General features: G+C 39.4%; 1 protein-coding gene and 1 non-coding gene across 8 annotated transcripts; one reads left to right on the top strand and one right to left on the bottom strand.

Moving 5' to 3' along the window:
• The first annotated feature begins 71,527 nt into the window (after positions 1-71,527).
• Positions 71,528-264,060, top strand: ACYP2 (acylphosphatase 2). Of its 7 annotated transcripts, XR_007130130.1 has the most exons (7): positions 71,531-71,964; positions 85,062-85,078; positions 86,408-86,517; positions 171,878-171,955; positions 219,658-219,701; positions 221,453-221,510; positions 263,642-263,792. XR_007130130.1 is itself a non-coding variant. In XM_047745774.1 (6 exons), exons 1-5 carry the CDS (start codon positions 71,817-71,819, stop codon positions 221,508-221,510), a joined length of 411 nt encoding a protein of 136 aa, XP_047601730.1. In that variant the 5' UTR covers positions 71,528-71,816; the 3' UTR covers positions 263,642-263,792. The 7 variants fall into 7 exon arrangements, 6 of the variants coding, with proteins under 6 accessions (XP_047601730.1, XP_047601733.1, XP_047601734.1 ...); XM_047745774.1 differs by lacking the exon at positions 219,658-219,701 and having other exon boundaries at positions 71,528-71,964; XM_047745777.1 differs by lacking the exon at positions 221,453-221,510.
• LOC125110132 (U6 spliceosomal RNA) lies at positions 240,686-240,792 on the bottom strand. Its single transcript, XR_007130464.1, has one exon. It is a non-coding gene; the product is annotated as a U6 spliceosomal RNA (small nuclear RNA).
• Positions 264,061-274,049: the final 9,989 nt, after the last annotated feature.

The following is a 274,049-nucleotide window of genomic DNA, read 5'->3' as shown; positions in this document are numbered from 1 at the left end:
TTTTATTTATTTGTCGGAGAGAGAGGAGAGCGAGCAAGCACAGGCAGACAGAATGGCAGGCAGAGGCAGAGGGAGAAGCAGGCTCCCCGCCAACCAAGGAGCCCGATGTGGGACTCGATCCCAGGACGCTGGGATCATGACCTGAGCCGAAGGCAGCTGCTTGACCAACTGAGCCACCCAGGCGTCCCAGGATTTTGATTCTTTTTGTAATATAATCTCAACTGAGATTGATGCTGTGACAGTTATTATAAGTAGTTCTTACTATTTCTTCTTTCCTTCTAGGAATAAGACCTTTTATTTTTCATTGGGCACAGTGAAATAAAGAATAAAGACTGTATTTCCCAGCATCTTTTGAAATGAGGTGTGGCCCTATGACCAAGTGTTTGTCTAGGAGATGTAAGCTGCATGGTGTGTACAATATTCAGTAATTTTTTTTTTTTATAAGGAAGGACCATGCTTTCCTCTACTTTCTCTTTCTTCCTTTTGGTTAGAATGTGTATGTGATGGCTAGAGATTAAGCAGCTATCTTGAACCATGGTGTTGAAACCAATCTTGAGGATCGCAGAGCAACAAGATAGAGGGAGCCTGGGTAATAATGGTAGATTTGCTATATAAGTCTTGGATTATTGAATCTGGACCCACTTTAATGAGAGACCATAACTTGTTCAAGTATTCCTTGTTCAAACTACTGATATTTGGGGAATTCTATCACTTATAGCTGAATCTAATTCTAACTAATACAGATGCCTCAGAGTCAATATTAATATCCTTTTGGTGCTGTAATGAATTATCACAACCTATTGGCTTAAAATATTGCAGATTTATTCTATCACAGTTCTGGAGATCAAGAGTCCACACTGAGTCTTACTGAGGCTGAGTCAAAGTGTCAGCAAAGCATTTCTCCTAGAGACTTCAGAGGGAAATGCATTTCCTTGCCTTTTTTAGCTTCTAGAGGTCCTTCTTTACTGATTTCTAGATCATTCACTTAAAAGGACGCTTTTTAAGTGGGGGGTGGCTGACTGGCTCAGTCGGAGCATACAACTCTTGATCTTGGGGTTGTGAGGTTGAGCTCTGTGTTGGGTGCAGAGATTAGTTAAAAATAAAACCATTTAGGGGCACCTGGGTGGCTCAGTGGGTTAAGCTTCTGCCTTTGGCTCAGGTCATGATCTCACGGTCCTGGGATCGAGCCCACATCAGGCTCCTTGCTCAGTGGGGAGCCTCCTTCCCCCTCTTTCTCTGCCTGCCTCTCTGACTACTTGTGATCTCTGTCTGTCAAATAAATAAATAAAATCTTTAAAAAAAAAACCATTTTAAAAAAAGGACTTGGTCAAAGGTATGTGAAGTAATATTTCTATGTAATATTTTACATATATAGAAATATAGAAAAAAGTCTCTTGGAACATATTTTAATAGACATTAAGGTTGTTTTATTCTTAAAATAAGTACTGATAATATTCTGACATTGTAACTGAATAAATCCTACTTTTATTTTTTTAACTTTTATTTTATTTTTTCAGTGTTCCAAGATTCATTGTTTAGGCACCAAGCCCAGTGCTCCATGCAATACATCCCCTCCTTAATACCCACCACCAGGCTCACCTAACCCTCCACCCCCTTCCCTCCAAAACCCTCCGTTTGTTTCTCAGAGTCCACAGTCTCTCATGCTTTGTCTTCCCACTCTGATTTCCCCCAATTCACTTTTCCTTTTCTTCTCCTAATGTCATCCATGTTATTCCTTATGCTCCACAAGTAAGTGAAACCATATAATTGACTCTTCTCTGCTTGACTTATTTCACTCAGCATAATCTCCTCCAGTCCCATCCATGTTGATACAAAAGTTGGGTATTCATCCTTTCTGATGGAGGTATATTTCATTGTATATATGGGCCATATCTTCTTTATCCATTCGTTTGTTGAAGGGTATCTCAGCTCTTTCCACAGTTAGGCTGTTGTGGACATTGCTGCTATGAACATTGGGGTACAGATGACCCTTCTTTTCACTACATCTGTATCTTTGGGGTAAATACCCAGTAGTGCAATTGCAAGGTTATAAGGTAGCTCTATTTTTAAATTTTTGAGGAGTCTCCACACTGTTTTCCAAAGTGGCTGCACCAATTTGCATTCCCACCAACAGTGTAAGAGGGTTCCCCTTTCTCCACATTTTCTCCAACACTCATTGTTTCCTGTCTTGTTAATTTTGGCCATTCTAACTGGTGTAAGGTGGTATCTCAATGTGATTTTGATTTGAATCTCCCTGTTGGCTAATGATAATGAACATTTTTCATGTGTCTGATAGCCATTTGTATGTCTTCATTGGAGAAGTGTCTGTTCATATCTTCTGTCCATTTTTTGACGTGATTATCTGTTTTTTGGGTGTTGAGTTTGAGAAGTTCTTTACAGATCTTGGATATCAGCCCTTTGTCTGTGGTGTCATTTGTGAATATGTTCTCTCATTCTGTGTGTTGCCTCTTTGTTTTGTTGACTGTTTCCTTTGCTGTGCAGAAGCATAAAGCCTACTTTCAGTTAACTAATGAAATAAATAAATAAAGTGTATGGTAAAATTGAAGTCAGAGTGCTTTTTCTTTTTTTTTTTTTTAAGATTTTATTTATTTGAGGTTGGGTGGGGAGAGATAGGAGGGCATAAACCAGGGAATGGCAGAGGAACAGGGAGAGGCAGATTCTCAGCTGAGCAGGATGCCTGATGCTCAATCCCAAGACCCCATGATCATGACCTGAGCTGAAGGCAGATGCTGAACTGACTGAGCCCCTAGGTGCCCCTAAATCAGATACCCCTAAATCAGAGTGCTTTTTAAACAAATGAATTCTCATGTAACACTTTTAAGCAAAATGGTTATTATCATTATCAGCAAAAAGATGTTAGAAATATTAATTATTATAAGAAACCTGAAGATTCTTTTAAGAATATTAAGTGACTGAGAATTAGCAGATTCTTTTCATCAAGTACATTAAACAGATTGGGGTAAACATTTCCCCAGGGTGTAACAATCTCCAAAACTTTTTCTACAACTTAATATTCAGTGTTATCAATGCCTTCCCTTACATAATAAAGAAATTAAGGCATAAAGTAGGAAAAACAAGCTGAATTTATGGAGACAACTCTGGATCATCACTTCCTGGAAGGTGGGAGGTCAGATTTATTCTTAACTTCTGAGCCTTCTTCAAACATTTACCCTGTGTTCTCAGCCTGGAATGCCCTTCTTATTGGCCTAGTAAACACCTCTTCATTCTCCAAAATTCAATTAAATATCACTTTCTCTGTGAAGGCTTCCTTGGCCCTAAGGGGAAATTGAGCCTTTCCATCTTCTGTGCTACCACACTGTACACTCTGTACTTTTTTTTTTAAGGTTGATTTATTTATTTTAGAGAGAGAGCAAGCAGGGGGAAGGGTAGAGAGAGAGAGAGAGAATCCTCAAGCAGGCTCCCGGCTGAGGACGGAACCAGTGTGGGGCTCCACACAGGAGTCGATCTCAAGACCCTGAGATCATGACTTGAGCTGAAATCAAAAGTTGGATGCTTAACAGACTGAACCACCTAGGTGCCCTACAATGTAAAAATTATTGCCATCGACCAGAACATAGATTTATTTTACTTACCCTTTTTTTCTTTTTTGCCTGTATCTACCCACCAGAATATGAGTTCCACAAAGGAAGGGTTTATGTCAACTTCATTGATTGCTGTATCCTAGCAACTAGAAGAATACCTGAGATATATGGAGTATTGGATAAATATTGAATGAATGAATGCCTACCCTATGCAAAACATCAACTTTGGGAGAAAGAGATGAGTAGTGAAAGAGATGAGTAAAACTAAATTACTTGGGGCACCTGGGTGGCTCAGTGGGTTGAGCCTCTGCCTTCAGCTCCAGTCATGATCCCAGCGTCCTGGGATGGAGCCCCACATCGGGTTCTCTGCTCAGCAGGGAGCCTGCTTCCTCCTCTCTTTCTGTCTGCCTCTCTGCCTACTTGTGATCTCTGTCTGTCAAATAAATAAATAAAATCTTTAAAAAAAACCTAAATTATTTAACACTGTACTTTGGGTTCCTCATTTATAAAATGGGGGTAATAGCTCAAGAAGTCCTATATTTCATGGGACTGTTATGGGAATTAAATGACTAAATATGTAATGTTTGAAATAGTGCCTGGTATAGTACTATAGTAAGTGCTATATTAAGTAAACTAAATCATATATACATATAACCCTGCCTTCAAAAAGCTTGCATATAATGAGTGGAGATATGTAAAAAGTAGGGAGTGTGCAGGGTACCTGGGTGGCTCAGTCACTTAAGGGTCTGATTCTTGGTTTTGGCTCAGGTCAGGATCTCAGGGTCATGGGACTGAGCCCTGCATTAGGCTCCACTCATCATGGAGTCTGGGTGGGATTCTCTCTTCTTCTCCCTCCCCCTCTGTCCCTACGCCCACTCACATTCTCTTTCTTTCTCTTTCTCCCTCTCAAATAAATAAATAAATAAATAAAGTCTTTAGAAAAAAGAGAGAATGGGAAGGAAGATATTGGAGATGGTGAATACAGACAACCTGTAGAAAGAAAGAAATGGGGGTAGTAGCTGGAGGCAGAAGTGGGGTTAAGAGGGGATTTTTCAAAGGTGAGAAAAATAATGTCCATAGATTGATGGAAAATATCCAGTAAAAAAGGAAGAATTGAGAAAGTAACTACTGGAGTATTGTCCTTGAGTAGGTGAGAGTAAGTGGTAGCTAGTCTACAAGTGGAGAAAGGGGGCTTTCCTAGGGGCACAGAGTATTTGTCTACAGCCAAGGGAAAGAGGAGGCCCAGGACATGGCTCTGACGCAGGTGGTGGACGTTTGTGGGGGCTCTCTTCTGATTCATTCTACTTCCTTAGTGAAACCAGAAGCAAGGCTATCGACAGAATGAAAATGGGTAGTGAGTGGGTATTTGAGGTTTGCAGAACAGAAAGGGAGAAGGTATAAAATATCCCCTGGGAGAGTGGGAGAATAAAAGGACCAGGAAAACAGTATAATTGCTGGTAGCATTAGGGCCTACTTGTGGATTATGATCATAACTTAAAGTGGGATCTCAGCATAGTTTGGATCTTTGCCAGCCATTATCATGTACAGTAGGTACTATGGGGAACGGTGCCTTTAACGAGGGTCCTTGTTTAATCAAGTAAATATCTTAAAGTGTGGCAGGGGTCAAGGGAACTGAGGGCACATGCAATGTAATATAAGTGAACTTAAGCTGAGTAAGGAATTCAATGAATACATACATGAATGAATGAACTCTTTCCCTTTGGAATAAGTTTTTTTCTCTTCCATCCATTGATTTAATACACTTGATTCTTAATAGCCCACATTAAGAACTGTACAATCTTGGGGTTAAGCTAGTAAACATGTTCTTGGGTAAGAATAATAGAGCGGGGCAAATGTTATGTCATGGGTCATGGTGAAAAGGGGTTTTGCTCTTTAAGTTTTCCCTTCGATTGTTTAGAACTCATCTTCTATTCAAATATTAGCTTATTCTGGCAGCAAAACACTGACCTCTGGTAAATGCTGGAGAGTGATTCAGAGAAGTTTCCATGAACATACAACTTTTTTCTTTTTCTTTTTGGCCAGAACTCAGCGTCTTTGTAAGTGCCTGATAAATATTTGGGTTGATCCTAATTAGGACTGTGTATCAAGGGGACTCTTATTCCCTTTGGGTCCCTGTTTGTCTTCAGTTTTGTCTTCAGCAGGCAGAAAAAGAGGCAAATATTAGTATCTGTCTTTAGCCATTCAGGAAAAAATGTTTACAGTGCAGTCTCCTTTAATTTAAGCAGGGTCAGAGAGGACCAAGAAACAAGGTACAAGGCCAAGCAACTTTTCTTAGCGATCCACCACTGACACACCCATCATTTTTCATCTCTCTGAATTTTAAATATGGCACAAAATGAGTGTTCTTTCTCCTTCATTCTACATATATAGCATGGCCCCTCCCTGGCCAAAGACTTGTTACTCTTTGTGGTCAGGGACCTTGGTGAATACGGAGTATGTGTGTGCTATATTAAAACTAGTGGCCTAAAAATAGTTGTGTACAAGTAGAAGATACGTTATTTGCTGAGTTCAGGCTTGCCAAGCCCTGGAACGCTTAGCCCGGGAGTGTGGCAAGTATATCTTGTCCTGTTACCTGGAAATCCCAACCAAGGGAGAATCCAAAGGAATTCAATACATGAGCACTCCTACTCAAACCAGTGGTTCCCTACAGGGACAGTACCGCCATTTAGGAGGTGTTCTGGGAATTGTGCGTGCATTTTTGTTTATCACAGTGATTGAAGCCATGCTAACTGGTATTTGGTGGCTGGGAGCCAGTCTTGACAGATGTGTGGAACAGTTCCATAGGACAAAGAAATTGTCCTGCCTATCTTTCACATGTCCATCAATGGGCATTGATGTGGATGAAAAACCTACTTATAGTTATTTGAACATAGACCCCAACTCTAATTTTATTTCTTCTTTATGTTGCATATAGAGCATTATGTTAATTTAAAAAATGTTTTTCTGTGTGTTGTAAGTTATATATGAATTTCATTTCAGGACATTGAAGGAGACTTTCCTTCCTTCCTTCCTTCCTTTTTTAAGATTTTATTTATTTATTTGATAGAGAACAAGTGGGGGAAGAGCAGTCAGAGGGATAGGGGGAAGCTCCTCTTTGAGCTGAGCAGGGAACCTTACTTGGAGCTCGATCCCAGGACTTTGGAATCATAACCTGAGCAAAAGGCAGACCGACTTAGCTACCCAGGTGTCCCCGAAGAAAATGTTTTATTATAAAAAGGGGTAGGGGTCTTTAATGACTGAGAACTGTTGTTCTAGATATTTGGTTGTGCCTTATCCTTTCCAGGCAAATTCAGAAATTATCTATAATCTCGCCTACCTTTAGGCATAAGAGGTAGGGAGGCATCCATCTCAGGAGTTCACATTTAAATCCGGAAGTATGAAGATTTTCAGTTGGGGGCTGTCTGTGCTTCCATCTGCCTCATCCCACATTAGGAAGAAATTAAAGATAGGAACAGCCAAAGCTTCTGGTGGAAAAGGAAATCACAGTAAAGGTGGGTATGTGAGGATGAGAGAATCTGAGGTTAGGCATCAGATTAGGTGGATATCCTCACCAGGGGGGGGAGATCATGCCTTCTCTGTCTTCTCACCTTCCACCCCCAAACTCTCTCCACCCCAGACAAACACACACAACCCACTCCTGTTCCTGGAAATATAAAGTACATGTCCCAGTTACTCCGTACACACTGCAGACAGACTTCCTTTGTTCTCAGGATGTGAGCTGGACAGTAGAAGGTTTACACTAAAACATGTCATCCACCAAGCTCCAGACATTCCACTTGAATGAAGGTGCCAAGTGAAAGGTTTGGAAAGATCTTCAAAAGAAGATCCAGAGAGGCAAAGTGTTCATTAATCAGGACCCTACAATTATAAGGATCTGAGGCCTTTTCCCATCATTAGGTTGAAGCGGCTGCAAATAATCCCAGCAGGAGGAGGCAGTACACGTCACCACAGTGTTATATGCTTAAAACTGCGGTGGTAAATGGCAATGTGATTTTTTTAAAAGAGAGAAACAGACTAAAAGGAATGTCTCAGGGACCAACCAAAGAGAAGGCTTGATAGTCAAAACTTACAAAATTATGGGATACTTTCTGCTGTTGAGCATAATATGAAATCTCAGCAAGTAAAAGGACTGACTGAGAAATAAATGCTGTTTGTTTCCAGACTCCACAATGTGCATCTCTCATGAATCCACGCAAGACCCTCTGCAGTGGAGTTGTGGCTGAGACCAAATATTTGCTGAATGAGGCTGAGGTATGGAGATGAAGAACACAATGAAGGGAGGTGATATGGTTAAGAGGAGGGCCGGCCTCATTGGTACGTAACCTGTGCGTACAAGGGCCCCACACTTGGTTTAATGCTCTGTTGTACCGTCTTGAGATTATTAATAATTTTTGAACAAGGGGCCCATATTTTCATTTTACATTGGCCCTTCAAATTCTGTAGCCACTCCTGGTGAAGAGAGAGGACATCTGAGTCTGAGAGACCTGGGTTAAAATCCAAGCTCTGCTACTCACTAGTTTTATGATCCTGGGCAACTTTTTCAACCTCTCTTACTCTGTAAGATAGGAACCATAATGGTACCTATCTCCTAGATAGGTAGAAGACTAACAGAAGACTAAAGAAAGGCTAAAAGAAGCAATAGGTTGTGAAGACAAAAAAACAAGATAGCAAAAAAAAAAAAAAAAAAAAACAAGATAGCAGTTTTCAGTAGATAGTGTTATTGGTGACAAACGTCTGGATGACATTGCAAAGGCATCGAGGCACCAAGCAGGGCTGGTGTAGAATTGTTTTGTAAATTCATTTTTACTAACACATTTCTGCTCTGTTTGTGTGTATTGATTTCACCATCCCTGTGGCAAGACAGGCCAAGATAATTTTCTTAATTGCAGGCTTCACTGACACATTTTGTGCCGGAACCGATGGAGAGTAGGTGTTATTTCAGATCTGTGAATCATCACACACACTCAGGCATCACATATTTCTTATAGATTTAAAGATTTGAACTCTAACCAAGATAATGGAGACATTATTTTAGAATGTAGAAATATGCCCATATAAAGGCAACTTGCTATTGAAAATACTGCCTTTGCTGCGTGGGCCTGCCAAGTCATTTTATTTGCCATACAGCTATTTAATGCAATGTTCTCAACCAAAGAAGGTACAAATCAAAGAAAAAAATCATTGGACCTTTTTTGCTAGAAATACATATTAATTATCACCTTGTTATGAATCAGTTGATTGTATTGTATTAGAATGGGTTTTGGGCTAAGTGAGGAGTGAAAAGTGGAAGTAAGGCTGACTGGAAGGATTTTCTTCCATTTGACTAAATACCCCCTATTTATTCCTTGGTTATTACTGTAATTAAAAGTAGTCTTTGGGAGTGCATGTCCTTTTAAGATTATTTCTGAAGTTGAGAACAAATTTTTTAAGTGTGAAATGGATTTTCTAAAGAAGGTTTTAATGTATTGAATATGTCATGCCTATTCCACTTAGTGGAAGTACACTGGCTACCATACTGTGATAAGGAACTTGCCTCCAAAGAGGACATAGTTCTGGAAGAAAACTCTTCAGTTGCTAGGAAGACAAAATTGCTCATGTGATGTGGGAGGTGAATTCTTTCTCCCAACCAAGGCTAGTTCCATGGTTGCATGTGAAGGGAAATTGTCCCCACCTCCTTCAATACATTTTAACCCGGGCTTTATTCCATCACTAAATATAATCTGACACATGCGGCATTATGGATTTAGGGATGGCTCTCCCTAATTTTGTACCTTATTTTGAAAAAAAGCCTTTTTAAAAAAATTGTAGTAGAGCCTGTATAACATAAAATTTACCATCACAACCATTTTTTTTTTTAAGATTTCATTTGTTTATTTGACAGAGATCACAAGTAGGCAGAGAGGCAGGCAGAGAGAGAGGAGGAAGCAGGCTCCCCGCTGAGCAGAAAGCCCGATGCAGGGCTCGATCCCAGGACCCTGGAATTATGACCCGAGCTGAAGGCAGAGGCTTTAACCCACTGAGCCACCCAGGCGCCCCTATCACAACCATTTTTTTTTTTAAAGATTTGTTTGTTTGCTTCTTTATTTATTTAAGTAATCTCTACACCCAACGTGAAGCTCAAACTCATGACCCTGAGATCAAGAGTCACCTGCTCTACTGAGTGAGCCAACCGAGCGCTCCCCAGTTATAAACTTTTTTTTAAAAAGATTTATTTATTTATTGCAGGGGGCAGGCAGAAGGAGAGATTCTTAAGTAGATGCCTTGCTGAGCACAGAGCCTCAGGTGGGGCTCAATCCCATGACCCCGAGATCAGGACCTGAGCTGAAACCAAGAGTCAGACACTTAACCAACTAAGCCACCCATCACAACCATTTTTAAGTGAACAATTTCAGTGGCATTAAGTAATTCACATATATTACATTTTCTTAGAGGACTTCAGTGCCTAAATATGGAGAATCGTTGCCATATCTTTATAATTAGTTTAGACATTTACAAATGGAAGTGACAGACTTGCCTCTGAAATTGCCATGGAGTGCACCTTTGCAGCTCATGAGAGAGCACCCCATACCAGGCAAGGGTGGGTGCAACTCAGGGCTCAGCGAGAAGCAGGAGGGGACCAGGACAGAGGTTTCCTGAGATTGTAGATGTATCCATCTCTGTTCAGGGATAGGTTAGAAATAGTGAACTTAGTGCTGTCCCTGGTCCTTTGTAAATCTTCCTAGCAAACTGTAAGATTGCCTCACCTCCTCAGAGTTGCCTTTATGAATTATTTCTGTGTTCCATGCAGTTGTATCCTTTCCCTCTGTTGGCTTCCTATCCACATATAAACTCACTAGGTGTCTTTCATTTTAATAAAACAGAAAAACCAAACCAACCAACAAACAAACCCTCTCTTGTCAAAATCCTTCTTTGTTAGCCCCACATTCTTTTTAATTTTTTTTTAATGTGCTTTTCCCCTCTTTCCAAACTATATAAGCCAATATGGACATGGTTTAAAGTGTCAAATTATCTTCCAAGGCATTTGACAACAAACAACAGTCCCTGCCCCTCTGCTGCTTCTTACTCCCTAGAAACAGTCACTCTCCACTCTTATAATGATACATGCATTTTAAAAATTCATCTCCACATCTCAGAATCACACTCTTGTTCAAATTTTTCCAGCTTTGGCATTTAGGAGCTCTTTCAAATTGGCTCATGTGTCCCTTTTGTTGTCTGAGCACTTCCTTACTTTCTGGCGCTGTACTTACTTTTCTCTAAGTTCATCTTGTATTTTCCCTGCCTGAGCCCTAGAGTCAGCCATCTCTCCAAGGAGCTCTGGTTCTTTCTATTGGAATATATATATACATACCTATAGCTATCTATTTACCCACCTATCTATCCATTATATATTAAATTAAACATGAGCTCATACTGATTTCCTCAACTCTGAATTGGTATCACAGGATTTATTCTAGCCTCTCTCCTTGTTTATTTGTAACTTTTTCCTTTAACTATGAGGAACTTGGCTCCTGTTATCTATTTTCAAAAATTATTTTTCCAGCCCTAGAAAAGACATGCAGTACTTTCAGAATTCTTAACCTGTATCCCTGTAAGAAACCAATTTCCAGACTAAAGTACAGTGTTTATATACACTTCTTTTTTTTTAAAGATTTTATTTATTTATTTGACAGACAGAGATCACAAGTAGACAGAGAGGTAGGCAGAGAGAGAGGGGGAAGCAGGCTCCCCGCTGAGCAGAGAGCCTGATGCAGGGCTCAATCCCAGGACCCTGGGATCATGACCTGAGCTGAAGGCAGAGGCTTTAACACACTTCTTTTTAATCTTTAGCTTTATAGTTTCCAACCAAGATGCCATTTTCCAAAGTTATGTTAGATCAGCTCCTTCCCCTTTCAGAAAGGTTATGTCATGCATTTATAATACAGTTAGATTCATTTCTCACAGTCTGCATTCCATTCTAGGATCCTCTAATATCCTGGTTGATTTTTTAAAGTTTCACATACTTTAAAGTTCATTCTTTGTAATATACAGTTCTGCGTGTTTTGAAAAATGCAGGTTATGTATATATACCACTCCAGTGCTATATAGAACAATCCCATCACTGTAAAAATTGCCTAATTTCTTTTTTTTTGTTTTTTTAATTGTGTTATGTTAGTCACCATAAAATACATCATTAGTTTTTGATGCAGTATTCCAAGATTCATTGTTTATGTACCACACCTAGTGCTCCATGCAATACGTGCTCTTCTTAATACCCACCAACAGGCTTGCCCACCCCCAACCCCCTCCCCTCTAAAACCCTCAGTTTGTTTCTCAGAGTCCATAGTCTCTCATGGTTCATCTCCCCCTCCGATTTCCCTCAGTTCACTTTTCCTTTCCTTCTCCTAGTGTCCTCCATGTTATTTCTTATGCTCTACAAGTAAGTGAAACCATATGATAATTGGCTTTCTCTGCTTGAGGGCATCTCGGCTCTTTCCACAGTTTGGCTATTGTGGACATTCCTGGTATGAACATTAGGGTACACATGGCCCTTCTATTCACTACATCTGTATCTTTGGGGTAAATACCTGATGCAATCGTCAGGTCATAGGGTAGCTCTATTTTTAATTTTTTGAGGAATCTCCACACTGTTTTCCATTTCTGTTCAGGGATAGGTTAGAAATAGTGAACTTAGTGCTGTCCCTGGTCCTTTGTAAATCTTCCCAGCAAACTGTAAGATTGCCTCACCTCCTCAGATATTTGTTTTCCAAAGTGGCTGCACAAACTTGCATTTCTACCAACAGTGTAAGAGGGTTCCCTTTTCTCCACATCTTTTCCAACATTTGTTGTTTACTGTCTTGTTAATCTTTGTCATTCTAACTGTGTAAGGTGGTATCTCAATATGGTTTTGATTTGAATCTCCCTGATGGCTAATTATGATGAACATTTTTTCATGTGTCTGTTAGCCATTTGTATGTCTTCATTGGAGAAGTATCTGCTCATGTTTTCTGTCCATTTTTTGATGTGATTATCTGTTTTTTGGGTGTTGAGTTTAAGAAGTTCTTCATAGATAGATCTTGGATATCAGCCCTTTGTCTGTGGTGTCATTTGTGAATATGTTCTCCCATTCCATGGTTTGCCTCTTTGTTTTGTTGACTGTTTCCTTTGCTGTGCAGAAGCTTTTTATCTTTTTGCTTTTGTTTCCTTTGCCTTTGGAGACATGTCTTGAAAGTGGCCTCTTGCTGTGGCTGATGTTGAAGAGGTTACTGCCTATGTTCTCCCCTAGGATTTTGATGGATTCCTGTATCACTTTGAGGTCTTTCATCCATTTTGAGTTTATCTTTGTGTATGGTGTGAGAGAATGGTGGAGTTTAAATCTTCTATACATAGCTGTCCAATTTTCCCAACACCATTTATCGAAGAGAGTGTCTTTTTTCCACTGGATATTTTCCCCTGCTTTATCAAAGATTATTTGACCATAGAGTTGAGGGTCCATATCTGGGCTCCCTACTCTATTCCATTGGTCTATGTGTCTGTTTTTGTGCCAGTACCATGCTGTCTTGGTGATCACAGCTTTGTAATAAAGCTTGAAATCAGGCAATGTGATGCCCCAGCTTTGTTTTTCTTTTTCAACATTTCCTTAGCGATTCGGGATCTTTTCTGGTTCCATATGAATTTTAGGATTGTTTGTTCTAGCACTTTGAAAAATGCTGCTGCTATTTTGATCACGATGTCATTGAAAGTACAGATTGTTCTGGGCGCATAGACATTTTAACAATGTTTATTCTTCCGATCCATGAGCATGGAATGTTTTTCCATCTTTTTGTATCTTCAATTTCTTTCATGAGTGTTCTGTAGTTCCTCAAGTATATATCCTATTCTCTAATTCAACTTTTGATTGTGCCCTCAAATTCCTTTAAAGAGTTGTGCAATACTCTGTCCTCCACGAGGGGGCTCCACTGGTTCACAATTATGAGGCAGTAGCGCTATTTCTGAATATCCTGTTGAAAATGGCTGGAAGGATGGGTTAGATGAGAGTTACTGGGAAGTTGATGGAAGTAGATGCCACATGGGGACAAGATAAACTCTAGGGGGCAGTAGAGAGAGCAATTAACTGTGGAGGTCTGACTGTATGCAGGTCTTCAGGTCTTCAGCCAGAGAATGTGCAGGTTACCAATTTATTGCTTTTTGGTTCCCTTCATGGACTCATCTGTTAAAATGGGTCTGGCCCTTTAAATATTTTTCATTTGTTAGCTGGCTCAATATTCTATCGGTAGAGGGCGATAGAGAGAGAGAGAGAGACCGACAGACATTGAAGGAGAACTGGGTTTACCCTCAGCTCCTGACTTAAAGAGCAGTGGTGTGGCTGGGAGCTCCAGACAGCACAGCCTTTACCCCAGCCCCAGTTGCTCTGCATAGGCAGGCGGGGGAGCCTATCAGGCTGGCTGTCTAGTGAGCCGGATGTTCAGCCTTTGTCCTATTTGGTGGCGCAGAATGCTCTGGTCCAAGCCCTATGCAGAGGTGTGCTAGGTTATTGCAGGTTGCAGCCAGCCCCCACAGTGCCCACAGCCTCAGTCCAACTCCTCTGTGCACACCTCCCTCGCCCACCATTAGCTTTACCTTCCCTGTGTCCCAGGACTGTCCTGACATGGGACACTGAGTTCCAGGCCTCGTACCTGTAGTGGCTCTCTGCTCTCTGCATCTCTCTGTCCCTGTTTCCCTCTGTACACCCAGCCTGCCCACTAGCTCTAGGTGCCCTGTGCCCAGAGGGTTGTTTCTGCTTTCCTGGCAACTCTGTGTCATCTGGCCCAGGCAGATTCTCTGCCACTAGGTGGGCTGTGATCACACCTTCAATGAGCTTTGAAATTTGAATCTCCTCCCAGTTTTTTTTTTTTTTTTTTTTTTGGCTCTTTCCCTTAGTTCTTCATTACCCCTTATTAGAGCTCTTCTTCCTTCTTTATAGTTACTCTCTTATCATTGCTCAATAATTCCTTATATTAAACTTCACCTGTTAAAATTATTCTGTGGTTCTGGTTCTTGATTTGACTGGGACTAATTAAAACCTGTACTCCCTAGGAGAGGGCACGGTGTTCTGGGTCTTTTGTTGAATCTCATTTCAAGAAAGAGAAGAAAGCAATTTCCTGTCAGGAAACCTGATGATAATACTGGTCCAGGTTCTCTGGGTGGAGGATTCTGTTGGTAGAGGAGCCCTCACTGTACTCAGGCCCTAGGCCCTAGGTCCTGGCTTGTAGCTCAAGGTAGAGTTCTGAGAAAGGGAGTTTCCTGTATGATGACAGGACAGCTGCTGAGTACATGTCATGACCTGAACTGGTAAATGTTCAAAATGTTTGTCAGACTTCTGCCTATGGTGCAGTAAGAGGAGTTATTGTGGAAACAGTATTACTTATACTGAGATATAAAATATGACTTTTTTTCATTGAGCTTGACACTTAAAAATGGCATAGTAATCATATAGTTTCTAAGTTAGACATGTTTTAATATGAAAAAAGGGGGAATTCTTCCTTTGCTTCTTTTTGATTCCTGCCAATAATGCATTTAAAAAGGTTTTTGTGGTTGTTGTTTTTAATTTTAAGTAGGCTCCATGTGAGGCTCAAACTCATGACCCTAAGATTAAGAGTCACATACTCTCCTGACCAAGTCAGCCAGGAACCCTATCTAACGTTTTCTTTTAAAGAAAATTTCCTGGGTCTAAAAAGGAAGTTTGAAGCTCTTATAAGATTCTGCTGACAGACTGATCTTACATCAGATTTCCTGAATGTCTGTTTCTCTTATTCTGCATAGTTTCTGGTTTTTACCTGGTTGTGGTTTGAACAGTCTTATTAACATAGTAGTATTTTTTGTTAGCCATGCTCTAATTAAACAGTGAAGCTGAAATCCTCCAATGTTCCTTTTTTTTTTCCAAATTTTTATTTAAATTCTAGTTAGTTAATGTACAGTGCAATATCGGTTTCAGGAGTAGATTCAGTGGTTCATCACTTATATTCAACACCCAGCGCTCATCACAAGTGCCCTCCTTAATACCCATCACCCATCTAGACCATACCCCACCAACTTCCCTCCATCAACCCTCAGTTTGTTCTCCCATTAAGAGTCTCTTACAGTTTGTTTCTCTCTTTCTCCTTTTCCCCCCTCCTATATGTTCATCTGTTTTGCTTCTTAAATTCCACATATGGGTAAATCATACGGTATTTGTCTTTCTCTGACTTATTTCTCTTGACATAACATACTCTGGCTCCATCCATGTTATTGCAAATGGCAAGAATTCATTCCTTTTGATGGCTGAGTAATATTCCCTCATATATATGTAGCGCATCTTCTTTATCCATTCATCAGTCAATGGACATTTGCTCCTTCCATATTTTGGTTATTGTTGATAATGCTGCTATAAACATCATGGTGCATGCACCTCTTTGAATCAGTATTTTTCTATCCTTTGAGTAAATTTCTAGTAGTAAAATTGCTGGATTGTACATTAGTTCTATTTTTAACTGTTTCATGAAACTCCATACTGTTTTCCAGCATGGTTGTACCAGTTTGCATTCCCACCAATAGCACAAAAGTATTCCTCTTCCTCTGAATCCTTGCCAATACCTGTCATTTCTTGTGTTGTTGATTTTAGCCATTCTGACAGGTGTGAGGTGGTATCTCATTGCACTTTTGATTTGTATTTCCCTGATGATGAGTGATGATGAGCATCTTTTTATGTGTCTGTTAGTCATCTTGATGTCTTTTTTGAAAAAAATGTCTGTTCATGCTTTTTGTCCATTTCTTGACTGGATTTTTTTTTTTTGTTTGTTTTTTGGGTGTTGAGTTTGATAAGTTCTTTATAGATTTTGGATACTAACCCTTTAACAGATGCTATTTGGAAATATCTTCTCCACTCCATAGGCTGCCTTTTAGTTTTGTTGATTATTTCCTCTGCTGTGAAGAAACATTTTGTCTTGATGAAGTCCCAATAGTTCATTTTTGCTTTTGTTTCCTTTGTCTCCAGTCTCGTGTTTAGAAAGACATTGCTACGGCCAAGGTCAAAGAGGTTGCTGCCTGTGTTCTCCTCTAGGATTTTGATTGATAGTTTCCTGTCTCATATTTAGGTCTTTTATCCATTTTGAATTTAGTTTTATTTATGGTGTAAGAAAGTGGTCCAGTTTCATTCTTCTGCATGTGGCTGTCCAGTTTTCCCAAGACCATTTGTTGAAGAGACTGTCTCCCCACCCCGACTGGATATTCTTTCCTGCTTTGTCAAACCTCCAATGTTCCTTAAAGATCGCCTTGGTTGACTCAACCACATCTAAATTTAGATCCTTCTAAAAATGGTGTGGAAAACATATTTTGGAGGAGAAAGAGAGAAAGCAGGCTAACAGGAGCTGTACAATATTAGTAAGAAGATATGGAGTATATTTTGGAGAAAAAGCTGTCAAGATTTGTTGACAGATTGGATATAGAAGGTAGAGAGTTCTGGAATGACTTCTAGATTACCAAAACTTGAGAGGGAATAGAAGTGGCATTTATTGAAAAGAGGAAAACTGGCAGAGGACAAGTTTGAATGGGGGTATCCTAGCAATGTTAGGTTTGAAAGGAGATTAGCTTGTCAAGAAAAGATGTTAGGTAAGTGGCTGGATGGGAGTTCGAGGCTCAGTAAAGAGGCCAGGGCTAGAGAGACAAATTTGTTATTATATTAGTTCCTTTGATTTCAACATTAAACTTCTATTCCTTGTTTCATCTCCTTTGGGTAGTATTTCTTCAGTACACATTAAATAAAGATATTAGCACCCTTCTTTCTACTTTCCATCTTCTGTCAACCATTGATACACTTTTCTTGTTAAGGCTCATAACATAATTTTGTAAACATATTTAAAATTTCCATACTATATCTGTATAATGCTAAAAGCTGGAAACTATAAAATAGCATTTATAATATAATTATATGAATTTTGTTCACTTAAGGGCCAAATATTGTGCTGGGACTACATTTCTTTCTCAGTGGGTCCAAAGCCTGGTGCCACCTGAAGAAGAATGGTTCTAGTATTTGTGTTAAATTAATCCTCTTTTCTAAGTAAAAAAATTTTTCCCTGGAAATTTTGAAGACATAACTCCATTGTGCTTTTATATCAGTGCTCCTTGATTCCATATGGATTCTTATTTCTTAGTGACTAATTTTTCTTTCTCTTCATGGAAACTTACAGAATCTTCTTTTTATGATTGTTGCTTTGCAATTTCATAATGATATATAGGCTGTATCTTTTGTCCCTTCACACTTGGAAGCACTCAGTAGACTCCTTTAATGCCTCTCTCTTATATTGGGAAACTTTCTTATTATTCTAGAGGCTGTGTTGAGTACTGGTTTTTATTGGAGGTAGACTGAGTTCAAATACCAGTTGTTTGCTTTGTAGCTTTGGGGAACTTATTCAAACTCTGTGCTTGCTTTCTTATCTGAAACACAAGAGTATTAATAATATTACCATACTAATATATTCCTTATGGTTGTACTGAGAATTGAATGAGTAATATTTAGGAAGTTCCATAAAGTGCCTGGCGAATAGTATGTGCTCTATAAATGTTATGTGTTGATAATTATCTCTGCTTTTAGTTTTATTCCTTGCTTTTCTGGAGCTCCAGAAAAGTTGGACCTCCCAGACTGATTCTCCACTTTGCCTTTATCTCTCATAGTTTCTAGTTTTTTTGTCATTGCTGCTGCTGTTGTTTTATGTTCTGTGATGTTACCTTGACTTTACCCTCCAAACATTAAAAAAAGGTACTTTGGCAAAATTGTAATCTTTGGCTGTACATTCATAAACTAAGAATAGGATAAGAGATCAGCTTGAATTATCAGAAAATGTAACTGGTGTGGTTAGTTGACTACCTGGCTGAGGCACTGGGCTCCACTAGTCTTAACGTTGGCATCGAATAGAATGTTCATGACTGGAGTGGTTCTTTAAAAGATAGACTTTCCGGTCGCCCTTGGATTCTCCCCTTGGATTCATTCTTGCCTTCTGCTTTGCCTGTTGACTGAGCCTCCAGCTACCCTGGGGTTTTGTTAGACAGATTGGCTCTTTGCTGCCTTTCCCTCTGTCTTTTCTAGGCTATTGCTTCTTTGCTTTCTGTAATCCATCAACAAGTTTTCATTCCTTCCCAAACTGCAGAAAGTTCTTCTTTCCATTCTCTTCATCTTTGTGGGTTGATTGCTTTACTATCACTCAATAGAGTATGGGTGGTGGTGGATTTAGATGTCTGTGTTCAGTCTACCATCCTGAATCAGACTTCATTACCTTTCTAAGGAGAGACCATGTTACAGATCATCTAACAGTCCTCTCCATTAACTACCATGCTTAAAGTGGAAATCATGCTGAATGTGACCATTTTCTAATGTTCTGATCTTCAACCTACTTGCCTTTGTATCTTTTTTTAAAAGATTTTATTTATTTATTTGGCAGAGAGATCACAAGTAGACAGAGAGGCAGGCAGAGAGAGAGGGGGAAGAAGATTCCCAGCAGAGCAGAGAGCCCGATGCGGGGCTTGATCCCAGGACCTTGAGATCATGACTTGAGCCGAAGGCAGATGCTTAACAATTGAGCCACCCAGGCACCCCTCCCATTATTTTTCTATATTTGTCCTCATATTACTCAAGTGAGGTAGGAATTACTTTGGTCATAAGAAAACCAAGCTAAATAAATTGGGAAGATTTGTCTAAGAAATTGTTAGTGTTCATACTTAGACTAGAATACAGCTGTATTCTAATTCTCTGGCTAGTATTCTTTACTTAAATATTTAGTAACTTTAGCTTTCCCCCAGTATAGGAAAGAGCTCACTATGCAATAACTAGTTTTTCTTGAATGAGATAATTTTTTTTTTCCCCTAAATCATCTGTCAGGAATAGTAAAAAATGAACTATTATTTATAATAATAATAATAAAGCAATAACACTTGCATAGCATTCTATTGTTTATAAAGAATTTTGATCTATATTATGCAATTTAAACACCTCAAAAAATATTTACTAGGTGGGTAGAAAAAGTACTTTTCTATATTATAAAGGAAAAAAAATAGAGGCTCAGAGAAGTTAATTACTTCCTCAAGGAGATATAGTTAGTGTTCTGGTAGAAGCTGAATTTTAACTCGGATCTATCTGACTTCTATTCTCCTAGCCATTCTTTCCTGCATATATTACATAATAGCCAAAGACACGTTAAGCCCATTGTTGTTCAACAAATCATATGCACCCAGAGGTCTAGTCTGGTGGAGAGAACAAGGCTTCTAAGTGTTCCAGGCATGAGTCTAATTCTGAAGTGAAGTAGAAAAAGAGTGGGCACAAACTAACATTAAATACAATTCTGCAACATGTCTTGTGATGAACACCCAGACTTATTATGTAGGTATAGTGCCCTCAGATATAGTACCCCCATGTGTATAATGTAGATATTATTTCTTCTCTCATCTTATATACATAGCAATAGAAGCTCAGAGAAGTTAAGTAAATAATCTAAATTCAGATCCCTCTGATTCCAAAATGTGTGCTTTTTTTGGATTAATGTAACTGACTTCAAGAGAGATATCCATCTGGGAAGTTTCTTCAGAGAACAGGGAAAAAGAGCTGGCTGTCTTCCACCAGCTTGACTGCAGAATGAAACCCTTCTTTGAAAAGGATTAGTATATTATTAGAGAGTGGAACCAGGGAAGCCACTAGTTTTTGTTGGTCTGATCAGAGAGGACATCACCATTCTTGGCCTTATGACATGGGCAATGCTTCTGACTTCTTTGTCCATGGTCAAGGATACAACCCAATGGGAAAAAAAAAAAAGCATATATTCTTTCCAAAGTTTGTCAACATCAATAGATAAATTTAGGTTAGATTGTATCCATTAGTAAGGGCCCATGGTCATTGAGGGTAGCAGAATCATAATTGGCTATACTACGTATATTTCTATTTCTTTTTTAAAAATTACAGAAAGTAGGGGCACCTGGGTGGCTCAGTGGATTAAAACTTCTGCCTTCAACTCAGGTCATGAGCTCAGGACCCTGGGATCGAGCCCCACATTGGTCTCTCTGCTCAGCAGGGAGCCTGTTTCCTGCCTCTGTGCCTACTTGCGATGTGATCTCTATCTGTCAAGTAAGTAAATAAAACCTAAAAGAAGAAGAAGAAATTACTAAAAGTATGAAGTTAGGGGCACCTGGGTGGCTCAGTTGGTTACAAGTCTGCTTAAGGGTCAGGTCATGATCCCAGAGTTCTGGGATTGAACCCTGCATCAGGCTCCCTGCTCACGGAGGAGTCTGCTTCTTCCTCTGCCCCTCACACCACTTGTGCCCTCTCTCTCTCTCTCTCTCTCAATAAATAAAATCTTTGAAAAAAAAATGAAAGTACTAAGTTGAATTCTAGGTTGTTAAGTGAGCATAAAATGGGACCTTGTATTCTTTGACTGAATAGTATCTTTCCCTGTGTTTATAATGATGCATATTTCAGGTGCACATTCTGGATTTTCCGGGACAGTTTCTGATTTCAGGTTATTTATTATTTTCCCCCAAAAGCATTTCTGCTTATCTGGGTCTAGATATTTTATTCAGAAAGTTGTAAATATATTGCGTGTTGTTTCTGAAGGCATTTTAGTCGCCATCTCTCACCTTACTTTCAGTTTTCTTACTATATCATCTGTTGGTTCCTGCATTAAGAATACAAGGGAACAGGGGCACCGAGTGGCTCAGATGGTTAAGGGTTGACTTGATTCCAGCTCAGGTCACAATCTCAGGGTCCAGGGATTGCCCTCCCCCAAGTCAGTCTCCACGCTTAACAGGGAGTCTTCTTGAAGATTCTCTCTCTCCCTCTGCCTCTGCCCTTCTCCCTGTTTTCTCTCTCTCAATCTCTCTCAATAAACAAACAAATAAACAAACAAACAAGGGAGCAGTGTAATTTACCAAAACCTTCCTTAAAATTTAATTAAAATTAATTAAGATTAAATGGAAAATACAGCTATTATCCAAATAAATCAGGCAAAATAGCTTTCGAGTGAGTCCTCCCCCTCCCCTAAGTATATGGGTACCCCGGGGACAATGTATGACTTTTGACTTGAACCATAAAAAAGTACACCGTCTAGTTTTATTAATTTCATCAGATAACTATGCAACCTGCCCCTGGGGGTTTTCTGGTGATGAAATTTTTCTTACTGTTTTGACATTTTGTTTCGAAGATATGCATCTCTCTTTCTTTTTTTTTCCTCCTAGAAATCTGTATACGTACCAGAGTTTATTCTTAACTATCATAATTGTGAGTGAAGAATCGTACACAGAGAGGGACACCTGGATGTCACAGTTGGTTGGTCTGACTCTTGACTTCGGCTCAGATCTGATCTCTGGTCATGGGATCCAGCCCTGTGATGCAATTTGTGATCACTGCAGAGTCCCAGAGTCCACTTGAGTTTCTCTCTCCTCTGCCCCTCCCCACCCTCTAAAATAAATAAATAGATCGTTAGAAAAAATCATGGGTGGGGAACATTTTGTTTGCTCCTCGAATGCTTTCTTAAAATCAGTAATTAACTAAAGTAAGTCTTAAACATAAATACTGAATTTTAATGAATATATTCTCTTTACAGTTCTTCGGAGGCTTTGGTTTGCCAAGTTATCCTCAGTATGGCAGAACCTATCACAAACAGTTTGAGGAGAAAATGCCCATGTATAGAAATGAATATATTTTTTAAGATTTTATTTATTTATTTGAGAAAGAGCAAGAGAGAGCACATGAGCTAGGGGAGGGATAGAAAGACAAGTTGACTCCCTGCTGAGTGGAGCGCACAACTCCAGGCTCAATCCCAGGACCCTGAGATCATGACCTGAGCTGAAGTCAGATGCCCAGCTGACTGAGCCACCTGGGTACCCCCAGAAATGAATATTTTTTTTTTAAAGTAAACTTTGAGCCTGTGTTTGATTAATTCAATTCTGAGCTAGTTGTTTACTGTCACATAGTCACTAACAGACTTTGTTCTATCAGGAAGGTACATTTTATTGTGCTAAAAGTGTATTTATTCTAGATTGCTAATAGGTTCTGAATTCATAAACTTCTTTATATGTATTTATTGTTTGCAAAAATATCTACAATACTCTTTTTTATAAAATAGTTTGGTAATTTATAAAGTGAAATGTAGGAATTACTCACATAAATTGGGAATTAAATCAGAGAAAGCCCTGAGTGATGCAATGAAGTCAAGGTCTTAGAGGGACTTGAGAGAGAACCAGGCCAAGGCACAGCAGAGTGAGGGAGGCTTTTCACTCAGTTACCAAATGGCAAACAAAGGAGTAGTCACAAATATAGAGAATAAATAAACATTCAGTAAACAAATATTTTAAAATACTTCGTGCTTTGGGATATTCTCTAATCACACAAGGGAAATAGGAGAGAATATTTTTCCCATTGTGAGTAATTCTTTGGAAATTCAAATACTGGCTTTGAGGGAGACAGGGCATATGGAGCCCAGAGCTTTTTCTAAACTCAGCAAATGTTGAATTTCTGAAGAGAATTTGAACTAAAGAGTGTTGGCATTGATGCACAAACTAAAACATGAATAATCTGTGGATTTTTTCTCATTGGTTCTTTTTCTTTACAGGGAGTACAGTATAATTTTTTTTCATTTAAAGATTTTATTTTAGGAGTGCCTGGGTTGCTCAGTCAGTTAAGTGTCCAACTCTTGATTTTGGCTCAGGTTGTGGTGTTGGGGTCTTGAGATCAGCCCCATATTGGACTCTGTGCTGTGCTTAGAGCCTGCTTGGGATTCTCCTTTCCCCTATCCCACTCTCGCTCATCCTGTCTCTAAAAAAATAAAGATTTTATTTTATTTCTAAAATTTTTTAGATTTTATTTTTAAGTAATCTCTATATCCAACATGGTTTTCAACTCACAGCCCTGAGATGAAGAGTTGCACACTCCACCGACTGAACCAGTCAGGTGCCTCCAGTATAAATTATTTTAAAATCAAGGTTAGACAAAATATTAAATAATACTACAAAGCTTATATTAAAAAAAAAAAAAGAAGAAGAAGTAGTGCCTTCTCCCTCCCCACATCTGAGGCTTTTAACTCTTTGGCAGTTTTCCTGATTATATTATGCCTTTAACTATATGGCTATTTCTTGGTTTATAAATTTTAGGCTTTAGGGGCCCCTGGGTGCCTCAGTTGGTTAAGCATCTGCTTTCAGGTCAGGTCATGATCCCAGGATCCTGGGATTGAGCCCCACATCGGTTCTCTGTTAAGTGGGGAGTCTGCTTCTCCCCTTCTGTACTCCCCCTGCTTGTGCTCTCTCTGTCAAATAAATAAATAAAATCTTTAAAATATATATATGTCTTAGGCTTTATCTATTAATTCCATACATACATATACTTCTCTCCCCATCCTCTCTCCCATTCTCTTAATATAATCTAAATTAATTTCTAGCTAATTCAATATTTAGTATTTACATTATTATGTAAGTGTTGTTCATTGGTAAGTCAAGTAAGTGTATGTGACTACTTTTCTTTCATTGTACAAACTTTTGTTTTCTTGAGAGTTAAGAATTGCCTAGTTTTTCATTCTATCAGTTTTCTGTCAATCTGACCAAATGTTTCATTAGGTTTTCAGATGCTTATCATACTACATTTAATATTTCAGATAATCTATTGATTGTCTCTGTCCCCCTGTTCCTATCTGGACTGACTGATACCTTGGTTGTCATCTGAGGACTAACAATCTTATTTTTCTCTTCTTTCCTTTTTTTAAAAAAGATTTTATTTATTTGTCAGAGAAAGAGAGAGAGAGATAGCACAAGCTGGGGGAGCAGCAGGCAGAGGGAGAAACAGACTCCCAACTGAGCAGGGAACTCCATGTGGGGATGCAGGACTCAAACCCAGGACCCTGGGATCATGACCTGAACTGAAGGCAGATGCTTAACCGACTGAGCTACTCAGGCATCTCTCAGGACTGACAATCTTTGCTAGTTTTATGTGACAGTTCCTGTTTCCCAGCTTCCATATTTTCTTCTTTTGGTCAAGTCCTTCATTTTCCTAGGGCCCATCCTTTAGTAGCTTCCTGAGAAACAGTGCATGGGCATCTTTGCATATTTATCCTCATAGGTCATTGTTACTTAAGGATAGGAATAGAATTCTAGGATAGAAATAGTTTCCCCTCAGAACTGGAAAGGCATTACCTCATTGTTTTCTGAACTCCATTGTTATCAAGAAGCTTGATGCCTGTTCTGATTCCTGATCCTTTTTATGTGATTACTCCCTCCCTCAACCCCATAGAAATTTTAAGTTTTTTCTTAGCATTCTGTAATTTTATTATGTGACTTGGTATAAGTCTTTTTTTATTTATTGGACTGGGCATTTAGTGGACTCTTTTTATCTGAAATTGCATAGCTAAATTTAATGTATTTCAGCCCTGGGATATTTTCTTTCTTATTTGATGATTTCATCCCATCAGTCTTTACTCCCATTTTCTCTTTCCTGAAATCCTATCAATCAGATGTTGGACATTCTGGAATGATCCTTTAAGCATCTTATATTTCCCCTTCCATTGTCCGTCTTTTTTTTTTTCCTTTAATCTTACTTTCTAGGAGATTTCCTTGCTTTTATCTTCTAACAGTTTTATTGGATGTTTTTGTTTATTTCAAAACCATGTTTTTAATTTCCATTTAATTTTAATTTATTTTTCTTGTTCTGATTATCCTTTTTAAAAAAAACACCATTCTTCTCTTGTCTCATGAATATAATACCTTCTTTTATCTCTCTGATGAGATCAGTTATAATTTTTAATAAAGATTTGTTTTGTTCCTTGTGTTATCTTTGTTTTCTCTGGGATTCGTTGTTGATACTGGAGGTTTTCTTGTAGTCATTGGTTATCTACTTATATTTTAATAATCTAACAATTTTCTCCAGAGATAAGTAAGGTATACTAATTTATTTGTTCAATTATATTTTATACCTACATGGAATTTTATTAAATTCTCTATTTGCTCACGTTTAATAATGAGGCATGAAATGCTTCTTTTTACGCACAGGAAATACTCATGTTTCTAAGTCCTTAACTTTCTGAATGTCTACAGGGTAAATTGCCTGCTTCTTGGTATCTATCTCTTTGGATATTTAGGGTTTAGCTTCCTTTGCTCAGCAATGTGTGTTACCATTCTTCCATCTGTTTCCTAGCTTTTAAAAATGTGTTGTGTTTCCTCTGCTGGTGTTCATTTCCTATTTACCCTTGAGGTTTGTACCATTTTTTAAAAAAAGATTTTATTTATTTATTTGACAGACAGAAATCACAAGTAGGCAGAGAGGCAGGCAGAGAGAGAGAGAGGAGGAAGCAGGCTCCCTGCTGAGCAGAGAGCCCCATGCGGGGCTCGATGCGGGGCTCGATCCCAGGACCCTGAGATCACGACCTGAGCCGAAGGCAGAGGCTTTAACCCACTGAGCCACCCAGGCGCCCCAAGGTTTGTACCATTTTTTGGTGGGATTCTACTCCTCTGCAAAACAAGACAAACACATCTAGTTTATCTGCCATATTTAACTGGAAGTCCCTTACTGGTTTTTTATTTTGGCAGTCTGGCTCATGGAAATGAAGATGTCTTTTATGTCTCTGAAACATTAAATTAATAAAAAACACGTTGGCTTTGATTGACCAGCATTATTTTCTTCCTTCCTCTGATAAAAGCACTTGCTTCATTACTTTGAGTGAACTGTCCCTTCTCTGATCCATGTGATTCTATGGGACTGCCCAGTCACAGAACCTCAGCCCCTGACCACAGGAATGGGCATGTGATCTAATGTGGAAAATTGGTTTTACTCTCATGGGAATATGACTCCCGAGCAGAGACAAATAGAGACCAAGAGTACAGATGGTGCTGAGTTTTCTTATTGGTGACCCCTAGAGGAATGGCTCATGATTGTACAAGCCTGGGTCCTTTGGTAGACACAATGAAAACAACTTTCCTACAGCAGGAAAGGGATTTAATGGGAGCATATTAGTGGTTCGTGCAATTTTTTGAGATTGTAGAATCAGGTTCAAAGAAAAGTCAGTCATCAAGTATATTAGTTTTCTACTGTCACTGTAACAAATTACTACAAACATAGTGGTTTAAGGGACGCCTGGGTGGCTCAGTTGGTCAAGCAGCTGCCTTCGGCTCAGGTCATGATCCCAGCGTCCTGGGATCGAGTCCCGCATCGGGCTCCTTGCTTGGCGGGGAGCCTGCTTCTCCCTCTGCCTCTGCCTGCCATTCTGTCCGCCTGTGCTTGCTCTCTCTCCCTCTCTCTCTGACAAATAAATTAAAAAAAAAAAATCTTTAAAATAACACACATTTATTTTATTATAGCCCTGGATATCAGAAGTATAAAACCAAGATCTGCTCCTTCTGGAGGCTTCAGGTAAGAATCTGTTTCCTTACCTCTTTTCAGCTTCTAGAGACTGCCCACTCCTCGCATCCCTCCCATCTCTTGCTTTTGTTGATACATTTTCTCTCTCTCTGATCTCCTGCCTCCTTTTTATAAAGACTCTTGTCATTACAGTGGGCCCATCCATGTAGTCCTGGATAATCTCCCCATCTCAAGAACCTTAATTTGATTACATCTTCAAAGTTCCATCTAGGATGTAAAGCAAAGTATTCTCAGGTGCCAGGGATTGCTGCATAGATCTTTCAGGAGCCATTATTCAGCCCACCACATCAAGGAGAGCTAAACAGCCATGAACACAGCTGGGTTACAGTGCAGCATGGTCAGAAACCCCCCCTGCTGCCAACATTGAATATGCCCAAACACTGCCATCAGCTGAAACCGCAGAGCTGCCTTGATTCCTCCTCCCCACAAGCAGGGTACTGATTATTAGTTGGTCACCCAATATCCGTTCTCTTCTCTTCTTTAGTAATAGAATTTTCAGATAGTCATAAACACCTTCCCAGCCTTCCCGCAGCGAGACATAGCCATAGGACTACGTTTTGGGCAATGAGGTGTAAGTGGAATTGTCTTGTGGAAGCTTCTGAGACACTTTGTAAGGAGGTAGTTGGGATTTGCCTGGTTCTTTGTCCTTTCATGTGTTCTGCTGACATCTTGGCCAATGAGGACCGGGGCTACATCTTTTTTTCTTTCTTTTTTTTTTTAAGATTTTATTTATTTATTTGTCAGAGAGTGAGCACAGGCAGACAGAGTGGCAGGCAGAGGCAGAGGGAGAAGCAGGCTCCCTGCAGAGCAAGGAGCCTGATGTGGGACTCAATCCCAGGACGCTGGGTCATGACCTGAACCGAAGGCAGCCACCCAACCAACTGAGCCACCCAGGCGTCTCCCAGGGCCACATCTTAAGGATGGTAGAGAGTGGGTAGAATGAGCCTGGCTTCCAGGAAACTTCATGAAGTAGGACTGCTATACCAACTCTGGACATCTCTCCATCAGGCTCAGTTTCTGTGAGAAAGAATTAAAATTCCATTTTGATGAAGCCACTGCTTTCTATCATGTTTAATGGAACTTAATCCTAAGTGATACACTGAAGCTTTCTTTTCAGTTCTTTCTTCAGTTGTGTGAACTGCCCCAGTATCCCTCATAAGCTTTAGCTTTTTTTTTTTCCCCCTTGAATTAGAAGGATAGTGTTTCTGGGCCTGCTGGAAAGAATTGTACCAGCCAAAGGAAGGTTTAGAATGTCACATACTGATAGCATCACAGTGATTCTATCATAGTCAGAAAACAGATTACAGAATCCTCCAGCCTAGCAAGTCTCAACAGAGGAGACACTATATACTGTGGGGACATTTTGAAAATTTGCTGACCCATTTCGGCTTGTTAAAATGTTGGAAGATGTGCTGGCATTTCATGGGCTGGGGCCGGAGATGTTCTGCAATGTACAAGACAAACCCACACATCAAAAAATTTGTTCCTTGAATTGAGTGAGACTTTTGAATGTTGCATAGGACTTTCATGTATGTATACAGTTATCTGTGCCTAGAATCCAACTCTATTTTATATGAAGCTTTATGTAGTTTTGACACATTTTTTAAGATCACTGAATTTTCCAGGAATGTATCTGCTATGTAAGCTGAGAGAAGATTGCACATTGTTTTCAGGGGAACGCAAGAGGCATTCACTATTTTGAAAATGCCCATCCTTGACAACAACACTGCTCAGGGTGTTGGAGTCTCCAGGGCAACATGATATGCATTTGTGGTTGTTACGTTCACAGTGATTCTACCCATAGATATAAGATCTGAGTGCCTCCTAAGAATTTACATTCTGACATGTATATCACTTTATTGTAAGTGTATTTTACTTATCCTTTGTTTTGTAGTTAGATCATTATACTGGTTTAAAAAAATGTCTCATGTAAGTTATATTACCTATGAATTCCATTTCAGGAAAGCAGAGGAGGCATTACAAAATGCTTATTATAAAAAAGGGGTCATTGGGCCTGAGAGAGCTCTGGCCAGTGAAGACAAGATGATGTACCCGTGCAAGTAACATCTGGGGAAAGTTGACTCGGTTTCCCACAGCTGGTAGGTATGAGTCCTTTGCATCTGATGACAGTCCTTTGCATCTGAGGACACTCCCTTGATAAGACTCAGGGGCTTCTGTAAACATCTCTTCGTAGTCCTCAATGTTACTTGAACTCTGACCAGGCAGATCATGGATTGCTCCTATCTCCCTCCAGTGGATTATTTTGTAACTGACCTTGCACACCAGTCATCTCTGTTCAGCTTCCATATCATTCCCTCCATGACATTAGAAATCAGTATTTTTAGATGCTGATCCAGATAAACCCACATAGAAAAAATAAATATGTTTCCATTTTTGCTTTCTGTATGGAATATCATTAGCATATTTTCCATATATGAATAGGGACTGTCGTGTACCATATGTTATTCATCATATGGCATTATGCCTGTTTCAGGATATTTTAATATAGCACAAAGGCAAAAGGCTTAAGCTGAAATGTATGCTGTGCATTGTGGTTTAAACTTTCTGGTTATTACAAAGCCTGAGAAAGTTAACTTTCTACATATATGCCATAGAATGACCTAGAAAACATAGAATGACCATAGAATAACCTAGAAAAAATAACTGACCAGGAGAGAGTTTGGGCAAAATAAAAATAAATTATTAGAATTTTAGTTTAATCTTGGCAGGGCTTCAGAGATTTTGCGATTATGGGGCATTTTACTAGGCAGGCAAAGAAGAAACTGGGAAAGAGCCTGGCTAACAAGGAAGTAGGAAGGCATGATTTCCCTATTCTAGTTATTAAAGGCTTGAAAATTAGCCTGATGAAAGTATGATATTGCATATTGAAGATACTTTCATTAACCCAAGAAATATTTATTGAGGCCCTTTTATGTATCAGACACCTTGCTAGTTCCTGGGGAAACTATGGTAGCAAAGACAAACACAATTCCTGATCTTAAGGAGTTTAACTATAATTTTTAAATGTTAAAAATAAATTTAGGGCGCCTGGATGGCTCAGTGGGTTAAAGCCTCTGCCTTCGGCTCAGGTCATGATCCCAGGGTCCTGGGATCGAGCCCCGCATCGGGCTCTCTGCTTAGCAGGGAGCCTGCTTCTTCCTCTCTCTCTGCCTGCTTCTCTGTCTACTTGTGATCTCTGTTTGTCAAATAAATAAATAAAATCTTTAAAAATAAATAAATAAATAAATTTAAAAACCACTTATAGTTATGCATTTACAAATAGAGATAGATACTGTTAAGGAAAGGAACCTGAAGCAAAGGACACCTGGAATTTTTCCAGATGCATCTTCCATCTTTCTGACCCTGTTTTTCTACAACCTTCATCAACAGCGAACTTATCGTTTGGTCTCAGGTTGGGTTTGTCCAATCAGAAGCATGAGCAGGAGTTTAGAGGGTGGGAGTTGAATAAGGTCAGGCTATTTAATCTCTCTCTCCCCGCCAGTATAGACTGACTTCTTTCTTTGCTGAAGGGCACAGCTATTCCCTGTGGGTTCCAAAAACCCGCCATCATTTCCTCTTTTAGGTGAAAGATGATAGGGCTTCCTGCTCTTGCTAGCCTAGGATGCTTTACCACAGCTGGCTGGTCTCCTTTCACGGGACCCATATCTCTGTAAATGGTCCCTTCGTTGAACTCATCCTGCCAGCACCTAGACTGATACATTTGCCTAGACCAAAGCAGGGTGGGGCTGTTGATGGAGAAGAGAGCACTGCAGGTAAAAGGAAGAGCCCTGGAGTGGAAGTGTTTGAAGACAGGACTGTGTAGCTGAAGCATAGAGAGGGAGGGGTGAGATGATGGTGGAAGGGGAGGCAAGGGCCGAATCCTAGGTCATGTAAAAGACGTAAAGGATTTCCTTCTCCTTCTTCTTCTCCTTCTTCTTCTCCTTCTTCTTCCTCTTCTTCTTCTCCTTCTTCTCCTTCTTCTCCTTCTTCTCCTTCTTCTCCTTCTTCTCCTTCTTCTCCTTCTTCTCCTTCTTCTCCTTCTTCTCCTTCTTCTCCTTCTTCTCCTTCTTCTCCTTCTTCTCCTTCTTCTCCTTCTTCTCCTTCTTCTCCTTCTTCTTCTTCTTCTTCTTCTTCTTCTTCTTCTTCTTCTTCTTCTTCTTCTTCTTATTTTGGCTGCTCCACATTTGAAACTCCTTCTTGTGTTTGGGGAATTCCCACTTTAGGAGTATTGGTGGGAGGCTGGCTGGCTTCCCATTATAGAAGCTCACCTCCAGGTGGCTAGGTGTAATCACAGCCAATCAAGAACACCCACCCCATTTTAGATCTGGAGCCAGAAGCAGAACAGTGAAGAATTTTCTTCTCTTGGCAGGTATGGCTGTGATTTGGGCAGTGCTTTCCAGGGGATTGGCAGTGCAAGCTTGTGGCATCCATTTCCTCAGCTTGGCCCTCAGCCTTGCAGGTGGCTCACATCCTTTTATTAATTTCTTTGTTGCCTAAATAGACCAGAGTCAATTTCTTGCAAGAGGCAATCTCCTTTTAATAAATTTCTTTGCTCTTTAAGTGGGCCATAAGCTATTTCTGTTGTTGGTAACTAAGAAATCTGGTAACTAAGTACAGGGTAGTAACTAAGAACCTTGCGCCTTAATGACCTGGCTCAATGTTTTGACCTTTACCACAGAAACAAAGGGAGGCTATTTAAAACTTTGAAGCAGCAGGAATAGAGCAGTGGCAGTGACAGATCGAGTTTGCATTTTGGAAAAATCTTTCAGACTGCAATGAAGAAGGTCTAAATTAAATGTAGGGAAACCACGAAATAAGTGTTGGTTTAGAACAAGGGGGTCTTGCAGTGGAGATATGGAGAAGTGCATGGACCTGAGAATTGAGCTGCTATGATTAGATGTGGGGGAGGTTAAGGAAAAGAGAAAGCATCAAAGGTAATCCTCAGTTTTCTGCTTCCTGAGCCAGTGTTGATTCTAGCTTCAACTACTTTGGTTTTTTTTTTTTTTTTCAACTACTTTGTTTAAAGCCTTGATCCCTACCAAGGATGTAATGGTTGGTCAAAATTATTTTTTCATCCTTCTATGCTTTATATACATGCATAAACTTGTTGGAGTTGGATAATGAATTGCACATAAATTGATTTCAGATCGAGACTCTGAATTCAGACAATGTTTCAATGCTTGGCTATCACCCATAAGGAGAAACACAGTTGGTCTCTGAGTCTCACTGTTAAGTAGTAGTGCTGAGGATTCATCTGCAACACTCACATCAGTATATCCTTGGGCTCTTATGAGTAGGAGGAAAACCTTTTTAGAGAAGCCAGAATTAGGCTGCCATCTGTTGTGCATGGGCTTTGCTTCTTACACATAACTGGTGAATAAAACATTTAACAGGTGGTAGCTGGAAAGTGATATGCAGCATCTCCATTCATGAGAAAACTCTAAATTTTGTTTTCTGTTTAAGGACGTTGCTTAAATGCCCTTCTGGGCTTGTTTGTACATCCTCAGTTGAATGAATTTATAAAGTCCACTAGCATCAGCCCTTACACCATGACCTGACATCTGGAAATTGAGAGGCTGGTGTTTCTTACTGGTATTCATAACCTCCTCAATGGGGGTCAAGCTGTTTTTTATACCTCTTCCAAACTTGACTGATTGACAACTTTCCTCAACCAAAATAATAAAATTACAATTTATTATACACTTATTTTGTATCAATTACTCTGTCAACCACTAATAAATATATTTTTATATGCCCCTCCCACACCATATATTTATTTAATTCTCATTCTAATCATGTAAAATAGGTATTGCTGACCCCAATTTATACATAAGAGAATTGAGGTCCACATTTAGAAATCCTAATCTGAACCCACTAATATGTTACTGGGCCCATGCCAAATCACTGTGCCACAAAATCATGTAACTTACCATTTGTTCCTCTCCTTTATTCTATGTTCCCTAACTGCTATCAATCCAGAATGTATTATATTGTTTTGAAATTGAAGACATCATGTTAAATAGTCTTATAGTGATAAAAGTATAGACAAATGAGTTAGTGAATTAGTAGAGTGAGGATTTAAAGTAGTTAAGGAATTGGAAATTTAACCGGTTGAGAAAAGTCATCAGGATCTCTGATCAATCTGGAAAAGTTAGTCTAACATTTTTCAGTGGATTCTTCCATATGAATCCTATAATTTAGGGTGAGAAATAGGATCAGAAGGTTTCTTTCTTTTTTTTTTTTTTTTAATTACGTTAACTCTACACCCAATGTGGGGCTCAAACTCACAACCCTGAGATCAAAAGTTACATGCTCTATTGACTGTGACAGCCAGGTGAGCCTAGGATTAGAAGCTTTTTAAAACATTATACAAGGGGTGCCTGGGTAGTGCAGTTGGTTAAGCGTCTGATTCTTGGTTTCAGCTCAGGTTGTGGTCTTATGGGTCATGGGCTCGAGTCCTACATTGGGCTCTGCGCTCAGCGTAGAGTCTGCTTGAGACTTTCTCTCCTTCTCTTCCTGCCCTTCCCCAACACACCCACTCTCTAAAATAAATAAATAAATCTTTAAAAAAATAAGACAATCTCTATTACAATAAAGGGGAAATACTGGCCCTGGGGTCAAAATATAGGGTTTGAATCTCAGCTTTTGAATCCTAGGTTTATTACCAGTTGTGTGAAGTTGGGCAAATCACTTGACATCTCAGAGTCTGTCTCCTCAGATGGTAGCACCTTTGTTATGTAACAGTGAGTATTAAATGAACAACATTTACATACGTTATTTATCAACTATAAAGCATTATGCAAATATAGGTATTATTAACTTACATGAAGCCCTAAAGTTAGAATTTTTGGAAGCGAAGTTTAGGGCGAATGATGTCTGTGTTCCTGTAAACAGATCAATGCTACTAACAGCAATATCAACAATCATGGCAATTTTAACTTTTGCTCAATCTTCACGTTTTATTTTCTTCCTACAGCACCGTGAGGCATTGCCAGTGTAGAAAATTTACAGAACAAGAAGCTGAAATAAGTTCTCCAGTGTCAGAGAGAAAATCAGAAATAAAATCTGGATTAAATTCTATCTTGCGTTGTGCATTTCCCCTCTTTAGGATAGCTTTGCTTAAGACCATTTATGGGAAAAAAGCATCTGTGGTTAAATTTAGCAGATAATGTTGAAAGATGAGACTAGGAGAATATATTTAGAGAGAGAGCCTACTTAGTATGAATTGTTATCTGATAGAAAAAAAAAAGGCTGGAGGGGGGTTTCAGGTATTCCTAGAACTCAGTCTAGCGAATTATTCATTACTAAGAGGGAAAGTCTGTGATAACAGTAGCTAAAAATTTTTTAAAGCATCTCAACTTTGCATTTATATCTGAAAGTGATTTTTTAAAAAAGTGATTTATTTTTTCTTATGCAAAGTGTCCCATACTTATTGATATGTTTACACGGTGCACTAGCAAGCCATCAGTGGGAAGTAAGAGGATTCCCACCTGGCAAAAGGCCACAGATGGAGGGAAGAGCACTTTCGGCCAGTGAGATTTTCTCTCTAGAAATTTGAATAAAGGAATAGAGTCAGTCTGGCTATGATACCTATGAACTGGCCACTCCGTTCCTCTTACATGGATCAAAAGAGACTATTCTGCCAGAAGAGGAGGTTAGTCCAGGTACAAAGAAGAAAACCACCCGCATTCTGATGGCTTTTCAGTTCTTATTTCCAGTTCTTTTCTGGGGCCTGGTTGAATTCCTGACATTAGAGTCTATGACACATCTGTGTCCTTATAATAAATGTTCTCTCCTTGTTTTTGCTAGTTCTTTTCTGTTACATGTGCTCTCAGTATCCCAAAGGACACATTATTTAGTGGTCATTAATAAAGTAATAAAGCCTCTTACACTGGCTATTTGAGGAGGCTGCTGGTACATGTATTTATTGATACAGCCATTTTAGGTGGTATAATGAATTTTTATTTTAAATATCCTTGTTTGGTGTAACTGATAATACATTATTTGTAATATATAAAGAGCACAAGATATAGCCATGTAGATGGGGCATATTTAAGCAAGTCTGGCCAGTTTTAGTAAGTAGGAATAGATTTCTAATGAAGGAGTGTTTTGCTATTGCTTTGTTCTGTGGAAGAAAACAACTGAATTAGAACAATTAACCAAATATTGATCAACGGCACATATTGGGGATCAGGAGTAATCTGTTCAACCTTGACAGGAATATCTATGAAATACTTTAAGCAAATTGAAATAAACTTGGTATTTAATGGTGACTTTTCTTATTAGCTAAGGGGTTATGCAAAATGGCAATTCTTATTGAGTCATAATATAAGTTATTTTATGTTTTAAACAAATAGGTGGCTTTTTATGCCTGTTATTTAACATGGGTTGTATTTTTGCAGGGGGTATAGGGGATTGCCAAGATGTAGTTCCTGCTTCAGAGTCACTTGGAGTTTCAGAAGTCAGAAATCAGCTTATTTCTGACTTAGGATCCCATTTTGCGCTGTTTGCCATTGCCAACTATAGATTCCCTGATAGTAACTGGTCAGCATCAAAATATGCCCATTGCTGGTAATCAGAGAGATGAGGAATATCTAGAACCAAAGCAGGACATTATGTGTTTCAGTTTTGTCATATATGAGGATAATTAGTATGACATTCCCTACTCCCCAACTTTCCCAAGAACTTGTATAAACATCTCCCACTGCCCAAGTGAAACCAAATTTGGGATAAATGGAAAGATTTTTGTATGGCCACCATACTTAAAAACACACTAGAGATGACCAGTTGATGAATATGCATGCAGGCCACTAAGGTTTTGAACTGAGGTATGTGATTATTGTAGTTAGCAAGTTATATGTGTCTAAAACAGTGATTGCAGGCACCTGGGTGGCTCAGTTGGCTAAGTGACTGCCTTCAGCTCAGGTCGTGATCCTGGAGTCCTGAGACTGAGTCCCGCATCCGGCTCCCAGCTCCATGAGGAGTCTGCTTCTCCCTCTGACCTTCTCCCCTCTCATGCTCTCTCTCACTCTCTCTTTCTCTCAAATGAATGGATAAAATCTTTTAAAAAAATAAAAACAGTGATTGCTAAAATATGCAGATTTTAACAAAACATAGAACAGATTGTGCTAGGAATAATTAATTTAGAGTACTTATATGGGGATAAGTTAAAGCTCAAGATGTTTTACTTTTAAGAAAAAATGCATTTTGGGGGCACCTGGGTGGCTCAGTGGGTTAAAGCCTCTGCCTTCCACTCAGGTCATGATCCCAGGGTCCTGGGTTCGAGTCCCGCATCGGGCTCTCTGCTCAGCAGGGAGCCTGCCTCCTTCTTTCTCTCTCTGCCTGCCTCTGTCTACTTGTGATCTCTGTCTGTCAAATAAATAAGTAAAATCTTAAAAAAAAAAAAAAAGAAAAAATGCATTTGGAATCTGCAAGTGTCCAGTGATAATCAACAAAATGTTTTATAATGAGGATTCTGAAATCCTAATACAAGTTAAATCATTGCAGTGATTTAAAATAAAGTCAGGGGCACCTGGCTGACTCAGTCATTGCAGCATGCTAACTCTTGATCTCAGGGTTGTGAGTTCGAGCCCCATGTTGGGTGTAGAGATTACTTAAACATAAAATCTTTAAAAAATCAAATAAGAGGGGTGCCTGGGTGGCTCAGAGGGTTAAGCCTTTGCTTTCAGCTCGGGTCATGATCCCAGGGTCCTGAGATCTTGCCCCCCATCGGGCCCTTTGCTCCACAGGGAGCCTGCTTCCCTTCCTCTCTCTCTGCTACCTCTCTGCCTACTTGTGATCTCTGTCTGTCAAATAAGTAAATAAATAAAATCTTTTAAAAAAATCAAATAATTAAATTGAAGTCAAACATGAGTTAAGTGGTTTCATGAGAATTAAACTTACATGGAATCAGAGTACACTACCTTCTGCTCCTCTCCATTATATATTGTGCTTCTAGAAGCCACGATGGTTCTCCACTTACTCAGTTCTTTTATGTATACTCAGTTCTAATGTGATTTAATTGTATATGTTAATATCTGTCTGAAATAGTATATTGTTCCAGAATTGGTGAAAACTGTACCAATTAATCCCTGTGAATTTCAGAGAAACCTTTTTTATAATTCTAGTTACTTTACAAACTATACTCTAATTTTAAGTGATAGCTAAGTGAAAACAAAATTCAAGTTACTTTCAAAACCTATTCAGGGCGGGTGCCTGGGTGGCTCAGTGGGTTAAGCCGCTGCCTTCGGCTCAGGTCATGATCTCAGGGTCCTGGGATCGAGGCCCGCGTCGGGCTCTCTGCTCGGCAGGGAGCCTGCTTCCCTCTCTCTCTCTCTCTGCCTGCCTCTCCGTCTACTTGTGATCTCTCTCTGTCAAATAAATAAATAAAATCTTTAAAAAAAAAAAAAAAAAACCTATTCAGGGGCTCCAGGGTGACTCAGTTGGTTAAGTGTCTGACCCTTGCTTTCATAATCTCAGGGTTATTGAATTGAATCCCACATCAGGCTCTAAGCTGGGCATGGAGCCTGCTGAAAATTCTTTCTCTCTCTCTCTCCTTCTGACCCCCACCCCCAAATAAGCTATTCTTTGCTTGGCAAATCCCACATGACTTCATGGTAAAAACACTCATAAACTAGGATAGGGAAGGAATTTTCTCAACCTAATAAAAGTTATCTACAAAAACCCATAGCTAATATCATACTAAACGGGCGAAAAACTGAAAACGTTACCTTAAGGTTAGAAACAAAACAAGGATGTCTGCTCTCACTACTTTTATTTGACATTGTACTGGAGGCTCAAGCCAGAGTGATTAGGCAAGAAAAAGAAATGAGAAGCATCCTGATTATAAAGGAAGACGTAAAAATATCCTATTTACAGATGATAAAATCTTGCATATAGAAAATCTAAAAGCATCTATGGAAAACTCAAAGAACTAATAAAAAAGTTCAGTGCTAACGTGTATGAAGTTTCTAAAATGTGATGATGTGTTGATGAATGTGTTCTAAATTTGTGATGAATGTGTTCTAAAATTGATTATGGTGATGGCTACACAATTTTGTAAATATACTGAAAATTATAGAATCGTACATTTAAATGGGTGAATTGTATGATATAAGAATTATATATCCAGGGCGCCTGGGTGGCTCAATGGGTTAAAGCCTCTGCTTTCGGCTCAGGTCGTGGTCTCAGGGTCCTGGGATCGAGCCCCGCATCGGGCTCTCTGCTCAGCGGGGAGCCTGCTTCCCTCTCTCTCTCTCTCTCTGCCTGCTTGTGATCTGTCAAATAAATAAATAAATAAATAAATAAATCTTAAAAAAAAAAAAGAATTATATATCCATTTTATATGGGGGGAGGGAGCTGTATTGGGTTCTCCAAAGAAACAGAACCAACGAGACTGGTAGATTGGTAGATTGATTGACTGATTGATTGAATATAAAGAATGAACTCACATGATCTTGGAGTCTGGCAAGTCCAAAATCTGCAGGGTTTTGGACCAGGAGGGCCAGGAGGCAGGAGATCCAGGGATAAGCAGAAATTGCAGTTCATATCTGAAGGCTGTCTTTTGCGCAATTCCCTCTTGCTCAGAGGAAGTTGGTCTTTTGTTTTATCCAGGCCTTCAGCTATTTGGACACCTCCCCCAACATTATGGGGAATAATCTGCTTTGTTCAAAGTCCACCAATTCAAATCTTTATTTCATCCAAAAATACTCTCACAGGAACATCTAGAATATATTTGACCACATATCTGGACATTGGTCTGGTCAAGTTGACAAAAAAATTAACACAAAGACCTATTCTTCCCATTTTCTTCTTGGTCCCAGAGACTGAAAAACTTCAGGAAAGTCATTGTTAATTTAGACAAATTACAGAGTTCTAGATATAGCTTGTCAGTGGACAGTGTGTGCCTGACAGACTAATTAGGCTATTAATAGCATTAATAATGGGGCTGATAAAAATAATTCTTAATAGTAAAATGACATAGTATCTACTTCTAGAAATTTCCTTTTCCTAAACTTTTATACAACTAAAGGTTTAAAATGTCATTAATGTTTTCTTTTTCTTTTCATGTCATTTCTCCTTTTTATTAACATATATATTTTGTGAGTTCCTTGTAGCATATATTGTTAGTTTTGCATTTTTAAAATGTTTTTACTTGGGGCGCTTGGGTGGCTCAGTGGGTTAAGACCTCTGCCTTCGGCTCAGGTCATGATCCCAGGGTCCTGGGATTGAGCTTTGCATTGGGCAAACTGCTCAGTGGGAAGTCTGCTTCTTCCCCTCCTTCCCACTCATGCTCTCATATCTTTGTCTCTCTCAAATAAATAAAATGTTAAAAAAGAGATTTTATTTATTTGAGAGAGACAAAGAGCATAAGAGAGGGGGAAGAGCAAAGGGAGAAAGAATCTCAAGGAGACTCCATGCTGAACGTGGAGCTCAACTCAGGGCTCAATCACAGGACCCTGATGAGATCATGACCTGAGCCAAAATCAAGAACTGGTGGCTTAACTGACCCAGGTTCCCCATAAGTTTTTTGATTTTATTATATTTTTAAAATATACTTTTTTAAAGAAGAGCCAAACATTTTATTTTATTTTTAAACATTTTATTTATTTATTTGTCAGAGAGAGAGAGAGAGAGGGAGAGAGTGGGCACAAGCAGAAGAAGAAGCAGGCTCCCCCCTGAGCAAGCAGCCTAATGCAGGACTGGATCCCAAGACTCTGGGATCACCACCCAAGCCAAAGTCAGATGCTTAATGGACTCAGCCACCCAGGGCTCCCTGTTTTGATTTTATTTTATATATTTTTATTTTTTTTTCTTTTAAGATTGTATTTATTTATTTGAGAGAGAATGAGTGAGAGAGAGCATGAGAGAGGAGAAGGTCAGAGGGAGAAGCAGACTCCGGAAGGAGCCGGGAGCCCGATGCGGGACTCGATCCCAGAAGTCCAGGATCATGACCTGAGCCCAAGGCAGTCACTCAATCAACAGAGCCACCCAGGCACCCCGCTGTTTTGATTTTAGATGCAACAATCTTTCTTCAACATTCACCAGGGCCTAGCAATGAAAATGTTCCCATCTGGAAACTCCTACATTTAAACACAAGTTAAGCTCTTATTTCTTTGCACAAAGGCTGCTTAGTTTTTTATATAAAATATTAAACCTGGTAAGGAGCTTATATAAATTTGAGGAAAGAGTTATGGAATGAGATATAAGAAAGAGATAATTATAGGGAGATGAAAAGGAACTAGAGCTGAGAAAATGGGGGAAATTCAGTGGTTTTCAAACTTATCTGTATTATATTAAAAATCGATATGAAGAATATATGCACTGATGACTTTTGTAATTAGCAAAGAAAAAATAACACATCTGATCTGATTCCCTTATTTTGCAGATTGCAGAATAGTGGCTTGGAGGAGGTCGTTCTACTGGTAGCAACAGGACTAGAAGCCCGTTCCACTAAATCATGTCGCTTAGTCCCATGCTCTAAATCATCTACCCAGCCAGTAATGTACTACAAAGGTCAAACCATCTTTTTTTCATATACTGAATATAGAAAATATTAACTAGTCTAGAAGCTTAGTAGGTTCTTTTAGAGAAATTAAGTTGCAAGATTCAAGTTTGTGTTTTCCAGTAGGAAAAAAACCAGAGTGCCTTGGAGAAAGAACTGGTGGGCCTGGAGATGAGTCAAGGAAGGAGAGAAAGAGGGTAGAGAGGCATAAGGCTACGCTGGAGTGGGGCTGGTACACAGACCAGTGTCCTTTACCTGTAATCAAATATGGCTCCCATGGAGTATGAAAAAGATAGCACTTAGTAGTTGCCCTGTATTCAGTCCTGAAAGTTGCCTTAGTGATTTTATGTCTGAGTATGAAGATTTAACTATTTCTAGAAACTCTTTCTATTTACCTCTAAACCTGAACCTGGATTTTTAGGGTCTTCTAGTTATGTGTTATTTGGAAATAAAACAGTGTTTAATTTTGGGGTTCCTGGGTGGCTCAGTTGGTTAAGCATTGACTCTTGATATCAGCTCAGGTCTTGATCTCAAATGAGTTCAAGCCCCACACTGGGCTCTACGCTGAGTGCTAAGCTTACTTAAAAAAAAAAAAAGAAAGCAAAACAACAATATTTTTTTTTAAAGATTTATTTATTTATTTGACAGAGAGAGATCACAAGTAGACAGAGAGGCAGGCAGAGAGAGAGAGAGAGAGGGAAGCAGGCTCCCTGCTGAGCAGAGAGCCCGACTCGGGCCTCGATCCCAGGACCCTGAGATCATGACCTGAGCCAAAGGCAGTGGCTTAACCTACTGAGCCACCCAGGCGCCCCAAAACAACAATATTTAATTTTACTAAGCACACATATACACATACATATATATGTGTATTTCAATACACATATGGCTTTTAATAATGTACTTTCCTTTATAGACAAAGCTAATACACTCTATCCTCATTGTGAGTTACTTTTTTTTTTTAAAGATTTTATTTATTTATCTGACAGAGAGATCACAAGTAGGTAGAGAGGCAGGCAGAAAGAGAAAGAGGAGGAAGCAGGCTCCCTGCTAAGCAGAGAGCCCGATGAGGAGCTTAATCCTAGGACCCTGAGATCATGACCCGAGCTGAAGGCAGAGACTTAACCCACTGAGCCACCCAGGCACCCCTTTGAGTTACTTTTTAATTCACTATATTCTGTGTCTTGGTTTTCTTTCTTGTCAAAAATTAAGATGAATTTTCACAAAATACAACAAAGTCAAAGCAAATTAGAGATTTTAAGAGTTAGAGGAAGTTGTAGATTCACCTAAGCTAACTTAGCTCAGCTGTGAATTTAAAGGACAAAAGACCTAGATTTATGACTTCCCTTTACTCTCATAAGCTCCTTGGTGAATCTATCCACTGTTTGCTCCATAAGGGCAAAGTGATTTTTTGCTCAACATTTTATCCCTAACTCTGTGCCTGGCACATAATAGGTGCTCAATAAATATTTGTGAAATGAATGAGTTCAAGGCTAATTGCAGAGTCAGTAACAGAGGCTCAACAATTCTCAGTGCATGGAATATTGCAGCTTGGCTGCTGGAGGTGGGCAAATAACTATTGACAAGCACAAAGTGAGCCAAGGAAGAGAGGCTTCTGAGCAGAGGAAGTGGTGGTGATACAGAGAAATGGCTCATGAGGATACAGTGACCATCAGAGTGCCCAGCAAACTCATCCTGCAAAGTAAGCAATGGCTTCAAGGAGCCTGGAAAAGTATAGGACAGGGAAATGATCTAAATGATCTATGTTCCCAGTAAACTAAGGCTCGGAGAGGCTGTGACTTTCCCAAGGTGTCTGGTAAATCAGTAGCAGGATTGGGAAAAGAAACCAAGTCTTCTGGCTCCTTGGACTAACGTTCTTTCCCTTGTACCATTTCACCTAAGAGACAAAGTCATGCAATGCTGGACTAGGAGTGTGTTCTGTGTAAACTCCCTCAGCCTACCGAAGCAGTAACTATTGAGCTTTCTCTCTCGTCTCTGACACAGGGAAGTATGTTGTTCTACAAGAGAATTGATGTCTGAGAGAAGTCCCACAGGTCAAAGTGCATACGTAATAGTACCTACTGCCTCTCACCCAGATTGGAAGTAATCACTGATAACAAACCCTGGCTGAAAGCGAAAATTCAAGGGGTGCCTGGGTAGCTCAGTAGGTTAAGCTTCCAGCTCTTTTTTTTTTTTTTAAAGATTTTATTTATTTATTTGACAGACAGAGATCACAAGCAGGCAGAGAGGCAGGCAGAGAGAGAGGAGGAAGCAGGCTCCATGCTGAGCAGAGAGCCCGATGCGGGGCTCGATCCCAGGACCCTGAGATCATGACCTGAGCCGAAGGCAGCAGCTTAACCCACTGAGCCACCCAGGCGCCCAAGCTTCCAACTCTTGATTTTGGCTCAGGTCATGATCTCACGTTCATGAGTTCAAGCCCCACAATGTCTATGGGCTTAGTACAGAGTCTACTAGTCCCTTTGCCCCTCCCCCTGCTCAAGCCTGGGTGCATATGTGAGCACGTTCTCTCTCAAATAAATAAATAGGTAAACAAAATATTTTTTTTAAAGATTTTTATTTATTTATTTGTTTGACAGTCAGAGATCACAAGTAGGCAGAGAGGCAGGCAGCGAGAGGAGGAAGCAGTCTCCCCGCTGAGCAGAGAGCCCAATGCGGGGCTCAATCCCAGGACCCTGGGATCAAGATCTGAGGTGAAGGCAGATGCTTAACCAACTGAGCCACCCAGGAGTCCCTCACTGTAGTTTATAAATTCACTTTATAGTATCAAAATCAACTATCCCAAACTCCAAAATGGTCTTTTATATATTTATTTTATTTTTCTTATTTTTGGGCCCCAAATGGACTTTTAAAATGAAGAACCTGCCCAAGGACAAGGAGGACAAGCTGGGGACTCTCTAGTTCTTACTCACCTTTGTTTCCCTCGTCTGACACTTGAGATAGAATTCAGTTCATGGTGTGTTCTAGGGAGATGGTTGTGAAGTGCATGAGTTACCACATCACACTTCTCATGTCTTCCTTCTGCTAGACATTGTGTTTGTCTCTCCATCATCCTTTTTTTAAAAAAATATTTTATTTATTTATTTGACAGAGAGAGAGAGAGAGATCACAAGTAGTCAGAGAGGCAGACAGAGAGAAAGGGGGGAAGCAGGCTCCCTGCTGAGCAGAGAGCCCCATGCGGGGCTCCATCCCAGGACCCTGAGATCATGACCTGAGCCGAAGGCAGAGGCTTAACCCACTGAGCCACCCAGGCACCCCTCCATCATCCTTTTCACCTTCACCATGCAGCAGTCCAGAGGCTTGAGGAGGAGACTGACCCCTTCCAGTAGTCCCATCACCTCGATACAGGGAGTTTGTTCAGGTAATCTAAACCTAAGTCAATCGGTGATTCAGAAAAAAGGGCAGATGACCAATTCAGGCTTATAACTAGTGACTTCTGTTTTAAAAAGGTTTCTGCTTTTTTTGAGAGAAAGGTTTCTCTTTTTTTTTTTTTTTTTTTAATGAAATTGGTCATTCTCCTTCTGGCTGAAGTGAAATGCAGATGGGAAGTTGGAACTGCTGCACTCATTTTGTCACAAAGAAGGAAGCCAGAATTAAGATGATGCTGATACCATAGATATCAGAGCAGAGAGATGGAAAGACAGGAACTCCTTGATGATAGTGTTGAGATTATGTCAAATGATTCCCATCTAACCATGGGCAGATCCAGGTTTAGGTTTGGAGTGACTTCAAAGCTTATACAATTGGAGAGTTCTCCTTTAAGAAAAGGAATGCAAGGGCACCTGGGTGGCTCAGTTGGTTAAGCAACTGCTTTCAGCTCAGGTCATGATCCTGGAGTCCCAGAATGGAGTCCCGCATTGGGCTCCCAGCTCCATGGGGAGTCTGCTTCTCTCTCTGACCTTCTCCTCTCTCATTGTCTCTCAAATAAATAAATTAAATATTTAAGAAAAAAAAAAGAAAAGGAATGCAAGATTACAAATGCAAAAGGAAGTTCAAATGTGAATATTTAATTAGAATGAGAAAAAAAATCATACCAAACCATGAATTTTGAAAAGCTGACAAATATTTCCAAATCAGCTATTTTTTTTGTTTTCTTTCCTGCCTTATATATCTTTATGGCAGTTTTTGCTCCTACTTTTTGGGATGCATTTTCTTTGATGTCCTCTTCTTAAGACAATAGCATTAGAGAGATTTTGTAATCTTGAAGAGAATGCAGTATTTCCTCTTACATGATCCAAATTTGTTTTGTTTAAACCTTAAAAAAAGTTTATTTCATTTTTATGGCATTTTAGTAATGGCATCCGAAGTGTACAAGTTTGTCAAATTTGGGACACCCTCCATCACATTTCATATGTGACTTAAAGGATTTCAGGGTCTTTCAAATTTTCTTGAACAATGATAGTCCTAAATCTTACATCTCAAAATGTAAAACTTAGTGCACTTTGAGTTGATTACTGTAGTTACCAACCGTCCTTAGTGTCTTCTTGGTCGTGGCAGATTTGAATTTCCTGCTCTCCTCATTGATATTGGTATCTTGGAGCAGCTACATACATGTGACTCCTCAGTTCTGTTTACTGCACTGCTGTAGTTTGTGCCCTAGAAGCACAGGAATTCTGGTAAGTTCTATCTCAAATGATTCCCATCATTAAAAAAAAAAAAGAGCCTGGTACATTTTTTTTTTAAGATTTTATTTATTTATTTGACAGAGAGATCACAAGTAGGCAGAGAGGCAGGCAGAGAGAGAGGAGGAAGCAGGCTCCCCGCCGAGCAGAGAGCCCGATGCGGGGCTCGATCCCAGGACTCCAAGATCATGACCTGAGCCGAAGGCAGTGGCCCAACCCACTGAGCCACCCAGGCGCCCCAGCCTGGTACATTTTTAATTTTATATACTGCATCATCCAGTGTATACCTGGCAGGAGAGAATTTCTGTTTCTGCTTACACTTGCCCCTATCTGATGACCTGATTGGATTCCTTGGGTCGTGACTTAGCTCAGCACATTTCACTCACTGATGGGTGTGACGTGGCTGTCAGTTGGTGGGTAGTCACTGGATGAGCAGGGATGCAAACTTTAGTGACCAATGGTTGGCTGGCTCTCAGCTGAGGCAACAGGGAAGATTAGGCTTTGTGTGTCCCATCTTCCAGGAAGCTCTCTTGGGCTCCTTCACAGGGCGGTCACTGTTGCAAGATCTGTAAGAGAGCAAGTCCTGAAGCGTGAGTCCTTTACAAGTCTCTGCTTGCTTCATGGACGAAATCACAAGAGTCTCACAAACCCTTCCCAATGCTCAAACTCTGCCTTGGTCTGGCCTGATGCTCTTCTACCTGAGTCCTAACCCTAATCCAACAGTAATTAGGTACAGGGATATGGCTTTAAAGGATCTCTAATGATGGAGCTGAATCAGTTTTCCTTATTCCTGTCTTATGTTAGGATGCATAATTTGTATAATTCTTTCCTAGTAGAAGTATCTTGTATTAAAATGGAATGCTTTGTCCCCAGTAATCAAGTTTTAAGCCTACCATTCCACATTATCATTGGCATTTCATGTCTTCAAGTTTGTTTTCTGTATTTGCAGCCTGAATATAGGTGAAATTTTCTGGTACTGACAAACTTTCGGTAATTGAGTTGTAGGTTTACATTCTTTGTCTTGTAAGCAAAACCCAAGTTCATTATGTAGGACTGATAAGTAATCACAGTCTTCTCAGGGAACCAGAGACTGGCATGCTGTGTTGTCAAGGCAACAGCTGCCCATGTCTTTACACCACCAGGATCTCCTCATACGGTTATTGATGCTAACACAAGTGTGGACTCTTGCTGCCACATGCCAGGGGTCAGTTTGCGAATGATGTCTCTCTTGAGAACTAATCACTAAGAGCATTACCTTCCCAGACAGAGACCACAACAATGGCAAGCCATGTGAAGCTGACACATTATCTTCCTTTTCCATTATATAGGAAGCTCTAATGACAGCATACCTATTTTTCTTTGTTCAGTTACATTTTTTTTTTTTTTTTTTTTTTTGGTGAGCTCTAAAGATTTAAAACCCCCAAATCTGACCCAGAATGTTCAACTGGGACAAGTCCTAATGGGTTGTTACTTTCAAGAGAAATCAAAGTCCTAAGTTAATAGAGAACAGCCAGTGGTGGAGTGGTCAGTGGTAAACAGAGTGGTGGGAAAGAATGATGAATCTAGAAGGATGAAAAGAAACAAGTATATGTTACAGAGAATGACTTTCTACACTAGCAGATTGGGAGAGTCTGGCCTGCTGTCAAGCGGCTGAGGTCCTGCTGATAATCATGGGAACTCCACCTTCACAGACAAAAAAAGAACACAGTCTCATACTCTCCTAGATCCTGGGCAAAACACCTTAAAAAACAAAAACAAAACAAACAAACAAAAAAACAACAACAAGGGGTGCCTGGGTGGCTCAGTGGGTTAAGCCGCTGCCTTTGGCTCAGGTCATGATCCCAGAGTCCTGGGATCGAGTCCCACCTCGGGCTCGCTCTGCTCAGCAGGAAGCCTGCTTCCCTTCCTCTCTCTCTGCCTGCCTCTCTGCCTACTTGTGATCTCTCTCTGTCAAATAAATAAAAATAAAAAAAAATCTTAAAAAAAAAAACAACAAAAAAAACCCAAACCAAATTCTGCACTCTAGATAAAAGATGATCCTGATGAATAAGCCTCCCCTACTGCAAAAATCTAAGAATGATTTCTATGCCAGCATCTTTTTTTTTTTTTAAGATTTTATTTATTTATTTGACAGAGATCACTAGTAGTCAGAGAGGCAGGCGGGGGGGCGGGGCGCACGCAAGCAGGCTCCCTGCTGAGCAGAGAGCCCGATGTGGGGCTTGATCCCAGGACCCTGAGATCATGACCTGAGCCAAAGGCAGAGGCTTTAACCCACTGAGCCACCCAGGCACCCTATGCCAATATCCTTAAAGAGCCTAGAGAACATACCCATTTGAGGACCGTCCAAGGATTAAATTCAAATCTTAGTATTTTGTTTGCTTCTTAACTTATAAATAATGGAGATTTGATTTTCCTCTAATGGATTTGCTGGAAGTAAAAGTGAAAATCACAATCGTTTAAGCGAGTCATTTGATTATTCCTAACCGTTTACTAGTATTACTTAGTAGCAAAGGAATACCAACAAAAATGGGCTCCAAATTCTGGGGCTTCCCCACATGGGCCGTTGCTTGCCTTGTGCTGCCCCCTTCCTGCCATCCATGTCCAGCAGAGCGAGTAAGGACCTTGGAGGCTGGTGCTGAGAGAATCCCTCACTGGGAAAACTTAAATACAGACTGTATATCAAAAGACACTATTAAATTGATGTCAGTTTTCTTAGGTGTGGTAAGGGTATTGTGATTATGTAGGTGAATGTTCTTATTTTAGGTGAGGCATGTGAAATATTTAAGGGTGGAATTTTCTGATGTCTTCATTTTACTTTCAAAAAAACATGAATGGGGTCACCTGGGTGGCTCAGTGGGTTAAAGCCTTTGCCTTCGGCTCAGGTCATGATCCCAGGGTCCTGGGATCAAGCTCCGCATCAGGCTCTCTGCTCAGCAGGGAGCCTGCTTCCTCCCATCTCTCTGCCTGCCTCTCTACCTATTTGTGATCTCTGTCTGTCAAATAAATAAATAAAAAATCTTTAAAAAAATATGGAAAAGGAGAAAAAAATGGAGGGAGGCAGGGGGTAGGCAGGCAGAAGCAAATGCACCAAATGTTAAATTATTTGGTCTCGGTAAAAAAATGTATGGATGTTAATTGTACCACTTTTATTTCACTATTGGAAGGTTTGAAAATTTTCAAAATAAAATGTTGGGGGAAAAGACATACGTAAAAAGAAATTATAGTCCCTGACCTCTAGTGATTCTGGAAGTTTCTTTGAATCATTCTAAAGAAGCCCCAAACCAAATTCTACATTCTAAGTGAACGGTGATCCTAATGAATGAGCCTTCCCTACTGTAAAAATATAAGAATGATTTTTATGCCAACATCCTTAAGATCCTGGAGAATATACCTATTTAAGGACTGTCTGTCCAAGTTTCTTTGAATCAGAATTGAGAGGCTGACACTCCATACCAGGCATCTGGTGGTCCATACATTAATTAGTTCAGGCATTGTTCCTCCAAAAACTAGAAAGCAAGTGGGCAGGAGGGTTGCTGTGGGCAGGACTTCATGTAGCAGAGGGAGAGCCTAGGATGCTGTTTGATTTGCTCACTGATCCTATAAGTGGATGTGGGAGGTAGAGGGTTAAGCACAAAGTATTATCCAAAGAACAAACTAGAACAATCCTAAAATGTTTATGGAATCAAAAAAAAAAAAAAAAAAACCCAAGATGGCCAAAGCAATCTTTTTTTTTTTTAGGATTTTATTTATTTATTTGACAGACAGAGATCACAAGTAGGCAGAGAAGCAGGAGGAGAGAGAGGAGGAAGCAGGCGGGGCTCGATCCCAGGACCCTGGGATCATGACCTGAGCAGAAGGCAAAGGCTTTAACCCACTGAGCCACCCAGGCGCCCCTGGCCAAAGCAATCTTAAAAAAATAAAAATAAAATTGGAGGTAGCATAATTTCAGACTTCAAGTTACGTTACAGAACTGTAGTAATCAAAACAGTATGGAATTGGCACAAAAATAGACATGTAGATCAATGGAACAGAAAGGAAAGCCCAGAAATAAACCCACAATTATATGGTCAATTAATTTTTGACCAAGGAGGCACGAATTTGCAATGGGAAAAAGTCTCTTCAACAAATGGTGTTGGGAAAATAGGACATCTATATGCAAAAGAATGAAACTGGACCACGTTCTTACACCATATACAAGAATAAACTGAAAATGGATTATGGTCCAAAATGTGAGACCTGAAACCATAAAAATCCTAGAAGAGAGCAAAAGCAGTAATCTCTTTGACATCAGTCTTAACAACATCTTTCTAGATAGTATTTCTTTGAAGCAAGGGAAACAAAAGCAAAAATAAACTATTGGGACTATATCAGAATAAGAGCTTCTCCACAGCAAAGGAAACAACAAAACAAAGATAACCTACTGAATGGGACAATATTTTGGCAACTGAAATATCTGATAAAGGGTTAGTATCCAGAGTATACAAAGAATTTATATAACTCAATACACAAAAAACACACAAAAACCAAATAACCCAATTTTAAAAATGTGCAGAAGACATGAACAGATATTTCTCCAAAGAAGACATTCAGATGGCTGACAGACACATGAGAAGATGCCCAATGTCACTCATCACCAGGGAATGCAAATCGAAACCACAGTAAGGTAACACCTCACACTTGTTAGAATGGCTAAAACCAAAAACTCAAGAAACAGCAAGTGTTGGTGAGGATGTGGAGAAAAAGGAACACTTGTGCACTCTTGGTGGGAAAGCAAACTGGTGCAGCCACTGTGGAAGACAATATGGGGGTTTCTCAAAAAATCAAAAACAGAACTACCAGATGATCCAGTAATTGCACTACTGGATATTTACCCAAAGAATACAAAAACGGTATTTTGAAGAGATATATGCATTCTACGGTTTATTGCAGCATTATTTACAATAGCCAAACTATGGAAGCAACCCAAGTGTCCATTGGTAGACGAATGGATAAAAAAGAAGTGAAATACACATACACAATGGAATATTATTCAGTCCTAAAAAGAACGAAGTCTTGCCATTTGCAACAATGGGGATGGATCTAGAGGATATTATGCTGAGCAAAATAAGCCATTCAGAGAAAGACAAATACCGCATGGTTTCACTCACATGTGGACTTTAAGGAACAAAACAAATGCACAAAAGAAAAAAAAAGACAAACCAAAAAACAGACTCTTAACTACAGAGAACAGAGGGTTACCAGAGGGGAGGTGGGTAAGAGGGTTGGTGAAATAGGTGAAATATATTAGGAATGATCTTAAGGAGCACTGAGTAATGTGTGGCGCTGTTGAATCACTGTATTGTACACCGAAACTAATGTAACACCGTATGCTAACTACACTGGAATTAAATTAAAATTTAAAAAAAACCCAAAGAACATAAGGTTGAAGTGATTAATATATTTCTCTGTTTTCTATTTTGCTGCGTCATTTATTACTATTTTGATCTGAGAACCAGATCTGTTTTTCTGGTCTCAAGGAACAACTTTTTCTACCAAAGAGCAGGAAGTGCCATCCCAGGAGTTTCTTTTCTTTTTTTCTTTTAGATTTTATTTATTTATTTGACAGAAAGAAACACAGCGAGAGAGGGAATACAAGCAGGGGGAGTGGAAGAGGGAGAAGCAGGCTTCCCGCTGAGCAGGGAGCCCAATGCAGGGCTCCATCCCAGGACCCTGGGACCACGACCCGACCCAAGGCAGATGCCCAAGGACTGAGCCACACAGGTGCCCCCCGAGAGTTTCTGATGCAAGAGACAAGCCGTGCACTTGTCTGTACTTGTGTTTGTGTGCTGTGTGCGAGCATGCAGGTACATTTGCTAGGCGTTTGAAACAACTGCAGACTGTTACAGTGGAAGGAGTGAAATCAGTGTTTCCTAAACTGTTTTCCCATTTGAAAAAAAAATGCGTGGGAGCGCCTGGGTGGCTCAGTGGGTTAAGCCTCTGCCTTCGGCTCAGGTCATGATCTCGGGGTCCTGGGGTGGAGCTCCGCATTGGGGTCTCTGCTCTCTCTCCCTGCCTCTCTGCCTACTTGTAATCTCTCTCTGTGTGTGTCAAATAAATAAATTCTTAAAAAAAAAAAAAAAGTGCTTTGTCGTCAAATAAGTTTGGAAACACTGCATATCATATTATCTTCTTCAGAATCAAAGCACATTAGTTTATTTAAAATTCTGGGAAGTCCCAGGGTGCCTGGGTGGCTCAGTAGTCGGGCGTCTGCCTTGGGCTAGGATCATGACCCCAGGGTCCTGGGATCAAGCCCCACATCTGGCTCCCTGCTCAGCGGGGAGCCTGCTTCTCCCTCTCCCACTGCCCCTCTTTGTGTTCCCTCTCTCCCCATGTCTTTCTCTGTCAAATAAATAAATAAAATCTTAAAAAAAAAATTCTGGGAAGTCCCAGAAAAAGGATAATGTTATGTATTAACGGTTTAGCACAGGGTTTTCTGAACTTACCAGGACCTACTGAATACTGTGCTACAGGATGCTCAAGTCTAAATGCCACTATGAGCGCTATTTAAAACTATCACACCTTCGGGGCGCCTGGGTGGCTCAGTGGGTTAAAGCCTCTGCCTTCGGCTCAGGTCTTGATCCCAGGGTCCTGGGATGGAGCCGCACATCGGGCTATCTGCTCAGCAGGGAGCCTGCTTCCTCCTCTCTCTCTGCCTACTTGTGATCTCTGTCTGTCAAATAAATAAATAAAATCTTAAGAAAAATTAAAAAAAAAGATAAAACAACAACAACAACAACAACAACAAAATACCTATCACACCTTCATGTTTTCTACTAAATCCTGTTGCTATTAAATGACAATCTAGAGGACGCCTGGGTGGCTCAGTTGGTTGGACGACGGCCTTCAGCTCAGGTCATGATCCCGGGGTCCCGGGATGGAGTCCCACATCGGGCTCCCAGCTCCATGGGGAGTCTGCTTCTCCCTCTGACCTTCTCCTCGCTCATGCTCTCTCTCACTGTCTCTCTCTCAAATAAATAAATAAAATCTTTAAAAAAAAATTACAATCTAGAAACAGTGGTTTTCCCAGAGACTGGTTTTGTATACACTACTGTATGTTAAGTTATGGTTGGAAAGTTCTAGGAGCCAATGTGACTTAGATAGAAATCTCCAATGAAAATGAGGCATTCGAAAAGTAGAATATTAAGCTATGGAGACATCCAAATTAAGAAAACACGCTTGTAGTTGTTTTTAGACACACATACATTTTAGAAACTAAAGTGTATCCTGGTATTCACTAATGCTAAACACTCCCAATCTCATTGTCACTGCCATGCTAAATTCATTCTTCCATATCCTTTGCTATTCTCTTGTACTTCATTATTGTCACCAACTCTTCCTTAAAAGTGTTGCCTAGGACAAATGGATGGGTTGATAGTGGATAAATGGATGGACAGATGGATAGATAGGTGGCAGGATATTAAAACTGAAGTTTTATCCAGAACACCAAAATAAAATAGACGTGAAATGCCAGAGACAGATTCCCATATGCAGAGTTTACAAGAGAGATTTTCTCAAGACTCTTAGATCAAGGATATAAAGTGGTAGAAGAAAAAGTGGGGTGGTCTTTGAGGAACCCATGCAAATGGCCCATCAGAGAGCCAATCTATTATTTTTTAAAAATATGTTATTTAGTATTTATTTGAGAGAGAGAGAGCATGAGCAGGGGTGGGGGTAGGAGGTAGAGGGAGAGGGAGAAGCAGACACCCTGCTGGGCAGGGAGCCTAATTCAGGACTGGATCCCAGAACCCTGGGATCATGACCTGAGCCGAAGGCAAACGCTTAACTGACTGAGCCTCCCAGGCGCCCCGGTGCTAACTTATTACATGTTTGCCAGGCTAGAGAGCACACAGTCTCTCCTCCTACCCCACACTCCCTGCTCCCTTGAAGGGGTCTGAGATTGGCCTGAAAACTGAGATTGGGGTTGGAGGTGGAGGGGGAGAAACCAACCACACAACTCCCTCTCTCCCTGCAGGTTTGTAGTCTGCAACAGGACTCAACTGGGTAGAAAAGAATCAATTTATTTATTTACCCATTCATTCATGCATTTGTTCATTGCAATCTCGACACCCAACATGGGGGTTGAGCTCAACCGCAGCATGAAGAGTGGCAAGCTCTACCAGCATGAGCCAGCCAGGCAAACAGGAAGAACCACCCTTAAATCAAGTTCAGAATTCTATTTGACATCTTGGGCTGAAAGTCTAATTATGAATTAAGACTGTGACTTAAAGTGACAGTCACTTAAAGTGAGAGTGAACAATCTGTTAATTAAGATTGAGCTGAAAAGTTATGGAAACTGGCACAGTTTTCATTTCAGATTCGGGGAAAGGTTGTCCCTGCTTAACTCTTCGTAAAGAGCACATGAAGACAGAAGTAAAGTTGTGCTTGATCACACACATCCCTGTTTCTCAGCCCCAGTGGTTATGACCTAACTTTCTGTTTTGCCTGCAGTGGCCTTTTTCTGAGTCTGTGCACCGCACAAGTTGTGCATTCACATGGCTGCTGAGTGTTAGATGATGGGTAGATGAGAAAGTAAGAAAGATAAGATAGTAAGATTGATTGATAATTAGCAGAACTTCTACTCTAACAATTCTCAGATGTTTCTAGAGAATCCTAGAGATACCCTGGAATGATGCAAAAAGGGGTTGAGAATGTTTGTCTTATTGCTAGACCATGAACTCCTTGCAACAAATGACTGGTTCTTGAGCCTTCTTCCAACAAAGGACTGGTTCTTATTCATCTTTACTTCTCAGGGTTTACTTCAATTGCCAGAACACAGAAAAAGCTGATAAACTACTCTTAACTGTTATTGTAACCGTAAGGAACATTACTAGTTCAATCAGTATTGTTGATTTTTTAAAACTACATATTTCGGGAATATTAATGCTATTGAGTTATTACTATTTTCCAATGTGAGAATTTAGTCCTCCAACATATCATTTTAATATGTTCAATCATAATTCAGCACTTTTTTTCCCCCACTGAATTGTAACTATAAAAACTTTGTACATACCTGCATCATTGCTTAGTAAATTTTAATGTAGCCACAAGGTGGAAAATGCTGGGAATTCTCTTGTTGACATTCAAGCCTGATTACACTCTGCTCTCACCTGTCCTTGCCCCTTTCTGTCCTGCCATTCTTGTCCATGAACCTGTTTTGCTGTCAAGCTGGGCTATTTGGTATCCCCCAATGCACAGTGTTTCCTCCCTTCCTGCCTAATGATTTCCTCCTGCCTGGAGTGCTCTTCCTGTTCCTCTTTGACCTTTGCCCTGCTTACTCTTGCATCTTAATGGGTCCCTCATAACTCAGTCCCACCTTCTCTATGGCATTGTCCTGGGTCAGCCCAATACACAGGGACCTCTTCTCTGACTCTGGGAATCTACCAGGCTACACCACTCAGGAGGCATTAACTTGTTAACTTTTTGTGTGTGTTTGCATGATTTGACCATCTGGATTTTGATATTTTGAGGCTAAGGATTCTGTTTTATTTTTATTTGTTTGAAGATTTTTTTATTACTTAAGTAATATCTTCCCCTAACAAGGAGCTCGAACTGAGAGATCAACCCTGAGATCAAGAGTCGCATGCTCCTATCAACTGAGCGAGCCAAGTGCCCCAATTCTGTTTTAGACATTTTGATTTTCCTCACATCCCTTGGACATAATAAGAACTGACATGATTTGACTTATTTATTGTTCATTTTTCTACTTTAAAATGGGCAGAGGAACTATGCTAATGTTTCTCAAAAGGTAACACCTAGAAAAGGCAGCCTGGAATGATTGAAAGTGTGAGTGTTATTATATACTCTGATTAAAATTCTTAAAGCAATTCAAATGAGTATTTATTGGGTGAATAAATGAATAAAATAAACACTGAATATTGATTTGGTACATATGTAATATAACTATATTGGAGGATGGGAGAAGAATGTGTATATTGGCATGGGGCTCACAGGAAGAAAGCTAAATCTTCATCTTCCATAGTAATTAGGAAATCAATACATAATTTCTAAAATGGAAAAAAATTCAACAAAATAACAGTGTAAATATATTACTTAGGATCATGGAGGTAAATAACAAAAGAGTTAAAAAAGTACAAAAACATGGTTACCCCTGTAGACCTTTTATCTCTTGGGAGCACCTCACTATCTTGATTTTAAGTAAATATATTTCCAATTCCAGATTTCTTAGTTTCTCTTTCTTTTTTAAAATTTTAAAAAAGATTTTATTTATTTATTTGACACAGAGAGAGAGATCACAAGTAGGCAGAGAGGCAGGTAGAGAGGGGGAAGCAGGCTCCCCGCTGAGCAGAGAGCCCGATGCGGGCCTTGATCCCAGGGCCCTGAGCTCATGACCTGAGCCATGGCAGGTCTTGAAGGCAGAGGTTTAACCCACTGAGCCACCAAGGCACCCATTTTCTCCTTCTTTTTACATTTTTAGGTTATGTCCTGCTGGGCAAACAGCTTACAACTTACTTGCTTAAAATCTGAGCTCATCTCACTCTCTCCTACCCTACTGAGAGGTTTCTGAAACTTTGCATCACTTGCAAGGGCATCATTTGTTTTTCCTTCCTCTTTTTTCTCTAGTCATTCAACAAGTATTTATTGAATGCCTACTCTATTTGAGTCATTGTACTGGACTCTGGGTAAGTAAGTAATTGATAAGTCACCCTTTATAGTTAAGATGACTCTTTTCCAGTGTTCCTTTGGTCTGCCTGCTTTGTTTTTAGTTTTTGCAGTCTCTTCCCTAAAGTAGATGATAGCCATTGGTTCATTGCCTGGGGAAAACAGAATTATTCATTCTTAGGCTATGAATATAAAATCTTGGCAGTCATCTTGAGGTCAAGCCAGAGAATATGGGACAGTCAGCAAACATCAGTCAACACTGTTGGGAAACTGTGAAGTGTATGTTCAATTGCTGATGGTGGGTCAGGTGTATTGTGTTGTAAATAACATTTGTATATTTCATTTATCCACTCAATATTTTTTTATGATCTACTGTTTCTAGGAACTGTGAAAGTAATGCAATACACTAGGATCACAACTGAATATAATACAAGACCATTGCAATTTTTTAAAAAAGATTTTATTTGTTTATTTGACACAGAGAGAGAGAGAGAGATCACAAGCAGGCAGAGAGAGAAGGGGACACAGGCTCCCCACTGAGCAGAGAGCCTGATGTGGAGCTCGATCCCAGGACCCTGAGATCACGACCTGAGCCGAAGGCAGAGGCTTTAACCCATTGAGCCACCTAGGTGCCCCCACTGCAATTTTTTATATATTTCAGCCACATATATTTGTGTGTCTGAGACAAATAACTGAATGTAATGTGATGAGTGTCCTGATAAAGGTATGGAAGAATTGCAGTGTGACCATGGGGAGAGAGGCACCTGATCCTACCTATTGGGAAGAGTCATGGATAGAGTGAAGTAAACCTCAAAAGAAAAGTTGAATCTGACAAGAGGAAGAGTGTGCGGAGACATGAGGGCATGAAGGAGGTCTGTCATCTTTGGGCAGCTACAAGTGACAAGTAGGGATGGGAAGGGGTGGAGAGGAGTGAACAGAGAACTAGGAGGGGCCAAGTTCTGAAAAGCCTAACCATGAAAAGAATTTTAAACAGCAAAATGGCATGCCTTTTAGAAAGATGTGGTGTGATATGTGGGTGGGTGGGGTGTAGGGGAGACGGGAGAAAGGAAGAGAAGCTGTGAGGTTTTTGTAATAGTCCAGATGAGAAATGATGAGCCCCTGAATAAGGGTAGTGACCATGGGGAAGGAGAATGAGAATGAGTTTAAAAGCTGCGTAGGAGGTAGAATTTACAGAACTTGGTGGATATATAGGGAAGGGAGGTGGAGGTTATGAATCAGATTTCCAGCACAGGAGCTGGAGGGATGAAAGAGAAAGAACAAGTTTATGAGTGAGAAAAAAAAGTTGATTTAGTTTTGAAGACCTTGAATTTGTGTTTCTAGGGGACAGTGGATTAAAGCTGTCTTAGAGGCACCTGTAAGTATGTGAGATGTGAAAGAGAGAAGAATAGGAAAGGAAACCACAGAGGACAGGGAAGGCATAATGAAGGGATAATGGGTGCTGAGCATCAGGAAAGAAGAGATGTCCGCTCTCTGGAGGGCAGAGAAGAATACATTTGGCACCCAGCTGATTCAGGGGATCTCTTCTTTCTTGCCTGTTCTGTTCTGATGATAAGTAGGCAACGTAGACAACCTAACCTGGGTAGAGCTGATTCTTTAAACTCAGTCCCCTCAGAGATGAAGGTCAAGGGTCCCCCCACCCCCCCCCCCACCAGTTCAAGTAAGCCATTTAGACCGGGAGAAGTGCTAGCCAAGGGAAGGGGAATCTGGAATTGGCAGTAGGGAAGGGAAATGGAATATCTCAGATGTGGTTTTGAGAGCACCTGCAGGGGCAAGGGATGTAATCCAACTCACCAACATTTTCCTAAGTTTTCCAAACAAAGGAACCAACCAGAAAGCCAAGGGAGCTAATCGCAAATAGAATGGATTTACTGTAAGAAGCAAGTGTATCTGAACACGGTATGCAGTGGGCTGTGATGGATGCCATGGTGCTCTGCTCACCTCCTGACATGCTTTGGAACCAAGCTGTCCGTTTTCCAGTTGGCAGAAGTATTGTCTGGTGACAACTTCCCTGCAAGTACTTTTCTGGAGATGAGAGAGTCTTAGCTGTCTAATTTTATACCTCCCAGCTCACACACAAAGACTGCTCAATGGCAGGGTGCAAAGTCCCAGTCCACTTGTTCAAATTCAGGATAACTCTGAAGGGGTCTCCCTGCCCCAGAGCTTCTGAAACAGGCGGAGGCTTCTTCCGCACAGCAGGTCACCTCCTCCTGCCATTCAGTCCTGCTACCTTTACTCCAGTAGCATTGTCACCAAAGCCTCCCGCACACAAGTCTCTGTCTCAGAGTCTGTGTCCCGGGAAACCTAACCTGAGACGTGAGGGCAATGCAAATAAGCAAAATCTTCCCTTTTCATAGGAGAAAGCCAGCAAATAATACCTGAAGGCAAAAAGATCAATATATAAAGGTGTAAACTATTGTCTAGAGTTAACACAGACGGCCACTGTTAGAAAACTACAAATAGAGATGACAACGACCTGTCCTTGTAAAGTCAGTGGGGATTGATCAGGTGGGAGCCTTGCTTTTCCTCTCAGATTTTCTGACATATCTCATTTCAAATCACATGCAAATAGTACTTTGATTCAAATCACATTTTAACATAAAATAAGGACTCTTCGAGGTAACTGTTTGTGGAGAAATAGTGGAGTGAGGTCAAGAAGTAATGTTTGCATTCAGAGGTTTGGAATTTTGATGCTTGGTCTGGCTAATCTGGTTTAGGTCACTTACTCTTTCAGAGCACTAGTTTTCTCATCTGGTAAGTAGAAATAATAATGATATTGAAGTAAAAACTATGCAAGAGTATGGTGAGGTATAAATAAAATAATGAAAGCAAAAATGCTTAGAAAAGCCATAAGTATTAGATGGGAGAATGGAATACATGTTTCCAGCCAGGAACTAGAGAACACAAAAAAGCAGTTAATTCTGTCAGTAGATGAAAGACCTCATGAGGACTGACCTTAGAAGTTGTCCTGAAGAATAAAAGAGAATTTTGATAGGCAGAGAAGGAGGACTGAGGAGGAAGGGGATTTTATTTTATTTTTAAAGTAATTTTCAATTCCTTGTATCAAGCTAAACCATGGACATAATTAATAATTAAAAGGCAACAATTCAGGAGGGTTTATAATCTTCACGCCTTCAAGTCTTCGTTCAAATGTCATGTTTTTCAATGAGCCCTTTCCTGAACATGTTATTTTTGTCTTTAACTTGGCCCCACTCTTGATTTCTCTTACCCTACTTTATTCTTTCCTCATAGCACGTATCCACTTCTAACATATTAAAGCTTACTTATGCTGTCTGTGGTTTTTTGGTCTTTTAAAGTAATCTCTACACCCTATGTGGGGCTCAAACTCATGACCCTGAGATCAGGAGTTGCATGCTCTTCTGACTGAGCCAGTCAGGTGCTTCTTGTATGTAATTTAGTTGTTGTTGTTGCTGTTGTTGTTTTCCTCTCACTGGAATGTGAGCTTTAGTAGAACAGGAATTTTGACTTGTTCTTTTCCAATCCCCAACGTGCCTAAACAGTGCCTCATACATTGCAGGGTCTCAATGAATATTCATTGAATAAATTAAAAACATAAAACAATTTTTTAAAAAAGATTCTATCTATCTATTTATTTATTTATTTATTTATGAGACAGAAAGAGAGAGAACAAGTTGGGGGAGGAGCAGAAGGAGAGGGACAGGGACAAGCAGACTCCAAGATGACTGTGGAGCTGGATGTGGGGCTCAATCTCATGACCCTGAGATCATGACCTGAGCTGAAACCAAGAGTCAGAAGCTTAATTAACTGAGCCACCCAGGCATCCCTAACATAAAACAGTCTTGCATGCTCCACTGCTCTCCAAACCCTATCACATTTCTCAGAGACACCTGCTTTAAAAATAAATATATGTATGTATGTATGTAAAAACAAATTAGTTTCTTTTGAAAAATTTCAAACATAAATACATAAAAGCAGAGAATGATACAGTGAACCCCATGACCCCTGCTTTTATAATTATCAACAACTGCCCAGTCTTGTTATATTTGGGGGCCATAGGAGATTGGCACTAGAGTATTTTATTTTATTTATTTATTTTTAAAGATTTTATTTATTTATTTGACAGAGAGAAATCACAAGTAAGCAGAGAGGCAGGCAGAGAGAGAGGAGGAAGCAGGCTCCCTGCTGAGCAGAAAGCCAGATGTGGGGCTCGAACCCAGGACCTGGGATCATGACCTGAGCCGAAGGCAGCGGCTTAACCCACTGAGCCACCCAGGCGCCCCGGCACTAGAGTATTTTAAAGCAAAGCTCAGGCATCATGTTACTTTATGTAGAAATGCTTCATGATGCCTCTAACAAGGGTATTTGAAAATCTAACCTCCATGACATTATTATACCTAACAAAATAAATGGTTTCTTCTATCATCATCTTATATCCGAATCATAATCACATTTTTCTAATTGTTTCAAAATAATTCTAATAAGGATCCTAAATGATATCTCCACATTGAATTTGTTTCATCTCCTAAATTTCATTTATTCTCTAACTCATTTCTACCCCCATACCATCGATTTGTTGGAGAAACTAGGTCAGTCATCTTGTGAAATGTCCCATATTCTGGATTTGACTGATGGCTTCCTTGTGGTGTCCTTTAACTTGCTCTCTGGAGGTAACTACTTTTAGCAATTCCTGTTTTTAGTTCTCTTCGTGATTACCTTGATATCTTTAAATGAGTGTTTCTTGATTTAGACATCATGATGCGTGCAAATTTAGCTTGTTTGCCCTGCCTCTCTCCACCGCTGCCTCACTTCTCCCAACATGATTTTGTCACGAATCTTTGTTTCTTTCACCTCTGTGATTTCAGACAGTATTCTTGAACCTCTAACTGTCATTCCATCAACCGGGAGAGCATTATTGAGGGTGTTTGTGCTTGGATGGTCCCCGTCACCTATTCTTCTTCCCTTTTACTTCCCAAATTCTATCGGCAGTAAATCTGGTTTTAAATTTTCTGGCTGGGTAACATTTTTTTTCCTGTAATCACAATTTTGTCTTCTGGGATTTGCCTATTAGTTTATTCTAAAATGGTAGAAATTAAATGCCCATTTACAATATTGTGGCTTTTCAGGCGTAGTTCAACTGCAGAGGCAAAAAATACTCTTTGATTTCTTCTTTATGCGGTCGTGTTAGAACCCCTATACCAAAGAATGTCCTCTAGTGTCACATTAAAATAGATTCTCATTTTTTTACACTCCACCAATTGCACAAAATCGTGCCACATTTTAACTTGCTTTGTATTTGGTACATGCCAGGAATGATATTTAAAACTGGTTTGGATTGACCATTCCATCATCAGGCTAATTCATAAGGGACAATTTTTTTGAACCACAATAGAAGAAAGTACCTAGTATTAAAAAAAATATATATATATATGTATATATATATATATAGCCCCTTGTCAATGAGAAATTAGGCTGGAACAGTAGACTCGAACCACCTAATTCTAATGGAAGGTCAAGAATACCATGCCGAGAAGTTTGGACTTTGAAGGTCCTAGGAGGCTCTTGCGGGTTTTTAAGGAATGAGAGACACTTGAGGTTAAGCTCTCTTGGAAGTAATTGTCCAAAGAAGGCACTGTGATCCAGCAGGGCAAAGGAATTTCCAAGTTCCACGGGTACTTTAATAGCACTCCCCATGTCAGAGAGCTTTATGGGGACAGTGCCTCACATGGCATTCAAAGAACCCACCAGTGGCTCCACGAGAGAGTCAGCATTTGAACCTCTGCAGCCCATCCTGAACTCTAGGTAAGAAGCCCTGATCAACATCAGCATTCTCTAAGACTGCCTAGGAATGTATGTAACCTTTAAAAACTGATGGATATTCGAGTAGATTCCAATTCCAAATTTTTATAGTAAAAAACAACTTTGCAATGACAATTGTTTTATTCATATCTTTGCATCCTTGCCCAATATTTTCCTTGGGAAAAATTTATAATTGCAGAACAGCTGGGTAATACATGTGTAATTTTTTCTTTCTTTTAAAATTATACACTTCACTTCTTAGAGCAGTTGTAGGACAACAGAAGAATTAAGCAGAAAATATAGAGAGCTTCCATACACCCTCCTGCCCACCCCCAGAATTCCCCCTATTCTTAACATCTTACATTAGTGTGGTCCATATGTGCTTACAATAGATGAATGAATATTGATTCTTTATTACTAACTGATGTCCCTATTGTACATCAAGTTTCATTTTTTGTATTGTGCAGGTCCCTGGGTATTGACAAATGTATGATGCCATGTATTCATCATTAAGGTATTATACAGATGAGTTCCACTACTCTAAAGGTCCCTTGTGTTGTCCCTAGTCATCTTTTTCTCCCTCCTCCAAGTATGTGTAATTTTTAAGGCTTTTGAGATTGATAGTCAAATCACAAAATGTTTGTATCCAAACACCAGCAATGTATGAGTGTTTCTATTTTGGCACATCAGCAATAATACTCAGTATTATTATTATTTGTGATTTTAGGGAACTCAATATCTCAGTTATGTTAGGACAAATACAAATAACATATTAGTGTGTTAGGTCTCTTGGTTATAATGACAGAGACTTAATACAAACTAGTTTAAGCAAAATATGGGATTTATTGCCTCATTCGTCTGGATGTTGGTCTCAGGGCCGACCTGATTCAGGAACTCAGCTGATGTCAGAAGGGGAGGTTCTAGGTGGGGTTCTGTTCCTGGGTGATCTTTGGCTAGCAGTTGGATGTCCTGAGGCCATTTCCCTAAATAGCCTTGATGTACTTCATTCTCAGGGTTACTGTGAATGTTAAAGGGAGCTCATATATAAGTGTCTTAGTAACTGTAAAATGCTACTGCAAATGTAATTTAGTGTACCATTGACTCACTCAAAAGGAAACCATATATATTCAATCAGCAAAATATGTTTTCAGTGCTGGATTATTGACATTATATTCATCTCATTAACAACATTTTTTAATTATCAACCATTATAAGACAAGACTTTATAAATGATAGTGAAAAGTAAATCATTTTATTTTTTAAAAGAGATTTTATTTATTAGAGAGAGAGAGAGAGAGAGAGAGAGCACAAGCCAGCAGGGAGAGGCAGAGGGAGAAACAGACTCCTTGCTGAGCAGGGAGCCCAACATGGGGCTCAATCCCAGGACTCTGGGATCATGACCTGAGCTAAAGGCAGCCACTTAGCTGACTGAGCCACCCAGGTGCCCCAAAAGTAAATCATTCTAGATGAAAAATGTCCATGTTGCAGAAGTTTTCTATGCCCAGGTAATCACCATCTTATTAGTATAACAAGATATCCCTGAGACACATGATTTTAAAGGAGGTTAATTTAAAGGATGCAGTAGATGAGTATACTGTGAACCATGATGCCGTGTACATAGTTGGAGTTCAATCAGCATTTACTGAATGGATTTTCTTATAAGTTTTGCTTTACCTATAACATCCATATCTACTAGTAATTCATGGTCAAGATCCTTTCATATTTAAGTGATCTCTTGAGTAAAGAGCCCTGACAACATTTAAACTGCTTATTATTAGGGTTCAGCATGCACCTAAAAGTATTTTAGAAGTGTGACTCTGAAACAGTGGTAACTTAGCTGGTACTAACATTCCGGAAGGGTTGGAATAGTAGTCCCCTGTACATGCCTGCCTTGCCTTGGACAGATGGTAGGTGGCAGCAACAGACCAGAAATTACAGTAAATTCAACCAACCCAGGCTTTGGAAGGGTTATTTTTAATTTATCATTTCATTAATTTTCTTTCAAAATTAAAAGTACAGCTGCAAAGCAAGTAGACATCGAAAATAAATGAGCATGATGTAACTAATTTACAGGATGTAGGCTGCCTAAATCTTCACGCTATAATCTCTCAACAACAAGTTATATTTCAAAACTCTAGGCTTAGTTTTATGACTGTTCTCAGCTTGTTTATTCTTACACTTTTTATTCCTTCTCTTCATAAGCACTGAAAATTTAATGCCTCTTTATTGACAGGAGGGTGGGTGGCATATTTGAACTTTCATCCTGCTTAAACTTTGATCTACTCCTATTGTGAAGATTTTGTCCCCAGGCATTGCATTGGTCATGGTTCAGTTACAGAAAAAATAATTCATTCTAGGCAGTTTAAACAAAAATGGATTTAACACTGAGTATTAAATGGCTTATGGAGTTGCTGACTGGCTAATGAAAGAGTCTCTGGGTCAGTGGTTCTCAGCCTTAGCTTCATACCCCAAGCATCTGGGTTGATTTTAAGAATATAGATTCTGGAATCTACTGCAGACATATTGAATCAAAACCTTGGGGGGTAGGGTGGGGGCGGCATGTGTATGTGTATAATTAGTAAGCTCCCCTGGTGATTCTAATGTGCATATAGGGTTGAGAATCACTTTGAGGCTGAGGTTTCAGGATTGACCTTCACTGCAGCACAGGGCCACCAAGGGAGCTACTGATTCTTTTGCAGTCAAGAAATGTGCTGAATTGAGATGGCTTTAAAACCATGTCTCCCCTGCCACCGTTAGGAAGCTGCCGTGGTCTGGAAACTGCCACATCCAGGGAATTGCTACTCCAGAATCTGCCACACTTGCTATGATATTAACTAGTAACACGCATGTCCTACACCCTGCCTCCTGGTGCCTAAGAAGCTCCAGTCACTGTGACCTCAGTTACCACCACCACCGGAAAACTCCTCCTCTCTGATTGTGCTTATCACAGAGCCAGCAGCAGATGGCCTCCGCCTCACTCACACCCTCCCTCTGCATCCAGCATGATAACTTCTGATGGTTGATCCTCTCTCACATAAGGAGTCCCAATTGCAAGAATGTCCATGGGATGGAGCTTTAAGCATCTCAGTTCTACAGAACAGGAAAGCAAGCTGGAAGGAGATTGGAATGGTTGTTCTGTACCAACCCAGTTATCTACCAAGTGCATCATGAAATAATTTGTTTTAAAGACAAGAGAACCCTTGATGGCACTAGCCCAGATCTGAGGGTAAATGTGATTTATATCTCTCAGGGAATGAGCGTGAACGCTTGACTGTGTGTGTGCGTGTGCGTGTGTGTGTAAACTAAGGAGGAATCCGAAAGAATGTCTTTTCCAGATAGGCTTCTTGCTTCCACAGGAAAGGCAAATCTAAGACTGGCTGAATTCTGTGCTTGAGAAGTAATAGGAAGAGAAGGGCCTATATTGCCTACTTTTTTCTAAGTTAGTGTCTGACCCTTTCCCCCTTCCTGATCTTGGTGCTATAGCTCAGAGCCTGGGCATACTTTGTTTAAAACCTGGCTTTGTCATTTGTTGTCTCTGTTAAGTGTCCAAGTAAGAGTATCTAGGATTAGTTCTCTCTTTATGTAATCTTAACTGTATCTTTTCCTTAGTTAAGACATACAGACACAGGGCGCCTGGGTGGCTCAGTGGGTTAAGCCGCTGCCTTCGGCTCAGGTCATGATCTCAGGGTCCTGGGATCGAGTCCCGCATCAGGCTCTCTGCTCAGCAGGGAGCCTGCTTCCTCCTCTCTCTCTGCCTGCCTCTCCATCTACTTGTGATCTCTCTCTGTCAAATAAATAAATGAAATCTTTAAAAAAAAAAAGACATACAGACACATATTTCCTGTTTTCTAAAGAACTCAGTGCTAAGTATATGGCATTTCCATACTGTTTCTTCATACCTAGACATATTCTTATGCATTTTGTATATTTTCTTCTTCTGGAAGTAAACTATGTTTCTTTTCATTAATTGAGGTATTACTATATTTAATTATCTATTTGTGCTTCTTTATACCAATTAAGGCCTGATCTGGTGCTTTGAAAGTCAATTGTTTTGTCCTATCTTAGCTTGACTTAGATCACTAAAAATTTAAATCATGTGCCCATTTAATGAAAGAGTTAAAAATTTTTTTTGACTAATAATTTTGTTCATGTACTTCGTGAGAAATTATTTTGAAATATTATGAAAATATAATAGAACATTAAAATGGACTTTTGAAAAGTAAATTCTAATTTTAGAAGAGCTTTATTATTTTTTTAAGATTTTATTTATTTATTTGGCAGAGAGAGAGAAATCACAAGTAGGCAGAGAGGCAGGCAGAGAGAGAGAGGAGGAAGCAGGCTCCCTGCTGAGCAGAGAGCCCGATGCGGGACTCAATCCCAGAACCCTGAGATCATGACCTGAGCCGAAGGCAGAGCTTAACCCACTGAGCCACCCAGGCCCCCCAGAAGAGCTTTAGATCATAAAATTATTATGAAGATAGTGCAGAGAGTTCTATACCCTACACCTAGTTTCTCCTATTATTAATATCTTCCATTAATATGTACATTTGCCACACTTAAGGAGCCAATTATCGATACCTTACTCTTTCACTAAAGTCCACAGTTTATTCAGATGTCCTCAGTTTTTACCTAAATTCCTTTTTCTTTTCCAGAATCCCATCCAGAATACACATTACCTTTAATCAGCATGTCTCCTTAGCCTCCTCTTGGTCATTTCTCAGGCTTTCATTGTTTTTCATGGCCTTGACAGTTTTGAGGATCATTGATCACATAGTTTGTAGACTGCAAATCAACTCTTTTACATTTTACATTTTATTTTTTTTTTTTTTAAGATTTTATTTATTTATTCGACAGAGAGAAATCACAAGTAGGCAGAGAGGCAGGCAGAGAGAGAGAGGAGGAAGCAGGCTCCCTGCTGAGCAGAAAGCCCGATGCGGGGCTCGAACCCAGGACCTGGGATCATGACCTGAGCCGAAGGCAGCGGCTTAACCCACTGAGCCACCCAGGCGCCCCGACATTTTACATTTTAAAGGGATGCCTGGGTGGCTCAGTCAGTAAAGCGTCTGCCTTTGACCTAGGTCATGGTCCCAGGATCCTGGGATTGGACCCCAAAGTGGGCACCCTGCTCAATGGGGAGTCCACTTCTCCCTCTCCTGCTGGCCCTCCCCTATCTCTCTCTCTTCTCTCTCATCTTTAAAGTAAAAAATTTTGAAAAATATTTGAGAGAGAGAGAGAGAGGGAGAGAGTGAGCGAGCATGCGGGGCAGGGGGTGGGGGGCAGAGGAAGAAAGAACAGCAGACTCCCCGCTGAGCATGGAGCCCAAAGTAGGTTCCATGTCAGGACCTTGAGATCATGACCTGAGCTGAAATCAAGAGCTAGATGCTCAACCGACTGAGCTACCCAGGTACCCCTAAATTTTATTTTAAAACTTTACATAAACATTTCAAATACATTAACAAAATTAGAGAATAGTATAGTGAATCCAATCCCATGTACTTACGACTTACCTGCAATAACTATCACCAACTTACTAAGTTTCTTCTATCTACATTGTCCTACAGCAATGCCAGAGGGTTTAAAAGCAAGTCCCAAATATCATTTCACAGCACCCTTCCATATTTCAGTGTACACGTCTACTTGGTAAGGCCTTTAAAAAAATTACAACCACAAAATTATAAGTCATGATTATATTAACAAAGGTAATGCTGTAATATTTATTATTTATTTATTTTTAAAAAGATTTTATTTATTTATTTGACAGACACAGATCACAAGTAGGCAAAGAGGCAGGCAGAGAGAGAGGGGGAAGCAGGCTCCCTGCTGAGCAGAGAACCCAATGCGGGGCTCGATCCTAGGCTTTAACCCACTGAGCCACCCAGGCGCCCCGGTAATGCTGTAATATCTAATAGTCAACCTGTGTTCAGTTTCCCCAATGGTCTCAAAAATATCTGGTTGACTCCTAATTTCAAATCAGGATCCAAACAGGGTTTATATATTGAATTCTGTTGATTTGAAAAGTAGGACTTTTGGTCTCAGTTTTAGCTGAGACCTAAGACTGAAAACAATAGCTACACCTCATTTCAAGGTGAGGTACTGCACCACCATGTCACACAAAAGGGGCGTTTTAAAACTGGCTTTAAGATCCTTAGTCCAATACCCACCTCAGGCTCATGAGAGGATTTCTTCCAGGAAAAGTGGTTGGAGAGCTGTGGTTTTCCCTCTTCTCCCCTTTCCCACTATGGTCGAGAGAAATCAGGTGTTTTCCCTGCACCACGTACCCACTTGAGAGGGTCTTTAAAAGAATCCCCCTTTTTTTGAGAGCTTGGCATTTACTCCTTGGAGCTAGAAGGGACTGGTATTTGGTTCATACCTGAGGAAGGTAAAGAGGAGAGGCTGTGGCTGGAGATGATCTGTCTGATGCCTGCCAAGACAGCAGAAAGAGGCGTTCAAATTCAGAGCAAACTGCAACTTCTCAGTGGTAGGGCAGACATAGGAGCCCCACAATTAGATGTGACAGGAAGGAGGGATCTGGTCCCGTGTTCATGTTAGAGGGGATCCCACCCATGCATTCTTCTTGCTGAGGGCTAGTCTCCCAGCAGAAAGGGGTTGGAGGTGTAGCATTCAATACAGAAGTTGGGATGGGGTGTGTATGCACGTCCAAAGTATAGGCGTTGTCCATCAGAACAAAAGTTGGGAATTTCTGGTGGGGGAAAAGCTCTGAATCACCCCAGAAAGGTTCCTTCACAAGAACTAATCGGCTTTGAGTATCTACTAAACCTGAAGAGCCCAAACTAGATTCCGGAAGTATGACTTTTTTCCAATTCTCATGCAGGCAGGGAGAAACTGAGGTAGGGAAGTAGCAACCATGTCCTCTCCCCTTTCTAGCAATACCAAGCTAGGAGAGGGAAGTGACTTTTTTTTTTTTTTTTTTTGTTAAGGATGTTATTTATTTGACAGAGGCAGAGAACACAAACAGGGGGAGAGGCAGGCAGAGGGAGACAGAGAAGCAGGCTCCTGGCTGAGCAGGGAGCCCCAACATGCAGCTGGATCTCAGCATCCTGGGATCATGACCTGAGCCAAAGGCATACACTTAATTGACTAAGCCACCCAGGTGCCCTGAGGGAAGTGACTTTAATGATAAATGTACTTCTGAGTTTTGAATATCAAATTGGATTGTGATAAAGAAAAATTGGTGGAAACCCGGGGCAGAATTTCCTTCTGGGAAGAAATATGCTTTCCTGATAAAATGCTTAAGCAATTTTCTGATAATTTGTAATGAGATTAAAGCCTCTTCTGGGAAACTAGCTACTTTCTCACCTGACTAATAGTCTGACCTCTAATGATCTTGAATCCAGTTTAGTTTTAATTATCTAACCATCTGTCGATAAAGTATTCCGTCCATTAAAAAAAAAAAGTATTCCATCCATGAGGAATCATGGAGTTGGTTCGTTTAGGCCTCTTCAATTGTGGAAGTTAACAGTATGTATTCTGTTGACTCCTGCTCTTTTAACATAATTATTATAAAACTATTTCAGGGGTAGAAATATGTTGATGGATAAAGTAATTCTGGTTGTCCCTGAAATTAACTATACCTTAGTAGCAAATTTCTGAGAAATCACACTCAACTGACCCTTTGTGGTGATGAATTAAATATTTATAGGTGGAACCTCCTCAGTTCAAATGTCTTTTGGGTACAGAGACTATATTGTCTGTCCCTACTTCATAGGTTCTGGGGCCTAGTCATTTTTTACTCTTATATTATGTAGGCAGGATTTCCCTTTTCTATATATTACCTTAAACATGATCCTACATCACACACAAGTTCAAGAAACCCTTGAACCTTAGACTTCTTAAAGAGTTCAAGAAACCAACTGATTTTGCTAGGTTTTAATTTCAACGAGCAGTAACACAAAGCCTAGTTATTACAAGGCTATTGCTCAGGTTACAAAAAGAAAATTTTCTTCTAATTGAATCCCGTAGTGTACGTGAAGCACCTGCTTACATCTGTTGATCAGAAGCCAAATAGTCATACACTCATACGGTGTTGTTAGTGGTACAGGGAAATGGGTGCAGCCCTTTGAAAAACCACTTGGCAATATGTATCAAGAACAGTATACATTTATACAGTTTGGGTATTCTAACTCTATTCTAAATAATTAAAAAATATGGAAAGGAAGCTCTGTGCATGAATATTTTCCTCATAATATTTTTTACAGTAATGAAAAATTAAAAGTTATAAAATATTTTTTGGAAAGGCTACAATATGGAAAAAGAAAGAATAAAAGTTGAATTTATGCTCTGTTTTTAACTACTTAAAAATATATATGAGAGAATACACAAATGATAAAGGTTGTGTTATGATTTTCTCCATTTAAAAAAATTTCTCTATGCATGGATGTTTCTATTATTTAGAATTAGCCTAAATATTAAAAATATTTGCTTTAAATTTTTAAAGTCTTATAATTACTTATTATTGGCAATCATGCTGAAACAGTACATAAAAATGCCTGTTTACTAATGTTCTGTAGTTGGCATACCCAAAATACTTTAGCTAAGCAAATGCCAATTGTTGCTATATGCATTTCTATTTGCAGTTATCTAATTGTTGCCATAGCATTTCTAAAATTACAATAAAGCTACATAATAATTGGCAGGATTACTCTTGGGTAAATGTAGAGAAAACTCAAGACTAAGAAAATGTCAACCTCATCAGTGACAAGATTAAGGATAGTGACAGGATCTCAACCCAATTTGAGTTTTACTTCTTGGAAGGCACAGTACTAGCAGGGAAGACACTAAATAATTAGGATGAAATAATTATATGGATGAAATAATTAGGATGAAATCTGGTAAGTACTTGCACAAACAACTAAACAGGATAGAGGAAGATTTGGGAGTAGGAGGAAGTATTCTAGATAAAGTAGATCCAAGAGTGAAGGGTTTTTTGTTTTTTGGTTTTTTTTTTAAGGTTAGGTTATGTTCAGAGAGGTAAAAAATCCAAAGTGCCTTGACTATACCTTACTTATAAACTACAGAATAATCTGTGGATGAGGATAAGCAGGTAATAAGAGGTTAGTGGAGGCTGGAGACCTTCAATTTTATTCAGAATGCAACATAGAGACTCTGAAGAAAAGCCATTGAAAAAAATCTATGTTGATTCTAGAATCTGCATGGAATAAACTGGAAGGGAGATGAAAGGAAGGTGTAAATTGTGAGGTCTCTGCAATAAAGCAGTATCTTCATTACATAAAATTACCTGAATTAGCACTTCCAGAATATATTTTACTTTAAAACGTTTCAACCAAATCCCAAACAAGTTTTGGATGATTTTTGGTGTTCCCTAACAGAACTGGCACATAATATTGAATCAGACTGCAGAGGATTATTTTAACTCTGTGGCCAGATGCAGAGAAATATGGAAAGGTATTGAAGCCAACAAATATGTTGAGAAATGCAAATTCTCACAAGTAGAAAGATTCGGAATTCTAGAAGACAGCAGCTTATCAATAGCTGTATCCAGATTCTTTGGAGTGGTGGGCTGCTTTCAATTAAGACTTCATAACAGTTCACCATGAAGCAAAATTCTCTAACTACAAAGTGCCTTAACCTTGTAGGCAACTGGGATGTTACTGAACAATCACGACCATAAAAAAGCTATATAAGTCAATAGCAGACAAGACGATTACTTTCCTCCCAGTTCCAACTAGGATAGAACAGGTTAGATTTTTTTAAGTTTCGTCCTTGAAAATATCACAGTCTACAAAGAATATGGATTCAGGCCCCAAACCTTTCTGACTCAACACTGAAGTGAAGAGGATGCAGACAAGAATTGGCTCAAAATCGCCAAACAGACTTGGCAGTCGCCTAAACATTTCATAAAAATCAACTCACTAACCAATACCCTCAACCACCAAGCTAGCAGATCTCTCATTTCAAAAACAATCACGTTTGGTTACCAAACTTGACATCTGGGCACGAAATCCGGCTTTTATTGACTTAACACCGAGAAATGAGCCCCGAGGTTAACTGAATCGCAGGGAGTGCGAAAGCGGCGCATCCCTCCCGGGGAAGCCAGTCTGGTTCCACAAGGGAGGGCAGGACAAGGAAGAAGGCTTCGCCGCCGGTGGCTGAGCGCTCTTTCCCTCTAGTGTCCTTAGCTGCCCCCGTTCCCGGCACCCGCCGTTCATTTGCCGCCTTCCAACGCGTGACCCCGGCGCGCTCGCGTCCTGAGCCGGTGACAGGCGCGGGGTGCGCCGAGAGATCCCATGTGCCCCCTCCCTCTCCTGGCTGCCTCAGTCGCCGCGTCCCGAATCCCGCTCCGGCTCCTCGGCAGAGAACTTGCTACCGCCGCCGCCATGTCTGCCGCAGGGCGACTCAAAACCGTGGACTACGAAGTGTTCGGGAGAGTGCAGGGTAGGGGACCGCCCCCCCTACAGTGGGAGATCAAGGAAGCGTTAGGGGAGGACGGGGAGAAAGCTACTAGAAGCGCCACCCATCTTAACGAACCCCCCACCCCCAACTCGCTCCCCAACTTGCTGTGGCCGGGACTTCCGCTCTGCCATGACACAGCAGGCGCGGGAGGCCAAGAAAGCGAAGCGCGCCTGCGCCGTAGAGCCGGGGTGGGCGGGGTAGGAGAGTGGAGAACGCGGCGGGGGGGCGGGGACGGAGTGGGGTGTGAGGGTAGGGAGAAAAGCGACTGCGGGGCATTCCGAGCCCGCTGGGTGAAGGGGTGTGCGGTCGGGCTGGCGGGCAGAGAGGGAAAGAACAAGATTGGGTAGGAAAGGAAGAGAGGGCCTTTGAGCTAGTGGTCCTCGTTTGATGCCACTAAAACTACTGGGCTGACCTGAGTTTCAGAAAGGACACTTCAATGATGTTTGATGGTTCACGTTGCCAGAGATTACACTCCTTACCTCGCCGCGCCAATGTAGCTCCTAAAAAAATTAAGTTATCTAATTTTTGTTTCATCCTAAATTTAAATAGTTGCAAAGCATATAATGTCTGGCTTATTTTTACTATTGTTATTTCTAAATGTTAAGTCACTCACATTTATCCAATGGAACATAAGTATGGCGGTGATTTACTATTTACCGTTATTCATTTAAATTAAAGCTTTTATTATTATTATTATTATTATTATTATTATTATTTTAAATTTCTTTTCAGCGGCAACAGTATTCATTGTTTTTGTACCACACCTAGTGCTCCATGCAATCTGTGCCCTCTCTAATACCCACCACCTGGTTCCCCCAACCTCCCACCCTCTGCCCCTTCAAAATCCTCAGATTGTTTTTCAGAGTCCATAGTCTCTCATGGTTCACCTCCCCTTCCAATTTCCCTCAACTCCCTTCTCCTCTCCATCTCCCCTTGTCCTCCATGCTATTTGTTATGCTCCACAAATAAGTGAAACCATATAATTGACTCTCTCTGCTTGACTTATTTCACTCAGCATAATCTCTTCCAGTCCCGTCCATGTTGCTACAAAAGTTGGGTATTCATCCTTTCTGATGGAGGCATAACACTCCATAATGTATATGGACCACATCTTCCTTATTCATTCGTCCGTTTAAGGGCATCTTGGTTCTTTACACAGTTTGGCGACCGTGGCCATGGCTGCTATAAACATTGGAGTACAGGTGGCCCTTCTTTTCACTACATCTGTATCTTTGGGGTAAATACCCAGTAGTGCAATTGCAGGGTCATAGGGAAGCTCTATTTTTAATTTCTTGAGGAATCTCCACACTGTTCTCCAAAGTGGCTGCACAAACTTGCATCTCCACCAACAGTGTAAGAGGGTTCCCCTTTCTCTGTATCCTCTCCAACACATGTTTTTTCCTGTCTTGCTAATTTTGGCCATTTTAACTGATGTAAGGTGGTATCTCAATGTGGTTTTAATTTGAATCTCCCTGATGGCTAGTCACGACGAACATTTTTTCATGTGTCTGATAGCCATTTGTATGTCTTCATTGGAGAAGTGTCTGTTCATATCTTCTGCCCATTTTTTGATATGATTGTCTGTTTTGTGTGTCTTGAGTTTGAGGAATTCTTTATAGATCCTGGATATCAACCTTTTGTCTGTACTGTCATTTGCAAATATCTTCTCCCATTCCGTGGGTTGCCTCTTGTTTTGTTGACTATTTCATTTGCTGTGCAGAAGCTTTTGATCTTGATGAAGTCCCAAAAGTTCATCTTCGCTTTTGTTTCCTTTGCCTTTGGAGATATATCTTTAAAGAAGTTGCTGTGGCTGATTTCGAAGAGGTTACTGCCTATGTTCTCCTCTAGGATTCTGATGGATTCCTGTCTCATGTTGAGGTCTTTTATCCATTTTAAATTAAAGCTTTTTAAAGTCGGGAAATTTTACATCATACCTTTCCTCTTTTGAGTTTGATTTCCGTTCTACTTCCCCCACAGAATTTTATCCCATTGTTATGTTTGAGACTTTCTTACCAATCACCCTATCAAGCTTTTTTGTAATTTTTATGTATAGTATGTATGTGTGTATATATACACATATACATTTAGATATATTTTCTTGATTTCCTTTGGCCATAAAGCTCTATTATTTTTTTTTTCCCTTCTGGCGTGAGTTGCTATTGTGACTATTATTGGAACACTATCAGGAAGTTAAAAATACATTTAAAGATATGATAAACATTATTCAATTTAAAAGAAAAGTTTGTATCGGAAATTTATTCCTTAAGGAGAAATCTGGGGGTATTTATGGAACATTGATTAAAGGATGTGTACTCTATTTTGGTACAGTAGAGGTTTTTACACTTTAGGGTGATGCACAAGGTCAGATCAAAGAAGGGCAAGAGTATGCTTTTTGTAATTCAATGGGCCTTCCTTTCAAAGATAGCTGTGAAAAGAAAGGTAGGAAAGGAGAACCACCTCAGAGCACAGGTGCTTTCTCAGGCCCTTGTCAGGAAAGAATACATGTGAAAGTTGAAGATCTGGAAATCGATTTGCTTAAAATTATCCATGGCCTTGTACCCTATAGAAAGCCTTTGGGTACACCCAACGGTCTGATATTGTGGATTGAAAACTGCAGTAAGTCGTTGGAAGCAATGGAATATGAAAATGGTGGCAGATACCATCTGACAAAATATTTGGTCATTTGGATAGAAATGGCAGTAGTTAAGGAGTGCATGCATGTGTGTGTGCAGGTGACATTTATGGGGTATGTGCAGGTGACATTTATGGGGTATGTTCCATGTGCTGAGCATCTTACTGTTCTTTACTTAATCTTCATCACAATTTTGTGAGATTTATGTCTCACTGCTGTTTTCACAATGAGAAAGCAGAAATGGAGAGGTTCACTAAGTTGGACAAGTCCTGAATTGACAAATGGAATTTGATCCTGCATCTCTCAAATTCTAAAACCTGCACTTTTCCATTATGCAGTGTTTTTCTGTTAATATATAATGTGTTTCTCTTGATTTTAACAATATAATTATACTTTTTGTGCATATGGTGGTTGTGTGGTATGTGAAGATCAATTTTGGGCAGCATTACAAATACAAGAAAGAAATGTACTACACATAAGCAGTGGGATTTTAAAAAATCAGCTTTAGGGCTAACTCCCATAGTTTGCAGTATGTTCAATGGAAGAGTACATGTATACTATTGATTTATCAAGACTAGTTTGTAAGACAAATTCACAATCACATGTTTGCACACATATACACTGACATTTGCTGAGAATTTAGGATGTGCCAAGCTTTGTACTCAATGTTTTACATGAGTTGTCTCATTGAATCCTCAACCCTGTTGTGATCTCAACATTTCCCTCATTTAACAGGTTGAAAAATTGTGGCATGGACAATTAACTTTCCCAGGTTATGCAGTGAGTTAAGTGGTGGTGCTGGGATTTGAACCTCGACAGTTTGATATTAGAGCCCAAGCTCTTCTTAATCATTATAATCTATTGATTCTCCTCTCAATACTTTTCCATCTTTATTTTGCCTTCTTCCTAACTAATGCATCAAACGCATATACATATATACACTGATGTAGGACGTTGGACTCAGCCATTTGTACGATTCTGGATGACCCAGAGGGTATATTTATAGTAGTTTGGCTCCAAGGAAGTTTGACCTGGTCTATAAGCAATCAGACCTATGCCTCTTTCTCCGTTGCTGGCTGACACTGCCACTATTTCATCAGTCTGTATCTCTGTCTTATAAAATCCACTATTTTCTCATGGATTACCTAAGAAATAAATACAACCATTAGCCTTTTGTCTGAGTCTTAATGATGATGTTGAAATAATGGATAATAATCAAAATAAAATTTAATTTTAATATAAAATGGATAATAATTAGAGGGAACATTGCTAATTTAACTTTTTAAAGTATGAAATAAAATCTTAGTGCAAGCTGGCTTGCTAGAAATAATGGCTATGAAAATAAATTTACAATGGAAGTAGCTATAATTGGGAATATTTAATATGGACAAAACAGATTGACAAATAAAATTGTCAGTAAAATATTTAAATGGAAAATATTCCTGATGAAGATGGTTTCAGTGATAGCAAAATGAACATAGAAGATATGGAAAATGATTTAATTGTCCTGTCCTGATGAAAAATTGGTCAACGAATTAACTGACTTGCTGGAGTTTATGATAGAAAATATTTTCCAGCCAAAAAGTTTGTTATATTTCTGTTTAGAATGTTTGAATTTGAGACATCCTTGGTGACAAAAGGCAGTCAAGATATTCTAGGGGTCGAGTATTACCTGCCTTGTTCTCAAATACACACAGCCTAATTTACAAACAGATTGTATTCCAAGAATTAGATAACTTGGTTGTTTGAAATTCAGGAACATACACTTATAGAAACAATATTACCAATAGTGGATTCACCTCTCAGTTTCTCCTGCAAAGTTTACATAGAGAGCCTTTGATTGCTGTTGCTTTCATTGCCACATCTCTAACTCTACCTTTTTAAAAAATAAATGTGTTTTAGAATAGTTGCAAATTTATAGAAAAGTTGGAAGATACCCCATATTCAGTTTCCTTAATTAACATCTTACACTAGTATAGTACATTTGTCCCAGCTGGTGAGCCAACAGTGATACATTATTATTAACTAAAGTCTGTATTTTATTCAGATTTGTTTAGTTTTTACCTGAGGTCCTCTGTCTGTTGCAGGATCCATTAGGATATCACTTTACATGTAGTCATCATGTCTCCTTAGTCTTCTTTAGGCTGTGACAGTTTTGTAGACTTACCTCGTTTTCATTGATTTTAGTAGTCTTGAGGATTACTTTGAGCTTAGGTACTTTGTATAAAGCTCCCCATTTGGGATTTCTCTGGTATTTTTGTCACAGTAAGGTTGGGGTTATGGCTTATTGGGAGGAAGACCATAGAGGCAAAGTGCCATTCTCATTACACCGTACTTATCGAGGGTACAGACACCGTACTGAGTGTACATACTATCACTGTGATTATCACTGTTGATGTTAACCTCGATTGCCTAGCTGGGATAGTGTTCATCAGGTTTCACCACTGTTAAGTTACTCCCACCACCCCTTTTCATCCTCTACATTTTAATTTCCATGTTCTCTAGGGGCAACTGGGTGGCTCAGTGGGTTAAAGCCTCTGCCTTCGGCTCAGGTCATAATCCCAGGGTCCTGGGATCTAGCCCCACATCGGGCTCTCTGCTTAGCGGGGAGCCTGCTTCCTCCTCTCTCTGCCTGTCTCTCTACCTACTTGTGATCTCCATCTGTCAAATAAATAAATTAATTAATTTTAAAAAAATCTTTATAATTTCCATGTTCTCTAGAACATGGTTTAACATGTTTTTCCCCCACCAATTTCTGTTGCACTGGGGCCTTTGGGATAAGGGAAGGGGAGCAGGGGACTGACCTTCTGTCTTTTTAGAGCATTTGTAACCATGCATGGCTTAAAATGTTTCTACAAATCTTTAATTACGGTTACATCTAGAATATAATCTGAAAATTTGAAAAGGAAATTGATGAAGCTGTGTATAGATGCTTTGATGCTTTGCTGGCTCTTGGGTAAATACTAATGACAGTCATAGAAATGGATTGTGGCCTTCTGTTAGTTTACCTATGCTTTAGAAATTCAACAGTTGATTTTTGACAATGTTAACTCAGACTCAGAATAGGAGTAGCTTATTGGATTACAGACATACATAATTTTCTTTAAGATTGATTAAAATAAAAATTGGGGTGAGTTATTAAATAGCTTTGTCAGACACCACATGATTTGGATGTACACATTTTTCCTTATATAGACAGGAAAAGCTGTGTTTGAGAGGTTGAAAATTTTAGTACCAACAGTCAAGACACATAAATATTGTGAAGTCTAATTCCCTTGCTTATCTTTGTTCCCTATAGCATTTCATTTATAGTCCTGTTCTACTCCTTGTTTTTACTTCTTGTTAATCTATTCTGCTTTCAACTACAATTATTTGTGTACACATATCTGTGCCTCTTACTAGGCAAAAAGGATAGTATTTTCAAGGTCAAGCTGTTGGCTTGTTTTTATAGCCCCTACAGCTGCGCTTCTGGTGGGGACTTTAAAAGTGTCTTCAATTAAATTGAAGTGCTTGGGGATAGTTGGCTTGGAGAAGAAACAGTAGTGAGACGGCTGTTTCAACAATCTGAAAGATGCCATGGTGTGTGGCTCCAGGGGACAGACCCTGGGTGGAAGGTGAAGGTTAAAGGAAGGACTTTCTAAAGAAATATGTTTAACCTCATCGAGAGCGTCTGTGTAAAGTAGTGCCTGGATGACTTCCCGCGCTCAAACCTGACACATGCAGTCACATCCCAGGATGAAGGGGCAAAAGACAATATAAAAATTTGATTTTACATGAAAGGATGCGGATGTTTAAAATTCATCATGGTTTCTTTAAATATCAGTGTTTCTTTGTGAATTTAAAGTAGGATTTGCTTTGCAAATATTCACCTCAGAGGTTCTCACTGACACATCTTTCCACAGTTGCGGCCGATTGAGCCCCGATGCAGCAGTGAATTGTGTTTGGAGTCTTTCATAACCGAAGGGGCTGATGTCTCTGTCCCAGTTTCCAGAGTGGTGTGTCTGTAAAAAACCTGCATGTGTCACCTCAGCTCTTTAACAAGCGAGGTGGAAGCGGGGCAGAGAGGGCATGGAAGCCCATAGAAGCACCTCTTGCCACATAGGCTGCGTCCCAGGAGGGCTCCGTTCCAGCCAGAGCCGATAAACTGCAGAGAATCTATATTCGCATTGGCTTTTTCTTTCTATACGGCCCTCCCTCTGTTGCACCAAGTGCTTCCAACTAGGGATCAGCACTCTCAGAAAGGTTCTGAGAACAGAGGAGCTTTGAATAGTTAATTCTTGCATGGTTCACTGCTTCACAAAGTGAGTGGGCTAGAGGTCCTGATGCCTCTCCATGCACATTCCTCATAAGCCTTTGTGGTTAAGAGGCCTAATAAATAACTCTCCTCTTCATTATGTGAAGCAGAGTTTGGGAATGTGGTGTGAATCTTCAGGTAAGTGCACTTCATGACAGTCTCTAGCGCAGAAGAAAACACACTCTCCTGGGGGACAGACAGGGCTCCCTTGACAAGCAGAGATATGATCCCTGAGGGAAGCTCTCTCCAGGAGAAGGAAGAAGTCAAAGCACTGGGCTATCCTTGTTTCTCCTTCTGGACTTACCAGTTCAGTAAGTCCCTGCATGTCGCTGTGACGGAGTAGGGGCAGGGTAGAGTGACCAGGAGGGTCACACTAACGGATTATTTCTCCTCAAGGCAGGAACTATCATGGAGGCAAAGAAGCTTTCTCCTCTAGAAATAGGTTGTAAAGTCCAGAGAGAGCTCAACCATGTAGCTCTGGCTGCGGCACTTAAAGCTGTTCTGTTCCCCAGAGTGTCTTTGTGTGGGATGATAGGAAGAGTCAGCGAGGTTGTCTGGTGACCACAACGGAAGAATGACTGCCCTTGTTCGGCAGATAAAGGCAGGAAGGACTAAATACGGTCCTGTTTTCTGCTCTTCTTTTTCTTTCTTTCTTTCTTTCTTTTTTTTTTTTTTTTTGGTGATTTTTAAAAAATTGAGATATAATTCATATAACATTAAACTCATCCTTTGAAAGTGTTCAAAGCATACTAAATATACAATGATTTTTCCAATAATCACAATTTTTTGCACCCATCACCACTATCTAATTCCAGAACATTTCCAAAAACTCCTCTCTCAAATTTCCCTGTAGCAGTCATTCCCCATTCCCTTCAGGAGGGTCAAGGCCGAGCCCATTGCAATGGCCTTGGTCTTTTCCTCATGGTTTCAAGAAGGCTGCTATAGCCCCATCATGATATTCACCCTACAGTCAGGAAGGGGGAGCCTATAAGGACCAAACCACTGTCGAGTCAGTCCTGTCAAGGTGCTTTCCTGAAGCCCTCCACCTCTAGACATGGATTGCATCTCATGGGCCACTCTACTTACAAGGAAGATGGGAAATATAGAAAGGCATGTTATTGCCCCAAGTAAAATCAGAGTCTGTTAGAGAGGTAGAAGGGGAGAATGAATTCTGTGTAAGCAGCTAGCAGTGTCTGCCCCACAGATATACATATATTAAGTAAATTTAACAGTAATGATTACATTCTGTATACTTCCCCAGGTAGTGACACAGAAGGACATGTTACAGGAAATCTCAACCTCAAAACATTAGATCGATAACTAAGGCAAGCCAAGTTTCTGTTAAGTCCATATTGAATCTTTCATACATGATTTATTTCAGTCTTATGTTTTGTTGTCCATCAGTCACTGCCTAGAATCAGGAGCAACGCTTCCATTTTCTGCCCTGTTTGTCAAGCAGTATGAATTTAGGCTAAAATTATGTCTCGTAAACTTAAATGGCAGTCCTTGAGTTCTACTGTTTTAGGATTTGTTCGGTAAATATGAGTGTGCCCTTATCACTCATAGTTAAAAACACAGCCACCAGACCCTGCTCTGCCTCTCATCTCAAATCTTCTAACTTCTCCAAGATGACCAATTCAACCTTTCCTTTTTTCCATTCTTGTGGTTGTTATGTCTTTATTTATAAACAACATGCAGATATTACTATTTCTTGTTTTGTCAACTTAGATATTCTCAGTGGCTTCTTGCTATCCTTTATATTAAGTACTAAATAGGTATGTATACATGTAATTTTAACTTTTAAAGTAAAACTGCCAGTTATTTTACCAGCAAAAAAGGGTTCATTTGGGAATGAAAGAGAATTGTGAGTTAGGACAAACAAGGTGGGGCACAACCTTAGGTGAATCTGGGCAACAAAGGATAGGCATGCCTTTTTAAGGAGAAAAGGGGTACGCTGGGAAGGCTGTCATGAACTAAAAGTCCAGGGGAGTAAACTGGGAATATCAAGTGTGGTGGCTTCTCATTGGCTGAGCTGTTGCCCAGATAGGGGGTAGGGGATGAGGAAAGTGTGTCTTCCTTAGGCTGGAGAAGTAGAATAGTATTCACGGGCAAGGTCAAGCCTGTGTAAGGTCAGGCCTCTCACTTTGTGTTGGGTCTGAAGTGGACTATGAGTGGTAGGGCATGAGAGCTCCCCCTGCTGAGACCTACCTGACTTCATTTTAGTGAAATTTCCCATTACTAATTTTCACAACACTATGTATTATCATTTAGGTAAAGTTCTGCTAGAATCAACACAGAAGTCTTGAGATTCTTTCCAGCTCTAAATTGCAGTAAATTTTTTTTGTAAGATTTTATTTATTTGTCAGAGAGAGAGGGAGAGAGAACGAGCACAGGCAGACAGAATGGCAGGCAGAGGCAGAGGGAGAAGCAGGTTCCCTGCCAAGCAAGGAGCCCGATATGGGACTCGATCCCAGGACGCTGGGATCATGACCTGAGCCGAAGGCAGCTGCTTAACCAACTGAGCCACCCAGGCGTCCCTAAATTGCAGTAAATTTATTATCATCACTTTGAATTAGACTTAAAGTCTCATCAATCTGCTTGTATGTATATTTGCAATATTAATAAGGAATTATTACAGGAGAGTTAAGTATTTCACTTAAATATTTATCAGCTGGTTTATCTTTCATTCATTTATTCAGCAGATACGTGCCAAGGTCTGATCTAAGTGCTGGGAACACAATGGTGAACAAGACAGAAAAAAGTCGTGCCCTAATAGAATTTAGAGTGAAGACAGGACATTTAAGAAAAGTAAACAGGGTGCCTGGGTGGCTCAGTGGGTTGAACCTCTGCCTTTGGCTCAGGTCATGATCTCAGGGTCCTGGGATCCAGGCCCGCATTGGGCTGTCTGCTCTGCAGGGAGCCTGCTTTCCTTCCCCTCTCTCTGCCTGCCTCTTGGCCTACTTGTGATCTCTCTCTTTGTCAAATAAACAAATAAAATCTTAAAAAAAAAAAAGAAAAGTAAACAAATATCTTGTAAAGTCATATGGTAATTAGTACTATGCATATACAGGAAACATTGGGGTATATTGCTGTTTTAGATGAGTTGGGCAAGGGACATATTGTTACAGGATTTCTTTTCCTTTGGTGCCCGTGGCTCTTGGTCATGCCACTTTGAAGAATGAAGAGGCAGACCAGAGGAAAGTGGTGGGCTACAAAATGAAGTTTCTTGGGTGATAGCGCAAAGCTCCAAAGAGGAAGGGGACTGGAGAGGGTTGCCACTGGAGTTCCTAAGTCTAGGGGTTTTTATGGACTTGTTGGCAGGCTGTTTTAATCTGATTAACCCTCCACCAGCCTGTCACCCAGTCAGGTTTTTGTCATCTACCTATCACGTGGGAAAGGGTGGAGGGCTCCTTCCAGGGTTGTGTAAAATCCTTTTAAGGGTGGTTTCCTCTTAGGACTGGGGGCATGGGGTGCTTGTCCCTGCCTGCCTTTCTTCCAACTTAATTAATACTTCTGAGGAGGTGACATTTGTGCAGAGACATGAATGAGCCGAAGTTAGTCATGAGAAGATTGGGGGAAGAGCATTTCAGGCAGAGGGAATAGTACTTGCAAAGGCTGTGAGGCAGGAGTATGCTTGGCATACTGAGGAGCACGAAGGAGGCAGATTTGCCTGAAATGGAGAGAGCTCAGAGGGAGTCCTAAAATATGAGGTAGACTCATAGGTTGGGGGTAGGGGTCTGGAGGCTGTGGCAAGTGGCATACCTCTTATTTTGAGTGTAATGGTAAACCGATAGAGTGTTTTAAGCTGGGGAAGAAAGCAATATGACATTACTTAAATAAAGAAAATCAACTTGGGTGTTTTATAGAGAATGGGCTGTAGGAGGGCAGAACTAGAAGCTGGGACACTAGTTAAGGAGGCTGTGGAGAGATGATGATCATTTGGACCAGGGCATGAAAACAGTATTACCCATTTTTCTAAAAACATTGAAATAGAATCACATTTATTTGTTTATTTATTTATTTATTTATTATAGGTCTTAAATGAAGTTTGGGACTAGAAATAATTTATAAAGTGAGTGCAGTGACATGATTTTGAATATTTAAATGACAATCTAAGTGAAGGGCTGCCTGGGCTACTCCCAAACCAGGTCCAAGGAGGGCTCAGGGGAGGGTTTTTTTTGGCTTTTTATTGTCTGTAGCTCCTCTCCTGTGGTGCTGTGGGCGTGTAAAATCAGTGAATGAATGTTGCTCTGCAAGCACATGATTTATTACCAACATGAATAGCGTCAACCAGAAATGCATCAGATTTGTGATACCCTATCAGACTCTTCCCTTTCTGATGCAGTTCTTGATTGGAAATAAAAATCATGGAGCGCCTGGGTGGCTCAGTGGGTTAAGCGTCTGCCTTCGGCTCAGGTCAGGATCTCAGGGTCCTGGGATCAAGCCCCGCCTTGGGCTCCACGCTCAGCAGGGAGTCTGCTTCTCCCTCTCCCTCTGCACCTATCCCCCATTCGTGCTCTTTCTCTCTTAAATAAAGAAATAAATAAAATCTTAACAAAACAAAAAATAAAAACCTTTTCAAGCCTTTCCCAGGCCTTCCATGAAGGTAGCATCACCCATTGGTTCTACACTTTGGTGGGCATGTGAATCACACAGAGAGGATGCTAAAACCAGATTCCTAGGCTCCACCTGCAGAATTTGTTTCTGTAGGTCTGGGGAGGGGCCTGAGAATACAATTATCTGAAAAACTCTGGTTCTGCTGGTGCTGTTGGGCATTGGGCTATTTTGGGGGGGGCATTGGGCTATTTTTTAAATGGGAAAGAGCTGGACCTGATGTTTCCAATTTCTGTTTACTTCTGTTGCCTGACTTTTTTTTCTTAATGCTGACATTAAGGGGGCTGTTTGCTGTGGAGGACCTCTGGGGAATGGGCACAACACAGCCCTGCCTCAAACTTTTCATGCTTCTTGGGCAGCATCTTTCGGGATCCCCTCACGCTTAGGATAAAATGACTAAACGCTTTTCACAGTTCTGCCTGTTTTCTCTTCTGTTTCATTACTCTCTTCTACATGGTCTGCTTTAGTGGAAGTTTCTCTGTGAGTTTTCCACCAGTTCCTAGCATATCTATAAGCTACCATTTTCCCTTCTGTCTATATGACTAATTACCTTTGTGAATCCCCTTCAGATCAATGCTTGCCACTCATCATTTCTCCTCATTTTATATGTACCTTTTAAATATTTTTACAGCCATATAAAAATTCCATTTGTGATATATCCTGTATTTATTGCTTTACTGCTCTTTTTCTTCATATTCATTCAATACCGCAGTATGCAATCATCAGGAAACAAATGATACCCCCTGCTATTATAAATCTGCTTACAAAGTATATAACATTATCTAAGCCATCAATCCCTTCTGTATCTTCGTAAATAGGCTTAATTGCTGTATGTATAGGCACTATCTTTTGACCTCTTTGAATATTGGTTTGATCTATCACTTATGATTTCCCAATGTATTTAAAAAAATTTTTTTTTCAGTTGGGGTATAATTTAAATTCAGTAACATTCACCCTTTTTAGTGTATAGTTTAATGAGTTTTGAAAAATGCATACAGTCACTTAGCGATCACCACAGTTGAGATGTAAGGCAGTGCCTTCACCCGAGAAAGTTCTCCCTTGCCCCTTTGCAGCACTCCTTCCCCAGCCCTTGGCAAACCTGATCAGTTTCCTGTCCCTGAAATAAAAACGGAAATGTTTTATTACATTCAAATTTGAATTTAGTCCTTGCATTTAAAGAAGAAATTCTGAAAGCTGAGAATGAGTAAATTGTATGCCACATATACCAAACGGTCCTTGGTAATAAGTATTTTGTTTTATTGACCATTTTGAAATAGAATGAATATGCAGTGTGACTTTTCATGAGTCTTTGGTTTCAGAATATTACCATTTTTCTCCAAAAAGCCTTCCTTTTCTGTTATTATTTTAAAAGAAAATATTTAAAAAAAACACTTTCTGAATATGTTCAGATATGAAAGTTTTTGTTCATTTCATTTACTTACTATTTAATAAAGTAGATGAAAGTTAAGTCAGGAAATACATAATTTTTTTAAAGGTAGACAAACTAACATTTCTTTTTATCTTCTTTTTTAAATACAGGTGTTTGCTTCAGAATGGTAAGTCAATTTTTTGGTTTTTTTTCCTCCCCCTACTTGTTATTTCTATTTACAGAGATAGAGCAGTTTTCTACTTAGTGCTAGCTTACTGCTTATTTTCTGTCCTTGACAGTAAATGAAATATTTTATTTTTTCCAAACTACTGCCTGAAATTTTTTATTAAAGTTGTCTTTTGAAAGTAGTCTATCAAAAACATTACAGCCTGCCTAGTTTGTAGTTAATCTTTTGTATGAATTTCAAAAATTCATTTACTGGGATGATCGAATTAAACATTTTGTACTGAACATAAAGTGTGGGATCTGCTCCATGTTCTGGATGGAAGAAGTCCTCCAGGCAAATCTTGAGTTCCAGGATGAAAAATGCCCATGTTGCGTAAGGAAGTGGTTCTCAGGAGTTAAGACAGGTTAAGGCTCCTTAATGATTTTAAAATTTTTCCTTTGTTAATATTCTCCTTTCCTAAAAGTAAAAGGTGCATGTGGTTTCATCTACTGTCAGAGCTAGCAGTCACTAGATTAGCTCTCTCTTCCTAACCTCCCAAGAGTTCTAGTATGTTCCTAACCAGTGAAGTCTCCTCCTTTTGAGATAGTCCCCTGCCCCACAGTTCAGATTGTCTCTTCTTTCATTATTATTTTCAGAACCAGCTCCCACATAAATCCTAGCTGTAACCATCTCTGTTTAGTTGGGGAAGTAGAGTGTATAGATTCTTAGTCACTCTGACCTCCAAACAGAAGACCGTGTTTTTAAAAAGTTCCAGTAGATAGAATCCACAAGAATTTAGTATGATGTAGTTAAAATTGTTCAAATTAAAATGTTGCTAGGTTTTCATCTGTAAACATAACTGAATTTAAAACTGAGAAATTTTTAAAAGACTGTAAAGAATAATAGGAGAAATAAACTTACGTATAGACAATTATAATATTTGTGTGGCAAGTCCACAGCCAATGGAAGACATCAGAAACTTTTAATTGAATACTGTGTATTGATCATAATTCAATATTTTCCCTCAGTGATTGAAAATCTTAGGATGATCATCATTTGGAACCCAGACAATGTAATTCAGTGTTGGAAGGTATTGGGGCAGTGCAACTGAATTTTATGAATCCCAAAACACATCATGGAAACTGTTTTCTATCAGTTTATTTTCTCATAATGTGCTCATCTTTACTGAAAGTGGAATTTAATAAAATTTACCCTTAAATGAAGGTTCTTGTAAACAGAGGAGTGATTGTAGGTCAGCTAAGTAATTTTTGTCATGGACTGTAGGAAAAAAATTATCAGTTACATTTTTTGATGCTGGATTTTGTTTCACTAATTTCCTCCTAAAACCAGTACACAGAAGGTGAGGCTAAGAAAATAGGAGTGGTTGGCTGGGTGAAGAATACCAGCAAAGGCACTGTGACAGGCCAAGTGCAAGGCCCTGAAGAGAAAGTCGATTCCATGTAAGTAGTAAGACTAATAATGCACTCATGTGATTAATGAACTTATTCTAATGTTTCATTAAACAATAAGAATAGTATTGATGGACCAAATTCAGTTTGTAGATTGTAACTAAACTAACATGCTTTTAGGCATATGAGCTCCTTGTTGGTATGCCTCCTCAGAGTTGGGAATGGAATTTGTGCATTTAGGAACGAATTTCCCACTTGGCCAGGCCCTCCAAAAGAGCAATGGCGTCATTCTCCAATCTATTTGAATTGTGTTCTGTCTCTTCTAACGTGGGGGAAACAAACATCTTGGGCCCATGTATCTCTCATTCAAAGTGGCTGTGAAGAAGCAAAAGCCTTTGGATGGTTTTAGAAGTTCTTTTAATTAATTAATTGACGATTGATTGATTTTTTTTGAGAGTGTGTGAGCATGTGACAGTGGAGGAAGAGGGGAGGGGCAGAGAAAGAGGGAAAGACAATCTCAAGCACAGCACAGAGCCTGACATGGGGCTCATTATCACAACCCTGAGACCATGACCTGAGCCGAAATCCCAGGCATTCCTGGTTCTTAAAGTTCTTTTTTAAAAAAAGATTTTATTTATTTATTTATTTATTTGACAGAGAGAGAAACAGCAAGAGGGGGAACATAATAAGCAGGGGGAGTGGGAGAAGCAGGCTTCCTGCCGGAGAGCTTGATTCCAGGGCCCTGGGATCATGACCTGGGCGGAAGATGCTTAATGAATGAGCCACCTTGGCGCCCTGATTCTTAAAGTTTTTTTTTTTTTTTTTTTTAAGATTTTATTTATTTATTTGTTAGAGAGAGAGAGAGAGAGCATGAGCACAGGCAGACAGAGTGGTAGGCAGAGGCAGAGGGAGAAGCAGGCTCCCTGCTGAGCAAGGAGCCCGATGTGGGACTCAATCCCAGGACGCTGGGATCATGACCTGAGCCGAAGGCAGCTGCTTAACCAACTGAGCCACCCAGGCGTCCCAAGTTCTTAAAGTTCTTAAAGTAAATTTCAAGGCCAAAAGGCTGCTCTCTCTTTCTTATTAAGTATCTTATTTATCTAACTGTAATTTTACTGTTAGTAAAAGTGTGTTTTATGAGTTGTATGGTTACCATAATGAGTCCTTGCGTTCCAAAGGAGACCAGATTCAGTAGTAATGAAAAAAGTGCCCTGTCATATTCAAAGGCCTTATCTTTTCAGTTTCATAAATTCCACTGTTCTCTGTAGTATTTTTTTAATAAAAAATAGCTAACGTTTACTGCAGATTAGCAGCATTTGGCAATATGGTACACACTTCAAGTAGTTTATCTCATTTAATATTCACAATGGATCTTATGAAATTAGTGCTAAGTCATACCCAATTTATTTTATTGTTTGCAATTTATTTTTGTTTTCATTACTTAATGTTTTCAGATCTCAAAAGTAATACTTTTTTGTTTATTGTAATAAGTGAAGTAATAAGATGCGGAGAGGTAAAAAAGCAAAGCTAATAATCTGCCCCTTCTTTTCTTTCCTCCCCTTGATAGAACATAGGCCTGTGGCCTTGTGAAGATTTTCTGAAGCTTTCTCTTTCACTTAGAAGTATTTAAGCATTTATAGTTAGGATTTTGCTTGTTTTTACTAAAATAGACTACTTTATACATATTTTTCTGTAACTACTTTTTCATTTTATAGATAATCCATCAATCAGTAAACAAATAACCACTAAATCCTTATTTTTTTCTAATTTCTTTACATATAAGTACATACTTTGTGTATAAAATTATACCCCAACTTGGAAAGTGGGGTCTAAAAATTCAATTTCATAAAGTATATGGTAACAGTTAAGGAAAAACAATAATTTTCAGTAGGATTGCCCAAAATGCAGATAAGATTGTGAGACATATGTTGTATAGAACTAAGTAGTTCATAAAATGATAAAGTGCCAAATGACTATGAAGTATTGGGAATAGGCGCTGCATGGGAGGATAGATGCTCATGTCTATCACGTTATAGCCTAATCCATATTGTAGCAGGTTTCTGATTAATATCCTTCACATACCCATATGATACATTCTGTCATTTTTTCTTTTCAATCCTTGCGTGCCCCCTCTTCCTTCCCATTACCACCACTGATCTGTGTTAGCAACTGGGTGGGCTTCCTCCCGTGTTTGTTTCCATATTCACAGTTTTGGGTTGTGGTCAGTATTTGCTTTTTAAAAATGGGATCATGGTGTACACACTTTTCTGCATCTCACTTTAATATTCAAAAATATCTCCAGGAAACAATCCAATTTTTAAGAGTTCAGAAGGCATGAATAGACATTTCTCCAAAGAAGACATTCAGATGGCCAATACATACATGGATAGATGCTCAACATCACTCATCACCAGGGAATGCAAATCAAAACCACACTGAGATATCTCCTCACAGCTATCAGAGTGGCTAAAATACAAAACACAAGAAACAACTTTTGGTGAGTCTGTGGAGAAAAAGGAACGCTCAAGCACTGTTGATGGGAATGCAAACTGGTGGAGCAACTGTGGAGAACAGTATGGAGGTTCCTAAAAAAATTAAAAATGGAAATACCACATGATCCAGTATTTCCAGTATGGGGGATTTACCCAAAGAAAATGAAAACACTAATTCAAAAAATATATATGTACCTGTATGTTTATTGCTGCATTATTTATAATAGTCACATTATAGAAGCAGCCCTAGAGTCTATCCATAGGTGAATGGTTAAAGAGGATGTTACACACACACACACACACACACACACACACCTGGAATATTACTCAGCCAAAAAAAAAAGGAATGCAATCTTGCCATTTGCAACAACATGGATGGACCAAGAGAGTATAATGCTAAGCAAAATTAGTCAGAGAAAGACAAATACTGTATGATACCACTTGTGTACAGAATTTAAGAAAACAAATGAACAAAGAAAAAAGAGACAAACCAAAAAATAGACTCTTAACTATAGAGAACAAACAGATGGTTATGGAAGGAGGGGGTGGGTAGAATAAGTGAAGGGGATTAAGGGTACACTTACCATGATGGGCACTAACTAATGTATAGAATTGCTGCATCACTATAGTGTAGACCTGAAACTAACAGAACACTGTATATTAATTATACTAGAATTAGAAAACAAAATACAACAATAATACATCCAGGAAAACCCACCCAAATCAAATGGTAGAGCTTTAATCCATTCTTTTTAATAGCTGCTTAATATTCCACAGTATTAATGTGCCATTATTTATTATCTTATTGCCGAGAATTCTTTTTGTTTCTCTCTCTTTTTTTTTTTTCCAGTAAGAGCAATGCCATAATAAATATTTTACTGGTGATTTTATATTTGAGAGAGAGATTCCCAGAAGTGTGGTTTGTTGGTTGACATGTCTGTATACTGTTAATTTTAAAAATATTTGTCAGACTACTTTTCAAAACAGCTGTAAACAATTTATATTTTTTTCCTATTCATCCTGTGGGCAATTGTATTATTACTCTCTAATTTTCTTTTATCTGATTGGGTATAGAGTGATGTATTGTTTTTTTCACTGTAATTTGCATTTCTCTAATTGCTGGTTATTTTGAGCATGTTCATACTTATGGCTATCTGGATTTGTTCTCATGAACTAACTTCCTTTCACATCCTTTCCCCATTTTTCCATGGGACTCTTTGTCTCTTGCCAATTTTTAAGAGCTCTTTTTATATTGGTAATGATTACTAACTCATTATCTCTTATCTCCTTTGCAAGTATTTCCCCAAATCTATCCTTTGCCTATTCATTAGTTTTGTTTATTTATGATAGCTTTTGCAACATAAATTGTTTTAATTTTTATAAACTTAAATATGGTTATCTTTTCTTTTCGGTTAAGAAACAGATTGTAGGGGTTGCCTGGGTGGCTCAGTTGTTAAGCATCTGCCTTCAGCTCAGGTTATGATCCCAGGGTCCTGGAATTGAGCCTGATGTCAAGCTCCCTGCTCAGCGGGAAGCCTGTCTCTCCCTCTCCCATCCTCCCTGCTTGTGTTCCCTTTCTCTCTGTGTCTCTCTCTGTCAAATAAATAAATACAATCTTTAAAAAAAGAGAAACAGGGCGCCTGGGTGGCTCAGTGGGTTAAGCCGCTGCCTTTGGCTCAGGTCGTGATCTCGGGGTCCTGGGATCGAGTCCTGCATCGGGCTCTCTGCTCAGCAGGGAGCCTGCTTCCCTTCCTCTCTCTCTGCCTGCCTCTCTGCCTACTTGTGATCTCTGTCAAATAAATAAATAAAATCTTAAAAAAAAAAAAAGAGAAACAGATTATAAGTGTTGTTCTAACTTTCTGATGCTTTATTTATTATATTTAGCATTTATTCCATCTGGGATTTGTTTTTTATTTATAATATGGGATTGGGGACTGTTTTCTACCAGATAGATAGCCAGTTGTGCCAGCACTATTATTAAACAATCAGTCTTCCCCCATCAAATTGGAATACATTTTCTTCATATATTGAAATAGCATATAAATTGGATTTTATTCCTGGGTTCTCTGTTCTGGTCCCCTACTAGAGCTACTCATCTATTCCTAGACTAAGACTCCATATTGACTTAATTACAGTGTCTTTGGAGGATATTTCCCTTCACTATTTTTTACATTCATTTATTTGCTTCCTTGGGCATTTATTTCCTCTCTAAACTTTAAGATACTCTTATCCATTTAATTGGAATCATATCTGTTTTTTATTTTTATTATTTATTTATTTAAAGATTTATTTATTTATTTGAGAGAGAGAGAGAACATGCACTCATGGTAGGGGGAGAGGGAGAGAGGGAGGGAGGGAGAGAGAATCTTAAGCAGACTCTAGGCTGAGTGCAGAGCCTGATGCAGGGTTCCATCTCGTGACCTGAGCCAAAAGCAAGAGTTGGATGCTTAAACGACTATGCCACCTATCTGCCCCAAGGAATTATATATATGTATATATTTTTTAAAACTTCCCTGATGGTCTTACAGATGTGCTTTCTAAAATAAACTTTCAGAGTACCTGGCTGGCTCAGTGCGTAGAGCACGAGACTCTTAGTCTGAGGGGGTACGAGTTTGAGCCCTTATACTGAATGTAGAGATTATTTAAAAAATAAATCTTAGGGGCATTTGGGTGGTGCCATCAGTTAAGTGTCCAATTCTTGGTTTCAGCTTGGGTCCTGATCTCAGGGTCCTGGGATCCAGTCCTGCGCTGGGCTCCCCACTGAGCCGATAGTCTGCTTGAGATTCTCTCTTCCTCTCCCTTTGCCCTTTCACTTGTGCTGTCTCTCTTTTTCTGTCTCTCTAAAATAAATAAATATCAAAAAAATAAAATCAGATCTTAAAAACACCCAAAACTTTATTTTTTAGAACAGTTTTAGATTTACAGAAAAATTGTAAAGATTTTTTTTTATTTTTTTTAAGATTTTATTTATTTATTTGACAGAGAGATCACAAGCAGGCAGAGAGGCAGGCAGAGAGAGAGGAGGAAGCAGGCTCCCTGCTGAGCAGAGAGCCCGATGCGGGGCTCGATCCCAGGACTCTGAGATCATGACCTGAGCCGAAGGCAGCGGCTTAACCCACTGAGCCACCCAGGCGCCCCGAAAAATTGTAAAGATATTACCAAGAGTTTCCATATACTTCTCACCCACTTTGCCCTAGTAACATTTTGTGTGGTCTGATATATATGTTACAATTAATGAGCCAGTATTGATGAATTAGTATTAAATAAAGTTCATGGTTTTTCAGATTTCTTCAGCTTTTACCTAATAGTCCTTTTCTCTTTTAGGAGCTCATATTTTACTTGCTATTAATCCCACATGTTTATGATATTAAGAGAATTGATATTAAATCTTCCCATCTAAAATTATAGATACCTTTTCATTTACTCAGATTTTTAAATTTATCCTTCAATATGGTTTTATATTTATCATCACATAGATTTTGTGTTTTGCTTCTTGACTTTATTCCTAAGTCTTTGTCTTAGTCAGTTTGGGCTATTATAACATAAGTCCCATAATCCGGGTGGTTTATAAACAATAGAAATTTATTTCTCACAGTTCTGGAAGCTGGAAATGTGAGATTAGAATGCCAACATGGTCAGATTCTGGTGGGAGTCCTCCGAGAGGTTGCAGACTACCAACTTCTCATTCTATCCTTATATGGCAGAAAGAGCACTAGTTAGCTCTTATTACAAGAGCACCAATCCCATTCATGAGGGCTCTACCCTCATGATCTAACTACCTCCGAGTACCATCACATTGAGATTAAGGCATCAACATATGAATGGGAGGGATACATACATTCCATAAGAAGATTTTATTGTCTTTTTAATCATTATGTATGGAATATTTTTCCCATTTCTATTTCTGTGTGCTTATGCTAGAATAGGGAAAGCCTAATGACTTTCGTTTATTTATCTTATATCAGAGTTACCATATCAAATGTTCTCATTAATTCTACTAAGTTTTTTTTTTTGTAAACTATAGTTATTGGATTTTTTAAGTATTCAAATATGTAATTAGCAAAAATAATGTATCCTTTTTTCAGTGTTTATTTCATTTGCCAGACCGACCCATCAAGACAATGTTGAGTAATAGCAATAGTGGGCATCCCTGTCTGTATTTGAAATGGTTTTATTTCATCAAGTAGAAGAGCTTGCTATTGATTATTGTTAAATATACTTTATCACATTGACTTTCACTCTTGCATTCCTTGAATTAAGCTCTTATCGGTCACAGAGTGTTATTCTTTTGAATCATTGCTGAATATTATTTGCTAATATTTTATTTCGAATTTTTGCATCTATATTTATAAGTGGGATTATGGTTTCTTTTTTCTTTTTTACTACATCAGGTTTGGTGCTAAAGTTATGCTGGCTTCACAAAATATATTAGGAAATTTTCCATCCATTCCTTCATTATGGAATAACTTAAATAATATCGAAATTACTATTACTAAATTAGCTCAAACAAGTTATGAAATTACTTGGTCCTGGTGCCTTCTCAATGCTGGGCTATTAACCACTGTTCCAATCTAGTCTATTGTAATTGGTGGGTTTGAGTTTTCTACTTGTTCCCAGATTCATTTATAAGTTTTGTTTTTGTTTTATTTTAAGATTTTATTTTTATTTTATTCATGAGAGACAGAGAAAGAAACAGAGGCAGAGGTAGAGAGAAAAGCAAGCTCCCCACCAAGCAGGGAACCCAATGCAGGACTGGATCCTGGGACCTTGGGATCATGACCTGAGCTGAAGACAGACACTTAACTGACTGAGCCACTCAGGGACCCGCATTTATGTTTTCTTAGGAAATTATCCAATTTTTCTAGGTTTTCAAATTTCTTGCTATGGATTTTATTTATTTATTTGAAAGAGAGTGAACTTGTGGAAGAGCAGAATGAGGGGTAGAGGGAGGAGAGAGAATCCTAAGTAGACTCCGAAGCATGGAGCCCGCTGTGGGGTTCGATCTCTCATGACTCTGAGATCATGCCATGAGTGGAAATCAAGAGTCAGATGCTTAATTGGCCATCTAGATGCCTCTGGATTTTATATTGTAAAAGTCTCTTTTGTATCTGTGGTTATATATTTTGAAAATTCCTAATCTTATATAATTTTATTCTCACCTCCTTTCTCCTTAATCAGGTTCTGGAGGAATTTATCTGTTGGTATATTTTAAAAAACAACTTTTGGATTTATTGATCGTTTCTTTCTGTCTCTCTCTCTCTTTTTTTTTTTTTTTTTGTTTTCTATTCATTAATTTCAACCTTCATCTTTACTAATTCCCTCTTTATTTCTTCGTTGATCCTTCTCTAAGTCTTCAACACGAATTGTAGCTTCCTTTAGTTTTAGTCTTTTTAAGTTAATAATGAAGATGATTAGGCATTTCACTCTGAATAAACTTTTGGTTTGCTCCATAGATTTTGGTAAAAAGTGTTCTTTTCATTGCTTTCAGGGTAGTTTGTAATTTCATTTTTAGTTCCTCTTTGAATAATGACAGTGGTCTTCTGGGTATGTGTTTTTTTTTGAAATATCCAGTGTTCCTCTCTGTCTTTAATAATGTTTTTTGCCTAAAAGTTACTTTATCTGATATTAACAATTATACACACTTTCTATGTTACTGTAGAATATAATTTTTTCCTTGTATAATTTTCAGTGTTTCTTTCTTATTGTGTGGTTTTGTTTATTTTTGTTGAAGTAGTTGATGAACAATGTTATATTACTTTGAAGTGTATCTCATTATGTTTTATATATGTCCTTTGCAAGCAGCATATACTTGGGTTTTGTTTCTTTATGCAGTCATGCAACCTTTGTTTTTAAATTAATGTATTTATCCATTTAAGCTTAATGGAATTACTCATATTTAGAATTAAATTTGTATCTTACTATGTTCTTCCCCCCTTGTTTTCTGCTTTCCTTTCCTTCTTTCTAGGCTTCATTTATTTTTATTTTTATTTTTTAAAGATTTTATTTATTTGACAGAGATCACAAGCAGGCAGAGAGGCAGGCAGAGAGAGAGAGGAGGAAGCAGGCTCCCCGCTGAACAGAGAGCCCGATACGGGGCTCTATCCCAGAACCCCGGAATCATGACCTGAGCCGAAGGCGGGGCCTTAACCCACTTAGCCACCCAGGCACCCCTCTAGGCTTCATTTAAATTGACTGTTTTTTATTATTTCATTTTTTGGTTTCTTTTACTAGTATTTTCCTAGAGGTACAACATACAACCATAACTGGTCAAAATTTGATATTAATTGATGTCTTACTCTCTTCCCTAACAATGTGAGATCTACAGTGCCCTTTAAGTCCATTTATCTATTTATTTAGATGTAATTTAAATGATCTGTTTTAAAGCTCATCAGAAATTATTTCTAGGGTGCCTGGGTGGCTCAGTGGGTTAAGCCTCTGGCTTTGGCTCAGGTCATGATCCCGGGGTCCTGGGATCGAGTCCTGATTGGGCTCTCTGCTCTGCAGGGGGACTGTTTCCCTCCATCTCTCTCTCTCTCTGTCTGCCTCTCTGCCTACTTGTGATCTCTCTCTGTCAAATAAATAAATAGAATCTTTAAAAAAAAAAGATATTATTTCTGAAAGTCAAGATTTGGGGGAGTGGTTTCTGTGTATATGCCATTTTTGTTGCTTTTTTCCTCCTTCCTGAGTCTTTGGGCTTCTTCTGTACAGGAATATTTTTCATTTTGCCAAAAGATTGTTCTTTAGTATTTTCCTTCATTTGGGCTGTTGGTGATGTGTTACCTCAGTTTTCGTTTCTCTCTATATGTTTTTATTTTACCTTCATTCTTGAAAAATGTCTTTGTTGCATATAGAACTCTTACCTGACAGTTACTCTTTTTTTTTTTTTTTTAAGATTTTATTTATTTGACAGGCAGAGATCACAAGTAGGCAGAGAGGCAGGCAGAGAGAGAGGAGGAAGCAGGCTCCGAATGGAGCAGAGAGCCCGACGTGGGGCTCGATCCCAGGACACTGGGATCATGACCCGAGCTGAAGGCAGTGGGCTTTAACCCCTGAGCCACCCAGGCGCCCCCTGACAGTTACTCTTTTCTGTACCCTGTGGATACCATTACAGTGTCTAGCACCCATTGTTTTGTTGTGAAATCGGCTGTCAGTTCTGCACTTTGCTTCTTTAAAGTAATTTTGGCACATTTAAAATGGCAGCAGTGGTAAAATTGCCAGTTTACAGTTTGCGATAATAAATAGAACATTAAGCCTGTCAGTCGGTTTAGGTGATTTTCCCCAGTAATACTTAGTTCTCTGGGTACATATGCGGGGGAGGCATGAAGTGAGGTTCATTGGGGGCTGGTTGTTGCCTTCTCCAAGAAGTGAGAGAGCCGGGCTGGAGGGCATTTACAAGAGTGTGCCTAGAATGATGGAGCCTAGAGTCAGGTTTGGGCAAGATGAGAAATGGGCTGGGAAGAAATGGATGGGTGGTGAGAAATGGTTGTCTTATTCAGTTGTGGGCCTAGGGACTTGTGACAGCTTTGGGAGCACTGTTGTGTTGCACAATGCATTCAGGAATCAGTGGAGTCAATGCAGAAGGAAAGGGATAGAGTGGGGATGTGAGACATCTCTGTTTCCTGCCCCGCTGTGAGTGAAGTGCTGGTGTGGATAGGCTCTGTCACTGGCATTTTCCTGTGTTCTTTAACTGGACTTCATCTGAGTACTGCTAAATGGAACTTCCTCCAGCTGCCTGAAAAATTAGTGAAATTTCACACACTTTGGGGTTGTCACGATTTTCTTTTTTCACTGCTTTTTATTATGGTATTTTCAAACCTATCCATGAGTAGAGAGAATGGGACAACAAATCCCATGTGTCTATTAACCAGCTTCAGTAATAACTTCTGGCATTCTAATTCCACATAGTTCTCCAACTTGTTTTTTGCTTTTCTCATTTTTAGAGTATATAAAGCCAATTTCCTGCATTGTATTATGCACCTGTAAGTTAGGTTGAACATTGTGAAACTGTCAATTTGACAAAATTTTAAGGTACAAACCGGCAATTTCACATTTTTTAATCTAAAACTTTTACTGTTTTTCTCTGACAGAAACTCTATGCGCGTGTCAATGTATTTTTCTTTTCTTTATTTCTTTCTTTCTTTGTTTGACAGACAGAGATCACAAGTAGGCAGAGAGACAGAGAGGGAGAGAGAGAGAGAGAGAGAGAGAGAGGAGGAAGTAGGCTCCCTGCTGAGCAGAGAGCCCGATGTGATGGGGGGCTCAATCCCAGCACCCTGGGATCATGACCTGAGCTGAAGGCAGAGACTTTAACCCACTGAGACACCCAGGCGCCCTCAATGTATTTTTCCAAACCCACAGCAGATCTATCTCCAAATATCAAAGTGCATTCTGTCACAGGTCTGCTGCATCTTCCCTGAGGCTTGTCTTTTTCCCAGGGTGGGTCTCTGCCTGCTGGACAGCCATCATTCTCATGCTGCCCTTTGTCCCTTTCCTGTGAAATGGGTTCCTGTTTTCTCAATCATATTTTCATCATCTTTGATTTATTCCTTTGTTTTGTTGAAGCATAATTCTCCCTAAGCTTCCCAGGAAAGGTACCAGAGAGAGAAAAAGTTTGTACCCTTGTCCGCCTTCATTTGTCCTCATACTTGATTGATTGTTCAAGTTATAAAATTCTATGCCCTTGGGGTGTCTGGGGGGCTTGGTAGGTTAAGTGCTGACTCTTGATTTCTGCTCAGGTCATGATCTCAGGGTCGTGAGTTCTAGGCCTGTGCTCAGTGGGGAGTCTGTGAGAGACTCACTCTCCCTCTCCTTCAGCCCCTCTCCCTGCTAGTGTGTGTGCACATTCTTTCTCAAATAAATAAATCTTTAGAAAGAAATTCTATGCCCCCCAAACATCAGCCACTCAGAATTTTGAAGGCAAAACTGCATGACTTCTTGTGCTGCTGTCCAGAGATTTGATGTCATTCTCCTACAAAGGAGTGGAAGTTATGTTTATTTCACTCAGAAAGCTTTTTAGATATTCATTGTATCCCTATTTTTCTGTGTTTCACAGTTATCTGCCTTTGTGCTTCTTTTAATTGCACTTTAAATGCTGGTCTCTCAGAGGAGGAGAATCGTCTGTCTCTGACGATTTCTTGCCTGCTCTCCCCTTGGTTCTCTTCTTTTGAAACTTGCTTGTGGACCTCATCCTCTAATTTTCATTTTTTTCCTCACCTAGTTTCCAAACTTTTTATCTGGAAACTATCTTACTTTCGTCTTCCAACTTTCTGATTAATTTTGTCTTTGTTGCGGTGTTTTGTTTCTGCTTCATAGCTCTTCATGTTTTCTCCAGATCTCTCTGGGGGTATTTTCTGTGTGTGTGTGAGTGTGTGAGTGAGTGTGTGTGTGTTTTGTTATCTTCTGCTTTTTTCATTGTTTCTGTTTCCTGGAAGTTCCTCCCCCTCCCCCCCCCCACTTTTCCTTGCCTTTCCTTGTTTTTGGTTTGCTTATTTTGCTTCTCTGTTGTTATACTTTACTTACAATCATATTTTCAGTAACTTCCTCATAAATATGAACAGACAGCCACGAATAAACAAATTTTTAAGGAAATTCTCCAACATGTAATTATAACTGTTGGCTAGAGGAATGGTGGAGAAGTAGGGAGAGATGTCCTTTTTGTTGGCAAACTTCCAAAATGTTAAATCTGTAGGTCTTGTCTTCTGTTTTTCCTGGTGCCTCCAGTTCCGGACACTTCTGTGGTGGAGTCAGGAGGCGATCTGACTTGCTGCTCCTCGTTTTGGTTCTGCAGTCACTTACGTGGAAGCTATCTTTTGTTTTTCTGTGTAGTTACTTATCCCACATCTGCTTTCCTTTCAATGTATTGAAATCTCTTGCTCAGGTTATAGTCCTGTATCAGCTGGAACTGTTTCAGCTGCAAGTTAAAAGAAAGCTAGACTTAGAATAGATAGACCAAACAGGGGTTCATTTTTCTCAGTAACAAGAAGTCTGGGGGTTGATGCTTACTGGGCTTGGTTCAGTAGCTCTGTGGTGTCAGGGTCAATGTCTCTGTGATTCTCTCAGCCTTTCCTTCGTGGTCAAAAAAAGGGAACATGCAGCTGCACAGAATATCCATAATTAAGGCCTGAAGAAAGCAAGGAGGGATAATGGTTGTGTTGCTTTCCCCTAACTTGCCCAAAAAGACATCTGTGAGTGTTTCACTGCCCTGCATATGGTCATATAAATACTCTTTGCTACAAAGAAGACTGGGAAATTGGTTTGGCATATTGATTCCCTGAACAAAATTAGTGTTCTCTGGGCCAGGAAGAAGGGGAGGGTAATGGGTAATAGATAAGCCATGAATGATGTCTGCTACCTTTTTTTGTATTTTGATGCTATCATTTTAATGGGGTTTCAGGTAAAAGGAGATAAGCATACAACGTTTAACTGCACTGTGAAGATTAAGTGAGAAAATCCACATAAAGCACTTAGCACAGAGCCTGGCACAGAAAGTAATAAATAAACATTTGGTATGGTTATGGGACCGTGATTCTCCATCTCCACTGCTTAAATTCGGTGGCAGTTGGGCTGGCCAGGTGGAAATGCCACTAGGCTCTAGGATATATGGGTCATCCCTGCAGAGAACCTGGGCTAGAGAAATAAATTTGGTTGTCATCACTGTTGGGGTAGTGTTTGAAGTTATGTGCATGGATGGGATTATCCAGGGAGAGCTTTTGTGATGACAAGCAAGCCGGAAGCACACATCAGAGAATGTAAATCAATTTTAACCAACATGATAAATTGGGATGTCATTACAAATAAACATATTTAGATTGTGGAGAGTGAATTTCTTCTTCTAGCAGCTACTTTGTGCCATATATTGTTTAAAGTACTGAATTATCCAAAAATTAAACCGCCATTGAGAGAAGTTACAGAAATAGGTGGTAAGGTCAGACCCCATGTGCTATATTTATAGTTATATAAATATGGCCTTATTTTCATCCTCTTATTAAAAAAACATTCTTTACTTACTTAAGAATGCTATGACATCAAAAATCAGAATTAAATTGTCTTCATAAACACAGGTGTGTTTTCTTCCTAAGTTATTGAAATGAGTTCAATGGGGACCATCATTTGGAGGTGGTCTGGCTGGGACTAGAGCAGCTGTGCTCTCTTCTTGCAAAGGAACCAGCAGCGTTCCAGGACCAGCTACAGATCTCACTGCTTCCTTCCCCTTCTGTGTTTCATTTTCTCAGAAGCAATGACTGATGGTTTTCTTCTGCAAATTGCACTGTGTGATTCCAATTGTGGTGGTAAGATCTGCCAACATTTTTTGATGTGTAGAAGCCATTTGAGTCTTTTGTTTTAGAAAACCTATTCCCTCCCACCCCCCAAATTCAACAAAAATATTTTCTATTTCCTGGTAATCATCTTTTGACTAAATCTATCCAAAAAAATATTTTTCTTTGAACCCAAGTGGTAATTCTGAAAACACACACACACACACACACACACACACACACACACACACCCAACAAAAAACTAAAAACATTTGCATTTGGAGACATTGAGCCAAATTCTAAAATTAAAATTCCATCTTGATTGGTACATATTTTTAAAACCATATGTCCTGTATCTGTATTCTGCACTTGAAAGCATCGCTGATGGGCTGGAGTATGGACTCTAGACAGTGATCAAACGCTCTGTGGTCCAGAGACCGGTGTCACAGCACAGGGAGTGCTTGAGGGCGGGCAGGGTATTTAGACTGGAGAAAAGAATACTTGAAAGAATCGTGATCGTTTCTTGGAGGGCTGATACGTGGGTAAAGATGAATGTTCTCTGTTGTTCCAGAGGGTGAGAATTTTGGGTATAGCAATGGATGAATTTGTGTATTTCAGTTCACCCTGACAAAGAATTTTCCCGTAAAGACATCTAATATATCTAATGGAATTTTAGCCATGACTACGAGTGGTCCGCATACTATATCCTGGGGCCAGATTTGGCCCACTGCCTGTTTTGTAAATAAAGGCTTTTGGGAGCACAGCCACGCCCATCCATTCGCCTTTGCTCTGCTGTTGCTTTTGTGTTAATGTGGCAGAGTTAGCAAATGAAAGAGACCAGATGACCACAAAGCCTCAAGTATTTACTATCTGTCCCTTTACGGAAAGAATCTGCCAGCCTGTGCTTGAGATAGCAGACGGGTCCCGGATGTTGTGGAAGATCTTATTGGGTGGTAAGTTAGTGGAGGTGACCTCCTAGATCCTGCCCAGCTAAGGTTCTGTGGCTGTCTACAGCGTTGATAATGTACACAAATTTAAAATGTGTTCATAGTTTAAGAGTTAAAAGTAGAATAGGGGTGGATTCACTGAAATCATTCTGTTTATTTCTTCCACAGATATTTAGCATTTGTGTGAGATGGCCAATTTTAACAGCCTTCTGCTCTGAGAAATGCCATTGTTTTGAACTTCTAGTTGTTAAAACAGTAGATTGGAATAGATTTTGTAAACAACTAGATAGTGTCCAATTCAAAGTTATTTAAAATTTTTTAAAAATAACTTTTCTCTGGCAGATCATTAGTGGTGTGAATTTCTATGGAATCAGAATTACTAGTTTTTCCTAACTTTTTCATCAGAGGATCTCAAAGCATTGAGCTAACACTTTTATGCCCTATCCATCAGTATTTCTTATATGAGTACATGGGATTGTTAAGGAAATTCCTTTGGATGTTCTGTATGAGTGTGTGTGTGTGTGTGTGTGTGTGTGTGTGTGTGTTTTCCATTCAATGTTCTACTGAAGTACAGAAGACTTGGACATTTTTTAGGACAAAAATTCTTTGAGGAGGTGTAATTTTGGAAGAAATTTTCATGTGACCTGATGATATAAATCATTCCAATGAGAAGTTAGAAATAAAAAATATCTATAGTGGAGCTGGAGTTCTTACATCAGGTTTTAGACCTCCAATACTAAGTCATTTATTTTCCTTTGGAATGAAACATCTTTATTAAAACTGCTTAAATTCATGGTTTTTGCTTTAAAAGTTTACATTTTAGATATGTGAATTTGGTAAGATAATCATATTTAAGAAATGCATAATGCAGCACTAATTAATTTTTAAAAAATTAATAGATTTTATTGTTAAGAGAATTTTAGGATTACAGAAAAATTAAGTACAGAAAGTAGAGTTCCCATCCCTCACATCTGCCCCCCAACCCCACCCCTCTTTCCTTTATATTATAAAGATCATATGTTAGTGTAGCACATTTGTTAGAATTGATGAGCCAATATTGATACACTGCTATTAACTGAAGCCCATAGTTTACATTGGAGTTCCCTCTTTGTGTTGTATATTTTGTGGGGTTTTGACAAATTATAATGACACGGATCCACCATTGTAGCATGATACAGAACAGTCTACTCCACCTACTCATATTTTCCTCCTCCTCCCTAACTGCTGCCAACCAGTCATGTTTTTACTGTCTCCACAGTTTTACTTTTCCGTAATGTCATATAATTGGAATCCCATAGCATTAAGCCTTTTCAGATGGGCTTCTTTCACTTAGAAACATGCCTTTAAGATTCCTTCATGTCTTTTCCTGGATGGAGAGTTCCTTCCTTCTTTTGGGGTGTGGGAGTATGTGTGTATGTGTATGTGTGTGTGGTCTTGGAATTTATTTCAAGAAACAGATTTTGGTTAGATGTATATTCGATGTATACATTGAATTTTAAAAGTTACAGAAACTGACATTTTTAAAGCTTTTTTAAAAAAAAACTGCTTTTTAAGAGAAATTTTAGGTGTATAATAAAATTGAGAAGAAGGCCTAATCATATCCCATATATGCCTTCCCCCACACATGCAGAACTTCCCCAATTATCAGTATCACCACCAAAATGGCACTTTTTTTTTTTAAACCAAGGATGAACCTGCATTGACACATTGTAACCACACAAGGTCCACAGTTTACCTTGGGGTTCACTCTTGTGCTGTACATTTTGTGGGTTTGGCTCATTTCCTTTTAGAGCTGAATAGTACTCTACTGTATGGATGTACCACAGTAAGTTTATCCATCTAGTTATTGAAAGACATCTTGTTTATGAGATTAATTACTTTTTAAAATATAAATAAAATAAATACACTTTTAACATATTTATTGTTACATATTTTAAAGTTAACTTACTATGAAAATGTGGGCATAAAATATTTTTTAAAAAGATATCTCAATTTTTTAGCAGCTTGAAACCTGTTTCAGTGTACCCGCTACAAAATAAATGTGTTAATTCTTTTTTTTAATGTGCAGGTTTACACGGTTGTTCCCAAAATTCAAGTGCTATAGAATCATATGGCCTAAAAGATGTAGGCCTTGCCTGTCTTTCCAAGATCATAGTCTTACACATTTTTACTTGTGCGCATAAAACATGTATATATGTTAAAATACATATGGTATAATCCTGTTATTATAAAAAACCCACAACTATATATGCCCATATGGTTACATTCATCTCTTTATCATTTGCAAAGATGGAATCATGCTATACATATTATTCTGCAACTTTTAAGCATTTCACAGTACTTTGTGGTACTTTGTGTCTTGTGGATAGCTTTTCTTAAAATCTGAAGTTGGTTGACATACGATGTTCCATTAATTTCTGGTGTACATCGTAGTGATTTGACAAGTCTGTACTTATGCCCTGCTCACCACAAGTGTATCTACCGTCTGTCACCATACAACACTGTTATAGTACCATGGGTATCTTTTCAGGGCAGTAAGTGTCCTTTTAAATCCCTGCAGAGTATTCCACTGTATGGATCAATCATAATTTAATCATTCATCTACTGTTGGACCTTCATATTGTTGTAATTTTTTGCTACTATGAATCTTGTTACAGTGAGCATCTGTATTTATGTATGCATTTCTTTTTCATTTATTTTGTAATTATTTATTTGGCTTCTTTCGTGTCCCAGGGAGTTCCAGGTGCTGGCATTCATCAGTGAGCCAGAGATGATGTTCAATTTCTTGTGTGGGGAGACCCACAATAAATAAACAATAAATAAACTAGATACTTTCAGATAGAAGGGAGTAGTGGTGGTTTTCTGACTTCAGATGGGATGGCCAAGGAAAAGGTTTCCAAGGAGGTGACATCCCAGCTTCGAGCTGCATGGTGTAGAGGAGGCTGCCGGTTTGTGATTGAGCCTGGGGGTGTGCGAGGGGTGGGGACAAGCAGCTGTGCACCCTGCAGGGCAGGGCAGTGGGAGCATCTGCCTGGTACAGGCAATGAGGGTGCCTGTATGTAGGGAACCTGAAAATGAGCAAACCAGCTAAAATCGGGTCACTTTTTATTACCACCCTGTGCCAGCAATTCTAACCAATAACATCCTGTTCTCCACTAGGTCCCCCCACTACAACACTGACATTGTGTGCTTATTCCTATATCCCTGTAGTTTTGAAGTACTGATTCCTAGACATGAGTCAAACAAAGGTATGTGCCTTTTTTTTTTTTTTAAGATTTTATTTATTTATTTGACAGAGATCACAAGTAGGCAGAGAGGCAGGCAGAGAGAGAGGGGGGAAGCAGGCTCCCTGCTGAGCAGAGAGCCCAATGCGGGGCTCCATCCCAGGACCCTGGGATCATGACCTGAGCCGAAGGCAGAGGCTTAACCCACTGAGCCACACAGGCGCCCCAGGTATGTGCTTTTTAAATGTAAATTGGTAGTTCACTTTCAGTTATAAAAATTAAGTATTTTTCAGATAAATACTGAATAAACTAAGGACTCATGAATGAAGAAGTTTTGTTTTATGTACTTTTGTGAGTAAACAATTGTATAGATTTAAGAAATGGAAATGAAATAGTCATCCATAAACTCACTGTTTAAAAATAAATACAAACAGGGACGCCTGGGTGGCTCAGTTGGTTGGACGACTGCCTTCGGCTCAGGTCATGATCCCGGAATCCTGGGATCGAGTCCCACATCAGGCTCCCAGCTCCATGGGGAGTCTGCTTCTCCCTCTGACCTTCTCCTAGCTCATGCTCTCTCTCACTGTCTCTCTCTCAAATAAATAAATAAAATCTTTAAAAAAAAATAAATACAAACAAATAAATGCAAATATTATTTTGATTAATAATGGAACTATTTATGTTTCTCCTTTGCTGGGATATTAAAGTCAAGATCCTAGTGATTTTAGAAAATACTCATATTTAGGAAGTTATAGGACTGTTTGGCTTATCAGAATTCACATAATATTTTAACCCTATTAAGGTCCTGTTGGAACAGGCATCTCAATCATGTGGAGAAGGCATGCCTGCATGGGTGACGGGACTTACTTGCAGAATGGGGCCTCAAAAATTGTAATCAGTCAGGTCCCTTATTGGATTATAACTTTGGGAGATGACTTTTTTTTTTTTTAAGATTTTATTCATTTATTTGACAGAGATCACAAGTAGGCAGAGAGACAGGCAGAGAGAGAGGGGGAAGCAGGTTCCCTGCTGAGCAGAGAGCCCGATGTGGGGCTTAATCCCAAGACCCTGGGATCATGACCTGAGCCGAAGGCAGAGGCTTAACCCACTGAGCCACCCAGCTGCCCCTGGGAGATGATTTTTAATAGTTAAAATACTCTATCATGATAATGTTTTATCCAGCAGATACTTAGTATGTGTCTTCCCATGTTCCCCGCTAGGTGCCGGTGGTACAAAGATGGTTGAATGTATTGTGACAAGTCCAGTCTACGAGGGAAAAAGAGGCAACGGGTTGATTCAGGCCAGACTGGGGCCTGGGAATGGATTGCGGTGGGTGAGGGTGTGTGTGTGCACTGTGCAAGGGTGCCCCTCCTGCCTTGGGGAGCATTCCAGGCCGTGCCTCTCTTTTGGCCTCTTGTGCCACTGTTCTTTTCGCTGACTTTTAGTCCCTGCACCACACCACGCTCTTGCACACTTGGGACTTCTGCAAGGGCTGCTCTGGCGGCCTGGAATTTTTACCTCCAAGCCTCTCTGATGATTCCCACCCACCCCGTTAGACCCTCTCAGCGCATGCTCTGCTTCTTTGAGACGCATACTACAGCTGTTAGGGAGAATTACTTGCTTACTATCCACCACCTGTACCCCAAGAGAATGCTTTCAGCTGCTGTACAGAACAGGAAACCTGATAAACAAGTGGCTCAGACAGAGAGGGGTTGGTTCTTCGCAGATGTAAAGGAGGCTGGAGACCAGAGCACGTTGGAGGTAATTGTCTTACTATCCGAGTCAGCTGTTGTGAAGGATTCTCTTGGTCTCTCCTTCTGGTTATAAAATGACTGCCCCCACTCCTAGCCTTACCCACATTCAAGGCTGAAGGAAGGGACGGCTCTGGGTCTATTGTTTACGTCTTGGAAGCAAACTCTCCCAGAAGCCTGCAGCACACTTTCTTGTTTGTGCCACTGGTCATCCATACCTGTGACCAGCTTTTCCAGCACCTGGTGCGGAAGGTAAGTGTTTTGTGTTCTTTTATGAGATGGTCAGTCTGCTGGGGCCACAGGAGCAGACAGCAGCTTCGGAAAATAGTATTATACTTGAGCTCTTTGAGATGGTGGGGTTGGCCTGCCACACAGGGTCACAGGGGAAAACACCAGCACGGTCAGGAGGGAGCAAAGGGAAGTTTAGGCCAGAGCCTGTATCAGGGCTTCCAAGGGAAAGGCAAGACAGGGCATGGTGAACAGTTGAGGATTGGGTAGTTTGAAGAATTCCAAAGGGCTTTGGGTTTTAGTTGCTGGGTACCTGGCCCTGGGATTCATGGGTGTGAGAGAGGAAGGGGTAGGGCTCTGGATTGTTTTGTTTGCGTATTAAAGGTATACTAAAGGCTGAACTCTGCTACCTGGAAGAATTGGTTAGTTCCCAGGAGAGGCAGTCTCCACTTCCTCTCCGCCCGCCAGAAGGTTTTTTTAAGATGTCAAAACAATATACAGAAAGTTAAAAAAAAAAGTGTGGATATACACACACACACACACACACACACACACACACAATACAGTGAGAAGGGATAATTATCATGTGTTGGGTTCACTGTTCAACAATGGCCATCATACCCCTCTAGGCTCCTTACAGGAAGGAATTGTATGTCCTGTTCTTCCTTGAATTCTCAGTGCCTAGCACAGTATCTGGCATGCTGCATGGTGTATGTCAGGAAAAGAAGGGAGCCTGAAAGAGCCTCGGTTTTGTGTTTTGGGGACTAGTGGAAATTGAAGCTAGAAAAGCGGTTTGGGGTTAAACTGTGAGAAGTCTTGAATGTCCTGGTAATTTGTCCTTTCCCTGTATTAGCACTGGGGAGTTGCTGGAGAGTGTCAGGCAAGGGAGTGACCATAGGATTTGTGGGTTAACCTAGTAAATGTGTTGGTAGTGTGGTGTAGGAATTGGTGGGAGAGCGATTGGAGTCCAGGAGGCTCATTTACAGTACCTAACTGTGATTTGTTAGGGTAGAGTAAGGATAATTTGGGGGAATTTGGAGAATGTCATTTTGAGGTCCTCATCTAGAATAGTAATCCTCCAAGTATGATCCCAGCCCTGTAACATCAACACTATGTGGCAGTTTGTTAAAAATGGAAATTCATGCGCCGACACTGAATCAGAATTCCCGAAGCTGTTCCAGCAGTCTGTTAGAACAAGACCTTCAGGTGACTCTCAAGCACCTAATGCTTGAGAGCCACTACCTAGAGCTGCAGACACCTGAGATGAAGAGCTTGAGCATTTGGTCTGATGCAACCAATCTGCATGGCAGAATCATCTGTGCAGCTTTTTTTTTTTTAATTGTCAGTGAGTTTGGGCCCCACATTGGAGCAATTAAGTAAAAATCTCTGGGGGTGGGAACCAGACACTAGTCCATCTCTGTTTCTCCCTGAGGATTCCAGTGTGCAGCCAGGGCTGAGAACTAAACTTGCAGAACCCCTATTGATGAGAAAACTCAGGGCTGGAAATCCTCTTGCTCAAGGTCCTAAAACAAGTTCAGGTGAGAGTGATTTTACTTTCCTCTTTTCTTCCCCCTTCTCTTCCCCTCCCTTCTTCCTGTCTAGAGCTCAAGATTGGGTGGGGAGAGCAGAAGGAAAGGGAGGAGAGAATCTTAAGTAGACTCCGCATGCCTGGATCTTAGAACCCTGAGATCACGGTGGGACCCAAATTCAAACATTCAGGTGTTTAACCAACTGAGCCACCCAGATGCCCAGAGTCCATTTTTAAACTGTCTTCTCTGTGCAGTGATGAACACTATTCCCACTTTTTAATAAATTGCTTTTAGGAGACTGGTTTTTAAATCTGTCACAGTGACAAAACTGCCAGATTATTGGAAAAAAAGGTTACAGACAGGTTTATAAAAAAAAAATTACTTTCTCCTCTTAGCTAACATTACCTCATACTTGAGGAAATTACTCTTTTTATAAAGGTATTGTAAAAATATTTTTTCAACATCAGTGAAGAGTAGTGTATAGATACTGGTAAATAGTGCTTTGTTATTTGGGTGTTCAAGTAATGAGAACCTGTTTGCAAACTCTAGGTGGAGCTCTTTGGTTTATATGGTATTTTGTTCTATTTATAATTTTGAGAGTCTTTGTTTCAGAAAAGGTGTTTGGGATTCTTCTTAAAAAGATGTTAAAAAATTCGTAAGTATTACAACATTTCTCAATTCTCCTTTTCTTGTTTTAGAGTCATACGGATAAATGCTTACACTTCTGTTTCATTGCTTGCCCAAAGAATCCAAATCCAGAGCTCAGAGTCCTTTTCAAATCCATCTTAAATCTGTATTGTTATCTGTAGTAATTTTTTTCTTTTTTTAAAGATTTTATTTACCTATTTGACAGAGATCACAAGTAGGCAGAGAAGCAAGCAGAGAGAGAGGAAGGGAAGCAGGTTCCCTGCTGAGCAGAGAGCCGGACTCGGGGCTCCATCCCAGGACCCTCAGATCATGACCTGAGCCAAAGGCAGAGGCTTTAACCCACTGAGCCACCCAGGCGCCCCTTATCTGTAGTATTTAATGAATGGGATGTTTTCCATGGTTTTTGTTTCTGATGATTCTCAGTGTTGAAATAAAATTGACATAAGGTGGGATTCCTTTTGTTGGTGGAGGAAGACTTTGTGGCGAACACAGCTGTTGCTATAGTAACTTCTTCAGCTGTTTTTAACCCATTGTGTACAAAGGCGTGTTAACAACTACCTTCCTATAACAAAAAGGAAATATTTTGCTGCCACTTCTTTTCTCTTACCTGTTAACTAGCTCAGTATTCTCCCTTCTGCTGGAAGTACGCTGGAAGTACGCTTGAAGCAAAATTTCCAGAATAGGCAGCGTGTTTTGGGATGGTGCAACCTAGTGGTTGTGGTTTCTGGACCAGCAGCATCGCCACTGGCATTACCTGGAAGTTTGTTAGAAATGCCTGTTCTTTGCTCCCACCTAAGACCTACCGAACTAGAAACCCTGTGGGTAGTGTGCAACCTATGTGAGCCCCTGGTATAAGCTATTTTGAAAAGATGAGAAAATTCCATACTCATTGATGCCTACTTCCAAAAACTCCTGTATGATCAATCAGCTGTGCTCATTTAAGGTTCTCATGTGCTTTTAAAATCACTTTGGGATTTTGTTAAAAGGCAGAATTCTTACTGAATAAGTTTGAGGTGGAGCCTGTGACTCTGTATTTCTAACAAGCTCCCAACTGATGTGTGTTTTTCTTGTCCATGGATTAAATTTTGAGTAGGGAGGACATTGACTAGGATATTGACTATACTCATGCCCACATATGGGAGTCATCTATGATTTATCAACATCTACTTTTGGTTTAGTATGCCTAAAGTCATTGTGTTTTCCCTTATCTGTCACAGTGTGAAGAAGGTAGTTCTAGAATATAACTCTGTCTTGTCTAAAGTAACTCACCCTTGTTAAATGCTACAAGAGGGTATTGTTTGCCAGAATCTATCTCTGAGACCCTCTATGCTAAACAATAAGCATGCTGTGGATTGCGTTATTTTTTTAATTGAGGAAACTCTTTCATTCATGGCATGATAAAGGTAGGGAGACAATTCTGAAGTTTGGTGTTTGTAGGCAAAATAATCTCAACCAAAGAGAAGTGGTTTACAAATGCTGGGAATCAGTCGTGGCTCCATACTTACTGAGCCCCTGGCTCGCAAACCATTGCACTGGGCACTTAAGAAAAAAAATAAGAAAAGCTAAATTCCTTGACCTTGGAGATGACGATCTACCTGAGGCAATAAAACCTATACATGTATAAGCTAATTACCAATATAGGGAACATTCTGTCAAATGGAAAAGAAGTGTGGCTGAACCTCAAAGACCAAAGGATAGCTATTGGCTGAAGAGGTTAAAAGTGGGGAATCTGGGCTCTGGGGGTGGGTAGAATTGGGATATTTAGAGGAGAATGAAAGAAGGGGATTCCATAAAACACAAGGTGGCATGGGCCAAGGTGTGGCTTTCAGGGGTGAATCTTTGGTGTACATGGGGACAGAGGAATGGCTCAGACCACAGAAGTTAGATGTCTTGTTTTGGGGACATTATGAAGGGGCGCTAGAGCCTGATTGGTAAGGATTTAACTGCCAGACTTCTGAGTTTTGCCTTAAATTCCTTGTGTACCAAGGAGCTATTGAAGAAGGCTTTGGTGGGGGGCGGGGTGTGCGTGAATGACCCAGTCATGAGGACTGAGAAAAAGTCATTAAGGAAATGTGCAAGAAGAATTGCAATGGCAAAGACTGGAGGCAGAAACACTTTGGATTCCATTGGGTGGCCTTGGCAGTAGGCCTGAGAGAACGCTGCAGGAAATATGAGGAGGAGATTTGGCAAAGGAGCAAACTAAGCCAAAAACACAAGTGGGTTAAAAAGTTAAGATAAATTCATATAAGTGGCAACTAGGGACATTGGGTCCCTATGTCTATCTTTTTGAGGTCCTCCTTTTGGCAAACAACCTTATCTCCCATGTAAACATCTTGAAGACACTGTGTAGACTAGGTAGGTTAAATAATACTGCCTTTCTATATGGTTTGAGATTTATAGCTTATTACACTCAAATTTATCTTATGGGTTTTATATCTCCTTTTATGGTACTCTGCCTTACTTTGTGCTATCATGAGTATGTTTTTGCATACTGCCAATTACAAATTCCCAAGATGTTAGGTTGTACTTTGAAAGCAATCATATTAAATTTTTAAATCTAGAAGGAACCTGAGAAGTGATCTAGTAGGACACACCATTCTCTGTCTTTCCTGGTCTTCTCTCTCTTGCACTTTAGAGACAGCAGAAGTCCTTTAGAACTTGAGGCAGAAGGAAATGGCACTTGAAAATAATGACTAGTATCACCAAGCCCTGTCTCTGATAAGATGCTTTGCAAAGCTGTGTCTGATCTGATCACAGGTGCTTCAGGCTGGGGTGGGGGTGGGGGATGTCTGTCTTGGTATGAGTAGAGCACTCTGAAGCAGAGTTTCAAAGAGTCTGCGTCCCTCTTCTACCCCAGGGGAAAACCAATGCACTTGGACTGGGATCTCCTGGCAGGAAATCTAGGTGGCTCCTTATTGACAATTAATGGTCATTTGCAGATTAGCTCTCCAAAAATCCCTGGAACCCTTATAAGGGTTTTGAGTCAGTGAAGAAGATACAGTGCCTTACTACACCAAAACATACTAGTGTGAACTCTAAGTTTGCGGCTGTGCATTTTAGCTCAGACAGTCACATAGCAAAACGGGAGCTTTAACCAGCGGTGCCTCGTTTGTTTTGTTTGTTTTTTAATGTGGGTGCAGTCTCAGTTATCAACCTCAGCTAGCCAAGGAGACTCAAAGGTATTTTCTCTATGGCTGCGATAGTGCCTTGAGAGCATCCAGAACGTTATGTAAAATCTTCGATACATGATGGGAGGCACTGATGATTGCCTGTTTCCTGTAGGTAAGTGTATGTTCATTCCATGATGTTTCTACTGTGTATCAACCAGGGAGAGGATGGAACTCTGGATACAAAGATGAGTCATGGAGTCTCTGCCCTCAAAGGTTCAGGGAAGATGGACAAAGGAACAGAGAAGATGTATATAGGATGAAGCAAGACGAGGATTTGACCTCAAAGGGTCCTGGGGGCTATGTACAGGACTTCACCCTTCTCAGAAACTGAGACCCTCCTGCTTCCTTTGTCACTTCTGTATGCTGAGGTCACATCATTCTGGTACTTTGGTATTTTATTGCTCAAACATGTCCTCATCTCCAGTTTGGCTGATACTTCTGTTCTTGTGAAATCTGCCCAACACCCAGCTAGGGAATCTCTGACGGTGGGCTGGACCAAGTGCCTGAGTTAGATGCCTGAGCGACACTCAGTTCTCACTAGCAAGGTTGGTAGGCTGCCTTGCTTCTCACCTTGAAGTGTTGCAGAACCACAGACCTGCGGGGTTTTTACAGCAGTTTGGCTTTTGTACTTCTGCCTTTCATCCCACCCTTTTGTTCCATTTCTTAGTTGGACATTGATCAACCCAGTATCCGTTACAATGTGAAGCTGACAAACAGCTCACAGGCAGGGAAGGGCAATGGCCTCTCTTGTTAAAGGATCCCCCCCCACCTTTTTTTAAATGCTTTCAACAATTCCATTTGTTGTAGCCATCAAGAAAGCTAGAAGGCAGTCCTCAGGTCCCTTCCTCATTACTACATCTGTTGTCTTTCTGCTTCCAGCTTTCACTGAACATGAAAATATATCCAATATATCACCACTCCTTTCACCAATCCTTGTTATATTTAGTTAAAATGTTTTTGGGTCTTGATTCAGGTGTCCAGCACCTCCATTATTTCTCCCAGCTCATCAACTGGGAAATTTGACAAAGCTATTTCTATATCATTGTCCAAGTAATTAATGACCATATTGAACAGGACAAGGCCCAGTAACATGATTGAGAAACTTCTCTTTCATGCATATAGACAAATATGTAAAAACGTAATATGTACTTATTTTGAGCATTAGATTATAAATATTTTCAAATGAATAGGAAGTGAGGGAATAGCATAATGAACACCTACCTCTAGATTCTGTAATTATAAGGTCTTTCTAGATTCCTGTCAAAAATATAGATACTAATTTTTTTTTTTTCTTGATTTGGATAAACCAGCTGTGAAAGATACTTGAGGGACTATTGGGGGACATTTGAATATGGCCTGGGAACTAAAGAACATTAAGGAATTGATGTTAAATTTGTTAGTTGTGATATTAACATCATGATTATATAGGAAAGGGCTTTGTTTTTCAGAGCTATATAGTGAAGTATTTGAAGTATAAGTTTTGTGATGTCTGTAACTTTATTTACAATGCTTCAACTGTCATGAGGAAGTCTGTGGGGAGAGAGTTGTATAGGGGATACCTAAAGAGAGAGTAATGGCTAATGGTCTGTTGTCATTCTGTATGGATATACTTGTTTGGGGTCTGGAATATTTTGGTAAGTTCTTAATAACAAGCCAATTTTTAAAAAAGATTTATTTATTTTAGAAAGGGAGTATGTGTGGGGGAGGTGGGACAGGCAGAAGAAGAGACAGTCTTAAGCAGACTCTGCACTGAGCATGGAGCTCAATGGGGTCAATTTCACGACCCTGAGATCACAACCTGAGTCGAAACCAAGAGTTGGACACTTACCCGACTGTGAGGCCTGGGTGCCCCACAAGCTAATTAAAAAAAATTTACCATATTATATGCAAACCAGAAACTCTTCTCCTGGTTCCTTTACCATCCCAGGGCCTCACACCATCCCATCTCCCCACCCCTAGTGTTACTGTAATTTAGAATAAAGTGTTTCTATATTTTGGTATAGACCTCTCAAAATGTGTACTTTGCTGTTGGCTCTAGGCCAACAGACATGCCCCAGACAAAACCACTGTGTCAAATATGCTACATCAAAATATTCAATAAAGGAAAAAGGCAACATGAATGGTGAATTAGGGGCCATAAAAAGTAATGGGATATTACCAAGGGAAGCGTTAATAATATAACTTTACACATATTACTAGGATAATATTTAGACAGATGTAATAGAATCAATTATTATACATCTGCAGTTATTTAAAAATATATATGGTAATTGTTGAATTAAAGTAAGAAATTCCATTTAATAAAGAAGAACTGTGAAAAAGAATATAAAACATCTCTTGGGAAATGTAACATGGATAATAAGACATCAGTACTAGAGAGTATGATTTATTATAGATAATACATTATTTGTGGTATGGCTGTATTTATAACCATTAGAAATAAAAGTTTAAGTATTGGAGTTTTATGGAGAGCTAGGGATGACAAAGGCAAAATTTGTATTGCATGAATTCAATGAAATGGCATATAAAGTGGGCAACCAAGGTGAAACACGGGTTTCACTTTATTTTTGGCACCAGTTTCCATCCCTTTAAACCTGGTGGGATTTGTAAAACTTGATTTTATTGCCAAAAGAGCCAATTAGGGATGTTAGAGGTGGTGTGTTGGTGGTGGTGGTTTTTTTGTTTTTTGTTTTTTTTTTTTACCTACATATTTTCGATGTTCTTCTTTGTAAACTACTAAAGTGTATTACATTCATCCATTTACCTCACGCCCCCCAAGTTGAAGCTTTTTTATAGATGTTAACCTTTTTTGGACAACTTCAGTCTGTAAAGTCAGCAATGACTGTTCCAGGGCCAATTAACATGTGTAGTGTCATTTGTGCTAATGCCAAATGGTCACTGTGTTCTTGAGTTCTTCAGTCCTTCTATGGTATTCTTCTCGACTTGTTGGGTCTACCTGGCTTTTATTAGTTTCTGTAAAATTGTGGTCATGCCCATGAGAGCCTTTTCCTTCTCTCTCCAACCTTCCATTTCTTTCTCTTTCTCTCGCTCTCTTTTTCTTATTTATTTGATAGAGTGTGATCAACCATGCATACAAGCAGGGGGAGTGGAAGGCAGAGGGAGAGAGAGAAGCAGGCTCCCTGCTGAGTAGGGAGCCTGATGCGGGACTCAATCCCAGGACCCCAGAATCATGACCTGAGTTGAAGGCAGACATTTAACCCACTGAGCGAACCATCCAGGTGCCACCCCTGCCCCTCCCTCTAGTCTTCCATTTCTAAAATATGGGCATCACTGACCTAAACACATATTTTTATCTGGCCCTTATATCAGAAAAATTACTAGAAAAATTCAACCTCTAGGATTTTGACTTCAAACTAGCTGTAGTCTACCAGCTATATCTGTATTACTCTAGACATTTTTTTAAAAAGATTTTATTTATTCATCTGACTGAGAGCGAGAGATCACAAGTAGTCAGAGCAGCAGGCGGTGGTGGAGGGGTGGAGAAGCAGGCTCCCTGCTGAGCAGAGAGCCCGATGTGGGGTTTGAGATTATGACCTGAGATTATGACCTATACGGAAGGTAGAGACTTAACCCACTGAGCCACCCAGGGCCCCCACTCTAGACATTTTTGACAAACAGCTCATAGGAAAGGCCCACAAAAATTAATAGTTTTTTTTCCCACCTAAGGAAAACTCTGCCTTGTATGTTTTTAAGTTAATTTTGTTTTGTTTTGTTTTTAAAGATTTTATTTATTTGACAGAGATAACAAGTAGACAGAGTCAGGCCCAGAGAGCGGGAGAAGAGGGCTCCCTGCTGAGCAGAGAGCCTGATGCAGGGCTCAATCCCAGGACCCTGGGATCATGACCTGAGCCAAAGGCAGAGGCCCCCAATCCACTGAGCCACCCAGGTGCCCCGATTTTGTTTTTTATTTAAAAAAAAATGACCTTGTTTTAAAAGTGAAATAGTGCTAAAAGTAACAAACAGTAGCCTCCCCTCTCCAAACCATCCCATCCTGCTCCTCAGCAATAGTTTTAATGATTTCTTTGGGTGTTCCTTTGAATTTCTAAATAATATCCTTCAAGTATACTTAGTATAAAGTACATATATCTCTGTTGACTTTCTACTATGCTAGATGAATCTGTTGACGTTTTATTATGATCGATGAGGATGTAACTCTGTTACACTGCTTATACCACACTTAGCTTTCCTCATCCCCCTAGCATGTCTGTATCTGACTTTGGATTGTATGGATAAGCAGTCAGTTTTTATATTCTGAGATCTCAGTGTTACTCTTAGGTGAGTAGTCTCTTCTCCAAGAATATACTTGAGAGCCCTTGGGAGGCCATCCTTGTTGCAGGTGCCTGTAACTTGCCTCCCTTCTCCTTTTCTCTCTCTCTCTCTTTCTCTCCCTTCCTTCCTTCCTTCCTTCCTTCCTTGATTTATTTGCTTTAGAGAGCGAGTGCACGACCAAGTGAGAGTGCAGCAGGGGAAGGGGCAGAGGGAGAGGGAGAATCTCAAGCAAACTCCACACTGAGCCCAGAGCCCATTGTGGGCTCCATCTCCTGACCCTGAGATCATGATCTGAGCCGAAATAAAGAGTTGCTCAACCGACTGAGACACCAAGGCACCCCTTTTCCTTTTTAAAGTCTGGGAGGGGGTACAACTGTTCTTCATTCTCCTAAGAAGCCCCAGGAAGGAATCTGGCTCCAGTTTTTGTCTCCTTTTTATAATTTGGTGACACTTAATGGTATTTTATTGTCCATTGTATGCAATTGGCAAACTTTGACCCCTGGATCCAGTTAACATTTTATTTAGAACACTTAAAAAAAAAAAGATTTTATTCTAGAGAGGGAGAGCAAGAGAGTGCACACAAGTGGGGGGGAGTAGAAGTGGTAGAGAGAGAATCTGAAGCAGACTCCTTGCTGAGGGCAGAGACCAACACGGGAATTGATCTCAGGATCCCGAAATCATGAGCTGAAATCAAGAGTCAGATGCCTCACTGACTGAGCCACCTACGTGCCCCCAAAACACTTTTGGTCATAGACCAGACATAACCTCTTTGATGGTTGGAAGCCTATTCAATCTCTCCCTAGATGTTGAAAATTCTTGAGAGCAGGGATTCTGAATAGGGGATTTGGGAAGGGCAGTTTAGGATTTGGATAAGCCACAGAAGGGAGGGTACGTCTTTTATATTCTTGGTCTCTTGACTATCTGAAGCTCCTGAACTCCTTGAATGGCACATGGTTACGCAGTCATGGTCTACCTCTGACAGCTGCTTTTCCTGTAGCTGGTTAGTGAGGGGAGTGGAATGGTTGCATGAGGTGGAGTATGCTGGCTTTTGAAGCTTGTGGGTGGGTCTTGTATTCCCAAGGTTTCCTGCTGGCTTTCCTTCATGTCTGCTCTGTACCAGCCCCAAATAGGGACCCCTTCAGTACCACAAAACTACTTAAAAGAACTATAAGACACAGGAGCTCAGTTTTCAGTCACTAGTGTCCTCGCACTGAAGATAGCAATTAGACTAGGAAATACTGGGGCGCATGGGTGGCTCAGTTGGTTGGGCAGCTGCTTTGGCTCAGGTCATGGCCCTGGACTCCCGGGGTCGAGCCCTACATCAGGCTCCCAGCTCCACAGGGAGTCTGCTTCTCCCTCTGACCTTTTCCCGTCTCATGTTCTCTCGTACTCTCTCTCTCAAATAAATAAATGAAATCTTAAAACAAAAAGAAAATACTGTAGAAGGATGAGTTGATTGTTTCCTATCTCTTGAGAGTTTTCATTTCCGATGACTGAATTTACAAAAAATAAGTAACTTTAGCTGCCAGGAATTTTTCTTTGCATAAATTGAGCGGACTCTCTTGGTGTCACTTGTGGTTATGTAAGAATCGCAATGTGTTAGTGGTTGCTAAATACGTAATTACCCTGCTGGAGAGCAACAGTGTAGTTTCTTTGTTTGTGAAGGTCCGTTTTCATGAGTTAGGAGAATTATAAACAAAATTAACGGGGGGACTTAATTTTATTTCATGTGAGAGATTTCTTCACCCCTTAAGTTAGTGATTCTAAAAATCTGAATTGGAAAATTTAATAATAGACTAAGTAGATCTAAGCTTCTTTGGAAGTTAGACTTGTCAATTCTATTTTTGGTTTCTTAGGAAACAAGTTAAAAACAGCTTTTTAGGCCTTAATACATTTCTAATTACATTTCTTATCTTTTGAGAAGCTTGTTTTTCTTTAAAAAGGTGTTGAGTTCTTTGTACTAATAGGTTTTAAAAATTCATATTTCCTCCAACCATACTTTTAAAAAATACATGCGAAGGGATAACACAAAAGTCCTGTTTTAAGTAAGGCTTTTCACACTGATGTTGTTGAATATGATCATGTGCTTTTATTTGTGAACACATTTGTAGCAACTGCAGTGATGGGCTGGGTTAACTTTTTTTCATCTCTCCAAATCCATCACACCCGACAGCGTGTATAACCCATGATGGTGAATGGGTGTGGAGACCAAGTCCGCTTCCACTCCTGGCCTAGGAACAGTGAGCTGGAGTGGGGAGGGGGTGGGAAACTGCACTACAGTCAGCCCTCGGCTCATCTGTCTGTAGTTGGTAGCTCGTGGACCTGGCACGTTGCAAGGCTTACATATTACCTTGACTGCTGTCCACTAAGTTGCTCACTTCATTTCCAAACACTTGGAGATGAAAAGTGGAAGGAAAAGGGTAATTTTCAGTTGAGTTGCTGTCTCTTTTAGGATTGTGAATGGAGGGAAATGGTGCAAACTCTCAGCCTGTCTGCCATTGTGACTCCGTGTCTTTGACATTGGCCAAGTGGTGGTCATTAATGGTTCTTCAGCTGCTCTCATCAAGTTCCAGGTAGATTGTTAATGTCCCTGACAATCTCTAGAGGCATGGCGAGTACATTCACTTTTCTATCACCTTCTCCCCGTTGGTCGTGCACCTGCTCTGTTGGCCATCTTCTTGGTCCCCCAATACTGCAGGCTTGGAGGATCCCCATCTTCACAAAGTCATCCCCTTGTTCAGTGCTCCATTCAGGCACCCCTCCTTAGAGAGATTTGTGGGACACTCTATCTAAGTAGGCCTGGTGTCACTCTCTGTCACCCTAGCCTTATTTTCACCACAGCACTACTGCCATTGGGTATTTTTGTGTTTTTCTCTATCTCCTTCCAGAATCTTAGCTCCATGAGAATTGAGTCTGTATTTGGGCTGGGTCAGTGGTATATCCCCATCATCAAAGGAAGGAATTCAGCCTTTTTTTTTTTTTTTTTTCCCTGTGAAGAACCAGGTAACATGTATTTAAGGCTTCATCGGTCAAATAGTCTCTGTCACAACTACTCAGCTTTTTTCTCATAGCTCAAAAGCAGCCATACATGATAGGTACACAAATGAATGAAGTTGTATTCTGATAAAACTTTATGGACAGTGAAATCTGAATTTCATGTAATTTTTATGTGTCATGATTATTAGTCTTAACCTTTTTTTTTTTAAGTTTATTTATTTATTTATTTGACAGACAGAGATCACAAGTAGGTGGGGGAGGGGGAAGGAGGCTCTCTGCTGAGCAGAAAGCCTGATTCAGGGCTCAATCCGAGGACCCTGGGATTATGACCTGAGCTGAAGGCAGAGGCCTTAACCCACTGAGCCACCCAGGTGCCCCTTAATCTTTTTTTATTGGGATAGTTTTATGTACTTATTTTTTAATATATGCTCTAATAAAATTGTCAAAATAAGCACTTGGTTTCCAATATAATACATATTTTTAAATTTAGTATAGCTAACATATGCTGTTATATTAGTTTTTGATGTACAATATAGTTATTCAACAATTCTGTACATTCCTCTGTTCTCATCATGAAAGGTATACTCTTTTTTTTTTTTTAAGATTTTATTTATTTGACAGAGATCATAAGTAGGTAGAGAGGCAGGCAGAGAGAGAGGAGGAAGCAGGCTCCCTGCCGAGCAGAGAGCCCGATGTAGGGCTCTATCCCAGGACTCTGGGATCATGACCTGAGCCAAAGGCAGAGGCTTTAACCCACTGAGCCACCCAGGCGCCCCATGAAAGGTATACTCTTAATCCCCATCACCTATTTCATCCGATCCCCCACTCACCTCCCCTCAGGAATGATCATTTTGTTCTTCATAGTCAAGAGTCTGTTTATTGGCTTATCTCTTTTTTTTCCTCCTTTGTTGCTTGATTTCTTAAATTCCACATAGAATTCAAATCACATAGTGTTTGTCTATCTCTGATAGCATTAGATCCATCTTCGTTGTTGGAAATGGCAAGATTTCATTCTTCAATATGCCTGAGTAATAGTCTGTTATAAATGTGTGTGTGTGTATGTGTATCATATCACCTCTTTGTTCATCTATCAATGGGTGCTTGGGCTGCTTTCATAATTTGGCTATTGTAAATAATGCTGTAGCCTTAACCTTTTTAATTTGTGAAAACCATTCTTGCTTGTGGGCTAGATACAAACAGATGGCAGGTCAGATCTTGTCCTCAAGCTGTAGTTTCCTGACCCCTGATGAAGAACATTGATTAGCGAACACTTATTACAGTTTATTATAATGAATGAATTAGTAAAGTAGAATGAAAGGGAGGAATTTTTACATGAAGAAATCAATACATGTACTCCAAAAAAATAGAATGTGAAGATATTCTTGTAAATTAATTCTGAATAAATACATAGTTCTAGAAGGATAAGAATATATCCACTCTTTCAATGTCCTGGATTTGGCCTGGCTAACAGAATACATGTTGTGAATATTCTTAGTTTAGACATGCATGACTCTTGTGTTCTTGTGAATAATGATAGCTATCAGAGGGCTGGTATGGTTAGTTATTCTCACAGACTTGCTGTCAGTAATTATAACAGCAGGTTTTGGGCAAAATTCAGGCACACATACAGGTTTTTATTGAGCATTCATTAGCAAGTAGCCCAAAGCAGTTCATTCAAACTTTCTGTAAACCCAGTGGAGTTTCAGTGCCCTGTTCTTGTAAGTGCTTTGACTTTAGCTCGTATGCAAAATTTATTAAAGATGGACGTTACATTCTCAGGGGAAGAAAAAAAAATCATGCCGTCACTACTACTCTGAAACTAGTAGTTCATATGGGACCAGTTACAGAATCGAACCCTTCCTGTCGTCCCTAATAGTGCATGCTATAAGTCACTTTTTTATACTGTATTTGTGCAAAGACAGAGGAGTGTTTCTAAGCCATTTGAGCTAATCCACATACTTGGAATACCTTTAATTTCACCAATGATAATTCATTTCGAACATTTGTCGTGCCAATGAACAAGTCACTAATTCACCAGTAAAAACTTGTGTTTGATAAACGAGCAGCTAGGTAGCAAAGTGTCATTCATTGGTATAAACAGCCGAAGGATTTGTAGAAGCTGCCTCAGGTTTGTTTTCTTTTTTATAACCATCAACTGCTCTGGACTATGATTCTTGATAGCAAGTTACCTGACCAGCCCCAGCGTTTGAAGTTAGACCCACTAGCATCTACTTACTGTCACATTGATGGTACCGAAGTGGTAACAGACTTTGTAACAACAGCCAGTGCCCTCAGTCCTTACCCCTCCAACAAAATGTGTAGCTAAGGGCACTAACTTTCTTTTCTGTACCTCTGCATCCCAGTGAGGAGTGTAAGAATTACAAGGAAATGGGAAGAGAAATATTTGTTGTACGTTTTGTAGGCGTATGTAGGGACCACACAAGAGCAGCTCTCCAGTGTTGCTAGCCTTGGGGTGCTTCACCCTCTCTCTGTGGTTTCCTCTATCCCTGCTCAGTCCTTCATAAGCAGTCACTTAGCATGGTCACCCCGTTTGAGTGTGCCATCTCTTCTTTGGAAGGACCAGGACTGATGCCAAGATGAGTGGAAAGCATTCCCTACTTCTTAAATATTCTTCTGAAACAGGATTTTTATTGGCCACATGAAATTCTGTCACATAGCCTTCCCAGTGTTTCCCGAACTAGTTCTCTATTTTTGAAGTGTGTACACAGTGTTATACTGATTTTTATCATGATACGTCAAAGCATTTATGGTGCCATGAAAAACTCCCAATAAACACATTTTTAAATGTTTACTCTGTTATGAACAAAGCACAAAGCTTGAGTTGTTTATTGAATAGTGACAAGAGATTTGCTGTCAACCATCTGGTTTGTTTAATGTAGTGTTTATGATGACAAAGAAGTATATTTTCAAGATAGTTGGCTGGCTGTACTCTGTCCTCTATAGAATAAAGCAAGTCTGTGGCCCAGACCTACAACTTCAAGTTCTTTAATTCTGGGCTCTCAGAACAGTTGAACTGACTGGTGGAAGTAATAGTTTTACTTGAATCTGAGATTTTTTTCTGTTTTCTGGACTAGCCTTTGTTTGGTTGTTGGATAATGGACTAGGTGACCTTTTTATTTTCCTGTGTGCTCATGATTCTAGAAAAAATAAAAAGCATTTAGTGGAAAAGATTTGGAGAGAACATAGTTTGATGACCTAACTTGTGTAGGAATAGTGCCATATTTGAAAACATTAAGAGTAGGGTTTTAATCAAGGAGTAGGAGACGAAGGAATAATGGGCTCTTAAATTCTGGGCTGCTAGTTCTCTACCTTACTACCTTACCCTGTGTACGTTCTCTGGACTTAGGTTAATTTTCCCCCAGTTTTACAAAAATCCCTTGAGCCCGTTCATTCATTCGCTCATTCATTCAGTGCATTCAAAAAAATACTCACCGAGCACCTACCATGTTGTAGGGACCAAGCTATGGCTGTGAACAAGCTGGCTAAATTATCTACTTGTAGATGTACCTGACATCTTTCAAGGGAGTTGGATAATTAATAAGTACACAAATAAGATACTCATGAATAATGACAAGAAGGGGATACATAGGATGATGAAGAGTAAATGAGGTAGGGCACTTTACGTTGGATGGTCAGGATAAGGCCAAACTCATTTTGTCACAGAAGTTAGCACCCTAGAATAGAATGATGTAGTCAAGTGGGGACTTGGCTTCAGGACCTTTGGCAAATTGCTCAGCCTCTCAGAACACCTTGACAGCCTGAAGATAATGATTCTTACAGTAGTTACAGAATTAGAGAAAATTCCTGACACTGTGAGCATTATTTTCTGTTAGGTCACAAATAAATATTAGGTTTCTTGTTAAAGCTCTTAGAATTATATATAATCTGAATTCTAGAATACCCATTTTCCAGTGACCTAACTTCAGAAAACTCTTCTGTACATCTTTGAATCAATTTAACACATCTGATATTTACTGAGCACTTACTGTGCATCTGTCTGTGGTGATCCGTTAGGGCAAATGAAAGAGTCACCATCCCTGCCTTGTTAGAATTCATCTGATAACCTTATTTGTGACTGACAAAACTGTTTCTGAGCACTGGTTCTCCTGACGAGTAGTGACAGTGCTTCATCCCACTGGTAGGCATATTATACATTCAAATTTTGTTATGGTTGTGAAATGAAATAAACATGTACAAAAACTGCATAAAACATGGGCTATAAATCTTACAGTCTGATGAGCCCTCTCTTACGAAATGCTTATTTCTGCACCAATCATAAATCTCTGTTCCTTCACTAAGAAGAATAAAAGAAACAGAAAAATAGAAGAGAGCATTTATGACCACCATTGGCTGGCCACACAGCCTTGCTTCTGGATTCGGGCTTGGAGCAAAAGAACTGGGGTGCAGTCCTGCAAAGTTACGAAACGGGCAGTGACTCTGAATTTTGAGCAGTTTATCCAGTTGGGTGTTGTGGGGGGTCTTTTGTGTATTTTTTTGTTTTGGATTATCATTTGTGTATAGTGGTGTCCACATTAGTACAAACCCATATTCCCCAGAACTTGCCAGGAAGAACTGGACAACTAGTTCTGGAAGGATCTCCTATGGAAAGGACAAAGAATATATTAAACCAACATCAAAGTGATATTTAGTGGCGAAATACTAAAGGCAAATCCAATTCAAGGTATGAACAAGACAGGGATATCTGCTCTTACCACCGCTGAATCCTGATTTGAGAGTTTAAGGTAATACAATGAAAATGAAAGCTATAACAAATTTGTGAAGCAGGAGATAGGATTATCACTATTTACCTTTATGTCATTGTTTACCTAGAAAATCCACCAGAACCAACAGAAAAATTACTGGAATTAATAAGAGTTCATTAAAAGGGAAGATTCAGGGGCAGTTGGATGGCTCAGTCTGTTAAGCATCTGGTTTTGGCCCAGGTCATGATCTTGGGGTCCTGGGACCAAGTCCCACATAGAGGGGAGCCTGCTCCCAAGCAGATAGAATCTGCATCTCCATCTCTCTCTGCCCCTACCCCAGCTCGTGTTCCTGTGGTCCCTCTCTTTCTCTCCCTCCCTCTCTTTCTCTCCCTCCCTCTCTTTCTCTCCCTCCCTCTCTTTCTCTCCCTCCCTCTCTTTCTCTCCCTCCCTCTCAATAAATAAATAAATAAGAGGGAAGATATAAAATGAATTTATGAAATTAAGTACCTGCCTTATATTTCAGTGTAATTTTAATTTTGTTAACTGCTGGCATTTTATCTTTAGAGAATCACCCCTGATCCACTCCATGTGACCCTTGCCCAGTCCCAGATACCGGGAAGGGTATGAGATGTTGCTGGGCTTGTCACGATACCACATTCCCTTGGTACCACGATACATCTGGGGGGTGAACATAGGCCCCAAGCAGGACTAATAAGAAATGCTGAAAGAGCCCACCTTCTACTAGGACTACAGAGTCAGGAGCTGACGGGATTGTCAGCAGCTGTCCCATCCTAGCAACATCATTTGATCCCTGGATCTAGCCATAGTTAGGCCACATAAAAACTTCAGACCAGGTCCTTCCCTAATCGTTGCAGGGTCTGGGTGAGAGGAAAAACGGAGGCCCACCAACCATGTGTTTCTATGTTGAATTTTTAAATTAAGCCATTAAATAAAATGTTTTACCTCCCTACTTTGATAAACCTTCTAGTACAACAGAATTAAACATGCAAATCAGAATTGTAGAACAGTGCTGTCTATAAGACAGTAAACTGGCAAAATAAAAAAATGTTTGCATTAAATAATTATCTTGCAAACCTGGGTGTGCTGATCAGGGGTCAGAAATTTAGGATGAGTACTAATATATAATAACACAAGTCATAATTCTGCAAAATATATTTCCCTTACATTTTAGCAAAATCACTAAAATTATGATCAGTAATTTTTGTTCTACCTACAATAATCTAAAATATTCAAAAATGCAATTATATTAAAAATGTACCCAACTGAATATTTCATTAAAATGTATATTAAAACAATTGCAAACATTTGAAAGATTAAGTGTTCTAATACATATATTTTGAATTATTAGACTGAGACCGAGAAGCACAAGTAGGGGGAGGTGGAGAGGGAGAAGCAGACTTCCAGCTGAGCATGGAACCCCATGTGGAACTTGATCCCAGGACCCTGAGATCATGACCTGAGCTGAAGTCAGATGCCTAACCATCTGAGCCACCCAGGCATCCCTTTAATATATTTTCCAAAAATGTTATTTATTCCCTAAAATATTTAGAATTATCTAAAAATTAAGTCATTTAAATAAATGAAGATTTAACATTCAAATCTTGAAATTTAACCCTATTTTCAGGAAAATAAAACTATTCTTAATTAGGAGCAGGGTCTGTCTCAAAAGTCACGGTTGGAGAGTATTTAGGAAAAAGTTGCTGTTTAATTTTGAGGACACAGGGCAAGAAGCGACGAGAAATCTTTCCCAGGAGCCTGAATAGTGTTAGTCACAAGAGTGGCTGTTTAGCATTACAGGTTGCATTTGTCACCTCTTAGTGTCACTTCCTGAGTAAGAGGAACTTGTGCACTGTGTAACAAATGTATTTATTAGTGTCCTTTCTGGTGGGGGGCCTGTAGAGTGTGAGGCCAGGGCAGGAGCCCTCTTGCTTGTGTCGAAGGGTAGTACTCTCTAAGACGTGGCAGTGACCTAAACCAGCAAACTTTCATACAACTATGTAGAAAATATAATGAAATAAGATCCCATTCACAATAGAACCTTAAATAAAAATTATCTGGAATTAGGTAGATTATGAAATACATACATGTATAGTGTGTATATGAAGAAAACCACAAGCCCTTACTAAAATACATGTTGGAAAAGCAGAAAATTTGAATAAATGGGAAGAGGTGCTAGGTCTTTGGATAAAAAGTCTCAAAATTATAAAGATGCCAGTGCATTTAAAATTAATGCATTTAAACAGTTTTTTTTTTTTTTTTAAGATTTTATTTATTTATTTGACAGAGAGAGGATCACAAGTAGGCAGAGAGGCGGGCAGAAAAAGAAAAGGGAAAGCAGGCTGCCTGCTGAGCAGAGAGTCCAATGCAGGACTTGATCCCAGGACTCTGGGATCACAACCTGAGCCAAAGGCAGAGACTTAACCCACTGAGCCATCCAAGCACCTATGCATTTAAGCAGTTCTAATTGTAGTGAAAGTTGTGACTGTCTCCTCAATATACATTCCATGCCAGGTTTGTGGGTACCCCTCATTAATCCAAGCAAATAATTTTAATCTTGTTTTTCTTAGTTGTGATTGATTTAAAAAAAAAAAAAAAACTGGTGGGATGACATGATTCAGGCCTAATTGCATAGAGCAAACAATTGCTGGTGTCTCCTCGTCTTCAGCTGGCTGTCAGTGAGGACGCAATGGTCCAGGTTGCTTCTGGCAGCCATCCTGCAGCCACGAGGAGATGTAGCTTTAAGATGAACTTGACCTAATGGGTAGCAGAGCTGGAGGCTGACACATGGGTTATTAATGACACGGAAGAGCCGTTGTTTCAAGGAATACTGAAATTTGATCTGCTTTTGGATTCATAGTTATGAATGCCAATCAATTCCTTTATTGTTTTAATGTCTTTGAATTGGGCTTTCAGGGTTTTGCACCCTAGAGCATCTTAACTAATATAGTCATCATTATCTCCCACAAATGTTTTTTTAATGAAATGAGAAAATGCTTTTCAAATTTATGTGGAGGAATGAAAAATTTAAAATCTTACAGTAATCTTAACAGTGCAATACTAATCCAAATACATTAGTCAGGCCAGTGAAAGAGAATAGGAAGTTCAGAAACAGAACCTAATGCATGCACTTCCTATACGATGAAAATGGATTATTTAGTAAGCAATGCCAAGACCATGGGTAACTATTAAGAAGAATGTTAGGGAGCACCTGGGTGGCTCAGTGGGCTAAGGCCTCTGCCTTCAGCTCAGGTCATGATCTCAGGGTCCTGGGATCGAGCCCCACATCAGGCTCTCTGCTCAGCGGGGAGCCTGTTTGCCCCTCTCTCTCTGCCTGCCTCTCTGACTACTTGTGATCTCTGTCTGTCAAATAAATAAAAAAAAAATCTATTAGTTTCCTTCCTCCTACCAGGTAAATCCTATCTAGATTAAGAGTTGAGTGTAAAAGATTAAACCATAGAAGAACTGGAAGGATATACAGATACCAAATCTCTACATTGGAGTTAGTGAGGGCCTTATAAACTGAAAGGCAAATAAAATGTAAAGGATACATAAGGTAAACTTGAAGTGTTTAGAACTTTATATGCCAAGGGACACCATAAACAGAATTTATGGGCAAAAGGAAGTTGTTAAAATATAGCTAAATGAGGTATGTTGTGAGTGGAAAATAAATATGAGAACAAAACATTGCCTGAAAAAATTCAAAGGGAAAAAAAATGGCCAGATAGTTCACACACACAAAAAATTTTGATCAGCAAATACATGCAAAAGGTTTAATATCCCTAGTAGTTAAGGAAATTGAGAGACCTTCCCACCACAAACTGGCAAAGATCAAAAAGAATACTATCAGAATATCTGAATGAACATGTGTACATATATATCAAAATAGGGTAGCCAGCAATTCTTGCTTGGGAAATAACTTCTTTCCTTATTCTGGAAGTCTGTCCTTCCTCTATCAGTGTCAAAATATCCTTTCTTCAATTAATTGCTTTTGATAGTAGATCATAGTTTTAAATGTTTTCCTAGTATCCTTATTTTTATTACTCTAATTAATATAATACTATTTTTTAAAAAGACTTTTTAACTTTATTTGACAGAGCCACAGCAAGAGAAGGAGAAGTAGGCTCCCTGCCGAGCAGGGAGTCCAATGTGGGGTTCGATCCCAGGACTCTGGGATCATGGCCTGAGCTGAAGGCAGATGCTTAACCACTGAGTCACCCTGGTACCCCTAAAATGCTATTATCCCTATTTTTAAATTTCTTACAAATTTGAAGAATGAAATGTTGTCAACATTATGGTACTTCTCAAAATTGAAAAACAAAAACAAAAAACCAACTGGTCTGTGAAATCCAGAATTCTAAGCACTGTTCAAAATACAAATACCGATAACATTCAATTTCATAGATGTAAGGTTTTGACTCCAGCAAAAACCTGGGAAGTTGTGTTGTTAGTAGACTTTGGTGCTGCTTAATTAGTTAGATTTTGCCTTTTACAAAAAAATGGAAGGTCGGAATATTTTTAAAATAGGAGAAAGCCAGTTTTCAATTAGTAGTCCTTATTTTAAAGAACATTACAGATGTGAATTAAACATGACAACAGCACTGATCACTGCTGTTCCTGTAACCTACATTTGGATGCAAGTTGAGGGCTTGTTTTAAGATCTATTGAGGTCTTTGCTAGCCTTGGAAGGAGGAAAAGATGTCTATATTCCTTGTTTATCAAGGTGTACTTTTAAGCTTTATTGTAACAATACAGAAATAACAGGTAGTTTGCTGAACGTTTATGTATTTGTTGTCACATGAATATATTATCTCATTAAATTCTTGGATTAGTTCTGTAAGACTGTAATTATTAACAAACTTTGTTAACTGTTGAGGAAAGGGAAGTTTAGGGAAGGTGAAGGAACTTGTTGAACCTGATGCCATTTATAGATGATAGGACTGGAAAGAGCCCCCACCAGGGGACTCCACAATGAGTTTGAATCAGTAACTTAGTTCCTGAAAACTGGTATACTCAGGATAAGTGCTCAAAGATAAAATACATCAAAGTAAATGAAACTTTGTTTTCTGGAAGGTGTGTTCTTGTTTTGCTCAAGAGTCCAGTTTTTCATTTAATGATAATGTGAATTATGTGAATTATTTTATTTATAATATATATAATTATATTAATTATATATAATTATGCTACCATAAAGATTAAGCTCCTATTTTTTAGCCTATAATATAGGCTGGAATGTAAGCTGGAATGATCGACAACGATTATTATACAAATAGCACATTCTGCTAGAACAATGCAGCAATTCATGTTTTGGAATTGTTGTTATTGTCTTTCTATCTGCAAGTGATACTCATAGATTAGAAAATAGTTGACATTATGAATTTGCAGAATATAGAAACATTCCCATTTACAATTCAGTTAAAGTTTGCTTCAAAATTACAGAGTAAAGGGTGCGTGGGTGGCTCAGATGGTTAAGCAACCAACTTTCGATATCTGCCCAGATCTGGGGATCTCAGGGTTGTGAAATCAAGACCCACATAGGGTTAGGGTTAGGGTCTCTCTTCTGCCCCCCTCCCAATAAAATAAAATAAGATTACAGAGTAAAATATTTTTTTGTTTTGCTTTTATTTGTACTGTGTTCACAAAGAGGGTGCCTGGGTTGCTCAGTCAGTTAGGGGTTGGACTCTTCATTTCAGCTCAGGTACTGAGCTCAGGGTCATGATATTGAACCCTGCCTCACCTCAGTGCTGCTGGGCGTGGAACCTGCTTAAAATTCTCCCTCTACCTCCTCCCTCCCAACACCCACCCCCCATGCCATTTGCACCACTCTCAAAAAAAAAAAAAAAAAAAATTAGAAGCCAGAGGTTTAAATAGGCATGATACATAAAACCTCAAGACTGATCATTTTTTATCCCATTGGCATTTTCTTTGGGAACACTGTATAATGGCTTTTGGTTCAATGCTCCAGGAAGACATCAATAAGTGAAGCTGAAAAAATTAACTGTACATGTTTATTGAGTTAAATCTTGTGTGCAGCCCAGCCTCTTTATCCTTGAAGTATTTGATTCAAATCTTAAATGCACTGAAATTTTTCTCGTATCAGGAAGTCCATATTATAATTTTATATAAAGATAAAATACATACCTATAGAGTAGTATGGTCAATGTCAATGATTCTTATTTTCCTCAACATTTAATTTTGTTATTTTCTTTTCTATATTTACTCTATTTACAAGTTCTGTTAACATTTTTTCTTTTCCTTTGCTTTGTAATTTACAGTTGATTTCTTTGTAAGTGTAATGTTTGTTATTTCTACCTACATATGAAAAATACTTAGGTTAGAGGTGAATTATCTTCTTTTATAAACCTTTGTACCTCATTAAAATGCTATCCACACAGTGAGTGCTTGTTCAACTGTGATATTACTTAGTGTAAATATTCAGAGTTGGTATCACTAGCAAAAACTCTAGGAGCTATTTTAGGAAGTTGTATTTTCTGATAAATGAATATTCAAGTGGAAGTCAAGAAAGCAAGAACCATATGCGTTTGCTTGTTTGGGGGACCTCCCCAAACTAGGTCAAAAAGAGACCTGAAAACTCCAACTAAACTGCATCATTCTTTTCTTTTTAGTTAAATTTTGATCTTCACTGCACCTGGCATGCAGCTGTCTGCAGGATGACCGTTGTCTTTTCTCAGCCTTCTCATTTGGGAATGCTGTTGTTGTCAGGGGTGGTGTGTGGGTTCCTGCGTGCTTCCATCATGGAGGGCTATACTCACCACAGACCGATTCAGTCAGCCTCTTGCACTGCAGATCTTCTCAGGTTCTTAGACTTCTTTGGAATGATAGTCAACTGAGAGATTATATTTTACATATAGCTTTTTCGACATTCACTTATCATTCATGACTATGGTTTGTAGGTTTAATCTCTTGAGTAAATGTTAGGAATAGGTTTAGCTGCAGGTCACAGAAAATCCAAGTAATTAATACTGGCTGAAACAAAATAAAGACTTGATTTTTTTTTTTTTTTCCTTGGGTAAGAGAAGTCCAGAGACCGGCAGCTCAAGACTCACTTGGCAGTTCCTCGGTCATAAGGATCACAGACTCCATCCCCTAGGGCTCCTCAGAATTGCAAGATGGCCCCCGAAGTTCAGCTATAACATCGACAGCTGAGGCAGCAGGAAGGAATAAGGGGCAAAGGCAAAAGGGCATGCTTCCTGGCTTAAAAGCATTTTCTCAGGAGCCCCATTCAGTGATTTGTGCTGTATTAGTCACAAGAAGGGATGATAAATAAATTCTTTGAGCTGGCATACTGGCATATCAATTAAAATTGGGGTTCTGTTACTAAGGAAGAAGGGCGAAATATGTCTTATATGGGTGTTTAGAAACTTCTGCTTTTTGATATTTAACCCATTTTATTTTTAAGATTTGTCCTTTATTACCAAGTGAGCCATGGAGGTACGTTTCATGTGGTTTTGTTTCTGTGGTCAACATGAACAAATGTTCTGTCAACACTTAATTTTCTTCTTCTGATAGGATTATTTCAAGAAAATTTTTTAGAGTTTTTGATGAGTTACATTAAATATTTATGAGGCTCCTATTGCAAGGATATTGTGCTAGACAGTGTTTTTCCACCTTGGCACCCTTGGCATTTTGGCAGATAATTCTTTGTTGTGAGGGGTATGTCTTGTGCAGCATCCCTAGATGCCAGTAACAGCTCCCAATTTTGACAATCAGAAGTGTCTCCACACGTTGCCACGTGTTCCTGGGGGGACAAAATCATCCTCACTGAGAACCACTGTGCGGGAAGATAGCCCCACATATATTTAAATTGTCTGTTTGGTTTTCTGTAAAAGCATGTCATTGTAGATCTTACTTGGTCACTGTTATGAACAAAGTACTGTTGGTTGAATTTTTACTGTGTGCCATGCACCAGGATGAGAACTCTACATATATTACCTGATGTAAAAGCACTGCATTAAAAGTATTAATGATATTAGATAGTATTATTACCCCCCATGTTACAGATGAGAAAAAGGAGTTTTGGAGGTTATTTTAGCTTCGATTCCCCTGAGGCCCTGGCTTGGTTGTGACTGAATTGGGAGACAGTCCCAGGAGGCAGTGATGGAGAAGGGAGAAGGAAACTTGGAAGGAAAAACAGCCAGTAAGCAATTGATGTTGAGCTGGGATCTGGTTACCCCAAGGCTACCAGAGCACTCTACCTCTCGGGACCCTTCTGAAGAGCCATGAAGAATGCATCTCAGAATTAGTTCCCTTCATTGTCTGCTAAGTTTGAAAGAGGCTAAGAAATGTCTCCCCTGACTCCCATTGGTTACCTTAAGGGGCAGTAAGCTGCTTTCCTTTCACTGATACAAAGACCCAGCCACTGTTCCCTGAAGGAGTCTGTTAATTTTCAGTGTGTAACAGCTTACTACAAATTTAGTGGTTTATTTTTTATTTTTAAAAAGATTTTATTTATTTGTCAGAGAGCAAGAGAGAGCAGAGAAGCAAGTTGTGTGGCAGGGCAGAGGGCGAAGCAGGCTTCCTGCTGAGCAAGGAGCCTGATGTGGAACTTGATCCCAGGACCTGGGATCATGACCTGAGCTAAAGGCGGATAAGTAACTGACTGAGCTGCCTAGGTGTCCCAAATTTAGTGGTTTAAAACAACACACATTTAGTAGCTCACAGTTTTGTAGGTCAGATGTCTGACATGGCATTGTTGGGTTTTCTGCTCAAGGTATCACAAAAGCCAGAAACCAGTTCCTGTCACTCTTCAGACACTGTGGAAAAATCCACTTCCAAGTGCTTTTAGGTTTTTGGTAGAATCCAGTTCCTTGTGGTTGTAGGACTGGGATCCTCACATTTTTACTGACTGTTTTCTGGGGGTCATTTTCAGCTTTTAGGAGTGATATGATCTAATTCCATCTTTTTAAAAAATTTTTTTAATTCCAATATAATTAACGTGCAGTGTTACATTGATTTCAGGTCTACAGTACATTTCAACAATTCCATACATCACCCAGTTCTCATCACTACAAGTGCACCCCATAATCCCCATCATTTCTTTCACCCATTTCCCTTACCCCCATCGTCAGTTTGTTCTCTATAGTTGAGAATCTGTTTTTTCGTTTGTGTGTGTCCCCCCCCCCCCCCCCCCGCCCTTGGTTTTGTTTATTTCTAATTTAAGTAGTCTCCATGCCCCAGTGTAGACAGTGCAGGGCTTGAACTCATGACTCTAAGATCAAGACCTGAGTTAAAATCAAGAGTTGGATGCTTAAACGACTGAGCCACCCAGGCCCTCCCGTTTTGTTTTTGAAATTCCACATATGAGTGGAATCATATGAACCACTCCCATTTTTCAGCCAGCAACCATGCATGAAATCCTTTTCATGCTTCAAGTCTCTGACTTCCTCTTCTACCACTTAAAACAGTTCATTGGTTTCTAGTATAGTCACAAGATTATGCAAGCGTTATGACCACCTAATTGCAGAATGTTTTCCTCACTTCAAAGAGAAACCCATTAGTGATCACCCCCTTTCCCCGGTAGCCTCAAATCCTGGCAACCACTAACCTATGTTCCGCCCCTCTGATTTGCCTGTCCTCAACATGTAGTATAAATGGTATCCTACAGTATGTGCCCTTTGGTGTCTGGCTTCTTTCTAGGTTCATTTGTGTTGCAGCATGGATCAGTACTTCATTCTTTTTTATGGCTGAATAACATCCTATCGTGTGACCTGACCAAATCTGATTTACTCATTCATCAGTTGATAGACATTTGGGTTGTTTCCTCTTTGGGCCATTATGAATAATGATGCTGTAAACATTTGTATGCATGGTTTTGTGTGGACCTAAGTTTCTACTTCTTTTGAGAATATTCCTAGGATTGGAATTAAGTCATTTGGTAACTGTATATTTAAGATTTTGAGGGGCGGCTGAACTGTTTTCTAAAGTGACTGCACCATTTTTGCAAAGCAATGCATGAGAGTTCTGATTTCTTCACATCTTCACCAACAAACATTCTTTTTTTTGTTGTTGTATCATAGGCATCCTAGTGGGTATGAACTGGTATCTCATTGTGGTTTTGGTTTTCATTTTGCTGATGGCTAATGATGTTAACATTTTCTCATGTGTTTATTAGCTACTAGTTATATACACTTTGAAGAAATGTTTATCTACATCCTTTGCCATTTAAAAAAATTTGGTTGCCTTTTTATTCAGTTTTAAGAGTTTTCTATGTACCGTATTCTTTTTATTTTATTTTATTTTATTTATTTGACAGAGATCACAAGCAGGCAGAGAGAGAGGAGGAAGCAGGCTCCCTGCTGAGCAGAGAGCCCGATGCGGGGCTCCATCCCAGGACCCTGGGATCATGACCTGAACCGAAGGCAGAGGTTTAACCCACTGAGCCACCCAGGCGCCCTGTATTCTTCTCTTAGACCCCTATCACATATAGAGTTTGCAAACATATTCCCCCTTTCTATAGACTTCTTTCATTTTCTTTTTCTTTTTTTAAAGTCCTATTTATTTACGTATTCTCTGTACCCAACATGGGGGTTAAACTCATGATCCTAAGATCAAGAGTCACACACTCCTTTGACTTGAGTCAGTCAGGAGCCCCTCTTTTCATTTTCTTGATAATGTCCTTTGAAACTGTAAGGACCTATTTAGAAACTGTCCCTGCTCCGCTTCCCCCAGGGGATTTACTTGGAGACAAGTCTGGGAAACCAGCTTCAGGTAACAAAGCCCAGACACAAAGGTGGGTCAGGCCAGGTGGAGACATCTGATCAGTGGGGGGATGCATACTGTCTCCCTGGTTACCAAGGAGTATGGGCCCTCCCCTTTGGGCGCCAATCCCAATCAAGGTGTAATAGGCTGGTTCAAATGTCTACTAGGGTAAATTGTAACTCATCTGGTCACCTAGCATCACTGTGGAGTTTCCTGTGTATGTTACAATCTCATTGGCCACCTGTGCGTGGCCAGGCCCGACTGTATGGCCTTTGCCCTTAAAAGCTAGTCTGTGAAACAGAGAAGGGTCACCCTCTCTTGTAAGAGGTGCATCCCCGAACGTTCGGTTAGATTCTTGATGCTTGGAGCAAAATAAAGCTTTGCTTGACCTTTGCTTTATATCAGTCTCACCCCTTTAATCACGGACCCGTTATTGGGGCATAACAGAACAAAAAATTTTTAATTGTTTTTCCTCTTTTTTTTTAAAGATTTTATTTATTTATTTGAGAGAGAGCACAAGTGGAGGGGAGGGAAGGAGAGAGGCAGAGGGAAAAGTAGGCTAACCCTAACCCTGAGATGGAGCCCGGAGTTGGGCTCAGGGGGGAGTCTGCCTGAGGTTCTCTCCCTTTCCCATTCCCCCTCCCCCAACTCTCTCTCACATGCTCTCTTTCTCTCTCTAAAGATAAATAAATCTTTAAAAAATACTTATTTTTTATTGTTTTAAGTAAACTCTATCCCCAATATGGGGCTCACATGACCTCAAGATCAACAGTTGGTATGTTTCACTGACTGAGCCAGCCAGGCACCCTGAGTTTTATATTTTAAGCTCTTATAGTTTGATCTTTTATTCATTTAGAGTTAATTTTTACATATGGAATAAGGTTAGGGATCCACCTGCTTTCTTCTACAGATAGGTATTCAGTTGTCCAACATCATTTGTTAGAGGACTCTTTCCTGATTGAATAATCTTGGTATCCTTGTAGGAAATCAATTGATCATAGAGAGCTAGGCATATTACTAACCCTGTTCCATTTACCTCTATGTCTCCATATGGTATTACCACACATTTTTGATTACTGTAGAGTCATATTATATTTTGAAGTTGGAAAGTGTGAGTGCTCCAACTAAATCTTCCTTTTCAAGGTTTGTTTTTGTTTTGTTTTGTCTTATTTTTTGGCTATTCATGGTCTCTTGAAATTCAATGTGAATTTTAGGATCAGTTTGTCCATCTATGCAAGAAGAAGTTGGAGTTTTAATAGGAATTTTATTGAAACTATAGATTTCAAGAGTATTGACATATTAACAATATTAAGTCTTTGAGTCTGTGAACATGAGATGCTTTTCCATTTATTTAGGTCTTCTTTAATTTCTTTCAACAGTGCTGTGTGGTTCCTGGTGTATAGTCTTGCTCTTCATTTGTTAAATTTATTCCTAATGTATTATATTCCTTTTGATTCTGTTGTGAATGTAACTGTTTTCTTAATTTCATTTTCACATTTTTCACTGTTAGTCTAGAGAAAGACAACTGATTTTTTAAAAAAAATTTTTATTAACATATAATGTATTATTAGCCCCAGGGATACAGGTCTGTGAATCGCCAGGTTTACACTTCACAGCACTCAACAATAGCACATACTTTACCCAATGTCCATCACCCAACCACCCTCTCCTGACTCGCCCCCCCACCCCCCGCACCCCATGCCCTGGCAACCCTCTGTTTGTTTTGTGAGATTAAGAGTCTCTTATGGTTTGTCTCCCTCCCAATCCCATCTTGTTTCATTTACTCCTTTCCTATCCCCCAAACCCCCAACGCTGCATCTCCACTTCTTCATATCAGGGAGATCATATGATCATTGTCCTCTGACTTATTTCACTAAGCATAATACCCTTCAGTTCCATCCACACCATCGCAAATGGCAAGATTTCATTTCTTTTGATGACTGTGTAGTAGTCCATTGTATATATATACCATATCTTCTTTATCCATTCATCTGTTGATGGACGTCTAGGTTCTTTCCATAGTTTGGCTATTGTGGACATTGCTGCTATAAACATTCGGGTGCACGTGCCCCTTCAGATCACTACATTTGTACCTTTAGGGTAAATACCCAGTAGTGCAATTGCTGGGTCGTAGGGTAGCTCTATTTTCAACTTTTTGAGGAACCTCCATGCTGTTTTCCAGAGTGGTTGCACCAGCTTGGATTCCCACCAACAGTGTAGGAGGGTTCCCCTTTCTCTGCATCTCGCCAGCATCTGTCATTTCCTGACTTGTTAATTTTAGCCATGTTGAGTGATGTGGAGCACTTTTTCATGTGTCTGTTGGCCATCTGGATGGCTTCTTTGCAGAAATATCTGTTCATGTCCTCTGCCCATTTCTTGATTGGATTATTTGTTCTTTGGGTGTTGAGTTTGCTAAGCTCTTTGTAAATTTTGGATACTAGCCCTTTATCTGATATGTCGTTTGCAAATATCTTCTCCCATTCTGTCAGTTGTCTTTTGGTTTTGTTAACTGTTTCCTTTGCTGTGCAAAAGCCTTTTATCTTGATGAAGTCCCAATAGTTCATTTTTGCCCTCACTACCCTTGCCTTTGGCGATGTTCCTAGGAAGAAGTTGCTGTGGCTGAGGTGGTGCCTGTGTTCTCCTCAAGGATTTTGATGGATTCCTTTCTCACATTGAGGCCCTTCATCCATTTTGAGTCTATTTTCATGTGTGGTGTAAGGAAATGGTCCAGTTTCATTTTTCTGCATGTGGCTGTCAAGGTTTCCCAACACCATTTGTTGAAGAGACTGTCTTTTTTCCATTGGACATTCTTTCTTGCTTTGTCGAAGATTAGTTGACCATAGAATTGAAGGTCTATTTCTGGGCTTTCTATTCTGTTCCATTGATCTATGTGTCTGTTTTTGTGCCAGTACCATACTGTCTTGATGATGATAGCTTTGTAGTAGAGCTTAAAGTCTGGAATTGTGATGCCACCAACTTTGGCTTTCTTTTTCAACATTCCTCTGGCTATTCAAGGTCTTTTCTAGTTCCATATACATTTTAGGATTATTTGTTCCATTTCTTTGAAAAAAAAATAGGGATTTGATAGGGATTGCATTAAACGTGTAGATGGCTTTAGGTAGCATAGACATTTTAACAATATTTGTTCTTCCAATCCAGGAGCATGGAACATTTCTCCATTTCTTTGTGTCTTCCTCAATGTCTTTCATGAGTACTTTATAGTTTTTCTGAGTACAGATTCTTTGCCTCTTTGGCTAGGTTTATTCCTAGCTATCTTATGGTTTTGGGTGCAATTGTAAATGGGATTGACTCCTTAATTTCTCTTTCTTCAGAAAACTGATTTTTAATTTGATCTTGCCTCCTATGACCTTACTGAATCCATTTATTCATATAATTTTTTAGTTGATTCCTTATGATTTTCTATATACAAGATCATGTCATGTGCAAATAGAGATAGTTTCATTTCTTCCTCTCCTGCCTAGATGAATTTTATTTCTGTTTCTTGACTAGTTGACCTCGCTAGAACCTCTAGTACAATGTTGAACAGAAGTGTTGAGGTTGGAGATCCTTATCCTATTGTTAAAGGGATAGCTGTGGGTTTCTCGTAGATGTCCCTTGTTAGCTTGGGGAAGCTGCCTTCTATTCCTAGTTTGTTGAGTGGTTTTTAATCATCTTAGGATGCTAGAATTTGTCAAAATGTTTTTCCTGCATCTGTTGAATTGGTCACATGTTTTTTCTTTCTAATACTATGGGATATTAGGTTAATCGTTTTTTTTTTTGTTTTTTTTTGTTTTGTTTTGTTTTTTTTTTTAATTTTTTAATTTTTTTCAGCATAACAGTATTCATTATTTTTGCACCACACCCAGTGCTCCATGCAATCCGTGCCCTCTACAATACCCACCACCTGGTGCCCCCAACCTCCCACCCCCCACCCCTTCAAAATTCTCAGATCGTTTTTCAGAGTCCATAGTCTCTCATGGTTCACCTCCCCTTCCAATTTCCCTCAACTCCCTTCTCCTCTCCATCTCCCCTTGTCCTCCATGCTATTTGTTATGCTCCACAAATAAGTGAAACCATATGATAATTGAATCTCTCTGCTTGACTTATTTCACTCAGCATAATCTCTTCCAGTCCCGTCCATGTTGCTACAAAACTTGGGGATTCATCCTTTCTTTCTTTTTTTTTTTTTTTTTTTACAGCTTTATAAACATATATTTTTATCCCCAGGGGTACAGGTCTGCGAATCGCCAGGTTTACACACTTCACAGCACTCACCATAGCACATACCCTCCCCGATATCCATAACCCCACCCCCTCTCCCAACCCCCTCCCCCCATCAACCCTCAGTTTGTTTTGTGAGATTAAGAGTCACTTATGGTTTGTCTCCCTCCCAATCCCATCTTGTTTCATTTACTCTTCTCCTACCCCCTCGACCCTCCATGTTGCATCTCCTCTCCCTCATATCAGGGAGATCATATGATAGTTGTCTTTCTCCGATTGACTTATTTCGCTAAGCATGATACCCTCTAGTTCCATCCACGTCGTTGCAAATGGCAAGATTTCATTTCTTTTGATGGCTGCATAGTATTCCATTGTGTATATATACCACATCTTCTTTATCCATTCGTCTGTAGATGGACATCTAGGTTCTTTCCATAGTTTGGCTATTGTAGACATTGCTGCTATAAACATTCGGGTGCACGTGCCCCCTCGGATCACTACGTTTGTATCTTTAGGGTAAATACCCAGCAGTGCAATTGCAGGGTCATAGGGTAGTTCTATTTTCAACATTTTGAGGAACCTCCATGCTGTTTTCCAGAGTGGTTGCACCAGCTTGCATTCCCACCAACAGTGTAGGAGGGTTCCCCTTTCTCCGCATCCTCGCCAGCATCTGTCATTTCCTGACTTGTTAATTTTAGCCATTCTGACTGGTGTGAGGTGATATCTCATGGTGGTTTTGATTTGTATTTCCCTGATGCCGAGTGATGTGGAGCACTTTTTCATGTGTCTGTTGGCCATCTGGATGTCTTCTTTGCAGAAATGTCTGTTCATGTCCTCTGCCCATTTCTTGATTGGATTATTTGTTCTTTGGGTGTTGAGTTTGCTAAGTTCTTTATAGATTTAGGACACTGGCCCTTTATCTGATATGTCATTTGCAAATATCTTCTCCCATTCTGTCAGTTGTCTTTTGGTTTTGTTCACTGTTTCCTTTGCTGTGCAAAAGCTTTTGATCTTGATAAAATCCCAAAAGTTCATTTTTGCCCTTGCTTCCCTTGCCTTTGGTGATGTTCCTAGGAAGATGTTGCTGCGGCTGACGTCGAAGAGGTTGCTGCCTGTGTTCTCCTCGAGGATTTTGATGGATTCCTTTCTCACATTGAGATCCTTCATCCATTTTGAGTCTATTTTCGTGTGTGGTGTAAGGAAATGATCCAATTTCATTTTTCTGCATGTGGCTGTCCAATTTTCCCAACACCATTTATTGAAGAGGCTGTCTTTGTTCCATTGGACATTCTTTCCTGCTTTGTCGAAGATGAGTTGACCATAGAGTTGAGGGTCCATTTCTGGGCTCTCTATTCTGTTCCATTGATCTATGTGTCTGTTTTTGTGCCAGTACCATGCTGTCTTGATGATGACAGCTTTGTAATAGAGCTTGAAGTCTGGAATTGTGATGCCACCAACTTTGGCTTTCTTTTTCAATATTCCTTTGGCTATTCGAGGTCTTTTCTGGTTCCATATAAATTTTAGGATTATTTGTTCCATTTCTTTGAAAAAAATGGATGGTACTTTGATAGGAATTGCATTAAATGTGTAGATTGCTTTAGGTAGCATAGACATTTTCACAATATTTATTCTTCCAATCCAGGAGCATGGAACATTTTTCCATTTCTTTGTGTCTTCCTCAATTTCTTTCATGAGTACTTTATAGTTTTCTGAGTATAGATTCTTAGTCTCTTTGGTTAGGTTTATTCCTAGGTATCTTATAGTTTTGGGTGCAATTGTAAATGGGATGGACTCCTTAATTTCTCTTTCTTCTGTCTTGTTGTTGGTGTAGAGAAATGCAACTGATTTCTGTGCATTGATTTTATATCCTGACACTTTACTGAATTCCTGTACAAGTTCTAGCAGTTTTGGAGTGGAGTCTTTTGGGTTTTCCACATAGAGTATCATATCATCTGCGAAGAGTGATAGTTTGACTTCTTCTTTGCCGATTTGGATGCCTTTAATTTCCTTTTGTTGTCTGATTGCTGAGGCTAGGACTTCTAGTGCTATGTTGACTAGCAGTGGTGATAACGGACGTCCCTGCCGTGTTCCTGACATTAGCGGAAAAGCTTTCAGTTTTTCTCCATTGAGAATGATATTTGCGGTGGGTTTTTCATAGATGGCTTTGATAATATTGAGGTATGTGCCCTCTATCCCTACACTTTGAAGAGTTTTGATCAGGAAGGGATGCTGTACTTTGTCAAATGCTTTTTCAGCATCTATGGAGAGTATCATATGGTTCTTGTTCTTTCTTTTATTAATGTGTTGTATCACATTGATTGATTTGCGGATGTTGAACCAGCCTTGCAGCCCTGGAATAAATCCCACTTGGTCATGGTGAATAATCCTTTTAATGTACTGTTGAATCCTATTGGCTAGTATTTTGGCGAGAATTTTTGCATCTGTGTTCATCAAGGATATTGGTCTGTAGTTCTCTTTTTTGTTGGGATCCTTGTCTGGTTTTGGGATCAAGGTGATGCTGGCCTCATAAAATGAGTTTGGAAGTTTTCCTTCTATTGCTATTTTTTGGAACAGTTTCAGGAGAATAGGAATGAGTTCTTCTTTAAATGTTTGGTAGAATTCCCCGGGAAGCTGTCTGGCCCTGGGCTTTTGTTTGTTTGGAGATTTTTGATGACTGTTTCAATCTCTTTACTGGTTATGGGTCTGTTCAGGCTTTCTATTTCTTCCTGGTTCAGTTGTGGTAGTTTATATGTCTCTAGGAATGCATCCATTTCTTCCAGATTGTCAAATTTGTTGGCGTAGAGTTGCTCATAGTATGTTCTTATAATTGTCTGTATTTCTTTGGTGTTCGTTGTGATCTCTCCTCTTTCATTCATGATTTTATTTATTTGGGACCTCTCTCTTTTCTTTTTGATAAGTCTGGCCATGGGTTTATCAATCTTATTAATTCTTTCAAAGAACCAGCTCCTAGTTTGGTTGATTTGTTCTATTGTTTTTTTGGTTTCTATTTCATTGATTTCTGCTCTGATCTTTATGATTTCTCTTCTCCTGCTGGCTTTAGGGTTTCTTTCTTGTTCTTTCTCCAGCTCCTTTAGGTGTAGGGTTAGGTTGTGTACCTGAGACCTTTCTTGTTTCTTGAGAAAGGCTTGTACCGCTATATATTTTCCTTTCAGGACTGCCTTTGTTGTGTCCCACAGATTCTGAACCGTTGTGTTTTCATTATCATTTGTTTCCATAAATTTTTTCAATTCTTCTTTGATATCCTGGTTGACCCATTCATTCTTTAGAAGGATGCTGTTTAGTCTCCATGTATTTGGGTTCTTTCCAAATTTCCTCTTGTCATTGAGTTCTAGCTTTAGAGCATTGTGGTCTGAAAATATGCAGGGAATGATCCCAATCTTTTGATACCGGTTGAGACTTGGTTTAGGACCAAGAATGTGATCTATTCTGGAGAATGTTCCATGTGCACTAGAGAAGAATGTGTATTCTGCTGCTTTGGGATGAAATGTTCTGAATATATCTGTGATGTCCATCTGGTCCAGTGTGTCATTTAAGGCCTTGATTTCCTTGTTGATCTTTTGCTTGGATGATCTGTCCATTTCAGTGAGGGGAGTGTTAAAATCCCCTACTATTATTGTATTCTTGTCGATGTGTTTCTTTGATTTTGTTATTAATTGGTTTATATAGTTGGCTGCTCCCACGTTAGGGGCATAGATATTTAAAATTGTTAGATCTTCTTGTTGGACAGTTCCTTTGAGTATGATATAGTGTCCTTCCTCATCTCTTATTATAGTCTTTGGCTTAAAATCTAATTGATCTGATATAAGGATTGCCACTCCTGCTTTCTTCTGATGTCCATTAGCATGGTAAATTCTTTTCCACCCCCTCACTTTAAACCTGGAGGTGTCTTCGGGTGTAAGATGAGTTTCTTGTAGGCAACATATAGATGGGTTTTGTTTTTTTATCCATTCTGATACCCTGTGTCTTTTGATTGGGGCATTTAGCCCATTAACATTCAGGGTAAGTATTGAGAGATATGAATTTAGTGCCATTGTATTGCCTGTAAGGTGACTGTTATTGTATATTGTCTCTGTTTCTTTCTGATCTACTACTTTGAGGGTCTCTCTTTGCTTAGAGGACCCCTTTCAATATTTCCTGTAGAGCTGGTATGGTATTTGCAAATTCTTTCAGTTTTTGTTTGTCCTGGAAGCTTTTAATCTCTCCGTCTATTTTCAATGATAGCCTAGCTGGATATAGTATTCTTGGCTGCATGTTTTTCTCATTTAGTACTCTGAATATATCATGCCAGCTCTTTCTGGCCTGCCAGGTCTCTGTGGATAAGTCTGCTGCCAATCTAATATTTTTACCATTGTACGTTACAGACTTCTTTTCCCGGGCTGCTTTCAGGATCTTTTCTTTGTCACTAAGACTTGTCAATTTTACTATTAGGTGACGGGGTGTGGACCTATTCTTATTGATTTTGAGGGGGGTTCTCTGAACCTCCTGGATTTTGATGCTTGTTCCCTTTGCCATAATGGGGAAATTCTCTCCAATAATTCTCTCCAATATACCTTCTGCTCCCCTCTCTGTGTCCTCTTCTTCTGGAATCCCAATTATTCTAATGTTGTTTCGTCTTATGGTGTCACTTATCTCTCGAATTCTCCCCTCGTGGTCCAGTAGCTGTTTGTCCCTCTTTTGCTCAGCTTCTTTATTCTCTGTCATTTGGTCTTCTATATCGCTAATTCTTTCTTCTGCCTCATTTATCCTAGCAGTGAGAGCCTCCATTTTTGATTGCACCTCATTAATAGCTTTTTTGATTTCAATTTGGTTAGATTTTAGTTCTTTTATTTCTCCAGAAAGGGCTTTTATATCTCCCGAGAGGGTTGCTTTAATATCTTCCATGCCTTTTTCAAGCCCGGCTAGAACCTTGAGAATCATCATTCTGAACTCTATATCTGACATATTACCAATGTCTGTATTGATTAGGTCCCTAGCCTTTGGTATTGCCTCTTGTTCTTCTTTTTGTTGTGAGTTTTTCCGCCTTGTCATTTTGTCCAGATAAGAGTTTATGAAGGAGCAAGTAAAATACTAAAAGGGTGGCAACAACCCCAGGAAAATATGCTTTAGCCAAAGCAGAAGAGATCCTGAATTGTGAGGGGGGAGAAAGGGGATAAAAAGGGGTTCAGAAAGAAAGAAAAAAAAAAACTATTAAAAAAAAAGAAATCCAATAAAGAAAAAATATAAAAAGAGGAAAAAATATATATATATTAGATAAACTATTTAAAAAACGTTAAAAAAAGAAAACGGTAAAAGTTAAAAAAAATTTAGCAGAAGAAGAGAAAAAGAAAAAAAAATTGAAAAAGAAAAAAAAATTAAATTAACTGCAAGGCTAAAAAATCATGGGGAGAAAGCCATGAGTTCCGTGCTTTGCTTTCTTCTCCTCTGGAATTCCGCCGTTCTCCTTGGTAGGTGAACTTGGTCCTGGCTGGGTTTCCCGTAGATCTTCTGGGGGAGGGGCCCGTTGTAGTGATTCTCAAGCGTCTTTGCCCCAGGCGGAGTTGCACCGCCCTTACCCGGGGCCGCGCTGAGTCATCCGCTCGGGTTCGCTTTCGGGAGCTTTTGTTCCCTGTGCGCTTTCCGTAGAGTCCGGAGGACGGGAATAAAGATGGCGGCCTCCCGGTCTCCGGCCCGGAGGAGCCGAGAGCCCGGGGCCCCACTCCTCAGTGCGCCCTCAGAGAACAGCGCCCAATGTCTCCTGCCACCCTGGCCTCCGGCCACGCTCCGAGCTGACCGAGCCTGCGACCGGTTCAAGGCAACCCCGAGCTGAGAGTCACTCCTCGGCTCTGTCTCTGCAGCCGGCTTCCCCGTTCTAATACCGGTAAGCTCTGCGACACTGAGACACCCCCGATCCTTCTGCGACCCTGCGGGACCTGAGGCCGCGCTTACCCCGCCTGGGCTTCACCCCAGTTAAGCCTCTGGAGCGATGTCCCTCAGCGGAACAGACTTTTATAAGTCCTGATTTTGCTCCGTTGCTCTGCCGCTCGCCGGGAGCCGGCCCCTCCCCCCGTGGTCTATCTTCCCGTCGCTTTGGATTCACTTCTCTGCCAGTCCTACCTTGCAGAAAGTGGTTGATTTTCTGTTTCTGGAATTGTTGTTCTTCTTCTCTTCAATCTCCCGTTGGATTTGTAGGTGTTTGCAATCTTTAGATAAGCTATTTAGCTGATCTCCCACTACCCGAAGTAGTCTCAGCCTGCTACTTCTCCGCCATCTTGACTCCTCCCGGCTAATCGTTTTTTTAAAATATGTTGAACCTGAAGTGATTTTTTAATTCTCTTTTTCCTTCAGAAAAGGTAAATGAGTGATCCATTTTCTGAATCCTTTTAAGTCTGAAATTTCTCTCATTCAAGTTACATACTATATATTGTTTGGAGACAGGATTCTTAGAATGCAGTCCCTTTTTCTTTAAAGTCTATACACATCTTTCAGGGGCCAGTATGGTATGCATGATCCTTTGGCAGTATGATTGTTTTATCTTTGTGAATATCCCATTCTCTCTCAAGATCTTTGAGAGTTGGTTTTTATTCTTGGAGTTCAAAAACTTCACCATAATATGTTAATTGTGCCTCTTCCCACCCTCCCTGCCCCCATTACAACTGCTTGGCATTTGGTGAACTTTTTTGATTTGAAAACTCAATTTTTTCTTCAGCTCACAAAAGTTTTCCTATTTCAACATTGCTTCTGTTCTTTTCTCTCTTTCTGGAAATCCTGGATTGGCCCTCTATGCCTCTTATATTTTTACCAGTAATTTACATTTCTTTGTAATCTGTGCTTTATCATGTGATAGTTCCTTTACTTCATCTTCCTGTTTATAGTTTGGTTTTCAATACTAGCCATTTTACTTCCTCTGTTGGATTTTTGACCTTAGATTTCATGTTTCCCTTAACAACCCCCTCCCTGAAATTTTTGTAATTTTTCTTTGTGTTTCCCCTCAAACATTCTTAATACTTTTTAATTGTTTCTTCCATTCACCTGGTGTTAGTAGAAGCTGCTTATTCTGTCCATTCTGGTTTCCCTAGTTTGAACTGCCAGTTCCCTGAAATGTCTGTGCAGTTTTTTTTTTTTTTTTTTTTTTTGCTTTCTTAGGTCCAGGGAGTGTTCACTCCCAAGCATCTTACAGGGTGTGTTGGGTGAAGTCTCTCAGCCCAGGTGAATGTTGTCAATGACCTGTGGGAGCTGATCTCAGAAACTGTTGGGAACGCACCTGGGCCTGGAGAGGCCATTTTGGTCAAAGGCAAGGTGAAGAACCAAAGGAAACCAGTTTGCTTCAAAGAGATAATGCCCAGAGAGAAGCAGATAGGTTGACTGTGAGAAAGGAAAGGTTCAGTTCTTGAAGGGGAGGTCCACTTTTTAAATTTTATTTTTTTAAATCCTTGGTTTCTCACAAAACTTTTGCAAATCCCCTTAGGTTACTGTTTATATATGTCCTCTTCCCATCCACTCCTACAGCACACTTAACCTCCACCCCTTTCTTAAGATGATTTGATTTGATTTCTTTTCCCAGATGAGGCAGCAGTCACATCATTGTTGCCTGGGATGCTTTCGTCTCCCCACAGCCTCAGGAGGTGGTGGGGCGCCATCTCCTCAATATTCTTGCCTTTAGTGGCTTAGAATTACCTTACCAGGTAGCTCCTTTCTGGTAATCTCTTCCAGTAGTAACTCATTCCATGCCTAAATCCCTTCTCCTGAAATTCTCTTCTACTCCCCAGAGTTTAACTCTCTTCATTGTACCTTTAATCTATACAGATTTACCAAAGTGATTCACATATTGGGTCACGAATACTCCTATGCAGCTAACTTTGCACTCTTCCTATGATACAGGCTTTGCTTTATGGTTAAATAGATTTCAGTAGGGATGCCTGGGTGGCTCAGTTGGTTAGGCAGCTGCCTTCGGCTCAGGTCATGATCCCAGCGTCCTGGGATTGAGTCCCGCATCGGGCTCCTTGCTCGGCGGGGAGCCTGCTTCTCCCTCTGCCTCTGCCTGCCATTCTGTCTGCCTGTGCTCGCTCTCTCTCACTCTCTGACAAATAAATAAAAAAAAAAATCTTTAAAAAAAAATAGATTTCAGTAATCCTGAGTAATGAGCAAATAGACATCCCCTTTTAGAGTATATTTCCTGAATCCTTATGGCTGTATTCTCTATCACTAATTCATGTATTTACTGTTCTAACTCACTTCTGTTGTCTTAATCAAGGATCACAAACTCGCAGCTCTTGGTTGAATTCCACTTGGGGCTGATGCATTTTGTTGGGAAGAAATAAAGTTGTTAACCATGTCATTTAAGTGTAAACTTCTTTTTGATGGAGTCTGCATGCCCTGTGTCCTCACTCGTCTATTACACTTCATGCTTCCTGCATTTCTGTTCACTCCCTTATTCTAGAATGCATTTGGGTTTTAAGTTTGGGAACTTGGGCTCAAGATGTCATTGTAATTTATTTGTTTGCCAATAGTTTTCTTAAATAACTGTAATGGAGGATACTGTGAATTAGAGGCACATGTCACAAATTGCAGTTTAGATCTGTTATTGACTGTCATTGCTGGCTGCACCCAGAGAATGATCTGGCATTGTTTTCTATTCAGTTAAAAGGTTTTTTTTCCCCTCAAGTCTTGTGGTGTTTATAAAATGTTTCTACCCAAAATCTTTCATATGTTTTCGTTTAATTAGGTTTCCTGTCACTTTGCTAAAGGTGTAATTAGTGATACCTCTATTGTGTTTGATTCAAAACTAATATACTAAAAGGTTCTTTGAAAACAAGATAATTTATCCTTTGTGCTTTGACAGACCTAAGACTCTTGGAGGTTTCAGAGCTGACATCCTTTATTTATGCCAGGTGCCTTTTAGCATTATATAAATTCTTCATGGTATTGCGGTCTCTTTCTTGCTTCCCTGAAACAGGTGTATCAACCCATTTCACTTTGGTTTAATCAAATATTCTTTGTAATCTTTCCCTGCTGTTAATTGTTCCAAAATATAATTTAGAAATGCAAACTAAATGTTCCCCTGTAGGGGGTGCAATCTGTTTTAAACTCTTAGTAATTATTATAAAATCTATAATCCATAGAGGGAACATTTGTAGGCTCTCTTCTTATTAACACAGGTTCTTTGAGTGATTTGAAAACCATGAAAATGTGATGATAACCAATGTTTGTCACTACTTATAAAATTGGAATTTTATTAGGTAAATGATATACTCATTTTTTTGGTTAGGATTTTGGGCATTGCGTTAATCAGAGTTCCAGGGAAGCAGAACCAATAGTATATATATAAATATATATGGTATACTAGAATACTATTATACACACACACACACACACACACACACACACACACACACACACTACATATAAATATAGAAATTGATTTACTGTCATGGGAGCTAACAAGTCCAAAATCTGTAGAATATGCTGCTAGGCTAGAAATTGAGTTAAGAATTGATACTGCAGTTTTAGTCTGAAAACTGGAAACCCAGGCAGAATTTCCAAGTTGCAGTCTGGAGACAGAATTCCATCTTCTCTTGGAAACCTCAGTTTTTACTCTGAAGATCTTTAACTGATTGGATGGTGCCCACCCATATTATGGAGAATACTCTGCTTTACTTAAAGTCTACAGATTATAAGTGTTAATTGCATCTTTAAAATACCTGTATAGCAACATCTAGACTAATATTTGACCAAACAACGAACACTATGGAGTCTAACCGAGCTGACACATAAAATTAATCATCACTGGCATCTTGCATACATTTATGAACCTAAATTAAATATAATGGTAGCTAGGTTTTTTGGTAGCTTGGATTCGATATTTGGGACAACTCTACAGTAATAAAGATATCAATTTGTACCTTACTTAGTACTCCAAAGTTGAGTGGGGGATATGAAACATACAAATCATAAGCCATACTTTTTATTAATAAGTTTGGATTTTTTTTCCCTTTTTGGAGGGAGGGGTCAATCTCCTATAATAGTATTGTTTCAGTATGTTCTTTGAAACTTAGCCTTCAAATTCTTTGTGTGAATTCAATATTGGGCAATCTTGAGCGCGTAATTAGAATACTGGCCAAAAGGTGGATTAAAGAGAGAAGGCTAATCAACTGGCTATCCTGTGGAATTTCTGAAATCCCAAAATTGTTACAACACCGAATGTTCCAGGACCTCACACAGATCCATAAAATGTATCTTCTGGGTTATAGTTCCTCATGTGGTTTGTGTCTGCTTGCAGCTCTTCCAGCTCAAGGAGATGTGGAGCTTGCTTTTCCTTTGACCTCACTTGATCCAGTTGGAGGTTGCATTCCACCCTCTAATTTTTATTTTTGTCTCCAAGTTAAAAAAAAAAAAAAAAAGTGTATTTATCCTTTTCGCTGCAGTCCTAAAGTGCTTCTCCCTCTTCTTCTCTTCCCTTTCCCTCCCCGCTTCCCTCCTTTTGCCCTTTCAGTTCTGATCCTGCTGTTAAGAAATCTAAGATTAAGGACAGCATATTATTATTTTCAAATTAGGTGACTGTCTTCAACTATATTTTTTCCCTAAGATGATTGCAGTTTATTCTTTAAATCTAGAATGGTGAATGGAAGTTGAGTGAGTGTGTGTATGTGTCTTTTTAATTGCTGGAGATTGATCTCTACATGATTTTCCATTAACTTGGTATCATGTGACCCTTAGGGTTGGGCAGGAAATTAATTTTTGTACAGAATAGCAGGACACAACAGAAATGATTTTCTTAGCTCCAAAGCCTCTTTGCTGCAGAAGCAAAACTAAAATAGTGACTTAGTGATTGACTTAACTCATTAGACAGCCTGCTGAGAATGGAGGTTTAGACTTTGGAAGGAAAGGGAGGTTTTTTTGTTTTTTTTTTTTTCCAGGGCTTAGCATAGGTCCTGGTCATAGAAAAAATTAAGGAGAAAAACTGTTACTTGCCCAGAGTACTGAGCAATATTCTGGGTCATAAATTACCTTTTATAGGATTAGTCATTTATCAGATTGTGTTCACACTTTATTGTGTGATTACGTGTGTATGTGTGGAGGGCATATATGTTCACTGAAGCAATTCCTAATATAAAGTTTATTAGCTTTTCCTTTGATTTCTCCTTTATGAAAGAAAAGTATGGAGGAAATGACAAAAACATTTTTTTTTTTTTTTTTTTGGCAAACTCCGCTTTTTCAAGCTGTTTATTTTTGCAGATGTGTTTCATCAGTTCTTAAGAATGAAGCTAGGAATGTTTGCTGGCTTCTAGGTTAGTACCACCCAGAAAGTTTTTTTTTTTTTTTTTTTTTTTTTTTTTTTTTTTTAAATCTGTTTTCTTAAAATATACTTGGGGGAGGTATGGAGACTTCTCATTTTTGTGAATGACTAAATTAAAAATATATTTTAGAACATTTTGAATACTGCCTTTTAATTCACTATTAGCTTTTGGCTTCTTGTTCTGGGTTGATGTATTCATTACTTCATAGTTAACGATTGTTATGGAAAGGAGATAAAATTGCTTATGTTTATTTTCTTTGGAAAATTTGAATATACAGTTCATGTGATCTTAGGATTGTTGATGATCATTTGGAGAGCCTCTTTCAGAGGTTAGTCTGGGAGAATATTGATACTTACTAATCAATTGTGACTGGTCAGTTAACATCAAATACACTTCTTGTAGAGTATTTCTTAAAATAACTGTATTAAGACATTGTTCTGACCCATTTTCTTGGAACTAGACTGGAGTAAGAGGAGTTGAGAAAATAACCTGGACTGGTTCATTCCTTCATTTGGCAAACAATTACTAAGCCTCCCAGTTGTGACAGGCTGTGACGCTGCCCTGTCCCTGTTACAAAAGGGGTTCCTTTTCCTGATTGTGTCCAACCATTTCTGGTCATCTCTAGATGGCCTGCTACTTTGAGCTTTGAAGTTGGGGAATAAAGCAGAAGCAAGGACACAGAGCAACTTACTTTGAAATAAATAAAATTTAAGCTGCCAACGGAGAACCATGGTAATATGCTTCCTTTTCTCTTAAATCCTAGATAAGACTAATGTGCCATAAAACGGAGTTCCTCAAGCTGAAGGATTTGTCTCACTTTGTTGAAAAAGTAAAATACCTATGAACTCCTGTGTTGACCTAAATGATTATATTACTCAAAACACTTACTTTACTTAAATTGTTCATTATGTTACTTAATATACACAAACATAAAACTACAATATAGTATCTTATGTTTGTAACTCTAAGACTATATAAAAGCAAAACAAATTTTCATACTACATGTAAATAGGACTATGAAAGCAGTAGAGTTCAAATGAACATTACAATTGAAGGCATATCCATATCCACATGGACTTAATGGGATGGGAGATGCTACTTTGCTAAAATAGCTATTGATTTGAGGGCTCACAGCAGAAAGATGTCACCTCAGGTCTAGTTGTGTGGTTCATCCATTTCTGTATTTGGATTCTGATAAGACTCCATAAATGCTTGTTTACTTAAGTATGTTACTCAAAGAATGTTAGTACCTTGAAGTCTATAATTGGAAGTTAGGCTAATTAAGCTTTATCTTTAGTGAAACTGCCAGTGAGTAGTCTTGGTACAGCGCATTAAAGCTACAGTCCTGGGTGACTCTGTAAAACCTCATCACTTGATAAAGTTAGCCTAACTGATGTCTTCATTAAATAGGTATCTGATGTAATTGTTGCAAGGGTTAGTAATAGAAAATTTATCTCTTATCACCATACTCCCAATAAATGGATATAGGTTGGCATGAAGGTGATACTGGGCTCTCCCACCACTCTGTTTATTTGGACCCCAAGACCTTTCAGGTGCACAGCTTTTCCTGATGACAAATGACATAAACCCACTTGTACATACAGACTACTGCATAAAAATCTTGTGGCAATATGCAGTTGCATGGAGATCGTCCAAAAGATGCAGATTGTCTTTATATTCTTTGTAAAAAATTATAAAAATTAAAACACATATTTTTATAAACCATCATCCAGAACTTGAAGACCTTTAATACAGTATCCTTAGATTTTAGTTTGAGAAATACTGCCACAGAGTACTCAACAGTTTACTGATACTAAAAAAAAGAATCTGGGCTCCAAATATAAATTTTTGTCTTTAAATAGATTTGTGTGGGGCGCCTGGGTGGCTCAGTGGTTGAGGCCTCTGCCTTCGGCTCAGGTCATGATCTCAGGGTCCTGGGATTGAGTCCCACATCGGGCTCTCTGCTCGGCAGGGAGCCTGCCTCCTCCTCCTGTCTCTCTCTGCCTGCCTCTCTGCCTACTTGTGATCTGTCTGTCAAATAAAAAAATAAAATAAATAAATAAATAGGTTTGTGAATAGGTTCTCAATTCTAGATCCACTATTTGTGGATAGATTTGTGAATAGGTGTTCAATTCTAGATCCACTATTAAAGCATAGAACTTTGATATTTAAATCTGTTATCTAGGACCTACAATGAAATATGTATTATATTTATTTATGAAATATGTTGTTATAAAGAACTTGGATATGTCCTAGGTTTTAAGATACCACACTAACTGCTGTTAGCCTTTGCTCTTCTGAGACAGTGAACATCCTAAACTACTTAGCTTGGCTGAAAGATTGACCATGAAGCTCAGCTTTAGGGCCGTCTTCATCTGTGTCTTTGTCGTCATTGTCATTGTCTTCATCGTTGCCTTCTTCTTCTTCTTGTTAAAGATTTTATTTGTGAGAGAGAGCAAGCATACATGTGTGCAGGTAGGGGGAGGGCCAGTGGGGACTGGAGGGGGGGAGAGAGAGAGAGAATCTCAAGCAGACTTGGAGCTAAGCCTGATGAGGGGCTTAATCTAACAACCTGAGATCTTACCTGACCGGAAACCAAGAGTGCATCCCTTAACTGACTGAGCTCCCCAGGTGTCCCAACTCCACTTTTGTGTCTTCTATATCCAGACCTGACTCTGGACACTGTTGTTGGTTTTATGTTTAAGTATGTAATTTTATTTTACTTTGAGAATTGTGATAGTCAACATTTTCATGTTTTACTGGTTACATTTAATTTCTAAATAATAGAAGTGATTCATTTACCGAAGAATAAATTGAACTCTAGCCTCACCAGTTATTTTCCCTACCCTTTCTGCGTGTCAGATGTCTGGCTCCTGCCATGTCTCTATGGTTTGCATTACAGTGGCTTCTTTCTTATACAACTTCAGGACTCATTATTTCCACCTCTAATGGACCAAAAGGGTAGGACATGATCAGTGCTTGAAAATTCAAGCAGAGCAAAGCTGTATTCTTCATGATGCCAGGATCTCTGCTTGCTTGCTTGATTTTTTGAATTTATTTTCCGCTAACTTAAATCTGGCACAGTTTCAGTCAGGGGCGTAATATGTTTACATTTGGTAAGGGGCTGATTATAAGCTCCACTCACTGCCTGCTATAGTGTTTGGCACGTAGGTATTCATTGTAGGTGAATGAAAGAAGAAATGAATGAAGAATGAATGTATGGATGAATTTTGTGTGGTAGTAGAGGTGATGGTGGGGCCATGTTAGTTTCTCAAGAGAGGTATGTTTTGTTTTATCTATTTATTTGTTTATAAGGATTTTATTTATTTGACAGAGAGATCACAAGTAGGCAGAGAGGCAGGCAGAGAGAGAGGGGGAAGCAGGCTCCCTGCTGAGCAGAGATCCCTATGCGGGGCTCGATCCCAGGACTCTGAGATCATGACCTGAGCTGAAGGCAGAAGCTTAACCCTCTGAGCCACCTAGACACACCAGAGAGGTATGTTTTAGATGGTTTATCATTTGAAGCTGGAGACTTTGTCTTACTGATTTTTGTATTGAGTGAACCTTTACTTTTGGAGATTCAGGAGTCTTGTGGAAAATTTGCTAGTTCTTCTAGCTAATGTATTTAGGAGGAACATGATCTTTGGATAACCAAGTGGATGGATTGCCTTTCACATTACAGGAAATGGTTGTCATAGATTATACATCAAATTGCACATTTAATTTCTACTTTGTTTTGCTTTTCAATTTTAGTTTGAACTCACTTGGGATCTTCAGATGTAATCTCCTTTTCCTTGCACTATTGAGTAAGAATGTATATCTCTGTGCCTTACTGGGCTTGGAATAACCCAGTTATGATCATATTAGTAGTAGTCTGTCTTGTCGGCCTTTACCATTTGCTTCCCTGTTCCCAGCATCAGTGGTTAGTGAGACACTAAAAGAATACAAAGAAAATGGCTTAATGTCTGACCTTGTACATATAGCTTCTTAGATGTGACCCAGGCAATAAGTGTGAAGCAGAGTAGGTCATGTGCATTCCTCATTGGTCAGTTTGCCCATTGGGTCAGCAAGTTTCCTTTTATAAAGTTGTCGTGTAATCACTAGCTACACAGTAGCCAGATGTACTTGATGAATCAAGTTTACTTTATTTTGACCAGAAGAGTAAATATATTCTTGTATAAAAATACTGAAAAAGTCTTGGTGAAGAAAATATTAATCAACTATAAACCTACTTCCTAGAAATAACCACATTTTTTTTTGAAATAACCACATTTTAATCGAAGTTACCTTTAGCCTTTTTTTGCTTAGAAATTGTGTGTGTGTGTGTGTGTGTGTGTGTGTATTATTATTTTTTTTAAAGTGAAGTTCTTTAAGCAGTATGTGCCCTCTTTAATACCCATCACCAGGCTAACTCATCCCCCCACTGCCCTCCCCTCTAAAACCCTCATTTTGTTCCCTGAAGTCCATAGTCTCTCATGGTTCGTTTCCCCCTCTGATTTCACCCTTTCATTTCCCCCTTCCTTCTCCTGAAGTCCTCCATGATATTCCTTACGTTCCACAAATAAGTGAAACCATATGATAATTGACTTTCTCTGCTTATTTCACTTAGCATTATCTCCTCCGGTTCTGTCCATGTTGTAAAAGTTGGGTATTCATCCTTTCTGATGGCTGAATAATAGTCTATTGTATATTTGGACTACATCTTTTTCACTCCTCTGTTGAAGGGCATCTGTGCTCTCTCCACCCTTTGGCTATTGTGGATATTGCGGCTATGAACACTGGGGTGCCCGTGGCCCTTCTTTTCACTCTATCTCTATCTTTGGGTTAGATACCCTGTAGTGCAATTGCTGGGTCATAGCATAGCCATATTTTTAACTTTTTGAGGAACGTCCACACTGTTTTCCAGAATGGCTGCACCAACTTGCATTCCCACCAATAGTGTAAGAGGGTTCTTCTTTCTCCATAACCTCTCTAACATTTGTTATTTCTTGCCTTGTCAATTTTTGCCATTCTGACTGGTGTAAGGTGGTATCTCAATGTGGTTTTGGTTTGAATTTTGCTGATGCCTAATGATGATGAGCATTTTTTCATATGTGTGTTGGCCATTTGTATGTCTTCATTAGAGAAGTGTCTGTTCATGTCTTCTGCCCATTTCTTGACTTGATTATTTGTTTTTTGGGTGTTGAGTTTGAGAAGTTCTTTATAGATCTTGGATATTGGCCTTTTGTCTATAGTGTCATTTGCAAATATCTTCTCCCATTCTGTGGGTTGGCTCTTTGTTTTGTTGACTGTTTCCTTTGCTGTGCAGAAGCTTTTTATATTGATAAAGTCCCAAAAGATCATTTTTGCTTTTGTTTCCCTTGCCTTTGGAGGCACATCTTGAAAGAAGTTGCTGTGGCCAAGGTTGAAGAGGTTACTGCTTATGTTCTTCTCTGGATTTTGATGGATTCCTGTCTCATATTGTCTATCATCCATTTAGAGTTTATCTTTGTGTATGGTGTAAGAGAATGGTCGAGTTTCACTATTCTGTATAGCTGTCCAATTTTCCCAGCACCATTTATTAAAGAGACTATCTTTTTTTCCATTGGATATTTTTTCCTATTTTGTCAAAGATTAGTTGACCATAGAGTTCAGGGTCCACATCTGGGCTCTTTATCCTGTTCCATTCATCTATGTGTCTGTTGTTGTGCCAGTACCATGCTGTCATAGTGATCACAGATTTGTAATATAGCTTGATCAGGCAACATGATGCCCCCAGCTTTGTTTTTCTTTTTCAGCATTTCCTTTGCAATTCAGGGTCTCTTCTGGTTTCATACAAATTTTAGGATTGTTAGTTTCAGCTCTGTGAAAAATGCCACTGGTATTTTGATAGGGATAGTGTTGAAAATATAGATTGCTCTGAAAAGCATAGACATTTTAAATACTGTTTATTCTTCTGATTCATCAGCATGGAATGTTTTTCCATCTTTTTGTGTCTTCTTTAGTGTCTTTCCTGAGTGTTCTGTAGTTCTTAGAGTGTAGATCCTTTACCTCTTTGGTTAGGTTTATTCCATGGTAGCTTATGGTTTTTGGTGCTATCGTAAATGGAATAGATTCCCTAATTTCTCTTTCTACAGCTACATTGTTAGTGTATAGAAAAGCAACCGATTTCTGTGCACTGATTATGTATCCTGCCACATTACTGAAGTGCTGTATGAGTTCTATAATTTGGGATAGAGTCTTTTGGATTTTCCATATAAATTATCATGTCATCTGAGAAGAGAGTTTGACTTCTTTGCCAATTTGAATACCTTTTATTCCTTTTTTTTGTTTTTTTGATTGCTATTCCTTCTAGTACATAGACTTCTAGTACTATGTTGAACAATAGTGGCGAGAGTGGGCATCCTTGTCATGTTCCTGGTCTTAAGGGAAAGGCTCTCAGCTTTTCCCCATTGAGAATGATATTTGCTGTGGGCTTTTCATAGATGATTTTGATCAAATTGAGGAATGTTCTCTCTATCCCTACATTCTGAAAAGTTTTAATTAAGAAAGAATGCTGTATTTTGTCAAATGCTTTTTCTGCATCAATTGAGAGGACAATGTGGTTCTTCTCTCTCCTTTTATTAATGTGTTCTTTCACAGTGATTGATTTGTGGATGTTGAACCCCCTTGCATCCCAGCAATAAATCTCATGTGATCATGATGTATAATCCTTTTAATGTACTGTTGGATCCTATTAGCTAGAATCTTGCTGTGAATTTTGGCGTTCATATTCATTAGGGATATTGGTCTGAAATTCTCGTTTTTGTTGGGGTCTTTGCCTGACTTTAGGATCAGGGTAATGCTGGCCTCATAGAATGAGTCTGGAAGTTTTCCTTCTATATCTATTTTTTTTTTAATTTAATTATTTTATTTTTTCTGCATAACAGTATTCATTATTTTTGCACCACACCCAGTGCTCCATGCAATCCGTGCCCTCTACAATACCCACCACCTGGTGCCCCCATCCTCCCACCCCCCACCCCTTCAAAATTCTCAGATCGTTTTTCAGAGTCCATAGTCTCTCATGGTTCACCTCCCCTTCCAATTTCCCTCAACTCCCTTCTCCTCTCCATCTCCCCTTGTCCTCCATGCTATTTGTTATGCTCCACAAATAAGTGAAACCATATGATAATTGAATCTCTCTGCTTGACTTATTTCACTCAGCATAATCTCTTCCAGTCCTGTCCATGTTGCTATAAAACTTGGGTATTCATCCTTTTTTTTTTTTTTTATAGCTTAATAAACATATATTTTTATCCCCAGGGGTACAGGTCTGTGAATCGCCAGGTTTACACACTTCACAGCACTCACCATAGCACATACCCTCCCCAATATCCATAACCCCACCCCCCTCTCCCAACCCCCTCCCCCCACCAACCCTCAGTTTGTTTTGTGAGATTAAGAGTCACTTATGGTTTGTCTCCCTCCCAATCCCATCTTGTTTCATTTACTCTTCTCCTACCCCCTCAACCCCCCATGTTGCATCTCCTCTCCCTCATATCAGGGAGATCATATGATAGTTGTCTTTCTCCGATTGACTTATTTCACTAAGCATGATACCCTCTAGTTCCATCCACGTCGTCGCAAATGGCAAGATTTCATTTCTTTTGATGGCTACATAGTATTCCATTGTGTATATATACCACATCTTCTTTATCCATTTGTCTGTAGATGGACATCTAGGTTCTTTCCATAGTTTGGCTATTGTGGACATTGCTGCTATAAACATTCGGGTGCACGTGCCCCTTCGGATCACTACGTTTGTATCTTTAGGGTAAATACCCAGCAGTGCAATTGCAGGGTCATAGGGTAGTTCTATTTTCAACATTTTGAGGAACCTCCATGCTGTTTTCCAGAGTGGTTGCACCAGCTTGCATTCCCACCAACAGTGTAGGAGGGTTCCCCTTTCTCCGCATCCTTGCCAGCATCTGTCATTTCCTGACTTGTTAATTTTAGCCATTCTGACTGGTGTGAGGTGATATCTCATGGTGGTTTTGATTTGTATTTCCCTGATGCCGAGTGATGTGGAGCACTTTTTCATGTGTCTGTTGGCCATCTGGATGTCTTCTTTGCAGAAATGTCTGTTCATGTCCTCTGCCCATTTCTTGATTGGATTATTTGTTCTTTGGGTGTTGAGTTTGCTAAGTTCTTTATAGATTTAGGACACTGGCCCTTTATCTGATATGTCATTTGCAAATATCTTCTCCCATTCTGTCAGTTGTCTTTTGGTTTTGTTCACTGTTTCCTTTGCTGTGCAAAAGCTTTTGATCTTGATAAAATCCCAAAAGTTCATTTTTGCCCTTGCTTCCCTTGCCTTTGGTGATGTTCCTAGGAAGATGTTGCTGCGGCTGACGTCGAAGAGGTTGCTGCCTGTGTTCTCCTCGAGGATTTTGATGGATTCCTTTCTCACATTGAGATCCTTCATCCATTTTGAGTCTATTTTCGTGTGTGGTGTAAGGAAATGATCCAATTTCATTTTTCTGCATGTGGCTGTCCAATTTTCCCAACACCATTTATTGAAGAGGCTGTCTTTGTTCCATTGGACATTCTTTCCTGCTTTGTCGAAGATGAGTTGACCATAGAGTTGAGGGTCCATTTCTGGGCTCTCTATTCTGTTCCATTGATCTATGTGTCTGTTTTTGTGCCAGTACCATGCTGTCTTGATGATGACAGCTTTGTAATAGAGCTTGAAGTCTGGAATTGTGATGCCACCAACTTTGGCTTTCTTTTTCAATATTCCTTTGGCTATTCGAGGTCTTTTCTGGTTCCATATAAATTTTAGGATTATTTGTTCCATTTCTTTGAAAAAAATGGATGGTACTTTGATAGGAATTGCATTAAATGTGTAGATTGCTTTAGGTAGCATAGACATTTTCACAATATTTATTCTTCCAATCCAGGAGCATGGAACATTTTTCCATTTCTTTGTGTCTTCCTCAATTTCTTTCATGAGTACTTTATAGTTTTCTGAGTATAGATTCTTAGTCTCTTTGGTTAGGTTTATTCCTAGGTATCTTATAGTTTTGGGTGCAATTGTAAATGGGATGGACTCCTTAATTTCTCTTTCTTCTGTCTTGTTGTTGGTGTAGAGAAATGCAACTGATTTCTGTGCATTGATTTTATATCCTGACACTTTACTGAATTCCTGTACAAGTTCTAGCAGTTTTGGAGTGGAGTCTTTTGGGTTTTCCACATAGAGTATCATATCATCTGCGAAGAGTGATAGTTTGACTTCTTCTTTGCCGATTTGGATGCCTTTAATTTCCTTTTGTTGTCTGATTGCTGAGGCTAGGACTTCTAGTGCTATGTTGACTAGCAGTGGTGATAACGGACGTCCCTGCCGTGTTCCTGACATTAGCGGAAAAGCTTTCAGTTTTTCTCCATTGAGAATGATATTTGCGGTGGGTTTTTCATAGATGGCTTTGATAATATTGAGGTATGTGCCCTCTATCCCTACACTTTGAAGAGTTTTGATCAGGAAGGGATGCTGTACTTTGTCAAATGCTTTTTCAGCATCCATGGAGAGTATCATATGGTTCTTGTTCTTTCTTTTATTAATGTGTTGTATCACATTGATTGATTTGCGGATGTTGAACCAACCTTGCAGCCCTGGAATAAATCCCACTTGGTCGTGGTGAATAATCCTTTTAATGTACTGTTGAATCCTATTGGCTAGTATTTTGGCGAGAATTTTTGCATCTGTGTTCATCAAGGATATTGGTCTGTAGTTCTCTTTTTTGTTGGGATCCTTGTCTGGTTTTGGGATCAAGGTGATGCTGGCCTCATAAAATGAGTTTGGAAGTTTTCCTTCTATTGCTATTTTTTGGAACAGTTTCAGGAGAATAGGAATGAGTTCTTCTTTAAATGTTTGGTAGAATTCCCCGGGAAGCCGTCTGGCCCTGGGCTTTTGTTTGTTTGGAGATTTTTGATGACTGTTTCAATCTCCTTACTGGTTATGGGTCTGTTCAGGCTTTCTATTTCTTCCTGGTTCAGTTGTGGTAGTTTATATGTCTCTAGGAATGCATCCATTTCTTCCAGATTGTCAAATTTGTTGGTGTAGAGTTGCTCATAGTATGTTCTTATAATTGTCTGTATTTCTTTGGTGTTCGTTGTGATCTCTCCTCTTTCATTCATGATTTTATTTATGGGTCCTTTCTCTTTTCTTTTTGATAAGTCTGGCCAAGGGTTTATCAATCTTATTAATTCTTTCAAAGAACCAGCTCCTAGTTTCGTTGATTTGTTCTATTGTTTTTTTGGTTTCTATTTCATTGATTTCTGCTCTAATCTTTATGATTTCTCTTCTCCTGCTGGCTTTAGGGTTTCTTTCTTGTTCTTTCTCCAGCTCCTTTAGGTGTAGGGTTAGGTTGTGTACCTGAGACCTTTCTTGTTTCTTGAGAAAGGCTTGTACCGCTATATATTTTCCTCTCAGGACTGCCTTTGTTGTGTCCCACAGATTTGAACCGTTGTGTTTTCATTATCATTTGTTTCCATAAATTTTTTCAATTCTTCTTTAATTTCCTGGTTGACCCATTCATTCTTTAAAAGGATGCTGTTTAGTCTCCATGTATTTGGGTTCTTTCCAAATTTCCTCTTGTGATTGAGTTCTAGCTTTAGAGCATTGTGGTCTGAAAATATGCAGGGAATGATCCCAATCTTTTGATACCGGTTGAGACTTGATTTAGGACCAAGAATGTGATCTATTCTGGAGAATGTTCCATGTGCACTAGAAAAGAATGTGTATTCTGTTGCTTTGGGATGAAATGTTCTGAATATATCTGTGATTTCCATCTGGTCCAGTGTGTCATTTAAGGCCTTGATTTCCTTGTTGATCTTTTGCTTGGATGATCTGTCCATTTCAGTGAGGGGAGTGTTAAAATCCCCTACTATTATTGTATTCTTGTCGATGTGTTTCTTTGATTTTGTTATTAATTGGTTTATATAGTTGGCTGCTCCCACGTTAGGGGCATAGATATTTAAAATTGTTAGATCTTCTTGTTGGACAGTTCCTTTGAGTATGATATAGTGTCCTTCCTCATCTCTTATTATAGTCTTTGGCTTAAAATCTAATTGATCTGATATAAGGATTGCCACTCCTGCTTTCTTCTGATGTCCATTAGCATGGTAAATTCTTTTCCACCCCCTCACTTTAAACCTGGAGGTGTCTTCGGGTGTAAGATGAGTTTCTTGTAGGCAACATATAGATGGGTTTTGTTTTTTTATCCATTCTGATACCCTGTGTCTTTTGATTGGGGCATTTAGCCCATTAACATTCAGGGTAAGTATTGAGAGATATGAATTTAGTGCCATTGTATTGCCTGTAAGGTGACTGTTATTGTATATTGTCTCTGTTTCTTTCTGATCTACTACTTTGAGGGTCTCTCTTTGCTTAGAGGACCCCTTTCAATATTTCCTGTAGAGCTGGTTTGGTATTTGCAAATTCTTTCAGTTTTTGTTTGTCCTGGAAGCTTTTAATCTCTCCTTCTATTTTCAATGATAGCCTAGCTGGATATAGTATTCTTGGCTGCATGTTTTTCTCATTTAGTACTCTGAATATATCATGCCAGCTCTTTTTGGCCTGCCAGGTCTCTGTGGATAAGTCTGCTGCCAATCTAATATTTTTACCATTGTACGTTACAGACTTCTTTTCCCGGGCTGCTTTCAGGATCTTTTCTTTGTCACTAAGACTTGTCAATTTTACTATTAGGTGACGGGGTGTGGACCTATTCTTATTGATTTTGAGGGGGGTTCTCTGAACCTCTTGAATTTTGATGCTTGTTCCCTTTGCCATATTGGGGAAATTCTCTCCAATAATTCTCTCCAATATACCTTGTGCTCCCCTCTCTGTTTCCTCTTCTTCTGGAAGCCCAATTATTCTAATGTTGTTTCGTCTTATGGTGTCACTTATCTCTCGAATTCTCCCCTCGTGGTCCAGTAGCTGTTTGTCCCTCTTCTGCTCAGCTTCTTTATTCTCTGTCATTTGGTCTTCTATATCGCTAATTCTTTCTTCTGCCTCATTTATCCTAGCAGTGAGAGCCTCCATTTTTGATTGCACCTCATTAATAGCTTTTTTGATTTCAACTTGGTTAGATTTTAGTTCTTTTATTTCTCCAGAAAGGGCTTTTATATCTCCTGAGAGGGTTGCTTTAATATCTTCCATGCCTTTTTCAAGCCCGGCTAGAACCTTGAGAATCGTCATTCTGAACTCTATATCTGACATATTACCAATGTCTGTATTGATTAGGTCCCTAGCCTTTGGTACTGCCTCTTGTTCTTTTTTTTGTTGTGAATTTTTCCGCCTTGTCATTTTGTCCAGATAAGAGTTTATGAAGGAGCAAGTAAAATACTAAAAGGGTGGCAGCAACCCCAGGAAAATATGCTTTAGCCAAATCAGAAGAGATCCCAAATTGTGAGGGGGGAGAAAGGGGATAAAAAGGGGTTCAAAAAGAAAAAAAAAAAAAAAAAACTATTAAAAAAAAGAAAGCCAATAAAGAAAAAATATAAAAAGAGGAAAAAAATATATATATATTAGATAAACTATTTAAAAAACGTTAAAAAAGAAAATGGTAAAAGTTAAAAAAAATTTAGCAGAAGAAGAGAAAAAGAAAAAAAAATTGAAAAAGAAAAAAAAATTAAATTAACTGCAAGGCTAAAAAATCATGGGGAGAAAGCCATGAGTTCCGTGCTTTGCTTTCTTCTCCTTGGAATTCCGCCGCTCTCCTTGTTATTGAAACTGCACTCCTTGGTAGGTGAACTTGGTCCTGGCTGGGTTTCCCGTTGATTTTCTGGGGCAGGGGCCTGTTGTAGTGATTCTCAAGCGTCTTTGCCCTAGGCGGAGTTGCACCGCCCTTACCCAGGGCCGTGCTGAGTCATCCGCTCGGGTTTGCTTTCGGGAGCTTTTGTTTCCCTGAGCACTTTCCGTAGAGTTCCAGAGGACGGGAATGAAGATGGCGGCCTCCCGGTCTCCGGCCCGGAGGAGCCGAGATCCCGGGGCCCCACTCCTCAGTGCGCCCTCAGAGAACAGCGCCCAATGACTCCCGTCACCCTGCCTCCGGCCGCGCTCTGAGCTGACCGAGCCTGCGACCGGTTCAAGGCAACCCTGAGCTGAGAGTCACTCCTCGACTCTGTCTCTGTAGCCGGCTTCCCTGTTCTAATATCGGTAAGCTCTGCGATACTCAGACACCCCCGATCCTTCTGCGACCCTGCGGGACCTGAGGCCGCGCTGACCCCGCCTGGGCTTCACCCCAGTTAAGCCTCTGGAGCGATGTCCCTCAGCGGAACAGACTTTTAAAAGTCCTGATTTTGTGCTCCGTTGCTCTGCCGCTCGCCGGGAGCCGGCCCCTCCCCCCGCAGTCTATCTTCCCGTCGCTTTGGATTCACTTCTCCGCCAGTCCTACCTTTCAGATAGTGGTTGATTTTCTGTTTCTAGAATTGCTGTTCTTCTTCTCTTCAATCTCCCGTTGGATTTGTAGGTGTTTGCAATCTTTAGATAAGCTATTTAGCTGATCTCCCGCTACCCGAAGTAGTCTCAGCCTGCTACTTCTCCGCCATCTTGACTCCTCCCCTCTATATCTATTTTTTGAAACTGCTTCAGGAGAATAGGTATTATTTTTTCTTTGAATATTTGGTAGAATTCCTCAGGGAATCCATCAAGTCCTGGACTCTTGTATTTTGGGAAGTTTTTAATTACTGCTTCAATCTTGTTACTGGTTATTGGTCTATTCAGATTGTCAGTTTCTTCCTGTTTCAGTCTTGGTAGTTTATAGGTATCTAGGAATGCATCCATTTCTTCCAGGTTGCTTAATGTATTGGTATATAGTTTTTGATAATAATTTCCGATAATTGTCTTTATTTCCTTGGTAACACCAAGTTGTGATCTCTCCTCTTTCATTCATAATTTCATTAATTTGGGTCCTTTCTGTTTTCTTTTGGGTAAGTCTGGCCAGTAGTTCATTGATCTTACTAATTCTTGCAAAGAACCAGCTTCTGGTTTTGTTCATCTGCTCTGCTCTATTTCTGGTTTCTAATTCATTGATCTCTGCTCTAATCTTAATTATTTCTCTTCTTGTGCCTGGCTTAGGCTTCATTTGTTGATTTTGCTCCAGTTCTTTAAGGTGTAAAGTTAGATGGTGAATTCAGGAATTTTCTGTTTTCTTTGAGTGAGGCTTGAATGGCTATATATTTCCCCCTTGGGACTGCCTATATATTATCTCACAGATTTTGGACTGATATGTTTTTGTTCTCACTGGTTTCCATGAATTATTTAAGTTTTACTTTGATTTTCTGGTTAACCCAAACATTCTCAAGCTGGATGGTCTTAGGTTCCAAGTGTTTGAATTTCTTCCAAACTTTTTCTTGTATTTGAGTTCCAGTTTCAAAGCATTGTGTTCTGAGAATATGCAGGGAATAATCTTTATCTTTTGGTATCAGTTGAACCCTGATTTGTGTCCCAGGATGTGGTCTCTTCAGGAGAAAGTTCCATGTGCACTCGAGAAGAATGAGTATTCTGTTGTTTTAGGGTGGAATGTTCTGTGTGTATCTATGAGCTCCATCTGATCCAGTGTGTCATTCACAGCTCTTGTTTCTTTATTGATTTTCTGCTTAGATGATCTGTCTATTGCTAAGAGTGGAGTGTTGAGGTCTCCTACTATTAATGTTTTCTGATCAATGTGTCTCTTTATTTTGATTAACAGTTGGCTTATGTAGTTGGCTGCCCCCATGTTGGGGGCCTAGATATTTACAATTGTTAAATCCTATTCTTGGATAGACCCTTGAAGAGTATCCTTCTGTATCTCTGACTACAGTCTTCAGCTTAAAATCTCATTTGTCTGACATGAGACTTGCTATCCCAGCTTTCTTTTGCGGTCTGTTGGCATGAAAGATATTTCTCCATCCCTCCACTTTCAGTCTGGATGTATCTTAAGGTTTAAAATGAGTCTCTTATAGATAGCATATGGATGGGTCCTGTCTTTTTATCCAGTCTGCAACCCTGTGCCATTTCATGGGAGCATTTAGGCCATTCATGTTGAGAGTAATTATTGAAAGATAGGATTTCATTGTCATCTTGTTGCCTGCGATGTCCTTGTTTCTATAGATTGTCTCTGTATATTTCTGTTCTGTGTCACTATTGGGGTCTTTCTCCTTTTATAGGAGAATTTAATATTTCTTGCAGGGCCAGCTTAGTGGTTCACATATTTCAGTTTTTGCCGGTCCTGGAAGCTCTTAATCTCCATATCCATTCTGAATGACAGCCTTGCTGGATAAAGTATGCTTGGCTTCATGTTCTTCTCATTTATTGCCCTGAATATGTCTTGCTAGCCCTTTCTGGCTTGCCAGGTCTCTGTGGACAGGTCTGACATTGTTCTGATGTTCCTCCCTCTGTATATAAGGACTCTCTTCCCCCTAACTGCCTTTGAGATGGTTTCCTTGGTTCTGGGATTTGTGAGTTTTACTATTACATGCCAGGCTGTTTGTCTGTTCTCACTGATCTTAGGAGGGGTCCTTGCTGCCTTTAGGACATGAATGCCTGTTTCATTCCTTAGATTAGGGAAGTTCCCAGCTACTATATATATATATGCTATACAGATATATATTTATTAAATATATAATTTTATATAAATTTAAATTTATATAAAAATATATTTAATAAATTTATAAAATAAATTCATAAAATTTATAAGATTTTATTAAAATTTATTAAAATTTATAAAATTTACATTTTTATTAAATATATTTTTATTAAACATATATTTTTATTAAATATATATTTTATATTTATATAAAATGTAAATATATATTAAATATATATTAAACATATATATAATATGCATATTATATATATTAGTATTGAATAGGGGAAAAAAAGGACTACATTGAATATAATGTATATATAAAAGATAAAGAAAAATGTATATGTGTAAAACAGAAGTTAAAAAGTTACTATGGAATATGTTGTATTAAGCATCTAGTTTAAATACTAAGTAGGTAAACAAAAAACATGAGAAAGAATAAAAAAGTTGAATCTAAGAATTACACAGGCTGTGAGGCAACACCAGGTATTCAGTATACTATTTTCCCCTGGTGTTGGGGTTTTATAGTTTTATGGGGACCCTGAGGTGGTTGTCCTCTTGTTCTTCTAGCTTGTCTTCTGGGGCAGGGGCCTGCTGGGTTATTTTTCAGGCACCCCTGCTTTTGGCGGAATTAACCTGCCCCCATCAAGGGGCTGGGCTCTGTGGAAACTGGGTTTTGAGCTTTTGTTCTCTGGCCACATTTCTCAGGGCAAAGGAAAATATCCACACCCACACCTCTGCCCTAGAGGAGAGAAGCCACAGTCTGCTCCTCTCTGAACCCTCTAGAACACAGTCACTCCCTGTAAGTGCCAGTGAAAACTGCAGCCCCTCACAGGCAGTACACGCCCCCAGCGATCCTCTCAATGGTTGACCCAGGCCCCTGCTTGTCTCTGCCCCCATGTCTCCAAAACCTCCAGCAATCCGTGTCTGGGAAGGTTTGGGTGGTGGGTGCTGGCAGTGAGTACAGGCAGTGGCACCCAAGGCCAGCCCCCCAGGTCTGCAGGCATAGTTCTGCACAAGCAGTCATGGGGTCCCAGCATTTGTCCCTTAAGCTCCTGGATTCTGTTTGAGCACTGTTATTAGGTACTTCCTGTCCCACCACCACTGCTCTGCAAGCTATCACTAATCCCTATGTGCAGGAAATTTTGGACTGGGGTGTTATTTTCTTTCCAGCGGGTAGCTTCTGGTGGGCCTCTCCCCCTTCTTTTTATCCTCCAGTATCTGTCCATGCCATCACAACTCTGTCCTTTGTACCTCGAGACTGAAGATCCTCTGCTCCTGTAGAGATCCAGACGTATAAACTTACAACTCAGGCTAATTTCATGGGTGTTCAGACTGGCTTAGTAGATATCCAGCTATATTCAAGGGATGGTTGAAATGGAGTCCCCCACATCCTTCTATCTTGCCCCTCCTCCAAGCTTTTTTTTTTTCTTAATGTCTTGGCTATTTTCACCACAAGAACTTAAAATTACTTATTTTTTTACCTAGGTAACATATATTTAGTTGTAGAAAAAATAGAAAATATAGATTAAAATTTAAAAATACCCATTGTGGGGGCACCTGGGTGGCTCAGTGGGTTAAAGCCTCTGTCTTCAGCTCAGGTCATGATCCCAGGGTTCTGGGATGGAGCCCGCATCGGGCTCTCTGCTCAGCAGGGAGCCCACTACCCCCCGCCCCCCGCATCCCTCTCTGCCTGCCTCTCTGCCTGCCTGCCTCCCTACTTGTTATCTCTGTCAAATAAATAAATAAAATCTTAAAAAAAATACCCATTGTAATACCATCTAGAGATAACAGATCTTAAGATTTTGGTAGATTGTTCCAGACTAAAATTGCACAATAAATTATATAAATTTATGACTAGATGGAAGCACACCATACATACTAAGGTGTCTTTTTTGTGTATCTTTCCATGTTAGTAAATACATATTCCCATTAATAAAAGCTGTGTGACATTCCATTGTACGGATATATTAAAAAATACATTATTTAAAAAGCTCATTAGGATTAAAAAAGTGTCTTATAATTCTTTATGATGGGGTTTGTACCGTACATAAGTTTTACATTTTTATGAGTCCAATCTCTCAATCTTGTTACTATGTCTGTTTTGGGGATCATTCCTAGGATATCCTTCTCAATACAAATTTAAAAAAAATTAATCAGCTCTGTTTTTTTTTCTAGTACTCAGTTGGTTGGTTTCTAATTAAATAGTAAAAGCTTGAACCAATACAGAATTTGTCTCCTATTATGAGACAGAAAGCTAACTTTATTTTTATTCTAAAACCCTTTGCTAAGTAATTTATTCCTCCACTAATTTGAGATGCCAGTTTGGTCATAAACAATGACTGATATAAATAATTAGATCTGTTCTGAGACATTTAAATTTCATTTCATTGATGTATTCTCTTCCTGTGCAAGATCCGGGTTTATTATTTTAATTTTTGTTTATAATATTCATTTGCTATGTTTGAGCAAAACCTCGTAACGTTTCTTGGCTAGTCTAATAGCTGGTCATTTTCTAGATAAATTTGAGAATAATTGGTCAAGTTCCAAAATTTTTTGTAACTTGAATATTTTTATTGGAATTATGTTAAATATAAAGATTACTTTTGGGAGATTAACATATTTATGATATTTTCCCATTAAATATAAACTATGGTGGCTATGGTTAATAGTACTGTAGTAGAGAGTAGATCTTAAATGTTTTTAGCACACAGAAAGTAACTATGTGAGGTATTGGATGTATTAATTAACCTTATTGCAGTAATGTCACAATATACATATGTCATATTACATTGTATGCCTTAAGCATACACAATATTATATGTCAATTATTTCTCAATAAATATGGAAAAAACCCAATATAAAACATATCCATATTTATTCATTTTATCTATTTTACTTCCAAATGACCTTTTTTAGTTTATTCATATAGTTAATATTCTTATTAAGTTTATTACAAAACACTTTATTCTTTGTTGATATTATAAATAGGACCCTTTTCTCTTTTTGATTATTGCTAGTACAAATACATGTGAATTTGATTATATTTGTTTTATATAGAATTTTTTTAACTTTGATTTCTTCTAACAGATTTTTATCTTATTTTTTCTGGTTTTTCATAGAGACAATCACTTCTTTCCATTAGATCTCATTTCCCTTTCTTGATCCATTGTGTTAGGCTCAAACTTATTGTAGGAAAGTATTCAAAATTTCAATAACTGGGCTTCCTTCTTGATTTCTGACTTGAAAGAGAAAGACTAGGTTGTTATGTTTTATTAAGTAGAATTTCTGTAACTATGGGATTATTTTTCCAATGTCCCATACATATGGCCATGTGAGAACTTGAAATGTCACTAGTGAGAAAACTGAAATTTGAAAATTGAGTTTTAATTTTACTTGATTTTAAATAATTTAAATTTCAACAGCCAGCAGTTTAGAGGCTATTGTATTGAACAGTTCTAGGTTTTCACTGTTAATTATACTGAGTATTTATTTTAGATGCATCTTAAAGATAGTAAAGCCAGTTAGGAGTAAAGAAGATGGGGTAAAAGTGAGATGCCTGTAGCGTAATGTGAGAGTAGATAGAATAACTGGATGAGGGTTGAAGGAAAGCTTGTTTTCCATCTATTTATTTTGTTACTAAGACTCCTAAACTCAACCTTCTGTTTATCTACCCAAACATGTACCTTCTTCTGTGTTCCTTATTTCTGCATTTCTACCATTATTCCAGCCCAAAACTATATCCTTTTTCTCCCCTCTGTCTAGTCTCCAAATACCCAGACACTCCTCCACCCCTCCCCTCTTTCCACAGACGTACTTCTTACCCATTCTTGAAGGTCCTTCATGAATGTATCTTCTGTATGAAAGACCCCTTTTTTGATGTCATTGATTAAAAGTAGCTTTGTCTTCCTTGAAACTAGGATTTAATTTCATTTTTGTAGTAGTTAGTCCTACACATTTTCTTCAGACTATTCATGAATGCATATCAGATACATATCTGTACCTATTGATAGGTTTTACAAAAGATATGTTTATCTTTTGCAGTATTTATAATATCTATTGTAGTCTTTTTGAGGAAATAATCCTTGACTGATTTATTTTTCTTTCCTCTGCTGGTGTGCTCTGTGTGTGTGTGTGTATTCACATTCACACACACACACACACGTGTGTCTATATACATGTGCTCAGTAAGTATTAAATGACTCCTATCATACTTATATTGATCATCAGTGTTTTGTATGTCTTTCTTCAAATGATAGCTTTGGGAGAGCAGAGATCATATGTATTTTTGTATTTTCTGTGTACTAGCACAAGGCTAAGTATTGAATAACTGTTTGGTAATTATTTAAAATATTCATAAAAAGTTTCAAGACCTATCACTTAGGATTGTCATTTTGCTGTGTGTAATGGATATCTGACTAGACTAGCCTAATGACACATGAGTTATTTTTCTCAAATAATAAGTCTGGAGACATACAGTCTAGGGCTGGTACAGTGATGCCATAATGTCATGAATGTGCCAGGGTTTTTTTGTCCTTAACATTTAAGGACATATAAAACATGTCACATTTTGTCCTTATAATCGTGTGAGGGTCTTCCACCTCCAAGCATCATATTCATGTTTTTGTCCCTTTCTATCAGGAGAACAGTAGCTTTTCTAGAGGTCTCTAAAAATAGACTTATTTCTTTAGTTAAAACTGTGGTCACATGAGCATTTCCATCTGCCAGGAATTTTGGAAGGTGCATGTTTTTAACTGCGTACATTGTTACCTAGCAAAACTTGGATTCTATTCATAAGGAAGAAAAGGAGAATGAATCTTGGATGGGCAACCTGGAGTATGTACTTTGGATATGGAATGTACACTTAAAGCCATTAGGATCTGCAAGGGGATAAGATACATGTGAAAAGTTCAAATCAAGACAATTACAGGGAAAATTTTTTAATTTTTGTTTGTAATATTCATTTGCTGTGTTTGAGCAAAACCTCTTAAAGTTTCTTGGCTAGTCTAATAGTGGGTCATTTTCTAGATAAATCTGAGAATAATTTGTCAAGTTCCAAAACTTTTTGCAGGGAAAATTTCATAGGTACAACCAGGTAGTAAGTGCTCCTAAACATTTGAAGTACAAGAGCTCTTGGAAAGATGTTGACCAGGAAATCTTGAGTGTGAGAGGTAGGACTTGAGTACTGTCTTAGTATGATACAGAGGCACTGGATGCCTCTTTGCAAGTGAGGAAATAACATGCTTAAGCTATGTTTTTGAGTCGCGGGACCAGCTTAGCAAAAGTAATGTACTCTTGTTACAGGGGAAGAGAAAATAAGTTGGGGAGAATGTTTAAAAGAATAACTCACAGATTTGTTCATTAGAATTAATTTCTAATGCAGTACCTCCTATCCAGTAGTTAAGATGGTTCATAATACTTTTGACCAAAGCAATTGGTTTTAAGGAGTCTCCAGTACTTAAAATAGATAGCTAATATTGTTATATTTGAAGTCTCCAATTACAGTCCAGTGTAACTTGAGAAATCAAATTTTCTGTTAAACGTATTTTTTTAATATTATGGAGAGATTGTTTCCCTTAATACCAATAGATTTTAAATATTATGTCAGCATATTTTATCATATTAATACCCACATGTAATCTTTCTTAACTAAAATCATTTCTCTGAGCTTGCACTGAATAATTTATAAAAAGATGATTGAAAACAGATTGGTGCTCTTTTGACTAAATGTACTTTTGTCCACTATTTTCTCAACCTAGAATTTTAAGTTTGTCAAAAATGCTTAATCTTCAAAGCACTTACGTTGACCTAATGTTTCATTTTCGTTTTTAAGTCACTCTTAGTGCAGTTTGTGAAGTTTCTTTTAAATAAGGTGTGTTGGGATTTTCACCAGTGCACTTAAGAATTTTACAAAATGACAGCTATTTATTCAAGTGTAAATCTCTAAATAGTAAAGATTTATCTTCTATTTTAATAGTGACATCAATTAGTTTTGATGGTTTGACACAGTTTGATAAGAAGACAGTTTGATTCAATTGAAACACATAAAACATGCTTGAAATTATTTCCTACATAGTCATAAATGAACATCTGAAGCCTGAGTTTACATCACTTATTTAGTAATTGGAGTATCAGAAATTTTTTAGCTTCATTAGTGTCTTATCTCTCCGGAATTTCCTCTTAATTACCACAAGATCTTTCCTGTCAGAGATTCCATAGTATAAATTTAGCTCCATGTAGAAATAAATATATAATACAATTATACCCAATTAGTTAAAATTTTAGTGTTCACTGTTGGCTATTCTCTGACTGTTCAGCCCTCATCCCACTGATAATGGGTTTGGCCGTGAGACTTGCTTTGGTCAATGGAATGTTGGTGGATGTGACACAAAGCCGTATGTATATTCGCATGGTTTGGCTTTGGTTTTGCACACTGGTAATATCCCTTGTGAAGACCTTGGGCAGCTGCTGCCCCTTCTTCAGCTTGGTCTCAGAGTGAACATAGGTGGAATGAGCCTGAACCAAACCACAGTCTGAAGCAGAGCGTCTCAACCAAGCCTTGCCTAGACCAGCCAATCCTCAGTCAACATGGATGTTGCATGCTCAGATGCATGAGCATGAGAGTAAGTGCTTGTTATAAGCCATTGAGTTTGGGATTTTATTTCTGTAGGATTACTGTAGCAACAGCTGACTAACATGGTCTATAAAAAATCAGTCTTTATATTTTCATTGAGAAAAAGCATAATTATACATGCCTAAACTATCAGCTCCCTGCTTTATTTTATTTTTTTAAGACTTTTTTTTTTTTTTTTTAATTTGTGAGAGAGAGAGCACAAGCAGGGAGAGCTGCAGACGGAGGGAGAAGCAGACTCCCTGCTGAGTAAGGAGCCCAATGCAGAGGATCATGACCTGGGTCAAAGGCAGACACTTAACCAGCTGAGCCACCCAGGTGTCCCAGCTCTCTGCTTTATTAGTTGAAAAGTAATATTACATAATACTATTTGAGATTATCTCTTGGCAAGTGGCCATTTCAAATTTTGAGTAAAATGCTTGAAATGAAACTTGATTAATTAGTTTTTGAAGCCCTCCCCTTCCCTCCCCTCCCTTCCCCTTCATTCTCCTCCCACTCTCTCTCCCTCTCTTTCTTTCAACATGACTGTACTTTAATCACAAAATGGAATGACATAGGAGCCATGGCTAACATTTGTTCAGGGCCTGGCCACACATGTGCTTGGCATTAATATCACCTCTTATTCTCATAGCAAACCTGTCATTCAGTAAACAGATATTTATTGAGCCACTAATTATATGCCATACTGCAAAGTATGTCTTGCATTCATTTTTGTTGATATTGAGGCTCAGGGCAATTAAAGTGACCTGTTCAAGTTTCACAGCTAGGGAAGGGCAGAGCTGGGATTTGACTTGTGGATGGACTTCAAAGATCAAACTACTGCTGTCACTGTATTGCTCATGTTTGGAAGGGTGGAAGCAGGAGAGAAGATAGACTTTTTGAATGGATTTACCATATGCTTGTTGGTGTGCTGTCTCTCTCTAACCATCATTTGCTGTTTAAACCAGGTATCACGTGGAATTATGTCAGCATTCAGAAATCAGTAATTAGCTTAGACGCCAGTTATGTTACGGCCTTTGAAAGTCTGAAGCTCTCTCCACAATTTCTAATTCCCAGGTTTCATGCTCTTATGGTCCCTCTCCTGTGTGTCTGGAGGCCACTTTGATCTGCCACGTCTGGGTGTAGAGCTCTGTCCTTCTCAGTTCCTGCAGCACATGACCCTCACCAAGCAATTTATGAACATTTATAAATATTTAAATTTATGAACTAAGGATCCCATGAAACACCCAAGGCCTTCCACCATTCTTCCTCTCTCAGCCTTGTCCCTAATTGGAATGCCCTCTCCAAATTCTCCTTCTGTTCTGCAGAGTATCTTTCTGTTCCCTTTGAAGCCTTGATACTCCAGGCACCTGACAGCTCTGGGAATCATCTCTCTCCCCAGATGGGAGTACCACTGTGTGCCTTCCCTGTCTCTATCTCATTAAAGGCAAAAATAGATCCTCCTGGGAAAACAGCAAAAGTTGGAATTAGTCCCATCACTGTCACAGCCCCCATTTAGCTGGATTTTTATTTGAATTTCACTGAATTTTCAACATCAACTGTTTTGTTCAACTAACCTTAAATGGTGGGAACTGAAAACATCTAATAAAAGAAAGAGCTACTCTTCTTAGGTTAGAAATAAAATACTTTACATAACTAAGAAAATGCCTATATTTAGAATTTTTCTTCCTACCTCTTTCCAAAAATGTGACTTACAAAAATTACAGAATAAATCTGAATATAAGCTTTTTCTGTCTTTTTTTTTTTTTCCCAGACCTCTTTTCCTATTAGCTATTCAGAGTGAATTTTAGGAGTTTGAGAGCTTAGTTTGTGTATGAGTCTAGAATTTAGCTACTGGTATAAATTTAAAGAGACTGAAGCATTTGCTTCTACAACACTGTATTAGATATGGTTGAAGAACTGCTTTCTGCTTCTGGATAAGCCCAGACTACTGTCTTGTCTTGTATGATTGGCCACTAAAATTTTAATTCCTGTCAGAATTATTCCTAATGGAGAAATCTAAAAACCAGTCGACTAAAAACACTTTGATTCTCACTCATTTCAAATATAATATTCATTGATTCATTTTTAATTTAGGAAGCAATTTTCCTAGTAATTTGACAGACATTAGTTCCTTTAAATAAAACCTTACCAAAGATACTGGCCCTAAGGATTTTTTGAAGAATTCATTTGTTTTTTTTTAATATTTCATTATTATAGTGGTACTGTTTTTTACTTAACAAACATTATTTTTTGTGAAAGCGTTGCATTGGGGCATGTTTCAAACATGTAAGCAATAGCAAAAGGGAATGAGTGAAAGATGGGGTAGATCTCAGAAGTGAGATACATTTGAAAGTGGGATGTCTCACGATTCCACACTGGAACATTGGTGTTAAGGTGCTCTTACTGTTAAAGAGGTCTTAATACTAAGACTGAAAAATAACATTTTACCCCTGTGTGACCTTGACCAGATTCTTTAACCTTCCTTAAACCTCCTTTTCCTTATGTGTTAAATAGGGATAGTATTTGCTTTGCCTACCTCTAAAGGTTGTAAGGATCAGACAAAAAAAGTAAATATGAAAGTCCTTTGTGTTGTAAGGTAACTAAACATGGGTGATTATATTTGTGGAGCACAAAAGTGGCAAGATGGATAAGAAGGAAGGTTGTTCTTAAATTCATTCCCTCAGTGTATTTGAAAATGGATTGTCTTCAAATCCTAAATGGTTGAAAGATGGCAGGGAGGGCACCTGGGTGGCTCAATTGGTCAAGTGTCTGCCTTTGGCTCAGGTCATGATCCCAGGGTCCTGAAATCGAGTCCCACACTGGGCTCCCTGCTCAGCAGGGGAGTCTGCTTCTCCCTCTCCCTCTGCCTGCCGCTTCCCCTGCTTGTGCTCTCTCTCCCTATCTCTCTTTCTCTCAAGTAAATAAATAAAATCTTTATTTTTTTTTAAAAGATTTTATTTATTTATTTGACAGAGATCACAAGTAGGCAGAGAGGCAGGTAGAGAGAGTGAGCAGGAAGCAGGCTCCCTGCTGAGCAGAGAGCCCCACATGGGGCTGGATCCCAGGACCCTGACATCCTGACCTGAGCCGAAGGCAGCGGCTTAGCCCACTGAGCCACCCAGGCGCCCCAATAAATAAAACCTTTAAAAGAAAGAAAGATGGCAGGAAGGGTACCACCAGTGGGTGGCACAGCAATGACAGGACTATTTCACTGACCCCAGTGAATGCCAACTCTAATCATTTCCGTAATATTGAGTGTTTACAAAGGACTGGGCACATGGAGGTTGCTAGAGATACATACAATAACAAGATACACATCTTGCCCTCCAGCAGTTTCCAATCCAGCTATGGACAACAGAGCTGTACATCCTTACTCAGAGGTGAGCTGGAAGAAAGCTGGGCGGAGTGTGATTGGAGCAGAAAAGAGCTGGTTATTGTGACTGGGTGTGGCATGTCTTTTTCCATCATTAAATAGGGTAATTTAAGCTACAGTTGTGGTGAAAGCATAGCATATGGTGTAGACTTGTGGAACCATTTGTTGTACACCTGAAACTAATGTAACATTGTGTGTAAATTGTACCTAAACAAAAAAATAAGAAACAATGCACCATATTTTTAACAGTTTAACATAAAAAAGAAAAGAATTAGGGTGTTTAAAAAGGGTGGTTACAAACAAAATCCCATGATCATATCTTTTCCTTTAACATTTTAAAAAAAATTTGAGTATCCACTATCTCAGACATTTTTTTTTTTGAAGATTATATTTATTTGTCAAAGAGAGCACAATCAAGGGGGAGCAGCAGGCAGAGGGAGAAGCTGGCTCCTCGCTGAGCAAGGATCATGACCCAGGTCAAAGGCAGCCACTTAACTGCCTGAGCCACCCAGGCATCCCTCAAATATTTTCTTTATTCAGTATCTTACTGTCTTATCCATGAGTCTGTTGATGGACCTTTAGGTTGCTTCCATATCTTGGCTATTGTAAATAATACTGCAGTAAACATAGGGGTGCATATATCTTTTCAAAGTAATGTCTTCATTTTCTTTGGGTAGATAGATACCCAATAGTGGAATTAGTGAACCATACGGTAATTCTCTTTTTAAATTTTTGAGGAAACTCCATACTGTTTTCCACAGCAGCTGTATCAGTCTGCCTTCCCACCAATGGTGCATGAGGGTTCCCTTTTCTCCACAGCCTCACTAACATGTATCATTTACTGTGTTCTTGAGTTTAACCATTCTGACAGGTGTCAGGTGGTATCTCACTGTGGTTTTGATTTATGCTTGCTTCGGTAGCACATACACTAAAACTGGAATGATACAGGGATTAGCATGGTCCCTGAGTATACCTTTTTTTTTTTTTTTTTTGTTAAATGAGGAGTTGCAGGGTCTTCTTTATAGTTTTGTCATGTTTCATGTTTTTTTTTATGCTCTTTTCAGATTTCAAGAACACTGTCACTTTGAGGTTCTACTCTATTGCTAGTGTTCTGGTTGGACAGTAAATCTTCAGCCGTCCTTTTTAACCTCATCTTTTGTATTCAAAAGTTAAATTGCTAGTGAGCTTTATCTCTGACGGTTTTTAAAGGAAATAAGTGGATAACATATTATTCATATTAATGAGGACCCAATGAAAAGATTACTCCCAATTAATTGTAATCATTTTTTACTCCAAAGTGCCTTAATGATTTCTTCCCAACTTAATTCTTTCTTAGACAAATAATAAAATAAGCAGTTCACTTTCATGGTAGTACAACAGTAAGAAGGGGAGACATTCTAGAAGATGCCAAGTAAAGTAAGGAAGCTAACCTAGGATTTAAAAACTACAAAAAATCTAGGGGTGGCGTAATCTGGGTAGGTATCTGGTATTAAATTCTGTACTGTATCTAAGTACTGTTCTACTCCAGTAGAATTGCTACTTTGGTGCCTACTTTAACATAAATATTTAGAGAAAATAAGGGAAAGTTTGTGAGAAGATGAAGTCTTGTGTAAACATGGTGGTCTTAATTGTTTGTATTTATGGTATAAATCCCACAGTGGCACTAGTGTGGCCCCAATACTCACTGTTATCAAAAAGTCACACAATGTACTGAATGCTTAGGGAGATGGTAGCTAAGCCCACGTTCAAAATTCAAAACAAAAAATGTTTCAATACCCAAGTGACTACAAATGGATTCTCTTGGCTAAGTCTGGATCCATGTTTTAAAGATGTTGAGCATCTGGAATTTTTATGTGCATTTGTGAGGCCCGTTTGCTTGGACAGTCTATCTTTGTTACTGGCTGTAGGCAATAAGAAAGGGCAGGGTCCGGAAGGACAAAGAATTTACAGTATAGAACTTTCAATAATAATGTTGATGTCAGGAAGAGTTGAGCCATTTCTGGTAAGAAAGAAATGTTCATTTCAAATACCGGAGAACATTCCTCTGTGATCTACTCCCGAAAAGTTAACAGGGGAATTCACAGGCCGTGGGTCACAAGATGCGTTGAAGTAATCAATTCCTAAGTGAAACCACAGCCAGGAGAAGTAAATGCTGGCAGGGGTGACAGAGTTCAGCCCTAGGAAGGGAATCCAGTGTCTTCTTTGACTGATGTTCTTGCCCCAGCGTGGGATTTGGCAGCGGCTCCTTCCTCACCACTCCCTTACCATGAATCCACACCTAGCAGCCAGCACAGTGTAAAAACACATTTCCGGATTAGAGTCTCAGAACAGCTGGACTCTTCATAGCACTGATCTTGATGCTCAAAGAAACGGGATGACATTTTCCTAAACAAGATTTAGGATTTTTTATCAATACATTTGGCTAGAGTAATGGAAAGCTGTCCAAGTCTATGAAATTGGGTAAGAATATATTTTAGTGAAGGTACGTATAATCTGAAGATCTGTCCGTAAGCCTTCAGGCATAAATATTGAAAGCGAGTTGAATTTGGTGGTTGACTGCTTCAGGGCTCCAAATTGGATAGTCAGTGGTAGGACGTCCTCAGTTTCAAATCGAGCCTTAATAGCTGTACATATTTAGAGTATCTTTTTTATGAAGAATGAGTAACGAGTTTTTCTTTTTCCAAAGGCAATTTAGCCAGGTATTCAATGGACAGGGACTGGGTTTCTTATTTAACTCTTCCTTGTAAGAGTTGAGTAAATCACTTTTTATTTTGTTTCTTTTATTTAGTTTATAAAATCGGTACACTAATTCTGGCTTGCCTGTATCTGAAGGTGTCATGCATGTACCACTCTTCATGATAAAGCCTTAAAATATCAGAAGTAGTGGTATTTTAAGACTTTCTCAACCCAGGGTTTTGTTATGTTTATGGACAGTGGTATCAACATTGCATAAAATAACAGTAGTCATGTAAATGAATGCTATATTAGTTAACCTTTATTATTCACAGTTAATAAATATTTATATTCCTGTTTTATAAAAATTCCACAAGTATTTGGAACAACAAAATCAGATGCAAAGGTTCCTACATGTCTGTTTTCAGATTCTATCTTTTAGGTCACAGCTTAAAGATTCTAGCATTAAGGCCTTGTAGGAATGGAACAGGTCAGTACCCAAAGCTACTACCATTTTGGCTAAAACATTTGCAAAACTTACACATCAGCTGCTCAGAAACTAAACCCCAGTTGCTCCTTAAGATAAGCCATGATGACAGTGGCTCTAAAAGTAGCATCTCCTAGATACAGAGAAGTGTGAACAGGTTCAACTGGGTAAACAATAGCTCCTTTCTCTTTGGAAGGAAAAGAAGATAGATGCAAACAATGGGTTTCCATCCCTTATTACTTTCTTTTGGAAAAATGATTACATTTACTGTAAATTAAGGAGAAATTTACATACAAGTAGGGAGGCAGGTCACAAATGAATAGACATGGGGTCAGGCAGATCTCCAGCATCAGGCAAGACCTAAAGATAGTAATACAGCCTATAATTCCATAGATGGGAAGACAGGAACCATAATAACGACAACAGCTAATTTTTATGGAGTGCTCATTATTTATCAGCCACATTGACAGAGAATTCACATGTGAGGCAGGTGCTGTTTTTATCTCTGTTTAAGAAATAGAGAAATCGGGGCACCTGGGTGGCTCAGTGGGTTAAGCCTCTTCCTTCAGCCCAGGTCATGATCTCAGGGTCCTGGGATCGAGTCCCACATCGGGCTCTCTGTTCTGTAGGGAGACTGCTTCCTCCTCTCTCTCTCTCTCTGCTTGCCTCTCTGCCCACTTGTGATCTCTCTCTGTCAAATAAATAAAATCTTAAAAAAAAAAAAAAATGGAGAGATCATGGGGCACCTGGGTGGCTCAGTGGGTTAAAGCCTCTGCCTTCGGCTCAGGTCATGATCCCAGGGTCAAGCCCCACATTGGGCTCTCTGCTCGGCAGGGAGCCTGCTTCCTCCTCTCTCTCTACCTACTTGTGATCTCTGTCAAATAAAGAAATAAATACAATCTTAAAAAAAAAAAGAAATGGAGAAATCAAGGTATACAGAGAATAAGAATCTTGTTACTCAAGGTCATACATAGCTGGGCTAGCTTTCACACCTGGGCTTGGGAATCTGATTGCCAGCCAGTCTGATTGATAACCAGTCTGTCATACTACCTCCCATGAATGTGAAAAGTAGATTCCTAATCCATCAAATTTGTTAACAGATAAGGGGATGGTGTGGATCTGGTGGAATGTGGCTCTAACGGAGGCCAACTTCTAAATTACTTAGGAACCAGCCCAAATACCAAGATAATTCTTAAAAACAAAAAAATAAAACCAAAGGTCCAGTCTAACAGGTACTTTGTATTGTGGGAGTCTCCCATGAAGTATTAAGGACCCATTAAGGAGATTGAGGAGGTCACAGTAAGATACCCAGCCACAGGAAACTGGAATACGAGGCAGGGAACCCAGTCACAGGGCACTGGGATAAAATCAGAGCAAAGTCAGAGGAACAATAATTCGGGGCACAGGCAGGAAGATCTTGAGAAAGGATTTCTTACTGTATCTAACCTGCTGAGAGCTGGAGTTGGCCCCAGAGCTGGATGTGTAACTGTATAGGTCAGGTTAATTTCATAGATTCAGCTCAGAGGGAAAGAGAAGCAAGGACACCAGCTAGGTGAGCCATGACAACCTAACCAGAGTGGGTTAGAGCTCCAGGGAGAGGGTAGAATCTACTCCTTTCACTAACATCATTACTTCCCCATGGCAGCCCCTGTATCTCAGGGAGATGGTGAGAGATCATGTGGCTGTGCCAGGAGATGCCAAGACTGTGGAATATGGCAATGAACTTGGATAGCATAATCACAAACCTAAATAACATTCTTTTACATATATCTTAGGGCCCAATCTAAGTTCTGTTCTTACTATTTTTTTAAAAACAAACATAGTATATTATGTAATATATTGATTGTGGAGTTTGCTAAGACACTTGGGAGATTATTAGAACAAGTAGATATGAAATTGTTTAATCATTCATATCACTTGTTTATTCTGACTTATAATAACTTTTGGAGAGAAGATAGGGTTTGTATCCTTAAAAGACTGAGTAAACATTCAAGATACCAGTACTTAGGAGAGTCATTTAAATGGTTTACATTTCCTATTCCCATCCTCTATTCTGTGGAAGAAACAAGCAATTTTATTTTTTCTTTCATGTAGTGTTTATCTGCTGCCTCCATATTTTATTTTAGAACAGCTCTGAAGACTGTACAATGATCCATTCTTTTTAAAGGTCATGATTTCGTAGATCTAGTTGTAAGGGCTGTTAAAGATCTCCCAAAAATGTTTTCAAGAACCCAGGTTAGCTTCATTTGTGTTAGGAAGCTCTTCTCTAGATGACTCCCATAATACGGGGTGGTTTCTATTCAAAAATCTTTCCCTTGATCTATGCATTTGTCATGATCTGTTCAGTAAATAGCTTTGTTACTATGGACCAAGTCTGAGATGTCCAAAAGAAGAAATTTTAAAATACAGGATACATCGAGGAATTAGAGTGACTTTCTTGATATCTGTACTGTAAGTTGTTAGGCTTCACGTGCGTCTTAGAGTCTCATTCCCCATTAGGGAGCCAGCCTGAGAAGGAGCATGAGCCTGGGCTTGAGTTGGGACCTGTGGTGAAAGCAGGTGTCACCATTTATTTACCCAGCTACTGAGTCAGTTCACTTCTCTCAATTTATTTCTTGATGGGTCCTTTAGGAATAGTACCTATCTTGCAGGGTCTTTGTGAAAAAACAGATGTGTGGGGGTTGCCTGGGTGGCTCAGTGGGTTAAGCGTCTGCCTTCGGCTCAGGTCATGATCCCAGGGTCCTGGGATTGAGCCCCATATCTGGCTTTCTGCTCAGCAGGGAGCCTGCTGCCCCCTCTCTCTGCCTGCCTCTCTGCCTACTTGTGATCTCTGTCAAATAAATAAATAAAAATCTTAAAAAAAAAAAAAAAACAACAGATGTGTATAAAGTTGCAAATGTAGGTTTCCAGTAAAAACTGCTACCACTCATTGGCATCTGAACTTTAAGACTGTTGAGTCAAATTAACACATTGTAAGAAAATACTGTTGACATAAAAGGCTTCCCTGCCTCCCTGGGCACTCTGTACAACCTGCTGCATCATTAGCTGTCTGAAGTTAATGGTGATGGCCTAGTGTGCTTCTTGCCCTGTGCCAGGTGATTTCTGTATATTATATCATTTAATCAGAACAGCCATTCTTTGAAGGAAAGTTTTAGTTTCTGACTGTGTACCACAACTTTGAACTGTGTGTATTTTCTTTTAGAGCATATATTCCTTTGCCTTTTGCCTACCTTAGTCTTTCTATTGATTTGAACTAATTATGGCACTTTATGTCGCCAGACTGTATCAGGAGGCGTTGAGAGGCAAATAACCGAAAAGCAGAACCATTCTGGCTCAAAAAATAAAGGGAATTTTTCACACACACACACACACACACACACACACACACACACACACACACAGAATAATTCGTGACTGGGCTATATTCCCTGTGATTCTTTTCATTCCATCTTCATCCATGGCTCCCCTTACCGTAGTAGAAATTGTTGCAGCAGTTCCTGACAGGACATACTGTACTCTGCTTTAGAAGGAGAGGTTCTCTTTTCCCAGACAGAAACTCTTTGTCTTCCTTTGACTGGACCAATTTAGATCTTGTGCTACCTTTGACACATTCACTGAGAGTAGGGGGTTGGAGTGTGTTGACTAACTTATTCCTGTCCTTCCTTGGATTTATCCCTGGACACAAGGAATCTGTTTAGCTGCTTAGCTCAAACCTATACCTGAGGCTGCGGTCAGTGTCAATCAAATCAGAGAGGCACATAATGGAGCAAGAGGTGAAGTGATAGTGGGTAGACATCTTTGTCTTATTCCCAGTCTCACATGGAAAGCTTTTGACGCTTTAATTAGAAGTATGATGTTTTGCTATGGGAGTTTTTTTTTTTTTTTTTAAGATATTATTTATCAGTTTAAGGAAATTACTTTCACTGTTTAAGAATTGTTTTTTAAAATCATGAATGGGGGGCGCCTGGGTGGCTCAGTGGGTTGAGCCGCTGCCTTCGGCTCAGGTCATGATCCCGGGGTCCTGGGTTCGAGCCCCGCATCGGGCTTTCTGCTCAGCAGGGAGCCTGCTTCCTCCTCTCTCTCTGCCTGCCTCTCTGCCTGCTTGTGATTTCTCTCTGTCAAATAAATAAATAAAATCTTTAAAAAAATAAAATAAAATAAAATCATGAATGGAAGTTGACTTTAAAAAAAATTTTTTTTTAAGATTTTATTTATTTATTTGACAGACAGATCACAAGTAGGCAGAGAGGCAGGCATAGAGAGGGGGGGGGGGAAGCAGGCTCCCCGCTGAGCAGAGAGCTCAATGCAGGGCTCAATCCCAGGACCCCGAGATCATGACCTGAGCCGAAGGCAGAGGCTTTAACCCACTGAGCCACCCAGGCGCCCCTGGAAGTTGACTTTTATCAAATGTTTCTTCATTTCTGTTGAGATGATCGTGTGGATTCTTTATTCTCTTAATGCGATACATTACTGATAGATTTTTTTTTTAATTGGCCAACTGATTTTATTTTATTTTAAAAAATTTTAACAACGTCCAGTACTCATCACTAGTGCCCTCCTTAATACCCATCACTGATTTAACCCACAACCCTGTCCACCTCCCCTCCAGCAGTGCCCCATTTGTTCTGTCTACTTAGGATTCTGTTTTAGGTTTTTTTTCTCTCTTTCTCCCCATCACATTCATCTGTTTCATTTCTTAAATTCCCATATGAATGAAATGACATAGTATTTTTCTTTCTCTGACTGGCTGACTTCACTTAGCATAGTACACTTTAGCTCCATTCATATCACTACAAATGGCAAGATTTCATCCCTTTTTTATGTCTGAGTAATATTCCATTGTATAAATACACCACAACTTCTTTATCCCCCCCCCTTTTTTTTTTAAGATTTTGTTTATTTGGCAGATAGGGAGAAGGAGAAAGGGAAGGAACAACCAGGGGGAGCAGCAGAGGGAGAGGGAGAAGCAGGTTCTCCACTGAGCAGGGAGCCTGATGTGGGGCTCGATCCCAGGACCCTGGGATCATGACCTGAACCAAAGGCAGACACTTAACCAACTGAGCCACCCAGGTACCCTCTTTATCATTTTTTAAAACTACTTTAATGAAGTATCCTGGTATAAAATAAACTTCACATATTTGTATTCTATAGTGGGATCATTTTTCATATATGTATATATCTATGACACTATCACTGAAATCAAATAATGAACATATTTATCACTTCCCTCCAAAGGTATCCTCATGCCCCTCATAATCCATCTTTAGTCCCTTCCCTGGAGATGCCTCTTCACAGAGACTCCCAGTCACTGACCTGTTATCATCATAGATGACCATATGCTGTCACTATAGATGAGCTGCATTATTGACTGTATTTTTGAATGTCAAACTAACCTTCCATTTCTGAAATAAACCCAAACAATTAATTGTATATTGGCTGGCTGTCTTATATATTTCCATATTCATTTAATATCCTGCTTAGATGCAAAATCCTATGTTTATAACTATAATTGGACTATAATTTTTCTTTATACTAACACCTTTGTTGTACTTCGGTATTAAGGTTATGCTGACCGCCTAAAATGAGCCAAAAGGTGTTTTCTACTCTCCTCTATTCACTGGAAGAACTTGTATAAAAGAGATGTTATTTTTCTTAAATATTTGGTTTGAACCAACAAGGTAAACCAACTGGACCTAGAGTTTTCTTTGTGGAAAAGTTTTAAAATACTGATTCATTTTTAAAATAGACACAGTTCATAATGACATGGATGGAGCTAGAGAGTATTATGCTAAGTGAAATAAGTCAGTGACAGAAAGACAAATACCATATGATTTCACTCATGTGGAATATAAGAAACAAACAGGTAAAGAGAAAAAGACAAATCAGTCAACAAACTTTTTTTTTTTTTTAAGATTTTATTCATTTATTTGACAGACAGAGATCCAAGGTAGGCAGAGAGGCAGTCAGAGAGAGGAGGAAGCAGGCTCCCCGCTGAGCAGAGAGCCCGATGTGGGGCTCGATCCCAGGACCCTGGGATCATGACCCAAGCCAAAGGCAGAGGCTTTAACCCACTGAGCCACCCAGGTGCCCCAACAAACTCTTAGTTACAGAGAACAAACTGATGGGTTATCAGAGGGGAAGGAGATGTGTGGATGGGTGTAATAGACAATGGGGATTAAGGACTACACTTGTAATGGACACTGTGCAATGTGTGGAAGTGCTGAATCATGTTGAACACCTGTAACTAGTAGTACATAGTACGTTAACTGGAATTAAAATAAAAACTTAAAAAATACGCAAAATTTAAATGAACAAAATAAAATAGACACAGACCATTCACATTTTGTTTCTTCGTTTGCTGTAAGTTTTTATAAGATGCGTGTTTTCTTAAGTTTTGTGAAATATAACAGATACCTAATGGTGTGTATAATATTAAGCACAAAGGCTGATTTTTTTTTTTTAACAAATGCACACTTTATTGGTTGCTCACAGTATTTTTTGATCTCTGTAGGCTCTGTGCTGATATCCCCTCTGTTATTTCTAATATTATTATTTAAGCTAACTCTGTATTTATTCATTATTCTCCATCATAATGGGAGTGGGGCTGGTTTATATCTTGTCATTTCAAAAGACCAGTTTTTTTTTTCTGATCTCCTGTGTGTCTGTTTTTTTAAATTTTACTTGTTACTGTTTTTACTTTTTTATTTGTGTCTTTTTATTTTCTTTGTTTCTTTTATAACTTTTTATTATGGATGTTTAGCTCAGTGCCTTTCAGCTTTCCTTTTTTCCTCTAATATATGTATTTAGGAACATAAATTTTCCTCTTAAAATACTTGTAATGCATCTCATAAATTTTCATGAACATTGACTTCAAGTTTTCTGATTTCCATTGTGCTTTCTTCTTGAACCCATGGGTTATTAGGAAGTATATTTTTTAATTTACAAGCATTGTAGATTTTCTAAGTATATTTTTGTTAGCAATTTCTAGTCTAACTCCTTAGTGTTCAAAAATTGGCTTTTATGAATTCAATTTGTTAGAATTTATAGCAGTTTACTTTCACATGGTTGATTTTTATAATCTATGTTTATTTGAAAGCAATGTGTATTCTGGGGTTTTAGGGGACAGTGTTATATGTGTGGTTATTAGGTCAAACGTAAATTTTGTTATTCAAATCTTATATATTTGTATACACTATTTTGTCTAATGTGCCTGAAAAAGGTGTCTTAAAATTGCTCTATGATTTTTTTTTTTTATTTCCCTGGTGTGTCAACATTTGTTTGATATATAATTTTGGACTGTTACTAGGTGCATAAAAAGATAGAATTACTATCTTTTACTGAAAACCCTATGTAATTTTGAAGTATTTCTAGTTATGGTTTTTGATTTAGTCTCCTGTGTCTGATACAAATATGGCTTATAATATTTTCATTTTATATGTACCTAAAATCCCCTAATATATTATTATAATTCTTCCTATGTTCAGTTAAAATTCATTTACATTTATGCACATGTTTGTCCTTTCCATTATTTTTAGATTCCTTCCAGCACCTTTGAGCTCCCAATTTGGTATCTAATACCGTAACATCTAAATACGCCATTTAGTATTTTCTTTAAAGTAGCATTTAAAGTGCCTGGCTGGCTCCCTTGCTAAAGTCTGCAACTCTTTTTTTTTTTTCTTTTTTTCTTTTTAAAGGATTTATTGATTTATTTTAGAGAGCAAGAGCAAGGGGGTAGGGACAAAAGGAGAGGGAGAGAGAAAGTTAAGCAGACTCTGGGCTGAGTATGGAGCCCAGTGTGGGACTTGATTTCATGACCTTGAGATCACCACCTGAGCCCAAACCAAGAATCAGATGCTCAACTGACTGGGCCAACCACATGCCCCTAGACCGTGCAACTACTGATCTCGGGTCATAAGTTCAACCTATACATTGGGTTTTCAGCTTAAAAAAAAAAAAAGTAGCCTGTTGGTGGAAAAATTCTCCCCATTTCTTCGCTGAAAAAATGTGTTGTTCACTGCATTATTGAGGATTGACTTCACTATTCTTTTTGTACTTAGAAGATCCCATTTTCTTCTGCATTTCCTTGATTCTTCAGAGAAGTCAGCAGTCAGTCTAAAATTTGCTCCTTTGAAGTTCATTTTTATCTTTGAATTTTCATTTAATATTCTCTCTTTAACTTTGATTTTCAACAGTTTTACTCTAATGTGTCGTGTACTTCTTTTTATTTTGCTTTGTATTCAGGGAGCTTTTCACAACCATGTGAAAGTAAACTGCTATAAATTCTAACAAATTGAATTCATAAAAGCCAATTTTTGAACACTAAGGAGTTAGACTAGAAATTGCTAACAAAAATATACTTAATCTGTGACTTTTCATCAACTTTGGGGGAAATCTTACCCATTATCTTCTTGAATATTGCTTCTTTCTCATTCTTTCTTCCCTGGCCTCTGGGGACTTTCTCATTATCCCTCTAACTTTCTGGGCATACATGAATGGATCCCTGGAAGCCTATTTAACTCTATCCTCAGCCACACTCTGTCACTTGTTTTAACCACCTTGCTCTTTCTCTAACAAGCCAAGCATGTTCCTGCCTCAGGCCTTTTGAAAGTACCACTTCCTTAGCCTGGAACACTGTTCTCCCTGTATGTTCAAGACACATTCTCTTCCATGATTCGAGTATCTGCTCAATGTGGTCGTATCAGAGACTTGCCCTGATTACTTTTTCGAAATGATTACTCAGACTCCTCTTCTTCCACATTGCACTCTTACCCTTTACCTGGTTTTGTTTCTTCATAGCACTTAATAGGACATATTTTATATTTAATATTTGTTTGCTTTTCTCTGTCTCGCTCCATTAGAATATAAACTCTATGAGAAAGACTTTTTTGCTCATATCACGGGAACTCTGCCTAGAGCAGAGCTAGGTACTCAGTAAATACTTGTTGGGATGAATGAATGAATGAGTGATTAATAGATAATGCATATAGAAAGATAAAGTTCTCTACAGAAAAGGAAGAAGGCAGACAAAAAAAATAAACTAAGGAAGGCATTTAAATTTTATTATCTATGCTTTATTCTTTTGTAAATAAGGATAGTATTGATGAAGTTCTAGAATATAGGTGAGGTTTGGTGGGGTGAGGTCTGGAGCTGATGACCAAGAAAGAATTCTTGAGACCTCTTTGGTGCAGAATGGTGCTTTATTAAAGCATGGGGACTAGACCTGTGGGCAGAAAGAGCTGCTGCCCCAGGTTGTGAGGGATGGCAGGTTATGTACCTTGGGAAGTAAGGAAAAGGGAGGTTTCAATAGAACTTTCATATGCTAAAGAGGCCTCGCCTTTGCCAAGGTCAATTTGCCCTCTAGCAAGGTATTAACATTAAGATGGGTGGGAGATTCCTGAAGAACCCAGGAGTGGGGATGGGGGAAAGTTGGAGGGTGTCATCTTTTGCTTTGTCCTCAGCCAGCCTTCTGTTCCCTCATCAATATCATTGATTATATTTCTATCATTGTTACCTAAAATAGCAACATGAAATATCAGTTTGAAAATAGTGCTTTCATTAATTTAAATTAATTGGCATCTCATCACTTAGTTTAGACACATGTCCCATGTGCTTTAACTTCTTAAAGATATTTTAATTAAAAAAAAGTTAAACCTGTATCAGCTAAACAAAATATCATGGAATAGGTGGCTTAAACAACAGAGATTTATATTGTCATCGTTCTGGAGGCTAGAAATTTGAGATCTGGGTTCCAACATGGTCAGGTTCTGCTGAGGACCATCTTCCTGGTTTGCCAATGGCTGCATCCTTACTGTGTCCTCACATGGCAAAGAGAGCTGGTGTCTTTTTCTTTTCTTATATGGGCACTAATCTCAGCAGTTGAACCCCACACTACTTCATCTAAACCTAATTATTTCCCGAAGGCTGCATTTCCAAATACTATCACATTGGAGTTAGGGCTTCAACATATAAATTTTGGTGAGTATACAGTTCAGTTTACAGCACCTACCAAATAAGCTACATTATTTTCCAGTGAAATAATAAACATGTACATTCAAGATGAGTATTTTTCATAGTTTCATATTGTGACGGCACAGAAAATTTTATTTTTTTAAGATACTATGAATGCTTGCTTATAAGTACAAAGGCTAAATTCAGCAGAAGCGGGTATTGCTTTCTCTGTTTCATTTGTTTATGGTATTGCTATTTAGGGACTCACATGAATAGATCCTTTTTTATGGGCAAAAAAACTAATTTCTGACTGTCTTCATAAATCTCTTACCCTAAATAAACCATAAATCTACCTATAATGCCTAGACTTACACATGATGTGTGTCATTATAGCTACTCAGAAAGAATCTATCATGTAGGCCAAAGCTAGTTGTCTAGAGAGACTGGACTCTCCTAATAGTAAGGTGTTTTTTTGTTTGTTTTTGGTTTTGTTTTGTCTCACTGCTGCCCACTATTTTGCTAGGTTGCCTGAGGTCAGCATGCCTTTCTGGTGTTCATGGACTGTGCTGCTTTTTCAGGAATGTCTCAGAGGGATCCTGCCTGAAAGAAAAGATGCTATACTGTAACATTTCACTGTCTATAAAGAGAGCGAGCATAGGCTTTGTCTCGTTCTTTTAGCCAGCTTAAAACAAACTTGGCCCCTGAAAAAACAGAAATGGAACTGATAAAGTCATCAACTCAGAGCCTCCTTGCACCGCTCATGTGTTTTTCTAGTCTAGAATGAAGCTAATGATGTAAATAAGTACTTCCTAGAAAGGTTAAGAAGGAAAGCCTCCACCACCCCCATTCCTCATTTTTGAAATAGGGTTGTTAGAATCTGATAGGAACTAGAGGAGGATGAGGGCTATGCCATATGTCCCTGTCAGAAACAGTGATCTCATAATGACTAAGAAGCACCAGGGGGTTGTCTAAGCCACCAAGGTTATAAGGGGCACATTATTTCATTATTTCAGCTGCACTAAAATTTAATGTAATTCTTACTTTATCACCCATGGTGACCTAAGAAGGTGGTATGGCAGAGAAACTAAATAGAGGGGCTTAGTGACAGCTGATCTAAAGGCCAAATATGCTGTTTTCATGGTGAAATAGGGAAGAAGAAACTGGTAAATATTTCTAAATGTCATAGGTTTACATCTGAATTTATTCATTTCTATATTTTTAGGATTCTTCTGAGAAGTACTCTAAAGACAAGCCCTTAATATAAAGTATTTATAACAAAAACAATACATATATTCAGCAATGAAAAATTAGAGTGTTCCCTAGAAGGAAGGGTGACTGTAAGGGCCTGGTTGGCCAGAGGGAGCCATTTTGTTGCAGTAAACTTGGCTTGACCCTGCCCCTCCCAGAGGAACTTACTTGCAAAGCCTAGATACAAGGGCGGGTGAGGCCAGGTGAAGACATCCAATCAGTTGGGCGGGCATATATCTACTAGGGTAAATTGAAATTCAATTGGCCACCCGTGTGTTACCTAGTTTTTTTTTTCTGTGTGTGGCAGACTTAGCATGACTGTGTAGTTTTCTCTGTGTATTGCAATCTCATTGGCCACCTGTGTATTGCCTGGCTAAACTACCTCTATAAAAGTTCGTTTGTGAGGCTGGGAGGGGTCACCTCTTTGCAAGAGACAGCCCTGACTGGTCAGTTTAATTCTCGGTGCTTGGCGCGAAATAAAGCTTTGCTTGACCTTCGCTTTGTATCAGTCTCGCTCCTTTGATTACGGACCCTAACAGTGACTCCAGTGTGTAGGAGCCAAGCATTCTGCCAGTAGAGGTGGGAATTTCTTCTCAGAATGAAGTTAAAGGTGTGCTCTTGCCATCATGACCAAGTGGATGGTTGAGAGGGCTCTGGGGCTCCTGTAACGCATGTGGGTGGGGCTGAGACTGCCTACAGAGGTGGCTGGGGTGGGGCTGGGCAGTGTCACTGTGACCTAAATTTTAGGTGAAGAATGAAGTCATAATCTCATAACTAAGAAGAGAATGATGAATAAAGTAGATAACAGTGTATTAATTTAGAGTAGAAAACACACCTCAGGGGCGCCTGGGTGGCTCAGTGGGTTAAAGCCTCTGCCTTCGGCTCGGGTCATGATCCCAGGGTTCCAGGATCGAGCCCCACATCGGGCTCTCTGCTCCACAGGGAGCCTGCTTCCTCCCCTCTCTCTCTGCCTGCCTCTCTGCGTACTTGTGATCTTTGTCTGTCAAATAAATAAAATATTAAAAAAAAAAAAACACACCTCATTCAGGAATCCATCTGCATGTGTACTGAAACCTTTTTGGGAGTCAAAGAATCAAAAAAGAAAATTGTCTTTTCTGTGAAGTACTCATCAAACGATTGTGGCCTGGAGAACTCACTCTTCTTCTCTGCTCTGGAGATGTTTCTTTCTCTATTAACTTGGAAATGTCTGTAATCAGAGCTCCTGTACCATACCTGAAGACATCTGTAACTTTCTCCTTCTCCAGCTTCTAGTTTTCCTATTTTTATGGGTGGTCAGAACTTTTTCCATTGTAGCATCCCCTGCTTCCTCATACCCATGGCAAGTTAAAATTCCCAGGACTCAGACTTGTATTGCAAAGGATGCAACTGAGATGAGCAGCTCCCCTGCAGATAGTGTGAGGAGCACCAGGATGTTTGGGACAGAAAACCAGTGGGGGCCAGACTAGGCCTCCTGTTTTCTCACAGGCTGACCGTGATTATGCTTTCCTGGCTTCAGTGGCTCACTCTGCAAAATAATGTCCCTTTCACCTTTGACATGTAACTTAGATCTAACACTTGAATTTTAGTAATTCTAGAAAGAAAATGTTTAGGCTGAGGGGATGAATCTGTGCTCTTGTTGAAGTTAAGAGGTTTTTTGTGTTTTTAAAAATCATTCTTGATAAAAATGTTCCTTTTTAATCCTTTAGTTCTTTTTCTTTGGCTTGCTGGAGAGCAAGTGCCATTGACATGGTCCAAAGAATGTATTCTTTTCACCCTTGGAGCAAGGAGTACCAAAATGGAGCATTCTTATCCCCTCCGCAAATGCCTGTTAGTGGCAAGCCATGAAAAAATATTTGTTAATTCAGTTATTATAAGTTGAATTGATTTCTAATTTAGGCATAGTGTGGGAAACTATAATATATGCTGATTGACCACAATCCAAATTTTCATGGAAATAGCACTCTTAGGGCACAGTGTGTTCTTGGACTGTTTTGAAATATCCAGCTGCTTTGTGTGGTACTGACCCTAAAACAAATCCTTCTACTAACAGAGCTTTTTTCAAGTATGTGCTCAGGTGCTCAGGAGGTAGGCTTAACTTGATAAAACTCACTGAAAAGATTCTAGGTACAGTAACCCTGGGCCTTCCCTCAAACCTCTTTAATTAAACCTGTGATGTTATTGGGTTATTTCTATCCAAAGTCAAACACTGAAAGAGACTGCAAAAAAATTTTGTGATTTTATTTTTTTTCCTCTATGAGACCAAGATTTATATGTCAGGAGATCTGGAGGTAATCATACTCTTCTCTTGAATGATTGAATAAATTTAGTTCTTGTCCAAGAGATAAACCATATTTCAGTAGTACCAGATTTACTCTTCATGCGTTGCTGTCAAGAGTATAAAAATACTTCAGATGAAATAATAGTATGTGGGAAAAAAATTAGCTGTGAATTTCTAATAGGCCTAATAAAAATGCAGAGGCCATAACAGCATGGCATATTTGGTGAAAGTAACATCAGCGTTGCCATATTCATAACATTCGAGTTAATCTGTGTATACTCATGCATACCACTCCAGAAGTGACTGGTGGATGCAGTCTGTGGCAGTTAAAACACAGCCTCAAACAGGATGGAAATGATCAGGCTTGTTAAATAGAATATCCTCCCAGAATGTAGTAATCCCAAGGTGACCTTGCTCATCACTGATGTCCTGTGAGACAGGTGCAGGCTTGTCTTACTCATTTTGCACTGGTGGCCTTCTGGTTATTGGTTTCCCCCACTAAAATGGAAAACAGACTTATATTTGACAGAAGAAACATTTACTTGACACCTTAGGTGAAATTAACACATCAACTAAAGTTAGTATCCTTCTTTGGGAAATCCCTGGGTTAGTGATTTGCAGCCTTTCAGAGTAATCCTTTCTTACCCTTCTAGAAATTTGGTGATACAAAATTACATATTCCCAGTTGGGGATTTTTCTTTTGACTTGCTTATGGATTTTTTTTTTTATCATGTAGATTTTTCAAGTCTTTCCCCCAAGTTTTACTGAGAAATAATTGATCTACAACAATGTAAGTTTAAGGCATATAGTGTGATGGCTTGCATACACACACTGGGATAACTGCCAAAGAAGGTTCAGCTAAGCTCCATCCTCTCATATAGATACGATAAAAAAGAAAAGAATGAGGAAAAGAAAAAAGAGGAAAAAAATTTTCTCCTTGTGTTGAGAACTTGCAGGATTTACTCTCTTACCAACTTTCTTGTATATCACATAGCGGTGTTAGCTGTAGTCATCATGCCATATGTTACATCCCTGGTACTTACTTATCTTAAAACTGGAAATTTGTAACTTCTGGCCAGTTTCCTCCAATCAGCCTCCTCCTCCTGCCCCATTTCTAGTAACCACTAATCTCTTCTCTCTTTCTCTTTAAGATTTTACTTATTTATTTGACAGAGAGACATAGCAAGAGAGGGAACACAAGCAAGGGGAGTGTGAGAGGAAGAAACAGGCTTCTGATCCCAGGACCATGGGATCATGACCTGAGCCAGAAGCAGATGCTTAATGGCTGAACCACCCAGGTGCCCCAGTCTCACCTTTTTATATATGGGTTTTTTTGTTTGTTTGTTTGTTTTAGATTTCACATTAAGGTGAGATCACATAGGTTTGGGCTTTCTCTTATTTCTTTTAACATTAAGTATTCGAGGTCATCCATATTGTCACAAATGGCAGGATGTCTGTCTGTGTGTGTGTGTGTGTGTGTGTGTGTGTGTTTAAGGCTGCATAATGTTCCATTGTATGTATATAGCACAACTTCTTTATCCATTCATCCATCAGTGGTCACTTGGGTTGTTCCACTGTCGTGGCTATTGTAAGTTAAACTGATAGAAACAGTGTGCAGATATATTTTCAAGTTAGTATTCCTGTTACCTTTAGAATATATTCATCAAAATGGAATTACTGGATCATATGGTACTTATATTTTTAACTTTTAGAGCACCCTCCATACTCCTTTTCATAGTGGCTCTACCAATCTACAATCCCACCAAAAATGCACAAGGATGGCTTTTGTTCCAGATCCACACCAGCATTTGCATTATCTCTTGTCTTTTACATGATGGCTATTCTAAAAGGTGTAAGAGTTTTGGTTTTAATTGGCATTTCCCTAATGACTAGTGATATTGAACATTATTTCATGTACCTGTTTACCTTCTTTGGATTTGGAGAAATGTCTATTTAGGTCCTTTACCCATTTCTTAATTAGATTATGTGTTTTTGGTATTGAGTTGTATGATTTCTTTATGTTTCAGATATTAACCCCTTTCCACATATATGGTTTGCAAATCAGGAGTGTGATGCCTCCTGCTTTGTTTTTCTTTCTCAGGATTTCTTTGGCTATTTGCGGGACGGTCTTCTGTGGTTTCATACAAATTTTAGGAGGTTTTTTTTCTTTTAACTTGTTTAAAAATTACCGTTGGACTCATGATAGAGATTGCACTAAGTCTATAGATTGCTTTTGGTAGCATTGATATTTTAATGATATTCTTCCAACCCATGAACAGGGGAGGGGATACCTTTCCATTTATTCATGTTTTCTTTGATTCCTTTCATCAGTATCTTATAGTTTTCAGCACTGAGAGCTTTCACCTCCTTAGTTAAATTCATTCCTAAGTATTTTATTCTTTTCCATGCTATTGTAAATTAATTTATTTATATAAATTAATATATATATGGGTAAAGGACCTAAATAGACACACACATATATTATATTTTATTATATATTATAGTAATATACTATTATAATATATAAATATTATATATTGTATTATATAATTATATAATTATATAATTTAAATTATATAATCTATGATATGAATAATATATTTCATAAATATTATATATTCTAGAAATAGAATATTAAAAATACTATGAGTTGTGTTAATTTATTACTTTTTCAGAAATTTTGTTGTTAGTATATAGAAAAGCTAGTAGTGGTTTTTGTTTGCTAACTTTATATCCTGCAACTTTTCTGAATTCATTTATTAGATCTAACAGTTTTTTAGTTGAGTGTTCAGGATTTACTAAAATAAAAATCATACTGTCTACAAATAGACATTTTTACTTCTTCTTTCCCAATTTTGATACTTTTTTTCTTTCTCTTTCTTTCTTTCTATCTTTCTTTCTTTCTTTTCTTTCTTTTTCTTCTTCCCCACCTCCCCCACCCACTCCCATGCTCTATCTAAGACTTCTAGTACTCTGTTGAATAGGAGTGGTGAGAGTCCATTCTTGTTCCTGACCTTACAGTAAAAGTTTTCATCCTTTTCACCATTGATTATGATGTTAGCTGAGGGCCTGTCATGTATGGCCTTTATAGTGTTGAAATATATTCCTTCTATACCTAACTGGTTAAGAGTTTTTATCATGGGGGTGCCTGGGTGGCTTAGTCGTTAGGTGTCTGCCTTTGGCTCAGGTCATGATCCCAGGGTCCTGAGATTGAGCCCAGCATCAGGCTCCCTGCTCTGTGGGAAGCCTTCTTCTCCCTCTCCCACTCCCTGTGCTTGTGTTCCCTCTCTCGCTGTCTCTGTCTGTCAAATAAATAAATAAACTCAATAAACCAAAAAACAAACAAAAAAACAATTTGAAGGAAATAAAAAAGAGTAGAAATGAGGGGGGGTGCCTGGCTGGCTTAGTCAGTAGAACATGTAACTCTTGATCCTGGGGTTGTGAGTTCAAGCCCCACACTGGGGGTAGAAGGTACTTTCAAAAAAAAAAAAAAAAAAAGAAATGAGGGGATGTATTTCTAATACTTATTACAAATTAACATAAAGCTGCAATAATTAAAAGTGTAGTCTTTACACAATAATAGATGAATCAATGGAATATGAAAGGAAATCTGGAAATAGGCCCTACTGCATACAGAACTTGGTGTAGGATAAACATGGTACCTGAAATCATTGAGGAAAAGATGGACAACTCTAAAAATTCTAAAAGCTAGAGACTTTTTTAGTAAAATAAATTTGGATTTATGCCTCATGATGTACACCATGTAAATTTCAAAGAAGACTTAAATTTTAAAAAATGAAACCATAAAAAAACTAGAAGAACACAAAAGAGAATCTCTTTATTAACTTGGAGTGGAGAGGCCTCTATTATTTTAAAATATGGAGATGTTAAGGAAAAGATTGATACATACATAAAAGATAATAATGATAACTAAATGTAATTCATGAAAAAAATTTTAAATCTACATGGTCAACATCCATTCATGATAAAAACTCTTTTTTTTAAGATTTTATTTATATATTTGACACAGAAAGAGAGACAGTGAGAGAGGAAGCACAATCAGGGGCAGAGGGAGAGGGAAAAACAGGCTTCCTGGCTCATGACCTGAGCAGAAGGCAAACGCCTAAAGACTGAGCCACCCAGGCGCCCACTGCTTTTTTCTTTTTTTTTTTTTTAAGATTTTATTTATTTACTTGACAGAGACAGTGAGAGAGGGAGTACAAGCAGGGCGAGTGGGAGAGGGAGAAGCAGGTTTCCCGCTGAGCAGGGAGCCTGATGTGGGGCTTGATCCCAAGACCCTGGGATTATGACCAGAGCTGAAGGCAGATGCCCAACAACTGAGCCACCCAGGCCCCCCATGGCCCTTGTTTTTTAAATATATTTTAGAATTTTCTCTCTTTGACCCTTCCTAAATTTCTGGACTTGACCAATTAAAAACCACTTTATTCAATAGTACTCCTTTATTTTGTCTTTTTGTTTTTGTTTTGTTATGCTGTTAGTCACCATACAGTACATCATTAGTTTTTGATGTAGTGTTCCATGATTCATTGTTTGCATATAACACCCAGTGCTCCGTGCAATACATGTTCTTGTTAATACCCATCACTAGGTACACCCATCCCCCTTCCCCTCCCCTCTGAAACCCTCAGTTTGTTTCTCGGAGTCTATAGTATCTCATGGTTCATCTCCCCCTCTGATCTCCCCTACTTTATTTTCCCCTTCCTTCTCCTAACGTCGTCCTCCATGCTATTCCTCATGTTACACGTATAAGTGAAACCATATGGTAATTGTTTTTTTCTGCTTGACTTATTTCACTTAGCATAATCCCCTCTAGTTTGATCCATGTTGATGCAAATGGTGGGTATTCATACTTTCTGATGGCTGAGTAATATTTCATTGTATATATTGACCACATCTTTATCCATTCATCTGTTAAAGGGCATCTCAGCTTTTTCTACAGTTTGGCTATTGTAGACATTGCTGCTATGAACATTGGGGTGCATGTAGCCCTTCTTTTCACTATATCTGTATCTTTGGGGTAAATACTCAGTAGTGCAATTGCTGGGTCATACAATAACTTTTAAAATTTGTTTAGGAAGAACTGATCATTTTGAATTTGAGATTTCCTATCTAAGAACTTGTTACACTATTTCTTTTTTCGTCGTCGTCTTCGTCGTCTTCGTCGTCTTCGTCGTCTTCGTCGTCTTCGTCGTCTTCGTCGTCTTCGTCGTCTTCGTCGTCTTCGTCGTCTTCGTCGTCTTCGTCGTCTTCGTCGTCTTCGTCGTCGTCGTCGTCTTCGTCGTCGTCGTCGTCTTCGTCGTCGTCGTCGTCGTCGTCGTCGTCGTCGTCGTCGTCTTCTTGGAGTTTATTTGTCAGAGAGCGCAAACAGAGGGTAGGGCAGGCAGAGGGAGAAGTAGGGTTCCTGCTGAGCAAGGAGCCCAATTCAGGACTTGATCCCAGGAATCTGGGATCACGATGTGAGCCAAAGGCAGCCCCTTACCAACTGAGCTACCCAGGCATCCTTATGTCATTCCTTTTCTACACATCTTTGTGGCTTTGAAATTGTATTTATAAATCTTAAATATTTCTGAAATTCTTTTTCTTAGATATTTCATCCATTACCTTTGCAATGGTAAATGGAGTCTTCCTCCATTTCCTCTTCTAGTTTGCTGTCTTTGTTCCTCTGAAATTTAATGATATCTTTCTAGTAATTCTCTGTCATGTTGCTTTATTACTTTTTCTTGTTTATAGTACTTTTTCAGTTGAATATCTCAGGTTTCCCACAATAACAAATGGTGATATTTTTATTTCCTTGTCTACATTTCTGTACCTCTAATTTTCTCTTATTAATTGTACTGTCTAATATCAAGTACTGTTAAGTAATAGTGATGACAAATGAATGTGAATGTCCTTCTTTGTTCCTAACCTGAGTGGGAATACCTCTACTGCTGCCCCCAGAAGTACAGTGGTCACTTTGGGGACAAGGTATATTTTATCAAGTTAAGAAGATACCCATTTATATCTCCTTTATTAAGTTCTACCATATTTCTAACTAGTAGTAAAGCCCTGGGGATGTGTATCTGCAGCCTCCCATGCATGGTAGGATCAAAGCTCTAAAAGGAAACTTAGACTTTCTAGTCCACCTCCCTCTCATCATGAGTAATAAATTCCAACCACAGGGAGATTACCCCCCCCCCCAGAAGTCCCAAAATTAGATTGAAAAGCTGGAACTAAAAATCACTGTCTCTTAGGTCTCTCACACCAGTGGTCTTTTGGGTATATACAACTAACATTTTTACAACTATTACAACTATTTTTCTCTTCCATTGTGCTTTCTCCTTGAGATTTTTCCATTTTATCCTTCTCTTTTCATCACATTTCTGGGAGTTCACATGTATTGCTTGGCTGTGGGTTCTTTCCCCAGCCTGCCATTGCTGAGGAGCCAAGTTTATCAAAGATTTCTAGACAGTGACATAATCCCTTCCCCACCCAGAAAGATCTCTGTTATTTGGTCTTCCTGGACAAACTGAATTGTCTTCCAAATCCTGCTGGTTACTTTGGGACAGAAAGCTTGTTGGAGCCACCTGAATACCTAAAAATATGATTCAGCTGTGACAGTGACTTTAGCAAAGTGATGCAAACCAACAGTAGATGTGCCATAAATGCCATTGTATCTCAAAGTCATTTGTATGTGGTATTCAGATTTCAAAAGACATTAGGTCATAGTATGGTTGATAATCATTAAAGGAAAAACAATTATTATTAGTACTGTTCTTCTGATTTTGCACTTACCCTTTCTTGTTGGAATTTTCATTAATCCTCAAAATTGGTAAAGTGTTTCATAGGCTATAAAAATTTTGTACACAAATGGGAAAAGTCGAAACCACTGGCAGATTATCTTGATTAACGATTTTCCACTATAAAACAAAAGATAAGATTTCTATCCATATATAGTTATGAGACTCTGGAGTCAGAGCTGGGTTTGAATCCTGAGTTTACTACTACCTTGGTAAATGACCAAACACAAGTATCTCAACTGTGTTTTATTTTCCTCATTTGAAAAATGGGAACAGGAATACCTTGTAGAGTTGTATGAGAATTAAGGGGATAATATACATAAAGTGCTTAGCACAGTGGTACTGTGATGTAGGGACTTAATAAATGAGAGCTATTATTAGTATAATCTGTTGTTAAGGACTGTAATAAGGTCTGTTTTCTTTTCAACTTAGATGAATTTAGAGATTAAGGAGCAAACATCACAGTGTTGATACAATTTGGATCTGTAGTTTCAAAACAGCTCACTTATCCACATATACTCCTTTCTGAGACTTGGAATTAAGGTATATGGAAGGATTTTTACTGAAGTCTCCGCTCTGGCTCTTCTTTCTTAGGAATTATTTGGGTAGCTATGCCAGTTAACACTTACCTAAAACCTCAAACCTAAAAATAGGTTATTAACTTTTTTTATGAGGTTTTCATTAACCAATTATTGACTTCTGATAAGTATGATTAAAGAGTACAAAAGACTAATATGATTCACTTATAAATTTAGAACTATAAATGATTTGGCCATCTTTTATTTACACATTCATTCATTTTGGAGGGTCTTTTTTATGCTAACCATAAAAAATATATCCCTCTGGATACAGAGATGAAAAGATAAATGTCTTCTCTGAAGAAGCTTATAGTCTAGTATGGTGTCTACAAAGGAACTTGAAAGCCACCTCTTATAATAATATAAGCCTTCCCTGACACCCCTTAGCCTCAGCTTGGGAAACACTATTCTCATGTGGTCCCGTGGCATTCTGTATTTACACTCCTTTTAGCATTTCTCACACTGTAAATTGTCTCCTGTGCTAGATTCTAGGCTACCTGAGGACAAGACTGTGTCTTATCCATTACAGAAGAAAAAGATAACTACAGCATGATCTTGGCCCTTAAATAACTTAAAATTGAGTAACAAAGATGTATATAAGCAAGTAACATATATAAAGAATACAGTATGAGTCTGTATGAAATAAATGCCTACAAAGTATATGACGCAGGAAGTATGGGGGTTAGGGATGTTATTTAGAAGAGATGGCATTTAAATTGAATTTTGATAGGACTTCCATAGGTAAGGAGGTGAGGAAGAAAATTCAAGATGAGGGAAAGGCACAGAAGCAGGACAGTGCATGGCTGCTTGAGGTACAGTAGAGAGTCCCATGTGAGTGGGCAAGATGATTGAATGGGGGCTACTGAGTGCAGTAGCTGGGTGTTGGGACTTTGTTCTGCAGGCAGTGGTGTGCTGACAAAGACACCTGGTCAAAAGGGACTTGATCATTCTGTCAATGTTGGGAAAAGATCAGATTTAGGAGAGGCAGACTGGAGATTTCTGAAAAAACTGTACAAATGGACATGTCAGGCCCTGATCTAGAGTGAGGGTTAGCGATTCCAGATTTCAGAGTCCTTTTTTCAAAGGTGATGGGAAGTTAAAGTCACCCATGAAAAGTACTGAGATAGCAAGCCTGGTAATGGCACAGAACTTTGCAGAAAATTTAGTTTTAATGCATAGGTAAATCTTCAGATTTAGAAGAGGAATAAAACTGTCTTTGGAATTAAGTGGTTTGCCAACAACTTAGGGCAGAGCCCCCTAGAACAAAGGTGGCCCCACCTATAACTCAGTGCACTATTAGTTTAATGCTCTGGACTCTGGTTTAATGCTAGATTCAAAAATCCCACCTATCACCTTATTGTCACTATCCAACTTGGTAAGACAGAATAAACTTGAATTTTGGACCCTTTTACATGAATCAAAGTATCCTATATGTCCTATGCTTCTAGCTACCAGTAGCAAACAGAAAATTTTGCCATTGGAAAACATAGGGCAAGCCATCCAGATGGATGCCATTTAAAATTATGTGTGACATGAATTGATAGGAGGCATTGTAAAAAGCCTAATCTACCTTATGCTTCAAAGGCAATACGTTAATCTTGTATATTATTAAATGTTTTTATAACCCTTATGTGAAAATGAAGCTTACATTTTGAACACTGAATTATTGTTTTATCCCCCAATACCTTGTTATATACAGAAATGGAAAAATTTTGCTCAAATAAGCCAAACCAAATTTTTTCTTTACATTTTAAAAAAAGATTTATTTATTTGACAGACAAAGATCACAAGTAGGCAGAGAGGCAGGCAGATAGAGAGGGGAAGCAGGCTCCCTGCTGAGCAGAGAGCCCAATGCGGGGCTCGATCCTAGGACCCTGAGATCATGACCTGAGCCGAAGGCAGAGGCTTTAACCCACTGAGCCATCCAGGCACCCCTTTTCTTTTCTTCTCTTTTTAAAATTTTTTATTTTTGTAATTACTTTTCAGTGTACTAGAATTCATTGTTTATGCACCACACCCAGTGCTCCATGCAGTATGTGCCCTCCACAATACCCACCACCAGGCTGGCCCAACTTCCCACCCCCTGCCCCTTCAAAACCCTCAGATTGTTTTTCAGAGTCCATAGTCTCTCATGGTTCATCTCCCCTTCCAATTTCCCTCAACTCCCTTCTTCTCTCCATCTCCCCATGTCCTCCTTGTTATTTCTTATGCTCCACAAATAAGTGAAACCATATGATAATTGACTCTATCTGCTTGACTTATTTCACTCAGCATAATCTCTTCCAGTCCCATCCATGTTGATACAGAAGTTGGGTATTCATCCTTTCTGATGGAGGCATAATACTCCATAGTGTATATGGACCACATCTTCCTTATGCATTCATCCGTTCAAGGGCATCTTGGTTCTTTACACAGTTTGGTGACCGTGGCCATGGCTGCTATGAACATTGGGGTACAGATGGCCCTTCTTTTCACTACATCTGTATCTTTGGGGTAAATACCCAGTAGTGCAATTGCAGGGTCATAGGGAAGCTCTATTTTTAATTTCTTGAGGAATCTCCACACTGTTCTCCAAATTGGCTGCACCAACTTGCATTCTCACCAACAGTGTAAGAGGATTCCCCTTTCTCCACATCCTTTCTAACACATATTGTTTCCTGTCTTGTTAATTTTGGCCATTCTAACTGGTATAAGGTGGTATCTCAATGTGGTTTTAATTTGAATCTCCCTGATGGCTAGAGATGATGAACATTTTTTCATGTGTCTGATAGCCATTTGTATGTCTTCTGCCCATTTTTTGACATGATTATCTCTTTTGTGTGTGTTGAGTTTGAGAAGTTCTTTATAGATCCTGGATATCAGCCTTTTGTCTGTACTATCATTTGCAGATATCTTCTCCCATTCCATGGGTTGCCTCTTTGTTTTGTTGAGTGTTTCCTTTGCTGGCACCCCTTTTCTTTACATTTTTAATAGAAGATTGTGTTGCTATTTTTTGAGAAATATATATATATTATTAAATATATGTATGTATATACATATATTTAAACTTGTAATTCAATTAATTAACATATAATATATTATTGGTTTCAGAGATACAGGTCTGTGGTTCATCAGTCTTACATAATATCTGGTACTTGTTATATCACATGCCCTCCGTAATATCCATCCCCCTACCTCCCTCCCCTCCAGCAACCCTCATCTTGTTTTCTATGGTTAAGAGTCTCTTATGGGTGTCTCCCTTTCTGATTTTGTCTTGTTTTGTTTTTTCCTCTCTTTCCCTATGATCCTCTGTTTCTTAAATTCCACATATCAGTGAGATCATATGATAAGTGAAATAAGTCAGTCAGAGAAAGACAATTATTAGCATGATACCCTCTAGTTCCATCCATGTCATTGCAAATGGCAAAATTTCATTTCTTGATGGCTGAGTAGTATTCCATAATACACACACACACACACCCCCCACATCTTCTTTATTCATTCATCTATTGATGGACATCTGGGCTCTTTCCATAATTTGGCTATCATGGACTTGCTCTTATAAACATTGGGATGCAGGTGTCCCTTTGGATCACTACATTTGTATCTTTGGAGTTAATACCCAGTAGTGCACTTGCTTGATCATAGGGTAACTCTGTTTTCAACTTTTTTTTTTTTTTTTAAAGATTTTATTTATTTATTTGACAGAGAGAAATCACAAGTAAGCAGAGAGGCAGGCAGAGAGAGAGGAGGAAGCAGGCTCCCTGCTGAGCAGAAAGCCCGATGTGGGGCTCGAACCCAGGACCTGGGATCATGACCTGAGCCGAAGGCAGCGGCTTAACCCACTGAGCCACCCAGGCGCCCCTGTTTTCAACTTTTTGAGGAACATCCAGACTGTTTTCCAGAGTGGCTGTACCAGCTTGCATCCCCACCAACAGTGTAAAAGGGCTCCCCTTTCTCCACATCCTTGCCAACATCTGTCATTTCTTGACTTGTTAATTTTGGCCATTCTGACTAGCGTAAGGTGGTAACTCATTGTGGTTTTGATTTGTATTTCCCTGATGCCAAGTGATGTTGAGCATTTTCCCATGTGTCTGTTGGTCATTTGGATGTCTTCTTTGGAGACATGTCTGTTCATGCCTTCTGCCCGTTTCTTGACTGGGTTATTTTGTTTCTTTGGCTGTGGAGTTTGATACATTCTTTTTTTTTTTTTTTTTTTTAAAGATTTTATTTTTTATTTATTTGACAGAGAGAGATCACAAGTAGACAGAGAGGCAGGCAGAGAGAGAGAGAGAGGGAAGCAGGCTCCCTGCTGAGCAGAGAGCCCGATGTGGGACTCGATCCCAGGACCCTGAGATCATGACCTGAGCTGAAGGCAGCGGCTTAACCCACTGAGCCACCCAGGCGCCCAGTTTGATACATTCTTTATAGATGTTGGATACCAGCCCTTTATCTGATATGTTATTTGCAAATATCTTTTCCCATTCTGTCAGTTGTCTTTTGGTTTTGTTCACTGTTTCCTTTGCTCTGCAGAAGCTTTTTATCTTGATGACGTCCCAATCGTTCATTTCTGCTTTGCTTCTCTTGCCTTTGGAGACATGTGTAGCAAGAAGTTGCTATGGCAGAAGCCAAAGAGGTTGCTGCCTGTGTTCTCCTCTAGGATTTTGATGGATTCCTGTCTCACATTTAGGTCTTGCATCCATTTTGAGTCTATTTTTATGTATGGTGTAAGGAAATGGTCTACTTTCATTCTTCTGTATGTTATGGCTGTCCAGTTTTCCCAACACCATTTGAAATTGAAGAGACTGTCTTTTTTTCCATTAGATACTCTTTCCTGCTTTGTCAAAGATTAATTGCTCGTAAAGTTAAGGGTCCATTTCTGGGTTCTCTATTGTGTTCCATTGATTTATGTGTCTGTGTTTGTGCCAGTACCATGCTGTCTTAATGATTACAGCTTTGTAATAGAGCTTGAAGTCTGGAATTCTGATGCCACCAGTTTTGGTTTTCTTTTTCAACATTCCTTTGGCTATTTGGGGTCTTTTCTGGTTCCATACAAATTTTAGGATTATTTGTTCCAGTTCTGTGAAAAAAGTTGATGGTATTTTGGTAGGGATTGCACTGAATATGTTGATTGGTCTAGGTAGCATAGACATTTTAAGAATATTTGTTCTTCCAATCCATGAACATGGAATATTTTTCCATTTGTTCATGTCTTCCTCAATTTCCTCAATTTCTTTCATGAGTGTTCTATAGTTTTCTGAGTACAAATCCTTTACCTCTTTGGTTAGGTTTATTCCTAGGTATCCTATGGCTTTTGGTGCCATTATAAATGGAATCAGCTCCTAGTTTCTCTTTCTTCTATCTCATTGTTGGTGTATAGAGATGACACTGATTTCTATGCATTGATTTTATATCCTGCCACTTTTCTGAATTCCTGTATGAGTTGTAGCAATTTTGGGGTAGAGTCCTTTGGGTTTTCCACGTAGAGTATCATGTCATCTGCAAAGAGTGAGAGTTTAACTTCTTCTTTGCCGATTCAGATGCCTTTTATTTCTTTTTGTTGTCTGATTGCTAAGGTTAAGACTTCTAGTACTATGTTGAATAGCAGTGATGATGGGGATATCCCTGTTCTGTTCCTGACCTTAGGGGAAAAGCTCAGTTTTTCTTCATTAAGAATATTTCCTATGGGCTTTTCATAGATGGCTTTTATGATATTGAGTTATGTTCCCTCTATCCCTACACTGTGAAGAGTTTTAATCAAGAAAGAATGCTGTGCTTTGTCAAATGCCTTTTCTACACCTATTAAGAGGATCATATGGTTTTCTCCTTTCTTTTATTTTTGTAGTGTATCACATTGATTGATTTGTAGATGTTGAACCACCCTTGCAGCCCAGGAATAAATCCCACTGGGTCATGGTGAATAATCCTTTTAATGTACTATTGGATCCTATTGGCTAGTATTTTGGTGAGAATTTTTGCATGCATGTTCTTCAGGAATATTAGTCTGTAATTCTCCTTTTTGGTGGGGTCTTTGTCCGGTTTTGGGATCAAAGTAATATTGGCCTCATAGAAAGAGTTTGGAAATTTCCTTCCATTTCTATTTTTTGAAATAGCTTCAGAAGAATAAGTATTAATTCTTCTTTAAATTTTTGGTTGAATTTACCTGGGAAGCCATCTGGTTCTGGGCTCTGGTTTTTTGGGAGATTTTTGATTGCTGCTTCAATTTCCTTGCTGGTTATGGGTCTCTTCAGGTTCCTGTTTCTCCCTGGTTCATTTTTGGCAGTTTATACATCTCTAAGAATACATCCATTTCTTCCAGATTGCCTAATTTGTTGGCATATAGTTGATCATAATATGTTCTTATAATTGTTTGTATTTCTTCGATGTTGATTGTGATCTCTTCTCTTTGATTCATGATTTTATTTATTTGGGTCCTTTCTCTTTTCTTTTTGATAAGTCGGGCCAGGGGCTTATCAGTCTTAATAATTCTTTCAAAGAGCCATCTCCTAGATTTGTTGATCTATTTTACTGTTCTTTTGGTTTCTATTTCATTGATTTCTGCTCTAGTCTTTATTATTTCTCTTCTGCTGCTGGATTTGGCTTTATTTGCTGTTCTTTCTCCAGCTCCTTTAGGTGTAAGGTTAGTTGTATATTTGAGACCTTTCTTGTTTCTTGAGAAGGGCTTATGGTGCTATATAGTTCCCTCTTAGAACCGTCTTTGCTGCATCCCAAAGATTTTGAACAGTTGTGTTTTCCTTTTCATTTGCTTCCATGAATTTTAAAAAATTCTTCTTTAATTTCCTGGTTGACCCACTCATTCTCTAGTAGGATGTTCTTTAGCCTCCATGTATTTGAGTTCTTTCCAAATTTCTTCTTGTGGTTGAATTCCAGGTTCAAAGTACCATGGTCTGAAAATAGGGAATAATCCCAGTCTTTTGGTACTAGTTGAGACCTGATTTGTGATCCACTACGTGATACATTCTGGAGAATGTTCCATGTGCACTTGAGAAGAATGTGCATTCCATTGCTTTAGGGTGGGATGTTCTGAATATATCTGTGATGTCCATCTAGTCCAGTGTGTCAGTCAAAGTCCTTATTTCCTTATTGATCTTCTGTTTAGAAGATCTGTCCACTGCAGTGAGGGGGGTGTTAAAGTCTCCTACTATTATTGTATTATTATTAATGTGTTTCTTTGATTTTGTTATTAATTAGTTTATATAATGGCTGATCTCATGTTAGGGGCATAAATATTTATAATTGTTAGATCTTGTTGGATAGACCCTTTAATTATGATATAGTATCCTTCTTCATCTCTTGTTACAGTCATTGTTTTAAAATCTAATTTGTCTGATATAACGATTGCCACCCCAGCTTTCTTTTGATGTTCATAAACATAGTAAATGGTATTCCATGCCCACACTTTCAATCTGGAGGTACCTTTGGGTCTAAAGTAAGTCTTTTGCAGACAGTATATTGATGGGTCTTGATTTTTTTCCAATCTGACACCCTGTATCTTTTGATTGGGGTATTTAGCCCATTTACATTGAGAGTAGCTATTGAAAGATGAATTTAGGCCATTGTATTACCTGTAAAGTGACTATTAGTACTGTACATTGTCTCTATTCCTTTGTGGTCTGTGTTGCTTTTGGGCTCTCTCTTTGCTTAGAAGGTCCCTTTTAATATTTCTTGTAGGACTTGTTTGGTGTTCAGAAATTATTTTAGTTTCTGTTTGTCCTGGAAGCTTTTTATTGCTCCTATTTTTAATGAGACCCTAGTGGGATAAAATATTCTTGGCTGTATATTTTTCTCATTTAGCACCCAAGATTGTGTTGTTATTAATGACAGTCTTCTATGGTATGTGCCAAAGGTGTGGCTTGGTTATTTTAACTCTTAATTATCAAGTGAAATACTTATACCTCAAAGAGGGAGGCCTGAAAACAAAGTCATGAAACTTTGATAAAGACCATCATAATGATATATAATGGGGCCCATCCTTGGACTAGCATCACCCTTGCTGAACAATGGAACTAAATTATACACGGATTTTATTTATTTGGCTGGTGGAGCTGAACTTTGAAATGAACTATCACCTCGTTTAAAAAAAAAAAAAGACCCAAATAGATAAAATCACAAAAAACAACAAAAACAAAAGCAAAAAAAAAAAAAAAAAAAAAGAGGAGACATAACAACCAACACCAGAAATACAAACAACTTTAAGATAATATAGTGAAAAAAATCATATGCCAACAAATTGGACAACTTAGAAGAAATGGCTAAATTCCTAGAAACATATCATCTTCCAAATGAAGAAATAAAATATTTGAACAGATTGAGTACCAGCAATGAAATTGAATCAGTAATCTAAAAGCTTCCAATAAATGAAAGTCCAGAACCTGGCAGCTTCACAGGCAAATTCTACCAAATGTTTAAAGAAGAGTTAATATTTATTCTTCTCAAACTATTCCAAAAATACAAGAGGAAGGAAAACTTCCAAATTCATTTGATAAGACCAGTATCACCCCGATATCAAAACCAGATAAAGACACTACAAAAAAAGAGAACTACAGGCCAATTATCTCTGATAAACATGGATGCAAAAATCCTCAACAAAATACTAGCAAACCAAATCCAACAATATACATTCAAAAAATCATTCACCACAATCAAGTGGGACTTATTCCCAGGATGCAAGGGTGGTTCAGTTTCTCAAGTCAATCAATGTGATATAGCTCATAAATAAGAGAAAGGATAAAAATCACATCATTTCAATAGATGCAGAAAAAGCATTTGACAAAATACTATATCCATTCATGATGAAATCCCTCAACAAAGCAGCTCTAGAGGGAACATAACATAATAAAAGCCTTATATGCAAAACTCACAGTGAACAACATGCTCAATGGGAAAAACCTGAGAGCTTTTTCCCTAGTGCCAGGGACAAGACAAGGATATCTACTTTTACCACTTTTATTCAACATAGTACTAGAAGTCCTAGCTATAGCAGTCATACAAGAAAAAGAAGTAAAGCATCCAGTTTGGTAAGGAATAAGTAAAATTTTCACAATTTGTAGATGACATGATACTATATATAGAAAACCCTAAGGATTCCACCAAAAAACTACTAGAAGTGACAAATTCAGTAAAATCATGAAATACAAAATCAGCATACAAAAATCTGTTGCATTTCTATACACTAATAATGAAACAGCAGAAAGTGAAATTAAGAAAACAGTGCCATTTAAAATTACACCAAAACCAATAAAATATCTAGGGATAAATTTAATCAAAGACATGAAAGACCTGTACTCTGAAAACTATGAAATGCTAATGAAAGAAATTGAAGATGATACAAAGAAATGGAAAGACATTCCATGCTTATGGATTAGAAGAATGAATAGTGTTAAAATGTCTATACTAGGGGCACCTGGGTGGCTCAGTGGGTTAAAGCCTCTGCCTTCGGCTCAGGTCATGATCCCAGGGTCCTGGGATCAAGTCCCACATCGGGCTCTCTGCTTTAGCAGGGAGCCTGCTTCCTCCTCTCTCTCTCTCTCTCTGCCTTCCTCTCTGCTTACGTGATCTCTATCTGTCAAGTAAATAAATAAAATCTTAAAAAAAAAAAAAAGTCTATACTATCCCAAGCAATACACAGATTTAGTGCAATCCTTACCAAAATATTTCCAACATTTTTCATAGAACTAGAACAAATAATCCTAAAATTTGTATGGACCCACAAAAGACCCTGAATAGCCAAAGCAGCCTTGAAGAAGAAAAAACAGGAGGTATCGTGATTCCAGATTGCAGCTTACATTACAAAGTGGCAATAATTAAAACAGTATTGTACTGGCATAAAAACAGACACATAAATCAATGGAACATAATAGAAAACAAGGAAATAAACCCATTATTACACGGTCAGTTAAACTTTGATAAAGGAGGAAAGAGTGAACATGGGAAAAAACAAATGGCGCTGGAAAAATTGGACATCTACATGTGAAAGAATGCAACTGGACCACATTTTTACACAATACTCACAAAAATAAACTCAAAATAGATTAAAGACCTAAGTGTGAGACAGGAAGCCACCAAAATCCTTGAGGAGAACATAGGTAGAAATGTCTCTGACATCAACTATAGCAACTTCTTTCTAGATATATCCCCTAAGGAAAGGGAAATAAAAGCAAAAATAAACTATTGGGTCAACATCAAAATAAAAAGCTTCTGCACAGTGAAGAAAACATCCAATAAAACTAAAAGGCAACTTATGGAATGGGAGAAAATATTTGCAAATGACACATCCAATAAAGGGTTAATATCTAAAAAATATAAAGAATTTATAAAACTCAACAACCAAAAATGAATAATCCAGTTGAAAAATGGGTGGGAGACATGATCAGGCATTTCTCCAAAGAAGACATCCAGATAGCCAACAGACAAAAGAAAAGATGTTCAACATCACCCGTTATTAGGGAAGTACAAATCAAAACTACAACATGATATCCCCTCAGAACTGTCAGAATGACTGAAATAAAAAAAAAATAAAAAATATAAGGAACAAGGAAGATTGATGAAGATATGGAGAAAAAGGAATCCTCTTGCACTATTGGTGAGAATGTAAATTAGTATGGCCACTGTGGAAAACAGTATGGAGTTTTCCTTAAAAAATTAAAACAGAACTATCCTATGATCCAGTAATTGGACTGCTGGGTTTTTACCCCAAAATCTAATAACACGAATTCAAAGGGAGTACATATGCACCCGTATGTTTATTACAGCATTATTTATAAAAACCAAATTATGGAAATAGCCCAAGTGCCCATCAACTGATGAATGGATAAAGATGTGTGGGGGGTGTGTGTGTGTGTGTAATGAAATATTATTCAGCCATAAAAAAGAATGGATCTTATAATTTATAATGACATGAATGGAACAGAATATAATACTAAGTGAAATAAATCAGAGAAAGACAACATACGATTTCATTCATATGTGGAATTTAAGAAACAAAAGCAACAGGCAAAGGGGAAAAAAAGACAAACCAAGAAACAGACTCTTAACTATGGAGAACAAACTGATGGTTACCAGAGGGGAGGTGGGTGAAATATGTGATGAGAATTAAAGAGTACACTTAATGTGACAGAAAAAGAAATGAACTATCAAAAGCCATAATTAATGAACTGTTTATGACTGAAAAACTCTGATAAAGGTCCGTTGGCAAAAGGAGCAGGCACAGTAAAAATAGTAAAAGTTGATGTCCCATTAGATAATTGAGTACCTTTATTCTTAGAAAATGGATTTTAGTCATTTGACTCTGGCACAGTAAATGACCCCATTAGAATTCTCATCTATGGAATCATTGCCTACCTGGAAAGATCTGAGACATACTTTTGAATTGGCCAGTCATTTTCTAGCATGGAGGTTCCAGAAAAAGGATGAGATTTTGTTGTTGTTGTTTTTGGTTTGTTTTATTAGTTTACTTTGGATTTCCTTTTTTTTTTGTTTTCCTTTTTCTCAAGTATATTTCATTAAAGGATAATATACATATAGAAAAGTATGTTCCTCAGGTGTACAACTCAGTGAAGTTTCACAAATTGAATACACCCAGGTATCCAGCACCCAGATCAAGACACAGAATACCCCCTGTCCTTTAGAATCCACCCATTATAGTCCCTTCCAGTCAATAGGTATCCACCCCCCAAAACTGTTGGGAGATCCTTATCATGGGTTTCTGATGTTTCTGCACTCTTGGAAGCAGAAACACTAACTGCTTTTGTTCAGAGTATCTTTTTTTTTTTAAAGATTTATTTATTTATTTATTTATTTGACAGAGATCACAAGCAGGCAGAGAGGCAGGCAGAGAGAGAGGAGGAAGCAGGCTCCCCACTGAGCAGAGAGCCCGATGCGGGGCTCGATCCCAGGACCCTGAGATCATGACCCGAGCCGAAGGCAGAGGCTTTAACCCACTGAGCCACCCAGGCGCCCCCAGAGTATCTTTTCAAGGATATCCGTGAATAGCCTTGGAAGACAAAAATGGTGTTTCCCTTCAGAGCAAAGGGCAGTTTGCTTACAGCCTTGAAAAAGTAGAGCTTGTGTCTCCTATGGAGCAAAGTACAGGTTTACTTGCTGTTCAGTATAATTAAGATAATGTCTACCTTCAAAGCCAAGGGCAGAAACCTTAATTCCCATTATAAAGGTTTCACTTTCCTTAAGCCCAGGGTTCCTCTCCTCTAACGCAGCCCACTTCATGGGCAGGTGTCACGTGGCTTTCTTCATGCTGCAGAATAAGAATTAGGACTCAAGAGACTGGTGCGAGTACTGACACTGGCCTTTGGCTCTGACTCAGCATCCTCTAACTAGGTAGCCTACCATGCTAAGTTCGTAAGTAGGTGGGGTCAGATACCAGAATCTTCACTGTTCTTGGTAGTCATGACTCTTTGGACTTCTGCCACCATAGATCAAGTATACCTATTCTTAAACTTCATATCTAAATGGAATTATATAGCATATATTCTTGAGTTTGGCTTCTGTCCAACATCATGTTTGTGAATTTCATTCATACTATTACATGTAGGCATAGATCTTTATTTCTCACAGTATTCCATGGTGTGAATATTTAAAGCTTGTTTATTTTTTTCCACCAGTGGTGAATATATTGGGGCAGTTCCCAGTGTTAGCTAGTAGAATTGTGCTGTTATAAACACATCTATGCATGTCTTTGTGAATACATATATGCATTTCTGTTGGGAATATTCCCAGAGCTGGATCAGAGGGTGTGCACAGAGACTGCCAAACAGTTGTCTGAAGTACTCGTATCAGGCTACTCTTTACCATTCTGGTTTCTCTGTGTACTTTTCCACCCTTGTTATTTTCCATCTTTTTAGTTTCAGTGTTTTTTCAGGCTGACATGCTTTGATTTTGCCATACTGTGTGTAAATAAAGATAAATATGCCAATGGTACCCTTCCAATTTTACAGAGCAATCTCACAAGTCATTTTGCTATTTAGAAAAAAGAGAGACATCAATGACTAAGTTGTTACCAGGGTAAATTGTCAAGACAATCAGAACCACAAATTTTTTGTTAGGGAATTTTTCCATGAAGATAACAATTTCTGAAGTCTTCAGCTTCTGACAAAACCACGTTATTCAAATTGCATTTCTAAAGACAGTTTTAACAGAAACAAGGTGAAAACTGTTATGAATATTCACAGAATTCTCTATGGTATACGGGAAAGAGACGGATATTCTTCCAAATGTTCCCAGTTGAAAATAAAACAGATTCTATTTCCGCCAAATCTTCCCAGTAAACAGAAGCAGAGAAAGTAATAGGATTTTACTAAACACAAGTGAAATTAAGGGCACAGTAGTATTGTATTGATCTTCCACGTGAATAAGATCACATGGAAACAAGAGAGAAAACCGCCTACGTGGCACTGTTTTTCTTTAGAGAACCCTTTGTGGGGCAACAGAGTGAATTCTTCAGCTACCTGCAGTTCTCCCAGGCCAGTCCTGAGAAAAGTATTCCTCCTCCCATCACCACTGGCAAAGCGAGTCTGCCTTCCTCGCAGGTTCGCGGTGGAGCCAGTCTTAATTCTAGGCCCTGCATGTCACTGGCTCATTTCTGCATCTGGCCTTTTGTTCAGTTCGCCTTGCTTAGGGAACCAACCACAATCTCTTTGGTTCCTTTCATCCATTCTGAACTGGAAACACCTTTCCTTCCCTGTGCATTGGTCTTCCTTTGAACCCTGTAGGCACTGCTAAGGGAAGGAATGGCGGAAAAACCACAGAGGGACAATAAGAGCTCCGGAAGTTTCCTTGACAGGACACCTGCTCTGCCTCTGGAGAGGAAAAGGGAGTTAGATTAAACTAAAGAGCCTGTGGGGTGCCTGGGTGGTTCAGTGGGTTAAGCCTCTGCCTTCGGCTTGGGTTATCTCAGGGTCCTGGGATCGAGCCCCGCATCAGGCTCTCTGCTCCGCGGGGAGCCTGCTTCTTCCTCTCTCTGCCTGCTTGTGATCTCTGTCAAATAAATAAATCTAAAAAAAAAAAAATAAATAAAGAGCCTGCTTCTGCAGACGTGTCTGGGCTACCAACTTTTTCTTTATTTTTTTTTGGAGAGGGGAGAGGGGCTACCACTTTTAAAAAGAGGTAGAAGAGATATGAAAGAGGGATGAGAAACAGAAGGAGATGAAGAGGAGAAAGAGAAGAGAAGGTGTACACCACCCTGGAACCTCTGACACTTGGTCATGTTGAGGACGAAGAAAGGAGGCAAATCAAAGTCCCTACATTTTGTATGAATTCACTGGGAGAGGCTGAGAAAGCCTGGTACTTTCTCACCAAGGACATTACTGTCATCCTTGCCATCTGAATCGGGTCTAACCTGTCCCCTCAGCCACAGCCTGACAGCCAGTAGTGCCTGAATGGTGGTCATGGTGGTGTGGAATTAAGGTCATTGAGGGGAGGAATAGGAATGCCTTTGATGGAGGGGAGCCTGTGTCTGCCAGCATTTACGGAGATCATTGTTGATCAAAAACCAGGAAGTGGAGCTGACAGTGGTCTGGAAAATGGACATCCATCAGGCAGCAGTCCAAGGGGGGATGTATTGCCAGTTGCAGGCAGCACTCAGTGACTGGAAGGGTGGGAAGATCAGTGGGGTTGCATATGTCACATAGACCAAGTGGCACACTGCCGTTCTCCCTGGGCTTGATTAATGCCCAGCAGTTGTCCAGTGATGAGCAGAGTGAGTCAAACAGGTTCCTGAGGGCACGTGATGTCATGAGCACTAGGTGTTATATAAGACTAATGAATCACTGATCTCTACCTCTGAAACTAATAATACATGTTAGTTAACTGAATTTAAATTAAAAAATACATTAAAACACAAAAAACAAACAGGCTCCTAAACATAACTAGAAACCCAGGTGGTAGTAACAAGACTAGAGGCCCTGGGAACAAACAGGGTGCAAGCAATGTAGATAAAGACAGTGCAATTTATAGCATCATTTGTTTGGCTTAGAAGAGTGTGAACCATTAATGCAGAAGAGCCACGAAGGTCTCAGTCCTGCAGCTAAGAGAGTGAGTGTTCAAAGGAAGGGAGGTGCAGAAAGGTCAGCAGACGAAGAGTAATGGGCACAGGTAAAGCAGAAAGTGGTAGGGGATCTTGCATGTGGGTATCTCCAAGGGCAGCTGTTAACAAGATTGGAACCCAAAGGGATGTCCCTCAGCTTCCTTATCTGGCAGAATGTAACTCTACGAGCCCCTTCACACAATAGGTACTACTCAAGTGGATTTGGTCAAAGAGGTCCCCTTTGATAATCTTGGCAATAGTGTCAGGCTCTGGAAGGATGTGGTCTGAAAACCAGGGGAAGAAGCTGTAGGTGATGTCTTGATTCCTGTGAATGAAGGACTAGAGTTCATGGCCTGGGTGCCATATGATTGGAATGGCAAGAGATTCCACTTGGCTAGATGATCTAACCTCCTATTCCTTGACAGTCAGCTTGTTTCTGCACTGTGGGTTTATTTGAAGGAACTTGAACTTGCAGCCCATCCTAAGGTGTCTCCAAATTGGCTCTATATCTTTTTTTTTTTTAAGATTTTATTTATTTGACAGAGATCACAAGTAGGCCGAGAGGCAGACACAGAGAGAGGGGGAAGCAGGCTCCCCGCTGAGCAGAGAGCTCGATGCGGGGCTCAATCCCAGGACTCTGAGATCATGACCTGAGCCGAGGCAGAGGCTTAACCCACTGAGCCACCCAGGTGCCCCTTGGCTCTATATCTTAACATGTCTGCTTCTGGGCCTCTAAGCAGGGTAGATAGCTGTTGCTGATTCCAAAAGGCACTGACCCAGAAGCCAGGGGGTATTCTGAGTGATGCAGTTCCTCCGCTCTAGGAAATGTTGATGTAGCTGACCACACTTGCACTGTAACTGTAGTGCGGCTCCTTCAGCCTGAGCATTCAGTCTGTACTTCCAATTGGATGATGGCCTCCAGGGAGCTTGTGTGGGCATCCATGTTCAGGGACCAGGGACGTGCCTTGACCTTCACTTCACTTACCACCTTATTTTTCTCCACCACTTCCGTTTCTTCACTCCACCACTTCAGCCCCCTCCTCCTCATGCACTGCCCGGGGAAGACGACACACCCTTCGGTCTTTGTTTCCTTGGCCTTTGCCCCAGTCATCACTTCAGACCCCAGCTTCCCTGTGCCCTAGATTTCTAAGCCCTTGTTCCACCAGGGGCATGTGGCTCTTCACACTGAAAGCCTTTTTTGGTCAGGCAGCTATCAGTTGCCCAGAGGCTGCTTCCAGGCCCTCCATGGGTCAGTCTCATGACAGTCCATTTACATAACCTCTGTCATCCTTTTTATTTCTGTGTTGCTAGTGGATGTGTGACGGGATCACACGGAGGTCTTAAGTTGCATTTACCTACTGTGTAACAAAATGAGAACCTTTTCATGTGGTTTGGGGCCATTCTGATATCCTCTCTTTATGAAGTATCTGAGTCTTCTCTCCATTTTTCTATTGAGTATTCTATATTTTTCATATTTTTTAGTAGGAATCTTTTATATGTGCTAGATACAAATCTGTTTTCAGGAAGGTGTCTTGTAAATATCTTTTCCCTTTCTGAGTTGCTTTTCTCTATATTAATGATGTCTTTGGATGAACCAAAGTTGTAAATTGTAATGTAGTCCAATTTATCATTTTCCCCCTTAGATTAGTGCTTTTTGTGCTATTAAAGAAATCTTCCCTCTCCAAGATCTTCCACTTTTATATACAACCGATCTGAAATTGGCTTTTGTGAGTGGTGTGATAGGAATCAAGATGTGTTTTTTCCATATGAATATTGAATTGACTAGAAACTGTTTATTGAAAAGACTCACTTCCCCGTGCATTAAATATTTTCATCAAAAGTGGCATATATCGGGGCGCCTGGGTGGCTCAGTGGGTTAAAGCCTCTACCTTTGGCTTAGGTCATGATCCCAGGATCTTGGGATCGAGCCCCACATCGGGCTCTCTGCTCGGCCGGGAGCCTGCTTCCTCCTCTCTCTCTGCCTGCCTCTGCCTACTTGTGATCTCTGTCTGTCAAATAAATAAATAAAATTAAAAAAAAAAAAAGTGGCATATATCATTGGCCAGAGCCAGTCAGATGGCCTTGCCTAGTTCAGAAGGTTGGGTAAGTGTTATCTCCTGAGCCTGGAAGAGGAAAACAAGAAGTACCCATGAGCACTATATCACTCCTCAAAGAGTATAACTTGAGTAATGGGTAAAAGATCAGCAGAGTTAGGCCAAAGAAAGTAGAGGAAAGGTAATGAACATAAGAGAAGAAAGGTGAATGACAAAAGAGTATCAACTAAAGATTAACAATAAAAGGAGAGAGAGATAAACAGTATTTGGGATGAAAAATGTAGTCACAGCAGTGATCTAAAGAAATATCAGAGAGCATGTTGGACAGCTTTATGCCACTGTGTTTTCAAACCTGGATGAAATATATTCATGGCATGTGTAACTTATTAACACTGAAATGTATAGAAAACCTAAATAGACATAGAAGCAATAAATAAGTTAAATCAAGAGTTTGAAAAGAATCTTACACAGAAACAGCATGAGCCTGAAATGGTCTTGAGGCAAATACTACCATACATTTAAGGAATGCATAACCTACTAAACATTAAATATTTATTGTGTGCCTGTGGTATACCTGGCACTCTTCTAGGCCCTTAGGATATATCAGTAAATAGAACAAAGATTTCTTCCCTCTTGAAATTTGTAACAGAGAAAGACAATAATAAGTGAATAGTAAATCATACTAGAAAGTGATGAGTGGTAAGGAAAAGAAACAGAGTTGAATAAGTGGTTGAGGGTTCTTGGGGTTGGGAGTGGGAAGCAGTAGTTTTAAATAAGGTGGTCAGAAGAAGCCTCATTGAAAAGGTGAAATTTTGGCAGAGTTTCAAAGATGAGAGACTTAGCTAGTGGGTATTCTACAGAAGAGCATTCTAGGAAGAGAGAAGAGCTAAGCAGAAACCCTAAGACAGGAGCATGCCTAGGGTGTTTGAGGAATAACAAGATCAGTGTGACTGGAGCAGACTGAATGAGAGAGGCCAGATCAAGTAGTGTCTAATCTGATATTGCAAGATGTCTGGCTTCTGCTCATAGTGAAATGGAAAGCCATTTCAGAATTTTGAAGAGATAACTCAGAATTTGACGTAGGTTTTGCATGGATCGCTGTGGCTCTGGCATGAGGAATAGATTGGAGGGGGGCAGTAGTAGATGTAGGGAGATCTTGTAGAAGGCTGTCCCAAGTAAACCAGGTGAAAGAAATTTCTCAGCTGAAGTGGTAGCGATAGAGGTGGATGGTAGATGTAGTATGATGTTATAGCCAGCATGGTTTCACGGTGAACTGAATGGAGAAATGAAAGAAGTCAAGGATTAATCCACAGACTTTGACCTCAGTAGCTGGTAAGATGGAGTTGCCAGAAACAAAGAAGGGGAAGGTCGTGATGGAGCAGATCTCCACAGGAGAATCAGAAGTTTGCTTTTGGATGAGTTAAATTTAAAATCACTCTTGGACAACAGAATTGAGATAATAAGCATTAGGAATTTGGAGCTCAGAAAAGGTCTGGGACAGGAATACATATTTGGGAATAATCAGTATACATATTTAAAGCCTTAGAGCTGGATGAACTCACCAAGGGTGTGAATACTGATAGACTAAGCCCTGGGGCCTCCAAAATTACAAGGTCAAGGAGAAGATGACGACTAAGGAGAGATCAGTGAGGTAGGAGGGAATATGAGAGTGTGCAACGTGCTGGCAGCCAGATGTGTAAAGGAGAGTGTTGAACTGTGTGATGTGATGCTGTCAGGTCAAGTAAAATGAACTCTGAGCATTGATCAGTGGATTTTTTTTTCTTTCTTTTTGTTTTACAGACAGAGATCACAAGTAGGCAGAGAGGCAGGCAGAGAGAGAGAGAAAAGGAAGCAGGCTCCCCGCTGCCCAGAGAGCCCAATGTGGGGCTCGATCCCAGGACCCTGGGATCATGACCCGAGTCGAAGGCAGAGGCTTTAACCCACTGAGCCACCCAGGTGCCCCTGATCAGTGGATTTTACAACAAAAAGTTACTGGTAACTCAGAGCACTTTCAGTGGTGTAGTGGTGGTTGGAATAGGTTTTAAAAGGAATGAGAGGAAAGGAATTGGAGACAATGAATACTGATAATCCTTTTGAGGAATTTGCTCCAAAAGGAAATAAAGAAATAGGGTCCTCACTTGACAACAGGTTTGGAAGAGTGGGAGGATGACAGCTTAGCTATTATGTGTATAAGAGGAAATGGGAAGGGAGAGAGTGAAAGCAGCAAGAATACACAACTCTTGAGGAGTTCACTTCAGAGAAGTGGGATGATGGCTGATGGAGAAAGTGTCAAAGAAAATGTTTTTAAAATGAGACAAAAAGAAGTATGTGTACATACTGATATCAATGATTTAGTAGGGAGCAGAGACTAATGATGTAGGAGAGAGGAAGGAGAACCAATGGATAGAGGTCCTTGAATAGATAAGAGCAGATGGAATCTGCCAGGTGGAGGAGGAGGCGGTCTATGGGTGCATGACGAGTTGACCCATGGGAACCAGCAGGAAGGCAAAGGATGAGGGTGTGTATGTTGGTCAGTGGTAGAAGTGGTGGAATCTATGGAATTCTCTTCTGGAGGATGCCGTAGTGGTCTGGGAGTGGACTGCAAGGGATTGGTCAGAATCAAATGCATCCTTCCGAGTGGGGCTTGGATGAAGCCGACTGAGAGTAAGGCCATTCCAGGGGAGAAGGTCAATGAACCAGGAGGCTGGGGTGGGATGGATCACTGATGTGTATTTTGAAATCACAGAAAAATAAGACCAGAGAGCAGTGAGAATGAGCCAGGAGCTAAAATCATTAAGAATGAGGGGAATGAAGTGGGAGTGGCATGAATGCAGGACATTAGGTGATCTAAACTGATGACAGATTTAAAGCTCGGTCTGTATTCTGGGGCCAAGGTTAATTACATAGCAATGCCACCTTTGGCTGAAATCAGTTAGTGGGAAAGCAGACACCTTTAGAATTGCATGTTAATGTCACAGACCCTGTATTTTTCTATTTTTCTTTTTTCTAAGTGCCTAGAGGAAGGTTACACATAGAATAGCTGATCGAAATTAAGGTATGTCTACTTTTTTTTTTTAATTGGAAAGTGATCGGTGATAATACTGTTTAGTGTGAAATGTAATTTTCTCTTGGAGTCTTTTATTCTGCTTGTGTCCTAGAGGATGGACTAGAAATGAGTAAAAAGAACAAAATAGGATGTTCTGGCAATACACTCACACACACACACACACACAGACACACATATATAAATAATCTTTTCTTTAGAAAGGGGGGATAAAGAGAGATAATACAAAATATCTGGTTGACCATCTAGTCAACCAGAGGCAGAGACAGAGATGAGAAAGTAGAGGAAGAGGGAATGGGAAGGGATAGAAAAAGGGAAGGAAGAAAAGAAGAAAAAGAAGGAAGGATGGCTATTCGGGAGAGGTACAGTGTGACCACTGTTCTGCATAGTGTAGAATTGTGAGGTGTTTGACTTCCCTGGGAAACAGGGGAAGCATGCTCTTTTAACGGATAAACTTTTTTTTTTAATATAATTTTTTTTTTTTTAAATTTTATTTATTTGTCAGAGAGAGAGAGAGGGAGAGAGAGCAAGCACAGGCAGACAGAATGGCAGGCAGAGGCAGAGGGAGAAGCAGGCTCCCTGACGAGCAAGGAGCCCGATGTGGGACTCGATCCCAGGACGCTGGGATCATGACCTGAGCCGAAGGCAGCTGCTTAACCAACTGAGCCACCCAGGCGTCCCTTAACGGATAAACTTAATAGAAGATGAATGAAGAGAGTCTGTGAATTGTATAGTCTTCTTTCCCTTGGACTCTTCCAATTTTGCTGAGCAGTGCTTCCCTGTTTTGAAAGGATCTCTCACTATTGCCTCAATTCTTTAAACAAGTGTGTTTGTCTAGTGATTTGGCACGTAGAGCTGTGGTTCCTTGGGCTAGCCCACCCAGGGCAGAATGCCTAGGGCCTCAGGACTATATTACTTGCTTAAGACTGGAAAGAACGTGGGTAGAGGAGAGACAGAGATACACACTTTGTTCATTTCCTCAGTTTCCCCTAGAAAGCCCATGAAACCGTGTTTGCAGAGGGAATGGTGAGAAAGAGGCTTTGCGTGATTGACCAAATAGACTTACAGTGGCAGTCATCTATGACCTCTTAGAAACGTATATAAATAAAGAGAAGTGGAGTGAAAATATTTTAGTTACCAGAGTGTGGATAATGATTTACTCTGGGAAAGTCAATAATTGTGATTTAATCATTTTCTAGTAAGACAGCACTCAGAGAGAGCAAACACTCATGATGGTGCCTGATGGGTCTGTGAGAGGCTGAAGGTCTGTGTCGATGGCTGGCCCGGCAGACTGGCCCCAGGGTGGCAGAGCCAGATGACAGGGGTTGACCAAGGTCAGCCCAGGGGTCTACAGAGCCAGTACAAAAATGGAAAAATACAGTATAAAACATAACATAGAAAATGTGTTTGTAATATCTAAATGTTAAACATAATTATTCCAGCCTGTATAAAATGAATGACTAAGAATAATGACTGATACTATAGCAAGTCAAAATATATTTACGAAAATTGGAAATATTGTGGGATCTTTAAAAAAAAATAGCATGATCTTAAAAAACAAATTACATCAATGGTGTCATCATTGCAAGAACATATTTTTTGAGCAAATTCTTCCGGCTGCTTTAAAGACTCCTTTAGACTCTACTAGTTAAAGAATGGTGAACAGAATGTTTTAATGCCTGGTGCTTTCTTTTTAGCTGTCATTTTAAAATAATCTCTTTCTGATTTTTTTTTTCCTTTAGAAACAACAAAATTTTTGCATTTTGGTGCATTACATCCTCACTGAACCCTCTGAACTAGGTACTGTTATTAGCCCCATTTCACAGATACAAAAACTGAGGTGCAGAACTAATAAGTAATTTGCTCACGGACACATAGTAAATTGCTAAGGCAAGATAGGAATCCAGGCAATCCGACCCCACAGCTCTTCCTCTGAAACACTGCAGGTTATATTCTGAGCCTTTCTCTGCCTCAATTTTCTCCTGGTTGTTGTGACGATGAGATAAGATATGGAGCTTAGGCGGGGGAGGCATTGATTCTGTCTTTATCTGTTTCTATGTTGTTTGATTTGTTAATAACAAACATGAATTATACATTTTTGTGATCAAGAAAAAAAATATCAAGCCCCTGGATAGCTCAGTGGGTTGAGCATCTAACTTAATTTTGGCTCAGATCATGATCTCAGGGTTGTGAGATCAAGCTTCCTATTGGCTCTGTGCTGGGCGTGGAATCTGCTTGTGATTCTCTCTACTTCTCCTGTCCCTCTCCCCACCTCTCTTTCCCTCTCAATTAATTAATTAAAAAATTCTAAGGCCTATAAGACTGTCTGGCATAGAGAGCCACCTAATAAAGTCATTGTTATTATGTCTGAAAGCAAAGTCCTTGAGTTTCCACTTGACCTAGGGGGGATTTATTAGCTCTGGAAGCTTGGTTGTTGAAGGAAGAGATAAGATAGGGCAATAGGCAGAGAAGAATTGGGGTTAGAGGTTTCTAAATTTCCGGTAAGAAGGGCTTGTATATGCTCAAGTGTTGGGTAGAAGAGTGGGAGGAAGAGACATCAGTTTAGGTAAGTGTGAAAACGAATGGAGTTAAGTCCCAAGGAATGGGGGAGAGGGATAGTCCTAGAACCTTGGCTAAAGGAACTTACCTTAAGAAAGACTAATATGACCTAACCATTAGTAGATGGGCCCCATTTTTTTGAGCTCACCGAGGTAACAAAAATAACAAGATAGTTTTGGAAAATGAGAAGGGAATGAAAAGAACTCTATGGTTTTATTTATCTGCCTGGTTCTGGCGATGTGAGAATAGGTTGTTTGAAGAGGAGCCAACATTGTATTTTTCTATTTGTGGGTTATAGTGGTAAATGATTGCTGGCAAAAGGACATCTTTTCAAGTGGCTTCCCTTGGTGTAGGTCCGGGGGCAACAAGAGGAGGTATTTCTATAGCTGGGAGAAGAGTTCAGTACTGTCTTCCTAGAATGGGCTCTCATTTCAGAGTCTAAAATAGATTCGAAATACTGTGCTATTTGGGAATTGGGGCCCACTCCTTCTAAGCACATCTGTTGGTAGCTGTTCAAATTCAAATAAATTCAAATGAGGTCCAAGGAATGCTCATATTACATTTACTGATTGCAAGAAGCATTTGAAAAACACACATCCAGAAAACCCACACTAGTCACTGACAGTGCCGAAGACACACAGCCTTGATTTTCTGCCAGCATAGGTATTCTGAGCCTGAGCCACAACATTTAATTTCTTAAAAATGCCCTTTTCTCCCTACCTGAACTTTTTAACTGAGATTCATTTTTTATTCTCAAAAGTTTAAATTTGAACCCCATCTCATAGTCGTGTATTTTGATTTTGATCGTTCTACAGCCTTCACTTGGAGAAATGAGGTTTTTGGACTATTAGAGTCAGAAAGCCAGGATCGAACAGATGCATTTTCTTCTGTCTTTTCTCCAGTTTTAGTAAATGAACATTTTTCATTTGGGTGTTGGAATTAAGGGAACTTGGTATATCTATTTATTTATACATGATTCCATGATAGGAAGAAATCAGAGCATCTTTAAAAATGCAAAGATGGGGGGCACCTGGGTGGCTCAGTGGGTTAAGCCGCTGCCTTCGGCTCAGGTCATGATCTCAGGGTCCTGGGATTGAGCCCCGCATTGGGCTCTCTGCTCAGCAGGGAGCCTGCTTCCTCCTCTCTCTCTGCCTGCTTCTCTGCCTGCTTGTGATCTCTCTCTGTCAAATAAATAAATAAAATCTTAAAAAAAAAAATGCAAAGATGGGGGTACCTAGGTGGCTCAGTTGGTTAGGCATCTGACTTTGGCTCAGGACATGATCTCAGGGTGCTGGTGTCAGCCCCACATCAGGCTCCCCATCAGCGATCAGTGGGGAATTGGCTTGTCCCTCACCCTTTCCCCCTCCCACTTATGCTCTTGTGTACACACACACTGTCTCTCTCTCTCAAATAATTTTTTTTTAAAGGCAAAGACAGGACAGAAAATATGGAAAGTTCTCTCTTTTTCATTAAGCTATGACTCTCTGTAAGGAAAATGATCCACTATACATACTGGAAAAAATAGAAGGACCATTTTAAGGTTGTAAGTTTTCCTTTTTATCTTTGTAGTTGAAATTGTTGTAGTTGAATAGAATTTCAAGTGGCATATTCATATGTCATTACCTGAAAGTTTAATGTTAGAAGTAGATACTATACTAAGTACATTACATGAATTATCTTCTTTAGTTTAGATCTCATAATTACCCATCCTATGGAGTATTATTTCCATCTTATTTCCATCTTACAAATGAAGGTATCCAAAGATTAAAAATAAGCAGTTTGCTCAAAGTCACACAACTGAGTCAGAATTCAAATCCATGTCTGTTATTTCTAGTTAATAACTCCTGATCTAAATTATGTCTTTTATATGGAATTTGGCAAAGGACCTTAAAAAGAAAACAAAATGTATTAGGAGTTGTAAGAAATAAATTCACATGTAAAAGATGAAGACATTTGTCTAAATTCAGGCAAACTTTTAAAACAAATATTATGGTAAAAATAAAGCATCATCAGGAAGAGGGAAGACAGGATACCAAGAGCTCAGAACAAGGCTCCACAAAGGTGTGGCAAAACCGCAAACCCTTGTTTCTCAAGGTGTGTTCCTTGCATTCTCCTGAGCCTTTTGGAAACAAGAGTGGTCTCTGTAAGGTGCTGGCACAGTGAAAGATCCTTCCTCTAGGAAAGCTAATAACTTGCCACTTGACACTGATAGTCCTATTTTCTTCTAACTTTTTATTTTCATCTAAAATACTGTAGGGTGCCTGGGTGGTTCAGTGGGTTAAAGCCTCTGCCTTCAGCTCAGGTCATGATCCCAGGGTCCTGGGATCAAGCCCCGCATCGGGCTCTCTGCTCAGCAGGGAGCCTGCTTCCCCCCCTCTCTCTGCCTGTCTCTGATCTCTGTCTGTCAAATAAATAAATAAAATCTTAAAAAAAAAAAAATCCCTTCTTAAAAAATAAATAAATAACTAAATAAATAAATAAATAAATAAAATACTGTAGGTGTTAGGGTGTCTGGATGGCTCAGTTGGTTAAGTGTCTGCCTTCAGCTCGGGTCATCATCCAGGAGCCTGGGATTTAGCCCCAGGTCAGGCTTCTTGCTTAGCTGGAGTCTGCTTCTCCCTCTCCCTCTCCCCTATCCCCTCTCCCATGAGCTCTTTCTCAAAAAAAAAAAAAAAAAAAAAAAAATCTTAAAAAAATTATAAAATACCATAGGTACTGAAAAATAACCTAGGTGTTAGAGTCGGTAATGTTCAACAACTAGTACTGTCCAACTACTGGTATGGATGGTTCCTCCTTCTTCCCCAGACTTATATACAGAAAAAAATACTATCCATGATTGCACTAGTCCATGTCAATAGTGACTTTCAGTTCTGTCTTCTTCAATATGCACAGTAAGTGGAATTACTACTGGGTTCCCCTCCACTATTAAATAAGAACAATTTGTTCTGGTTTTTATAATTCTAATACCTATATATAATAGCCTATTGGGTTGATATAGTACAGTTATATTGGGCATTTTGCTTGTTTCCAGTTTTTGCTGTTGTAAATAGTCTTCTAATATTATATATTATATAATACCAATATATATTTGAGTATATGTTACATATTTTATTATATATTTAATATACATATATAATTCACATACATTTTTTCATAAGAGAATTGTATGTTTATATCCTTTGGCCATTTATCTCTTGGGGTTTTAATATTTTTGAAGGTTTGAATAAATTCTATATTACATATACCAACTTTTTTTTATCATAATCAATACAAATGTTCTCCTTAATTCTTTTAGTTTTTTATGTTACAGTCATTTTCTTGCTTGGTTTTTTTGAAGCCATTTATTTTTTTTTCCTTTATGATTTCCATTATTGCTATAAGCTTCTTGGAGATATATCCCTCTAAAGATTTCATAAATATTTGATTATTTCTCCTTGCTTTGATAAGAATTAAAGCAAATATTTAACTCTTTAATCCACTGGGGGCTTAGTCTGGTATGTGGTGTGAAAGCCAATCGAAATCATGTTTTGTTTTGTGTTTGTTAGCTAGTTATCCTCGGAATTATTAAAGTGTAGTTACACAATTATTAAATAATTATTATTTTTCCCAATTTTATGGTACTTGTAAATTAATTTCTCTGTTCCACACTGCCTTATTTACTCATATATTTATTTTCAAAGATTAATTTACTTGTTTTAGAGAGAGAGAGCACAAGGTAGGGAAGGGCAGAGGGAGAGGGAGAGAATCTCAGATTCCCTACTAAGTGTGGAGCCTGATGTAGGGCTCAGTCCCACAACCCTGAGATCATGACTTGTGAACTGAAACCAAGAGTCAGAGGCTCAACTGACTGAACCACTCAGACACCCCTTATTTTAATAATTCACATGTTCAGTTTTAGGATTTCCTAGGAAGTAGATCAGCATTATATAAGTTTATCCTCCCTCCTGTTTGTGTCACTTTGCTATTTTCAATGGAATTTCTTCCCTTTTTATTACATTATTGAGCTGGTACATACCATCATAAAAAAAGCTCCTAGTTACAGTAACTTCATTATAAAGTCAGTCTAATTCAATAAACGCATATAGGCTAATAAATTTAAACAGATTCTTAGGATTTCTAGACCTACAGTCACCCTTCAAAACATCACATTCCATTGGCACTAAGTGAGTACCTACTAAATGGAGCCGCCATTATTTGCATACTGAAAAGAGCTTCAGGCTGGAGAGTCAGGAAATTTGAATTGTACTTCCATATCCTCACCTGAGAAAGCCGTCTATGAAGCACCTTTCTGAGCGAGACACCCTGCTAGGCACTTGTCAGAGGCCATCTTGCCTAAGGCTTAGAATAAGCCTACCGAGTATGTATATCATTAAATACCATAAGCGAGGAAAGTAAAGTTGAGCAGGTACAGTAGGCCAGGGTTGGCCCACTCTAGGCCTGAAGAAGCAGTAAGAAATGGAACACCCAAGGGCCCATCTGTGGCAGTCTCTCGGCCCGCAGCCTGGTGACCTGACAGGTTTATCACTCCCTGGGGGCTGCAGTGACCAGTGAACTTCAGCCAAGGGTCTGTCAGGAAAGCAGGAGGCATGGGGAAGCTGCATTAGCTCACTTTCATCCCTGTCTTGTACATACACTTTATATTTCCTGTCTCTGGGTCATGGTAGGTAAGTCTGTGTGAAACTGTCCTGAAGGAAGTCTGTGTTCCCTTTCTCATCAGTCTTCCAATCCTCGTCAGCTCTTTGAGGTCTGGCTTAGCTCAGTGGGTTAAGTATGTGTCCCAAATCATAAAAATGGTGATGGAGTAAATGACTTCCTTGATAGCTGGTGGTTTCTCCATTCTCCCAATGATGTCTACACCTGTGATACGATCCGGGCAGTTCATCTCACCCCTCTGTGGTTTCCTCATCTGTCCAACAAGAGAATCTGATAAACAGTCCAGTTTTGACAGGCAGGACAACAACTCTGTTACTAAATACACATTACATACTTCTTTCTTCAAGACTGCAAATTTCTAAAGTCAGAGACTTCTTGCACAATTTCGAATCACTCCTATTGCTCTGCATATAACAAGCATCCAGTGAATATTGATGCTGGATGAATGAATGATTAATCAGTCAGTCAAAGAAAACAGTCTTAGCACTTTTCTCACAAAACATTTGCAATGCTAGGACACAAGGAGCCCCTAAGATATTTCATGTTTCAACTGTGGAGTCTTTTATAAAGACTGCATTGGTCATTGGCCTTTTCACAGGAAGATACTTACTTAGTAAGGGTCAGCTTGTTTTCATCTGAAAAGAACAAAGAATAGAGCTTTGGGATGCTGGAAGCCTAGGAAGGATCAAGGTGGGAGCTGTGGTAGGTAGACTTTTCTCGGATAAAGCTCTTTGGGCTCTTTCTATCTCTGTGCTGCTGTGACAGCGACAATACAAAAAAACCTGACTATTCATATTTAACAAAACTAAAGCCTGTCTAAACCCCATCTTGAATAAATGGCAAATTAAGGGGAGCATACCTTAACTTCTCTGTTTGGGCATGGGCTAGGAACTACTACGTCGTAAGTTCCCATCTATAATTGAAACACGCAACGTGTTCAGTGCACCCTCAGAAGATAGAACTGAATCACTTCTGCATTATTTAATATTCTCTTTTTATGCCTCCCAAATCCAAAGAAAGACACACAGGCCCTCGAGAGGCATAGAACCTATGGATTTTGTAATCACTGGTTTTTTTTGTTTTGTTTTGTTTTTTTAAGATTTACTTATTTATTTATTTGTCAGAGGAAGAGAGTGCACAAGCAGGCAGAGTGGCAAGCAGAGGCTGAGAGAGAAGCAGGCTCCCTACCAAGCAAGGACTCCATCCCAGGACCCTGGGATCATGCCCTGAGCCAAAGGCAGTGGCTTAACTGACTGAGCCACCCAGGCATCCTGTAATCACTGGTTTTAAACTTAAAATCTCACTGAAGTCACTAGTTAACAGTTCTATACCTTCATGTCCGAAACCTTCTAAGCAGATATCCCAGCAACACTTCTGCTCCTTCCTCTACCCCTAGACAAGGAGGGTAGGGAGGGAAGACCTGCACGGCCACTAGTTAGCGAAGGTTATTTTTGGAATAAAAGCAGGAATTTGCAGCGTGCACAAGTGGCTGGCTTTGTCTCCTGAGCTTCATAATACCCACATCATAGTGAGACAATACAGTTATTGTTCCCTGAAGCTAAAAGTCTGGGGGAAGTTAAACATTTTTTGTTGAAAATTATTTAGCATGTCAAACAATTTTTGACTGAGTTTTTATAAAAAAGGAAACTTAGAGAGGGAAAGCCATAATAAGTCAAACTGTTTTTTAATGAGCCACAGTATTTGCAGGGAAAGAAAATATTACATAAACCAAGAAGAGCTTGCCTAACGCGGTTATAAAGGAGAACGATGCAAACCACAACAGCAGGTGAGAGCTGCCCCAGTAAAGACCAACAGTGGTGTTTTCCTTATCCTTTATTTTCTTACCCTTTATTTATTTATTATTTTGTTTATTCATTTGAGGGGGAGAGGCTGAGGGTAAGGGAGAATAGACTTCTCACTAAGCTGGGAGCACAATGTGGGGCTCGACATGGGGCCTGATATGTGGCTCGATCCCAGGATTCTGGGATTACGACCCGAGTGGAAGGCAGCTGTTTAACCATCTGAGCCACCCAGACACCTTCTTTCCTTATCCTTTATTACCCAAAATATCTGCATTTAGTTGCAATCTGAGAAACAGGTAATACAGTCACAAATGTCTTTCCTTTCAGAATTTCGTTTTGGTTTTTGTTTTGTTTACCACTTTGCGATAGTGTTAGCTTTATTGTCCCAGAATCTCTTCTGGGTAAACATCATGTTAATTAAGTTTTGGTAATAACTTATTCATAGTGTAGATGTTTTTTTACATTCTCAGTGTTATTTTAGTTTGAAAGGAAAGGCACAAGGCTGAGCTGTAGAGGATGCTCTGGCAGCCTGAGCAGAGGTGGTCGCAGAGGCTCTAGACTGTGCTCCAGGCTTCCTAGTGGTATTTGACAATTCTGTGCAAGGTGAGGTATATGAAAGACAATGACTGACAAGGACCTTCTCCCCTCAGTAAACTTGGTCTTAATAAATGCTCCAATAAAGTTTATTTTGACCTCGAGTTAAAATGCCTTAGCTCTCCTGGATGACTATAATGGGGCTGCTTCTCTGTATTTATTCAAGTTAAATTCCACGGAAACCCTTACATTATATGAGTTCAACTACACTCTCCAAAAGAGAGCCTGAACAATGTGAACCTAAATCCCAGTGTACCCTTCCAGTCACATCTGACTCCTTGCACCTGCCCCTCTGTCGCATGCTTCCCTGTGCCACTCCCATGCACGGGAGTCTGAGCATTCGCTCTGTAGGACTGTTGGTGAGAGGTAAAAGTCTCAGGTTTTCAGCGGTTTTTAATTTTGAAAGGAAACTAGTACTGCTTGAGTATTTCTAGCTTCTGGAATTAGATGAAGAAAGAAAACCCTTTTCTAACATTTTCCACAAAATCATGGAATAAGACGAAATGGGGACATTTTCTAGTACTTTATTTTGGCAACCTCAGGGCTGTGCTTCCCGAGGGTCCCATGGGAAGAAACGGATAGCCCTCAGAGTGGGGATCGCCTTTGTATTTAATACTTATCTTTCTAAGGAATATTAATCTCTGAGAAATGATAAAGTAGATATGTAGAATCTAACATATTAGGTGAATTCCATGTAGGTGAACTTGGAATGTCAGCATGCATTGATTTATAATGAACATCTAAGCTGTACTTGATTTACCTAGTGTAGGGTATTTGATAAGGACAAAGTAAGTTCCAATTCAATATAATTTATTAGTTAATATTTAGATAAAAGGCAACATTAAGCATATTCCTAACTATATATATTTTAATTGTGTACATAACAGTTGCTATGGGTTTTGCTCTGGTTTTTTTTTTTTAAGATTTTATTTATTTGACAGAGATCACAAGTAGGCAGAGAGGCAGGGAGAAAAAGGGGGGGGAAGCAGGCTCCCTGCTGAGCAAAGAGCCCGACAAGGGGCTCCATCCCAGGACCCTGGGATCATGACCTGAGCTGAAGGCAGAGACTTTAACCCACTGAGCCACCCAGGCACTCCTGCTATGGGTTTTATGTATATATATATATCTTTTTTTTTTTTTTTTCGGAATCAAATAGCTTTTAGTGGGCCCTTTCTATCCTTGTAGGGGAGATTAAAGAAAGCCTGGGTGGCTCAGTGGGTTAAAGCCTCTGCCTTCGGCTTGGGTCATGATCCCAGGGTCCTGGGATGGAGCCCCACATCAGGCTCTCTGCTCAGCAGGAAGCCTGCTTCCTCCCCTCTCTCTCTCTCTGCCTACTTGTGATCTCTGTCAAATTAAAAAAAAAAAAAAAGTGCCCCAGCTGCACTACTGTTTTTAATTTTTACTCTCTCTGTGGACACCTTGAGTTTTCATTCTGAAATAAGCCCAGTCCGTGTCTTTATAGAAAAAGTCCAAATCCCTTGGACACTGTACAAGACCCTTCACCATCAAGCCCATGGCTGCGATAGCCTATTTAAGTCATGAGTCTCCCACTTAGAATACCTGGTATTTCAGCCAAAATTCTCATTTATTAATTACAGATTCTATATATGTCTAACCGTTTTTAGTATTACAAAACCTATTTTTCATATGGAGAAAATCATTCCTGACATCACCATGTTGGAGTTACTAAATTTGAAAAAACTTGATGTCATTGGTAAAAGATTAGTAGTATCCATCTCTGGATGTCACTATCCCCCTGCAAGAGACATTGTCAATAAAATTTCAGCAATTTTTGTAATGACTTTGATCACAAAAGCCAAAATTTTTTATTTCTGTGTCAGATTGCTCTTTCACACAGGAAGAAGAGAAAAATTATTTTTATTCCCTTAGGCATTTTTCCCAGTAATCTTTTGTTAATTTAAAATGATTAATATTTATTTGGAGAAATTTGAAAGTAAACAAAGAAGGAATGAAGAAAGGAAGGAAACTATCCAGATTTCAGGAGATGATTACTATTATCACTGTGATATATAGCTTTCAAATATTTTTCTGTCCGTATGTATTTTCTTATAAAACTAAAGTCATACTATACATCTTGTTGTGAAACTTGCTTTTAAAAAATTTAACACGATATTACAAATATCGTCATTAGTAAACATTTATCTCCTATATTCCTTTATATATAGTAATTATATATATATAGTAATTTATCTCCTATAGTCCTTTATATATAGTAATTTATTTAACCAATTCCTAATTTAAATTGCTTGAAGTATTTTCTTGTATATAGTGAATATCTTTGAGGTATGATCTTTAGCTATTCCTCAGTTGTTACCTTAGGATAAATTTTTAGGAGTGGAATCATGGAGTCACATTTTATTTATTTAATTAGGCAATGTGTGCAAGATGTACAAAAATTCCAAAAGAACAATAGGATATTCCCTGAAAAGTAAGGCTCCGTTCTTCCTCCTGGGAAGTAGCTACTTATGGTGGTTTCCATGTATTTTTTCAGAAATATCTCATGCATTTATAAACTTGTGTAAATCCTTCAGTATGCCTGTTAAGAGACTAGTAAAATGGTTTCAGTAGTAGAATTTGTTTTGTAATTTCATATGCTTAAAAAAATCACGGGCACAAAAGCTTTCTACAATAAGGCAACATGAAATTGTCTCAGTTCTGTACTACTACTTTAGATTTTACTTTTATGTAATATGTCACTTACTACCATGATATTTTTATCTTCATTAAACACTAACATTTTTTTATACAGATAAATTTGAACACATTCAGAAGCAGAAAGAACAATATAATGAAGCCCCAAGTACACGACTTGTATGCACATTTTAAGGCTTTTAATAAACCATGCCGAGTTTTTCTCCATAAAACGTTTTTACTGATTTATACTCTTATCTGCTCTAGGAGATTTACACTAGCTTCAGTTTTGTTTTGTTAAATTTTAGAGATGCTGTATTCAAGGTTGTATGCCTATCTTTATTTTTACATAATCTTTTTTAACAAGAGAAACTTGGTGGTAGGAAGGGAAGATGATAGGAAAAGTAAGGCCTATTGGTTGTAATAGGACAATAGATTTAATCTAGCACAGTGATGCCGTTCACCTTGGTGTAGCTTCCTGGTTCCATGTGTTTGGAAGAATTAGGGGAACACTTCCAGCTCTGTGGGGAAAAGTGCTAGAACTAATTAGTAATGTCTACCAAAGGAAAGGGAGGAGGCGGGGAGGATTGTTGGTATCAATGCCCTGTAGTTTGCTGATTCTGCTTTAGCTAAAGCCCGTAACAGTGTGCTTTTGTACCATTCCTTTGTTTAGCAGCCATAAAAACCAATTTGGTTTAATGAAAAGGTTATGAGATGTTTCTATTGACCTACAGATGCCCAAAGCCTGCTTTTTTTTTTTTTTTTTAAGATTTTATTTATTTGACAGAGAGAGATCACAAGTAGGCAGAGGGGCAGGCAGAGAGAGAGGGAAGCAGGCTCCCCGCTGACCAGAGAGCCCGATGCGGAGCTCGATCCCAGGACCCTGAGATCATGACCCGAGCCAAAGGCAGAGGCTTTAACCCACTGAGCTACCCAGGCGCCCCGCCAAAGCCTGCTTTTACATTGATAACCTTTCTCAAAAATAAGTTGCTCTTTTGAAATGGACTCAGTAAAGAGGGGGTTGCTGCCCCATCATTAAGGGAGCACTGGTGGGGGGAGGGGCTTGTTTGTGGAAGCAGGAAAGTCTGGGATTCGCCTGGTCACAAGGCTCTACCTGACTCCAGGCAGGACCATGAATCTGTTCAAGTTCCCAGTGTGGTTTGTGGTTTGTGGTCTTGGAGCAGAAAAGCTAAGTGACCCACAAGAAATCAAACCCCAAATCTTATTTTTAATCTCACTTTAACTTGATTTAAACTTACTGAGCTCACTAGCCACAACAAAAGTATATTTAAAAAATATTAAGTATATCAAGTTTTTGAGAACTACCGTTTCATGAACCAATAGAATGGTATATTTAGAAGGCATCTTCAAGATCATTGAGATAAAGCCTAGGCAAAAGACATCCCATAGGCCAAATCCAGGCCACTGCCTGTTTTTGTAAATCAAGTTGTATTGGAATGCAGCCAGGCCCATCTGTTTATGCCTTGTCTGTGGCAGCTTTTGCATTACAAGAGCAGAGTTGAGTAGTTGTGACAGACTATATGGACCACAAAGCCTGAAACATTTACTATCTGGCCCTTTATAGAACATGTTTGCCAAGCTCTGATTCAAACCAGCCTTTTCATTTTAGAGATGGAGAGATTGGGAATCACCTCAGTTATGAAACTTGAGAAAACAGCTGGCTGAATTCCCCAGGTCGTCTCTGTCAGGTTGTGGAGGTACAGTCCCTTAAGGTTTCTGTGAGAGAGTGAGTTTTCACATCTCCTGGAAGCCCTACTCTTCCTCCTCAGGCCAATGTCACTCCCTCCTCCATCACCTTATGTACTTACTGCAATAAGGGTAGAATGAAAACTGTCCTGTGCTCCTACAATGCTTCAGATAGTCCTTGGTTATCCTATTCATCATGCTGAATTCTAATCATTTGGCTTTCCCACTAGATCATGAATTTGTTGGGTATAGAAACCATGCCACATTTGTCATCATAACCCAGATACCCAACACACGTGACAGCACAAATCTCTAACAACTATTTGTTCATTGGTTTGCATTTGACACCTCATCTTTCATGGCTATTTTAAGATAAACTCAACTGTTGTAAAGCTGAAACGCGAATATTGTAGTTTATAATTTTCCATTCCTGAGCAAGCGCCTCCCCATCCCTAATCTCCCAGCAACAGGAGATATTCAGAGTCAGAACACTGTATTAGGAAGGTAACACGTCTCCAGTCTTTTCACTGCACCTGATAAGTAATGGCCCCAAGCCTCAGAGCCCATTTTGACTTGTATTCCTGGCAAGTAGAGAAGAGCCTGTTGTAAGTCAAGGGCAATAAAAATGGACAGGAGAGATGAAAGAGTGCTAGAATCAACAGGAGATGGCTGATCGATTATGCAGGGGTGTTGAGAGTCCATGACTTCCCAGGTTCTGTCACGTTTCAGAATGTGCGAGGAAGAGCATTTTGGATAAGGGAAGTGTGGGTGGAGGTAGATACAGTACAATCAAGTGGAGACACTCAGTAGGCAGAGGAGTATATGAATCTGGAGCTTTTGTATTAAATCTAAGTTTAGATGAAATGATTCAGGGAGCGCCTGGGTGGCTCAGTCGTTAAGCGTCTGCCTTTGGCTCAGGTCAGGATCCCAGGGTCCTGGGATCGAGCCCCGCATCGGGCTCCCTGCTCAGTGGGAAGCCTGCTTCTCCCTCTCCCACTCTCCTTGCTTGTGTCCCTCTCTCACTGTAGCTCTGTCAAATAAAAATCTAAAAAAAAAAAAAAAATCATTTAGAGAAGATAGAGATTGAGAGAGCAGAGGATTAGGAGCAAAAGCCTAGAGACCAGAAGGAAGGAAGTAAGGATTTAACAAAGTAAGAGGAACTCTCCCTGAGAAGGATCACCTGGAGATGTGGGAGGAAGACAAAATGGGATGTCCCAGAAGCTGAGGACTGTGAGGAGGAGAAATGGCAAGTAAGAAAACAGCAAAAACGTATGACGCTTTGGATTGAGTGATGGATACGGAGGTCTCTGCTAACTTGGCTGAGAGCAGCTTTAGTGGAGGAGTAGACTTAAAAGCCAATTTCTATACATTGAAGAGTTAATGCAGGGTAGGGAAGAGGCATTGAACACATTTTACTCCGAAGACACAAAAGAAAAAAAATTAGAGAAAAACAGAGAAATGAGATGGTAACTGGAAAGTGGGTATATGTTCCATCAAATGGTTAGCATTATTGATTTATTGTTGGAAGGGAATTGACCAGGTGTCAGGATCATAGTGGGGAGGCATTTAAAAGTCAAGTGGAAAAGGAGACTTCACGAAGAAGGAATTTATCTCTGTGAGCGTAGGTCTCTGTATGTAAATGGAAATACTATCTTCCTGAGAGAGATGTTGGAGGTTTAAATGAAATAACATAATCAAAAACACTTTGAAATAGCAGAGCGCTATTCTAAAGTTCATTACACTCTGTGTTATCAACTCCCATTTATTACTTTGACTCAACGCTTGATTAGTCTCTGTCATGGTGACTTAGTATTAGGATCTATTTCTGATTAACCTTGTCACTGCAGCTCAGAAATCAGGGCACGAGTCCCTTCTTCTGACAACTGGATATATTCTGATGCTTTGGAGGCCAGATAACTTTTGTGTCTGTATAAGAACGCTTAACACGAGAGCTACGCTCTTAAATTTATTAGGTGTATGAAACAGTTATGTTCGTATTCCATCATTCATTCGTACGTTTGCTACTGATGATGACAGGTACAGGGTTGGACAGCAGGTCTCAAGAATGCATTCATCTTGCTTAACTGAAATTTTACGGCAACTGCTAAGCAATTCCTCATTTCCTCCTCCCTTCAGATCCAGACAATTACCATTCTACTTTGTGGTTCTATGAATTTAGCTATATTTTAGATACTTCATATAAGTAGAATGGTGCAGTATTGGTCTATGACTGGTGTATTTCACTTAGTATAATGTACTCAAGGTTTATCCTTCTTTTTAAGGCTGAATCATATTCCCTTGTATATATACACCACATTTTCTTGACCCATTCATCCATCTTTCTTCATCTGTTTATCTGTCAAGAAGCCATGTAGGTTGTTTCCGTATCTTGACTACTGTGAATAGTGCTGCAGTGAAGGTGGGAGTGATAATATCTCTTTGAGATCTCTATTTCAGTTCTTGAGGAGAAATACCCAGAAATGGGATTGCTAAATCATATCCAGGTAGCTAACTAATTCAGTTCATCAAAGTAAGCACCAAGTACAAAGTAAATCAGGGGTGCTGCTATAGTGCACCTGTACAGGGCTCTGTCCATGGACGCTCTATGGATACCAGCGCCTCAGTCAGTAAGCTGAGAGGTACACGGGATTAGCCTAGTAATGCCCAGGAAAGGTACGGATGGGCTGGGTTTGGGACCAGAGCAAACTTCAGTTATTTAAGATAACTTGGAACTATACAGTGAACACATCATATGACAGAAGTCACCTGAGCTAGAGTTTGGTGAAACCTGGGTGCTCAGTTTTTTGTGATATACAAGTTGGTTCTAGGCTCTGGTATCCTGAAGTAAAATGAAAAAGACAAAATTGGAACCATATTCTTTAAAATGACAGTAGCTTATCTCTTGGTGAAAACACCAGGAAGGAGACCTTGATTGTGTCCTAAGGAGTTAAATATAGATCCAAGTGACAGAGAACCTAGAGGATTATAGAAAATTCTTTACGGAGTCCCACTTTTTTCCCATTACACAAATTCAGTTAAATATGTCTGAACAAGAAAGTTATAAAAATAGTAATTGTGCCCTACCCACTAATTATTTCCTTCTTTAGAATGGAGTTATAACAGAAGCAAGCAACATAATTAGCAAACTTCGTTGCTGTTTATTTATTTTTTCATTTTTTCATTTATACGTTTACTTATTTATATACTATCTAATTCCACAAAGGAGCAGACGTGACTGTTGCTATTCACTTTAGGTAGCTTTATTAATAATTCATTACACAGGAGACCCCAGTTCCCTTGGAAATGAAATTTATGTTGAGTATTTTTGCCTCCAACATTTGACTTATATAGTAAATCCAAATCTCTTAGGAAAGAACAATTCAGAAGAGTATCCAGGTTTTCCAAATCCCTCGCAAATTCCTCTGGAATACAACTGTATCCCAAGATGAGTTACACTCCCATGTCTGTTTGGGGTAGAGATCAGGGGCTTTAAATAAAAGAACCCCAATAGCAGCACCTGAGTGGCTTAGTGGGTTAAGCCTCTGCCTTCAGCTCAGGTCATGATCCCGGGGTCCTGGGACTGGGCCTCATCGGGCTTTCTGCTCAGCAGGGAGCCTGCCTCCCTGTCTCTCTGCCTGCTGCTCTGCCTACTTGTGATCTCTGTCAAATAAATAAATTAAATTAAAAAAAAAAACAATAAATGACTAGCAAACCCTACTATCAGGAATGATGGGAAACTAAAAATCAGTGTTCATGCTGGGAATTTCAGTGTTGGGAATTTAACAGTTCCCAAACTGGCTTGTAATCCTCCTTTGTGTCCTCTGCCTGTTGCAGTCTTGACTTTGCTTCTTGGTTGGCAGATCACCCTGTTTGTGGTTCATTTTCAAGATCTTGGAAATTAGTTCTGAACTAGAGCATGATTCTCCCTAATTTGGTCTTAGTTCTGGTCTTAAGTGTTCATCCCCCCACCTCCGCCCCATGTATTCCTATGAATGTTTAAGAAAAAGCACTTCCTTATGAACAGAACAAAAACATCTAATCTGTTTTGCGGTGATTAACCAACAGTACTAAGTTGGTCACTCGCAGGCATAATATGCCACTGGAAACAAACTTCAGCAGGTAAAAACACCAGATTGGTGACAATCTTTTCTGTGGCAATCGCTTAGAGGCTGGTTTGGTTTTGTTTTTAGTATGAAGGTACAGCATCATTTTGAGACTTAAGATCCAATGATGATGATTCTCTGTGCGGGTATACGCACACTGAGTTTTGTGTATACTTGTATTTGTATATGCAGAGGAACAGGGTCAGAGACTATACCTCAGGGGTGGCAACATCTAAGAGTGGGGTGGGAGGTACGAAGGGGAGATGTCACTTTCTGCTTCCTATACTTGTATCCTGTAAGACTGAGATTGTTTTGATGAGCAGGTATTACTGTTTTTTTTTTTTTTTAAATTTAAATTCAGTTAATTAACATATAATGTATTATTTATTTCAGGGGTATACAGGTCTATGATTCATAGGTCTTACACAACACCCAGCACTCACCACAACACATTACCTCCCCAATGTCCATCACCCAGCCATCCCATCCCCCACTCCCTTCCCTCCAGCAACCCTCAGTTTGTTTCCTAAGAATAAGTCTCTTATGGTTTTTCTCCCTTTCTGGTTTGGTTTTGTTTCATTTTTCCCTCTCTTCCCCTATGCTCCTCTGCCTTGTTTCTTAAATTCCATATATCAGTGAGAGCATACGATATTTGTCTTTCTCTGATTGCTTTATTTCACTTAGCATAATACCCTCTAGTTCCATCCATGTCACTGCAAATGGCAAGATTTCATTTTTTTGATGGTGCATAATATTCCACTATATATAGATATACCACATCTTCTTTATCCATTCATCTGTCAATGGACATCTGGGCTCTCTCCATCGTTTGGCTATTGTGGACATTGCTCCTATAAACATTGGGGTGCAGGTGCCTTTTCAGATCACTACATTTGTATCTTTGGGGTAAATACCCAGGAGTGCAATTGCTGGGTTGTAGGGCAGCTTTGTTTTCAACTTTCTGAGGAACCTCCAGACTGTTTTCCAGAGTGGCTGCACCAGCTCGCATTCCCACCAACAATGTAGGGGGTTTCCCCTTTCTCCACATCCTCGCCAAGACCTGTCATTTCCTGACTTGTTAATGTTTGTCATTCTGACCAGTGTGCGGTGGTATCTCATTGTGGTTTTGATTTGTGTTTCCCTGATGCCAAGTGATGTGGAACATTTTATTCCATGCGTCATTTGTATCTCATCATTGAAGAAATGTCTATTCATATTTTCTGCCCATTTCTTGACTGAGTTTTTTGTTCTTTGGCTGTGGAGTTTGATACATTCTTTATAGATTTTGGATACTAGCCCTTTATCTGATATGTCACTTGCAAATATCTTCTCCCATTCTGTCAATTGTCTTTTGGTTTTGTTAACTGTTTCTTTTGCTGTGCAGAAGCTTTTTATCTTGATGAAGTCCCAATAGTTAATTTTTGCCTTTGTTTCCCTTGCCTTTGGAGATGAGATGTATCTAGCAGGAAGTTGCTGTGGTGGCCAAGGTCGAATAGGTTGCTGCCTGTATTCTCCTGTAGGATTTTGATGGATTCCTGTCTCATATTTAGGTCTTGCATACATTTTGAGTCTATTTTTATATATGGTATAAGGAAATGGTCCGCTTTCTTTCTTCTGCATGTTTTGGCTGTCCAGTTTTCCCAACACCATTTGTTGAAGAGACTATCTTTTTTCCATTAGATACTCTTTCCTTTTTTCCATTAGATACTCTTTCCTCCTTGGTCAAAGATTAATTGACCATCGAGTCGAGAGTCCACTTCTTGGTTCTCTGTTGTGTTCCATTGATCTATGTGTCTGTGTTTGTGCCAGTACATGCTGTCTTGATGATTACAGCTTTGTAATAGAGTTTGAAGTCCAGAATTGCAATTCCACCAGTTTTGGTTTTCTTTTTCAACATTCCTTTGGCTATTCGGGGTCTTTTCTGGTTCCATACAAATTTTAGGATTACTTGTTCCAGTTCTGTGAAAAAAGTTGATGGTATTTTGATAGGGATTGCATTGAATATGTAGATTGCTCTAAGTAGCATAGATGTTTTAAGAATATTTGTTTTTCAAAAAAAAAAAAAAAGAGTACTTGTTTTTCCAATCTTGGGATGCCTGGGTGGCTCAGTCATTTAAGCTGTGGCCTTTGGCTCAGGGCATGATCCCAGAGTCCTGGGATTGAATCCTGCATCAGGCTCCTTGCTCGGCAGGCAGCCTGCTTCTCTCTCTGCCTCTGCCTGCCACTCTGCCTGCTTGTGCACTCTCTCTCTCTCTGACAAATAAATAAATAAATTAAATCTTAATAAATAAATAAATAAATCTTTAAAAAAAAAAAAAGAATATTTGTTGTTCCAATCCATGAGCATGAAACTTTTTCCCATTTCTTTGTGTCTTCCTCAATTTCTTTCATGAGTGTTCTATAGTTTTCTGAATATGATCTTTTGCCTCTGGTTAGGTTTATTCCTAGGTATCCTATGGTTTTTGATGCCACTGTAAATGGGCAGCTCCTTAATTTCTCTTTATTCTGTCCGTTGTTGGTGTATAGAGATGACACTGATTTCTGTGCATTGATTTTATATCCTGCCACTTAGGTGAATTCCTGTATCAGTTGTAGCAATTTTGGTGTGGAGTCTTTTGGGTTTTCCACATAGAGTATCATGTCATCTGCAAAGAGTGAGAGTTTGACTTCTTCTTTGCCAGATTCAGATGCCTCTTATTTTTTGTTGTCTGATTGCTAAGGCAAGGACTTCTAGTCCTATGTTGAAAACAGCAGTGGTAAGAGTGAACATCCCTGCTATGTTCCTGACCTTAGGGGGAAAGGTCTCAGTTTTTCCTTATTGAATTTTATTTGCTATGGGTTTTTCCATAGATGGCTTTTATGGTATTGAGATATGTACTCTCTAGACCTACACTGTCAGAGTTTTAAGAACATGGAATGCTTCATGAATTTACCTGTCGTCCTTGCTCAGGTGCCATGTTAATCTTCTCTGTACCATTCCAGTTTTAGTATATGTGCTGCCAAAACGAACACATATTGTTGTTTTAATCAATAGCTTAGGAATAAAAACATGATTATTTCTAATAAGCATTCACATACTTAAGACAACAGCACTGTGAAACAATAGCACCACCACGGATTTGAAATCTTTACATTTTTCACAGTGGTGTTTTTAAATCAATGATGTATATTTTAGGTTTTGTCCTAATAGATGAATGAAAATAAAAAGAAAAAAATTATCCAAGTAATTCTTATACATAAACCCTCTGTTAACTTTGTATATCTTAGCTCGGGATTCTACAATTTAGTCCTGTATCTGCTACTAGGATTGTAATCTTTTAATATTGTTACTTAAGACCCTGTGTACAAATTACTCATTCAATAGGCTTATTGAACATCTTCTCCTTATCAGCCCCTGGGCTGGGCACTGAAGATAGAGGTGGACAGACATGAATATCTTTCAGTTACACAAGCTAGCCTTTATTGCATGCTTTCCATGCTGTAAGCATGGTGCTTAGTGCTTTGTAAATATTACATCCTTTTGTCTTTATGTCACTTCTATACAATAGAAATATCATTAACCCCATTCTACAGATGAAAATACTTAGGCACAGATAGGTGACTTCAAGACTGCACAGCTAGGAACTAAGGTAGTAGTTACTTGAATCCCAGAGGACTAAATCAGGCTCTGGCTCAACAGTCCATCCTTTTAAACCACCACTTCACAGTGTTTTCCAGATCACAAGGTCTGTGTAATCTAGTAGGAGGAGTTTAACGAGTAAATATTTATTTTTGAAACTGAAACAACTTGGATTTTCAACAATAGAATGTATGTACAAAGGATGTATGTACATAAAATGCAAGATTTGAGGGACGTTTAAAAAGATGATGTAGAGATTAGATTGATCCATTGACATAAAAGCAAATTGTCTTCATATTATTAAGTGGGAAAGATTACAACAGTACGTAGGCTACTAGTGAGCACCTGGTTGGCTCAGTCGGTGGAGCATGTCGCTCTTGATCTTGGGGTCATAAGTTTGAGCCTCATGTAGGGCGTAGTGATTATTTATTTATTTATTTTATTTATTATTATTTTTAAAGATTTTATTTATTCGACAGAGAGATCACAAGTAGGCAGAGAGGCAGGCAGAGAGAGAGAGGAGGAAGCAGGCTCCCTGCTGAGCAGAGAGCCCGATGTGGGGCTCAATCCCAGGACTCTGAGATCATGACCTGAGCCGAAGGCAGCGGCTTAATCCACTGAGCCACCCAGGCGCCCCGTAGTGATTATTTAACCAAATAAAAGAAACAGACTTTCAAAAGTAGGCTCCTAAGCATTTTAGGTCAGAACATTGGGGAGCACATCACTGATCACTGCAGTGTCCCCCGCTGAGGTGGATAAGGCTTCTCCCAGTCTGCTCACCACAGAGACCCAGGCAGCCACCACCAGTGAATCCCAGGTGGCCGTGGAGGTGAATTCTCTTTGTCTTTTGAGTATTTGCTCTTTGATTCCACTGCCAGAATCCACTCACCATGTATTTTTCCTTGATTTCTCTCAGTAACTCTTACATTATTCTCTTGTCTAAGCTCTTTGTCTATCCTTTCTTTACACTCTTCTCATCTCTCCACTTATATACTGGACCCTCGTTTTCTACTGCAATTATCCTTTTCTTCCACATCATCACTTTTTGCTTTTCTGTTAGTATACTTCCATAAGCAATTATGTTCTATTATATACAGTCATGTTTTTAAAGGTTTTCTCTAGATCCCATATTCCTCTCCAGCTACTGTCCTTTATAGCACATCTCCTGGAGAAAGCTGTAGATAGTGTTGGTTTGTACTTCCTCCCTCTCCTAGCCCCCCTCCAGCCCCTTCCAGCAGGCTTTGCCATCCACCTCTACGCTGTAACTGGGCACATCTGGTCTCCTTGATCTCCTTGTTGACCAGTCATCAGTTCTTAGGCCTTGTGTTACTTAAACACCCCAAAGCCTGTGAGACTGTGGAGACTCTGGTCTTCCTTAGCTCCTTTCTTCCTGTGGCTTCTAGGGTACCAGAGTCTCCTGGTTTTCCTCTCCTCTCTCTCACCACATCCTCTTAGCCACTTCTGGGGGCGGCCATTCTGGCTCACCACTTCTCTTCCCTGTCTCCATTCATTCCTCACGTGTTGCCATCCAGCCCATTCCCAACTGGGAACTTGGGAACTTGTTGGCCTACATATGATGTTAATATCATTAATGTTAATGTTAATATCATTAACATCATATGTAGGCCAACAAGTTCCCAGTTGTTAACCCTGGGTTCAGTCTTTCCCCTACATTCCAGACTCGTATATACTATTGTTTACTTGAGTGTCTAAGAGGCATCTCACACTTCACATGTGCAACACAGAGCACTTGATTTCCATGCTGTGGCTGAGACTGCTTGCTGCCCTCCAGGAACCATCTTTCCCTTCTTCTGCTGTAATGCTAGTGACTTCTACTGGGCCTATGGCCACTCAGGATAAAGTCAACGTGGCTTACATTTCTCAGTCTCTTGTATAGTGTGTTCTAGCCAATAAAAGGTAATTGGAAGTACTTTGTAGCCACCTCTGGGAAATACTTATTGTACCATATTTACAAACTACACTTTAAGGCAGTTTACCGTAGACACACATTCCTGGCCCCTTTGTTTACCTTTCCTCCATTCTGCGGCCTAGAATACAAACACAATGGTTGGAGCTCTAGTGTCTGTCTTGGGTAAGGAACATGAGGACAACATCCCAGAGCTAGCGGAGTGGTAAGTTGAAAATGTGTCTGAGGGTCCCTGAGCTGTCACATCAGTCCTGGACTACCTGCGTCCAGGCTTCCTTCCATGATGGAGAAGTGAAGACCTCCCTTGTTCAAGCCAGTGTCACTGTGCCCCACAGCTGAATCTGTTCCTACCCAGTACCTTCTCCTGTGTATTCCATATTTTATCTTTGGTCTATCAGAGAACAGCCCTCCTTTCACATACTAAGCAATTTGGAATATTTGGGAAGTCAAGGAAAACTTTCTTATATATTCATCACTAAACATGTAAAGTTAGTAGAAAAGATTTGCTTTTACACAAATTTGTTCACCAAATACATTTTCTAGAATATATTTGTATCTAATGAAGATTTATACTGCTTTTTTCTCAGGTTATTTTGAATGAGTTCTAATAAAAATGCATTTATGCACTGAGATTATATTCCCCTCCCAATGGATGATTGTCATCATCTGATATTTTGTGCTGACGTGCGTGCTTTCATATGACAGGCCTGAAATAAAGTACATTCTTCCTGATGCATGTCATGTCCAAATGGGAATTGTTTCAGGCTAGGGTATCTTGAACCCTTTAAGAAGGCTAGGTTAAGTTAGTTTATGGTAAAAGCTCAACACATATTTGTTGAATGAATGAGTAAATAAATAAAGGGTATGATCGCCTCTAATTCTTCAGCTCTACAGAGTTATTGGGGTAATTTTAAACAAGCTCACAAATTCTTTGCCAATCCTCTGCCCCTGAATATGGGTGAGCCTTGGTGACTGGCTTCTGTCAGACAAAATGCGGTAGAGAGGACAATGAGTGTCTACCAAGACTAAGTTTCAGGGTAATCCAGGTGACCAGAGAATGTGCTCAGGATGGGAACAAAGCAAGCGTAAAGAAAACAGTAGCCTCATTAACCTGTCTGAGGCAATGATGTGCTGAGTGAAAAGCATTAGGTGATGAAGAGTTTGTAAAAAGGGGATCTATATTATCACTTCTTCAATGTTTCCTTGGGAAGGACGACTGTCCGTATAGATTCTCTAAACCAAAATATGCCTAGACTGGAGAAAGCAATCTAATGTAATTCCATTTTAGCACACTTCCTCAGGTGGGAAATTCTTGCACAAACGGATGATATATTTGACAAATACAGCACCTGTAGAAGAAAGGGTCTTCTGTCTTATAAGTTGATCTGTGAATTTGGTTAGCATTTATTTGTGCCTCTAAACCGGATCATTTCAGAGAAAGCTTTTAGGATCAATTTCCTAGACCACTGAAGACTGGGCGTCTCCGCCAAGGTAATGATACCTAATAGGATTCTAGAGGAAGCTGCTAGCTAATTTCGTTCTTTCTTTGATCCAAGTTTCACTATAGCAAGAAAGAGTGTCTAATTAGAAGAGGCTCCCAAACATTAGTCCTCATCTGGATGATTGCCAGACCCAGTGTCGGGGAGGCCAGTTCCTTCCACAGTAGGATCTATCTACTGACTTCAGCTTTGTGCTTGTAACTTTGGAAACCTCATACTTTCAATTCTCCTGAAATGCAAGCGTATCACACTGGTGAGTTTGGGTTTATATGCTCAGTTCGAGCAGCTTCATCTAAAAGTCATTTGGAAAACTAAATATGACAGCCATCTACTCTCTAAGAAGCTTTCGATTCAGAAGAGGGAGATATAATTAATTAAATGGCATTTTTATCCGAGTGACTAGACATTCTTTGATCATTTTATTAATGGTGTCAGAGAAAGCACATCTTAGAATGCAATAGTAAAATGAGGAAGCGGTTTACTTCAGGGAGGGATCATCACCTGTCTCTCAGCGTCTTCCATTACATCTTCTCCCTTCCCCCCTCAGCCTGTAGTCTGTTCTTCTTTGCCCTTTTCCGCTCACTCGATAGACCAATAAAAGGACATCATCAATATATTCAAGTTGCCTAAGATTCATCAGATTCCTTTATGAAAAATATAACTGTTTAAAGTCATTTAGCAAGCACACACTATATACTTTTTTTGTTATTAAGGTGACAACAATATATGCAATTTTAGGTTTTAAATTTTAGGCCAAAGTGTTCATTGGGATTTAGCAATGAGTGTTTTTGACTATCTGCAAAAAAAATCATTAATGTTAAGAGGATACGTATTTTTCTCCTTCACCTTCTGTTTTGCTCTTTATTTTTGTAAAAGGAGGAAATGAACTGGCATATATTTTTATGAATACAAAAAGGAAAACCTTTTGAGGGGAAACGGCTGCTTTCTGAATCTCTTATAACAGATTGAAATTTATGAGCATTGAATACATTAGTGCTGAAAAATACTCAGAATGTAATACCCAAGTACCACTCGTGGGTGGCCGCTGATGAACTGAGGCACTTCAGTGATGTTATTACATCCTATCATGAGCCTCCCTATGAACGGAGTCACGCAGATTTAAAGAATAAATACTCTTCTAGGGGAAAATGAGAATCTAAAAAGATTTTTTTTTTTAACCCTGGTAGGTTCAGAAGATAAGCCTTTTCCCTAATTATAAAAAATCCCAATAAAGAAAAGTTTCGCTATTTTGACTCCTTGGTGAATAATTAAAGGCCTTATGGAGGTCCCCATCTCTAGGGTTAACAACATGTAGTGCAATAAGCTCTGTCACAGGCGATGCTCTTTAAAGAAATCCTGACAGTCTTCTTTCCATGAACATGTTTGTTTCACATTTTCCACCTGTCAAATTGCTTGTTTTTTCCGGTGGCTCCTGTGTTATTGCCTGCCTCTCCATTCTCCTTCGAACTATTCTTGAGATTGAATTCTGCACAAATTGTTTTCAGCGACTGTCAGGGAGATGCTTCATAAGTTGTCTTCAAAGTCTGCACACACACCTCCCCACGAGGCTTCCACTCCACGTATGCTGGCCTGGACTGGGAGAGCCTATACTCCTCCACAGCAACTCTGGGAGAGCACTGTGTGGGAGCTCTCACCCAGCACCACACTCAAGGTCTCTGTCCTGGCCAGCCCCACTCTATTAAGGGGAGCCCCCCAGCTCCAAGCTGCCCTTGCCCCAGGGCCAGGGATGAGAGCTCTTAATCCCCAAGTTCAGGGCCATCAGCAGACTGGCAACCAGCAACAGAGACCACTGCCCTAAAGAGTCGTATCTTTAGGACCTCAGAACATTACCTGCCTTGCTTTAAATGGAAAAGTATCTAATAAAGTCGATGGTAAAGAAAAACTTCATAAATAAATCTCTACCCTCCTTTCCAATAATTTCCTTTAAAAAAAATCAAAGAAACAGTATCAGCAAGGGAAAAAGAAAAACCTCTCAGTTTTGTTTTTATACCTCACTTTGTTCCCACATGATTTAAAGTGATTTGCCAGAAAATATAAAACTATAATGAGAGCGCATACATTTTTTTTTTTTAAGATTTTATTTATTTGACAGGGATCACAAGTAGGCAGAGAAGCAGGCAGAGAGAGATGGGAAGCAGGCTCCCTGCTGAGCAGAGAGCCAGATGCAGGGCTCGATCCCAGGACCCTCAGATCATGACCTGAGCCGAAGGCAAAGGCTTAACCCACTGAGCCACCCAGTGGGTTTAAATGTACACACCCTGAGAGTGCATACATTTAAAAGTGAAAGAGGACCGGGGGCCTGGGTGGCTCAGCAGGAACCCTGCTTCCCCATCTCTCTCTCTCTCTCTGCCTGCCTCTCTGCCTACTTGGGATCTGTCAAATAAATAAAATTTAAAAAAATAAAAATAAAAGTGAAAGAGGACAAAAAACAAGGGTGGGAACATAAACTAGGGCCAGGAACAAGGCTTTAAAAAAAAATGTATAAAATAATGACCTCTGCTCTGGGTGGGTCACAGTTTGTCTAAACTGTCTTGTAGCCCTCTATCAGCTAATGGCATCACCCCACTCAGTTGACTTGTGAGCATTTTTTAGGCGGGGGAGGTGGAGAGGTCAGGGTGAGGGGATGAAAACACAGGGGAGTCTGGCCAACTCACTTTTCATTTGGCTTCATGTAGGAGTAGATTTTAACATATCTTGAATAGGAAACGCCCTAGACTGTGTGTTATTAAAACAATCCTCCTCAAATATTGTTCTTCTGAGACAAAGCGCTCATAAATATTGGAAGGCATTGAATTCAGAATCGAGGCAGGCTTGCTTGCCAAGAACAGAACCTTAAAGATGTATAAAGCTCCTCTGTGTCTCTCCTCTCCCTCAGCATCAGACAGCTCAGAAGACTGATCTGTTCTCCCTGTCTGCGTTGCTTCATGTCCCCCATTCCTGAAGCCATTTTAATCTGGCTTCCACCCCACCCCATCACTGAGGCTGATCCTGCCAAGGTCCCCAAAGCATTTTGCAGCTCTGATTTTTTTAGGTCTCAGCAGCATCTGGAAGTTGACTTCCCCGTCCTTCTTAAAATATTCTGTGGCCTGGGTTTTCTTTAACGCCATACTTTGTGGATATCTCCCTGTTCGCCGGTCATTCCTTCCACCTATCCTCTGCCCGCTTCTCCTTTTCCACCCGCCTCTTCAATGTTGGTGTTCCTTGGAATTCAGTTCTAGTGCAGAGAGGAACTCCAGATCTGAGAGAGCCCACAGCAGGGTTGCTGTCTTACAGATTAGTTAAAAAAAAAAAAAAAAAAAAAAAAAATCTCTGTATCCCTTAGTGTAGAAGTTCATTCAGTTCTAGTTCACTGAATAACAGCAGTGGTGGACATGGTACATTGCCTTGCTCAATCACGGTTCGATATTCCCTCTGGTGCCTTCCCTTGACTGCAGAGGCAAGGTAGGAAACCTGGTTTCCTCACTCCCTTGCAGCTAAAGCCTCAAAGGAGATGTAATTTCATCCGTCAGAGGTCCTCATGTGACATCTGAATTTGAAACTGATCTAGGTGGAAAGCGAAGTGGCAGGCGTATCTGAGTCATGCACTTAGCTGGTATGATGATCCTGCAGATAGGACTGGGCTCTGGAGCAATCCTGGTGGACTTCCCGATGCCTGGAGCGCAGTGAGGGTAGCAGGGTCATTAATGCAGTGATTTCGGTGCCAGCCTCCTGATCCCCAGCAGTTTCCCCCATGGGCTTGTCACACAAAAAAATTGTCCAAGGCTTAGCAAAGGAGATTAGGGAGTGTCTTTCAGGGAAGCTCTGGGTATTCTCTGCAGGTGGCTTTCAGGAATTTTCTGATTCTATACATATGTGCACCTTTAATTTTCTACTAACAAGGCTATTTTACAACTCTAAGGTAGAAATTTACTTGTAGCCAACTAAAGAAATGCAAATACTTCTTGTTCATAGCAAAGCAAATTACTTTTTTTCTGGTAGATAGAGAATTGACTTTTGCCCCTAAGAAAAGGTAGTCCCAAACATTTTTTTTTAATTGCTCTAAAACTACACTAATATGGGGGCCCCTAGGCATATGTGGTTATTGAGCACTCGCAGTGTGGCAAGTTTGAATTGAGATGTTTTAAGTGTAAAATACACTCCAGAATTCAAAACCTCAATATAAAAAGTATGTAAAATAGCTTGCTTTATTCATTGTATGGATCATACACTGAAATAACAATTTGGATATACTGAACTAAAAAAATGTCAAAATGAATTTCACCTACTTATTTTTACTTTAGTACGGCTCCTTGAAGATGCTCATCTTACAGGTGTTGGGCAGTCCTGCCCAATTTCAACCAGGTTCCGCCCTCTTAGCCAGATGAGTTCAGCATCCCTGATTGTATGTATTTATATACACGCATATGTCTACATGTGTATGCATCTCTCAATTCTCTTTTGAACCAGATAGAACCTGGAAGATGTTCTGTCATTAATGAATGCATTGAATAGAAATAGTCGACACAAGTCATTTTATATTTGCAGGAGAATCTCAGTTTTAACATTTTACTCTTTAGCAACCAATTCTACAGAGTTTCTCCAACAGACCTGATCTAAGTATGTTCTTCCAGCCCTCCTAGTGATTTTGTAAGGACCAAATTCCCTTCTGAAAGCACGAAGGTGGTTTTCATCACCTGCTACAGCCCCCTGATACAATAGCTAAAAATGGAGGGTTTCCTAGGTTCTACGTACTGTCTGAAACACTTGGCAGATGACCTCATTTCATCTTCAGTAACAACTCAGAGGCAGGCAACATACTCTCCATTTTACAAACGGGGACACTGAGAGTTGACGAAACTTGCCCCACATGACCAGCAGGGAGGTGGTAGCTGATTCGCACTCCAGCAGAATTGATCCCCAAGTCTTCCTCCAGGACCACTGTGCCATTCTCTCTTGTCTTTCTCCTTCATAAAACAGAAAGGAGAGGGTATCTGTCACTTGGCTGACCTGAAAACAGTCAGAGGCTTTCAGTCATGCCCTCACTTCTTCTGCCTCTTATGCTCCCAGGCCCTTTGATCCCGATGTCTGGTTTTGAGAAGCCTGGGCAGCTCTTACAGACTCTCCCAGCTGGGGAGGTGGAATGACACGCCCTTTCCCCCTGCAGCAGAGCAATAACGCCAGTGGGTTTTCCTAGTGGAACTGCACTAGAAGTACAGGACTCTGACCATCACAGACCATCATAGCTTGCTTAAGAGGCTCTCCGCCATCCTTGGCAAAGACGGAGAACAAGTATACCGTAGCAACTGTTATTAAGAGCTTATTGTGTGTCACATGTTGCACTGGGCAATTTCTATACTTTCTCTTTAATTCATTCAGGAACTCAGTAAGGTGGGGGTTACCCCTATTTTAAAGAGGAGTAATCTGGGTTCAGGTTAATTATGGAAGTGCTGGAATTCCCTTGATAATCACTGAACACTTCTCTGCTCATGGGCTATAGAGAGAAATTTTAGACATTACAGTTGATATTTAAACAATGCTGGGGGTGGGGTTAGGGGTGCCAACACTACACCATTCGAAATCCACGTATGACTTTGGGATCCCCAAAAACTTAACTGCTAATCCCCACTATTGACAGAAGGAAGACTTACTGATTACAGGAAGAGTTGATTAACACATATTTTGTATGTTAGATTATATATTTTTTAACATTTTGAGAGAGAGGGAGAGAGAGCATGAGCTGGGGGAGGTGCCGAGGGAGAGGGTGAAGCAGACTCCCCTGCTGAGCAGGGATCCCCAAGCAGGCTCAATTCCAGGACCCCAATATCATGACCTAAGCTGAAGGCAACCACTTAACTGACTGAGCCACCCAGGTGCCCCTGACTATACACTCTACTCTTAAAATAAGCTAGAAATTTTATTAAAATACATTTACAGTACTGTGCTATACGAAACCCTCATACAAGTGAACCAGTGCAGTTCAAATTCATGTTCTTCAAAGGTCAACTATATAGTAAAATACCATTTAAAAAGCTTGTATCAATAATGAACAAGTCTATGGTTTTATTTGTCCACACGTAACAGAGTAAGAAACATGCTTAAGAAAGGAGAATAGCAAAAATATTATGTACTTTCCTTCCATTATTAATGCTATTTTAAAAGCTTAAAATGGACAGGCAACTCAATATTTTCCAGCATGCACCACGTTTGCTTTTAATTCATTAGCTGTCTCTTCTTACTGTCTGCTTTCTTGCTATGGTCTACATTTTACACCAGTGCTGCAAAGATATCCAAAAGGATTATTCTGCCCCACTTCAGACCCAGGAAAGAGAACCGGTATGAATTATTAATAGTGTTGGCTTTCTAGTGCTTTAATTCCACCTCTTTGTTTCAAGAAGGATATTAGTTAAATGGAATTTTTCTTATCATGCCAGGAGCTTACTACATTTTGTAGGAAACACTAAATGTTACTTCTATTACTTGAGTAATAGAAGAGACAGTACTATGTTGATTTTCACTTATACTTAGAATGGAATTCTCCATACATTGCACTCCCTATATCCTTGTCAGTGATCAGTTAATAGGGCAATTTTTACACTGGACTCTTCAGAGCCCCTGGGTTTCCCCAGAGGTGCTCCAGGTAGAGCTGGGAAATGGAGGCCTGAGGGGGAGTTTCTGTACCTCACCCCCAACCATTCTCTTGCTTCAGAGAAGCACGCACTTCTACAAGCATCAAGCTTTCATGAAAGATTATGTTGGAAGGGATTCTTTTTAAAAAGTTTAAAAAGCCTGACTACAACTACGACAGTAGGCATTTGCACATCTTTGGAATACTAAGAATAATGTCTAAAGATTTTTGTACATCTGAAGATATACAACCAACTGTGCCCTGAACTTAAATGGTGGCAGGTTGTGTGACTGGGTTTACGGGATGGACTTGGCCCTCCGAGGGTGTTCCAATAGTCACTCGGCACTGTGGGTGAAGTCCGTTACCATGCTTTCTTATGTAATGAGTAAACTTAAAAATCACAAGAATTCGGAGGCTGGCAAAAGTAGGTGAACAGATTCCACAAATAAAGGTGGTTCATGTGCTTACATGCAGGTATTAGGTCAGACCCACAGACCTTCAGCTTCCTCTAAGCGGATGAATATAGTCGTTACTCGTGTTATTTCATAGGGACTGCCATGAATTTTTATCATTTTCCTGTGATAAGAGCAACTCTTTGTTTACCTTTCAAAGTGTGTTAAAAATGGGAGTGTTTTGTTTCATGTGAGATAAAGTCAGAGTTAAAATGTCGTGCCCAGGGCTCCCTTCTGTGTGTGGACTGTAGAACACCTGAGAAATGCCCCCCTTTCTCATGCATGGAATCTCTAGACTGGAAGAAAGCAGGCAGAGGACTAAGGGATTCATTCAATACATATCGTATTTATTGAGTGCCCACTGGCATTAGGCACCATGTGAGATGTTGGGGAGGCAACAGTGACTCAGACTCCTACTCTGCCTTCTTAGAATTTGCATTCTAATGTGGAAGAGGCATATAGTGAGCACATCAAGAATTACATAGACATAGCAATTACAGAATGTGATCATTCCCATGATACACATCATAGTTGGGGGCAGGGTCCTTTTTAGATAGGGGCAGTCAGCAAAGGGTCTCTGGGAGGGTAGAAACCTGAGTGCATTTTAGAAGGCCACAGCTGGCCTCTTTGCTGGCTGCTGAAGCCATATATTGTGGCGTTTACTATACTTGATAGAAAATGTGTGCCATCTGCACCGAACAGTCAGAGTGCCCTGGAAACCCTGAGGCGACCCATAGTTGGTGCCTGCCTGAGCAGGAATGGAAAAACACAACATAGTTAATTTATTAAATGAATAGATTTTTCCTTGGTCATCTTACATTTATCAGCACCATGTTTTATTCATTTTCTTTTGCACAAAGATGGCCTGGAGAATACTTAACTACATGCAAGATTCTTGTCTTTTGCCATTCCATACAGAAATTATTCTTATAGCTATGTATAGTCCTCATCAAACATGTAAGAGATGCATCCATAATGAAATTTTCTCTTCTATTATTACTTTATTGTGTGTTTTTTTTTTTAAGATTTTATTTATTTATTTGACAGAGAGAGAGATCACAAGTAGGCAGGGGGGCAGGCAGAGAGAGAGAGGAGGAAGCAGGCTCCCTGCTGAGCAGAGAGCCCGATGCGGGGCTGGATCCAAGGACCCTGGGATCATGACCTGAGTGGAAGGCAGAGGCTTTAACTCACTGAGCCACCCAGGTGCCCTGATTATTACTTTATTGTTAAGGACAACTTGATTTAGGTAAAAGAAACTTTATAGAAATTAGTTTCAGGGGCACCTGGGTGGCTCAGTGGTTAAGCCTCTGCCTTCAGCTCAGGTCATGATCTCAGGGTCCTGGGATAGAGTCCCACATCGGGCTCTCTGCTCTGCAGGAAGCCTGCTTCCTCCTCTCTCTCTCTCTCTGCTTGCCTCTCTGTCAAATAAATAAAATCTTTAAAAAAAAAAAAAAAGAAATTAGTTTCATTTGCAGAAACTCTACGTACAGCATTTAAAATATATTAGAGTGAAGGGAAAACATGACTATCAAGTAACATGACTCATGTTAATAGAGTTTCCACTTAACATCTTATCCTTCCATTTTTATTAGTTGAACTGTCTTATTTTGTTTTTTTTTTTAAAGCCTATCAGTGGATCATATTTCTTAAATAGAAATACCTGAAAGATATACACACGCAAAGCAGACTAAGATTTACAGCAGAAATATGAGACTTCAGTGTCGCTCAAGCAAATGTCATTCACTCGTCCTTCCAACCATCCATCAGTATTTGTTCAGTCTACTAACCTAATAGGTAAAATATGCTGGAGCCAGAGCCACGTATGCTGGCCCTGTCCCTGAGTGAACAGTGTTTATGATTTTTTCTTTGCAGACTAAGGCAATTCTCTTGAAGGTACGGAAATAGCTAGAATGTGGCTTGATAATCTACAGTAAAGAGTTTTAAATTATCCAACCAAGGTGATAAAAATGGATGAACAGAACAAATTCTGGAGAACTACATAGGGTGGTTTACCTACGAACCCCAAAAAGAAAACTATTCTACTAAAGAACTTGAGTAAGCCATCTGATTACAATGAAGATGTCACTACTTTCCCTGTATTCTAGCTTAAAAACATGACAATTAAAAAGCATCTTGTTCAAAATAGCAAGAAAAATAGAACATATTTAAGTATTATCAGGAAATAGGACCTGAATCAAGTAAACTGTAAAATTTTGATGAGGAACATAAAGACTTGAACAAAAGCAGGAAAAATTGTTACTCTTGATGACAAGATTAAATGTTAGAATGCCACTTCTTTCTGAATTATTTTAAGACTTAAAAGGAGGGCCACCTGGATGGCTCAGCAGGTTAAGCCACTGCCTTGGGCTCAGGTCAAGATCCCAGAGTCCTGGGATCAAGTCCCATATTGGGCTTCCCCTGCCCTGCGGGGAGTCTGTTTCCCTCTCTCCCTCTGCCTGCCATTTCCCCTGCTTGTGCTGTCTCTCTCTCTCTCTCTCTCTGTCAAATAAATAAATAAAATCTTTAAGATTTAAAAGGGATTTGAAGGGATTAGATAAAAGTATGCTAAAATCTAGTAGACCTCTAGATAAACAAGGACAATTAGAAATAGAATTATTAGGTTAAGGGGTGGGGAAGTGTAGGGACTGGACTGCTGAGCATTAATATATATTCTAAGGCTATAAGAATTAAGATGGTTTAATGCTGGTTTAGGGATTAACCAAAGGCATCAATGGATTTAAATAGAATGTCTAGAAAAATATTCAGGCACATACACAGATTTAATCTATGATTATAGTTGGTCTGGGGAAAATGTCTAAGCATTCAAAATTAAGACCTCTTTTTCATACCATGCAATCACATAATTCCAGATGGATTAAAGATTTAAATATAAAGAATAAAGTCATATTTTCAATTCAAGATGTTACATTTGGAACATATGCATTTACTTCTGCTCCCACCTAAACCCCACTTAAGTATGAGTAAAATTGATTTTTTTTTAAGGTTTAAACACCCACAGGAATGAAAAATGGGAGAGAAAGCTTGAGTGGTAAGGGTCCAGTGGGAGGAGCAGAGATATGGCCCTTTCAACACAATGGAAACCCCCCAAGACTCAGGCCACTGGATGGGAGCTGAAAAGTGGGGTCCATTATACAAGGATTTAAAATTTGTTAATAAGCTATTCTCTCTACCTCGTACACTATGAAGTAGCTTCCCTGCCCACCTAGGTGGAAGCCAGAGTTTCATGCTCTAGAGAGGGTCTTCTAGGAACAGCTGAAAACAGGTATTCAGTGAAAGTTACACAGTGAATATTGAGGCCTTACCCTTCTTCCCAAAACACACACAGCCAAATTGATGGACTCTAAGTGGGATGTTAGACACACCTTCCCTGAAGATTTGCCCAGACCAAGAGAAGAGATACAAAGATATCAAAATTGGAGGCTTCCGCATGTAATGGTTTATTGACCTCTCTCTAGTAAACCTAAGACCACAGCTCTGCCTCTGGCTTAAGAGAAGTCCATTCTGGATTGGGGGATGGGAAGTCCTGCCTTCCATTGTTCACTCTAGGAAACATCTGGATGAATTGTTAACTCTGCCTCTAAGATGGGATGTCCCTGTGGAGAAGCCGTTGGCCCAACCAAGCACTGATCCTTGGCCCCACTGGTCCCACTATGCTTGTAGGACAGATGTCCTACAATGCAGGCAGCATGTATACGGCTCCTGGCCATCTGGTCACCCTCAGGGGCTCTCCCTGCTCTTCAGCAAGAACTTCCATAGCAATTATTTACACCTTTTCACTCTAATTCCTCAACCCTAAACCTCAACTTTATCTGTTACTTTACTAAGAAATGGAGGCTGTCTTACGCCAATATCTCTTCATATCCAAGTTGCTCTCATTTTCTTGACTCCTTCTCTTATGTACAGAGAAGATGTGGCCTCTTCTCTAAACCTAATGGTTCTGCTTAATGATCCTGTTTCTTCCAACCTGCCCTGGAGCCTTGTCCAACCGATTACCACTTGTCTTGCATCTTCAATTCATTTCCCTCTGCCCACTTGTGAGAATGTGTGCAGTAGCGCTGAGATGTGCCACTCAGCCTCGCTTTCAAAACTGAAGGCCTTATCCTCCAGATACTGGGAGTGCTGGTAGAAGGTGGCCCTCAGCCATCAGCCCACTTCAGGAGTTGCCTCAGTGGAATGAAGTCACCATACTGTCACACCTCCTTCTCTGGGCAGATCTTCTCTAATGACTGGCTCATGGTGGGAACGGGAGGTGGGGTGGATATTAAGAACCTGCCCTCTCACTGTAAATTGGGACAACACTGAAGGGTCTTCCCTGCTTCAGAATTCCTCTTGTGTTGGCTGAGGTCTTCAATGAAACTGCATCTCACCCAGCCTCTCCCTCAGTCCAATTCTGTCTGTTGTCCTTGCCTCCCACAGTTCTTGAACCTGAGAGCATCTCTACAAGCTAGTAGCCATCTCAGAGTCTGTATCCCAGGCTCCCCTCTCTATGACAGCAGTTCTGTAAGTCATGGACATTTAAAAGTTTGATAGGGAGTACCAAGTTGCCCTTTCAAAAGGCTGTACAAATTTGCATTCCTATCAACAATCCAGAAAAGTGCCTCTTTTCCCACACCTTAACTGCCATTATTCGATATCAAATTTTCAAATATTTGCCATTCCCTAAGTAACAGATGGTATCTCATTCTTGCTTGATTTGTATTTTTAAAATTATGAGTAAGAGAATATTTGTACATATTTATTGGCCCTTTATATTTCTTTCCTTTTCATCTGTTCATTCTTTGACCATTTTTTTATTAGATGGCTATATATTTTTTTGTATATAAAAAAATTGCATTTTTTGTATACAAAGATAATTCAATCTTATATATATAGTAAAATTCATTACTATATATAAATTGTGACTTAATACAAAATGAAAAAATGCTTTAAAAGTAACATTCATTTGCTGCATAATCTGTGTTAACTTTTTTTTTATTATGTTAGTCACCGTACAGTACGTCATTAGTTTTTGATGTAGTGTTGCAAGATTCATTGTTTACATATAACACCCCATGCTCCATGCAATATGTGCCCTCCTTAATACTCATCACTGGGCCAATCCATCCCCTACCCCTGTCCCCTCTAAAACCCTCACTTTGTTTCCCTGAGTCCATAGTCTCTCATAGTTAGTCTTCCCCTCTGATTCCCACGCCCCATTTTTCCCTTCCTTTTCCTAATGTCCTCCACACTATTCCTTATGTTACACATATAAGTGAGACCATATGATAATTGACTCTCTCTGCTTGAGTTATTTCACTCAGCATAATCTCCTCCAGTCCCATTGATGTTGATACAAAAGCCAGGTATTCATCCTTTCTGATGACTAATATTCCATTGTACATATGGATCACATCTTCTTTATCCATTCCTCTGTTGAACGACATCTCTGCTTTTTCCATCTCTGTATATTCCAGAAAGATATGCTGCTATGAACATTGGGGTATATATGGCCCTTCTTTTCACTACATCTGTATCTTTGGGGTAAATACCCAGTAGTGCAATTGCCAGGTCACATGTAGCTCTATTTTTAATTTTTTGAGGAACCTCCACACTGTTTTCCAAAGTGGCTACACCAACTTGCCTTCCCACCAACAGTGTAAGAGGTTTCCCCTTTCTCCACATCCTCTCCAACATTTGTTGTTTCTTGCTTTGTCAATTTTTGCCATTTTAACTGGTGTAAGGTGGTATCTCAATGTAGTTTTGATTTGAATTTCACTGATGCCTAATGATGATGAACAGTTTTTCATGTGTGTTAGCCATTTGTGTATCTTTTTTTGAGAAGTATCTGTTTATGTTTTCTGCCCATTTTTTGACTTGTTCTTTGGGTGTTGAACTTGAGAAATCCGTTATAGATCTTGGATATTGGCCCTTTGTCTATAGTGTCATTGGCAAATATCTTCTCCCTTTCGGTGGGTTGCCTCTTTGTTTTGTTGACTATTTCCTTTGCCGTGCAGAAGCTTTTGATCTTGATGAAGTCCTAAGAGTTCATTTTCACTTTTGTTTCCCTTGACTTTGGAGACATGTCTAGAAAGAAGTTGCTATGGTTGATGTCAAAGAGATTACTGCCTATGTTCTCTTCTAGGATTTTGAAGGATTCCTGTCTCATATTGAAGTCTTTCATCCATTTTGAGTTTATCTTTGTGTATGGTGTAAGCAAATGGTTCAGTTTCATTTTTCTGCATGTGGCTGTCCAATTTTCCCAACACCATTTGTTGAAGAGACTGTCTTTTTTCCATTGGATATTTTTTTCTGCTTTGTCGAAGATTATTTGACCATAGAGTTTAGAGTCCATATCTGGGCTCTCTGCTCTGTTCCATTGGTCTATGTGTCTGTTTTTGTGCCAGTACCATGCTGTCTTGGTGATCACAGCTTTGTAATAGAGCTTTTCAGGCAACGTGATGCCCCCAGTCTTGTTTTTCTTTTTCAGCATTTCCTTGGTGATTCAGGGTCCTTTTTGGTTCGATACGAATTATAGGGTTGTTTGTTCCAGCACTTTGAAAAACGCTGCTGCTAATTTTGATCATGATGGCATTGAAAGTACAGATTGCTCTCGGCAGCATAGACATTTTAACAATGTTTATTCTTCTGATTCATCTTTTTGTGTCTTCTTGCATGTGTCAATTTTGTGTCAGTTTCTTGCCTGAGTATTCTGCAGTTCCTAGAGTGTAGATCCTTCACCTCTTTGGTTAGGTTTATTCCAAGGTACCTTCTGGTTTTGGTGCTATCATAAATGGAAACAATTCCCTAATTTCTCTTTCTGCAGTTTCATTATTAGTGTATAAGAAAGCAACTGATTTCTGTGCATTGATTTTGTATCCTGCCACATTATGGAATTGCTATAGGAATTCTAGTAATTTGGGGATGGAGTCTTTTGGGTTTTCCACATAAATTATCATGTCATCTGTGAAGAGAGAGAGATTGACTTCTTCTTTGCCAATATGAATACCTTTTATTTCTTTTTGTTGTCTGATTGCTGTTGCTAGGACTTCTAGTACTATGTTGAACAATAGTGGCAAGAGTGGACATTCTTGTCATGTTTCTGATCTTAAGGGAAAGGCTCTCAGCTTTTCCCCATTGAGAATGATCTTCACTATAGATTCTTCATAGGTGGATTTTATGAAGTTGAGGAATGTTCCCTCTATCCCTATACTCTGAAGAGTTTTAATTAGGAAAGGATGCTATATTTTGTCAAATGCCTTTTCTGCATCAATTGAGAGGACCATGTGGCTCTTCTCTTATTAATTTGTTCTGTTACATTGATTTGTGAATGTTGAACCACCTTTGCATCCCAGGGATAAATTGCACCTTGTAGTGATGGATAATCTTTTCAATGTACTGTTGGATCCTGTTAGCTAGTATCTTGTTGAGAATCTTGGCATCTGTATTCATCAGGGATATTGGTCTGAAATTCTCCTTTTTGACGGACTCTGTGCCTGGTTTTGGGATCAAGGTAATGCTGGCCTCATAGAAAGAATCTGGAAGTTTTTCTTCTGTTTCTATTTTTTGAAGCTATTATTTTCTTAGAATGTTTGGTAGAATTTCCCAGGGAATCCATCAGGTCCTGGACTCTTGTTTTTTGGGAGGTTTTTGATTACTGGTTCAATCTCGTTACTGGTTATTGGTCTATTCAGGTTGTCAGTTTCTTCCTCTTTCAGTCTTGGAAGTTTATAGGTTTCCAGGAATGCATCCATTTCTTCTAGGTTGTTTAACTTATTGGCATATAGCTCTTGATGATTTCTGATGATTGTTTCTATTTCCTTGGAATTAGTCGTGATCTCACCCCTTTCATTTATAATTTTATTATTTTGGGTCTTTTCTTTCTTTTGGATAAGCCTGGCCAGTGGTTTATTGACCTTATTAATTCTTTCAAAGAACCATCTTCTGGTTTCATTGATGTGTTCTGCTATATTTCTGGCTTCTAATTCATTGATCTCTGCTCTTAGCTTAATTATTTCTCTCCTCGTGCAGGACTTAGGCTTAATTTGCTGTTGATTCTCCAGTTCTTTAAGGTGTAAGGAGAGTTGGTATATTCGGGATTTTTCTATTTTTTTGAGTGAGGCTTCGATGGCTACGTATTTCCCCCTTAGGACCGCCTTTGCTGTATCCCATAGGTCTTGGACTGATGTGTTTTCATTCTCATTGGCTTCCATGAATTGTTTAAGTTCTTCTTTGATTTCCTGGTTGACCCAAACATTCTTGAGCAGGATGGTCTTTAGCTTCCAAGTGTTTGAATTTCTTCCAAACCTTTTCTTGTGATTGAGTTCCAGTTTCAAAGCATTGTGTTCTGAGAATATGCAAGGAATAATCTCTATCTTTTGATATCAGTTGAGACCTGATTTGTGACCCAGGATGTAGTCTCTTCAGGAGAAAATTCCATGTGCACTCGAGAAGAATGAGTATTCTGTTGTTTTAGGGTGGAATGTTCTGTATATATCTATGAGGTCCATCTGGTCCAATGTGTCATTCAATGCTCTTGTTTATTGATTTTCTGCTTGGATGATCTATCACTGAGAGTGGCACATTAAGATCTCCCACTATTAATGTATTCATATTAATATGAATTTATCTTAACAGTTTTCTTATGTAATTGACTGCTCCCATGTTAGGGGCATAGATATTTACAATTGTTAGATCCTATCCTTGGATAGACCCTTGAAGAGTGATATAGTGTCCTTCTTCATCTCTTGTTACAGTCTTTGTTTTAAAATTCCTATTCTAAGATTTGGAAATTTCTCTAGTATTTAAAACTTAGCTTCAATGCCACTGCTATCACAAAGCTGTCCCTGAGTACCACCTTGTCTAGAAATTAACCCCATCCAGTTCCTTTCCCTTTATATTAAAATCACATTGCTCATCACATTCTGAATTATAGTTATTTTTATCTTCTTCCAAACTCTTCCATTAGATTGTGAGTTACTGAGGGAAGAAACCTCCTTTTAGATATCTGTGTATGCATCCCAGTATCAGGGATATGCTTTGCATACAGTGCTACTTAAATATTTATTGAATTGAAATGAATTAACAGGTACAGTTTGATTATGTGGTTCTTAACTAATACTCTTCATGAAACAAGGAGGTAAAATTAAAGCACTTTAGCTAGAACTCCTAGATCTGCCATCTCCAGACCGGAGCCATACCTATAAAGGGCTGACTTCAGGAGCAGCACACATATCAAGTCTTAGGGCTTGTACCTTAGGGCTTGCAACATGACAGGTGTCCAGACACCCCCAGGTAAGTAGGTAGGTCAGGGAGATGGTTCCTCGCAACTGGGGTGCCAGGCTTGGAAACATGGTACAAAGTGGCCCTCCATCAGATACAAATACACATTGTAAACAGAGCTGATCCCCGAACAGCACAACCATTCTGCCCCTACCAGTGACATAGATTTCTTCTTGACCATACTTCTGGCTGATGAAGTTCTTAATGATGTTGAAGACCAGCTACAAGTAAGTAGTCAGACTCTCAACTGGCTAAATACATGGAGTTATCATCCTAGGTGGATTAGTCATTGCAACTCAGGGAGCCATTAGTACTGATTCACTGGTTACAGTTGCTCTCTTCTAATTCTCTCTTGAGCCCATTTAAACACAGCTTTCACCCACCAACACTGTTCTTAGTGAGATCATCAGTGACCAGTGTGTTGCCGCTATGTTTAATTCTTAGTCTGTCCTCACCTTACTTGACCTGCCAGCAGCATGGACTCTGTTGATCCCTCCCTGTTCCTGGAGGGCTGCATTTGACTCCTGGCACAGGATGCCCTTGCAGCTTTTCTGGATGCTGCTGCTTTTCTTTGCGGGTTCTTCCTTTGCTTCCTGGGCTCTGAACTTTGTGGTCCCCTAATGTAAAGCACATGCCTCAGAACTCTTCCCTTTTCGTTATTCATTTTCTTGGCAATGCCATCCAGTCTCATGCCTTTCAGTACTGGCTACCTGCAAACAAATTCCAACTTTATCTTCTCCAGCCCAAGATCCAACTGCTGTACAACGTCTCATGTAGGTGTCTGCTAGTTAACTAGCTCAGTCAACATTCCAAAACTGAACTTCTGATCTCCCCACCCCCGACCTGCTCTTCTCACAGGTGCTCCATTTCAGTGAATCACAACAACCAAGTAGTTTTTCACCAGTAACTCTGGTGTCATCCTTCAGTCTTCTCTTTTCCTCAGACCATGTCCAGTCTACCAGCAAATCTATTGACTGTACCTTCAAAATACATCCAGAATCTGACCATTTTTCACACACCCCCACTGTTACTACCCTGAGCAAAATTACAGAACTGTTCTGCTCTCTATGGACTACAACATACAGGGTTAATGTGTCAATCAGAGTTAAAAGTCTATATAAAGAACTTTTAACACAATGCTGAGCAAAATGTGCTCAATATATTTTTGTTTTTATTATTTCTGGTTTCAGACAAGATTTCTAGGAGATAGGACTAGTAGAATTGAAGCCCTTGGCTCCTTTTAATGCAACTGAATTTTCTTGTTCAACACATGCAATTTCAAGTTTTAAGATTTTAACAGAGTTGAATAAAGTAAGATGTGTTACTGAGCTTAGCTTCTTAGAAGGAAAAACAAAAAAATTTAACTTACCACAAAACTGTCCCAAGAGCCAAAGAAAGGGTTAAATAGTACAATGGCAATTTGAGTTATTGGAATCCTCTAGCCTGAGTAAGAGTAATTTTCAGATAATCTGACACCTTTAGCCTACAAAATATTTTTAAATCAAGGTTATAGGAGATTGTTACTTATGATATCACACAGCTGTGTATGGCTCTGACTTCGCAACCTGAAAGAACTTGGGGGACAGGAGCAAACTGGTTAACTATTTCTATAGCAACAGCTGGGTAATAGCCACGACTTGTATAAAACTGCCTCATACTGTTTACCTGTCGTCTCACTTCATCGGTCATCCCAACTAATTGTTAATAGGTAGAAAGTCTGGAAAAATCTTTAGCAGTAATATCTGAAATGTCAACAATATTAAAATAAGCCTGAATGGTATAGGAAGCATCTCAGATAAGGCATAAATTACACATACATATTTTGCTAACAAAAACCACTGTACTACAGAAGCAGAAAATTAGTTTCATAGCATTTAGCTTATCCCTTTTTAATGTAGTCACTTTGGTAATATATGTAGTAAGGTTTTTGAATAGATAAAAAATTCATCTAATTTCATTTTAATGTTTGTGGAAAATCACCCTTTACACTTATTTTTTCATTTTTTTTCTTTCAGTCTGTACAAATTGTGTGTGTGTGTGTGTGTGATCTACTATGTGCTGGATAATGAGAAAACAATGATGAATTGTTTTTATTACACTTTAGAATTGTTAAAATATAATCCTTTTACATTTAAGAGCTAGGTTCTAATGGCTTTGGATGTTTTAAGAAGGGGGAAATAACTCCAGTATGAAATCATCAGTTAACTGTGCTTAATTTGCTATTAGTTCTTTGTCCAAATTTGATTATGTATTAAACTCTCTGGTCCTCTGATACATACAGGATGTATACAACATAACAATTTTATTTCACATTAGATGTAAAAGTTATAGTAAACTCCCATTGGGGCCTGGGGCAGGATTATTTCAGCTAGTCCATATACATGTTATATGCTAATATTTATTTTTTTATAGGATGTCCTGATAACACATTATATGCTAATTTTTGTTTATTTTTTGTAGGATGTCCTGGCTGTGCAAAGTTGGAAGTCCTAGCTCTCGCATTGACCGCACAAACTTTTCTAATGAAAAATTCATTTCTAAACTTGACTACTCCGATTTTAGTATTCGATACTAATAGAAGAGAAATAAAAATTTTAATGCTTATAATGCACACTAGATATTCTTAAGTCTGTATTAGAATATTAATAGATTAAGTTCAAAAAGGAACTTTCTGTTCTGAAAGGTACAACAGAATGTGTTACTAAAAATGTCTGACACAAATAGTTTTACTCAACTATGTTTTTAAAAAGTAAAAACTTCACATTACAAAGCATTTAATATGAATATTTAAACTTGCTAATGGAATCTTTAAGTCTAATGAATGTTCTAGCAAACATGTTATTTGGCTAGGCTTAAAATAAAGCTAACCATTTAAGGATTATTTGTCTGAAATGAATTCTAAAACCTTCTGCATAATGTTTTATTATTGAAGTTGAGTCATTTGTTTAAAATAAAGACACAGTCATTAGATATAAATGTATGATGATTAGTATAACCATAAAGTCCTATCAATAAAGAATTAATTTTTAGAATCCTGGTTGAGGTTGGAGCTGCTTAATGCTTCCTATGAACTATATGGTTCTGTATAGTAAGCAGGTGAGTGATGGAATGGATAAGACCCCACAATTACAGTATAACCAGCAGCAAGATTTGTGTCCACGGCTATCTACAATGAATATCCTATTAACCAGAAAGGGAACTGAGAGTCTAAATAAATCATCCTGTCCCCTAACCTTGACCTATCATTTGGGGATTTTCATCTGTAAATGGTAATTAAGGAACAGAATAGTTTAAGGGAAAGGTTCATTTCTATACCATAGAATTACACTCCTGAAAGAGGAAGATCTTCAAATGCTGGGGAGTTTCAAATATTATAGGTCTATACATGCATATATCCTTCAAGGATTTCCTAATTTTTCTAACACTGGAATCCTTCATGAAAACAACATTTTACATGAAGTACCTAAAGGAAGTGCAACAGCACAGCTAGTAGGATTGAAATGGGCATGGAGTTCCCTGCATGCCTGCACACTTGGTCTCACTTGCTCTGCTACATCTTGTCGGCCTTGCACAATTTCACACACCCTAGGAATACACATTAGAAACCACCATTCCACCTAGGGAACCGATCTCCACTGCTCCACTCCATGGTGTGGAGCAAGAAAACTTCAGGCCTCTCTCCCTCACCTGCTGCAAGATTAGAACTGACAAAAGGAAAATAAATGGGGCTGACGTTGTTTCTTTGAAAGGTTAACTCTATGGATAATGGTAATATTATCAAATATACATACGACGGTACAACATCAGCGAATGACAAAGATATTTTTTAAACTTTCCAAGAACACTTAACATAATAAAGAACTTTCCTGTTATTCTAGTGTTATCATCACGTTGAGTATTATACTCAACATGTGTCAAATATTATACAGCAGACTCTGTTGTGACACTCATTTGAATTTTGCTCTCCTTTTATTTCCCTACTTCTTCCTGTTTGAAGGCACAGAGAAAAGCCTTTGTGTTCCCTAAGCTCCGGGAAAGCTTTGGTGCCAGTCTCCTAAAGACAACTTCTCTTCCCAGGTTTTAATTTTAAAGAGGGCATGATGTTATGAGTTGAGAACAAAGATAAACATTTGGCCTTTAACAGGTCAAAGAGAAGCAGAAGTGTCAAGAGCCAAGGGTAGGAGGAGATTATCCAAGACTTTGGAAAGGGACCAAAGGCTGTGGGTTTCCCAAGAGATGGAGACCTGCATGTTTTTTTCCCCTAGTGGCCCCTGTACAGGATGGCTGCACCTGGGGGCGGGGGGGGGGGGTGCTGGAGCATCCAGAAAAGTGGGATCCCAGGCCCAGAGAGTCCTGCACCAGGCAGGATTCCTGTCCCCAAAGTGCTACAAAACCACCGGTGGCTTGGACAGTCATCCTGGTACCTGGAATGGACTGGAAACCAGGGAAGTCTTTCCTGAATGCTCTTTCTGCATAAGACCCTTTATGTGGTCCTTCTGGAAGATGGTAGAAAACCCCAGGGATGACTGAGAATTAACTTCCCACCTCTCAAGATAGGACTTGAAACAGCCTTGATTTGATTTACAGCAAACAAAATAGACATTTCTTGCACACTCAAGTTTGAAACAAAATCTATCTCTTTACCCATAGGAAGACTAAGTGATTTCAGAAAAACACCGTCTCAGAAGTGACATCAATATGTCACTTTTTATTACCTCAATACCCTCTGTTAGTTCCCCTGCCAGATCTCTTTGTAAGAAAATCATACTTTGCTGGCACAATCTCCTAACCGCACAAAGAGAACCACATTAGTCAAGGTTGCTTAGTGATGATCATGTAACTAAATTCTATTACTGGATGAAGAATGTTGTAAATAATGATTAAAAGTAAGTGTTCATGAATGGGTAGAAAGCGAGAGGGGGGAAAAGTAAACCGTGTTATTGAGACCAGGTAACACATCTTACTGGTAAACTTGATAATGTCAGCTTTCACAGTGAACGTACATAGGGAATTTTGAACTTACATATTTTAGATAATAATAAACCTTGACAGGCTTAGTGTTGTCAGATTTAGACATTTAAAAAGCCAAGAAAAAAAAAAAAGCCAAAGATCATCTTCAGTGACAATTACCCAAGTGTCACGATACTGCACATGCCCACACCCTCAGAATCGGGGGGTACAATTTGTAAAAGCATATTAAATACTATTTTTTATGTTCATATGAAAATGCCTATCTTTAAAAAGCTAGCCCAGGAAATAAAGGTCAGTACAATCTTCTTGGCTGGAGGGAATATGCAAAAGAGACTCTTCACCAGCTGGGGTTTGTAGAACTGACTGGAGTGTGAGGGGGAGATTTTCCCATCAGGAAGGGTATAGGCTCCTGAGCTTGAGAAGAAGCAATGGAGGTTTCATCTGACACTGGGAATCTCTAAGCTCAGGGGCAGATCCTGCAGCCTGACGGTAGCTACTTTTTTTTTTTTTTTAAATCACTATATTTATTTATCAAAGCATCAGGTGATTTCAAAAAGTAGCTACTTGTGGTAACAAAGGGCAGAGAAGCACTGAAGGAAGAAAACTGACAGGCAGTGGGAGAGAGGTGGGGGATGGGGACACAGCCACTTGGACTAGTTTGTGCCGGAAGCCAGTTGCTGCTGTTATGATGAAATATTTTTAACTGTCTACCAAAGGAATTTTTGAGAAGCACCACCTATCTCTAAGCTCACAATTAGAGACAACAGAAGACCAGAATCTATTGCCAAATATTAGCCTGTATTTGGAAGTTCTATAGTTCACAAATATATTTCATATGGTCGCTCTCTCTGGTGTCCGTTAAATATCAAAGAATGTTCCTTATTTAGTTCAAGGGAAGCGCTTCCTCGATCTGGAACTAATTTCAGGAACTGCAAATTAGGCAACTTTGTGCAGTAGACAATAGGAATCAGAAGACATGCATTCTGGGCCCAGCCTATCCATTAATTAGCTGTATGCCTAGGTACATTTGCAAAATCATGAGTTTCAACTAAATTGAGACTGTTTGCAGGATTCCCGTAAGCCAGGGGCCTCCCAGGAGGTGGTGCCAGGAGAGGTACAGAAGGACCCTGGGAAAGATGGACCAGCTGAGGGTCCCAAGATCTGCTCCAGTCAGAGCGGCCCTGCTCTCCTCTCTTCTGTGTATTAGGATTCTCCCTAAGACATCTGAGAACAACATGTCCTCAAAGAAACACAAACAACAACAAGACACTGAATTTAGGATCTGGGGTCTTCTTTTCTGAGTGTCTAAACATGTTAACTCGAATTCATGTCCTGTTCTCTCATCAAACCAGTGTGGCATGTCGGGTCTACCTTTAGCCCCTTCCACAGAAACGTGCATAGTTTATGAAAAGTACTATAAATTCTTCGTTTTCGCAGTGGCCTCCATAAAGTTCCACGGTAGCTAAAATATTTCTGAAATTGATTTCCTTGGTCTTGTTTCTATGTTACCAAAATGAAAAACATACAAGAGGAAATACAGATATGTAATTAGTGGGTTAATTAAAATGTATTTTACAAGCATATCTTGGCGATCTTTATTTTAACCTGACATTTAGAATTATGTGTTAGAGGTAATTTTCCTTTTCTTAATGGATTCAAATTGTTTGGAATAAAACCAGAGTCTGAGAAAAATTTTAAACTTTAAAAATTAAAAAGTCTAGTTACTATGTGATTGGATTAGCAGGTTTTTCTACAGAAAGTGGATTTTCCCCCTGGCTTGGAGATATGATTTATGCTCTCTCTGCTGCTAAACACATACATGATTGGTTGGATGTCCAAGATGCTGCTTTTATCCTCCAACTATGTTTTCCTTTTATTAGCTTTATTTTCCATGGTGTCATGGTGGACTCTGCCAGAAACAGTGAACACAAGCCTCCAATAAGACAGCTGATGCTTCCCCCCTTCTTTTTTTTTTTTTCCACAAATACTAGAAATGCATAGGGAAAGAGAAGATGCAAGAGATTAATTGTATTGGAAATAGAGTTTCTGTTTCAAAACAAGTATTAAAAGCAAGGATTACAGTCAGTCATTTGGTCATTTGCAAGCTTCAAGGCCAAATTTCTAACTGAATTCAGTGCACATTAATCTGTATTAACAATATGCTTGCAATGCTTCTCCAGGACATTGGCATAAACAGGTAGACACAATGTACCAACAGTTTTGAGATGCAACAACAACCAGAATAAATGGAATAAATAGAAATCCTACTTTTCGGTACTATTTTTTGAGGTAGCAAATGAAGAATCAAGACTTCGCTCTGTTCTCTGATCACAACTACCGTTCTTTCGGTAACTGGCATCATCTCGCTTCTCAATCCAAGCACGCAGGAAAGGGAAGGACGCAGGCAGTGGCATCCTGGATGGGAAACGAGGCCAGGTAGCTCCTTACACGTTCACTTGATAATGATTTGAACTTCCTAAGTTATTTTACATATCCTTTCCTATGTGTATTGTATAATTTTTTTTAAAAGATTTTATTTATTTGACAGCCAGAGATCACAAGTAGGCAGAGAGGCAGGCAGAGAGAGAGAGAGAGAGAGAAGAGGAAGCAGGCTCCCTGCGGAGCAGAGAGCCGGATGCGGGACTTGATCCCAGGATCCTGAGATCATGACCTGAGCCTAAGGCAGAGGCCTAACCCACTGAGCCACCCAGGTGCCCCTGTATTGTATAATTTTAAAAAACTAAGTCTCTTAGAAATCTCATAGCAAAATAACAAAATACTGGATTGGACAAGATCAACCATTCTGGGGCTTTAGACTTGAGAGGGATACCTGCCCTCTGTTGGCAAATACCAGTATATAACCAAACTCTCCGCATGAAAAGATAAACAGTAAACAAAATTAGCCTTAAAATTTACCCAAAGGGGCGCCTGGGTGGCTCAGTGGTTTAAGCCGCTGCCTTCGGCTCAGGTCATGATCCCAGGTCCTGGGTTCGAGCCCCGCATCGGGCTTTCTGCTCAGCTGGGAGCCTGCTTCCTCCTCTCTCTCTGCCTGCCTCTCTGCTTACTTGTGATTTCTCTCTGTCAAATAAATAAATAAATAAATAAATTAATTAATTAATTAATTAATTTACCCAAAAAAGCACTTCAGCTAAGGTAAAGGCAACATTATCCTTCAGAGTCTGGTGAAGTACACAACTCAAAAAGTTATTATAGGAAAAAATTTTCAGCGAGCATCTGCTTTTGTCCTTGACAGCATGCAATCAAAGTTGATCTTTGAAAGAAGAGCAGACAGCCGTTGTGGGGGAGGGGAAATGTACACATTAAAATAAAATATATGGATTAAGGGAAATCAGCTGAGATGTGAAAATCATTCTGAAGAGCAGGTAACACCCACATACAGGCACACACTTAAGCTGCGGACAGACAATAGGGAACCCAGAAGGGAACGGGGAAATGGCAATCCATTTTGGAATTAGGAACTGGCAAATGTCAGTGACGGGAGAGAAGTAGTTGGTAATCCCAGCTGATTATCAGAATTACCCAGGAAGCCTTTTAAACACACAGATTACTAGGCCCCAGCCCAGATCTAATGTATCAGAATCTTTCATGGCTTTTGTCCCTGAATCTGTAGGTTTAAAAATACCCGCAGGTGATTTTGACCATCAGGCAGGCTGTGGAAACGCTGGGGTAGAGAATTATCTGAAAACATCGGCAGGAAAGTGAAAGAAAGAACAGTGAAAAAATGTGAGAGTGGAAACGCGTGGTTTAGAAGAAAGGAGCATATAAATCAGTAACAGTGCAGGGTAAAATAATAAAGCCAGAATAATTGAAGCAGAAGGAAAAATCAGTTATGACAGAATAAAATGTTCTTGAGTTAAAGGATATAGCTACAAAGTATACAGTATAGAGTTATATATTTAGGAAGGAGTTAAGTTTTAAGCAAAAATTACTGTAGAGAGGCCCGTATATAAAGTCTGGCTAAAAAATATTTATGAAGACAAACAAGGCCCTTTGGCATTCACCTCGCAGAGAACCTAATGGCTGCCCGGCAACTGTTCTGTTTCTCTCATCCCTGCCCTCCTAAACAATGATTTCATTCTGCTGTGGCTTTGCTTCCTGTTTCCATCAGAAGAGAGACTATTTTTTTTTTTTTTTAAGATTTTATTTGACAGAGAGAGAGACAGTGAGAGGAGGAACACAAGCAGGGAGAGTGGGAGAGGGAGAAGCAGGCTTCCTGCTGAACAGGGAGCCCGATGGGGGGTTCGATCCCAGGACCCCTGGATCATCACCTAAGCCGAGAGGCAGATGCTTAACAACTTAGCCACCCAGGTGCCCCAGAAGAGAGAATTTCCACAAGCTCCTACTGTTCCACTCACCCACCTCCCCACACTGGTCCCCAAGTACTTCCTTGAATTTCCTGCTGATGACTATCGAGGAACCATGTGGGTTTACCCCAGGGAAGGCAATGCTGGGATCCCATTCCCTCAAGGATGCTGCTCCTGCATTCTCACTCCTCCCCAGCAATTTGTGTCTTGTACTGAATGAGTCTTTGCCATCAATCTACAAACATGCTATTATTTCTCCTTCTCTTGATCCCTCCCTCTACCACCACATAGCTCTTCCTTTTATAGACCAACCCCTCAAAGAGCAGTCTATACTGGCTGTAATCCAGTTTCCATTATGCTCTTGCTTCCCCCTCTCTTCTACCGACACCCCTCTTATCCTGAATGATTTTGTCTCATTGTTGCTAACTCCACTGCTCCATTCTCTAGTTTTCTCTTACTTAAACCCATCAGCACTTTTTCCATTTGGCTTCCTGGACATCACACTTTTTTGATTTCCCTCTGACCTCATTATTTACACCTTTTCAGTCTTCTTGGTTATTTCTCTTATTCTAACTTTGTGTCGTTGGAGGATCTGAGAGCTTAGGTCCTAGACATCTTCTCTTCTTAATCTGTACTCATCCCTTTGGCAATATTATCCAATCTCATAACTTTAAAGATTCTATTTATTTGACACAGAGAGAAACAGCAAAAGCAGGGGGAATGGCAAAGGGAGAAGCAGGCTCCACGCTGAGCAGGGAGCCCAATGTGGGGCTCTATCCCAGAGCTCTGGGATCATGACCTGAGGTGAAAGCAGACCCTTAGCTGACTGAGCCACCCAGGTACTCCTCCAGTCACCTAACTTGAAATACCATGTGCATGTTGATAACTGCAAAATTTACATTTCCTACTCAGGCTTATTCTCTTGACTTCAGGTTCATATAACCAGCAGCCTACTCAACATTGCCAACTGGACTTCTGTTAGACATCTCAAATATTCATGTCTCACACTGAGTTCCAAATTTACTCCCCCAACAGACTCCCCATCTCACTGATAGTCCCTCCCACAGACTTCTCCATCTCTGTTGATGGTGACACACCACAGTTCGCAATGCTCAAGGGAAAAAACTCCGAAAGGGGGTAGAGGGGGTGGAAGGGGGTAGATAGTCATCTTTGCCTTTTCTCTTTCATTCATTCCCCTGTTATCTCTCTCTCCAAATATACTTAATTTGCTTAAAAATAATCCAGTAGGAGGAAGGGAGGGGCAGACAGTGGCTGAGGTATAGATAAAACAAGATTAAACACGAGCTGACATCTACTAGAAAGTGGGCACATAGGAGAGCATTAGACCGTTCCCTATCTTCTCCTTTGTATTTTCCAGCTAAAAAATAGATGCTCAAATCCAACCACTTCTCATTAACTCCAGGGCAACACACCCGACCCCAGTACCCATCAATGCTCTCATAGTTTCCTATCTGAACTCCCTGCTTCTGCCTTTGTCCTTCTTCAGCCTATGCTCAACATAAGCCAAGTGATACTGTTCGAACAGAAATAAGATTGTGTCACTCTTTGGCTTACAATCTTCCGATTGCCATCTATTATAAGTAAAAGCCACAATGGTTACAATGCACTACAATCAGACAATCTGGCCTCCCCTATGTCTTTGACCTCATCTCCTACCGCTCTTCCCTTGCTCACCTGCTCCAGCCTCATGGACCTTCTTGGTGTTCCTTGCCAGTTCCAGGGATCCTCTGCACGTCTTCCACTTAGTGATTTTTCTGACTTAAGTGCTCTTCTCGCAGACATCCACAGATACCACTCCAGGTCTCTGGGTAAATGTCACTTTATCAACCAGCCTTTCTCTGCTCACCTATTTAAATTGTCACTCATTCCCCTAGATACTTCTCTCTTTCTCCATGGTGCCTATCACTATCTAATAGTCTACATGTTATTTATTGTCTTCATCCTAATGTAAGCTACTTTAGGGCAGGAATGTATGTAAATTTGTACCCTGCTGTATTTGTGGCACCTAGGATAGTGCATGGCCATCGTAGGTACTCAAGAGTTTGTTGAATTAAATATAGAAAAAGAAATAGTCCCCCAAAGACTTAAACTAAGATGACAAAAGACTCAGTCTTCATGGAAGTATATGAAAGATGTTTTCAATTCCCTATGCACAACTTCTCCCATAATCAACCATATGTTATGAAACACATAAGGTGACAACTTCCGCTATCATTTGTGATATAGTGACAAGCCCTAAACTAACCTCCCATGGTAAATACTAGAACACGCACAAAATATACAGAACAACTGTTTCCAGACATTGGGCCACAGGCCACGCAGGACTGAGATCCCATGAAAGGGGAACAAATGAGGTGAGCCCTTCAGTTGCCATTATTTTCTGCCTAGAGGCAATTTCCAGACTGTAGGAGCCGGAAGAAAGAATCCATACAGTGTATGGAGGCCTTGCTGAAGAGAAGAGACAGAATGGGGTTTAGGGAGGCACTGCTACCTGTGGCTAGTGGCTGCCATATTAGACGGACAGCTCTACACCGATGAGAGAAACATGGAAACAAATCCACTGACAGTGAACACTGGTGTCTCTAGCAGGTCAAATTGTGCTTTATTTAAACCTATGTTTACCAAATTTTTCTATAGTAAGTATGTGTTCTTTTATAGTATGAAAAGGAAAAAAAAACCTCTTGAAAACATGTGTACATCAAATTCCTAATACCTAATTTAGAATTTTAAGTGGGGATTTCACCAGAAAGTTTTTAGAATTAAACTCTAATAGTAGAGAAACTGAATTAGCACTTGATCCTTAAAAGCAGGGTTCATCTCTGGGTAGGAATTTCTATGCCAACGAAGAGTTGAGCAAAATGGAACTCTCATTTGGTTTCAAATTTTCATGTGCAAGTGAAAGGAGTAGTTTCTTTATAACAATAGTTCCTCTGTACGGTGATGGATCTAGATAGGATTATTTGTAAGAAGTACAAGAAAGCCATTCTATCTTAGAGACGCAATGGATTATTCTGACAATATAAAAATCAGCGAAATTTTGAAATTTTCAGTCATTTTTCTAACTAGATCACAGTTATAAGAGCTTTGTGTTTACAGTTGCATAGAATTTAACAAATACTTTAATAAAGTAGAATAAAATCGGTTTAATGGACTTAAATTGAAATGAATAAAAGACTTTATATATTTTTTAGAAAATGGAGGGGATATACTGTCAATTCTTTCAATCTGTCTACGACCTCCTCACATTTCCTCCTTCACACCAATTTGCTTCAATTTAGCAACAATAAGACCTCTTAATGGGCCCCATTAGTGCCTAAAATATGCGGCCTGAATAATACATTTGAGACATCAGCATTCTGGTATTTAGGTCTTAGCTTAACTCTGATTTTAAAAAGAATGCCAGTGTTCCATTTGTTTTATTGTTTTATCCATTGTTTGAAAACAGAGTGGAAAAAAACCACATTAGCTCTTCTCCAATGTCAGCAATTGGGGGTAACTCTAACTGTGTAGAGCTGTCAATCCTCGGCACATCACAGGGCTTGAATTCAGCG

The sequence above is a fragment of the Lutra lutra genome, chromosome 9 (genome assembly GCF_902655055.1).
Source record: "Lutra lutra chromosome 9, mLutLut1.2, whole genome shotgun sequence".
Taxonomy (NCBI): Eukaryota; Metazoa; Chordata; class Mammalia; order Carnivora; family Mustelidae; genus Lutra; species Lutra lutra.
The sequence above is the reverse complement of the archived record's forward strand: the minus strand, read 5'-3'. Positions and strand labels throughout refer to the sequence as shown.

Excerpts from the sequence above, each read along its gene's own strand:
- ACYP2 (XM_047745773.1), top strand. The coding sequence starts at position 71,817 with ATGTGCCCCCTCCCTCTCCTGGCTGCCTCAGTCGCCGCGTCCCGAATC. Across the intron at positions 86,518-171,877 it reads GAAGAGAAAGTCGATTCCAT|CCCTCATCCCACTGATAATG; the intron begins GTAAGTAGTAAG and ends CTGACTGTTCAG. Across the intron at positions 171,956-263,641 it reads GGTGGATGTGACACAAAGCC|GATGTCCTGGCTGTGCAAAG; the intron begins GTATGTATATTC and ends TATTTTTTGTAG.